This window comes from Tauraco erythrolophus, chromosome 6, assembly GCF_009769465.1.
Source record: "Tauraco erythrolophus isolate bTauEry1 chromosome 6, bTauEry1.pri, whole genome shotgun sequence".
Taxonomy (NCBI): domain Eukaryota; kingdom Metazoa; phylum Chordata; class Aves; order Musophagiformes; family Musophagidae; genus Tauraco; species Tauraco erythrolophus.
In genome coordinates, this window is record NC_141470.1 from 66,401,550 (window position 1) to 66,645,236 (window position 243,687).

The 243,687-nt window shown below is 45.2% G+C and overlaps 3 protein-coding genes across 5 annotated transcripts; all 3 read right to left on the bottom strand.

Annotated features, from left to right (window-relative positions):
• Positions 1 to 22,051: 22,051 nt before the first annotated feature.
• SYT16 (synaptotagmin 16) lies at positions 22,052 to 126,844 on the bottom strand. The gene is given in 8 exon segments (XM_086613318.1): positions 22,052 to 22,365; positions 34,407 to 34,481; positions 34,484 to 34,595; positions 35,662 to 36,105; positions 40,409 to 40,665; positions 47,939 to 48,151; positions 74,293 to 74,472; positions 126,693 to 126,844. Coding segments are annotated over 8 exon segments (1,599 nt in total). The 5' UTR covers positions 126,697 to 126,844.
• Positions 126,845 to 128,658: 1,814 nt separating this feature from the next.
• On the bottom strand, positions 128,659 to 157,293 carry SNAPC1 (small nuclear RNA activating complex polypeptide 1). 3 transcript variants are annotated; one of them, XM_086613235.1, is made up of 10 exons: positions 157,154 to 157,281; positions 156,315 to 156,474; positions 154,493 to 154,633; positions 153,928 to 154,032; positions 152,753 to 152,911; positions 152,229 to 152,303; positions 151,508 to 151,570; positions 150,386 to 150,524; positions 147,860 to 147,943; positions 128,659 to 128,783 (listed from the first exon to the last, which is right to left on the bottom strand). In XM_086613235.1, the coding sequence occupies exons 1-10, from the start codon at positions 157,279 to 157,281 to the stop codon at positions 128,719 to 128,721; spliced, it is 1,119 nt and encodes a 372-aa protein (XP_086469361.1). In that variant the 3' UTR covers positions 128,659 to 128,718. The 3 variants fall into 3 exon arrangements, with proteins under 3 accessions (XP_086469361.1, XP_086469363.1, XP_086469362.1); XM_086613237.1 differs by lacking the exon at positions 128,659 to 128,783 and adding an exon at positions 145,500 to 145,971 and having other exon boundaries at positions 157,154 to 157,293; XM_086613236.1 differs by lacking the exon at positions 128,659 to 128,783 and adding an exon at positions 145,500 to 145,968.
• A 6,734-nt stretch (positions 157,294 to 164,027) lies between these two features.
• Positions 164,028 to 195,828, bottom strand: HIF1A (hypoxia inducible factor 1 subunit alpha). Its single transcript, XM_086613637.1, has 15 exons — positions 195,794 to 195,828; positions 180,072 to 180,262; positions 178,946 to 179,091; positions 178,759 to 178,843; positions 175,884 to 175,996; positions 174,587 to 174,789; positions 173,047 to 173,153; positions 172,720 to 172,867; positions 171,580 to 171,800; positions 171,114 to 171,394; positions 170,471 to 170,593; positions 169,844 to 170,235; positions 168,887 to 168,995; positions 165,972 to 166,098; positions 164,028 to 165,798 (listed from the first exon to the last, which is right to left on the bottom strand). The coding sequence occupies exons 1-15, from the start codon at positions 195,826 to 195,828 to the stop codon at positions 165,647 to 165,649; spliced, it is 2,433 nt and encodes an 810-aa protein (XP_086469763.1). The 3' UTR covers positions 164,028 to 165,646.
• Between the last annotated feature and the right edge of the window lie 47,859 nt (positions 195,829 to 243,687).

Below are 243,687 nucleotides of genomic sequence, written 5' to 3' on the forward strand. Positions count from 1 at the left end.
CAAGAAGGGAAGATATCCATGCACTGCAGGAGGGACCGGGATGGGGTCACCCGTCTGCAGAACAGGGGTCCCTGCGCCATGCTGGGGTGTAAGAGCGACAAGGGATGGGTTTTAATTTCCACACGCCATGCGCAGATCTCTGTGGCTTCCCTGGAAAACCTATACAGAGAGTATTCACTAGATGGTAGTGTCGTCCCAAAGAATCAGGAGAGCCCCCGCTCCGCGGGAGGGTGATGGAGCTGGTTTTGTCTCAGTTGTTTCCGTTTTTCAGGACACAGAGGATGGAGGCTCAGCCTTTGGGCTAAGAGAAGTGACAGGAGCCCAGTGGAGGTCTGCTCCCCCCGAGCAGAGCCTGCAGAGGACCAGGGCTCTCTGCACTCCCGCAGCCAGGCCCGGCTGGCTGCTCCGAGCTTGGTCATCTCTATGTAAGGTGACATGGTGCCAATTCAGCACCTTAACGAGCTTCATAACTTTGGTGGTACTCAGTCTGGTGAACACTGGGTCCCTGTGGGAACCAGGACTGGGTTTTTGCTTCTCTATTCACCAGCCAATACAAGGAGGTCTGTGCATTTGCGGGGTGGCGTCATCACCTCCCAAACAGCCTCTTTTGTAAGAAGTTGTTCAAATTCTGTTGTTTGCTTTTAAATGCACTATTTTTTTTTTTTTAAACTTACTGTGCTGACATTTAAAGGAAGTCCAGGGAAAGAAAATATCTAGAGCCGCTTTTTAGAATAACTCAAAGTCAGGTCCTATGGGATGTGTTTTCATCCCCAAGTTGAGATCTCCTCATGGGGGCATTTGAAACTTAGGTTTTCTGAGGAAATAAAGGACTGGATTCTGGACTGCTTCTCTGCCACAGTAGAAAAGCCAAAAGGTATTGCAGAGCCAAAACACAGACCTCATGTAACTGGAAGGATCCTGCCATGGGGTGCTCCTTGAGTCTTAGCTTCAGGTGGGAGTGAGAAGATACCCACATAACTATTATAGGGACTGGTGGCATCCCTCCTTCCACTGGCAGGAAGGAGTAATGTGCTCTCCCTTCCTTCCTCTAGGTGAGAAACCCACAAGAAGGGTATGAAGAAGAAATCCCTTCATAAGAGAGCCTTCTTGTGGTTTCTCCCTGAATTTCAAGGAGGTTTTCCACAAAGGATGTTACAAATCTGGGCATAAAGCTCTCAATCGGTGGATTTACACCTCATTTGGAGCCAAGAACCTCAGCCCTGTTCTGGGACCCGACCTGACATGGATTGCAAGAAACAGCAGTGTTTCCCCAGGAAAGGGACTATCGCTATTGTGGTGGGACAATGCTGTGTCTTAATCAACCCGGACCACTAAACACACCAGAGACGCTCCCTGTACCAACCTCAGCTCTCAAGAACAAGGGTACAGCTGCGGTCTTCACAGCTCTGTTAGTGTTGAGTAGCTTCAAACATTGGTTTAAATTCATATGCAGCAACCTTCATTGCTGCAGGTTTTATTCTAGTATTTGAATTATACCAGAGCCTGGGCATTTAATTCCTTTGGTATTAGGTTCTCCTAGGTGAAAACCCCACTGCTGTGTTATCTGAGCACAATCACAAATGCATTTCTCTTCCCAGCACCGTGGGATGGGAGAATGTTACAGTTTTCCTCGCGCTACTCTGAGGAAGACAAAGGTACAGGAAGATGAAGTGACGCTTCTGCGGCCGCCTGGGCTGACAGGGCTGGGAAAGGAGCCAAACCCACGTACAGGTGGTGAGCCAACCCATGGGCCCATCCTTCCCCTTCAAACCAAGCCTCTAAATGCTAAAACTCACTCCCCAGTAGTTTTCAGTGAAAAGGCTGGAAGCACAGACCTAGCAGAAAATCAGCCCGAGTGCAGGGGCGAGACAGGACAACCATGGCACGTGGAGCATCACAGCTCAGGCCTTCAGCTCCACTGGCTCCGTGTAAACCTCTCTGTTGCTGCTCCTGGCCACAGGAATTCCTTTCCCTGACCCAGAGGTGGAAGGTGACAGTGAGATATTCAGCATCCCCTGAGCACAGGTGGCCCTGGAGACACCAGCAAAGAGCAGGGAGATGGAACAAGGCAAGGAGCCGCTGGAGCCCTGGGAGGGAGGGAAGGAGGGCGGGCTGCGTTTTAGCACCTGTTGTGGGCTGGGGGCTAATGCTGGCCGGCAGAAACAGACGGAAAGAATTGTATTTTGCAGATGTACAAGTATGACCATCCTGGCAGTGGGTTCATCAAGCATTCAACCAGCACTCCCGTTCCGGGGTACGTTCAGCACCAGCGTGGAACATACCCCTTGGGTACAAAGCCGTCGGCTGTATTTAAATTTCTAAAGACCTACATCAGAGAGAGCAACAAAGTTATAACAACCTCTCTATGACATCCTTTAGTAGCAAAGAAGGGAACACACCAGAAGATGAACACCAAGAGCACCTGTAAGGTTGGTTTTAATTTGTTCCCACTTGCAAGTGAAAGGCAAAGTAGCCACAAGCTGCTCAACACACTAGCTGTTAGCAAATTCCAACAATTCAAATCTGCAGAGCTTGGGGCACCTGCTTCCCCAGCCCAGCAGCTCCCGCAGGTTGTCACGGTGGCTCAACTTCTGCCTCCTCTCTCCGGGAGGGAAGAGGTGCTGCTGGCACTCCTGCAGCAACGGGATGAGAAAGGTGAACCGAAGGCAAGCCATTCCCATCACCGGGCTGCTCCGCAGAAGCTCAAGGACTGCTCTTGCACTCAGCAGCCAGCCACCCACCTCACTGTCACCATCATCTTTTGTGGCTGCTGGTGATGGCCACACATCTGCCTGCAGGTGCAGGGGAGCGAGAGCATGAACCGTGTCCTCGCACTGTGCCCTGGACACCAGCACTGATGCTGAAGCCTGCGAGGGGCACCTCTCCTTGCAGGAGGCTCGCAAGAACCGAGCCTTTCTCTAGCACTTGGCTTGGAAGTCAGCAGGGACCAGCTCCGTGCGTGCTAAGGGCTGCTTGGCCGGGGGTTACGGGCACACACGGCTGTAGTAATGCCGCAGTGAATCAGCCCCTCAGTGTTTTGTTTAAATATAAACACATTGAATCAGTGCTTTTTGTGTAGAAGGCTATTCTCGCCAGCCAAGTGTTTTGACAGTTGCACAAGGTGGTATGAGTCACCGCCTCTGCCTCAGTCAAGCTCAGAGACAGATACATCTTAATCACATTACGGTTTTTTCAGCGCTACACCACAAGTCAAGGCACAGGGCCAAATTTCCCCCACGGGGACTAACCAGCGTAGCGCTGAGTCCTGATGTGTGAGGTTTGTCCTTCCAGCCTGGATGAACCTTGGAAAAGCACATTCAGCATCCTGCCAGCGTTCAGCTGCGAGCCCTCTGCTAGTCACACAGGACTCCGGTAAAATTTGCGGCAGCGGGCAGCACTGCCAGGGCTCGGGAGCCGCAGGGCAGGGGCTGCCGGCTCATGCTGGGCGGCGTTTACACCCCGCCGGCGTGTGCTGCTCTGAATGCGCGGCACATTGGAGCACGGCGGCTGGAGCTGCCATTAAGGCTAATGGAAGTTTGAAGCATAAATCCCACATGCGGCAGTGAGGGAATAGACGCCTCTGTCTCAAGCCTGGATCTCTCGCACACAGCTTCGCAAGGGCTTTAATTGTACTTTCCAAAGGGCAAAATGTGCCGTTCCTATTATTTCTCCAGGAATAATTGCAGTGCTCTATGGCATGGTACCCACAGAGTTATTAGGCATGTTTTGGACAGAGGGTTACCTTATCTAAATTGGATTGGAAATAGATTTATAACACGGCAACTTCACAGCTGAACTGCAAACGGCAAGAAATTCTCCTTCACCTGGCCCAGGCGCTCCCGCATCACCCCAGCAACAGGAGCCCTCGTCGGCAGGAATTACTGCCGGGTGATTTCCGCAGGGCTGCAGGCTAGCCAGCCCGGAGGCAGCAGGGTTTAATAAACGATTGAACAGCAGGAGAAAAAAAAAACAAAGCTTGTGCTCAAGCAACAGAGAGCGATCTCAGGCAACGGAGAGGGATCTGGAAGCCCTGGGTCTGCGCAGCAGCTCTGCCCCACAGCTCGTACCTGAGACTCGAGAGCGTTCCAATACCTGCCTGTGCCTTCTGCCTCCGCCTCTCCTACCTTTCCTTGGGAGGAAAATAACATCCCTGCCCACTCAGTGCTGCAGTGGAAGGGGCTGTACGAGCCGGGGCTGTTGGCTTGTTGATGCGGACGTCTGCGGGAGGTAAGCGCGGAGGCTCTGGCCATGCCAGACCTGTCGATGCCGCGCGGAAGGGGGTTAGTCAAATGTGCCGGTGCCCTGCGGAGTTTCCTCTCGCGGTGCAAGGGAGGATAATCAATACGTGAGCTAAAGCTGGCTGAGACGGAAAACATTTCTGAGCAGCTCTTGCATGCACAAATAGAAAACCTGAGGCTTCTGAGCACACAGGCATTGGCGTTTATTGTCAGCAGGGGACGTGACTTTGACAGGGCAGGAAATATCATCGTGCCCTTGCAACTGCTGTCAAACCGCAGTGAGAAATTCCCCCGTCTCTAACCTTGGCTGTGCTCGCAATTAGGGAGTGCTCAGCCGAACCCTCCTCTGCTTTCCCGTGCTATGCTGCTGCATTTCCCCTCTTCCAGGGGCAGGAAAAGCAGCTGCTCCCCACTGTCAGATTCCCTGTTGCTAACACAGAGCTACCAGCCCACAGGCAGATGAACATGTGGATCGAAAACACATGCCAGCCCCAGGATTTCACACAGACTGGCAACAGACTGCCATCCTTCCAAAGCACAGGGTCCTGTTCCTCACCCAGAGTCCCCTTTCACTGGCCCGCATAAAAGTGGGGACCTACAGCCGGTGCTGTTGTCTGCTGGCTGGAGCTGCTGGCTTTGCGCTTTAAAACTGCCTTTCTTTTAGTTTGCTAATTGCTTTGCAGAGCTCCTTAACCACAGATTCTCCCTGGGCACAGGTGCGTGCAAGGCACGAGCACCTGAATAGCTCTCATGAGTGCGTGAAGACACGAGACTTAATGACCGAGTGACTATTCCCGTCTCACTCCTCGTAGTCCCACTGCTTTTACCAGTAGAATAAAATCATATTTCCAGCTTCACCCCCTTTCAACACTAACCGAGTGATCTCCCTCACTCCGAAGGCAAGCCCCCTGAAGTCTGCAAACTTGTTAGTTACCTGAGGATGCGGAGTCAATCTGCAAAGGGTCTTTCTGGGATAATCTCAGCAGTTCTGGTAAGATTTCCTCCTGCACGGGCTCAGCAAGCATTTCTGGCAGACAACACTGCTGAACGGTCACCTGCCGTGGTGGATCAAGGAGAAACACACATGGTTCAGGTGGCAAAGTCAGGACGCACACGGCAAGTAGCTGGACTGCAAGAGAAGAAAGTGCTATCTCAGCAGCCCCGCAGGGCTTAATAACAGGAAAATATGAGTTCTGATGTCGCATCCAATTCTCTAACTTTGACCTTGCTTCCTGGACTCCCTTTCAAGCATCAGGAAAGTAAAATAAAACGTTAAGAAAAATCATTTCACTCTCTCAGTGGCACAGCTGTAATCCTCTCGGAGCAAATGCTGCAAAAATACCGCTTGCTCCTCTAAATATCCGGAAGTTTCCTGAGCTAGAACATGATCACTGCCCTGAACACCACCTCTTACAACGGCACATTATTTTCTCCATTAATTCTTGTCAGCCTCAGAGGAAAGCTAAAAGGCTGCTATTAAAACCACGCCATTATTTTGAGTAGTAGCATTAATTTCCTGTGATACACACCCCCCCCCTCACCCCTCCACTGCCTGCAGAGTAACAGGTCCGGGGAAAGCCAGATTACCATTTTTAAATTAACAGAATTATTGCAGCGTGCGTGTTGCAGTGTTTGCCTTACATACGGTCCAGTTTCTAGGCTGCAAGTAGATGCAGCAGCATCCAGCCGATGCTTTGCCTTCTGGGGGAAGTATGGGTGCACTGTAGTAAGAATATTTCCCACTCCGGGGGAAAAGCATTGACATGCATGTGCAGACCCAAACTCTGCACTTTCACATGTGTGTGCAGAGACACTCAAGACTTTTTATGTACATGAGTGTAAATGAACAGGTCTAAATCCTGCAAGAGAGGAAGAAAAAGAGCGTGTGTGTGGTGTGTATTCACAGCTCGCAGCTGTAAGAGATCTATATTTAGACAGTTGTCTCATCGCAGAGGACGACACTTTGCTAACGGGCAGTGGAAGAGTAGCTATGGTTACTTTCTGGAGTTCTGGAGCTTCAACCGTAAAAAGATGATTGTGGTTAAAATGAAGATGACTGTGATTAAAATGACCTTTCACAGAGCACGCTAGAGCCTGGCAGAGCAGCAGGCACCTCTGCCCACAGCCCGTAGCGCTGCAGGATGAGGAGCGAGCCTCTGGCTCAGCTCTTCACCCTCTTCTACCACGCAGCAAAGCCGAGCGCTCCCAACCAAATACAAAACTTCCTCCATGCCAACAGCCCCCTGCTAAAGCCCTTTGGCCGGATCCTACCACCAAAGCCCCATGCCAGCTCCGGACAACCCCACGGCCACCACTTACCCAGTGAGCCCCAGCTCCAGTGGGACGGCTTCTGCTCCCCGGCCTTCCTTCGCTGCCCGGAGCCACCCACTGCTCCTGGAGGTGGCAGTGGTGGTGGAGGAGGTGGTGGTGGCGGCGGTGGTGGCGGTGGTGGTGGCAGCTCCTGCGGGTCCCTGCAGCCACTGAGGAGCGCATCACCTCCCGGCCGCAGCCCGCGGAGGTGGGTGCCCAGATGTTCCCGGCGCGGATTGGTCCAGCGGGAGCAGATGTTGCCCGGTTGCTAGGAGGGTTGCTAGGAGCGTTTCTAGGAGACGGTGACGCTCTCTCCATCACTGGCGCGACTCGAGGCCGTGGGGAGGGAGGGGGAGGTCCCACCACCGGGATGCTCCGCGGCGGGGCGGGCCGGGCGGGCCGGGGCGGGCGGGCCGCGGGGCTGCCCCGTGAGCCGGGAATGGAGCAGATGCCGCTGCTCAGAGCTGGAAAGGCGGTGAGGAGCTGCCTGGGGCGTCGCGGCAGAGGATGGGGATGTGAAACGCCAGCGCTGGCGGGAGGGGGGAGTGGGGGAGGGGAGGGGGGGGCGGGGGCGGCAGCCCTGCTCCGAGCCTCGCCGCGGAGGTGGGGGGCATAAAATCTGCGGTCAGAGCTGGCTGAAGGATGACCTACAAGAAAGCTGGAGAGGGACTTTTGACAGGGGCGTGTAGTAATAGGACAAGGGGCAATGGCTTTAAACTGAAAGAGGGGAGATGTCGATTAAGACCTAAGGAAGACATTTTTTACAATGAGGGTGGTGAGGCACTGGAACAGGTTGCCCAGAGAAGTTGTAGATGCCCGATCCCTGGAAGTGTTCAAGGCCAGGTTGGATGAGGCTTTGAGCAACCTGATCTAGTGGAAGGTCCCCGTGGCAGGGGAGCTGGAACTGGATGATCTTTAAGGTCCCTTCCAACCCAAACCATTCTATGGTTCTATGTGCAGAGGGGATGGCAGGCACAGGGGTGCTGGGTGCCCATCGCAGCACAGGAAGAGAGCAAGAGCTCTGCCCGCTTCAGAGCAAGATTGAGAGAAACACCACCCAGTGCCTGGAAAGGCTGGAGGGAGCAGGGAGTGCAACTGAGGACTGCTGGCAGTAAGAGCTGAGAGCTGAGCTCTTCTGCTCTCTCTCTGGGTCACGCTCCTCTTCCCTCCCGACTTATGTTGCTCCCTCCTTCCTCCATGCCCACCACCACAACTTAGCACACTTTTTTTCCTGAGCCTTTGGGATGCTCCATTATGATGCCCTGGGCCTCACCCTGGCACGTACAGCCAGGACCCCAAAGAGGCACCGCAGCATTCAAAAATCCCATGGGCAGAAATTGGGATTGCTGCAGGACTAGAAATCACACAACAAACCAACCCAGATCTCCTCTTCTCCCAAACAGGTCACTGTGGTCTGGAGCAACTCCAACATCTCAGCCCAGACCCAGACAGGGCGATTTCACTGCTGAGCACCCTCCGTCTGGCAACAGGTGGGATATCAGACTCAGCCTACCCTCACCATCAAGGGTCCGGCCACCAAGGCTCAGAAATAAGTTTAAAAAGGAGCAAGTAAAATCTTACCTGTGTAAGGCAGCGTGCACAAAGAGGGGAAATCCCTTTCCCAAAGATCCTAACTCTACAGGTGGATACTGGCAGATAGGAAAATATTTTTAAAAAAGCTTCTTTTACAGACCAGTTTCTCCAGCCAGCTACGTGTAGGGGTCTTCTCTGGATGAAGTGTGTTGCTCTGAGGCTTGGGAAAAGGGGCTGACCAAGATGGGCTTTTCTGGAAAGCCAGATAAGTGCCAATGGCTGCACTGACGTTATCAGTACAATACCGGCTCAGATCTGTCTCAGCACCCAGCCTGGGCTTTGCTCAGCACCCTTCTCCAAGAGAAAAACTCCTTGGACAATAAATTTTCTTCTGTGCCTCCCAGCTGTGTCTATGTCCACACAACACAACTATCATGGATGCCACCACTGCTCCTGAAAGCCTCATACTCATGCCATAGCCACCCGTGTCTGAGTGGTCATTCACTCCAGCCCGTGCCACATCCTACTACTGAAGGTGACTCACAGTCTCAGCCAGTGCCAAAACCAAGGCAAGGTGTTATGGGAACACATTCATTTTGGAAGCATCTGAAGCTCGTGGGCAATCCCGTTCTCTTGTGATCTGGAAGATGATGCCCCACACATGTCATACCTGGCCATGTCACTGCTGGTAGGACACACAGAGCTCTCCTCCCCCTGGTTGCTCCAGGGTCTCCATGAAGGTTCTGCACAGCAGCATGCACCAGGCTTAGTCCTCCTCCCTCTTACACAGTGGGAACAGAGGCACGCTTCATTTGGCATTCACCTGATCAGTATCTCATCCAAACTGTAACAAACTGAGCCTTGGCAGGCCCCAGTCCCAGCTAACGTACGCCAACACAGCAGCCTCCAACCAGTCACTCCACTGTCTTTGGGTATTATCAGGTTGCATTTGGTACTCGGTGTGCACTGACATGCACGTGCACGCACACAGCTCCTCTGGCCTTTGCAGTGTGAGGAAAGATCAGTCACAGCCATATACTTACTTCAAATTATCTCTGAAGCTCGGCTTCTTCTACTGAGAAGTCAAACGAACTCAAACTCATCTCAAATTTGAATTTTCTAGGACAATAGGAAGGCACTGGAATTTAATTGATTTTGATTACCTGCCTTATTATGCTGCCAGCAGCGATAGTTCAGGTTGGTGTAATTTTAAATTTACTGTGAGATGAATCTGACATTTCTCTGCTGCTGAATAGAGGACTTGAGCAATTCTTCAGCTCTTCACGAAGATGTTATAATTAATTCAGTAACATCACTTCTGTAAGCAGAGATAGAAAAGGAAGACACAGAAGCACCTACTCTGCGTCTAAGAGCTGAATGAACGACAGGCTTAGTTACTCCAGTCTTCCTGAAATCGATTGTATTTTTTTGAACATTCAACACAGTTTCTGCTGCGAAGACACATCTTCCCCTCTCCTGTCAGCACACAAGCAGGACTTACTAGCTGGCAATAATTTATCGCCAAAAGGTCAGCTAATCTTTCCCCAGCTGGCTACAAGAAGCATTTCCATCCCCTGATGAGCCCAGAGCAAATTCTTCCGCAATCCAAGTCTAGCTGCTTTTCTTTGACCCTTGTCTCAGGGGACAGAGAGCACAGGGAAAGAGGTGCCCTGCCAGTATAAACCAGCATCGCTCTGCTACCTGAAAGGGGCCTCCACCAAGATGAATAGAAGATGCCCCATCCCATCCTCCCATCCCATCCCATCCCATCCCATCCCATCCTATCCCATCTTTCTTGCCATGGGAACACAAGAGATCACCTCCCCTTCCCATTTGAAGAGGAGCTTTTCCCTCTGCCAGGGACGTCTGGTTGGGAATTGCTGCCCAGCTGAAGCGCACAATGTTTTAATGCAATGGAAATTAAACAGAACTGTGATCTGGGACCAAAGTCTCTATTGACAGTGATATTAGGTGAAAAGATAAGACTTTAAATGTGTACTGCACAAGATAAAACCTGGACAGGCAGACAATAGAAGAATAGCTTTTTTCCTTTTTTTTTTTTTTAGTCTTTTGAAAGCAAGATTGCCTAGCATAGTCAGTGCTACAATAAATATATGTTTTTAAATGGTTTAGAGAAATTGGGAATATAAAAACCCAGAACATTAGCATTTACTTTACTTTAACTGCCTCACAGAATTAGAAAAAATCAGTTCCTTCATTTCAAAGCAGTTACATCTCCTCAAGCCAACTGTGAAAGCAAAATGAACTAAATTAATGTGCCCTTTTGAATTTTAAGCACCAAACATTCAAAAGATGTGTGTGCAAAAGCACCAGCCCTCCAGGCAGCATATACCTACACACGTGCTGCATTTCTAAACACAGCATGGAGAAGGTATTTGCAAAAGATAAAACGCACCTGAAATGTTTAGCTGAGCAGTTTCAGATGAGAGGAGTTACATCCCGGACCAGTTTTCATCCCTGGCCTGGCCCACTCAGCTGCCTCTGACAGATAAAAGCTCTCAAAGGCATTCCAAGTCATTGGCTGGTCACAGCAAATGGAGAAAAGTAGCTCCAGTTTCTGGACTCCGTTCACGCCTCCCAACAGTGGCCAACCTCGAAGGGACAAGATGACCTGGGAGGCTAATCCTGCCTGACTCTAAAATGAAGCCTTTGCTTTTCATCCTAAAGACCAGTTCTTTCTCCCTCTGCTTTTCCTGTACTAGCACTCTGTTTTTCTGCTCTATCTTCCAATTCATTGTATAAGAAAATTTGTTGGTATTTTAGAAGTTGTTGATTTTTTTGACATTTTACATTTAAAAAACCTTCAAAAAAACTTCAGAAACAAGTTGGGGAAGAGCAGAACTAATGCTCATTTTCCTACACATTTGTGCTCTTTATCGCCTCCATCCTCCCCACCAACAACAACCAAATCCCACCACGTCCCCCGAGACACCTCCAATTCAACCAGAGACAGCCCAAGAGGCAGCACGTGCTGTTGCTGGTCCAGAGCTGCACACCATTGTGACGACCAGCTGACCAACCCTTGGCCATCAAACCTGCTTCTTTCCTCTTCTTTGTAAATGATCTTCTGCCAGGTGACAAAATTTGTAGAAGCGTAATTGTCTTTGAGACGGTTACCCTTCTTTCAAATGTGATTGAAATTGGCCAACCTGTTCAAAAATGATGCTGGTGGGTGAGAGACTGGCGAGGAGACAGATGGCAGACAACTCAGCTTCTTTAGCCTCAACTGAGCTGACTGAGAAGTGGGAATGCTTTCACCCGCTCATGAAAAATGATATCACTCTTTTGCTGAAATTCAAAACTTAGTTTTCTGACATTAAAATGTGACTTTTCCAACCGGTCAAAATGAGGATGACATCAGGGATGTCTTGGCAAGACAATACTTGGTTCTTCGCCAAGGCATGAAGCTGCTCTGAGCAAGGAATTAAAACGCAGCTGGAGGCGGAACAGGATAATCAGAACAGTAAACCAAAAAACAGCCGAGAGCCCCTGGGGAGCCCCGCAAGACCCACACGTGCTGGTGCTGAACAGTGGGGGTCTCAGCAAGAGCAGCAATAAGTTGAATTTTCATGGTGGTGTTGTACACCAAGTATATAGAAAGCCCAAGTATTTTACCAGCGATTTTACAGGCGTCTTCATTCAGGCCAAGCTGCCCAAATCTTGGCACCAAGACATATGGCCCATTCCCCGCTCTCCCTGAGTTCAATGCCAGCAGCTTCACCGCAGCGTGTGCCGAGCCTGCACGGGGACACAGGCAAGTCTGCCCAGAGGAATAAAACCAAACCCACCCTGGTCAGCCCCGTGCTGGCGATCACTGAGAAAACCCACCATGAAAAAAACACCAGCTCCTCTGTTACCCCGCAGCGGCTGAGGACATCCCCACACGGACATCGTGAGGCTGTGGGAACAGCCAAGCAGGTGTGGTGTTCCCAGCAGTGCTCAAGTCCTTTAGAGTAATTGCTGGTACGCCTCGGTGCTGGGCTTACGTGGGAGGAATAGGGTGGAGGTGGTGGGGAATTGGGATATGGGCAGGCTGAATTTTAAGTGGTTTTCAGAAAAATGCACAGGGTGAAATGAGATGATGATGATGATGATGATGATGATTATTATTATTATATTATTATTATTATTATTATTATTATTATTATTATTATTATTATTATTAATTATCAGGCCAGGAAAGCACTGCCCTGGTACCGACTCGGGCTCTGCCACCGCCTCGGCAGCAGCACCCATCCAAGCTCCCAAACCCCAGAACAACTTGCAGATGGCATCTGGTTCTGCAGATCCCCCTCTGTGCCTGGAGAAGCTGCCAGGGGCTGCTGGAGCCCAGAGCAAACCCCCCAGCCTCCCCCCGCTGCAGCCAGCCCTGCTGCCAAGCCCGCCAAAACCGTAAAATTCCACCATCGTTTTCCCACTCCCACTCCCAGCTGAGCCTGGTCATCCCACCGACATTAGTCCTTAGCAAAACACGTATTTCATCACCAATTTGCACCAAGGAGGGTGAGTTTTTCCAAACTCCCTCATGTGTCTCTGAGACTCCCAGCGTACCCCCTTTCCCCACCGTCTTTCAGAGGAAGGGCTCTGGGCTGGGTTTTCCCTGTCCCCAGACGCGGCTCCTATCAGCTGCCGTTGCTGAGGCTTCCAGGGACTGAAGCTACCAACCGTCACCAGAAAAAGAAACTCTATTTCTGGGCTGGTCCTGGAAAGCCAGCCCTGCGGATGCCAGCAGGGATTCAGAAATCGTGGTTTCTCATGTCTCGCTCTGCTATTCTGAGAGGAACAAACTACCCCCAGTTCAAAAGCACCGTCTTGGAAACCTTTTTTAGCTTTGGTCTTTCTCTGTCTCAATGTAGGCATAGATTCCAACTGGGACTTGGCAGAAGGACACCCCCCACACAGACACGTCATGACCAAAGGGACATGCAAGCATTAAGTGGCCACCAGATAACATACCCCTCACTGCTGCGGTGATCTGTCTGGCCTCCTACCAGCCCAATTTCAGCTCTCCAGCCCAAGAGAGCTCTTACCTCTATTTCCAAAACAAGACACGTTCACCCCGTGGCCACCCCAACTTTATGGGGACACCTCTCAGTGTCTCAACACAGCCAGGATGTCAACAAAGCTGGTACCTCTTTGGCAGAGTGACACTGGTGACATCGACCCCCACGTGCCCTGGTGTAGGTACCAACGCATCCACAGGTGTATATGAGAAACGATGGCTGAGGGACCACCACAGAGCTGGATGCGAGGGGCTGCTCCCCCACATCCTGCCAGGGGCTGGATGAGAGATGGGGGAACACCATCAAATGCAGAGCCAGCACTTTTCCTTCCCCGCACAGAGCTGGCTCAAAGGCGGTATACCGAGGGAGGAGGCAGAGACACGGTGGGACACAGGAACCTCTTCAGTCTCCCAAAGCCCCCCAGCAGCCTCCGCCTGCCGCCGCAGGGCCCCTCTGCCCGTGCGGATGGACAGAGGGACCAAGGGGGGGATATTTCCCATTCCTCCCAGTGATGCATTACGCACCGGACACCTGCATCTTCGTTCTGAACAAAACACGTCCACCTCTCCCAGATGCATATTCACTCGGTACTGCCACAATACGAACAAAAAGGAAGACACGCCGGGTTTGCATGTCTACATGAGCCATCTGCTTCTATTTTATTGATAAAAACCTGTAACAACAGCGTTCACCGTAACAAAAATGAGACTGTTTCCAAGGTGTGGATGGTTGTATGAGTGTGGATAATTTCAGCCCAGAGTTCTGCAGAAGCTGAGTTTAATGCTTTTTTTTTTTCCAGTCAGATATCATCTAGACATTAGTATTCCTAACACAGTATATAATTAGCGAGAGGCAATATATTGTATGATCATGCACGTTAGCACTTAAGTAGAATAAAAATGTTTCATTGTCAAGTACATGAAAAGCTAAGAATAAACCCGTACCACTCTTCCTGTTGAATATCCAAACATCTTTTCATCGTATTTTTCATCTTTTTTATCACAGTTTTGCACTTCAGATATCTCTTTCAATCATGCACACAGCAAGTGAAACGATTCTCATACCATTCCGGTGGCCTCACCAGTCAATATCAGCCATTTACTAAGTAGATTGAAGGTACAATTTTCAGTGCCAATCTTTGAACTTTACAAAAGGGGGAAGGGTACATGAATTTGTTTCTTATAACCTTCACAGTACGAACAATTCTCCTTTTACAGATGTATTTATCACAAAAATAATCCAGCAATAAATTCAATCTCTAGAAGACTCGCTTTTGCACCGACCAAAGTTGGGACCTGGCATTTTTATTAATTTGTCTGTATTGTTATTATTTAAAGTGATCAATTTATAGATAAACTTTGTGCTTGTACATCTCAGGCTGGGAAAGGAGAGCTGAGATCTCTGCTCCTCTTGATGCACTCTCAGCCACAGGGCTGGATCACTCAGAACACCAACTGCCTGGCTACCTGCCCGTGGTCTGTGCTGGGGATACGACAGTAATGACAGAAAAAAACCTTAAGGGCAGATTGTTCTACTACATCCCAGGAGAGGGATGAAGTCAGCGGGCTTACAATGCAGCCCAGAAGCGATGGATGTCCACCCACAATGGTGGTGGAGTGGAAGGACTATCACATCACAGGGCACGTGGAGGAAAGAGGAGATGCACACACGCACCTCGGCCACTGCATCTCCAGCGTCCAGCTGTGAGCGCAGCGGTGAGACAACAAAAACCTGTACCTGCCAGAAATGGCATATCGTTCCAATACAGAAAGAAGCCAATAAACACTGAAAATAACTTATTATATACAGTATATTTAAATCAACAGTCAAATATATATCGAGATGTGCTTCACGCAGATGCCTGGCAGCACTCTACCAGAAAAAAACACTTTTATATATACATGTGTAAATGTCACGCAGTATTTAAATGTTAAGTCTACCAAATGATTACTTCATTTACTCTTCTTGACAAACAAAACTCTCTGCTGGGAAAAGGCAATGAAGTTACAGCTGAGAACACAGCCCAGCAAGACAAAAACCACGGCAGTGCCAGCAAAGGACTACGGGAGTGATGTGGTACTGCTTTAATTGGAACACTTGTGCTTGAGGTGCCACATAGTGACAGCAAGAGATTGGAGGACAAGTTTTATCCTGAGCACCATGAACATAAAATATTGCTACCAGGCACGGATCTGACTTGGAGCAGATCTCTACAGATATTAACAGGAGGATGGGATATGTGACGACAGAGACAGCGTGAAGGAAAAGCACCTGGAAAGTGTTAACAAGAGACAACCGGGATGAGAAAAGCTGGCAAAATTATATGATTTTTCCCAGCTGCTAATGAGGAAAGGAATTTGCAATGATCTCCTAAGTCTGAGAAATTAAGGGAGAAGGAAGTATTTGGCACAATAAAATGCCTTCCCTGGAGGTCAAGGCTAATTAATGGGCGTGGGACTCAGGAAAGAATTCAGCTTTTGTCTGAATCCTGAATCTGTCTTGTTCTTTGCCCATGGCCAAGATCAGCTTTTTGTCTCTCGTTACTCGATGAGATCAGCCCACGCTGGGTATGACGTTACAGGCGATGAACACCTCCAGAGTATTTGCTGTCTATTTGATGGTCACCCATTACAGCCAGGAGGAAACTCAAGAGCCAGGAGGTGATGTCTTCACTTCCTCGCACCTGCAATTTCTGTTAAACCACTTTTGTTAAGCAAAACCCAATAGCGTGCTTTCCAATTTTCTAAAGAGAAGAGCAACTAACAGGTTTGAATGGAGCTTCATAGCTCCCATCTGGCTTTTGGGTTCCTTCTTCAACTGTTTCCAGCCTCAGCTGCCTAAAGCTCACTGGATGAAACATGGTGTCTGTACAGTATTTTGTTGTGCGAGATCATATGGACAATCACAGCCCACCTGCATTGCCGTCAAGCCGCACAGACTTCCTTCATCAGTGGTATCTCAAAGGATTCAGGTTTTATGTCCCTGTGATGGGCAACATCCAAATCAGGATCAAAACCATCTCAACACTGGGCTTATATCTGCTTTATCCAAGCACTGGGTTTTCTCTGGTCTGTGTATAAAGATCTGCCTAATGACAGAGCTTTGCTCAGCCTGTTGGGCTCTGCAGCGAGATCTCAAAATTTATCCTCCCGTGAGAAACTCAGGAGCAGAGTAGGGGGAAAAAAATCTCACCTTCAGCCTTCTATTTTGGGGGAGGAGCACAGGGAGAGCGCAGCCTGCAGCTCTCCTCTTACACCCTCCTTTGTACAGATGGCTTGTGTGGAGAAGAGAGAGATTGTAACGCTAGAAGAGATGAATGGTATCTACCGAGTTCTTTATCCAGGCTACAGTATTGACCTATATCTGCTTCATAAAGGTGAAAAAACACAGATAGCTGTGTGGGTTGAGCAGGAACATCTTCCCGCTGCCAGCTGGCAAACAGCTTGGGGATTACAGCATGAGGATTAATAGCCTTTGTCATTTGTAAGTGCAGATGCTAACCTTACTCACATGACAGACTGATCTTCTTTGGATTCTGTGCCTGTTTGCTCTTCCAGAAAGATGACCTTGGGCTGCTGTGAGAGACAAAATATTTACACATTCATCTCTTCAGGCCTACAGCGTAGGCTGCAGGAAGACAGGAGCTCATTCTGCATGGGAAAAAAAAAAGGGGGGAGGGAGGAAAGCTGTATGCCTTCAGAAGATCTGGAGCTAAAGAATCATGCTGAGAAACTGGGTTTCAGCTCCGGCTTGATGCCACCACAGCCCGGCCGTGCTGCTTTCCGGAGTACAGAGCAACAAACTCCCAGCTCTATGGCAGCACAAGCTTGGGGTTCTCATTTCTTGCACGACAGCTTGTTAAATCTGCACCAGATTCCAAATAAACACCCAAACCAGCTACAATGAATTATCCTGTATGTCTTTCCAAGCTTTAGGATCTGTCAGCTTCTGGCTGCTTTTATCACGGAAGCAGATCAGCCGGGAGCCAGCATCACTGCCTGGGGTAGGAGAATGTATTTGCTGGGGGAGCACATGCTGATGGGAAAAACTTGCCTCATTCAAAGTGTGAGCTCTTCTACAAACCCTGGCTGCTGCTTTTTCTTCTCCTCAAACCGTAGTTGCAAACATCACACTTAGTACATTTTAAATGGAAAGCGGATGCTCCTGCATACTAATTCCTCCAGGCTCTGTTGTCCTTTTACAGAACAGGATGCTTACAGAAAAAAAAGAAGCAAGCAAATACAGAACAGGTTGTTTTCTCTGTCATTAACTCGGTCCACACTGAGGTGAATGGGTGTCACTGCTTTGCAATTATTGAAGTATCACAGCCCAGCCAACAAGGTTCAAATCCCACAAGTGGACCAGAGAGCAGGGAGGCAAGGTCTTGATAATGATCACGACTTTAAGATGACCCCTCCAGGAGTCGGCTCCCCTTGAGCCAGGGGATAATGCACTAGGAAAGGCCATATTCTTTGCTCAGCCTTTCTGTCCACCTTTAGTGCTGAAGGGCAGAAGGCAGCTGAGAGGCAGAGAGATGAAGCGCAGTGATCACACAGATTAAAGATGATGATAAATATGGGAGTGGAAAGAAAGCTCCGCAGACATCAAGGTCATCACCAGCTTCAACTGAAGGAGAAAATGAACCGCCACCAGAGGAAACGCCTGCTCCTCTGCCAAGCCACCACCTCAGGCTTTATGCTGAAGAAATGATCAATAGCAGCTGGCAGCTTTTGGCCCTGTGCATCCAAGAACATCTAAAGACACTCATGACTGAAGATCAGTCAACTATGTAAAGGCACCAAATAACTTCTCGGGATCTGCAGCCGCTAAAAATTAACCAAGTATTGTCCGTGTGCCCCAGGAGCTGCACAACCCACATTACCCTGCAAGGGAAACAGACAAGTCAGAGCGACAGGAGCGAGCAGGCCACAGCAGGGACCGGGTAATTAAAGATCCTGGTGAAAAGGAACCCCAAACAAATCAAAGGACACAGCAGATTGTCCAGACAAAGCCTTTACGAACGAGCAGTTCCCGTAAGGTACAGCTGTAGCTCAATGGGCTAAAAGAGGTACTGATTTCTGTGGGCATCAGTTGAGAGTCACCATTATTACAGGGAATATAAACGTGGTGAGATCATTCTGTTCTGTTGTCGATATATATTAAAGCCACAAAAAAACCCAAACCAGCACAGAGCCTGGAAGGACAGGGGCGTGCTGGCTGGAGAGAGACCAAGGGAGGAACAGACTGCAAGTAGCTGAACGACGCTGTTCGAGATGGAGAGATGCATCCAGAGCACTTGCCCACAATATTCTGGGCTTATGCCAGTGCAGTTAGTTCCTTCCCACACAATGGTTTTGTGGGTTTTCAGGCTTCTTTGTTCTCAAGAGAAGAAAATTCAAATAAGCTACAAGGGGATTGCAGACAGTGGTGTCCAAAGGGGATGAATTATCTTAAAAACCATACGTGCATTAAGAAACCTCCATAATCTGAATTTGCAATCACCCAAGTATTCCCAGAACCAGGTCAGCCATTGCTTTCCCACTCACTGAACGCCCCATGGCTCTTCTCCCCTCTTGGACACCCACAGAAGCAGAGACTGGGCATCAGCATCAGCATCCACATGGATGAAGGCCGGCAGAACACAGGGCCCCGAGTCTACTGACCACCACCAAGAGCCAAGTGTGAGTCAAGATTCCCAAGGAATGGTTATCTTTCTGGTTTAGTCTTGTCAGCCACTTTCAAAGGAAACAAGGGGTTAAAGCAGTGACTGAAAAGGCAGTGGTATTTACATAAGAAAGACCATGAGCACAAGCCCAGCCTGTATCAATATTAGCAATGACTAATTCAGTCTGTCAATGGGAAGAGTTATGGGAGCTCTGGAATACGGGGGAGCTGCTGCAAAGCCTTCATTTACAGACGGTCAATGCTGAAAAGAAAATAAACCACAAAAGCAACAAAAATCCCAAAATACAGTGAGGAAGCACGAGCACCTCCACGCTCTGATCATCTCAAGATTCCTAAACTCCTCCCTTGCTTTGGTAAGAACTTAACGAACCTCACAAACGCATTGCTCGAGGCGTGGATTTGCCAGCAGGTTTAGCAGCAGCTCCAAAAAAACCCATGCTCCCCTTGCCTCATATCCCTTTTCCCTTCCCCCAAATTTTTCTGGTAAAACATCAGGCCAAAACGTTCTTGCAAGGGTGCAGCAACCGCTTCCGTCTGAGAGCAAAGTTTTAACGTGTGCTTAGATATTAACTTACTCTAAGCAAGCTATTTTCACTTGCTTTCCCTCTGACTCCCGATACTCTACAATGAAATTATATTAAAATTCAATTCCCTTTATGCTGTATCTTCAGAAAAGATCTTGATGTGAAAACGGCAGGGAAATCCAAAACCAGTTTACTTCATTGCTTTTTAAAATGACCTTTTCCCAGAATTTTTTTTAATCACACTATTATAAATCTGGGTTATCTCCAGTTCACTTCTGAAACGTATTATCAATTTATACTTTTCCCTTAGCTAATCATTAAATTAAGCATAAGCAACACTTTGCAGGTTCAAGAAGTTACGAAGAGAATCTCCATAAGTTTATATACCATACACATCCCAGATAATAAAATGACTTATAAACACTTGTATATACATTTTGCAGTTCAGGAAAAAACATGCAGAGATATGAAAACAACTGAAACCAGCAAATGCACCTTTTGAATTGGGCTGTTTCCTCTACTTTTTTTCCAGAAGAAAAGTACAGGATAAAAAAAACATTTCTATTCTGCTGGTTACCACTCGAATGCTCATTTTCTCTCACATTGGTAATACAGCAGCATTAACAGTGCAGTCAAAAATGTGTTTGTTTGCTGAACTGTATTTAGGTTAGATCCTGCTTTGTGATACAAAGCCCCAGTAGTGCAAAGCAGATATTATGCCAGCTTATCTAGGCAGTGGAAGACAACCCTCCTGCATAGGATACCCACCAGCCTCACAGAAAAAGATGCTCAGAAAGGTAAGTGATAAGAATATATAAAACCATGGCCTGTAGGACGATTTGTCTCACCTGTATCAGATGTCCTTCTACATGCAGATTATTCTGTCTGCCTCACCAGGACAGACAAAGCCTCTGTGTATCACGTCAAGTGATAACCTGTGTGTATCACACCACGGCCCCGCAGGGCGTGGCTAGCCTCGACGTGATGCAAACCAGCACCGAGGCTCAATTTTGGTCAAGCAGCCAGTGCCAAAATTTGCACCAGTTAGATTTGCACAGCACCATTGAAGGGAAGGAGACGGCCGTGGTGCAGTAGGAGGCAGAATTTGGTGCCAGGTCTCAGTAAATGACAAAAACAAAAATGAAGTGATTCAGTACAGACATATTTTTTCAGCAAAGTGTTTCCCATGTCTTGTTACCATCAGCAGCAATGGGAAAATGCCAGTCTTCTCTTGGAGAGCATGGGGAACAGGGCAGCTGATAGTATCTGAAGATCTCAGCACTCTACTGCCTATGTATCATCACTACACTGGACGATTAACATCCTCTGCTGTGCCACACACAGCATTGCAACAGCCAACAACTGCTAAACTTTCAATAGTCAAATGGCAGACCAAGACACATCCCCCAATTGTTGGCTCCACAACTTCAACTCAGAGAGACAAGAAAAAAGATTAAAATGGAAAATGACAATATAGTCTAAAAAGTAACTACATAAAAGTGTCATCACCATCATCCAGCCTGCTCCTTACATTGTTTTCAGTAGAGGCAAGAAGCATAATACTTTTCTCCACTGCTTGTTCAGCAGAGCCAGCAGCCTCTCTAGGGGAGTCCCCCAAATCCTATTCCTTGCGTGCAGGAGAGCTCACTCCGAAGATGAGGTGACATGGTCTGGCATCCTCTACTGCTCAGCGTGCCAAAAACGGTCCCCTTTGAGATCCCAAGAAGATATTACAGGATAGCACGTTTGTAGAATAGCCCTCAGCAAACTGATTTGTGCTTAACTGAATCGCAGAGAAATCACGGATCCAAAGCGGATTCCTGTGTACTGCTCACAGAAATGCTTTTCTGAATTAAACTCTTTTGAACAACAAAGTAACATATTGGCAAAACAATGATGCAGGAAAGAGTGATTCAGGCACAAAGGTGGATGTGCAACTTGTTCTGGTCTTTTTTGGTATTCATGAAGACAGAAGCCATGAATTTCAAGTAAGCATCTGAACATGCATTGTAGAATCACAATATAAAACTGATGCTAGTTATCTCTCATGCAAACCTATGGCAATGCAGGCTTACAAATGCACAGGATGCCTAATTAAAAATACCAGTAGTGTTTAGTCCTAAGGTCAATTGTTAGTACAGGAGAACAGTTGTAATGCCTAGGCACTTAAAAGTTGACAGAGAATTCAAGAGTGCTTTCCCATGCTGCCTGAAAAAATGTATCATCCAGGCTACAGTGGTATCAAATGCTTATTTCTAGGACTTAGAAACATGATAATAAAAGGGAGAGAATGTGATCTGCATGCAGGTTAGCCTATCTGTGAGCTAGCTGCGTGTCAAGAATATTTGCAAACTTCATTAATGTAAATAAGAGGAGGGGGGAAGAGAGAGTTTACTCCAGAAGAAAACAGCATCAAAATCAGTCTGTGATGATTAAGCCTATGACAAAATGAGCGAGACAATGACCAAGGAGAGGATTTTGTAGGTCTTCCCATTGCTTTTCCCTAGGGTTAATTGTGGATGTAGAAAATGCAAGACAACCTGGAAAGACAAGAACTCAACTTGCTTCCCAGGCCTTGCCACCTTTAACATCCATGACCGCTGACACTGAAAAGTCAGGTTAAAGTGTACATGATCTGTCAGAGCACGGTGCTTGCCATGGGACAGCTGTTTCTGCTGATAGAACAAGGGAAGACAGCCTATAGTCCCAGGAGACCCGTGGGCTGCCCTGGTAACCACTAGGACTCCAGTAGCGTGTGCCACCTGCAGATCTGCGTCCCCTTCGACTCCTTCATTTCTTGCCAATGACTTTGCTCTTCCTCTCCGCTGCTATTCTGACCCATAGAAATCCAGCCGATCATCTCTTTGCGCTTCATGCTGCGTCTGTTGTATATGGAGATCATCAGCGTGACATCAGAGAGCTGGAAGAGGGCGACCTGGAAGATGAAAGTTTCCTTGTAGACAGGGTTGGGCTGTCCTCGACGGATGGAGGTCTTGCAGCGAGACATCTCCTGGCCCACCGAGTTGAGCAGGTAGAGCTTTCCATAGGTGTCTAGCACGAAAAAGAGAAAAGAATATGTTTGGCACAGGTGACAGACTAAATTAAAGCCCCAAGTGATCAAAAAACACCACAAAAACCTCCAGGTAGAGCAGCTTTGTCTGCAGTGAATAACAGATGAGGTCTGGACTGCTCTCCTTAGTAAAATCCATAGGATGAGAAGCAGCAGGTAAAAGCACCTCTTGGATTTCCTCATATTCAGCTGGGGAGAAGAAAGGAAGGAAACTGATACGAGTTTCAGCCCTAGTCTCTTGGAAAGAGCAGGAAATCTGGTTCGCAAGCCTAGTGAGCCTGTCTGAGACTAACAGAAACTATGAGCATCTCTGTGGATTCTCTACGTCCTATGGTGTGTCCGCACTTTCCCTTCCTCTCCCTCACAACCAAGCTTCGTTTGGAGATGTCTTACTAGATCTTCCCTTGGCTACACTTGCCTCTCCACCACTTTCTTTTGGAAGAATGCCTCTACAACCTATTATTTGAAATAGCAAATTAAAAGGGTCCTGAAAAAGAGAGAAAGGAAACCTGCACACACAGTGAAATGATTTAATCTCACGTGATAGTTTTAAGGCATTTTCCAGATTCCCATCTTACTTTTTAGTGGCCTCAAGGCCTATTTTATTCACTATTTAAGTCAATACAAGGAGTAAAATGCCTAGTAGATACAGGAAAGGGATGGTCCAAAGGTAAATGCACCCTTAAACTCTTGCTGACTCCTGTACTAATTAGTTCACTGCTGTCAAGTGGTCACTAATACTGCGGTCTCAGGCAAGAGCTCTGTGGTCCCAATGCTCCACAGACCCAGCTCAGTGTAAGTTTCCACCTTGCTCTGCACGTGACGGTAACAGATCACTTGGCTAGAAAAGTCCCCTCCTAACCCCTTTATAATCTGTGCCTGGGTTTCTGCAAGTGAGTATTATTTCAGAGTGTGCTGAAGATAGGAAATAAATAACAAGCCTCCGTCTCTTGTCTCCAGCATGTCTATCCTCTTCTGTTCCCGTTTGATGTGCTATTTTACGCACTTATCTACTGAGCAACACAAGGTGTGAAATTACACTTCAGGTGTGAAAACACTTCTGTGTCTCCAAAGCAAGGCTCTCTGCTCCTCTCAAACTGTTCCACTGAAAAAGCTGTCAGGAGTCTGACAATCGAGGAGCAAATTGTGAGCCTGCACAGCTGTACAGCTATCGGGTTACTGCGGGGAAAGTTCAGTCCAACCATTAGCTGGGGGAGCCAGTTTGGCTCCCAGCGTAACACTGGAGATGAAGGAGATGTTGCCTACAAAGACTGACTCGTTAGACAGAAAAGCAGAGCTCTGACACGAAATAGTTTCCTGATTGGATTTGGGAAGGAAAGAACCTTTTCGTCACGAGGTGGACTAATTACCACAGTAATATTGAATGTTGGTGGTGCTGAGCGACTGAATTCTGTAACAATGTGAGACCCACCAGAAACACAAAGCCCAAGAGAGGACTCTCTCTTCTAGCTTGACTCAAATGTGAAACCACATAATGTAACTACGAGACCCAATCTCTTGCGGTACTTGCAGAGATGTCACTTTGCTTTGCACTGACAAACCATAGCGTGCACTGAAGCATTCCTCATGTGGAAGTCCTTGGCTGCTGGGCTGAGGCTACGGGGAACTCCCTGGAAAGAAATGTAAGTAGGGAGTACAGATTTTATGAATTTTTTAATGTGTTCACCCTTTATTTTGTGAGGAGGCAATTTCAAAATAGAGAAAAATCTCCGCCAGCCTGATTTTTAAATACAAACAAGCAGCTAATTTGCACAATTCCCTGCTCAAATTTTAAAATTTTTCTTGCTTTCAAAATGAAATCTTACAGTTTTCTACATAATTTCAGTGCATTTTCCAAACTGTTTCTCTGTCATTTACAGGCAGAAAGCTGAAGGGGCTCAATTCTGCTGACACCAAGAGAGGTGAGTGCTGAGACCCAGGAATTACTGGAGTTGAGGCCCTCTCTATTTGCTCCTGGCCCAATACCTCCATTTTTCTCTAGATAGGTCCCTGGTGTCATATCACTTTCCCCACTACCCTCTGAGAACTGTTTTGCTCAAGGTAGGGCATTTGATTGGGATCATAGTAGGGCTGGGAATTGTCAGCAAGGGCAGAGCTGTGGACCTCTTGGCTCCTTGAGGGTTTCCCCTCGGCTCTGCTGGGATAGGGGATGGGTTGCGCAGAGCAGCAGTACCACAGCCAACAGCTATGAACACCTTCACTGCTATCCCATCCGACCCATGAAGTACTTTTTTAGCTTATCTTCCCAGGGCTGCCTTCAGGGAAAGGTCACCCACACATGCCTGTACCTGGTTTTCTGAGAAGACGAGGAGAGGACTGAGGTCCTAGATTTTCCTCTCAGGAACCTCGCTATCATCCTCCTGCTGACTGCTGCCAAGATTGACAGTCAGGTGTGATTCATCACACCTAACCACAGGTACATATGTTTACGCAGTCCCCCACAGAGACAACCAATTTATAGTCAATACCATCAAAGCAGCATACGACATAATTCAGCAAAGATCTAGTAGACAATGCTACCATTACAGATGATTAGGTTTTAAACGACTAAGCAGTGCCAGAGTGAAAACACCTCATAGGATGCTGTTTCTGGATGTCCCAGTTAATTTTCCAGATACATATCAGATCTGCCGCATACTTTCCACACCAAGGCCCTGTCTATACAGTACAGTCAGTGCGGATTCTGCAGGTATCATTTGGATCAGGTAAGAACATTTGCCCCATCCCTGGAGGTGTTCAAGGCCAGGTTGGATGAGGTGTTGAGCAACCTGGTGTAGTGGAGGGTGTCCCATGCCCATGGCAGGGGGTTGAACTAGATGATCTTTGAGGTCCCTTCCAACCCGAACCATTCTATGATTCTATGCAGGCTGGAAGGAGACTATGCTCAGGGCAGAAGCTAATACCAGGAGCCCTGTTCATCCCATGTAAACACAGGCACAAAACCCTGGCAAGTGACAACTAAAAAGGCTGCTAATTTTTCTTAAATTTATTCCACTGGGTGTATTTTACCAGCCAAAAGAATCAAGCTTGCCTGAACAGAAATAAAAGAGTAGGTGTGGATAATATATTTAGCATCTGAAATTTGCTTTGCAGAGTTGGTATGTATGAGGCTGAACTGTTATTCTGCTTCACTACTACATTTTAAGATTGTGGTTTGCTTTTAATGCATTGCACTCCTTGCAGCAACTTTTTAAAGTGTCTCATTAGGAAATGCTTCTAGTTCCTAGTCCAGTCTGGATCTCTGAGATGGAAAGCTCTCTGCCTCGGTTGGCTTTGCCATAGAAAATCCATCCCTGGATATGTGGCGAAATTAGTTGAACTACAACAAGGATGAACTTGAAAATTTACTGAGGAATGTATGTGTGAGAGCATCTATTCATTATGAAGGCAAACATTTTCCATTCTAATTACATGCTCAGATTCCGTAATGGCCTCATTACTGTGGTATCTCAGCACTTTATGCTCTTCAGGTATTTACTTTCATGCCACCTCTGTCAAGCATGAAAGGGGAAGAGAAATTAAGGCTTACATTCTTTAAAATGCCTAAGTGCTCACCTTCTATTTAGGCACCTCTCTCACTGACATGATGAAGAGTGAGACCTCTTAATATCTGGGCGTGTCTGAGAGTGCAGTTTGCCCACGATAACACAAAAGTCTGAAGAACCAGGAACAAAGTCTAATTTTGTTGAGACCAATTTTAGCACCGCATCTACCAGGCTCTCCTCTTCATACAGACTTCGGAACCGAAGTTCTTGCTACAGATCATTTTTACCATAAACTCATCTTTCATCTCCCGTGTAAGTGGACTGAACAATCTTCACGTATACATAAAATACCAACACTTCTGCTTTTAATACCAGAGTGAAAAGCACTAAATCAAGGAATGCTGCAAGAAGCCAGAAACATTTTGGGCTGGTGTTGCATAACCTTACTCCAGAGGTTGTGGCCCAAACTCCTCCTTGTGCAGACTCTGTCTCCATCAACACTGCCCCAACCATAAAACACCTCTTGAGAGCTCATCTGCAAAGGCAATCAGTTTATCCGCGTTTCTTCTAATGACCCATTTCTGTCATCATCCTTCTAAGGGAACTAACCAATAATGACGACTCAGGGGAATAATCAACTATAATGTATACATTTCCCGTTTTTGGAGCAGGGGACCATAGTGTGCATTCTGCTTTCATTTACCCTAAGCTCCACCATTATTAATAAAGCTGACCAGTGAACAAAACCACTGCAACACAAAAGCAGCTAACTCCCTACTTGAATTTGTATTTAGAAAGGAAATAAACAACCAAGGACTCCTGACTCCTGGGGTCTGTGGACTGCAGGGTACCACACACTGCTGTACGGACTTTCCCACCCGCGCTCCCGGCGAGCTAGCTCATTCCAAAAGCAGTAGAACCATGTCAGCATGCTGCCAATCCAGACTAATAACACCCGCAGTAAAATAAAGCCTTGTGCCTAGAGCTTAATTTCCTGCAGCTGGCGTGTCCACACTCCGAGCCTACATAACAAACGGCAGCATCGCGTGGCAAAGCAGCCCTAGAGCTGAGCTCTGTGCTGCTCTGTACAGCACAGCGCAACACGAGGTCTGTTTGAGACCCAGAACATGCTGCTCCATCAGTCATGGCTTTACGTTCCCATTAAACCGGCAGTGGGCAGGAATGCTTGGAACCTGGCTCACTGCAACTGGATTGGGAAAAGAGCAGGGAGGAGAATTAGACCCAAGCTTTTGTTCGCAAACTCACACTGTGAAAGTCTAGATTAGACCAGAGACAGCTTGTGGCCAACTCTATAATCATACAAGAGCTGAGAGCTGCCTACTACAGCTTTCCTTCCCCTATTCCATCGGGCCTCTGTTGCTCAGGTCTCCTCTCCCACGGCTGGAAACAATCACACAAGGGAGAGGTTTGGATCCGTTGGGCAGCTTTCACCACGTGAGTCATCAGAGAACAGACCAGCAGCACCTGTAATTTAAATGCAGCAGAAAGGAGCACACTGCGTGGCCTGAGGGAGGGAGTTTCCACATTAATAATTTGGTTTTGTGCAAGGAGATGGGCTGCGAGGGGCCTGGAGAAGGAGGCTCCCTGGAAGCAATACCTTGGTCTCTCCTTGGAAAGAAGTTTGCTTCCTGAGAGCCTTCGATCTCAGTTCCTTGGTGATCCTGCTCTGCTGCCACTACACCCACGTCCACTCCATTCACAGTGCTGGTCTTTCACCTGGGACACACATCGGGCTGTGGAACCAGCTTATCACCTCCTGCACTCTCCAGCCCTGAGGAGGTGCAGCTTTAGTCTGGGCTTACATAGGTAAAGCATCAGACAGACACCTCTTCAGATGCACAAGGTGACTATCCTCTAATAAGGGCATTTCAATACTTCCCACAACATACATTGAGCTTTATGCACTGCTGCTGCCCTCAGAGAGGGGGTGGGAACCTTAAACCAAGAGCATATCAGAAGCATGAACGCTTCTCAACCTTCTCAGCAACAGCAAGGGTAGTGGCACGATGTAAGGATGCTTAAGCCTGGCTTTTCTCACCTCCAGCAGTGGTGCCCACAGGCATGGCTTTATATACCACCTGTCATCAGATCTCCTGCAAACACTGCTCTGTATCACTGCAGATTTGCACTAAACATTCATCTCCAATTGAAATTTGGGATTAGGAGAGTTCTACGCTGGAAGCAATTGGCTTTGTCTTCTGCTTGTTTTGGGAAGGGAAAAAATAATTATTTTTTTTTCTTGTTCATAAATATGGGAGTGGGACAGCCATCACACACATTCCACTTCAAATGCACTCCTTTGATTCAAAAATATCTTAATATTTATACTTAGCAAGTGTAACACCGATTATACTTTTCACAGATCTTTTAGAAATAAAAAACCATTGAAACATTACTGGATTACTGCACGCTATCACTGGATGTCTAATTTTCAGGGAACATCCTCCACAAAAATCTCACAATCACTCCTTGAAAGTCCATTATTCTGTGACTCGCTTTTCTGATCCTTATCAGTCTTAGGTCTCACATGTGGTGGGAAGAGCTGTACCAAGCTAGTCATCCACCCTGACAATACCCAATACCACACACCTACAAAAATATGGCAAATATGGCATATGCTGATTCTCTCCGAAATAGAATCATAGAATGGTTTTGGTTGGAGGGACCTCAAAGATCATCTAGTTCCAAACCCCCTGCCATGGGCAGGGAAATCCTCCACTATACCAGGTTGCCCAAAGCCTCATCCAACCTGGCCTTGAACACTTCCAGGGATGGGGCATCCACAACTTCCTTGGCAAACTGTTTCCAGTACCTCACCACCCTCAATGTAAAGAATTTTTCTTATATCTAACCTAAATCTGCCCTCTTTCAGTTTAAAGCATTGCCCCTTGTCCTATCACTACATGCCCTTGTAAAAAGTCCCCTCTCCAGCTCTCCTGTAGGCCCCTTTAGGTACTGGAAAGCTGCTATAAGCTCACCCCGGAGCCTTCTCTTCTCCAGGCTGAACAGCCCAACTCTCTCAGCCTGTCTTCATAGCAGAGGTGCTCCAGTCCTCGGATCATCTTCGTGGCCCTCCTCTGGACTCGTTCCAGTAGCTCCATGTCCTTCTTGTGTTGGGGACTCCAGAGCTGAACACAGAATTCCAGGTGGGGTCTCATGAGAGCAGAGTAGAGGGGCAGAATCACTTCCCTCGACCTGCTGGCCACACTTCTTTTGATGCAGCCCAGGACACAGTTGGCTTTCTGGGCTGCCAGTGCACATTGTCGGCTCATGTTGAGCTTCTCATCCACCAGCACTCTCAAGTCCTTTTCCTCAGGGCTGTTGTCAATCCATTCTCCGCCCAGCCTGGAAATACTTTCCCAGTCTCCAGAAATTTGTGATTCAAGAACTTTGTCAGTCAGAGGCAGTGTCTTCATATTTAATCATCCTCAGTAGCTCTTCCTTCAGGAACTTGTCCTGTGCTGTACCGAACTCAAGTAGACTTCTAGCATCCATGACATTCTGTAATGAGGAACTCCACAGCATAAGTGAAGAGCTGTCTCCTCTTCAGGGACCCACTACCTCTTTGCTTCATTTTATGATATTTTAGTTTTGTATCAGCAGAGACAATGAATAACTGTTGCTAATTCACTTTCTCAATGACACTTATGATTTCACATGTTCATCTTTACTATCTTGAACAAAACTTTCTCAGCTGATTTTACTGAAAGTTTACTCAAGTTATATTTAAGGATGGGCAACAAAAAGATGCAGAAGGAGAAGTGGTCTTGTACAACTTACTGTGAGCGACTGGCAAGTACTTGGCAGCAAGCAGCTGCCCAGCACCTCTACTCTGCTAACCAAGCTCTCTGGAGGACTGAATCTGCCCCAGCTTGCCCTGGTGCAGATCTCCCTCCTATTACTGAGGAGATGGAAGCATGAATTACAAAGCTTTAGGAGCTCAAGCAAGTTCCCTCTTCAGAGCAAGACAGGCAGGTTAAAAGTTAATTTTTGAATTCAGCTTCCTGGTCTGCTTGGGAGTAATTAAAGAAATTAACCTGTGCCTTAGTTCTCCAGGAATGAAAGAGGAATAATAACTCTCCTTCCACTAATGGCTTTCAAGCACTCTGATACCAGAGCAACAAATACCATGTAAGCATCCTCATTTTACTATGGGAGCATGTTCTGTACTTCTTAGCGTTGTTATCTGTGGCTCAGGTAGATGTTTGTTTTCAGACAAGTCTTTACTTCAAGAATTTCTCCTGTTCCCAATAGAAATCCTGATAGCTTGTTCTCGCCCTCCTGTCTTTTCCAGCATTAATGCTATTGTATTTGTTTAACGAGGTTAATATGCTGCTGGTATAATAATGATCATGTATGGATGTAATTATTATGTGTGATTAATCCTGCAGCTCCTAAAAAGACTGGAGGACTTTTTTTAGGTGAGGGAATCTCTTTGCAATAGTCCTTCTCAAATTGTGTTACACACAGACGTAACCCCCAAAGACATGCAGAAGGGGAAAGAACAAAGGCTGGATTAGAGGAGAGGGAGCTGTATCCAGCAGAGCAGCTGACAAAGGCAGAGACCACCCCTCTCTTGTGTGTCCATACACTGATTGGTTCAAATGATTCCTGGTCCTACAATCCCAAGGTACTACTACCATGCACATAGTATGTAACTGGTTATAAATTTTTAAAGACACGTCTGCCAGTGGTGTAGGCTTTTCTTGTTACTCTTTTTATAATAAACATTCTTTAAATGAACACACTGGGTTTTGTTCTAAGAAGATACAATACCACAGACCAAAACATGAAGCTAGCTACAAAATGCTAGCATAGGTTAATGATTTTTACAAGGACCAAAGAGAATGAGGTACACAGCACACCACAAGCCATTAGCACTAAAATACCGAGGGTGTCCACATCTGACAAAACTGTAGATGCTTTCTGCATGAGGCTTTTGGCACACACTGATAATTTATGGTCCGATGCTGCAGCCATACTCTTGAGTGCTCTTAAGTGCTCTGAGTGATAATGGATCTACTCGCATGATCAGGGACTGTAGACTCAGGTCTATAACTCAGCATGTTCCCCAAAACAATAATGGGACACTTATCCTTGACCAAACTATCCTTAAAGCCCACATACATGACCTGATAAGTCTCTGTAAGCCGTCCAGCTGTTTTCTAACCCAGTTATTACCCATGACTGATATTTACCTGACTCAATTTAAAGGTCTAAGTGAAGGAGATGTGCCCAGGAAAAACTGAGACGTGCACAATCTTCCTTTTCTTCTCCAGAAAACCATCTGGTTAGCCTCTGCAGTCTTTAACACCTAAGATCACCAGTGGTCCAGTCTGGTTCCTTCTTCTGCACGCAGTGAAATCCCTGTGCAATCGCACATGCTGCAGGAGATGCTGAGCTCACCTGTGCAGGACCACGGCTGGCAGAGAAAAGAGTCAAGGTGGGCAAAAAGTATAGCTGGAGAATTTGCTGTCGTGCAAGACTCTCCTGTCATTCCCCATACTGGTACTGCAAAGGCTTCTGTGCATGCAGGGCTGGGAATGGAGATGGATTCTGCCCATTGACTTCTCAGTCTTACCACAAACAGATGCCCTGAATAGCAGTTTGGGGTTGGTTATTGAAGTGTCCCCAAAGCGCTATTGTATCTGAAATCCCCATGATACTTTAAAGAAATAAATCACTCCCTCTGAGCCTCAAACAACAGAACTGCAGATAGGATGTATTTGAGAAAACACGAGGCTATTTGCTCACCCTCCAGGAAGGGAGACAGTTGTATTGTCACCTAGTGAAGGACTTATCGAGCATCTCATTGAGCCACCAACGTAACGTGTTTCAGATGGTTAACGATCGGACCTCACAGCACTCCTCTGCAGTGCCTGCAGGAGTTATCAGTGAAATTCTACTCCGGCATCTGAGACAAGTGCTGGGTTTCTTCCTTCTTTTTAACTTCTCTCAGTTTCTGCTTCACTGGCTTTTTCTTTTCTCACCACACTACTGGGAACTTTATAGGTGCAGAAGAACAACGCAGGAGCAACAAGTTACTTGGAATAGAAGCAGATTGTGACAGGTTCAGAATTTGCCTGTAATTATGTATGAATTTCGGTGTTTCTCCTAAAATCTGATCTAACGCTGAGAGACACTGGTTTGTCATGCTAAAGTTGATCTGGATACAGAAAGGATGCAAAGAAACAGCTCAAGATAACCTCAACAGCAAAGATGAAAGAACTATTACGAAACAATGTCAGGATTATTAGTTTGGGTGGCTGACAGAAGACTTTATCCAGCTTATCAAACTGATTAAACTAGGTTTATCCAAAGCCCTACAAACACAGAAATGGAAAATTCAGGCAGAATTCAAAATGAAAGGTTCCTCAAAGAACATCTCCTTTTCCCATACCCTGCTCCTCTTCTCATCTCATCAACAAATGCAAAACGTTCTTCAGGTTTAAAGATGCTGCCAACCAAGCTACTGCACTCCTGTGTGCCCATCAGCTAAAAAAGCTGAATGGGACATCTAATCAAGGCAGCTAAACCTTCCCATGCTGAAAGCTAACCTGTGCACACACAGCTAATCTGCCAAACCCCATCCCACCAGAGACTCAGGACAGACACAGCTCCCCAGTGCTCACAGACGAGTTACAGAGTTGCTCAGCTTACTGCAACACACAGAGCTATACAACATGCACTCAGAAAGACATGTGTTAGAAGAATGACAGAAAATGTCAGCAATTTGGTCATGATGTTGCAGGTAGTAAGCTGGAAGGTAATTATTTGAGTTCTATGCAGTGCCCCAGTTTTGGGCAACATGGCGTAGTGGAGGATTTCCCTGCGCATGGCAGGGGGGTTGGAACTAGATGATCTTTGAGGTCCCTTCCAACCCTAACCATTCTATGATTCTAACACTTTTCATTTATGGGAAAAGAGCCGGCATTACAGATGCCTGACACAGTCAGATACACGAAAACTTATGCAGGGCCTCATTTAAGAACAGAAGTGCTGCATAATCCACATCTTCAGGCAGCAATACCACAGGTAGATACATGAAAACTTGTCAGAAAAAAATGCAGCAAATTAACTTGGACCTATACTGGGACTACTTTAATTTCATTTCTGAGAATAAAGCTTTAGGATGTATCTACACTGCAGCATATATAAACACAGGCAAGCTTGCTTGCTAGAGCATGTGGTAAGACTCTTGTCTTAGCCTACCTTTGCTTTAAATTACTAAAAAGGTCCCAGCTTGAAATCTTTTAATAAAACATGTACATGCAAACAAGAACATGTCTTTAAGTAACTCCCATGGAGACCTATGTTGCCACGGCTAACACAAGACTAGTTAGGGCTACAAGGACTGGGGTCATGTGTTTTACTGTAGCGTAGACTTGCCCTTAATTCTCGAGGGACTGACGGATGACACAGATTATTTCTGTAATATACTGAAGTATAGTTTAGTTTTCACATCCATATACTGAAGTATTGCACAAATATTTGCTAGCTCTGGGCCAAAGAGCACAGCATCTTGCAAAAGCAACCTTAGCATCTTGCAAGCTGGAGATACTGTGTCAAATCCAGTGAATGCAAGGAACTGTCAAAGGTTACTACCTTGACGGGCAGGCGACCACATGACAAAAAGCAAACACACCCACAAACAAAAAAATGTTATATTTCACATTGCCATTTGTTGCTGGTTTCATACAGGAAGCAAAAGAACAATAGGAGATGAATACAGCACTGCCATTCAACCCCTGAACGAGGCACCTCAGCAGCAAAGCAGGGAACACCATGTGTTATGACTGCATGACCCCATCCATTCCATGGACATCAGCACTGTCCATCCACTATCCTTCTCAAGGACCAACTACAGCTCAAGCACTAACTAAGCCTACTGTAAGGCAACTTCCATTTTTTCCTTTAGGTACTGGAGGAAGGGAACTCAACTGTTGTGACTCAGAAGAACATCCTTCAAATCTTCTTTCTGCAGAAGATTTTCTTGGGCGGCAGCAGAAAATTCACAGCAGCAGCATCCCCGAAGGGCCCAAAGCGCCAGGTCACCTGGCGCTCGGCAGCGCAGCAAGGGGACTAAACAAAGTACAGCCCTGGGAAACGCTTAATGGCACTAGGCAGGGCCTCTGCACGTCACATGGCAACGTATAATCACTTGAAAAGTGCTTCTTTCTTTTTATGGATCTGCTGAGAATTACTCTGCGCTTTGGGTATAATAGCGCTTTGTCATAATCAGATGTTGTAAAGGTATATGCAATAAAAGAGACATTCAGGTATTACTGTCCCATCAGCTGTGTCTTCATATGATTGCCTCCAATTACACTCTAAAATTTACCGGCACATATATTTGAAATAATGCTTTTAATTTTCAAGCAGGTACTCTGTAAGGACACCCAGCTCAGAAATGACATAATTGAATATCTTGAGCCAGAAAATAAAATGTAAATTTTGACTCAATGGTGTTATTTAATAGCAGTGAAAGTACTCACCAGGTGGCCTATTAATTGCGAGGTTTCGGAAATGACTGCCTTTGATCATCTCCACTGACAGCCGCCCCGTAGTGCATTGTACGACAATCCCACGAGCAGCTCTGGCACCCCTCCATGCGACAGGGACTGTGTTGAAGAAGCGCTATCACTGTGAGAGATTGCTGACAGACTCAGCTGAGAGTCTGCACTCTGCAGGGAAAGAGCACTGAAAGTCTCATCAGAACATTCACCACCACCCTCCCTTAATTTATATCTTGCAGCCTTGTTTAGTAAGATCTCTCCTAAGAAACAGCAATGACTAAGAATGAATTATGATGGCGCACCAGAAGAATCAGAGCATGACTTGTACAAAAACACATCTCTCAACTTCCCCTTTAAAGATGAGGAACTCTGTGTAATGTGTTATCACCAGTGTAAATCAAAGCCTCTGAGATAAGCATACATCCCACTACATCAAATGCACAGTAAATCTCCTTGACAATGATTTTTGGATGGAATGTGTTTTGCAGTTTGGGTTTTTTTGGTCATGTACTATGCATTCTCTTACTTTCTTTCCCTGCTACCATGATGCTCTCTCTACCCCCTCTTCACCCAGAGTATGATGTTTTATTCATTTTGTGTGCACGACGTCTCACTGAGCTTTTGTAGACAATGAATCATGACAGACCTCATCTACACAAATTGATTGGCATAGCCAGAGCTGGATACAGCTGTGATGTGCATGTAAGATTATGAAGCTACACAGCCAGTTCCTCCTCACATGACCCACCTGTCCACTTCCATCTGTCACGAAAAGGAACATTACTAAGCATTTCTGGTAACATGGAAACTGCACAAGGCAGAGATCCACAAGCTAGTAGTGCCAAACGAGATAGTTCTTGCACTGGCAACAGTACAGGTCCACCAACATAACGACGCACAAGAACCACTGTCCTTGTCGAAGTTAAGAAGTAATCAGCCTTCGTGGTTGCAGGACCAACCTACTATCTCTACATGGCACAGCATTTGATGACTTGTGTAGCTGTAGTACATCTACATGATTTTGTGTAAGCTTGCTAGTTGAGCCATTGCTAATAGGGCACAGCTTTGTGTAGGGAACACACGCCCTGTGCTTCCTCTAACCAATAACCATTTAAGTGACAGTAGGGCAGATCCACCAGTTGCATGCTAACAGCCCTGAATGAAAGATACCAGGTACAGCTGGTCCCCATTCACCACACGAACAAGGACTCCGTATTTCTTTCATCAAACTTACGCTCAAATTACTCCTTGGTTCCAAAACCAATGTCACCTTCACTTCCCTTTCCTGGTTGACGTTGCTCAGGTAGAACAACTGCTCTCCCATCATCTTCTCTCCAACCATCTTCTGCACCGCATAGAGGCGGAAACGAATGGCGTGGCTGCTTAACTCCTCTGGCTCCAGCTTACTGAAAGTAATTTTATCCTTGAACATGGGGATGGGTCCTCTCTGAACACTTGTCCTACCCCTCTGTTTCTTGCTAGGCATCAGGACTGTGTGCACTTGCCAGGTGCTCACACCACTGCGGTCTTTGTCTGGGATATCCCTGGCCTCCAAGATAGTAACTTCTAGCTTTTGACTTGAGGCTTTATAGTTGAAGACGACATCTAGATCACCACATTTACAGATGGGCTCATGAGCACCACGATGAGCTGGTACTCTGTTCACTTCCTCGTGTTCCTGCAAAGAGAAGGAAGAAGTAAAACCTCCATTGGAATTCAGCTGCCTCTGTGATCTCAACTCTATTTAAAAACATTATCCTCCTCACCCGTGCTTGCAAGTGTAGGCAGCTGCTCTGCAAAGTAAGGATCCCACTGTTTCTTGGAAAGTCAGTGCATGCTAATTGCCTCATTTTGTGCAATATTCCCCATACAACCTAGTAAGCAAACAGCACTGTTGAAACATTTCTAACAAGAAGTTTCCTCGATATTTAAGTGTTTGCAGGAAACTGTTAATTTGCAAAAACTCTACATAGGGAAAAACTAAACAAAGGTGGGTTTTTTAAAATTCCATTAATGTTAATTTTGAGGCATTAATAAAACTTTTTTGTTTACTTTGATGTAAAAAAACAACTTAACATATTACTTTGAACATACAGTGGGAATTTTTTCAAAATGGATTTTTTGACATTCTCAAAATCAAACAATTATTCAAACCTGCTGACTTTTTGGATATTTTGTTGTGTTGGAAATTAAAAAAACTAAGTACTGTATTCAGTTTGATGGGAGGGGAAATCATCATGTCAGAATTTCTTGCAGAATGGAAATTCCATTTCTAGATGATACCCTACAATTCAACACTTTTCATACAACTAAAGCAATGATAATTGAGAAAAACAGTCCTGATTAATTACATATTGACTCTTTATTCCCTTTTTAAATCTCCCAAGAGAAGCATCTGTTCCTTCTGTTCAGTTTGGATACTAATACGTTCAGAATAAAAATTCAAAATAAACAATCAAAACGCGTGCAGACCAATTCACACACAGCCATTTACCCTACTTTTAAACCAAAAATCATCTTGATAAACAAGGTAAAACCCATTGGATGCTCACCTTACCGTTTGAAGAGTGGGTGTGAGCGTTTCTGTTCAAAAGTGCTTTTTTATCTTAGAGCTAGAATGTGCTTCATGTGATAAAGGGGTTGCTATAGTGATCAATGATTTGTATTTAAACATGAGTATACACTGTACTAGGGAAAGATGTTCAGTTAATAGCCAGAAGGTGAATTAAGGCCTGTCACTAGCAGTCTGAATCACCATCCTCCTCAACATTTATCTTCTTTCGCATTTCAAGTGACACTTCTTTTCCACATAGGAATCTATTGTTTAGAGTACGGATGATGGGCCACAGGACCTCCAATGTAATTCCTTTCAGAAGTGTCTTAGGTGGCATGTATCTCAAACAAGACCTGGACAAACCTCAAAATTTATATCTACTTCCTGTCAATCTACTTTTCAAGTGCTCAGATTCACCTACCATGACATGCAAAGCTCCAGCTTTTAAATGGATTTGTGCACGTGAATACAGAAGTCCACATGTGAACATTAGTGGTGGAGACCTGCTGTCATATGTCTTGCAGAAGTAATGCCAAAGAGAGAAAATCACCGCTTGAACAGCACACAAAAGACTTGGTTGCCCATTAAATGCCTTTCTGTAGACCAGCAGGCCTGCAAAGACAAAAACGCAAGGCAGGCCAGGTTGCCTGGAGAGAACGTGATGTTATGCAAATGCAAGTGCTGCTGTGTATCTGTCAAGTTACTTCTGTCTGGTTGATGAAATAATATTTAAGAAGGAAACGTAATGGGATTGCACTCGATTCATGTTCCTCCCACATGGTCACCCTCCCCACTTTCATCTGTGTATTTGCTATTGTGGAGATGGAATCAAGGCATGTTTGAGAACTGCTGCTAAAGCGTGAGACAACTGTTCTTGTGGCATAACTGGGCGTTCATCTACATGCCTGAGCTGGAGAATGTGAACTCCTTGTGTCATCATAATCCCACACGTACGAAGATCCAAGAGGCACTTCCCTGCCCCAGCAGGGCTGAGTATCTCATCTTCTGGCAGTGGTGTAAGGCAGACTGAAGGTCAGCTATCTGGTTTTTGGCAGAAGAGCTAGAAAGCATCTGGATTTCAGGAAATCTCAAATTGTGCTATTATAGCTGTGGCCACATCCACTGCAGTGAAACTGCATGAACTGGAAGCAGAGAGGGAAAGAGAAATGCCAAACTCTACGGCAGTGACTTTTCTGTGGGCAACCAAGCTTTAGAGACTTCATGGGCTGGCTCTTTCAGAGAGCACTGTGCTATCTGGGACTCAGCCCTGTACAGGTGTGCAGCACACAAAGCTTATGGATGCTCATGGATGCTCGATCTTCTTTCTATGGAAGTCATTGACAGAATTCCCCTTGGTTTCGGAGCTCAGCTGGGGCTGTGAGCCTTTTGTGAATGCATTGGCTATACAGACACTTCAACTGGAATCCAAGGAAAGTGTGGGTTTTAGATACTTCATATGAATTTCCTTCTTTCCCTCTTCCTAGCACAGTTGTTGAGATGTCAACCAAGTATACTGATGGATATTGTATGTTCAACCTGGTCGTCTGGGACAGCCAATGTTCACTTTACTAGGTAAATTAGGTCCATTCCTGCCAGAGAAACCTGAAAGAGCACCTAATTATGGACAAGGTTTTGAAATGGTACTTGTGGTTCCACTGCAGGGGCATAAAATTATCATTTTTTTCTTTAAAGAAAGGTCCTTTGAGTGAGCATAATAGTGCTTGGACATTTCTGGCATGTCAGAACATTTAGTTCCTGCAATAAAAAGTCTTTCATTAATCCACACAATACCTTTGGATGAGAAGCTGCTTGTAGTAGATAAACTGGACTTGGGCATATCTGCCCCCTGATGCTATAACCATTCTTTGCATTTTGAAAACGTAGATAACAGGAGCAAAATGAGATGTATTCCAAAGAAACACAAGAGGACACTGGAGAAATTGTTGGCACATGTGAATCATGGCAAAGTACGTCACACACAGAAAAGGCAGAAAAGCCTCAGATGGGCAGAAAAACAGCGTGTGTCAGAGGCACACAGCAAAGAGAGGGCAGGGCTGTCGCTGTGCAGAACTCCCATGTGTTGTGTAGGTATTTTACGGGACTGGTTTGTGCAGCAAACCAAAATGCTGTTCAAAACACCCCTAAGGGCTGGAGCATATGCTCCGAGAGCTGCTTTTCATCTCTTTAACTGGCTGCAGGCAGCATGCTCTGAGGAAAGGAACCTTTCCCTCAAAGCCTTGTTGCTCAGAGTGTAACAGAGGTATTAATTTCCACAGCTGAAGACAGTCTCTTTTAACTCAGGCAGAAGATGTGACCTTTGTGCTGTGCTTTTAATTTGTCTGATGCAGGCTGATACCTTTCAGCAATTCAATCTTGTGGTAAAATAATAATGAAAACCAACACATCACGCATAAAGATTATAAGAGAAAAGGGGAATGCTAAGTCATCAGGTGTTTACAATGCCTTAAAATCTGTAATGTCTTCTTGAGGCTTCAAAATAAAGTACAGAACTAAGGGAAAGCAGAGGAGCTCTCAGGCTCTCTCCTTCCTGGAAGGATGTCTAGTATCAATGAGGACCACAGTGATGGTCACTTGGTCAAGTCACAGGCCACCCTCACCAGTTGACTCCAGTTTTCCAGATGCTTTCCATTGTCTAAGCCATAGAAACCACCTGGAAAAAGAGGCACAAATCTGACCCAGTGACCACACACCATGTCCCTAGACACACACCCTGCACATACAGCTAGTCCAAAGCCCTGGGCCATTGCTAAATGATAGTAAATGCTGTCAGGCAGTTAATGGCTCCAATTTCAGTTCAAAGATGGCAGTTAGAAGTCAAGCAATAAAACAGCTTCTCTGAATGAGTGTTAGTAGCAAGAGATAAAACACAAGAAAAAGAGGAAAGATATGAGAGGGGTGTATGTTCATGCACACAGGAGCACCATTAGCTTGGAGAAGAGGAGACTGAGGGGGGACCTCATTAATGTTTATAAACATGTAAAGGGTGACTGCCATGAGGATGGAGCCAGGCTCTTCTCAGTGGCATCCAATGATAGGACAAGGGGAAATGGATATAAGCTGGAACATAGGAGGTTCCGCTTAAACATGAGGAACAACTTCTTCCCAGTAAGGGGAACAGAACACTGGAACAGGCTGCCCAGAGAGGTTGTGGAGTCTGTTTCTCTGGAGATGTTCAAAATTCCGTCTGGACGCGTTCTTGTGTGACCTGATCTAGATGGTCCTGCTCAGGCAGGGGGATTGGGCTAGATGATCCTTTGAGGTCCTTTCCAATCCCTAACATTCTGTGATTCTGTGATTATCGTGTGCTGTGCTGATCAATTTTTCACTTCATTTCTCCCCTAACAATTTTTGGCCCCCAGTATCCTTCAAAAGCTGATATCGTGTAATAAATGACGATTCACCATACCTCAGGGGTCCAAGCCGATGAGCTGTCAGTAGCATCATTTTACTTCACATCCCTGGTTGGTAAATGCTGCTCCACTTCCAGACGTCCTTCTGCGGCTTGCCGGCTACTGCTGCCAGCGATGCTGGATGCCATCCTAGGTCCTTCATGCTGCCCAGTGCCCCTGCTCTCAGTTCTTGTTCTTGAATCAACAGATACAGGGTCATCTTCATGATAGGATAGGTTGTCTTGGTAACTCAGTTGGCTTAGTCCATCCAGATCTAACAAATTTCAGCAAGATAATAATTTCAGAGGGATTAGAATAAATTCCTCCCCCTCTACCTCCCCAAATGTACCTTTCTCTCCTTTCTTTTCTTTTTTATTTTTTTGCCCTGTCTCCAGTGTATGCAAGAGAGTTTCCACTTCTACGTACTGCAGCACTGAACTTACAAAATAACAAATGCTGTATAAATCAGCATTTGATGGAGCAGACATGGCTGTTTCTCACCCCATCCTGAACAGAGAAACCAGGTGCCTTACCTGAAGAAGTTAACCACCAAATGCAATTATCAATTGAGTGTTTCGGGTATTCAAGTGCCTTGGGACTGCTTTGCGGCCCCAAAGCAATCGCTTCCATGAAAAACACAGGTCAGATAAATTACAGGAAAGCACAGCATAGGCCTGATAAACAGGTATCAGCAATTTCCTCCAATGGAGGAGAAGAGGAGGAAAGGATAGGAGTTAGCATTGCCCTCAAGGGGATGGTGCTGGTGAGGAAAGGAGCTTCATGGAGATAACAGAGTGCCACCACAACGCTATCACCCATCCTTGAGAGCCTGGGTGCGCTAGATCAGCCCCACAAGCCAACTAGGAACTCCAAATCCCATGTTGGACTAAACTGTCCCACTGACAACTGAGGAGAGATGTGTTCCCTAATTCCTGCCTGCTTCTACTAGTTTTAATTAATTTGATTCTATACACTTACTCCATGGCCTAAAGTAAGGTTCACTAACGAGAATAAAATAATCTTCTCCGGTTCAGACCACAGATACCTTCTCCGCACCATCAAAGTTTCTATTTTGAACACGGGGCACTTTTCTCTATTTGAAGGCATCAGTGAGAGCTGTCTGGGTGGAGCGAAACAGATAACTACATGTGCAGGGACATAGATGAAAATAACATCATGATTTGGCCTTGAATGTGTTCTGCAAGCACTTTCAGAAGGAAACCAAGGACCCTCCTCCTCCTAATGCATCTGATGCCAGCCTTGCTTTAGGAACACAAAAGAGATTCTGCCTCCATCTATTTCAAATAAGCAAGGAGCAGCTACAGTGAAAGAAAACAAGTTGTGCTTCCAGGACAGCTGACGACAGTAATGAAAACAGAATGACTTCCTTTTTAAAAACACAGCTATTTGGGGTTTAAAGGTTTCACAGAATGGTTGAGGTTGGAAGGGACCTCTGGAGGTCATCTTGTTCACACGCACCTGCTTGTTTGTTCTCAAACCTATAGAACAATCATGTTTTTCAAACTTGGTCTCCAACTCAAATACTTAAAATATAGTATTAATTACTGTGTCTAAAAGAAAAAAGATTAGTTTGCTTTGGTTTAAATGAATCAGTATTTTCATTCCCTGCCTGATAAATGAGACAGGGAATCTGGTGACAACTGACACGGAGGAGGCTGAGGTACCCAACAACTTTTTTTACCTCAGTTTTCACTGGCAATTGCTTGTCCCGCATCTCTTGAGTCCCTGAATCTCAAGGCAGGGACTGGAAGAGTTAATGACATAGACGTGGGACTGAGTGCACCCCCAGCAAGTTTGCAGATGACATCGAGCTGCATGGCGCAGCTGACACACTTGAGGGAAGGGATGCCATTCAGAGGGACTTTGACAGGCTTGAGAAGTGGGCCAATGTGAACTTCATTAAGTTCACAAGGCCAAGTGCAAGGTCATGCACATGATGGATGGAACATTGGATATGAGCCAGTAATGTGTGTTTACAGACCAGAAAGCCAACCATATCCTAGGCTGCATCAAAAGATGTGTAGGCCAGCAGGTCAAGGGAGGGGATTCTGCCCCTCTACTCTTCTTTTGTGGACTCCATCTGGAGTACTGCGTTAAGGTCTGAGGCCCCCAACATAAGAAGGACATGGAGCTGTTGGAGTGGGTCCACAGGAGGACCGCAAAGATAATCTGAGGGCTGGAGCGCCTCTCCTATGAAGACAGGCTGAGAGAGTTGGGGTTGATCATCCTGAAGAAGAGAAGGCTCCAGGGAGACCTTCTAGCAGCCTTCCAGTACCTAAACAGGCTACAAGAAAGCTGGAGATGGACTTTTGACAAGGACGTGTAGTGATAGGACAAGGGGCAATGGCTTTAAATGGAAAGAGGGGAGATTTTGATTAGATATAAGGAAGAAATTTTTTACAATGAGGGTGGTGAGGCACTGGAACAGGTTGTCCAGAGAAGCTGTGGATGCCCAATCCCTGGAAGTGTTCAAGGCCAGGTTGGATGAGGCTTTGAGCAACCTGATCTAGTGGAAGGTGTCCCTGCCTGCGGCAGTGGGGTTGGAACTGGGTGACCTTTAAGGTTCCTTCCAACCCAAACCATTCTATGATTCTAAGAAAGATGGAGAGCATTTTACCAGGACTTGTAGTAACGGGACAAGGGCTAATGATTTTAAACTAAAAGAGGGTAGATTTAGATGGGATATAAGGAAAAAACTCTCACTATGAGGTGGTGAGACACTGGAACAGGTTACCCAGAGAAGTTGTGGATGCCCCATCATTGCAAGTGTTTAAAGTTAGGCTGGAAGGGGCTTTGAGCAACCTGATCATGGCAGGGGAGTTGGACTACGTGATCTTTAAAGGTCCCTTCCAACCCAAACCATTCTAGGATTCTCTGTACATCCTCTGTGTAGAACCAAAAGCCCAAATCTTTCAGAGTAGAAGAAATTCTGGGTTTGGCCTTAACAGAAATATGCTGTTTCTGATTCATACCTGCTCCACACACACAAAAAAAAGAAAATCCAACAAGGGGAATGGGGATTATACTCAGGAAACATTTCCTGAGGTGTGCAGAAGACCCTGTCCCTCTCCTTGGCTATTCTTTCAATTTAACAGCTCAGAGATTAGGAGAATAACTTTATCCACTTTCTTCAGTATGAATGGTCTCATATTCTCCCTCCCAGTAAAATGCTTCAAGCACAGGCACTTCAACAGAGAAGTCTGAGAGCATCCCACAGCTTTGTAATTATGGTCCTCTTCTGAGATGTGGGAGATGGTCCTTCAGGAGGAAAGAGGGATCCAAATTCAGATCTCTCAAATTCCAGGTGAGTGCTCTTCTCACTCCCTTCTGAAATGCAAAACCCACCTCTTCTCCTCCTCATCCTCCCATCTGGCAGACCTAGTTCTGAAACCGAGAGCTCTCATTGTCTCACCTCTGCCCTGAGCTGAAACTCTTGAGTAAGGGTAGAAAGTAATTTGATTTTTGCCATTACTCCCATTCTTCTCTACAAAGTCAGAAAACAGAAAGAAGTAAACATAAGAACGTAAACAAGAAATAAAATGATAGAAATTCTGAAAATTTACTGAGACTGAATGGGTACAGGCGCTCCTTAAGGCATTTAATTAGCAAGCCAATGTCTAATACACATTTTAAACAGTGGGTCATCCATCAAAGCACACACCACACAGCAGGCTTTCAGAATAAAATGCTACTGTAGTAAGAAATTATCCTCACACAATTGTCTTGTGGTTTTGACTCCTGCTGGGATAATATCTAGATCAATAATAGAGGAATTTTCAAAAACTACATTAAAGCCATAAAGGGCTATTCATAACAGGAGAACTCCAGAAATACATTAATAGAGCAAGCCATCTCCCTAAGACTTAGGCACAAAATGAATGTGTTAGGAAAGCAAATGTAGTATTCATGGAAAGGAAGGGAAAAGGTGATTCACCAAAACCATTCAGTGAAACAGTCTGGCTTTTTCTTTAAATTTAAAGTAGTTTAGTAAGAGATAATCACTTATAAATACCATTATTAGAGGATCATTACAGGTAATAGCCCAACCATACCGACTAGAACAACTACACCTCTCCAATTACATCCGTTCTAACATTGTATTCTCAAAAAAAAAATGGTGAAAACAGAAGTTCTTCATGTAAAGGAAAAGGTCAGAGCCGTAAAATGCCTGTAATTTACCTGAGAGATCTTAAGGAGAAATGTCAACTGTCTTATGAATACCTGACATGAATAAACAGCACAGCATCAGGGATATATGTTGAGACAGCATTATCTAACTATCTGAACTTTAATTAGCCAAGAGTCCCTGCAGAGCAATACCAGCCAATTCTAAAATTAAGGGCATAGTACTGTACACTAAAAGAGTGTGATTTTTTTTTTCCAGTCCTGCTCCCCAACCTTTCCCTGTTGTGCCACATGCGTCCACAAGCCAGGAGGAGGCAGGGAAATACTGGGAAATCACAATAAATCAGGAAAGTCTGTATTCAAGGTCGGCTATGAAGAATCTGTGACTTTGTCAGATGAAAGGATGAGCATCATCTCCGAACAGAACTCTAACCGGTACTGGGATTGGAAGCATCTCTCCAGATATACAGGGAAAGCTCAGCACATCAAAACACTGAGAATCTGGCAGGAAAATACTGTGAAGTCCCCTTCTCACAATGGTAGGTAATGGGCTGGTTAACCTACCGTATCTTTTTTTTTTTCTTTTCAATGATACATAATCTCGCAGTTCTATGAAGCATTATAATGTGTTAAATAAATGTCCTGAGAGGCCTCATCACTTCCTAAAACACACTGACAGAGTTAAAAGATGCAGCCTAGTAGATCTTGCTAAATTAACACCACATAGTTCATTGACCAGCAAGAAACACTGAGATGAAGAGTTTAATGTGTGCCTGTTACCTGCACTGACCGAGGCGATGTTTGCTCTGTGGACTGCAGTGAATCACTGTGCTTTTACAAGAATAAGCAAGTCTTTTCTTTGTGATTTTCCAAAACGAAAGAAATTTGATCCCTTCTTCTAGACTGTATGTCAACACATGCTGAAAGTTAAGAACCTGTTTAAATATGGTCCAGAGGAGCAAAGGATTTCAGAATGGATCTAGGTACTTCTGGACTTGAAATCCTCCTAGCTGGGAGGAGTGATTTCCAAACCCCTCCTCCTGAAAGACAGTAACAGCAGCAGAGATCGGAGTTAGTGAGACTGAGGCATATTTGTCCTTATATAGCAGTAACCCTCTCGCCTGGCCCTTGCTACAGCCCCAGTTCAAAATCACTCTGCAGCACCCCGGCACCACGTGCTCCTTCACACTGAACCAAACCAGATGCAAGGAGACTGAACAGTGCCTCTGCCCCTGGTTATTTTGAGATTAGCCATCAAAAAGTGCTAAAAAACTTCCTAGAAGAGCCTCAAAGGAGCAGAATCATTATCTAATTACAATAAACCTAAACAAAAATGGCTTGTAAATTTTAGGGGTTAAAGAGAAAAAGAATCTTAAATTTCAAGTGACATTATGCAATCAGGCCAAGATTGTTTAATTTACCACATGCTGGGTAATAGCCTGAGAAGACTCCATGTTTCCAGAACTAAAATAGGCTCTTTATTAACAGGGTGATTTGCAGAGAGGCTGTGGGCAGAGCTGGCATTCAAGCCATTCAGCTCCCCAGAGCATCCTCCAAACACTTCCTTCCCGCAGTGTGCATTCCTCTTTCCAACTCTATTCAGGTTGCTACAAAGATTTTTAACAGGTGAGAAGCTAAACGAGTCCGAAGTGCTGACTGTCCTGACATTGATAACAGAAACAGAGGGTCAAGGAAAATCTCATGTGAGAACATGACGTGAGAAGACTTTGCCGTATGTCAAGGCTGAGTGGGAGAGAAGCTATTCAGGGCTCTCCGAGATGCTCGGCTTTGCTGTGTGCCTAACTTTGTTACAGATTTCTGACTCTGTAAGAAAAGAAAACTAACAGTTGTATAGAATCACAGAATCATAAAATGGTTTGGGTTGGAAGGGACCTCAAAGATCATCTAGTTCCAACCCCGCTGCCATGGGCAGAGACACCTTCCCCTAGACCAGGTTGCTCAAAGCCTCATCCAACCTGGCCTTGAACACTTCCAGGCATGGGGCATCCACAACTCCTCTGGGCAACCTGTTCCAGTGCCTCACCACCCTCACAGTGAAGATCCTCTGGATCTTTCTGGGTGGGAGGGATGAAGGATATTGCAAAAGTGCTGTGTCCAGGTTGGGATCATATGCCAGTGTTAGAGACACTGTCAGGGTACAATGATGGCTTTACATGCACAAATCTTTGTGTTCTGTGATGATGGCACCATCCAGGGGCCAAAATGGACTCTCACACACTTGGAGCTCTCGGGCCAGCAACTAAGGGGTAGCAGGGTGTAGAGTTACCTACGATTACCCCAACCACTTAGCTTTTCTTCCCAATAAACATCTCATATTGGGAGCGGTAGGTGTGTGTAACTACCACTGTACATCCAAGTAACAGCAGCTCTACATGCTTCAGAAACCTCTCTGGGTTTGAAGGAGACATGACGTACCCAAGGATTAGTTTATAGGCATTTGTTTGTAACGAAGGGTCTAATCTTGAGCTTAGTGAGGAATGAAGCAGAGAACCAAATGTCTTAGTGAAAGCAGGCTTAAACATCTGGTTTCATCTAGTTTCTGAGCAGCTATTTAAACAATATTAATAGTACCTCTAAAAACAAAAGTAAGAGCAATTCTGCACCATGTTGTGCCAGAAGAAGAGTCCAATGGAGAGCCGTATCTTGAAATGATCGCTCTAATCAGAGGGTGCATCAAAATCAAGCAATTGTATTTCAAAATCAAAACATTCCATGGAACGAAAAACAAAGGGCACTTTCATGGCTCTTCCCTCTAATGAACTTCTCCAGATTTTAGGATGTGTTCAGGCCAATTTTCTAAGTAGTTACATTTTTAAATGCATTTCATCTCTGTTTGTACAAAAGAGCCATTACATTAGTCCATAGAAGATCATAAAATTCTTCCCTTCTATGCCATAAATTTTTAGTTTCTGTCATTGCCTGACACTTGGCGTATGTGCTGGCAAACGATACAGCATAATTCACTGTTCACCTTGTGTTTCCAAAGCTGTGACAAAAGGAGATACTCAACTGTTGCTAAAAGGCTTGCTAAAGTAATGACTTGAGCGACACAGACCAAAATACTCAGAACAAAGTCCTGAAGTCTTTACTCTGTAAAAATTGGCAATAAAAGCCATGAAAATCCCTGTGGATTAGGAGCCAGAATTCAAAAGTCGTATACAGTTAATGGCAAGATCTTCATGGACTTCAGCAGGGCTTGGATCCAGATTCTTCCCTCTTAAGTATTTTAGAAATGAGCTGCAGGTAACCAATAAGGAAACCAAGTTTAGTAAGAAAGCAAGCAAGATTCAGGACTTGTTCTCCACAACAAAAGAACCTCTCCATGTTGAGGCTACAGATATTGAAGACTCCAACTTCTTTGTATTTCATGCAAACAGTACCTTCGCATTCAGATACCTCTGTACAGTACTCCTCATGGCTGGTGAGCGAACGGCTGAACTTGTGTCTACGCTCCACGCCTGCCGGTGTTGCTTTTTCAGATACTTCTGATCGAAAACTCTGTGAGCATGACACGGAGATCTCAAACTGCTTAATCACCTCATCATTGCTGCCTGAAGATGCTGTCTGTTCTTCATCCTCCCCATAACTGTTTACTGGGAGAAAAACACAACTCAGGCTTTACACAGTCTGCTGCTCTTGGCCAAGAAGCCAGATGACATGGCACACTTCTAGCTGTCAGATGGACCTTCTAGGGAGAAAAAGGGGACCAAGGGTTTTGCAAGGACTGGGGAATGAACTTGAGAATCACCTGCTTCATCAACCTCTGAAAAACCTGCAGATGTCATATTGTATCAGCAACATTTATATATTATTAGACCTTGCTCAACTCTGCACTTACCCTATTTTTTAAAAAAAACCAAAGATATTTAACTGAGCAGAACACAAAATAAGACACAACAGACATAGAGAACCACTCGTAAAATCATCAGCCTGTGCAAAGACGAAGTAGTAAGCAAAGGACTTGAAAACTCAGTCATGCTTCCATTCCCCTTCAGCTCCTGATCAGGTGGAGAGCGAACTTGTTTTGTACAGAAAAGGGAACTCAGACACAACCTGACCTAAACACATAACTATGGCACATGGCTAACAGGCATCGCTGACTCCATCTGCCAGCGGCAGAGGAACTCAGGAGACCAATGTAAATCGTAACCTTTAACAGTGAAGATACGCATTTGAGCACGTCCCTGTGAATGCCCTTCCCCTCCTGCTACCAACACATGCTTTGAGTACGAGATGACTGCACCCTCATTAGGGCGAGAACATCCGCCAGATGGAGAAAGGAGGGTTCAATACATACTGTATACACTTGGCCTGGCTTTCTCGGGATGAAAACGCAGCAGCATTTTGCCCATCTCCCTGCCAGGAGGCACAAAATCGGGATGTTTTGACCCACTGGTGCACACAGAGAAGGGAGCAGTCGGTGTGTACGTGCGTGTTTGCGTACACGCGTGTGAACGAGCCAGCTGCCAAGCGTGGCCGGCCCGCTGCTTGCTCTGGAGCATGAAGTACATGATATGGTTGCCAAGACTCACTCTGATAATCGCCATGGCAAACCCAAGCAGCTGAACAAACGAGCGCTGCAGACAAACAGGTGGAGGGCAGCTTTCTCGGTGACACTGCCTGGTTTGGGAAGGAAAACACCTTTTTTCACCTCAAATCGCACATCAACCACATAGCTACAGGTGGGGAAGCTGCATCCTGCTTTACACACTGTGTTGGGTCTATTAAAAATGTGCGGTATAAACTTCATGACAACTGCGAGCACTGCTCCATGCATTTATCTGCTGCTGTGTAGAAGATGGCACCCAACTCCTTGGGCAGAGGACAGAGCAAGGAAGCTGGCAGTACCAAAGCAAACTACTCCCACCACCAGTCCAGCAGAAGCTGGCTTCTTCCACGCTGCCACGCTGGTAGTTTTGAGCCTCTGGTCTGATTTGCCACAGTTTGACAATAAGCCTGCTGTTCCTTCTAGAAAATTGCTCTCAATTGGAGGAAAAAGCTAAGTGTTCCTATTCTGATAAAAACGGAAAAGGTTTTAGACATTAGTTTGTAAATGGTCAGTGACCAGCTATGATAAAAATCGATTGGTTTTACGTAAGCTGTTAAAAATAAGTTTCTTAGAGATTTTTTTAAACAGTAATTATTTCAAGCTGTAACAACTCTATGGCCTAAATGTGCTACTATCTATCCAAATAATCGAAACACATAAAACTAAACATTCCTTTTCAGTCAATTGTGTTGTCAATTCACCACCTGCAGCTCATGCAAACTCTACAAAATTAATTTAAATGCTTGGCAAATACTGGTAAGTTCTATTTATATGTGTATATCTTTGGGTATTTAAGATAAAAAATAAAAATCATTCCAGTACAAACAAAAGTCCACTTTTCACTCAAACAGCTTGCCAAAAATCCTGAGTAAAATATCATCTTCAGTAATTAACCCACATCTTTCATCGTTTTCTAAAACAAATGTAACATTAAAATCCTGGGTCCGTGGGCACGAGGCTGTATACTTAAACAAATCCACATTAATGTAGTTACAATTCTGGTTATTACAGGAAATTTCGCAAAGGCCACGTGGATGCAGCACTCCTGGACCACTTCTGTAAGGGCATTCCCTGGGGTGACCTGCATGCAACTCCCTGCAAAACAGAGCAGAGCCCTTTTTCTAGGACAGAAGGAAAAGGGCGAAGGGATGGAGGGGAGGAGTTTGGCCTCGTTTGACATATTATTGGCCACTTGAACTTTACCAATCCCCAAAGCATGACTGCTTCACTTGTTATGACACTGGATGCTATTCCTTACTAGCATTTGGAAGCATACAGGCTAATTAAACGGTGGCACTGGGGAATCTGTAGCAAATGCTTGATACGTCTGCTGCTGAAGCTCTGCCTGAGCAGCAGACAGCTCCGTGTCAACTTAATATCTCTGTATTAATAAACTAACTTTACCCAGGGGAGAGAAAAACGTTCACCATTCAAATATACAAGTGTCCTGATTAGGAAAGGACAAGGGGGAAACATTTTCTATATCACCATGGCAACTTAAATAAAGGACCCATAATTACAATCTAAATTCTGGAAACATAATGAATACTTCTTGAGATCTGCAGATGTTGTGTAGCATATACATATTTCTAGCAACTTCAACTCAATTACTTCTATGCAGCATCTGTTTTACAAATCAACTTCCTACCACTCATAAGGAGGCATGTGGGATTTATTTTTTTTTTCCCCCCAGAGGAGACAGTGGGGGAAGAAGGAGGGTGACCTCTTTTTCTGGCAAGGTATTTCAAACTACCACTATTTATTCAGAAATTTCAAACACTCAATCAGATACAAAGTTAGCTTAGAGGCATCCAAATACACTAAGCTCAAATGCATGAAATAAATAATTCAAGAATTCTCTGCAGTGTTACCAAGTATAAAGAATAACTTATCGCTTGCTCAAAGCTTATCCAAGAAAAAAAATTACCAAATAAAATACATAGTGTAGGTGTAAAATATAGATGTACTGCATGCATCCTGTCTGCCTGCATGTTAAAAAAAAAAATCAAACAAACAACAGTCATTTTGGCTGAACAATGAAAAGTTTGCAAATGCCAAATTTCTGCTTTCCTATACATTTAATGCTGCCCTTGTGTGCCCACTTTCTTCTTTAAGATTTTGGTTCTGCTTTAAGGAACTCAGTGAGAGTTTCAATGGGAGCATCACCAAGCCCTAAAGAAACAGAAGTACTATAGCAAAAAAAAATGTGTTTGATCATATAACCAAAGACAATATCAGTACATCTAATGCATAATGCATACACTCAGAGATCCCAGGAGCTCTCTGTGCCGTTTCTTTGCTATTACAGAAGCAGTCACATAGGCCTGACCTTCAAATTTTCATGCTCAGGATGACACAGAGAAACAGTGATCTGCAATGGCCCCTAACTCAGCAAAACCCGGAACTTTCTGCACACAGAAAGAAAAGGTTTGTCTTCTGGAAAACTGCCAGGGCCTGCTGCAAACAACAGATATGTTAAAGCTTCTCAGAAAAATGGAGGAACATTTTGTAAAGGGAACATCTAGCAACACATGTGGAGCTGCTACTGCTGCTTCCCATGCAACTACAGCTCCAACTTGCAGTGCCTTCAATCCGGAGTCACCTTCTCACTCTTGCCAGCAACCATTTGAACTGGGAGTTCCAACAAAAGTACAAAGTAACGCAAGAACCTGATTTATACGTTTAATTCAGGAGGAGAATACCCCATGCCTTCATTTACGCTCAGAACTATTTGGAGATACAATCCCATCATCAAAAATCTTTCTTTTTATACAACAGAAACAAAATCCAAAACATACACCTAGACCTCAAACACACTTAAAATTGACAGAGAATGCGCTGTGACACAGTAAATCCATGTTTCTACACATGTCATTGTGGACATAGAGGACTGTGCACAGTGACCGTGCACCATTGACTAACACCTGGTTGTCTACTAATGAACAGAAGGCAGCCTTCATCTGGGCTTTCTCCTTCCACCCAGCCCCATGTGGTTTTGTCCCTTTCTGGTAGGTATACCAACCAAGGAGCCATTTAGTGCCCAGTGGTAAACATAAGGTCCGCCCTTCTTTGCTGAGTGAGGAGTGACAGCATCCTGCTTATGCAGCACATCAATCTCTACCTCATCACCTGTCCTCACCCTGTGAACAAACCAACTGGGAGCTCTCCAAGGCAAACACACTGGGGTGTTTGTATGTGATGCAGGCAGAGAGAATCACAGCTTGGCAGCTTTCAGACCAGGAGATGTTTCCAACAAAAAGGAAAAAAAAAAGCAAAGCAAAAAAGTCAGAGGGTAATCAGAAACGAGTCATTATGTGGCTCTGACCATCAAGCACCTCCATAGCCGAACAATGCAGCAGTCAGAGCAATAAACTCCAATTCTGCACACTGCTGTGCAAAGAAATAGAGAACTGCCCACAGCAAACAGCATGAAAATCACCATCTCTTCCTGGTGCTTTTCTCCTACTCCAAAATTTGGATTTTAAAAATAGGAACATGGGATTTAGCTTCAAACTGACTCTCACTTTTCTGCCTAAGGTTCTGCCATAGCTGAAGGAAATGGCAGCCAAGAAGCAGAGGCACAATCATCTCTGATTTTCCCAATCACCTACTTTACATTTTACATGTGGAGTAAACATGAGTCAGGCTTCATTTACGCTATTGGGTTTTATTAGCACAGGCCCAGGATTTGTGGAGAAGTGGAAGAAAAAAAAAGAGATTACACACTGTAGGAGACACTGCGAAGCCAGGGAAAGCCCTGGTATGGATGCAGTTAGATCCATGAGTCAGCCTACACCCCTCTGCCAGCCCAGGTTAGGTTGCTTGAAGAAAACATGCAGCTGTAGAGGCAGAAAAGCACCTTCTGCCAGCAGCTACTGTGTCCGTGCTGGGGACACTGCAGGGCACAGGCGTAGCTGTGTTTGCTCTGGGGCGTGGGGCTGTAAACGCTCATGGACTTGGAAACTAAACACACTGCTGGATCCCTACGGCCAGTGAGTTAGAAAACACTGTCCTTTCCTTCCAACAAAGCACAAATTTCATAGAATCATAGAATGGTTAGGGTTGGAAGGGACCTCAAAGATCATCTAGTTCCAACCCCCCTGCCATGGGCAGGGAAATCCTCCACTACACCAGGTTGCTCAAAGCCTCATCCAACCTGGCCTTGAACACCTCCAGGGATGGGGCATCCACAACTTCTCTGGGCAACCTGTTCCAGTACCTCACCACCCTCAATGTAAAGAATTTCTTTCTTATATCTAACCTAAATCTGCCCTCTTTCAGTTTAAATCCATTGCCCCTTGTCCTATCACTACACTCTATAAGGATTATTTTTATGACAGTTTTGCTGGTAGCTTTCACACTGCTGTGGCTTGAATTTCTTGAGGCTGCCCATCAATCGTCTCTTCTACTTGCTTGCTTAGCTTGGATACTCACTTCTCCTTCTAACGCAAGGGAGTCACTTTGTAAGTTCTCTCCACTACATTTAAGGAATTTTCTCTGAATTGGCATTAGCTGCTTCCAGAAAACGGCCTTTGACCTAGCAGAAACCAAACTGGCCCAGGAAACCCAGGATACCCCTCTTGCTCCTCTTTCAAGCACGGTTCGCTATGCCACACTCACAACCTGCTAGACCCAGCATACACACGTACCGTTCACAGCACCCAACGCTGCAACCATCAACTTCACACCCACAGGTCTTTGTTTGCTGATTAACAGGGTGGAAATCAACTCCCACGCACTCAACTGTTTGGGGTTGCTACAGATAACAACTGCATTGCAACCAGGCAGATATTTATTTTCACACTGATTTTTCTAATTGAAACTTTCTGTTTGCTACCAGAGGGTTGATTCACCACAGCCCTCCCTTACCACCACTGCAACACCACCGTTTCCATGGCACTCCTGGGAAAATCACAGGCTTCAGCAGCAGCAGTGGGTGAGGATGTGGTGCAACAAGACTCGCACAGGTTCAGGACCAAAGCTGTCACCCAAAAGGGCCAATTCTGTCCTCCTTCCCTTCCCCTCGTTTCAGTTTTAGCAATCATGTGGCCAACTCACCTAATTAAAAAGTAATAGGGAAGGGGCTGGTAACTCTCAGCTGAAGCAATGAACTGGTCCAGTTCACCACACTTGTAAGGCCACACGTGGAAAGTAGCACAACTGTGTGATCGGGGAAGGGCAATATATCTCAGCTGTAGTTTTACATCAGCTACTGACAACTGAAAAAGTGCACCCTCAGGCCCAATGGTTTTATAGCTACATTATTTATGGCGATAAGTCTAGACCCCAAAATTGACCCAGCGACACAGAGCTTCAGCAAACCTCAGTGCTCTCATTAATCCAAACTCAGGGCTTTCTCTCCAGCACCACCACTTTCATACTATTTGCTGGAATATACTTCCACACAAATTATGCTGCTATGTATAGACCATACGGGCTTGAGTCTCTCTCAGCCTGAGGAGAGAAATGTCTCCAAGCGCCCAGCTTGCGTGGGCTAGCACTCACGCCCAGTGCAATGAGTCCCTCCAGGGATACTTCATCTCACATGGATACTGAGCTCTCTAGACAGGGGATCACCCGCCTGAACATCAAAGAACTTTTAGGTAGGGTGGTAAAACCATGAGAGCATCAGCTATTTTCATGGTCATTAGAAGGGATTTTCTACAGATTTTGCTATGGACTGGTTTAAGATTCAACCTAAGTCATTCATGCTGGTCTACAAACAGGTGCTGATGAAGCCTTCCTTCAAAAGGAGGAGACTGCACAAGAACCAAGCAAACAGCACCTGCAGAGGTACAGCCCAACCACACCTTCCTCATTACTTGGAAGACCCACGTACAGCCCAACAATGCCATTCGCTGTCCATAAAATTGCACATTTTCTCCTCCATGACTGTAATCTCCCTCTTTCCTTTCACTGCAGTCTTCCCCCTTGGTTATTAAAACTGTTTCAGGAGTCTATGAGGCCACTCAAAACTATGGCTGCTGCCACTAGGTCATTACAACAGCCAAAAATGAACCGGGCACAAGGAAGTCATATCCACACCTCTATCTGGCAAGAGGTGAGGACCAACACCAGCTCCCCTTTTGGCAGAGTGATCCCATCTCGTATAAGCTCACATTATTGCTTTTTGTGCTGTTAAGCTATGCGAAGAGGCTAGCAGGAAACAGAGATGGATTGGCCATGCTTCCAAAAGTCCTAATGGTCAATCCTTTCTGCAAGCATTTGCCTGCCATCATGGGCTTGCATAAGTAGCCTTCTGCAAAGCGGGCCAAGCTAGCAACAACAACAAAAAATTAGACAAAGGTACTACTGTTTGTATCAGCAACAGAAATACTACGTTCCAGCTCTGCAGAGTGCTGCTAGTATGCCTGCACGTAACCTCCACCACAACACAATGAGATCATTCACACCTGCCTCGCCTGTAGTAGGAGATGGAAGGTGAGGAGGCAGGGTTTCTAGGAGAGAGGCAGCACTTCCCAGATGCTGCCAAGATGCTGTTTATTGGTAAATGAAGCCTCTTGAGTCCTAAACAACCTTCCCAAAGGAAGATAGAGTCGCAACTGCCATATGGGGAGTGGGAAGAGGATGCCACTTAGCAAAAGTGGATCAGAAAATACATGCACAAACACACACGCTCACACACACAATTTGTTCTGTAACTGCACTGAATTACAAAATCCATTTCTTCCTCTCAAATACATCCTTCTCCACACAGCTTATGCAACCTTCTAGATGGCAAAAGCAGATGACAAGTACTCCCGAACAGAGCATCCTTTCTCATGCCCACCAGGGCGCTAGGCACGAGGAAGCTCTGCCCACCAGACAAGAAACTTGGTGAAAACCCAAACTACTGTGGGCTTACAAAGATACTGCCTCTAAAATCACCAGCTGAGGATGAACAGCAATGCTGACAGGCCCAAGACAGAGCCCATAACGGCAGCACCTTTGCCGATTTGTTTTGAACCAGTCTTTGGCTTCATTCCCCCAGCTGTAAAGCTGACATACCACAATCCACACTCCTTTCAGGGCTATTGTGTACTCTCATCACCACTTACTTTTGGATTCATGGATGAAGATCCCTTATCATTTGAAACTTTGAAACAACGGAACTGCAAAGGAGTACTATAAATATAAAAAGGAACGTGGAGCCACCTTCACAAGGACAAAAGCCTGTGCACAAACACTTTCTGAGTGGTTCTGAATTTCCCAGAGAGAAAGCATTCAATGCAAACTCACGTCTGCACTTCATTTCAGAAAGCTGCGGATTCGTACCGCGTTCTTCAGAGACCAGATGCATAACCCCAGTCACGTTACGCTTTCTCCCACTCGAGCGGCCTGGAGTATTTTCTGTGAAGTGCTTTTGTCCAGTCTGCCTTTGCTTTCCTCCACTCAGTCCTAGTGGTGCTACTGAACCAGTGCAGCCTCTTTAAACGCCCTGCTTTGAGTACAGGCACTGATTTTTATAGGGCCACATCCTGGCTAGAGCATCAGCTGGCCCCTTAGCCAGATAGGTGACAAAATTCATTGACACTTAAGATCTTTACACGGAAACGAGCCACCTCTCTATTTTAGTCTGAGGTTCAAGCAGAAGTTTTATTTATCACACAAGCAACGTTTTTTTGTTATAGGTATATTTCGCTATATGGGTTTATAGGACCTAATGAAAACTTACTTCATGCCTAGGAATTCCTAGCCATATGAAGGGTCACTTACTGAGGGCAGGATCGCTCATATATGGCAGAAAGAATAATTTCCTCTACTACAGCAATTACTGGCAAAAATCAATGACCCCTGTTAAGCTGGAGGCCAAGGTAAGTAAATATAATAGTGCTTTCTAGTTTTAAAAACTCCCCGAGCCTCAGAGGCATGCCTCCCTTCACACATGGATCGCAGACAACTATCTAGCCATCTAGACAAGATTCCTACTAGGACACCAAACTTCCTTGTATTTCAAGGTCAAAAAATTTATTTTAGTGCAACTGAAATGCAACCTTTAGCTAGCACTGAGATTGTCTAATTGATGGAGAAGAATCTCCAAAGACTTCCTGCAGTTTAAGTGTAAGTGCTCACATATAAATTACACTAGTGTTACGAACACAGTGTCAGACAGCTCGGGAGACTCTTCAATCACAGAACTCGGCGGTGCAAAAATAGTTCAGCTCTGATTCAGAAGACTCAGCTCAGCTGGTGTGCCTGTCCCCATGCCTTTTCAGAGCAGTGCCTCCTGAAACTGCTAACTTAACGGTCACTTTGACTTTTTGTTTGCCAAGGACACAGGCCCTGAGGAAGAAGCGGGCTAAAGCCATTGCATTCATGGCACAATTATTGCTGCTCTTCACCTTTTTCATTATTACCTTTTTTTCCCCTCTGTAGACTCAGGCTGGGAAGCAGACAGACTGGCCAGCTCTACCCTTCTGCTTGCAGTGCACTACTTTTTGAAGTGGCTTATTGCTCCACTGCTTTTTTTTTCAATTCTTAAGCCAAATGTGCAATGATGGATTTGGCAGCCACGCTCTCGCCAGCCACCCCCAGTCAGCTCAGCAGCAGTATCTCAGCTGCGGGGGGGATGCAAAAGCTGCTCCCTCCCTGTTCTGCAATGGGAGACAGTTTCTCTATCAGAAACATTGAGGTTAGTCAACAAAGGAGGGTCTCAAGGAAGCTGCAAGAGCGAGTTTATCTGTATTTGCAAAATTTACAACTATGTGACGTGCAAATGGTGGCAGGGATCTGCGTGCATGGAAGGGTCTGCCTTCCCATCGCTAACCTCGTAAACCAACTGGTGGTGCAGCATTTCCTGCTGAACCACCTCCTCATCTTTAAACTGCAGATCAAAAGCATCCAAAGTGCAAAACTTTTCCTTGCATTTGTTTGAAACCTTGGCACATTACCAGCATCGTTCAAGCACAGATCAGGACTCAGTGGCAGCCAAACCTGCACCCTGCTGATTAGCATGCCTCACAGTATCTAACAGACATTTGACTTAAGAACCCAAGAATTTCATTGCTCAAATGCTTTATTAGATCCCTAAGCCTAAAATTGGTTTTCAATAATATGTGTGTTGCTTTGGGGCCTCAAAAAAGCTACTCTGGGAGCTAGGAAACATTTCCTAGGAGGCAAAAATGTGATCAAAAACATATTTGATAAAAAGAAGAAGGGGTAATGATGGTTTTTAACTGCAATTTTACTTTATTTCGTCTCAGAAGCGTGCTCTAAGTTTATGAGAGGGGAACAACTATTGGATTTTGTTTTGCATCGTATTTAAAACAGAATTATTCTCATCTCGGGTTGGTGAGTTTTCTTCCCCCTAAACCCAATAAACTATATATTGGAATGACCTTGTAACAGGTTTCTGTGGCTCTTTAATCACCAGTGGCTGCTAAATGAAGCATATCTATTTTCTCTGTTACATTACTATTGGCAACCAGGTCTTCAGTAAGTGCCCAGAAATATTTCCATGGCAACAAAAAGCACTCAGCATTGCTACTGTTTTGTGCCAATTTAGCTTTAAAATATTCTATTGTGGAGAGAAATACAGTACATTAAGTGAAATAAAGTCAAGATGCAATGTTCTGAAAAGAATATAAGGATAAACAGGAAACAGGTATTTTGCAGAAATGGGGAAAAAAAATGCCAAATGGAAGGAAAAATGTTCAAAGCTAATATTGATGTTACTGAACGCCTTTGCTGAATGTCAGCAAGTCCATATGCTCGCTTGCATTGTCACTTAGGGTTAGATAACAAAGCTAACAGAAATAAGGATACCTCAAACATTTTCTCTTGATCATTTTAATCCATGACTGAAATTTTAAGTTGCCAGGGTATTACAGCCTCTCTGCTTGTCTAGGTTACCATCAGAAGAGTTCATACTCTGGATGTTAGAGAACGAATCTAAAGGAAAAAGATGAAATAAAGAGTTGAAAAATGAAATGCAAAGAGCACGTGTGTGTTTTGGAAGTGAAGGGTCACTTAGAAGAGCAAAACCAGTTCTTCCACATCAAAGATCTCGTGGAAGACACTTTCAAATCACAGTTCAGCACTTTCTCTCCTATTATACAACTTATTTTCTGAGAAAAAAAGGCATCAGCTCCCAGCCCTCCAACTCTCAAACAGCCAACTGCATGACTATAAAGTCTTGAGATCACTGAATGGCCCTTTGTGCAATGCATTGCAGAGATAAAAAGATAAACGACTACTTGAGAGCATTTGGGGTGACATTCCCTCTGGTCTAAAAAGCTATGCAATGCCCTCCAAAGCGCTTCCTGTGAAAGTAGAAAGCTCTAGGCAGCAGCAATGTAGGTGCTGGGGAGCTCTGTAAGGCCAGCCTTCCAGCCCACAACGGCTCCAGACAGCTTACTGAGAAGGAAAGCCAATAAACATTAAGACAGAGTCCAACAGCAACTTGATAAGTACCTGCTCTCAGCTAGGAGAGGGGTTCAGAGTGACACTGTCCTTCAGCTGCAGCGATAAGTCACTCTGGCATCTATCTGGCTTTCACTCTATGTGTCTCTCACCAGGAAAATTAATCTGGTCCATCACATACTCCTATGGACCTTCTTTCTCAGATGTCTCTGCAGACAAGACTGCGGGTGAGAAACTGCTCTGATAGTGACAGAAGCCCATTCCTGGCCCCCATTTCCCCGAGACCTCACCACTTTTTCTTCCCTCCACTGTGATCAAGGGTGTAGTTCAGAGACAGGACAAAGATCTGGAGGCCACCATCGGAATAATGCGTTCGGCAGGTGGCTGCTCCCCAGCCTACTCAGAGGTGCCCCAGGATTCGCCACAAATTGCTCTAACAGCCTCTCTTGGGGGTACAGGCTCTGCAGGAGACAAGGCTGCGCCCTGGTTAGCACTTGTCTGGGAGGATCCATGGCCCCAGCACCTCCTGAAAAGACACTATATGCCCTGCTCCATGGTGTCTGTGCACACACTAGACACATAATCCAAGCACAAGCAGTAAATCCAGCCCCGCAGCACTGACTTGGTGCCTATGAACAAATCCTGTGGGCAGGATATTGCACAGGTGATGTACAGGGGTACCAGAAGGTAGGGGATCTGTACAGGTTAGAGGTTGGGTGGGCTCCAAGAGATACAGCTCTGGGGTGCTTAACCTGAGAACTGGCAATCGTTCACTTGGAATATGAAACAAGCAGTTCCAGTTTGGCAGACAGAACAGCTAGACCAAAAGCTCCTTTCAATTATTTACTCCCCGGGCATAACAGTGTGAGGAATAGTAATAAAGAAAAGAGCTAATTTTAACATGCATTAAAGAACACCGTCAAGGTTTATACCCTCTCAGTCTGATTTTCCTATTAAATACAAAAACAAACAGGCTGGTCTTCCGCAGTTTGCACAGAAAAGACTAAATATGTAAGACTTCCCTAGAAGCCAAGAGTGATGAAAAGCTCTTGGTCATTATAAAACAAACATTTTCAAGAACATCTACTGCCTGCTTCAAAAAAAAAAGAATTTAGATATTGAAGCCAAATCCTGAAGACCCTCAGTGAGTCTCAAGTTCTTCATCAGCTCCATATTGTAGCCCCACTCTCCTGCCTTATCCCCCTTCCTAGGACGTTCATAAACAGCAGCTTTAACTCAGCAAGACCCAAGGACGGCGTCAGCAGGACTGCAGCTTTCCTGCCTGTGGTTGGGACACATGTCCCCATCAGTTCTCTGTGACCCAGGTAACTTGCAGCCACATTTAGAGCGATACTGAGTGAGTACAAGTCACATGGCTGAAATTCAGTCCTGAACACAAATCGTCTGAAAAGCTGCTCATGTCACTCAACGATCAGAAGTCATAGTTAGCCCTATTTAAAACTGAAAATATCAAATTCAGTTCTCCTTCTCATAATCTCCTGCCTGCTGTCCTCTTCGGTCTCGTTTGAAAAGCCTGTGGGGGTGGTGGGAGGAGAGGAAAGCGATTTGGGAGCCTCTCATCCATAAAATCATGAGATATGGCTGGCTTTTTAGTACAGCATTTCACAGCACATGGCATAGTAACATCTTGAGATTCCTGGCACAAAGAAACAAGGTTTGAGATTATATATATATCTTTAATAGCAATGACGCAAAGGCAGATGGTTCTCAAAGCAAAGGCTTAAGGCGAAACACTCCCTTTGCAGGGTCCTGCTACCAGAAACAAAAGATGGGGGAGCAAAATACTCCTTGCTACAGCAAAAGGGCCCAATTGCTTTCTAATATACAGCATTTCACCCTGGAGATTTCCACTTATTTCAATGAGATTAGTCTCACAAAGGAGAGCAGAATTGGAAACAGAAGAGGAAAGGTTAGATTTTGGTTTGAGGAGTTTTATTTTAGCTGTGGGAAACAACAGCAACACAGAACATAATGAGCAGATTGGCAACTAAATCGAATCAATACCAGAAAAGACAGGTCTAGATAATACTGTCAGGGTGCGTGCTAGCTGCTTACCTGCAAAACTTGCCTTGCCATTATTACTTTTTAAGGAGCCACCCAAGCTGAGGTTGTGCTTATGACCTCCCATCCTCCTAGAGGGCTCACCTTCTTCCTCAGCGATGGGAGGAAGACGATCAAGCGGCTGGAGATCTTCATTCGTCCAGTAGGATCCATTGGCTATCAAAGACCCGGTGCTTTCAACATACTGCTCTGGTAAGCTGCTGGTATTTTTAACCTGTTTTTGCTGCTGCAGACCCATGCCAGAGCCACGAGGGAGGTCTTGTGAAGCAAGATCAGGACCCCTAATGTGATCATCTTCTCTAGGATATAAGTATTCCTCATCCCAGAGGTCCAGGTGTCGTTCATCATCTGATTCCTCAGAATAATCCTCATAAACTCCTCCATTATTCTCCAAGTCCCGGTTCCTCTCGTCTTCTGACTTACGACCCACTCCACTCAAATTCAGCAGTGAAGCAGATATAGAGTCTCCTGCTTGTTGGATAGCTTCGTATATTTGAGACATCCAAGAAGACAGTGGCTGAAGGAAATTCTGAGCAGCCTCAGAAGCCATGTTTAACACTATGCCAGTATCTGGTGATCAGTTGCTCAGCTTTGGCAGCATGTCACGTATAATTCAGGGAGCTACAGAATAAGCACCATAAGAGATTACTGTAAATTGCTTGTCCATCAACACCTGTCGACACACTATCTACGTGAGACGTCTAGAACTGAGAGAAGAAATGGAAAAAGCACTTCAACCCATTGAGAATACCACTAGAAATCCAGAAATGATGGACAAATTACACATACTCCTGCAGAGATCTGAAAAGCTTTCATTCACTTGCTAAACCTTATATAAAAATATAAACATAGAACATCAGAACAGAAGTACCTTTTCTGAAGCGCACGCATTCTGGTTACAGCAGTCAACAGACCTGGTAAAAGAAGTACAAAATAATCTGCAGTCAAAAATCTCAAACAATCTCTTGGCCCTGACTTCCACCACATCCTTAGCATTAGCATGTCCAGATGGGAAAACTGAAGGGTGAAGAATCTGGGAAGAATTATGTTTTGATTAATTAAAGCGACAGGCCTGAAGCATGTAGAACTAGCCCATGGTAGTCAACTATCTCAAACGCTTTGGTCCAGAAAGGCTCTGAAGAAGTCCTCTCTGCCCACAAGAGTAGCATAACCCAGAGTTGTTTTGCTCTTCACAGAAATGAAAAAAAAAACCATAAATCACAGAAGGTGGAATATTATAGGTATGAAATTATTGGGAACAGAAGAAAGTCAACAAAAGCATTGGTATCATGTCAATATGATATGTCTTCTCAAAACTCATCTAAACCCTAAATAAAAACATAACTTGCAGAAAGTTAAGGTGTCCTTTTGCCTGAGATATATCTTCCCACATTATCACAAGACAGATATTCTTTTAGGAACTCTGAGAAAGGAGAAACCTACAAATAGGATGATGGGTTTAGGAAGAAAGAATTAAATAGTTGTAGATTTTATGCTAAAAGACAAGTAAAAGAAGCAAAAAGAAGCTTCAGAATTAATACCAGTGTCTTGCTGAATTTAGAGGTCTAGGAGCAATCAACCTACAAAAAGGGTAAATATAGTATAAGCAGCAAGAAAATAAGTTCAGCAGCAACGTGTATTACCCTGTGAAATTGTCTCCAGAGAAACGTAGTGGGAATCACAGGGTTTTGGATTTTTAAACGGAGCATGGACTAAGGAGATCCCACCTTGCTTGGTGAGCAGCTTTTTTACAGATGAGATGAGTGACTTCAGAGGTCTTTACCTTTTGAAATACCTGTGCCGAATAATTTTGTTCAGTGATGTTGACTTACACTGCAGACACTTCCAACAAGTTTATTGTCAGCTTCAGTGTGTACTAAGAATTACAACCCTAACAAGGGCAGTAGATGAATTGTAGGTTACTAAAGCCACTTTAAAAGCCGATGGCTTTTACAAACTCACCAGGCTCAGGGCACACACTGTTCCAGTCAACCTGCCAACCACGGGCCTCTGGCTCAGACACTGGGACCCAGGTAACGCTCCCTGCCACGCATTAAATCTTTGGCAAAGAACAGAGAATGTCATGGCATAACCTACCAGGGAGCTCTTCCCTTCATTGACTCTCCTCTTTCCAACCCTGCCCTTGTTGAAGCCTTTTTGCTTTGTGCAACTTATTTTCTCATAGACCTAAACTGATGACGTGCTCCAAACCACACATTTTCAGCATAATGGAGATTTGCTACTGGTAAGTCACTGCACCACAAAAGGCACTGGGAGGAAACGGTACTTGTAACAGTGAGATTCTTCCAGGTGTGGAAGGAGGTAAATTTGAGTGGGTAAATACTGGATACAGGATGCATTTTTAACCTGTCATTTATTTACAGGCAATAGCCAATGAATCTCTGATTTTTTATGAAAGGCAGACTTCATAACGCTCTGCCTCCATCTCAGCAGCAAGATATATGAAGGCAGCAGCCCTTGGAGGGATGCAGGCATCCAGGAGTGACAGCTAACCAATGAAGATAAAACATATGGATGCTAAAACGAAGCGCTGATCTGTTCTAAAAATCAACAGAACATAGACTTGTGATATTTGCACAGGGAATAATTAGCTCTTCCTGTTATTAGATTTCAGAGCTAACACTCAATTGGTCCAACAGAGCCATCCCACTTCTTCTGGATGCTGTGGCTGACTTCACCCCAGCTCAGGCAAACATCATGGTCCTGCACAAGAGACTCCGCGTGAGGGAGGTTGGTATCACAACCATAAAGACTGAGAGAGTTTTTCAAGATGAGATTTTACTTCAGTCACAGAATTAAATCAGTGACCTACAGTCACCTGCAGGGCTTGGATGTGATCACCCAGTCATCCAAAGAGGCAGAGAAGACTTGAACATGCATCTCTCACATACCAAGAAGTTGCCCCGATCATCTTGCTATAAGTAGGCTGAAAGGAAACATGATGCATGCCCACACATACATACACATCCACAATTCTACCCAAGACCTGGAAATTTGTCCGGATTAAGGCTGGAGAACCCCAACAAATGGTTTGATTTCAGTTTATAAACAACAGATAGACACTGAAGTATATTTCACCCAAAAAATCTGAACCGCTCTGCAGTAACACCTGCAACACACCTGTACAACTTGCAGCCCAGTGCCTACACAATCCCTGCAGGCAAAAGCAACACAGTTTCCATGGGGCTTGACTCTGCTTAGCCTTTACTTGGCTTTTCCTCCTATCCTCTCCCTCTTACCGAAGACTCTGCAGTCAGTGATATGCTGAACAACTGGAGTTCAACTGAATAATAAATCACTTATTTTTGGTCTTGCAGCAGATGGATAAAAAGTGTAACAAGCTGCAGACAAATTTAGGCGGGCAGCGTTTTTACAAACTCAACAGAGGATCAAAGGAGGCTGAGCTCTGTTATAGGCTTGCTGTTTCCCAGGAGCTCTCTCTCTTAATTAGCAGGCACTGCTCTAACAGGGTGTTTATGATGTATTTCACAACATGGCCTTTTCAACATAACGGATTTTTACTTTTGAATTCTCTAACAATTTTGACTTGCATTAGGAAAAAAAAAAAACAGAACTGAGAAGAGCATTTAAAATGTGTGGGAAAGAAAAATCCATTTCTTTTTAAAAGCATTCATCAAAAAAGAAAGAGAAAAAAAAACAGTTTAGCAAATTCATTTCAAGTTCCATCTTCTAAAACTCACCACAAGCATTTTCACACTGAATCACCTGCTTAACTCAAAGTTGTTTTTTTCCTCTTGGAAAGTCAGATAGCTAAAAGGATCAATGTTAAGCCTCTCACAGAAACCATCATAACCTTTACTACAATCTATATTCCTTTGTCTTGATAGGATCATTATTCCTGAGTAGCATTCCTATTGAGAGGTGCAATTACTGTATGGCTAAAAAAAGATGACTATTAGCAGAATTTCAAACACTACCACAATGCAGAAGTTTGTTAATATTAGCAAAGCGTCTTGCAATCTTCTTGATACGCAAGCTCCTAAAAAATTGTCATCAGATGTGAATTTCTTACAACAATTTCCCTTATTCAAGCTGTTGTAGAGCGTAGGTACAAACTTCCTTTTCTTCAGTCACTTTTTGTGTGGCCCTTGCAAAAAAGTTTTCTACCAAACTCCTCCTTTGTAGGGAGGCTCGTAGACCACAGGCTGAAAACAGTGTCCCAGCATATAATAACTGAACAATTTTCAAGTGAGTGCTTATTTCTGAAACACTAGATGAGGAAGGAACCCACAGCCTCACCTCTCTGCCTGGAAATGTACTGTCCCGTGCAGAGACACAAGAAGAGGAAATCAGATCGCAGCTGCCAAAGATCAGAAGACATCTTTGGCACATCACTGTTTTGGAAAGATTCACTTCTTTTCCACACCACCTGTACCCAGAGGAATGATTCCTGCTTTCCCCACTTCTCAGAAACTTTAATTAAGACACTGATAACGATTTACCTTTATTTCCTGATCTCATACAGACAACATCAGCCCCTCAGGCTCACCTGGCACGCCACGGATCATATCCATGGACAGGAGCTTTATTTGTGTGGACATCTAGGAAAAGTAGCGTTACAGACCCATCCTGAAGCCCTGCTCCAAGCTTAGGAGGAAAGACCTAAAACAAGGCATGAACTTAATCTGATGCCCAGACCATCAAGGGTCTGCACAAAAGGCAAAGCCATTTTGCTGTTCATGAAAGGAGGGATTAAAGAAGGCTTGGAAAGGTAAGATGATTTACTAACTTTTTTTAAGCTATTGAAAACTATAATGAGCCTGATCCTCCTTTCGGACTGGAGCCCAGTGTGCACGCATGTAGAAGAGCAGAAGGGAGATTAGAAATGTGCTCTGCTGAAGGCAGGCGACAGCAGCAGCACTGGGCCAAGAAATCCTCTATCGTAGTTCTGGGAACAATTTGGACTCTTCGCTCCTCCTGTAGTTGCCAGAATCATGTTTAACAAGATGCTAGCAAAGCCCTTCCACCCTCACAGTGAAGGATATCCAAACATTGCTACAACGAAACCGTATTTCCAGTTAAAACTGTGACAGTGCCAAGATCAGCCTGTGCACTTGAAGCTGTTCAGTTGATTGGAGCCTCTTGCAGAAGCATTATGAGGAAAGTTCTCAGACAGTGCCCAAGGTTCACATCAACTGTGAGCGTCACTGCTGACCAAGTTTCCCTAAGGTAAAACAAAACAGAAATACAGAACATCTTGGTACCTTTTTGGCCTACTTGCTATAAAAATGCTATTTATGTAGTTGAATTTAATGAAAAAAAGGAGAAGACAGAAGCACTTTCCAAGTGATTATGTGCTCTGTAATAATAGTTTTCAGCTGGTGATTCAGAAACTCCAGGGCATTCAAGGAAGATCTAATGGTTTATGCCAATAAATCACACACATCTCATTGGAAACATTCATGGGTCACAAATCAACAAGGCAATAAACCCACTGCTGCAACGCATTGGTCCTGCAAGCCCCAAAAGGGTGAAAAGAAAACAAAGCTGAGATCAGATAGACAGCAATACACTCTCGCCTGCATGGGGTTTAGCCTACGCAGAAAAAGCCTGCAGATTTATTCCTCACTCCCAAATCATCTCATGTCTTTGCAGGCAGCTTGCTACTACTGATGCTGTGCCAAATTAGTTGTAAAAACTGATACCCAAATGACAGAAGTGGTTTTCATCAGGACATTTAGCCCCATGGTGTCTCCTTCTTTCTTCCTGTTCCTTTGTTGCACACTCTCCTTTTGTCAAAAATACTGGCAACAATTACTGATCCTCACAGTTTCAGTGGGATGGGGAGAAAAGGAAAGGGATAGAAGAAAAAAGGAATTATGCAAATGTGACATTAATCGTTCATAACCATGGAGTCTTTTTCAAAAAAAAAACAGGTCTCTCCACCATATAGAGTATATGGTGACAAATTCAAGAAAAAAAAAAAAAAACCACAAACCACGCTCCTGAAAGACCAGCATCCAAATGTTAAGCTCAGAAGCTCCACAAGTCATCAGCAAGTTTGCAGATGACACCAAGTTGTGTGGTGTTGTGGACACACAGGAGGGAAAGGATGCCATCCAGAGGGACCTTGACAGGCTGGAGAGGTGGGCCTCTGAGAACCTCATGAAGTTCAACAAGGCCAAGTGCAAGGTCCTGCACGTGGGTCGGGGCAATCCCAAGCACAAGTCCAGGCTGGGCGGAGAATGGATTGAGAACAGCCCTGAGGAAAAGGACTTGGGAGTGCTGGTGGATGAGAAGCTCAACATGAGCCAGCAATGTGCACTGGCAGCCCAGAAAGCAAATCGTATCCTGGGCTGCATCAAAAGAAGCGTGGCCAGCAGGTCGAGGGAAGTGATTCTGCCCCTCTACTCAGCTCTCGGGAGACCCCACCTGGAATACTGTGTTCAGCTCTGGAGTCCCCAGCACAAGAAGGACATGGAGCTACTGGAACGAGTCCAGAGCAGGGCCACGAAGATGATCAGAGGGCTGGAGCACCTCTGCTACGAAGACAGGCTGAGAGAGTTGGGGCTGTTCAGCCTGGAGAAGGCTCTGGGGTGATCTTATGGCAGCCTTCTAGTACCTAAAGGGGGCCTACAGGAAAGCTGGAGAGGGACTTTTTACATGGGCCTGTAGTGATAGGATAAGGGGCAATGGCTTTAAACTGAAAGAGGGGAGATTTCAATTAGATATAAGGAAGAAATTTTTTACATTGAGGGTAGTGAGGCACTGGAACAGGTTGCCCAGAGAAGCTGTGGATGCCTCATCCCTGGAAGTGTTCAAGGCCAGGTTGGATGAGGCTTTGAGCAACCTGGTGTAGTGGAGGATTTCTCTGCTCATGGCAGGGGGGTTGGAACTAGATGACCTTTAAGGTCCGGTCCCTTCCAACCCTAACCATTCTATGAGTCTATGGTTCCACCAGTAACGAGGCCGAGGAGCTGATGGCAACTTCCTATGCTGACCACTTCACACCTTTGCTTTTGCTTGATTGTAAATCTCCTGAACTCAGAAGTGCATTCGATTCCCATAAGTCCAGTGTGCTCACAAAACAGTGGATCTGTTTTATGCACACATAGAGAGATACTATTGCCACCAAAATATTAATACCAAATTTGAGGGAATTTTCAGGAGGGAGAAAATGGAAGCATCTTCCTCTACCATAATATTTGGCCTGGATATACCGGAGAGCCAAATTCTACCTCGGCACTGGTGCTGAGTCCAGAGTCACTCCACTGAAGCCAGTCACACCCTCCAAACCAAAATAAAGTCCTTTGCGTTTAAAGACCCACTTATCAACACAGGCAGAAAAAACTAACTGTTCTGTGCCCAGTGGTAGTACAAAAGCAACAATTAATAACTTTAATTATTTATACTTCTCAAACTGAGGGTTACAAAAAGGGCATAAAGAAAGTCACAGATTACTGGAGCATTAGAAAAGCGATGTTAGTAGTGGCAACTGTGCTTTTTCAAGGTAAGGGAGTGAGAAACATCTGCAATTACTGGATTAGGAGAATGAAAGAAGAAACCTGCAGTCAGAAACTACAGTACATTCTATAATTGAGCTGCTGTCGTTCATCAGTTTGCATGAAGACAGAAGAGCCAAAAGGAAATCACAAGTTCAAAAAGCTGGAGAAACACTAATTTACACTACCACTCGAACCCACCCACCTGTGCTGTCAAGCTGTTGTGTAGAGGAGACCCAATAGACCGAGTCTCCACCCCGCCTGCAATCACGCTACCCAGCCTGCAGCAACTGAACAAGCCAGGGTCAATCAGAGCAATTACTTGCATGGAAATTAGCAGTGGGAGAGCATGTCTAGCTGTTTAACACAATGAAGGTATTTTAGAAACATTTTGAGGAGTCACCCAGTTACTGTTACTCCTTCTTCCCCACACACACACTCCATCATTACAGAGCCTATGGAAATTGCTCTGTATGGTCCACCATCGAGCACTGCAGACAGTGCTGCTTGGGAACCACAGTCCTGAGTGGCAAATGCATTGGAAGATTATCTGTTCCTGGTTATCCATCTTTGTGTGCGCGCATCGCAAAGTCCATAGCTCCCACCTCCTTTCACTTCTGCTAAGTCAACCACCACTCCAGATGGACACGCTGGGAGGTTGAGGGGTCACTGGGAAAAACAGACCTAGTTTCAAATGATTTAAAGAATTCAGAGCCGGAGTTATGAGCAAGCGATTCTCCCTACCAACTCAGGAACTGCTCCCTCAGCTACTCTTATCCTTCATTTAGTTCAGCCTTGCTACAAACCAGGCTCTCTAATGTCTACGAAGGCATCAGGGGCAACAGTCATACTGTCCCATGTCCAGTCGCTCTTCCTACAAGCCTCTATAGAAGCAACTGAGAGAAAAAGCAATTTAGAAGAGCGGCTTCATTTGTGCACTAAGAAACTTCCCTTTCTAGAGCTCCTCTCCCTCCTGCCCCTGGCTGGTCAAGGAACCTAGCACCCTGGCTGGGCTACATACCTCAACTAGGTGACATGAATAACCCCAGATTCACTTTCAATCTGCACCTTGCCGAGGACAACAGAGCTACTGAGTACTCAGCATCAGGGTTACAAAGACCAACCATAATAGTATTTCTTTGGAGAAGGACATTCACTGGGCTTTCCACAACTTACCATGCCGTTGGAGGAAGCCAGTCTACTGCACACGCCAGACTGGTATTGTCATGCTCACCCACATTACCTGCTCCAAACCACAAAGCTAAGCCTCTGCTGGCATGTGACGGCCCCACATGCTGCACACGCCGGGTCCCCAGTGCCCGGCTGGACCCCGGCCGGTACTGACAAAGCAAGGGGGACATCCGGGCAGCGCTGCTAACATTCCCGCCTTTGTTGAGTGTTATAGGTGTTGATGCTTTCCTTAAAGCCTCAGCTACAGGAGATGAGTGGTTTATATAAGAACTGCATCTCTGTTTATTTATTTTAAGTGTGCTGCTAGCCCCAGAGCCTAGAGCAGTGGCTGCGCAGAAGAGCTTGAGAACATGAACTGAAAGCACTCTCGAGGCTGAGAAGACAGAAGGGAAAAACAGAAAAAAAAGTTTCTTCAAACCTCGTGATGTTTAAGCTGATTTCACATATCAGCAGTACATGGTTAACATCACGACAAGTGTTCAAGGCAAGGCACAACTGGAATATTTTTATATAAAGCACAGTCAGGAGACTACAATCTCTTTCCCAGTCTCAGGTCACATCCTTATAAAAAGATTACGGTATAGAACAAAGAGGGCCCTTTTTCAAGTCCCAGCACTGAAGCACACAGTTAGATACACAAGGCTCTTCACACAAGGGTTTGCCCAGCACTGTCACATGTTTCTGTGAGGTTTCATTTCACCCATGAACTTTTGAAGCAAAGGGCTCAGCAACACTATAAACATCATACATAGGAACACCACCACCACCTCTTGGTCCTGAAATTCACGCTACAGGAAGGGACGCTAAGCCACCACAGCACCAAAAGGTCTCACATGAGACCCCACTGACATCTGTCAGGCCTCTGTTCAAGGAAGGGTCCTCCTTCCTTGCATGGGAGGATGCTCCAAGGAGAAATTTCACCCCCACACACGCTCTCCCACCTGAGAGATCAGCAATGCTGTAACCACTCCAGCTGACTCCATTAAGGCTAAAGGTGTGGTGTTTAATCTTTCCCTCACTAAGGAATTCTGCGTGACCTATATCAAGGCTCTACATCACTCCAGTCAGCTCAGGACTGCTTCATGCCGCCACCACTTCCTTCTGCACATGCTTGGGCATAGCCAAGCAAGCTTGATACATGTGAAGTTAACTCTGTGCTACCCTCCCATCGGTTACATGTTTACCTGCCTCTCTATCAACCCTTGCCACCTTCTCTGAGCTCTCCCTTGCAGTGCCAAGTCCATCCTAAATACAGGCTGGCTGTGTCCAGATGAGCTCCAGCCCCCTCGGTGAACGGACTCCTGCAGTGGAGTGAGAGGCAATCAGGGCAGCATATCCTTGCTCAAGAGATGGGCTTATCACTAAGGTCAATGAAGCAGTCAAGAATAGCATCCACAAAAGCCTCAAGTATCAAAAACATTATCCATTGTGTCCCAGTAATTAAGAGGCTTTGTCCTGGAGTCTCCTGAAAGGTTTTCAATTAAATCTTCATTTTCACGACGATCTTTCCCTTATCTTGTTCCTTTCATAAGGATATAAACTGTGCAATTAAAATTAAATTAGGAACAAACCAGCCAGATGTATCCTAGAGCCATGACGATGGAAACAGCTATTTCATTCTGTCACTTGCCTCATTCTGAGGTCAGGCTCTATAAAGAAAAGTAAAAACAACCAAAAAAAAAAAAAAAAAAAAAGACTTTGACACTTTACATTTTCTGAATGTCAGCCTGTGCATCTGCAAAGTGCGAAGTAGACAGGTTTGCTTATGTTTCTGTACCAACTCTCTTTTTTTATCGGTAGATAACCCAAAACTCAACTAGATCCAAGGACAAGAGGAACATCTCATGCACTGAATCCATGCCGTTGAAAACTGGATTTTATCCTATTGCAGATGTTATAGTCATGCCAGAGGGATCAAAATGTGAAATGCCTTCTTTCCTATTTAGACAGTTACCAAGATGATAGTCATAGCAGACAGATATGTTCTAACCACTCTTAATTCCAGACGTGGACAAGCAAAAAGATTTCCACAATTTGAGAGCTTAGAACTGGAAAGAACAATCATTAGTGGGTTACATGTTAAAGAACAGCAGAGCCTTTAGAATGAAGATGCCCTTGCAACAAACAGCTCACCAGAAGAAGGTGGGAAGAGGGAAGTGGATGCTAACCAATAAGTTAGACACTACAAACACTCCCATCCTGCTCCTTTCTACCCAGCAAAGTCAGATTTTGAATTTGAAACAGACTCTTGCTCTACAGCATTGCTCTTAGATGTTAGCAACTGCCATGCTAGAAACAGCCTTTCCTGGCTTCCCAGCTCAAGCTCAGACTCCAGGTTTACACGTTTGCCATATGACACGCTATGTTAGTCCAGGGTTTAATGTATTCTCTCATGCTGCTGTCCTTTAAAAGCATCAGCATTTCCTACACGTATATTCCATATTGGCCTTACAAGTATCAAAATGCTATGGTGAAATTTAAACTAAATATAGAGGGGATATTTTTAAATAGCTCTTAGCTCCAACTCGTCGAGCTGATTTTGTTTGAACGGAAAAAGCCGGCTCCAACTTTAAGCTTCCATTGTAATTAATGATTACAACACATTCCTCTGCCGTATCAGATTTAGCACCTCATTAATGTGTGTGGTATTTTGCTTGTACGGCACAGCTGTAGTTAAAGTTGAATTAGTGTTTCCATTATAAACCCATGTTTTCAAAGGTTTATTACTCAGACACATAAGATTTAGTCTGAAATGAAAATTGCCATCGAGTGTGTCAGATTGGAAGCAATTTTTCGTCCTTCAAAATTTGGAAGAAACAAAACACAAAAAAGCAAGCCACCCTGTTTATTAATAATTCACATTTTAAAAAGCATTGCAAATACATGTTTACATGATAGCCTGTGACAGCTCCATAGAATGTCAACGCCCACACACTCCTGGGAGATGTGTCATCTTAAAAACCGAAATAAAAGCCACATTTTTACACCACTTGATGGGAGGCGAAGAGAAGGGAAGAAAGACTTAAAAATAATATCAACAAAGGAAACTTATTAAAAAACCACCATAGTCTTTGTTTAGAAACATTAAAGTTAGGACTTTCAATGGAGCTGGGGGTGAGTGGGAATAATTTCAAGTACCGTTTGTACTTTTAACTTTTTGGTACCTGTCTCTGGCTCACTATTGTGTTTAGTAAGAAGCAGTCAATCCCACCGACTTCCTATCACATGTTGCATCCAAGCCTTCAACTGTCCACAAATCCTGGATTCTCAAGGTATGACCAGATCATGCCCTTCGCAACAGCCATGCTGAACTCAGTGTACATGGCAAAACGTACAACAAAAAACCTCCAGGGACTCCACGTTTTGCAATTGTGCCCTTTTACAATTAGCTTTAAGACTGAACCACTGAGAAGACCACCTTTTAACTGGGAGCCTCTTCTTGGCCAATTATTTCAACAAAATGTATTTGCACTTATGACATGCAAATTTACAAACAAATGTATGATGAAATTACCAAATTCTCGCTGTTATCAGAATGGGTGCATTTTTGGTGGCTGAGAAACATCAAAATGTTATTTTTGTAACACAGTAAAATTCCCAACTATTTTGACTCCAGGACTCACGAGTTTACCCAACACATACGTTTCCAGAACAAGAACAAATGCACGAAAGAGCGTGTCATAGCTACTACAAGAAAACCAGGACAGGCGTATCCTTCATGAGCAGAAAGGCAGTGTTGTTACTCAGAACTGCTCCCATTTCGCTCTTCGCTGGATTAACAAAACACTCTCACAACCAACAGAGTGGGGAGCATGCTTTTTCCACAGTGTTGTCCTCCATTTTTCAAGAGATTATTCCAGACAACGACGATAATGGGACCATGGTAGCAAGTGTACATACAGGCATTTCATCAAGCTTTGGAGTTTACTATAGTCTGTTAAAAACCCTGCTGTTTTTCACACAAATAACCTGAGACATAGCAAATGGGTCTACCTCTGTCCTCCCAGCAATTAAAGCCTCAAGAAGATTCTGTACATCAAAGGCAGCATAATACTGTGATACTTACCAAGGCCCTCATGAACTCTGGACTCTTCTTTGTAGTGCTTTCTTCTCCCTTGTTGTTCCAGGCCTGGGAGCCCATCTCTCTCTTGAAAGCAGAGCTTCTTGTTGATGAAGTGGAAGAGGACTGCAGGGAGGATAATGAAAACTCCAACTGCAGACAAAAACTCAACAGCCTCAGGAGTAACTAGCAACAGAAAGTCAGAAAGAAAACATCAGCGCAAGTGGGAAAAACTGCCCAGAGAAAGATGTGGTTTAATCACATCTGTATCCATGGCTCTGCTTCCCCATCCTCTCCCCAGAAGAAATAGCAATGAAATTCAGCAGAACCTGGACTCGCATGAAATGGATACATCATCTGCGCTGGGCCGGTCTACTGAGGATATCAACAACAGGACACATTACACACCAGATTTGATTCAGATTAAGGTCTTCATTTCTGCCACATGATGAACCCCAACACAGGAGAGACTCTAACTGATTTTAATAAATTTCTGTATCAACACAGATGTGGTGGGTTATCCCTGGCTGGATGCCAGGTGCCCACCAAAGCCACCCTATCACTTTCCTCTGCAGCTGGACAGGGGAGAGAAAATAATAACAAAAGGCTCATGGGTCGAGATAAGGACAGGGAGAGATCACTCGCCAATTGCCATCACAGGCAAAACAGACTTGACTGGGGGAGACTAGTTTAATTTATTATCAATGAAATCAGAGCAGGATAACGAGAAATAAAACCAAATCTTAAAAAACACCTTCCCCCCTACCCCTCCCTTCTTCCTGGGCTTAGCTTTACTCCCAAATTCTCTACCTTCTCCCCTGCAGTGGCACAGGGGGACGGTGAATGGGGGTTGTGGTCAGTTCATCACACATTGTTTCTGCTGCATCTGCCTCCTCAAGGGAAGGACTCCTCAAACTCTCTCCCTGCTTCAGCGTGGGGTCCCTCCCATGGGAGACAGTCTTCCACAAACTTCGTCAACATGCGTCCTTCCCACGGGCTGCGGTTCTTCACGACCTGATCCAGCGTGGGTCCCTTCCATGAAGTCACGAGTCCTGCCAGCAAACCTGCTCCAGTGTGGGTTCCTCTCCCCATGGGTCCACAGGTCCTGCCAGGATCCTGCTCCAGTGTGTGCTTCCCACGGGGTCACAGCCTCCTTCAGGCATCCACCTGCTCCAGTGTGGGGTCCTCCATGGGCTACAGAGGGACAGCCTGCCTCACCATGGTCTTCACTACGAGCTGCATGGGAATCTCTGCCCCAGCACCAGGAACACCTCCTCCCCCTCCTTCTTCACTGACCTTGTGTCTGCAGAGTTGTTTCTCTCATTTATTCTCACTCCTCTCTCCGGCTGCAGTTTTCACTTGTGCAGGTTTTTTTTTTCCCCCTTTTCTTAAATATGTTATCACAGAGGTGCTACCACCGTCACTGATGGGCTCAGCCTTGGCCAGCGGCGGGTCCATCTTGGATCCAGCCGGCACTAGCTCTATCAGACATAGGAGAAGCTTCTAGCAGCTTCTCACAGAAGCCACCTCTGTAGCACTCCCGCTACCAAAGCCTTGCCATGCAAACTCAGTATGGCAGAATCACACCAGCTTCAAGAGAGAGACTCAATCTATGCTGCAACAAGGATCCAGCCAAGAAAGGGCAGTTGGTCATAAACCATTTCTGCACAGTTTGCAGTAAATTGTCAGGGGAGACCGCGGGGAGGATTAGCTCAAGGCGCGAAAGGCCCCAACACTTCCTTTGCAATTTGTGTATTTTCTCTAAAACCATCAGATTACACCGTAACGGTACTCACTAACTTCATTACATTTACTAAGAACCAGGATAATGTACAGCCTATGATCCTCGTTCAACTGTCCCTTTACCCTTAAGTAAGAAGTATATTACTGTACTACATAATTACCTTTCTTGGCTGCAAAAGACCAGCCTCCAGCTCAGGTAATTCAGTTTAACTCCCTTGGTGTCAGGTTTGGCCACATGTAATGAGCACAGTGGTTTTGCACCACCTGACAACCTAGTCCTATACGTCAACATCCCTATGTCCAACTACAGAGAAATAGTCTTATTTCAATTTATCACGTTCTGCCCGTACCACTGGATCTGCCACAAGCCACAGGCGCCAGCAAAAAGCTTTTAAAGCCATTTCACCTCTCTCACACATATCAAAATGCCAAAAATAAGGGACAAACACTACATATATCATCCGATGTGGATGGCAAGGGCATACACGTCAAAAACTGTGTCATCTGGAAAAAAAAAAAATTGGCTTGTTATTCTGGTAATTACTTCACCATGAAGGGGTGAAGTTCAGTTGTTCAATTCAAGTCAAAGACTCCATAAAAATGAAACATCAGCGGCATCAGTGGCACACCAGGGATGCCTGTGATTGCAAAGCTACAGCTCACAGATGAGACGAGCAGGAGGAAAGGATGTAAACAGAGCCAGTCCTGCCTGTGAAACATCCCACTGGGAGTTTACAAGACTTGACTCAGCGAAAGACTTAGGCTAGAAGAGGTACACTGTCTCCAGTTACAGCCTTTGTAGTGCACAGTAGGACTATGATCTAGGGGATTAAAAAAACCTAAATTAATACGAGCCAAAGTGCCTCAATTGGAAACAAAAATCACTAATGCATAGCAGGAGCCCACATGCAAAACAGACAAGTGTCTGGGGCTGAACTCAGGAACAGGGGTTACGCAAGCTCCGGAGGTGGCTACGACCTTGCTCACTCCAGCCTAAGGAAGGAACAGAAACATGCACTGAATTACAGCAGCTTGAATGACAACAAGATCAGGTCTACATTTCCATTGCTCTTTTCTGTAGGCATAGTCACTTCTCCGGTGATTACTTCTGCGTCCCCGTTGCGCCACACTGGCACTTAGCAGGGTCCATGAAGACAGTAGGTCTCTCTGCCAGCACTGAAATTTGGTGCCACAGCCTCCCTAGATAATTTGGCAGGCACACACTGGCCCTATCTTCCCCTCACACCTCAACCCAGGGAGCAGGGCTCGGGATGTGAGAGTGGCTGAGTGATACATCTACTCTGGCTATTTTCAGCTGCTGAAGTCACCATTAAGTGGCTGCTGGAGCCAAGCATAATTCAAGGGAGCTGAGTATAAATCAAAGTAGCCATAACCCCAGAATACACACGACAGCCTGGCTGGATCCCACTGCTGACAACTCCTTTTCTTGAGCATAGCATAGGCAGGGCAAAGGATTATGCTCTACCTTACATACAAAACACTTGGGATCACTACATCTCAGCACAGAAGTGTGTGTGTCCGTGTGCGTACATGCATGTGTGTGCATGTGTGTGAAGTTGGAGCAGGCATGCAGCAAACTGACAATCATGTTTTGAAGGCTCTATATGCATGATCTCATTGCAGAGGGTGTGATGTAAAGAGGTGGCAAGGATGTCGCTGTTACTATTTACTAAGCTCTTTTATAAAAATCTCAGCTCTGAGCCCAAGGAGATGCTAGGGTTTTCCCTTCTCAGACAGGGCACAAGCAAGCCACCAATATTTTTAAACACAAATTGTCCAACACATGTTCCAATATGCTACACAACCCCCAGCTGCAGAAATCCTCAAAGTGCCTCTTTCTCCAACAGACTTGCACAGTACCTTGCAAAAACACAGAGGAAAAAGCAGACCTTTGACTAGACCAGGCATCCTTAAAGAAAGTTTGGAGACAAATTATCCACTTGCTCTAAAGGATCTCTGACTGGCACAACAGCATTATTGCCCATCTATTCTTGTTTCCGGGTCAGCTACAGAGGAACAAAAAACTAGTGGCACAGTGGCGTAGGACTTGGGACAAACCTTCAGGCTTCCCCTGCTCCTTGGGGCAGAAATGTAAAAGGTACTGTCTGTCAGAGTTCACAAAAGGTCCAGTAGCAACTTCTAGGAGGAAGCTTTCAAAGTCAAACACTAACAACTCTGTCCAGAGTTGTCCTCAGGCAGAGGTTTTGGGAGCACAGGCACACCCCCATACATCCTGAAGAGTAACGACTATCAGCCAGCTACCAACAAGGGCTGAGACTCCTGCACCACCCCACCCTTCACCGCAGGCACCAAGCAAAGAAGAAAGGTGGCCCACAAGGATCACCACAGGTCTGGCAGGAACTGTCCCCTCCTGCACAGATGGCTCCTGCAGCAAACCACAGAGTCCCTCTCCTAAAGAGGGTCTGCCTGACTGCAAGGAGGTGGCTGGGACTTCTGCAGCACAAGGCAAAGCAGCTCATGCATCCTGTCCCACGACTTTAAGCAGAAGTTTCCTCTTCTCCCCTCCATGTTATACTATCCAGATAGTAAAGGTTTGTGCCACAGTGTCTCTGAGGGAGGGCTATGATTTTGCACCTGAGCACTGTCTCACATACGTGGGTAGAAACATTACAGTCTGTGCACCTGGCTCCAGCTGGAAGCTCACATCCCTCTGTGATGGGAGGCATGCTGTCTCTCTGCTCCTCAACCATCAAAAAGAAAACATGCTGCACCTGCATACAGTCCTGACCACGTGTCAGCTCTCCTCTCAACTCTCAGCTGAAGGGCTTTCTCTGCAGTCTTGAAACTCTAGGCTAAGACTACATCTGGGAAATTACCGTAAAACTGATCTGGAGTAGTAGCCTCTGTTCTGGCTTGTGGTGGGATGACTGGGCCTGGGAGGGTGTTGAGGAGGGAGAGCAGCAGAAATGCACACACATCACTTGTGTTACAGCATTACTGAAGTGTGACAGAGTTTCTTGCACAAGTAAAATGTTCAGCCTTACAGCAACAGATGACAGACCGCACCTGAGGGCAAGAAGAGGAGACATAGTGAGGCATTCAACTGTTGGTTCAAACCCTGGACATTCAAGTCCAGGGAAGAAGCTGACCACCACGTGCTTTGGGACATGAACAGTCCATTCAGCCAGGACTCTCTTCCACTCACTTACCTGTTTTAAGCTAAGAAATTAATGCCATAGACACCTTTGTGCAATGTCACAGTGGGTCTGCATGTGCTGCTGCCCCAGGCGAGAGAGCAAGCCAAGAAATGGTGTTTGTGCTCCAGGCGAGTTGAGGGCACGTGTAACTGCTCACACTCCTTTGTGTACACTGCTTAAGGGCAAACAAGATGTGCAGTGTGAAGGACCTCAAGCTAGGAAAGAGGAGATCAGAGATGGAAGCAAGATCAACAGACGACGTCTGACAGAGGACACAGGGAGCACAAGACATTACAATGCCTGCTCCAACCTCTCCCTCAAAGCTACTTCCACACTACAAGATGATTTCAGGGGAGAGTCTGTCTGGAAGAGCATGAGGGAAGTATTGGCCACACTGTTACACGCATTGAATCCAGCTGGGTATTTGGCTTGCCGCAGGTTTCACAGCAATTCTGCTAGCAGACTTGGCCCCTCCAGACAGACCAGGACCAGGAGAATGAATGGAAGAAGTGACACAATAGATTCACTTGGAGACTCTGCAATTAACAAAACCTTAATCCATTCAGCTTTGCAAGGGTTAAATTTTGCATAAAATCCTATTCCAGACAATGGCTCTTTAATTCCATTTGATACCAAGCTTCCTGCAAAAAGGAATGTTTACTGGTACTTTTTAATTACAAAAAAACCCATAAATTGTCTGTTTTACTGTCTGTGCTAATTACATTTCATTATATATTTGGAGTAAGCTATGATTTTCCTGCTGGTTCCCATGACATTTTTCATTATCAACCACTAATTGTCTAGCATGCACACTGCATTGTGAACCAAGTAGGCTGATGCGTGGGCAGAAGTTCTAGCGAAAGCTGCAAGGCAGTAGCAGAGCACGTTATTATTATTACTATTATGATGTATTAGAAAGTTTCCACCTACTTTCATACCTACATATCCTCATCCCTATCAGCAGTGTCACAGCGCGGCAAAGCACAGGAGTCTGTCTGTACCAAGCCTCGTGCTTAGCAAGGCTCAGCAACTACTGAAGGAAAGTTGTGTGGAGCGAAACGATGACCGCAGCCCCCCCTGCAAGGGCGAGTTCCCTGCTGGGTGCAATGGAAACACCAAAAAGGTTTCTCAGTCGCTTCTTCTACTTGGTGTCCAAAGCACGTGGATATCAGGATCTTGACATTTTGCCCACTCACAAGCTGAGTCTAAGGTTGTGAAGGAAAATGTGCCATATGTGGATTCCTAAAGGAACAGAATAACTAATGGGATCTTTCTGAGAAAGCAAGACAGAAAAAAGGTAAAGGGTCTTTACAAGCCACAGCTAATATCGTTTCCATTACATCAAAACCTCTGATGGAATCCATATCTATGCAAGCTCAGAAAGTGCCACAAAGGGTAAAGCAACTCATTGCATGCAGTATTTCACACGTTCAGACCAAGGGAAGCCGTAAGAGCTGATTCTTCATACAGCAAACTGCTAGAACAAGGAGCGCATGACCACTGCTCCCCAGATCATCGTTATCAGCCTCGGACAGGTGGCAATTCTATTCGTGTGCACCACACACAATACACAAACACTCCAGAAATAAATGTGTGTTTTCACAGGATTGCAGCTCTCTCCTGATATCTGCTCCAAAGGAGACAAAGCCCGACCCTTCCTAACATCACTGTGAGGGAACTGTTGTATAACTCCTCCTCTTCTCCTCAAGGTGATCCACAAATACATTATCAGAAACGCAATCAGACCACGTTGAGTGCTGTAGCAGAAGAGTGAAATTCCCACCCAAGGCAGGAGGACTTGCCCCGTATCAAGGCTCAGTTTCACACACTTTATTTTTATGTGTTGATTTACAGATAGCAAGAATGAGGAAGTTCTTCAGTCCTTTTACATAAGGAATATGAAGGACTAAAAGGCACTTTTGACCTAACTATACTTCTATTGACTTTGACAGCAAAATTTGACTGACCAGAGAATGGAAGAACAGGCCCATTCATAGCTGCTGCTGATGTATTTGCTGGTCACCTTTAAAGATTTAAGCTGCCCTTATGGCCTAAGACATAGGCATGCGATCTCAAAGGTCTCAGAGACCATACAGCAACTTCATCTCCCTTTCTTCTACAACCCACACAACCACAGTACTCAAACACCTTGCAGGCTTCAATGCATTTATCCCCCCAGTAACTCTGCTAAGGACAGAAACGCTAACACAACTGCTCCACAGAAGGGGAGCCACAGCACAGACACAACCCAAAATGGTAGAAGTTAGACCCGAAAGAACAATCAAGAAAAGTCCCGTCCGTCTACACAGGCACTTCAGTGTCTAGAAATACTTCACTTTTCACCTCAAGGCTGAGGCTCCCAAACAGAACACCTACTGCACCTTCCTAGAGATGGCACCACTGCGACAGTCACGGGCTTTCAGGCATCTTCTCAGTCACCTCAGGTCACCTGAAAGCCACAGGACTGGCACTGCTTCCCCTAAAGCCTGATTAGGACAGGGACACAGTGCTGTAGAGGTGTCTGACACCTCCTGGCAACACTGAACTCAAGGGAAGGCACACCAGGAGCAAAAGGGGACACAGAGGTTGTGGCATTAATCAAGGGCACTCACCTAAGAAAAGGAAGGCACCCTTCCTCCACCAGGCTGAGCTTGGCTCACTGCAGCCCATTTTGGGGCCGGCAGTAGGGTCAGCGCTGGTAGACTTGATTTTTTCAACCTGCTCACTGAGGTTCAAAAAAGGGCAGTCCCAGCCTCGAGTTTTTCAGGACACAGTCTGGACTTCACTAAGAACCTGCTATAGATAAATGACCAAGACATAAACACTGGGAGGGCAAACCTCAGAGGATCCATCAGCTTACCTGTGAGAGCCATAAGCCTGCAATGAGGAGGCCCAAGTTCAAGAAGGCTTTCCCCAAGGCCAGATTTTCTACCTTACAAAGGCTGCTATATATCTTGCCATATACGACCCTGTGGCAGCACTGTTTTCCTAGTAGCAGAAATCCCACCCTGGCCTTGAGCAATGCTCCTGACGACACTTGCAACCAAGCAGATGCAGTTCTGTGAAACATTCTGCCTTCAACAAAAGGCATTTTGCAATTAGAAAAGATGAAGTATTAGTTTTGCTGGATGTGTTTCAAACGACTGTGGAGCACTAGTTCAAACCAACAGCAAGTACATGGTGTTTGCAAACGTTGATGCCTGATGTTCTGCATCCAGAAGAGTCCTGGCTCTCACCCCGTTCCTCCATCTGTAAACACACACGCACACCACAAATACGGATGAAACAAGGGAACAGAAGTGTGTCCTAACAGACAGGGGAGCACTCGTGCTGCCAAACGGAGGTGACTCAAGTAACAGCCTAGGCCTCTAAAGGGTGATTCAGAGAAAATTGTCAATCTTAGTAATAATCTTAGAAAAGGCTCCAATTCAGCATGGTATTTAAAATTCATCGAAGTTAACAGGGCCACGGAGACTGAAAATTTGAGCAGCAGAGCACTTGAATTGCTATTCATGAACTGCAAGCTGGTCCTCTCTGTACCAGGGCTGAAGAGGTTTAACAGGGACAACACAAGGAATCTCATGGTACCTATCCAGGCTTTGGTCCTCCTGTACCACCACTGGTCCTTGCCAGGATTGTTCTCAGAGTTGAGCCAAAGCTGAGATAATCAAAGTGAAAACCACAGCCTTCGCAACTGTTTGCCTCAGTCCTCCTCCAGACGAGTGAAGAAAAATTAGAACTGGGCAGAAAATTACTTTCCTAGTCCACAATCTATGAAAAACCCTTACACTCAAGTCTTTGCTCTGTCATGTCTTCTCTATCCCAGTATTCACCTTAATCTCCAAGTTATGCTCAGATTCTCAGTTTTGCATGCCTGAACTATTTTTCATTGTAAAAACAGTCACCACACAAAGCAGTGAGGGGACTAACTTGGTGGCCAAAGCTTTCACCCAAGATGTAGGAAAGCAAGAAAAAGGCTGTAGAGATAACTATCGATACAATCTGGATTAGATCAAACAAGAGAAAGAAGCTGGTCCCTAAAAGCCAGTCTCCTGCTGTTCAAGGCTCTTGTGTGAGAGATCTCGTGCTACTCAAATGCAAGTCTGAATCAAGGACAGAGACTTGAACTTGCCCCTTCCATGTGTCCTTTGACAGTCTGACCTCCAGAAAATCTGCTGCAGTGGCAAGGGACTGGTTTCTCTCATCATCACCATGCTCTGCTCAGAGAATAACTCCATCCTGAATAAGGACACAACTTGGGTCTAGGAAAGTTTTTTCAAGATGATGTATTTCTTAGAAAAAGTTGCAATTTAAATAGAATTTGATTGTCCAACATGAGCACGTTTTCTCAGAAGATTCTCAGCGCGCTCTTACTGTAGTAGGTTTGTCTTTGATCATGTCCCAGGCTTGTTTTCAGTCACAGTACAACACAGAGTTCATAATCAGATACATTTTGTCATAGCTGACACCACCACTGCCTTACTGGTAGAAAAGGAAGACTGCGGCTGTCAGTCTGCCACCTTTCTTGAACACTGAAGTCACGCTTTTTTTTTTTTTCTCCTTTTCCTTAAAGACAACTTCTTCGTTGCCATGGTATCACTAATGCAGTACTTTGAGACAGGGAAAGAAGATAACCGTGCATCATCACAGTGACACATCTATCAACTGCCACCCTCTCAAAAAGGGTAAATAAGTAAGGATGCCAAAGTAGACTTCTAAAACCTCCTCCACCCTTTTTAATTTTTCCCTCTCACATACCAATTGCTATCTACAAAGGTCATGCCTTGGTTTTATGACAGAGAAGGTCAGAATTTGTCTCTCAGCAAGCAGTGTCTAGGTTTAATTTCTAATTTCTTCTCTTCTCTCCATGCTGCACGACACCAGCTGAGGTACACACTCACAAGAGAACAGAAGCATCTGCATGTCCAGAAAATGCCAGCCTGGCTCCCCATATTAAACCATACAGCGACTGCTTCGTAATTCTTGCTTGTACAATGATTTCTTCCTAAACTAACAAGGTATCTACTGCTGAGTACAACCCACATTTATCTCAACAGTAAGAGAAACGGAAAAGGGCACTCTGATGGTGTCTCCTGTATAACACCTTCAACTCATCAGGTGTGGTCTTGTTAGCCTTGCAGCATGTCTTTCCCATCACTGTCAGCATTACTTTAAAGGAACCTTTACTAACTTAGCAAATCAAGGCCTTGCACTCAGCACGATGGCATTTCCCTCCTTGATCGTGCATACGAGAACACTGCATTGGGTCCCTTCCAAAATTTCAGAGAAAGCTCTGCACACTGCTGGCACATTCCTGTTATCTCAGCAAAACCAGGGAACAGTCCCAGTGAGAGATGTCCATGTCCCAGTACACTCCCTGACTTTGAGTCCAGATCACTGAACAGGCGACAGTCACGATGACTTTCAGCACATACCCGTGGTGGCGTTCACAGTGGTGACATAATGAGCTTTTCATCTCCCAGGTGGTGGAAGAGAAGGAACGATGAAATGAAATGAAATCTTATATAAGTTGAATTGATCAAGGCTTCTGCAACAGAGGAGAGAGCAGAGAGTAACAAGCGAAGCAGTGACAGAAGGTCAAACTGGAAAGACCCTGGTATGGGTCAAGAATTCAACAATGAGTACGGCATCCTCTAGCAAATAAAAATAAGCGTTTTATGTTTGGGAGAGAGAGGAAAGGGGAGGAGAGGGAGGAGAAAGGGAGATCTCAGTTGCTGCTTCTCTCTTATTTCGAGGGACAACAAAGAATAAGTTGTCTCCACTCGGAACTGAAGTGCTCTCACCTCTTCAAAGAGGAATCTAATTGGGATCTTTATGCTCTCATGTACTTATTTTTCTCACCCACAAAACCTTGTTCTTAGTTCCACCAATCTGACCCAAGGCAGAATGACTCACCACAGCAAAAGGCCGGACAGCAGCTTTTTTTTTTTCCAAACACCTAAATAAACCCTACTCCATCAATTGACCAAGGACGATGCAGCAGTAAACCTCTCGCTGAAGGCTGTGCGTTGCCTTGGCAACCTGTCTGATCTCCATTGCTCCAGGGACTGGAAATGTGCTGCCAACAGGAGATTTCAGCTAATCAAACCAAATCTCTTAATACTTAGATGATTTCCCATCTGCGGAGAGCAGGCCATGTGCCCGCAGAAAGCAGGGCACCCTCCGAATACAGCCCTAGCTCCTCCTTGACCCGTTATTTGTTGGCTCCTTGTAGACCACAGACATCTCCTGACAGCTACCAAAGGAGATGAGGGGGCAGCAAGAGGCCACAATGTGCTCGCTGTCTGCACGGCAGCTCCACGCTGGCACTCAGCACATGCAAGGAGACCGGCTGCCCTCTGAGAGCTGCCTGCGGGCACCAGGACCCTCGCAGGGTCCATGCCTCGACCCCTGACCTTTGAAAGAAAAATCAACTTTCCAATATTGGTAAAATACACTCTCTACAGGCCTGGTGCTACATGTTTTGAGCCTTCTTGATCCACTCTGTCCCTTTTTCAGCTCCCATTAAACGCATCCAGGTAACAGCAGTGGCAAACTGCTGACCAAAAAGAAAAAGTGGGACAATCATGTACCTCTTGACCTACCTAGACCCAGGACTGCTGTCAAGCTGCAACACAGAATATCTGCTTTATTTTAAAACTTCTAATTGGCAAAAGGGCAGCTGTGGTGGCTCATTTTGCCTTGAAAGCACAACCAGTAATTGATTTTTTTTTTTTTTTAAGTAGAAATAAGACCAACCTCTCTACAGCTCCACTAAAGGTTTCCAGCCCCTACATTTAAGCCCAGCCACAAAGATAGACGATCAGTCTGGCATTTAGCACAACCAAGGGGCCACAAAAAGAGGCATGAACAGCAGACGGGAGAGGGATTTTCTACAGTCGCACTGCAGTCAAGACAAGAAATTCTGTTTGGTGGTGACGAGATTCATGCCCATGAAAAGCCACCAAATACCATCTAACAACTCTCAGCGCTACATCACCTAAGACGGCCCTGACTATGACATTTCCACACAATTGCCAAAGGGAATTGGGGCTTCTGAACAGCAGACTCAACCCTGGTTGAGGCTCTCCTTCTCCTCCTGGGTTATTCTTTGCTGCATTTTAGAGGATATTAACCCATCCGTTTCTGAACCTAAAGCCGCAGGCCCCACCTTGAGTTTCATTCCACAGATGCTTTTTGCTGCCAGAATTAACTCATGGTATTGCCACAATCAACTGGTGCAGGGGACCCTTAGATGTTTTTTTGTCCTGGTATGGAGGACACAGGAGATGCTGCCTCACCACACAGCTCCCTGGGACCTGGGCTAACTACCAAGCTGAGGTTCCAGCTCTAACAGGATGGAAGAATTGTTGGTATGAAGCGGAAGGCAGCTGCTCATAAAGCAGGGTGTGGTTTCAAAGAAAGAGTGTATCATGGAAGACTTCTAGGCCTCTGGTATCGACCAAGTGACCTACGCCCTGGGAAAATATGTTCTAACAATAACAAAAGCCATTAAAACAAATGCCTGGGGAAGAAAATACCAGTGGTTTCTAGAGTCATGTATTTAATAGAGAGAAGAGCTTAGCAAGCACTGCCACCTTCTACCACGTCACCGTGAGCATTTCTGTATCCATGTTAGTATGACAAACCAGTTCACTTGTTACTAGGGCTGCATGGAGAAGGGCATGAACTGAAGTTATCACTCAGCTAACCAAGGGCTCTGTGATAAGGGAAAGGCAATGAAGTCCTGCAGCCATAAGGAAGAGGGAACCAGAGCTGGTTTTAATGGCTAGAACAGCTGGCTCCCTACTTGTGCTTTCCCACCTTATTCTTTCCTATATCACATCTTCTTTCTATTCCAGGCACTCCTCGGCCTTGCTTAATCTCAGTTCAGCCAAATTAAATCTAAGATGGACCCTGGAACTTATGCCCAAAATATCTGTCTCTACCAGGCATGGAAAATCAAAAGCATGGAAATCAAAAGCAGAGTTTTCACCAATCTAACGGGGTGCAGAAATGATCTGAGAGAAGGCAAATGTTGATGATGCAAGGCAGCCTCCATAATTCCTGTGTAAAAGCAACGTGCAGGGCACAATCCCAGCACTACAAAACCTGTGAGAAGGGCCCCCTCCAGATCAAAGCGACCACAACACTGCGTTGGAGGATTCATTTGCGTTAACAAGTTTCAAAGCATCCATCCAGAGTTTCTTTCAAGCAAAAGCTGTGTCGTCGGGCTGTTCTCAGGGATAAACGGAGAGCCACGCCACTTCAGAGCCAGAAGAGTCAGAAGTGGGGAGGCAGATAGAGGCGACTTAGCCAAAACAGATGCAACAGAGACAGACTAAACTAGATTCCACATATTTCAAGGGCTTCTGCAGTTCTGATGCTCCAGTCCAGCCCACGTGAGCAAACATCTCCACACACATTCTGCAAAACACTTGACATAAAGGACCACAAGAATAAAGTGCAGCATGTTCTTTGCATGTTTTCAGACACACTGAGCCAAGCTATGGAGTCTACTTACTACTTTATTTGGATGGAATCATGTTAGATCTCTTAAGCTGTTTTCTCTCACAGCCATCATGCTACATTTAGGTCCTTTTTTTAACATACCTCAGTCACAAATACCTGCAAGTATCCACGGCTTTCCTTGCACAGTGATCAGATGTGCCCTCTGCTTAACAGGAATGCAAATACTCTGCACTTGTGTTACTCACTACGGATCTAGAATTATGGTCTTACTACTGCTTTACAGTAAAATCTGAAATGACAGCAGGAAACAGCACAATGCCAAAGTAGAAAACAGAAGGAAACACTAACTCCTATTTCATTACTTGCAATTTCCCAGACCTTTGTATTTCAAGAAAATGAAAGAAGCATGCAAATCCAAAGTAATAAGTGTGGGTGACACAGGATTTGCTTTTCAAACTGTAATTGTCACCAAAGTAACAAACTAGGAAAGCTATCTTCTCACCAAGAAATAGCCACAAATCATTCAAAACATGAGACTTACCTAATCACACTTACATAAAGCAGCAAAACAAGTCAAACCAGCAATGAAATTTCCCAAGGACACTTTTCTCACAAATAACACATGTCAAGCTTTCTTCCTGGGCAGGTTGCTAAATCCTCGGGATCTGCAGTGTTCACACAAGCTGGGCAAAGCTGAAGAGAAGCACAGTCCTGAGTTTCAAAACCAGGAGTAGAGCTCATGCTCTTGTTCTTTTCTCTGTCAGTACTTGTTGATTTAATGTCCCAAGGAAGAAGGAAGGCTGCTGGTTGGTAAACATGTGACAGCCACCAAAGGAATGCTAACCAGAGAAACAAGAGATAAAGCAGCCCATGCTGCTTCCGACCCAGTTTGTTTAAAAACTACTGCCTCACCTGTAGCTTTCCTACTGCTCGCACCTTCTGAGCGCTAAGTCTTTATTCGAACAATTATCTTGCTGACAAATGTGCCTAAAAACAATTTGCCATTCATTTATCACAAAATTTTAAGTGATTTTTCCCTCCTATACAGAGATATAATTTATTACACGGCTTAAACTCTAGTCATAAATATTTCGGATCCACTTTAGGAAGGTACCTTTTCCATCCTGGATTCTCACAGGTTTGCAGTGAAAAAGTAAAGTAAGAATCACAGCGGGCAGTCAGTCTAAACCAAAGTGTTTCCTCTCCAAGGAGTAGCCCACCCCTTGCATTTGCCAGCCCTCAGCCAGTCATTACTTCCCCAAACGGTTCTTCCCACCTTCTGGCCAGGCCCAGCTCCATGGCTGTGGGCTCCCAGGCTGATACAGAAAGCTGTGCCAGCAGCTCCATGCTTGGTGGTGGGGTTTGTATACACAGAGGTAAAAACTGTTCTTAGAGCAAAAGGTGTATCCACAGTGCCAATCCTAATGCATACCAGGTCATATACCTACTACACACCCATGAATAGCTGGAGATTTCATCTTGGAGATTGTCTATTATAAAAATCACACTTCATTGAAAAAAAAAAAAAAACAACAACAACAAACATTCTTAAAAAAAAAGGTAGAGAATGGACTTCAACTCCTGGTTTTTCTTTTTTTTTAATCTTAATGTATACTTTAAGGAAGGCTCTGTGATACTTCCCGTGAGATCACACCCTGTTTTCACTGTCCACACAACTGCTGCTTTGAACGTGCATTTCAGATGTAAATTTGATTCCCAGTAGAAGGAGGGTTATTTTCCCCCAGCATTTAGGGCAAACCCATCCCCACTGTCTCTGCCTGCAAAAGGTCTCTCTGCAGTGAAACTGGAGCTCTTTCCCAGCAAGTTATTAATTAGTGCAAAATTTTGTTTCCAGCTTACAGAATATATGGTGCTTCTCAAAAACAGCATGGAAAGGCCGTAAAAGAAAATCAGATGTATGAACCCAGCTACTCACAATGTTTAAAACATGAGAGAGTGTGGGGAAGGTGGACAGAAAATGGAGGGAAGGAGAGGAGTATACTCCCCCCTTAGCAGGGGCTGGCAGACCTTGCTGCTCAGAATCAGGTCTTCTGGCCCCCTTGCCTGCAGCCATTTGTAAGTTGGCTCTAATCAACTATCAGCAGTATCTTGCCTCTCTAAGGTAAACTGCCCCCTGAGGCAATTTTCTGCAGGTGTTCCTAATGCAACTCTCTTTTTCCCCCCTAAAAAGGCATTCTGATAATCTTGTTCGGAAAAAGCTGCTGCCTGGCAAATCCCTGAAGGATAGTCCAGACTGGCATCTTCAAAATAAAAGCTACTTAGAGCTTAAGAGGGGGGAAAAAAGTCATTATTGAGCAGACATCAAGCCCCTTGACTTACGCGAATCTTGCCGCACCAGACTCCTTATGGATCCAGCAACTGAAGAGGGTGTCTGGTTCCCTGGGCTGTGTGATGGCTGCAGGCAAAAGGCGCAGTGCAGGATGGGCAGAGCCCTGCTGAAAGGCCACTGTTGGCAACACATGCCTTTCGGCAGGACTCTTTCCAGACTAAGGGCCTCTCCATGATGCCAACATCCAGGTATGGCCGAGGGATCATGCTGATCAGCCATATGAGGTCCCGGAGAAGGAGGCGACAGGGACACATGAAGTCTAGTTGTGTCAGACTAGTCACTGAAGCCAACTGATTGAGCATATTTCATCCACTGCCCAGGAGACTTGCCTCGTCTGCTAAGCCAGTGGGAAATCTCCCTGCTAATTTAGACAAGAGCACCAATCCCTTGAAGATTTGCAGAAACAGGCTACCAGGAAGGGGCCGAGGCAGTTCAGCGTGCAAGTTTGTGGGTGCCTCGTTCTCCGTACGAACACTTAGCCACAATGCTGTGTGATCAAAAATAAATGGTCAAGTAGCAGTTCCAGAAGGGAGGCAGTGAAACAAGTTGCCAAAGACAGAGGGAAGTCTCAGGTTCAACACAGCTTACCTAGCACCCAGGAAAACCATCCTCCATCCATGCCACTGCCACGGAGTTAGCGTTGCCCCAGAGAAGTCACTCACTTCAAACTTCTTCCCATTGATTATTCTGCTATTCCCTTAAACTCTTCCCTTCATAACATTTACTGTAGCCCCTAACATCTTTTCTGTGGTAATATGATGTTTATTCACTTTTATTCAAATTTCTCCAGAATTCATCAGGACTGTCATATTTATGAAGGAAAATGGGAGACCATTTAAGTCTTCCACTCTGACTCCCATGCACTCGGTTGCTTTCCTTGCTCTCCCACATTAAATGTGTACTCTAAACTTCACTCTTCAATTCATCATTTATAAAGTTGCAATGGAAAAAGTGATCCAGAAATAATGCCACAATAATGTTAAGAGAATAAACTTTGGTCCTTGCCCACTCAACACTGACCTTTTTGATTTTCTTTTCAGAGCCGTTGTGCTAGAAGAGCTAGAGCACAACTGGCAGAAATTCAAATGCACTTTCAGATGTAGCCAGTTTTTATTACTATTTGTCAACCACCAGCTAAACTGTAGAAATACTCCCTTTATGTCCTGCTAAATGTCAAGCCGATATTTTTAAAACCTAGACAATGTATTTCGCATAGACCTTTACATCATTATTTTAAAGATCAAACACCCTTTCACCTGGGAGCCACACACGGCTGGTTCCCCCGGCAACACGACGTGCCTCCAGCTCCGCCGAGCAGCGAGATCCCTTTCAGGCGCCCGCTGCCGAACGGGCACCCGGCCGGCCACGCTCTCCTTCAAAGCTCCACCAAAAGCCCTTTGCCAAGGCGCCTCTGAGAGAAGCCCTCAAATTGATTTCTAATTCTTCTTTTTCAAAGTGCACCAGGCTTACATCTCTCAGAGAGCTGGGGAGAGCGTATTTCATCCCAGCTTTCTCATTGATCTGAATTTACCTTTTTATTTTAAAGCCACACAAAGTCCTCGCTATCTTCGCACGCGATGCTCTTCCTCCCCAGGCAGGCAGTGGCTCACCATGCTGAGCCGAACTGAAACGAGTGTTCTTCAGACCCCCTCTGCCCTGATGTTACCCCCATAACAAACTTGGAGTCAAAACTAGGCCAGCACGTGCCTGGTAGTCACCTCCGAGCCAGGGAACGTCATCTCTCTCTTCAATTAATTAATTCGATTTACTATGGGCAAAGCCACCTCACAGGGCAATGCCTGCACTGACCCAGACCCGTTATCAAGTGGTTGATTTCATTCCTTCACACAACACCAGCCATGGGACACCTGCCACGACACTCCACCAGTATTTGACATCTAGTTGATGACAAATACTGTCACGTATGTACGTAGACACGTATGTCCGTAGACACGTATGTCGTATCAACTAGATGACACTGTCATTCTAGTTCCTCTGCAAAACAATTATAACTGCACACAGCATTTGCTAGAGGTAAACTTGGCTGAACAAAGCCATTAATGTGCAGGAAACGCAGGACAGCAATAAAACTGCACACAAGCAGCAACGACTCATGCTTTCACTTTGTTCACTGCATTAAGCCTTCCTCAACGTTCTCTAGACTTGCCAAAACCAAATACATCTCCCCCACTTCTTGGGCTCAACATAAAATTGCTCTTCCTTGTCTGCCCCAAGCCTTATTCAAAAGAAATATCAGACAGAAGAGAGAACTGTGTATAACAAAGTCATCTGTCTGAGTCAAGAGCCCCAAAACTGGAAAACTTTATGAAAGAGACTTCAGGTCACTGCATTTCTCACTCCTCATACCAAGGTATGAATATACAAGTGAAACATCTCTGGCACGTCTGGCTGAACTCGCCCAGCATCTGCCCAGGTACTCCACTCCTCTGGGCTAACAGAGTACAGCAGAAAACTATACTGGAAGGAAGACACCTGTGCTAGATAAGTGTGAAGTCAGAAATATTTAAACACCACATTTCTGGCTAACTCATATTCACCTGCTGTTTGCTAACAGGTATAGATGTCTCAGTCCCAAAGTCAGGAGGAGGAGGCTGTCATAGCAGGAGCAGTGTTTCAATTATACACGTGTCTGGACTCCATGGTATTTCCTCACAAAAATTTCTATGGAGGGGCACAGATCAAATCTGCAGTCTTATTCACCTGAAACCTCACTTGAAAACTAACTGAAATGAGACTGTAAGCCATTACCTGCAAACAAAAAGGTTAGCTTCACCTACAGTCCAAAATATCAACAAAATCCGTGTGCCCAGTAAGCCTGTAGTACAGAAATCAGACCTGGTCTGCTGAAGTATGCAAAGAGAAAAATTGTGTCTGTTTAGATTATTAAGTCAGCAGTAATTTGATCAAACAGTTTCCCTGTGGCTATTCCAGTATGTGCTGCTTGATGGCCGGGCTCACTACAATCCTGTGTACCTGCATGCTTCACAGAGGAGTTTTCGGATCCGATCCTGACTTCTACCCCAAGCTTGGACTCCAGGGCTCATTTAATCCAGTGAAAAAGTTTCCCACTGATTTAACAGTATCTGAAGGGGATCTGAGCAGTCCAGTTCACAGGAATTTGAAGAAGCTTTAAACTAGAAGGAATTTGAAGGGCTTTAAACTAGATTTGAAGGGGGAAGGGGGGAATATCAAGAATTATAAAGATATGCTGGAAGTACCTGTAGAACAGAAGGAGGGAATTCCAGCTGCTCCAGCCAGGAAGTCAGGTTCATCTGGGGCCCAACTTAAATGCCTTTATGCCAATGCACGCAGCATGGGGAATAAGCAGGAGGAGTTAGAAGTGTATGCGCACCTGCTGGGATATGATCTTATTGGCATCACGGAGACGTGGTGGGATGACTCCTATGACTGGAGTGTCAGAATAGAAGGGTACAGGCTCTTTAGGAAGGATAGGCAAGGAAGAAGAGGAGGAGGAGTTGCCCTCTATGTCAAGGATCAGCTAGAGTGCATGGAGCTGCACCTGGGGACGAAGGAGGTCCCGACTGAGAGCTTATGGGTTAGGATTAAAGGCAGAGCAGGGGCAGGGGACGTAGTAGTTGGGGTCTGCTACAGACCACCTGACCAGGAGGACTGGGTGGATGAGGCCCTCTACAGACAGATAGGAGCTGCCTCACGTTCACAAGTCCTGGTCCTCATAGGAGACTTCAGCCACCCTGATATCTGTTGGAGGGACAACACAGCAAGGCACAGGCAATCCAGGAGGTTCCTGGAATGCATGGATGATAACTTCCTTCTCCAAGTGGTAGAGGAACCAACAAGGAGAGGTGCTACGCTGGACCTTGTTCTCACTAACAGTGAAGGGCTGGTGGGGAACGTGACGCTCAAGGACAGCCTTGGCTGCAGCGATCATGAAATGGTAGAATTCAAGATACTTAGGGAAGCAAGGAGGGTGCATAGCAAGCTCACTACCCTGGATTTCAGAGGCAGACTTTGGCCTCTTCAAGGATCTCCTCGCTAGAGTACAATGGGATGAGGCCCTGGAGGGAAGAGGGGCCCAAGAAAGCTGGTTAATATTCAAGGATCGCCTCCTCCAAGCTCAGGAGCGGTGCATCCCAACAAGGAGAAAGTCAGGTAGGAACACCAGGAGGCCTGCATGGATGAACAAGGAGCTCCTGGCCCAACTTGGGCACAAAAAGAAAGCCTATAGGGGGTGGAAGCAAGGACAGGTAGCCTGGGAAGAATACAGAGAAATTGTCCGAGTAACCAGAGATCAGGTTAGGAAAGCTAAAGCCCTGATAGAGTTAAATCTGGCCAGGGACATCAAGGGCAACAAGAAAGGCTTCTATAGATATGTCAGTGATAAAAAGAGATCTAGGGAAAATGTAGGCCCTCTCCGGAAGGAAACAGGAGATCTGGCCACCCAGGATATGGAGAAGGCTGAGGTTCTCAATGACTTCTTTGCCTCAGTCTTCACTGGCAAGAGCTCTAGCAGCATGGCCCAAGTCACGGAAGGCAAAGGCAGGGACTGGGAGAATGAAGAACCGCCCACTGTGGGAGAAGATCAGGTTTGAGACCACCTAAAGAACCTGAAGGTGGACAAGTCCATGGGACCTGATGAGGTGCATCCGCGGGTCCTGAGGGAACTGGCAGATGAAGTTGCTAAGCCGCTATCCATCATATTTCAGAAGTCGGGGCAATCTGGTGAAGTTCCCAATGATCGGAAAAAGGGAAACATAGCCCCCATCTTTAAAAAGGGGAAAAAAAGAAGACCCAGGGAACTACAGGCCAGTCAGTCTCACCTCTGTGCCTGGCAAGATCATGGAGCAGATCCTCCTGGCGACTATGCTAAGGCACATAGAAAACAAGGAGGTGATTGGTGACAGCCAACATGGCTTCACTAAGGGCAAATCCTGCCTGACTAATTTGGCGGCCATCTATGATGAGGTTATGGCATTGATGGATAGGGGAAGAGCAACTGACATCATCTACCTGGACTTATCCAAAGCATTTGATACTGTCCCACACGACATCCTCATCTCTAAACTGGAAAGACACGGTTTTGATGGACGGACCACTCAGTGGATAAGGGATTGGCTGGATGGTCGCACTCAAAGAGTTGTGGTCAATGGTCCAATGTCCATGTGGAGGCCTGTGACGAGTGGTGTTCCTCAGGGGTCGGTACTGGGACCAGTGCTATTTAACATCTTTGTTGGAGACATGGACAGTGGGATTGAGTGCACCCTCAGCAAGTTTGCAGATGACACCAAGTTGTGTGGTGTTGTGGACACACAGGAGGGAAGGGATGCCATCCAGAGGGACCTTGACAGGCTGGAGAGGTGGGCCTGTGAGAACTTCATGAAGTTCAACAAGGCCAAGTGCAAGGTCCTGCACGTGGGTCGGGGCAATCCCAAGCACAAGTACAGGCTGGGCGGAGAATGGATTGAGAGCAGCCCCGAGGAAAAGGACTTGGGAGTGCTGGTGGATGAGAAGCTCAACATGAGCCGGCAATGTGCACTGGCAGCTCAGAAAGCCAACCGTATCCTGGGCTGTATCAAAAGGAGCGTGGCCAGCAGGTCAAGGGAAGTGATTCTGCCCCTCTACTCTGCTCTTGTGAGACCCCACCTAGAATACTGTGTTCAGCTCTGGAGTCCCCAGCACAAGAAGGACATGGAGCTACTGGAACGAGTCCAGAGCAGGGCCACAAAGATGATCCGAGGGCTGGAACACCTCTGCTATGAAGACAGGCTGAGAGAGTTGGGGCTGTTCAGCCTGGAGAAGAGAAGGCTCTGGGGTGATCTTCTAGCAGCTTTCCAGTACTTAAAGGGGGCCTACAGGAAAGCTGGGGAGGGACTTTTTACAAGGGTGTGGAGTGATAGGACAAGGGGCAATGGATTTAAACTGAAAGAGGGCAGATTTAGGTTAGATATAAGAAAGAAATTTTTCGCTCTGAGAGTGGTGAGGCAGTGGAACAGGTTGCCCAGAGAAGTTGTGGATGCCCCATCCCTGGCAGTGTTCAAGGCCAGGTTGAACAAGGCTTTGGGCAACCTGGTGTAGTGGAGAGTTTCCCTGCCCATGGCAGGGGGGTTGGAACTAGATGATCTTTAAGGTCCCTTCCAACCCGAACCATTCTATGATTCTAAGTTTAGGGGAACTCCAGGATCTCTGGTCTCTGTTGCAACCCACATTTCCTCTACTGTGACAGTGAAGGTGGGAGGAACGAAAGCCAGGAGCAGCACTCAGTCTAGCGGGATGCCCAGCAAAGGCAATCTGACAGGCAAATCAGTCCCTAGAAACAAATCAAGCACACAGGCCAAGTCAAACTCCAGAAGAGGTGGATTTCCAAAGAACAGGTCTATATACACGTGGGTGGTTCAAGTCTACAGACCTGAAAATCAACGGCAAGGATTTTCTTTTTCTAATTAAAGGTGGGTGAGTTTTTCTTAAAAATAATATTCCAGCACTGAAAGAGAGTGTTGCCAGAAATACAACCAAAATCATTACAATTGCAGATGAGATGAAAGGAGGCTGGAATTCCCCAGAAAAACAGCAGGTTTTGATCAGAAATCAAGAAACGGATTCACCTTGCAGCGAAGTCCACATACTACTTTGGAAACATCAAACTAAATAGAGATCTTGTGGGTGACACGAGTCCATCTTGAAAGCAAGAGCATGGAGACGAGCAGATCTAAATCTCCAAAACTGCAAGCAGAAAGCCACAGGCAACGGCTCTGTCCAGGGAAGGAACCAAATGTAGTTGGACAGATAAGACAAACAGACCTGGAACACAGACAACAGCAGCCACTCTACCATGGAAAGTGATATGAGAGGCAGAGAGGAAAATAAACCCCCCTAACAGCTATCTTGACAGAGATGAGGGAGACAGAACCAACTACCCCAGGAAGGGAAAAAAAAAAAAAACCAAGCTGCAAACAGCAACACGTGCACTGATTGACAACACTCCCAAATAAGAGGAAGATGCCTCAAGAGCAGCTTTAGCTAATTCAAACGCTTGCCATGTGCAAACACTACAATCTAATCCCAGCGACACTGATAAGCAGCAGTTTCAGACCAAAGGTAAGGGACCAGCTGCTCGTGATACACAGTAAAACCATTTGGAGATGCAAGGGCAAACGCAGGCAGCCAATAAGGAGCCCAAAACATCAGGAATGTTATCACAAAACCTTCACAGTGCTTGACATGCACAAGCACTGTCATCTGTCCATGCTCAGCGCACGTGAACGACAGCCAGGGATCTGCCTGGAGCGCACCGCCGCAAGCAGGGGAAAGGAGGACGCCAGGGCCGTGCTGCCAACCCAGCCCAGCTCCAGCGTGTGCCAAAACAAAGATGTGTGTGAGTGTAGACAGGAAGTGGGGGGGGGGGGGCGCGAATCATAGAATGGTTTGAGTTGGAAGGGACCTTAAAGATCATCTAGTTCCAAACCCTCTGCCACAGGCAGGGACACCCTCCACTACAACAGGTTGCTCAAAGCCTCATCCAACCTGGCCTTGAACAATCCTTGAACTCTGTGCCTGGCAAGGTCATGGAGCAGATTCTCCTGGGAACCATGCTAAGGCACATGGAGAGCAAGGAGGTGGTGGGTGACAGCCAACATGGCTTCACCAAAGGCAGATCGTGCCTGACCAACTTGGTGGCCTTTTATGATGGGGTGACAACATCGGTGGACAAGGGTCGACCAACGGATGTCATCTACCTGGACTTGTGCAAAGCTTTTGACACTGTCCCGCATGACATTCTTCTCTCTAAACTAGAGAGGCATGGGTTTGATGGATGGACCACTCGGTGGATAAGGAATTGGCTCAATGGCCGTACTCAGAGAGTAGTGGTCAACGGCTCGATGTCCATGTGGAGACCGGTCACGAGTGGCGTCCCTCAGGGGTCCGTGTTGGGCCCGGCCCTCTTCAACATCTTTGTCGGTGACGTGGACAGTGGCATGGAGTGCACCCTCAGCAAGTTCGCCGATGACACCAAGCTGTGTGGTGCCGTCGACACGCTGGAAGGGAGGGATGCCATCCAGAGGGACCTTGACAGGCTGGAGAGGTGGGCCCGTACCAACCTCATGAAGTTTAACCAGGCCAAGTGCAAGGTCCTACATCTGGGTCATGGCAATCCCAGGCACAAATACAGACTGGGCGGAGAATGGATCGTGAGCAGCCCTGAGGAGAAGGACTTGGGAGTACTGGTGGACGAGAAGCTCAATATGAGCCGGCAATGTGCTCTTGCGGCCCAGAAGGCCAACCGCGTCCTGGGCTGCATCAAGAGGAGCGTGGCCAGCAGGTCAAGGGAGGTGATTCTCCCCCTCTACTCTGCCCTCGTGAGACCTCACTTGGAGTATTGCGTCCAGTTCTGGAGTCCCCAACATAAGAAGGACATGGACCAGTTGGAGAGGGTCCAGAGGAGGGCCACGAAGATGATAAGAGGGCTGGAGCACCTTTCCTATGAGGACAGGCTGAAAGAGTTGGGGCTGTTCAGCCTGGAGAAGAGGAGGCTCCGGGGTGACCTTATAGCGGTCTTCCAGTACCTCAAGGGGGCCTACAAGAAAGATGGGGACAGGCTGTTCAGGAGGGCCAGTTGTGATAGGACAAGGGGTAATGGTTTTAAAATAGAGGGAGGTAGATTCAGGTTGGATATTAGGAAAAAATTTTTTACCATGAGAGTTGTAGAACACTGGAACAGGTTGCCCAGAGAGGTGGTGGATGCTCCATCCCTGGAGACGTTCAAGGCCCGGTTGGATGAGGCCCTGAGCAACCTGATCTAGTTGGAGATATCCCTGTTCCTTGCAGGGGGGTTGGACTAGATGACCTTTGAAGGTCCCTTACAGCCCTAACGATTCTATGATTCTATGAATTCCAGGGATGGGGCATCCACAAGTTCTCTGGGCAACCTGTTCCAGTGCTTTGCCACTCTCAGAGATAAGAATTTCTTCCTTAAATCTAATGGAAATCTCCCCTCTTCCAGTTTAAACATTACTCCTTGTCCTATTACTACATACCCTTGGAAAAAGCCCCTCTCCAGCTTTCCTGTAGGCCCCCTTTAAGTACTGGAAGGCTGCAAAAAGATCACCCCGGAGCCTTCTCTTCTCCAGGCTGAACAGCCCCAACTCCTTCAGCCTGTCTTCATAGCAGAGGTGTTCCAGCCCTCAGATCATCTTCGTGGCCCTCCTCTGGACCCGCTCCAATAGATGAATACAAAATGAATACTTTAACAACAGATATCAAAACAATGGTCCTCAAAAACTTCCAGTAACTCTGCAGAGAAACTGAAATGCATTGGGGAATGCCCATGCCCCAGAACACACAGGGAATCCACACTTTAAACAGATCAACTGTGCTTCCAGAGTCTGTGCAGCTCCACCTGACTGTAATATAGTTATCTACCAGCAATGAAAAGAAAAATCAAACAGTGGAAAGATAGCCACCAGACTAACACTGTGGGCAAAATGTACAGGGAGGATTTGCCATGATTAAAGACATAGCTGCAAGGGTGCTCCAGCCTGGGATTTAACTGGAGGGCAGAAAAAGATTGAACTTTCAGTAACAGCAACATGCTTTAGGTCATAGAAGTGACAAAAAGGACAGAAAAGTCATTAAGAGAAAGTCAAGCGAAGGAGGCAGCTTTTACAATACAGGCACCACGGATCATAAACAACATCGCGTGTCTGGGCTCCACCTGTCAATCCGTTGTGGGAAGCAATAGAAAAAGCCAGTGGAGGACCTGCAGGGTTCAGGGTGGTGAGAAGATGAGCCAAAAGAAAGTTGTGGTACATTAAGAGACAGCCTACATAATTGCCCATGGCAATTTAGCTTATTTAATTAAGTGTATTAATGCTGGTAAATCAGAGATTTGAACATTTGTTACCAGAAAGGGAATAGATGTGATTTTCTGGAACATCATAGCAAAACTCAGCATCAACAAAACAAGCAAAGTACAACCTGCTTACCCTCTTCCTACAGAAAAATTAAGTTGGAAGGGGGCTCAGAGGACCATCAGGGAGCTCGTACATAGGCCTGACTGGGAAAAAAACAACAACAAAAAAGAAAACACTAACAAAAAAAATCACCCCTCATGTCATTCTTGGTAAGGATGTCAGCAGTGGCTTGCTCCCCTCAGGACAGTGCCACAGGCTCCAAGCAGATCCCTTCACTGCCCTTGGCTTCAGCCCTGGCTTGGACTGCACTAACAAATTAATTTGGCCGTGCGGGAAGACTAAGTGTTTGTACACATTTATTCTGCTTTGTTTAATTTTATCTTATTTCGCAATGCATCTTCAATTTAAAACTCCTAATAGATGGCAGTTAACATCACTGAATGATTATTAACTGCTGCAGCTTGGTACGTGAGAACCTTAGCTCAAAAGCCAACTTCTAGATCTCCGCGTGTCAAACGTTAACTTAGGAAGTGATTTCGATGAAAATTAAGACCTTTGAATAAAACTACTTTTAAACCCTAAAGAATAAGTTTAGACTCTATTGCTCAGCCAGCCAGTTTTCAAGGTATTTAATTTCAGGGAGAGATGACAGATTACAGCTAAATTTTAACAGTGTGGTAAAACTACTGAGTATAATTAGTTAAAGTATCTACAGAACTTAATTTTTAAATTCCTACTTAAGGTAGGTAAGTAAAGTAACTTTTATTACGTTTAGTAATTAAAGTTTACAGTAAATCCAGAGAATTCAATAGAATTAACTGCTTATAAATCTCAGAGCATAAAACTGGTTTGCAGAGGTAGCACGTAAGTGATTCCCGGCCTTTCTGGAAGGTGCCAGCCATTGAGAGAGGTGATTAGTCAGTCTTTGATTAATTGCTTGCTGTATAAGAGCCAGGGTCAATCTACTCAATTAGGTGAAGGTCTGGTGGAGATCAGAGATGTAAATCAAAACCTAGAGCAAAAGCTTCAGCACAAGACGAGAAGAATGTACCAGTGGACTTTCTTCCCTGCAAGGACCCCTCTCCCCCAGGGAAGCCTGTTCTCCAACCACAGCCATAAGTGGATGCCAAGGAAAGAGGAAGAGCAGGACACCCACATGTGCCTTCTCCTGAGTAGCCTTCCTATCTCCAACCACATTCATTTCTAAGAGTTTTTTGAGCCTGACATGACTTTGAGCCTCACAGTGAACCCAAGTAAACCTTTTTCACCTGACATACCCTTCTGCAGAGATGTCTGCAGATCTAGAACCCACTGCATGAAGGTGCAGCACTTTCTGTTCCTCCTGAAACCAGCTCCCTTTGATACCCCTCAGACCTTGTGAGGCAGTGAACAAGCACTCCCTGCCCACCTCTCCATTACTACTCACATAAGTCTATTTATCTGATGAGTGCCCAAAGTTAATCTCTTTTCCCAGTCTAGGAATCTTTGTCAATCAGCCATGCCCAGTACCAGCAATGTCCACACTGTTGACCTAGCTGCCTGTGCGGGACCTCTTCCAGTTCTGCTATATCCTCTTGGAAATGAGGGGGCCAAAACTGCACACAGTCCTCGAGGTAAACTTGGTTTACACAACAGTGCAGGCGTTTCCTACAATAAAGTACAAAATCAGGCAATTCCCCATCTTCAGAGACAAACAGCACCCTGCCAAGGAGTGCAGAGATAGGGGCTGTGTCCACCACGGTCCCCAGGCTGTCACACCTCCCAGCAGGCAAGCCCTGTGCTGCTGCAGGAGACGAGGGACTCGCATAAGGGGACACAGTAAGACAAGGCTCAAGCGAAGACAAAACCCAGTGGGAAGCTGTAACTCCCCAAATACAAGAAGCAGGAGAACGTCAGAACAAGCGAGGCCAGTGGGGAAACGGTGTGACGTGTTAAAAACGCAAGGATTAAGACTAGTTTAAAACCAACCAGATTGTGACACTGTCCGCAGGGCTACAGGAGACTAGGTATGCAGACAGAGCACAGGAATTATTGGAAACTACAGTTACCCCACACAGACTGGGAAACTATCTCGACAGGGTGATGAAAACACTGTATTTTTAGGCATTATAAATAACTAGTTAAAAACCTGTAAAAGAAAGCGGCTAGTCCCCAGCGACAGATGAGAAGGGCTGATCTTCAACACCCTACACAAGAAAAAAAGCCCACAGAAATCTAAGCAATAAACTTGGATTTGAAAAAGGAGAACTACACAAAAATCAGCGTAGCAGCAAAAAGAAATAGCCAGAAAAATGGAAATACTTCCAGGAGACCATGTACAGGTACTATAGGAAAGCATCAGGATACTTACATCATCAATTCAAAATACTTTAAAAGGACCACGAAAATCAATTTGATGTTTGGGGTTGAACAGCAGATTAGGGCAATTACTGGCAGTAAAGACAGAAAAGGAAAAAAGAATATCCTTCAGAATGTGAATATCATGTTCAGATGAGGAAAAGAGAAAAGATCATGAACTTCTGGCAATTTAAATGCGGAATCATAGAAGGACAGACCAAAAAACAACTGTGGTAAGCAACTTCCTAATGGCATAAAAATTTAATTACAGCTCTTTTTCAAGTATTGCAGAAATAGGACACCTTTCTGAGAGCTGGTGAGGTCAGAGATGATGAAGGTGTACAAGGAACACTCATGATGAACGGCCTAGAGTAAGAAAGCCAAATTTTGAACCAGTGTGACCCACAGAGAAGCTGAGGGACATAATTCGGCTATTTTCACTCAGAAAAGGGATCTCGGTGACTGTCCAAATAGTTCTTCGAAAATAGCTGTGTTCAGCAACAAGGCAAATAAAGAAATATTATGAAAACTAGTGAATAAGACCACAAAACCAGTATTGCCACTACAAATCCATACTGCACCCTCTTTCTCCACTACAGAGCAGAAGGCTTGAAAAAGTTACAATAGAACCACACTGAGACAGGCAACTTGGATGATGAGGGGTCTGAGAGAGCTTCTACTCAAGGAAAAACTTGACTTTTCCAACAGAGAAAGAGGTAATTATGGGATAAGGGCAGGGACGGAGGGGTAATAAAACAGTAAGTGGTATGGAGGTGGCGAATAAGGAATGAATTGTAACTACTCCTTTCTAGAAAACAACTAGAGGGCACAAAACAAAATGAGTAGGTTTCAGGTACAAAACACAATGCACAGAAATAATATTTAATGCAACACAAGACTATGGAACTCACTGCTGCAGGATATTGCAAGGGCTGGAAGCATAAACAGGTTCAAAAAGCAAACAGATAAATGGAGTACAGGTTCATCCTGGACTATCAAATATAAAAGCCATACTGAAGTCTCTTGGTTATAAAGTCCCCAAACTGCTGATTGTCAGAAGCTGGGAACACAGAGCCAAACTGTTCTCAAACATTCTCCTCGGGTACTTCCTATCAGCCATCACCAGAGATCTTTGCTTTGGCACAGCACAACCATTCTTCTGGCAGTGCACCACAGATTGTTTTTTTTGTTTAACTTTTAAGATTATTTTTAAATTTAAAAATAATCTGAACCCGTAATTTTGCAAGCTGTTAACAAAAGATGAAAAATTAACCATTCTTTTGCAGCTTTCACTCAGTAGATCAAACAAACAACCTGCTCCAGTAACTTTATCTGTCAAATAAACCTTTCTGATCATTTGCTTTAAGATCAGGAGCAGCAGTCCCAGCAGAAACGGTATCCCAAAGTTCGTCACACTGCTAGCCCCCCCGGCAACTAACAGCGCACGGCGCCAGCCCAACTGCTGTGCTACGTACACACCAGTCAATACCAGCCCCCTGGTCCTGCGACTCAATGGTACAAAAGTATTGCAGATATTGCATAATCCAAGCTCTCCCCTGAACTAGGGCAAGGCATTAATCTGGAGCCTTATCTTTATTCATGCTCATTTTACTGAGGTGCTCTCAATTCACGCCAAGCAGCACAGGGAAAGGTCACAGCCCTGGTAATGAATCCTCTACCAGGCCCTGATCTCCTCCAGCCTGGAGTCTCCTGTCACAAGGATAAACACAAGTGGTAGTTCTCCTGGCCAGGTAACATCACCCCAGCAATGGCAAAACAGAATCTTTCTTTCAGCCTCAGCCACGTGCACAGCACCAGTGGGATACTCAAGAGACACAGATAGTTTCACAGAGAAACTGAAGGAGAGGTCTGGGAACCACTGCACAGAGCACCAGCCCAGCTCTGCTGTGATGGGTGAGGAAACCAGAGAAGCCTTCGTCCATCTGAGGCATAAACCAGTCCAAGAATAACGATTGCTTTTTGGGAAAAGGGAGATTGAAAAACATCCAATTATTTTTTGAATGAAAAACGCTCACCTTGCAGAGGAAATTTTCACATCAGCTTAGATTCCCTTGACCTTTCTGGCAGTTTTTACACAGCCAAGTAGGGAAAAAAGAGATGGGGAGGGGGAATGGAGATGGAAGGAAGAAGGCAGAGAAGGTAAAGTAGAAAAGGAAAAAGCAATAGGAAATGTTCCCCTCCAATCAGGGGACAACAGTTCAGCTTCCAACTTTGGAAATGATAATTTCTCTCAGAAAAATGACAGTATCTTTTTATTTACCTTTTTCTTGGACACTGCCAAGCTTGGCTGCCAGGAAAATGAGTTTTGAATAAATGTTTTGACCAGCTTTGCCTGAAACATTCAATTAGTGGTGAAGACCAGAGCAGGAATGGGGGAAGGAGAGGAAGAGAAGCAGCCAGCAGCAGGGCAGCAAACAAAGCCAGCCTGATGGAGAGAAGCTGACAGCACCGAGGCTACCAAGCACCTGACGAATCTATGTTCAAGCTAACACATTCGGCCCTTTACCTCAAACAAGGCTCATCCTTTGAAGGATGCCCTGCACCATCTTCTCCAGAGAACCCCACCAAGCTGCTTAGGGCCCTTGGACTCTGCCAGCTCCCACAACAAGGTCTGCAGGCCTCCCAGGTGCCTGGATCTAGCAAGAGGAATGGCTGGTGCTGAAAATCAGGAGGCTCGTTAGGAACCAGCCACCACCATGACAGGTACCAGGCTGGGTTAATATGACTCCAACCACACTTCATGCACTCAAGTAGCTGCTCAAGTACAGCTGGTAGGCCAGTCTCCTTTCAGTGCTCAGATTCACGCTCTTCCCTTCCTTTCCTGTTCTTTTTTTTATTAATCTAGTACATCCCTCTGGTGTCTCTAACTTAACACTCCACTTGCTGGCTGGCTGACAGGTCTCAAAAAAGCACGTCTTTCCACTGCCAGCACAATTCTGTTTAATCTCGTATGGAGAAGGTGTATAACTTAAGTAACTTTTTCTCCCCCTCCTTTTCTGCAGGAAAAAAGGAAAGAAGTTTGAAAAAAAAAAAAGAATGACAGCAATGTTTCAACCTAAACAGGAGCAATTTGCGTGGAAATCAGATTTTTCAGGTGCCACAGAAGATGTGGGGGCCCTGCCAATCTGGAGAGAAGAAATAAAAAGAAGGGTGAATTTGACACAAACGCTATCTGATGAACCCACAACTTTTAGTTTCTTCCCTAGAGCAAAGTGTCCTGGAGAGAGAGAGTCTCTTCCATACTACCTACATGTTTATTTTCCTTCTCATTGGCACTACCATTGTAAGACAAAGAACCTGTTTCTTCTTTTATTTATACGCCCTCTCAAAGCCCCTTGCATGCAAGTTCTACAAATGTAGACAATATGTGAGTAGGTGCAACTGGATGTAAACTCAAGTGGGAAGTGGTTTCCTTACCAAACTTGATGAAAAAATGAGTTATACAATCAATAAAGTAGCACCAGACTGTAGAGGAAGAGAGAATCGTATGATGTACTAAACAACACCCAGACATTATCACCAATAAATCATGGTACTATGGGAGTTAGCAGAGGCACAACAGGGGTGCTAAAGCTGCTGAGAACAGAGGAGCTGCAGGGAAGGCAGCAGTCTGCCACCAGCACTTTAGCTCAACCAGCTTCTCCCGACAGTATTTCTCCGAACAGTTAGCATTTGTTACACACAGGAAAAAAATCTTTACACTCCAGAGCTGGCGCTCCTTGTCATAAATAGGGTTATTTGCACCTCTCAGAGAAAGACCGTTCAGACAATGATTCCCATGGACATCTATGTTTTTCTGGCAGCACTGAAGCAATCCTTTTGGGTAACTAAACGTACCAAGCCCTGTGGCAGGGGATGCCACATCACTCCACACTCAGGACCCGCGCACCACACCACAGAGTAGGGACATAGCCATTCAAACCGGATCTATAGCACTGCCACACACAGGCAGGCAACATTTTGACAAGAGCCTCAATATCCAATTGACCAGTTTTATCTTATACTTGAAAACGTAGAGAGAGCAACCAGAGGAAAACACCCTGCCTTTGCCTTCCCGTGGATCCTGCACAACAGACCTGTCGTACCAGAAGATGGTCTCCAGCAAACAGGTCAGCAAACAAGCTACAGCTGCCACTTACTAACACAAACGCACACCTGATCTTGGAAAACCTGTGCCGAGCACAAGTTTTGCAAGTATCTGCTTTTCTACTTTCTACTTTGACATTCCCGGTATGCTGGTATAATTTACCACCACTGTTCTTACAAAAGCGTTACACCCCTTCTAAAATAAAACAGGGCTATGTGACAGATCTAAAACAGCGAAATGCATCAGAGCAATTAGCGGTTCTGCTGCTTTTATGGCTCTGATTGGAATTCTGATGTCAAGCGAAGAGCCAGTTCTCCAGTGAGAAGATACGGTGGCTCTGGATACGGGCTCCATCTGCCGGCACATCGCTCTGCTGGCTCCACTCAGTGTATAGTAAACTGAAACAAAACCTACACAGCCATCAATTACATTTTTCTTCTCTCAGCCTATGAATTTCAATAAATACACCATCTGTTCATCTTCTGTGTGGGAGTTCAGTCATCTTCTTGGCAGCAATATTATTCTAGAGCAATTACCTGTGTCTTTATCACCTATCATTGTGCTTCATCATCTTTTCATCATGTGTAAAAACCAACCACTTTATTACTACAATTTCTGTAGGCAGCCCGGTCCTGTTAGTTACCATGGAGATGATCTGTCAAAAGAAGTCTACATTTAGAGAAGTAAAAGCTGAGAAAAGGAGGAGGAGAGAAACACAAAAGAGCCTGAAATGAACTTGTTTCTCCAAGTCAGAGTTTAAACACAAAAGGCACATCTCGGGCAGCAACACTGAGATGCCACTAACAACCTAGTTAGGAATCCATCAACCTGCCAATACAGAGGATGAGTCAATGACTCACAAGCTTTACAATGTGCGCAGAGGTCAGAGACTCGGCTTTAATCCCTCGGCTGAGATCCATGACCCGCTCTTAGGAAGGCCAATTTCTTATTACCGTAAATCAAAAGATAAAACAGGGGGAGGGAGAACAGGCTGGAATGGCAGGCAGCCGGCAACAGCAATCTTCCCCTCCCAGGAGGTCGCTAGCAAAACAGTGAATTTTACACCAGCTGCACTACAGTTTATATCCATTCCCGAAAATCTCTTTGAATTAATCTCTTTCTTCCCCAACTTCACTGTCTGTGCTCCACTTTCTCTCCCCACTTCCATGGATTCCTGCCTAGCTCTTTTGCTCCTTCCCTCACAAGCACATTGCTCTCCTCCTTCTTCCGTAAAACATACACACACGTGCAGCTGTTCTACCTCTCTCTTTCCAAATGCCTATATATTTCAAAAGCAGCTCTCAGTGCCAACTATTTACAGATGCTTGCTCCCTCATCCACCCACATACACCCCCTGCTTTCACTTCATGAAATCCTGTTTTCCTCTTTGAATTTTTTCATCTCCTCCAGCCTTCCAGCTCCCATCCTTCCAAGCTGTAATTGCTCTCATGTTACTGCAGGAAAAATATTAGCAAAGTACAAAGGACTTGCTGATGCTCTGTGTTTCTAGGATGCGTCATTAGCAGCCTTGAGCTGAAACACGCAGGGCTGCAAACTGCTTTGGTTCAATTCATCCTTGTATCTCTGGAAGAAATAAGCAATCTCAGAGCTATCCTATTTGTTTAATATCAAGTACACCTGCACTGAGTTTTAATGATGTGGACTGTCATTCTGAATTGCAAGAGTACAAAAGCTGACCACCTACGAACAGGCAAACTACTTCATTATGTTCACAGCTACCTTCCACAGCAGAATTACCCCCATCTTGCAAATCATAATATAGTTAGGGAGGGAGGAAACATTTTCCAAAAGTCTCCAGACTTACAAGCACTTTAATTTCTGACTGTCCACCTTGAGACACAAGCTACTCAATCTTCCTAAGTGCCCACACTTTCCATGGGTTTCTGCCTGCAAAGCACTTGAGCCTAAAGACCACCAAAATTAGGTCTAGAAATCTGGGACTAAGCAACTATCAGGGTATCAAAAAATCAAATAGGAGGGGAGATCATGAAAAAATAGGCAGGAAAAAAGAGTGATGAAAATTAAAAAAAAAAAACAACCCAAGGATATATCAGGAATACATGGTCATCAGAGTTCAAAGCAGAAACCTTGGGGACATAAACAAAAGTATCAAACCCAAAAAATTTAGAATTTGCTGAGAGAATGTCCTGGTTTTAGCTGGGACAGAGTTAGCTCTTCTTTTTAGCAGCTAGAAGAGCTCCGTGTTTTGGTTTTACTCAGAGGCTCGCTCTGAGAAGAATGCTGACAGCGCACTGATGTTTGTAGTTGGCACTGAGGTCTCAAGGACTTTTCAGCTGCCGTGTTCTTGCCAGTGTGCAGGAGCACAACAGGATAAGGGAGGAGCATAGCCAGGACAAGGGGGACACAATTCTCCTTGTGATTTGTGGTGGAACTTAAGATTGAGGCCAAACTGGCCAATTAGTATTCCATATCATGCAGCGTCATGCCCAGTATAAAAGTGAGGGTCAGCTGGAAAGAAGGGCTTTTGCCCTTCCGGGACTCTCACTTTCAGACTCTCAGAGTGCTTTCTGTCTCGCTCGCTGTCTCGGGGCCTCCCGTTCATCCGGGATTGTGGTATCGGGATTTATCTGTTTTGGGATTGCAGCTTTGGGAAGAGACGGGCCTCAGTCAAGGGGTGGTGAGCAATTACACTGTACATCACTCGTTTGTATATATTTATCCTTGCACATATCCGTACATATAGATATTGGTAGTGGAAGTAGTAATTGTTCTTATCTCAACCCTCAGGTCTCTTTTTCTTCTTTGATTCTCTCCCTCACCCCTGGGGGTGGGGGAGTGAGCGACTGTGTAGGGTTTGGTTGCCGGAGCGGCCTAACCCACGACAGAGAATATGAACTGAACAAGAAAAATCACATTCGAATCTGAAATCTGATCTCCCCTGAAAGTTTATTATGGAGCAGAAGTTCTTCTCAACTGTCCTCTTAGCAGAAGTGCTATTGAAGAGAGATTTAAACCAAAGATAGATCAGACACTACAACAGCTTCAGTTGTTGAAGAAATGGCACCCACACGCCCTCTTTATCTTTAAAGGTGTGGGCCTCCTATTTCCTCTCTCTCTTTAGATACCTTACACAGTCAGGTTGAGCCATCAACTTCCATATGGTGCTTTAGCTTCTACAAGACATCCCTGCTCTTTAGCATGGCTGGTTGCTGCACAGATTGGATATAGATGGAGAGATGCCCAGGCTAAAAAGTGGTTTCCAGCATCCTGGGCCAACTTGAGTCGCCACTTGGTAGGCATGCTGTAGAAACTTCTGCTTACCTCAACCAGCCAAGCCTTCCAGACAGGCTCAGTGGATGCTGACACCCTGCACAGGATCTCTGTGCCCTTCCAAGGCAGATGACCTCAACCAGCAGCATCTGTGCTGCCTCTGCCCTCGGCAGGTGCTGGCAGGCAACCGGGGCAGATGCTGGTCCTACTTGCTTCCTCCCATTCCTCACTGATGGATCTGCAAGGAGAGCTGCTACAAAAAGGATCACTGCCTGCCCTGCCTGCTGCTGCTGCAGCTGCTCTGCCCAGGGCAGTGACACCCGGCAGCAAGACACCCCAATGTATCCACCACATGCATCCCACCACTGGGACTCGGACAGCAAGGTCCTCATCTGTCACTCCCACTCTCCCAAAACCTCAGCAGCTTTGCAAAAATTACTACGTCTGCTTATTCTGTGGCATGAACAGATGTTCCCAGTCACTGCTGTGTGCTCGCACAGCGATCTGCCCTCTCTAGGGTTCCTACAAGGGCATGCAGGAGAGGGAAAAGGGAAAGAACTACAGGGCTTGTGGTTTGTCCCAGCCTGGCCACCCACAGCTTGCAAAAGACAGGAGTGAGCAGCAGGTGATGATGGTGAGGCAAGAATAAAAATGGAGTACAGGATAAAGAAGGATTTCTTCCTCTCTTTGGAGGAAATCAAATGCACGCAAGCCAGCCCAATACACACAACGCACTACTCCAAAAACAGCCAAAGCATCCACCAGGAACGGGCCTTCCAGCTCCCTTGAGGGGCAGAGGCAGGGGAACCAGTACGTCCTCTCTTGGTCCCCTCCAGAGAGCCAAAAGCACACCCCACTGGCACCCAGGAGCTGCTGCTGCAGTGGCACCCCAGATTACTGGTCAGACCAGCCAGGAATTGCTCACTGGGCCAGGGCAGCGCAACACAGGCAGGCTTGCCAAGGGGACATGGTGTCACACACAGCAACTCTGCTAATGCCAGCAGCCCTGCACCTTCCCAGAGCAGCCTGCTACAGCCTGGAGCACTGCAGAGCCCACACCGCTCCTCCTGCTGAGGATCTGTGCCTGGAGAGTAGGCAGAAGGTCTTCTCATCCCTCAGCAGCATCACACATCTACAGCTTTCCTAACAACCAATATGACCTTCCAGTTGTGTGCACAGCCATCACCTTACCAGTCTTGAACTGGCTGGGATGGGAGAACGGGAATGACAGATGAGAACCTTGCTGTTCAAGTCCTAGTGGTGGGCTGTATGTGGTGGGCTGTGTGTGGTGGCACACACTGGGGTGTCCTGCTGCTGGGTAGCGTGGGGTTTAGCTGCTTTCAGATAATACCTGCAACCCTATCTCCTCCATAGTCTTGTATGATCATCCCTTGGCATGATAATTAACGTGTAGACTAAGCACAGATATTCATGAGCTGGGCTGGCATTTGGCAATCCAAGTGGAAAACAAGCAATGGCTAGACAGAGCAGTCTGGTATAACACATGCAGGCATACCAAATGCTCATCCAGAACAAGGTCACTATTGCCTGATTTTATTTCACCAGTGGCAACCACATGGTTGGACCACCTAAACTGTGCTTTGAACTGTCACAGATTTATTCCACGCAGTGATCCAGCATCACTCTTCATCAAACCACAAGGTAGGGAGAGCAATGGGAAAGGCACAGGAAGAGGAGCAGCACTAAGGAAGGAGAAAAATAGATTTAATCACTTAACAAAAGGCATCATCAAGCAGAATTGTTTTTGCCAAAGAACCAAATAGAAGGCAACCTTGCATCTTTCATGGTTTTGCAGGTGTAAACAAGTCAACACAGCTAATCCAGTCATCCTGTCTGTAGCAGTAATCCAGAAACCAGAGCTCCCATGACAGTTCAGGCAGCCCTCAGTGAGAAACAGGTAGCCAAAAAAACAGGGTCCCTGGCAGGCACAGAGCAGGCAGCCTGCCTTCTCACAGACACACTCGCTTCATTTATCTGAGGTTCTGTGACAAATGAAAGTAAATACTTTAATAAACCCAATTTTGACAAAATGATAACTTGCATTGCATTAGCACTTTCAAGATGTCACCCCAGATTGGGACACCGCAGCTCAGGGAGCTATATGGAGTGCCCGTAAAGCACCTTCCTCTGCCTGTGCGCAGGAGAGCTCGCAGCCACAACAGGGAAAAGGTAAAACACAGACACACATCAACGGTGGCAGAGGCAGAATCATAGAATGGCTAGGGTTGGAAGGGACCTCAAAGATCATCCAGTTCCAACCCCCCCTGCCATGGGCAGGGACAATCTCCACTACACCAGGTTGCCCAAAGCCTCATTCAACCTGGCCTTGAACACTTCCAGGGATGGGGCAGCCACAACTTCTCTGGGCAACCTGTTCCAGTGCCTCACCACCCTCAGAGTGAAGAATTTCTTCATTATATCTAATTTAAATCTCCCCTCTTTCAGTTTTAAGCCATTGGCCCTTGTCCTGTCACTACACGCCCTCGTAAAAAGTCCCTCTCCAGCTTTCTTGTAGGCCCCCTTTAAGTACTGGAAGGCTGTGATAAGAAACCAAGACGTAATACCCAAAATGCCAGTGGGGAGGATTAGGATAATGAAGAGGTATCATTAACACCTTTCACTCTTTCCTGTAAACTCCATAATACTTATATAGCCATACACAAAGCAATCCATATTTCTGTGACCAAAGCAGTGTTAATTATCTCGGTTGACAGCATGCTTCTATCCTCAGTTCAACAGCAGCCTTGACTTGTTCCTTAAAAATTTAACAGTAAAAGTATTCCTGGCCTCGCCCTGGGGCAGGAGTTTACTGGCAGTTCGAGATAAAGCCTACAGTCAGCACCACCCACACCAGCCTGCCTGGCAGCGGAGCTGGGCTGGACCAGATTCAAAGGCAGCTCATAGCTGGGGAGATGGTGAGACACAAATCATCAATTCTGACAAGAGCCAGCTGAAAAAACGGGAGCTCCCTCAGAGCTTTTGGGGAAAAAAGGTCAGAAGGTCTCAGAAGATCCCATCTCCTGTATGTCACTTCGGGAACACACTTTTTTATTTTTCTTTTCCATATGTATTACTGATTTACTGGTCGTTCCACAGGCTTTTTACAGCTTTTTCATTAAACAGCAATTAAAGCAGGCAGCCAAAGTCAAACCAGACCTGTGCGGTTAAGAGGCAGAAAGTCCTGAGCAAACAGTTTCTCCTTCCCCGCTACAGGTTTGCAGAAGACAGAAAGAGACACTAGATCTAGGTGGTTTTACCTTGTGTCTGCAGGTAGCCACATGGAAAGACAGCGCAAATTCTTGAAAATATCATTGGCAATTCCCTTCAGATGATTTCCTGCCCTGTTACTTACAGATATTTCAAGAACAGAGTAGAGCTTTGTGCTGTCTTTTGCTAACATTGACAAACAATGCCAGCAGAGTACTTCAGGGATCTCCTGCTCTGTAAGCCCACAACATCTGACTTTCAGCTAAGCAGACCAGCAACACACTTGCATACTTCATCACACGGCTTCCTACACCAGTCAAATCCACAATCCTTCATCCCTAAGTTGTCATTTTTTCCTCTACTTCGAAACCCCAACTCAAGTTGAGATTTGCAGACAAGGGGTTGCAAGTCCTCAGGAAGCTCAGTGCATTTATCCTCTCCAGGGAAGAGCTAATCACACAAGTTGCTGCCAGCAATGAAAGGCAGTTAGGATTTTCCTGATCAATATAGAAATAGTATATAAATACTTGCAGCAACACCTATTACAATTGTGTCTCATTCTGCAGTCCTAGAGGAATCCAACTCTCACATGAAAAGAAGGTGAAAGTGAAGGGATCATAAAAAAAAATCCAGATGAGCCCCAACTTTGCAAAAAGTTTGAGAAACTCTTGTGCCAAGTGAACACATTAGTCTTGGGGTAGTACTAGGAATCAAATGCTCTTCTCAGCAAGCACCTTCAGGTGTGGCACAGCTCTAGCAAGGCACCTCTGGCCTGACATGGAATGATCTCTGCAAAAGAGGATCAAGAGATCGGCTTGCTGTCTGTCTGCTTCATACATGGCATCGCATTAGATGATGCAGCAGAGATTTCAGCTGGCTTCAAGCTAGTTTGCACAAGTAATGGAGACAGTCTAGACCTGGCAGAAATGCACAGCTAATTAATCTTGCCATGGACTAGTTTGCAAGATAGACACAGAAAGCCTGTAAGCATCTCTGGGATCTAGCCCTTTCATCTGTAAAGAGTCCCCTACACCTCCAGCGCACTTACACCAAGAGACACCAGTGGGCTGCACGTTCTTACTCTTCCACTGAGGTGAAATTTCGCATGAGGGCATCCTATATGGTTGGTTGGCTTTGCCTTTGGCAGTATGGAGCTGTGACCATCCCTGCATGAGGCACAAGAAGCAGTCCTTTCTCTTTTCTCAGTACTACTGCCACATACTGTGGACTGGGGACAAAGAAAGGGACAATTTAAATGCCTATTTAAAAAACACAAAAAAAGAAAGTTTCTAGGAAACTCGATACACAAGGAGATACACAAAAAAAAGAGTAAAAAATAACCACAACTAAACAACGAAAAAGTAATTCTACAAAAGCAAAGTCAGTATTAAAATCCATTAGGCTGAGAAACACAGACTCTATTAAATTTATTGCTTGGTTTCAGGACTTGGGAAGAGTCTCTTCATTTCCTGTACCTCTTTAGTATTTACTATGTCCCCTATGAGCTAAGTCTTCCAGAGTAATTTTAATGTCATGTTCTAAGCACTTCTGCATTGTAAATCATCGATTTTTATCTCCTTCTCCCAATCAATGCAAAGATATTTATGCTGAACACATAAAAGCTCTTGACACTATAGAAAAACCAATTACACCCTGCAAGACGTTCGCTTTTGGTTGTTGACATCACGGAACTATCCATTACACTTTGCACATGCCTGCCATTTACAGGAAAGCGGTGCGACCTTGCCTGCCTGAAGTTTACATCTCTGCAACCTGGCGAAGCGAGGCGGCGGGAGCTCGCAGCAGAGAGCGCCATCCCTAGCTCCGGGAGTATCTGAACTGCAAATTATCAAAGCTGGGAGAAATCAGGAAAGCAGAAGCAGCTCTCGAGTCAGCCCAGCTCCTGTGCTCCAACTAGACACTTGCTGTCAGAGACGGGATGCTGGCTAGACAGATCTTTCTTCTAACCACTGCAGCTGAGCTTCCCTCCACAGCCCCTGGGGCAGGACTGGAAAACTTCATTGTCTCTCTGTGTTTGCCAGGGCTTCAAGGATGGGCCCTTCATCCACCCTCTGCCAGTGTGCCAGATCTGTCCTTCTGTCTCTTCCCACTCCAACACACTGGGCAGCAATGACTATATTTAAACTCCAGGGCAGACACACACTGAAGCACCTATAAGCTCCTGTTACAGTAATTGTCTAGAGCACACCATGAACCCTTTTCGCTTGGCCACTCTAGTTTCCTTCTCTTGAATAACGCTGCGTCCTTCCTGCGTGCAATCAGGACACTGGGCACAAAAAGACAGAGCATGCTTGGATGGCTCTCCCATTCCATGCTACTAGCAAGCCAGGTTCACGGGATGAGCCAGGAACCAGCCCTTTTATCTTGGCAAAACTGCAACAGACTTGTCAAGTCCCCAAGTGATTTACGTTCATGACTCGCCCACCAGCCCCTGTCTTGCACTTTCTTCTTCTAGCAGCAGCAATTCACACCTTCCTAGCAAAGCACCGAGGAGTTTGTGCTCCCTGGAAAGGACCCAATGTCAAAGGACCCCTCAGGGGATGCAGTCTCCCCAAACTCAGCATCACACTCTCTCTCTCCCATGTCACCAGCTCAGCAATGAAAAGGAGGTTTCCTGCCACGCTACGACTGACACATGGATGTGCTCCACCGTCACATAACTTGATGCTCGCTTTCTCACACATTAGACAGGAAAGCGTTTTACCCAGCACTAAAACAGTCAGCAGTATTCGTAGAACAAGTGTGCTGAACACCACCATGCAGGTGAGTGCTGTAGCTTCCCTAGCACTGCTGTCCATGTAAGGTGTTTGTCCAGATTTTATCTGAAGTTGAGGTATGGCCATAGCCCCAGTAGGAGAGGAAGAGCCTTCATGACTAGCTCAAAAGAACTGCATTTCATTTCAAAACCTTGATAAGATCTTCCAGTGTAGAAGGCTAACTCCAGTGAAGTCAGGGAGCTGTGATGATCACACATCAGATCCAGTCTGTAAGTCATGTGCACACCTTTAATAAGAGTACATAAAGAGAGAGAATATTCAATACCAAACGGTCACCATTCTCTCTGATGGTTGCAAGAGCAAGAATTACAGAAGCAGTGAGACCAGCATAAGCTTTAGGGCCTGCAGCCATCCTGCTTAATTCTCTGAGATCCCAACTGACCCAGCTGAGTGAGGCAGAAGTATCTCTCATTAGTAGGACAATTAACTTTTTGTGTCCAGTAGATACAAGTTCCAAGTGCTGCATGGGAGATTTATTCACTCTTAGCCAAACTGCTTATACTATGTTAAGTTTTTGCACTTTTCACTAGAGGGAGTTGGGGGTTTTATCTCTTGTTGTCAAAACAGGCAGAACTCAGCCAAGTTCACCGCAGGTCAGCCCCCTTTAATGGGAGATCAAATCATTTGGGAAAAAACAGCCATAAAAAGCCCCCCTGTGTTTAAAAAATGACAACTGCACTTTGACACTCAAATTTTAGGAAAAAAAAAATTGGTGTTTTTTTTCCCCCTCTGCTATTCATCAGCTTCTGAACACCTGGAACACCAGGCAGTCAAAGGAACGGTGTAAGAATGCCAAGCAGATATGGAGGGTAGGAGTAGAGAAGAGGTCCCTTATTTTAAAGGGGCTGACAGAGACGTGCACACAAAAGAAATGCTAAAGACAAAAACTTGCAGCGTATCAGTTCAATGGCATTAAGCCCTTTTACTATCTCTCTCCTTCAAAAATCAAAGCAGTCTTAAATAACAACAGTATAAAATTAAGCTGATTTCATACTCTTTAATCTAAATCCAGTAAGACAGTAGACGTGGCTCAGTTTTAAATCGTAGAGGAAATAACCTTCATTCACAAAGAGAACATGTACACAAGGATTTGGCATCATCTTGTTAACCCACTTTACAGTCACAGAATCAATCACAGAATCACAGAATACCAGGTTGGAAGCAACCTCAAGGATCATCTGGTCCAACCTTCCTTGGCAAAAGCACAATCTAGACAAGATGGCACTCCGTCCAGCTGAATCTTAAAACTGTCCAATGTTGCAGAATTCACCACTTCCCTGGGGACGTTATTCCAATGGCATGGAAATTTTCCTTAGTTAATCAGAAAACACATATGGAAATTAATTGGTACAAACATAAATTAACAGAGATCTGTATGTAATACCTATGCAACATTCATCATGCAGTCGTCAGTCAGATTCAGAAAAGACTCTTACCAATAGGTCTCCTACTTGCCAGCGCTACATTTCAATGTCTGAAAAACAGGGTTGTCCGACAGACAGTTGGTTCAGTTCACCCGGCCAGCTGAACAAACCAACAGAACCACCAGCCCTGAAAAACGCTCTGCGCATCCAAGGGGGAAATCAGAGTGATGCACACCTGCTCTGTTGCGATACCTGCTCCAGATGTCGGACCCAGGCAGACCTGGAATTCGAGGGATGGAAACCTAACATGGAAAGTCTTCTGGGCTCAGAGAAGACCAAGGACAACATCTTAGGGGAAGAAAATGAAAGAAGGTAGTGCATTTGCAGTGGTCCGGAAAAGACTATATCAAACTAAAACACAATCATGTTACCGGTACACTGACAAAGCACCCTTCATCGTGCTCTCTGCAGCACAACACGTCCTTGGTATCGCTGCGCTGTTCAACCATCAGTCTGCAGTATCCTTCTCAACTACAGCTTCTTCCCTACAAGAGGTAGGGCAGGACACTCCTGCATTTTGGACCTGAGACGCATCATACAGCGACTGCAGACATGTCTTCGGCTCTGGCCCGCTTGCTGTTGATACTGCACGGCCCTGTGAAGAGCAGAGGAGCAGCAGAGTCCCCTTAAACAGTCTGTGACCCCTCCACTGTAACAGCTCCCTTTTGCAACAAGATGTTGCCTCCAGCCTTAGGCTACCATTAGCTTCCAAAAACTGGAGAGAGGGCAAACAAGTATTGCTGCAATGAGAAGTAAGACATGGCAGAAGTGTGGTATTTATAGGTCTCATACTTTTTCTTTAAAGGCAGAACTGAGGAAAATAAAGCAAGCAGATAGAAGTCAGAAGGAAAATATTTTTAAAATCATTATTCTGGAAGTATGTATAAGGAATTTTCCTTTACTCGGGTTGAAATGAGAGCGTGTTACATCTTATTTTTCAGCTCAGTCATCTAAAGTCCTGTCTCCATTATCCACAGCTCTCCTTTTCCTATCAACATCTCTAATTTGCACAGATCAACAAGGTGCACTCTACTTAAAAAAACAAATAAATATGTATTTCAAAAGTACCACAGAGTTAAAAACACTTTGCACAGGGTAGTGCGCTACATAATTTCCATAATATATATATATAAGGTAGCAGCTGTATTTCACTACATTATTGGAAGAAAGAGTCCCTAAACAGAAACAATGTACAGCAAAGGAGAGTCACTAGTTTAATGCTGAGTCCACACACAGGTTTTTGCATGCACCCGGAGCACTATTTGGGATAATCTTCTCTTTCCTGCTGTGAAAAGCAGTCAATTTTAATTCGGAAGAAGCATTGCTGCCATGAAAGTTAATAGAAATCTATCATCCGCTAACTCACAGAGCAGTGCTGGTAGCATGATCCTTGCTCAGGCACCTGTCTGTTGGATTTCAGTACCGACTCCTCAGTGTCCATCACTGGAGGTACCTGCAGCATGAACGGTGCCCTGACTCTGTGCACATCCCCAGTACATGCACCTGTGTGGGCAGAGTGCAGGTGCTGCACACGCCTGCAGTGAAAGGCAGCCTACAGCACCTCTGGAAGGACAGCAAAGACAAGCAACAACCCTTGCTGATAGCTATGAAAGAGCAGATGTTACTGTATGTGCCTACCAGTTGCTTCAGAGGTATCAGGGGAAGAGGGGCACGTAAGCCACGCACGCCCTCCAAAACATCCTTCAAAGTAGGTGTGTGCACATGTATGAACCAAGGACAAGTGGAGGCATCTGAGTGTGATACCCCAGTTTAACTCACAGCAACCAAGTGCTCGGAAGGCAACAGGCTCCGCAGGTCTCGTGTGCTGCAAGATCTGGATTTTAGTTCACTTTGCAGAGACATATAAGGTCACAGGCGAGAGATGTGAACTCTCTCATAAAGCAAAAATCCATGCCAAATGCTCATTAGATAATCAGCCAGCTGCACACAAGCTGTTTGTTGGGTAGCAAGGAGCTACCAACTCCTTCTGACAGCACAAGCAGCCTCTAGGTTGTGGCTCAACATCCTTAAGAGCAGCTTGACATAAAGAATCAACACACTGTCATTTTGAATGCAGCCTTGTAATATTATCTGTAGTCATGGGCGTACGGCACATCTGAGCTCCCACCTAAAATTAATTCAAAACTTTCCAGCACAGGGAAATTTGGCTTCAAGCTGTGCTCTGCTGACACAATGATTTATTGATTTATTTCTCTACAAGGCAAACAGAGAGCACCTCCAGTCAAAGGATACATTACATTATGAGACTGTCCTGGAGGAGGAGGAAAGCAATGTGAAAACAAACAGTTCTTTTGTGGACTCTGCTAGATGCACAGAAAGGATGAGTTTTGGTTGATTTGTTTCCTTAAATAATACACAAATATCCTACAAGTTTTTTCAAGAGACTAAAACTGTTTGAACACAGTTACAGCCAGTCTAACGCTCAAAGTTCCTCCAAAGAGAGAGTCAAGTCTTCTTGGTTCAAAAAATTTTCATTAATCAAAACTTTCTGTGAAACATTAACAAAAACTTTTACTTAATTCTATATTATTTTTAATTATTTCAAGCAATCATTCTGCAGCATAAGATTGTTACGAAAATCCCTGGAGATACTCTGGCATCACAGGGATCTGCACTGCCCTCTACAGTCTCTGTCACTTTCTCATTCCAGAATCTAGATGCAGAGATTCTTACAAAACGGGCTCTAAAGACATCACAGAGGGGAGTGTTGCCTACCCGATATGAAGCAGGGCTAATAATTAAGACCAGGGTTCAGATTCAGGCTCTTCAAGTGGTTCTCAGCGTTATATTGGACAATATCTCCCACCCACCCCCTCCACCACCTCTATTGAGAAAAGCCTATCTATAAAATAAGTCACAGCATTTTAGGAAGGACCTTCAGTATCTCTGTATCCTACAGAAATAAAGATGCTAACGAAGGTAAAAACAAATACTGTATTTTTTTCTTACTTGCTCCCTTCCCAAAAGCCACAACTATCCCTGTAACTCAGACCACAGGATAAAGAATCTATCTAGCTCCTTCCAAGATGGAAAATTGCTGCACGCAGACCTGCTGGATTTAAACTCTGTGCAGTGCTACAGAAAGATGCATGTTGCTCCTATTAGTGCTTTGGTTTTAGATTAGTTTCAGTTCCTTTCTCTCAAATTCATAATGAAAGATTCCCCAACAAAGCTCACTACTATACATATCCACCTGCACGCAGCTAACCACCACCATTTTCTTCCACTCGTAAGCTGGCAAGGAGAGGAGAGAACGTACCTTAACCCTAGCATATCAAAACTGTTTAGAATCATAGAATCATGGAATGGTTTGCCTTGGAAGGGACCTCAAAGATCATTTAGTTCCAATTCCCCTGCCATGGGCAGGGACACCCTCCACTACACCCGGTTGCTCAACGCCTCATCCAACCTGGCCCTGAACACTTTCAGTACATCAAGTATCTTCCACTGATACCACATCCTAACGAACACAGACACAAATCTGCATCACCCTTGTAGCAGGAGGTGGTCTGGATACTTTTCATCCTTCTGCACTGGGATTGGTATAGCATTTTCTACACATTGTTGCAGACCTCTTGCTTCACCTCTACTAGTTCTGCATCTGAGCAGCCTATATACTGTCCCAACAGGTGACATCTGCCTTTCTATTTTGAAATACACGAATATATTCGTCGCAACTGAACAGTGCTCAAAGACTTGTAGCTGATTCCAAGATTCCCCAATAAGTTCCCAGTAAGAGATGGCTTACACCCTAAAAATCACTTAGAGCCCAAAAAAGGAACAAAAAGGGGAAGAAATAAGGTCAGAACCCATTTTGTTTGATTTGTCACTATCCATATTAAATTGCACAAATGCTGTGGGAGCTAATTCATTTCAAGTATGTACATGCCTGAAGGTACACACACAAAGTTCCCTTGAAAGAACACAGTGACATGGCTGAGCCAGTCTCCTGCAGTCCAATTCCAGCTGACCTGCTGACTTTCTCAGCATCACAGCAGTAACAGTGAGTTCAGCTCTGGAGAAGAAGGTCTCAGCCTCATGAAGCAGATGGAAGAAAAGGAGCAGGAGTAAGGAGTTCGAGGGAAAAAGGAAAAAAAAAAAGAAAGACTGCCCAGTTGCTAAAAGACATGTGCGAATTACAAAACCAGGACCATCGAGATCCCTCTCAGAGAGCTTGGAGTTAATATTCGAGTCTTATGTGGCCATGGGAAACTAAGCATTGCTAGAAGACGGTCCTGGACACTGCCAAGACCAACTGCTGGATGGCAGTGGGAACATCAGGAACTGCATTTTGTGCATGCCGTTTCTAGGCACGGAGGACAGGGGCACAGAACATAGCTCTCAGAAAGAGTTTCTCTAGCTAAGTCTGGAAGAGGACTGAGGTCTCCAGGAGACACCATGATCCCTTAGTCTCCAGCAAACATTGTAAGAGTCAAGAGGTTGGGGTTTTACAGTTGTTTCCTGAAGTCTGCCTCTTCTCCCAAGCCCCACATCATCTCTACTGTACTCTGTCCCACAAGGCTTAAGCTTGCATGGAAATTACAGTACATTAAACTCATTCCATGGGCTAACTAAAGCACCTTGCAGGACAACTGTGGCTGTCAGGGGATCTTCAGACTTCAATAGAAAAGGTGATAGGAAAGATGACTTGTCTGCTACAAGGCACACTATCCTGGATATCACAAACACAAGCTAGCTTAGCAAGGCTCAGTTTAACCAAATTCCTGCTCCATCTCACAGGGACTTCCCAAAGGCAAATTTACACTCTAATTTACTCTACCTGCTCTCTCCTCCAAGCTAGGTCCCCATGACTGCCTCTAGCTGTCTCTTGGTTTGGGTTTGAACTTGGCTCATCCTTCTGAAGCCTCTCAGATGCAAATGGGAAGGAGTTTGCTGTTTAGTAATGATGGCAAAGTCATTACTTCCTCACTATCAGGAACAAGATGTAAATGGACAAATACGTCCTGGTGTTTTAAACGCTTCCCAATCCTTCCAAAAGCGTTACGTTCTTTTGGCTTATCCATCTTCACATGTATCCTCTTTCCCATCCCTCTGTCCTCGGGGATATCTGGACATGATGAAGTTTCTTACCAGCAGCAGGTCCTGGAGCTACAGGCACACAGTTGCCATGTGGATGTGACAGCAAGGGTGCTCAGCAAGGTTCCAGCTCCCATCACAGTCAATAGATCACCATTCAGTACAGCCCAGTGAGCTCAGGGAGCCACTCAGCTGAGCACTCACTACGAGTCTGCTTCAAAGGGAGCTGAATCATTCTCCAACTTCATGGACTGTCCTGACTAAATCTCTACTATCTGTTGCTCACCAGAAGAAGGCTTCAGGCTGTACTCTAAAACAGGTTGTTGCATCTCCCACAGCCGAGAGGAAATGGACTGCCTTTTGTAGGAAGGACCTTCACCTTAATAGATGATTAACTTCATTGATAGAGCTGGATCCACAATTCACCCTTTTCATTTAAATTTTAACTTCATTGATAATTGTAGCAGCTAGATCCACAATTCCCCCTTTTTGTTTACTAGTTTTTAGAACTTCATGGTGAGCAGAGACCCAATTAAATAGAATTCTCGCTTCCCTCTTTCAGGGTTAACTAGAATTCTCGCTTCCCTCTTTCGGTGTAGCTTTACCTTCTTTGACAAAGGAATTCTTTCTCGGGCTCTTCTGACACTGGCTCCAGCAGGATGTCTTTCGGGGTCTCTTAATTATCACATCGGGGTCACCAGATGTCACTCACCAGAAGGCAGCTTCAGGCTGCAGCTCCAAAGCAGGTTGTTGCATCTCCCACAGCCAGGAGGAAATGGCCCACCTTTTGTAGGAAGGGCCTAAACCTTAATCGATAATTAACTTCATTGATAGAAGCTGGATCCACAATTCACCCTTTTCGTTTAAATTTTAATTTCAGTGATAATTGTAGCAGCTGGATCCACAACTATCTGTAACGGGAGCTTAGATGCCTACACATCTCTTCACATTGCTTTAACCTCACGCTGAATCTCACCTCTGTTCTCAGGCCCACTGCAATGACATGCAGGTGTGTGCTCTTTGGGAAGCCACACACCTTGCTTAACATGTTGTGTATGCAACATGAGCATAATTAAACTAGTGCAAGTTTTATGCCTGGATGTGACTTAAGAATACACTCCTGGTTTGCATCATTCTAAAAAAATGGGGGGGGGGGGGGGGGGTTTGTAGTTTTGGTTTGGTTTTGTTGTTGGTTTGTGGTTTGGGTTTTTTTTTAACAAAAGATTATATTCCCTCCGCTAATTCAGTAGTGTCCCCTCAATGTTTTGTTACTCCTTAGGCAATGTTTTTAGAAACTACTGAGCAAACTGTAAACCCTGAGATATCGTTATCTCTATCCAAGACAAAGTTGGAAAGCTTTTAAGTTGGCCAAATGTACATCACATTGAATCATACTCAATTAACCTAATCAAGTATTTCTCTAATGAAAACATACGTTTCTGGGCTGGCAGTTTCTGACTCAACCACAATTCATCCAATGTTAAGGAAAAACCATTAGAAAAACCATCTGTTCTCTTTAAATAGAGAAGCTATTTTTACCTTCATGATGAGCCCAAGTAATTATAAAACAAGTGGAGTGGGTTTGAAAAAGAAAAATAAAAAGTGAGGGCAAGACAGCTGCTACCTGATGATTATCAGAGTACAAACATTTTGCTAGCCATGTGCTGTTTAGGCCTTCCACTCCTCACCCTGCTATGCCTCATGTAACCTATTGTCACACCATCAGCTGAAGCTACGCAGTATGTGCTACAGGGAGGCACCGGGGTTAGAGCGCAAAAGAGTGAGATCTGGTGAATGAACATTTACATACTAGAACTGAATGCCAACAGAATCCCAAAGTTAAAGTTCTCAGAAAAGGGTTGATTCTCAAAGGAAACTAGTGACAAAGTCCCACGCAATTGCTATTTTTAGGTGCCAAACTCAAAACTGCAGTCCTCAAAATCATCAGTCAGTTGACACCTAATCCTAGGGGATCTGACATTTTTTGCATTACAATTCCCCGGGCACCCACTTGCTCACAGAATCATGACAGCATTAACCAAATCAGCAGAACTCCCTCATACCTAATCCTTCCTGTAACTCAACACAGAAACTTCTGCCTACATTTCTCGATGGGCTTATCTACTTCCAAAGAGATGAAGCACCATGTAGGATCTCGTGGCAGCACCCTCCATCCAGCAGTTGCACGGCTACAGCTACAAGACAGGACAGCCCTGAGTGGAAGTCCTGGGTTTGCCTAGAAGGATCTGAACTCCAGCATCCATGCTGCCCAAGCCTGTGGAATGTTCCTGGAGCACAGTAACTCTTAGTACACCCTGCTGAAGCTGCTCAATTCAAATGTGCAATAGACCAAAGAGAAATACCAAAGGAGCACAACTCCACTGGGCACTAATAAGAGAGTTACCTGACACAAGGCAATCTTGACTTCTTGCTCATGCTCCAGCAATTGCTGATGCTAACTGCTGAGAACATGGGCAACAGTTCAGGAGTCTGAAGGCTCCTCTTTCCAGTCTCAGAAAGGGGCACATCTCCACACTATGCTGCTCCACATTTCATATTGACTGACAAAGGGATTCACGCTCAGGCTGCTGGCTGCAGGGTTTCCCATGGAGACACTTGACTGACCACTGGATCCGTGTGACTATTCCGTTTATGGTTTGACAAGAGCTCATCATGGAACTTGCTTCAGTGTCTAGGAAGGAAACATTCTTCCAGTGTCTCCAAATCATGAGCGAGTACACCAAGCACAACTCCTAATTTTCCATTGCCCCAACTCTGGAATCATCTAGTCATGGATTTAATGCTCCAAATGAACTCAAGAAGTCCCAGACTGCCTATTACTCATCTACTGGTTTCAGCAAGAGACACGCACAAATGGTGCTCAGTGACTCCCAGCAGGCAAGGGCTGCTGAGCAACACCATACGAGTAAGTGCTCCTTCTCCTTCCCAAGGGGCCAACTCTACACGGCTGTCCTTCCCCTGGTCTCAAGGGAGAACAAAACACAAACCAAGGCAACAGCAGAAGCACTGACAGCGTCCCTCTGCCAGGCAGGAGACAGGGAAAGTTCAGGAAAGAACTGAACTGGCAAGAAGCAAGAAAGCAACGGGGAAAAAAAAGGGGAGAAGAAGAGGAGCTCTTGGAGGTTTGACCCTTTATGAGGGCAAATACGTGACTGTGTCCTGCACAGTTCTTGCTGAGGAAGCACTGAAAACAAATGTGCTTGGAAGAATCACTTCTCGCCACCCCTCCAGAGATTGCTTACTGGGAAACCTTTAATCCACTCCTTTTCCCCTAAAAGGGGGACCTGTAGCTCTGGTGCCAGAGTTGCTATCAGATTCAAGTTATTTGGTGTTTTCCTTAACTCTGTAACACTTGGAACCATGTCATCAGAAAAGCAAAATTCAGTTTTAATTTATATTTTTGTTTCTAGCTCACATGTTTGCAGAAGAAATATCTGAAAACCAGAGGTAGGCAGACTAAAGGTCAATGAGTCAGTCAGGATATGTGCTCTTTTTGAGACTTGAAACTATTCATTTTTCAACATTAGCTAACAGGCTTGGAAGGCCTGGGTCATAGTTTTGGATCAGGTTGTAACACTGTCACCTTGACCTCCTCACAGGGCCTGAAAGATACCATTCAGACACACTTAAACCAGTTTTTAGAGTGGCCAAGGAATAGCACATCTCCTGCCTCCTCTGCCCCTCCTGACCATCGCAATCTCCTGCCTCCTCTGTCTCTCCTGACCATCCAAGCACACACTACAGCATGTCCCAGTGATAAAGAGGAAATCCATGAGCAGCACCAAACTGAGACATGTTGAGTTGTATCAGCATATCCAGTACCACCATCAGTTTGAGGACTCCTTCAGGGCAGCACTTTCCATTTGTCTTTACTAAATTACAACTCTTTGGTCATTTTGGAGCATTTTGTCATTTTGGACAGACCAGATCACGTGGCCAGACATGGAGTTCTCAAGTAATCAAAAAGGCGAGAAGTTGCCAGGATTTGGGCTAAAACAAGAAGATCATCAGATTCAGTCAGTCAAGACTCTGTAACCGAGCGCTGGGATCACTCTGTCTTCCCACCCATGAAGTGTCCCTTACTATGGCTCTCCAGGACATTAGGTGCACATCATATGGTCCTCAGCTGCATGAAAACGTTGGCATGTGGCTCTTGGAGCCAGGCAGGTTAACCACCTTTGACACACAGCATCATGAACAGCACAGACAGAAAAGCCTGCAGACTGTCAGATCCCTCATCGTGGACCGCCTTAAAAAAACATGGCAGAACTTGCCAACATAAATTACGACAATAGGAACACACCTTAATTTATTTACAGGCTGTCTTCTGACTTCAGCATCATGAAATGCACTCTGCTTCCCCTGCAAAGCCTATGATACACCGTACATAACCATATAAAATCCAGGTTAAGGGGGAGAACACTTATTAATTTTATACTGAAACACAGGTAACAAATCAAGTAATTCAAACTGCAGAACAAAACCCAAAGCACTGCTGCAAAACACTGTAAGCATTTGTACATCTCACCCATTACAGCTTCAGTGAAACCTTAACAAGCATTTACTCTGAAGTACAGCAACAGAACCACGCGGACTCATTTCTCAGCAGGGCTCTCCGCACAGCTGTGTCACCCACAAGAGCACTGACGAATATCATCACAGGGTCAAAGGTACAGAACTTCTCAAGTCATTTTTGCAACTGGAAAATAAAATAACTTCTAACTATATGCGGGGGTTTTTTAAAGGACTGTTTAAATGTAACTATCACAATTAAAATCTAAGCCTTCATTGAACAATAATAGGTATTTTACCTAAATGTGTGGATCCTGAAGTAAATGATGAGGTGAGAAGCTCAGCTGCTATAACAAACAACTTTCTAGTCCTTGTGGCAATGAAAAAAAAGCCTTCTTCCCTTTCATCTGCTCCTCTTGAAAGAAACTCAGAGGATTTCAAGTGCTGCAAAACAAGAAAGAGGACAAAAACCTCCCACACATTGAACATTTTGTGCGTGATTTTTATGGCGATTGCGTTGTTCTTCAGGGTTGAGTCAAAGTTTTTAAGCACAAAGCGTAACCATAGCACGTTATGCAAAACGGGCTTCAAACAGCAAAGCTTCTTAAGCATTTTCAACAAAAGTTATTGATAGAAAACGTTGGTTCCAAAGAGTCACTAGGAAACAAGAGAGAAGGAACACCCACTCTAGAACAGAGAGTGTTTCATCTCCCTCTGTCATTGCCTGATAAAAAGTTTTAGGCTCATTTTCTCCAGTACAAAAGAGTACCAAAAAACCCCACCCAAAACCAACCAACCAAAAAACCCCAGCCTCAATGCAGGAAAACCACTACATCTTCTCAGAATTTCATTGGAAACTCCTGAGTTCCAGACACTCTAACCCACAGTTCTGATACATGCAAAAATACTGCAGCTAGCGCTTGTCATAGAAAGACAAGCCTCCTTCAAACAGAAGTCCTGCACTAACATCTCCCAAATTGATTTGAGCAGTGGCTTTTCTACTGTTTGGGTATTTCTGAACTTTCCTGGGATGTTTCGTGTTCCCAGAGAATCCTACTCCCCAGTTTTAAGGCTTGCCCTGTCCTCAGGGATGGAAAGTCTCATGACCACGAGTCCTCTGAAATAATTCTCCAGAAATGGGGCCAAGTGAATTTTTTCATATATTTACTACAACTCAAACATTAAACAACACAGTTGTTACTTGGTTTGGAGGTGCATGTAAAGATATTAAAGAAAACCACATTTATAACCATGTATATCATATGCCAGCCTATAGGCAGGACCCTCAATCTAATTTCACTCAAGATCTTTGCTGGCAGAAGCAAATATCTGTTTTCCCCAAAGGCCTTTCTTCAGCTCAGTGTCTGTCCTCTTCCTCTCCCACACACCTTCCCATGCTTTTTTATAAATTGAGTTATAACCTCAGAACTTGAGAGACCACATTATAATACTTTCCCAGAAGGTAACCCTCTACCTACACTTAGTTTTATTAAAACCTGTGTTTCTTGATCATGATTAGGCAGAGTCTTCTACCAGTGACTGTCCTGGCTCTTCCTTACTGATAGTCTGTTAGCCAACTGTTAGCCAACCCTCTCCTCTCCACCCATCAGGCCAGGAATGTCAGTGCCTAACTTCCCTCTGCACCACAAAGCACATCTCATCTAAACATCCCATGCATAAGCAGCAATTTATACCGACGGCTACGACAGGCTGCGTGTAACTCGTTTAACTCCCAAGAAAGGGTAAACACAACACTGACCAAGAAACTTCAGCAACAACTCGCTGCAAAACTGCTACAGCACCTGGTCTAAAACCACTAAAGCATCACCAAAGGCTCTGAGACACAGGTTTAAACTATATCTGCAGTCAACGCTCAAGACACTGCAGACGACAAGGTATCTTAGTGCTGCTATTGATTCTTAACAGTCCATTAAAAAGGAAAGGTCACCATATCTTAGCAGAACACAGACCCTGCAAAGCTCCAGAGATCTTTGCATCAGGAACTGGAATTCCACCTGAAATAAGCTCCAGAGATCTTTGCATCAGGAACTGGAATCCCACCTGAAATAAGCTCCAGAGATCTTTGCATCAGGAACTGGAATCCCACCTGAAATCACAAAACAAGAGGTGAAGAGCAAACACTGCAAAATCCCTTTGGGATTTGGCGTGACAGAGCAGAGCACAGCAGGACATTGTCCCTCTTCTCTGCTTCCCAGGCGAGCCATGCACATCTGGCCAGGACACAAATACCTGAAGCACACATGCATCTGTCCAGGAACCAGGGCCGTGCGTTAATTAGTTAGTTAATAATTCACTTCAGCAGTTCAAACAGCACAAACTATTGGAACAGCCTGCAACGAGCAAACCAGGCAAACGCTGCAGAAAGGAAGCGCTCGCAAGGCAGCCACAGACCTTTGCGCACCAGGCCAAGGAACTGTCACCTCCTCCCAGGTCCATGTTCGCTGGTAGAGCTTGGGGCCTCAACTAGCTCCTGAGATTTACTCTCTCCTTGTCTTTCTCAGAGGAAAATTAAATAATGAGAAAGAGAAAAAAATATTACAATTTTTTTTTTGCTGCAGATGACAACTGCAAGATCCCAATAATTACCTTTGAACAGTGGCTCAAAGGCTTATCTTCTGACCAAATTCATCATGCCAGCAGGAATCAGCAGTGTGCAGATGCCCCCTATCTGCAGAATCCCACACACACTTGAAGAACTAATGCTTAGGAAAACAGAAAGTACCACACCTTACATCAGAAAGCTCTTTTCTTTCACTCACAGTGAGATACCACAAAGGGCTACGCAGATCTGTGTAAAAATTACTGGGTTTTGGTTCAGTCACCAATCATTTTTGTTACAACTGCACAAGCACTTAGTTCTCAGGACAACATGATGGGAGACGTTTGAGGGATATTTTTTAAATTTATACAGAATATCTGAATATGCTGTCTAGACACTTCTGAGTGTTCTGATTTTCTACATCTTTGTAAGAACTGCTTAAGTGTTTCAAAACTCTTTTTCTGACCAAAATAAGTCATTTTGATATCTGCAAAACTGTATTTTTTTAAAAATAACAGCCATGTGAAAACAAGTTTGTCAGCTGTAGGAATAAGCACTACCTGCAAGTTCCCACATGCTTTCAAACCCTGTCAAAGCCAATGAAGGCTAACCCCCCTGCTCCTTGGAGGCACCCAGTATCTCGTACATTTGAGTCACAAAAGCTTAATAATAATAATAATAATAATACCACCTAGCTTATACGTAACACATTTCATAACAAAGCACTACAGAAACAGCAAAGGGAAACAGGTGCAGGGAGGGGAAGTAAAATGCCAGAGTCTCTGAAGAAGTCAGCAGCAGAGCAAGGATGATGCCCCACACAAGTCCCAGCTATGCCTCCTGCACAGGGCCACGAGAGACATGAAAGGCCCTGTGAAATGGAGGAGTCAGAATGGTGAGAGGTACCCTAAGAAAGAAAATAAATAAGCTCCACTGCATCTTCACCCTTCCCCAGAGCCGCTCAGACTCCCTGCACTCCTCTCACTAGGAGCTTTCACCAGGAGAATCATATAATTTATTCCCAGCCAGAAATCAGGACTGTGTTAACGAAAAGATGCCATCCAGCTGTTTCACACTTGCATGCAATGCAGCTGTGATCCCACAAGCAGAGGAAGGAATAATACATCCATGTTTGTACATGGATGGTGGGCTCCATGATATCCTTCCAATATCCTTTCTTCGGCCAACACTCTGTCTACATCCTCCTCAACCTGTCACTTGCTTCTGATGAATCATACACTTTGTTCTTGAAATCCTATCCTCTCTTGGCTCACACAACCCTCTTTTCACACCTCCAAGTGTTCCTCTGTGTGATCCTCCCATCCTCCTCTGCACTCTCCCCATCTCCCTGAATTTTCCAGGAGACTTATTCTTTCTTTTTCTCCCTTCCATCTAACTTACAGTCTCAGCCTCTGTTTTTTGTTCACGACCCACAGCTCTGCCTCCACTCCAGGCTTATATTTCCATCCACACTAGATCTCAGCATGCCTTTCCAGTGCTCTTGCTGTACATCTCGTGAATCAGCTGAAACTTCAACATGGCTAAAAGCACAGCTCCTAATTTTGTTTGGCTCAACATCAGGACATCTTGTCTCAGAACTTCTCTGGGGTTTCACACTGAGGAAGCATCCTAGGTTTTGTACGACGTCTGTATGGTTATGCACTTTGCAATCTACCCATACTCTTTCAACTCCCATCCTAGTCTTTTCCATTTTGATTCCTGCGAGCTGCTCTTCTCGGGACTTCACAAATGGCATCTTGTCTTCCTCATACCCACTGAGAAGGCTACCACAAAGGTCACTTTTCCTTACTTTAACCAAATCCTGCAGCTGGCCACACTGCTAATGGATAACATTGCTGTTGGCAATTTTAACCAAGTGTTTACTCCCTCCTTTAACCCTTCAATTACAAAACCGGTCTACCTTACACATAAATACGAAGATACCCAAGCAGTAGTTCCAGATAGCACAGCTAACATAGTATCCATGACTCATTAAAACAAGTCTAATTGGATTTGTTTACAGCTACTGTAATAGGTTCGGTACATACAAATCCGATAAACAGTTGATAACTATATTCTTTGCTGATTGGGAGATCATCTCCCAAAACTACAGGAAGAACACTCAATGCAAAGTCTGAGTGCCTAAATATCAATTAACCTCGCCAGCTTCTAGAGCTAGTGTCTGCCCAGCCCCAAGGCAGATTAGACTCAAGCCCTGCTGAATAATTGATCAAACTTTCTCAGTGTACAATCAGAGCAATCAGCAACAGATCGTACAAATGGAAAGTAAATACAAGGTCTCCTTAATGACTACTTAACCCCACCGATCATGATATCAACCTAAGGCACATAAAAGGCTGCTTTTCAAAATAAAACCACCTTACATTTTTAGATAACCTCCCCTGATAATTATGACTACTCCTATTTACGTAAGAGTCTTCTCTACAGCGGAGCAGCACCACGGAAGGATTTAACCAGGCCAGATGGTACACACTTGTTTCCCACGTGCACGGGAACCAAAAGAACGCTTCAAGAAAATAACGCGCAATAAACGTTATGGACTAGTGCAGATGGGTCCCTCAGGAATGCCGGCATCATTACTTAGAGCAAAGGCAAGCCACGGAGCTTTATTTTCCAAATGACGCAGCTCACAGCGCTCTCGCTGCTGCAGTGCTTCCAGCACCGGGCCTCACCATCACACTCACAAGACTTCCTCCGTAATTACCCAACTGCACAGAACAGGACCCATTCCACGGTGACCTAAGCATACCAAATCAGTGCTACAGCCATTACCAGCAAGGTGCTGGGGCCAGATTTCATTTATGGTGTCCTACATGCTCGAAAATGTTTGGTTTGGTACCTCACTGGTGTCTTCAAACCTCTAAAAATATTCTCTTAAAAGCCCGGCTCAAGGGTCCACAAGCCCGGTGGCCCTTTAGCTTTTAGTCTGTCAAAGAAGGAACACTGCCTACACACCTGCAACTGCATCCCAGTTCTTCAGCTGGAGCACTCCCCATCCTCTCCTCCTAGGCATATCAAGTTGCCTGTCTTTGCGAATAATAATGCCTGAAACGCTCTCTCCTCAGAGGCAGCGTCTCTGGAGAATAACCTCCACTTGAATCAAAACAGGAAGGAAACAGATTTCAAATGTTCTCCAGTTTATTTTGCAAGCTATTTTGAAGTCTGACTATGTATTTGAATGTTTTCTCATGGGGACAGGTGAATAAGCACAAATACGAGCTCTTTATAAAAGTAACTGTGTTCCACGTACTGAGAAAAGAACATACAACTGCAATCAACATTTTCCACAAAGCAGGCATTTTTCAAGATTTGCTTTCAACACAGCCAGATGTGATGCAGGTCTATTATTAGCAAGAATTTAAGCCACGCTACATCAAAACGAAACAAGAGAGGTAACGCACAAAAAAACCAATAAAACAAAAACCTAACAGCTCTGGTTATTTTCCAATAGCAGGCTTTTCACGCGCAGCAGTGTGGCAGTACTCAAGAAAGCCTTCCACGGTTATATGCAATTTTACAGTCAGGCGGCAAGTATAAAGGTGCAGGAGGTAATTTCCTAGGGCAGCTGGCTCACAAGGGCAGCTGAGTCACGGACTGAGGCAAGAGACCCCGACCACCATGGCTTATTGCCAGAACATCTCCTGCGGGCTCCTTCCTCCCTGGGCAACTCAGGACCACACGTTACAGGAGACAGAGCTCACTCTGCTATGATGCCCTGAAGATGCCTATGATTACTCTCAGTAAGTTTGCCGATGACACCAAGCTGTGTGGTGCTGTGGACTCACTTGAGGGAAGAGATGCCATCCAGAGGGACCTTGATAGGCTTGAGAATTGGGCCAGTGCTAACTGCATGAGCTTCAACAAGTCAAAATGCAAGGTCCTTCACCTGGGTCGGACCAATCCTAGGCACAAATACAAACTGGGCACAGAGTGGGTTGAGAGTAGCCCTGAAGAGAAGGATTTGGGGTGTTTATAGATGAGAAGCTCAACATGAGCCGGCAGTGTGTTCATGCGGCCCAGAAGGCCAACCGCACCCTGGGATGTATCAAGAGAAGTATGGTCACCAGATCAAGAGAGGTGATTCTCCCCCTTTACTCTGCTCTTGTGAGACCCCACCTCGAATACTGCATCCAGTTCTGGTGTCCCCACCATAAGAGAGACATAGATTTGTTGGAGTGTGTTCAGAGGAGGGCCACAAAGATGATCCAGGGGCTGGAGCACCTCTGCTATGAGGACAGGTTGCGGGAGCTGGGATTGTTCAGCCTTGAAAAGAGAAGACTTCAGGGAGACCTAATAGCTGCCTTCCAATATCTGAAGGGAACCTACAAGAAGGCTGCGGAGGGACTTTTTACAAGACTGTCCACTGACAGGACAAGGGGAAATGGGTTTAAGTTGAAGAAGAACAGATTTAGATTAGATCTTAGGAAGAAATTCTTCAGTACGAGGGTGGTAAGACTTTGGAATAAATTGCCCAGAGAAGTTGTGGATGCCCCCTCCCTGGAGGTGTTCAAGGCCTAGTTGGACAGAGCCTTGAGTAGCCTGATCTAGTTGAGCGGCGTTTCTGCCCATGACCGGGAGGTTGGATTAGATGATCTCTAAGGTCCCTTCCAGCCTATGCCATTCTATGAAATACAGTACCGAGGGATCATCCGTGCCACAAAACGGAGTTTTACCTGCACCTGACAGACGCTGAGCTGCAACAGAATCATACAATCATCTGGTTGGAAGAGACCTTCAAGATCATCGAGTCCAACTATTCACCCTGCACTGTCAGGGTCCCTAAACCATGTTGCTCAACACCAAATCCACATGGTCTTTAAACACCTCCAGGGATGGGGACTCCACCACCTCCCTAGGCAGCCTGTTCCAATAGCTCACAACCTTCTCTGTAAAGAAATTCTTCCTGATATCTAACCTAAATTTCCCCTGGCGCAACTTGAGGCCATTCCCTCTCATCCTGTCATTCATAACATGGGAGAAGAGACCGACACCCATCTCCCTACAACTTCCTTTCAGGTAATTGTAGAGAGCGATAAGGTCCCCCCTGAGCCTCCTCTTCTCCAGACTAAACAGTCCCAGCTCCCTCAGCCACTAGGTACATATATTCCTAGGCTGCGCATCAGCCATGCTAACTCCTAACATCACCATAAAAATTCAAGACCTGCATCTTCATGCCATCCAGAAAGACACGGGAAGCTAACCAACAAGACTCTGGATTGTTGTTGGCAGGTTTATTCACTTATTTCTTTAAAGAAGCACCTGTCGGTCTTGCCTGTATTCTCCAATTAACAAGGATCTTAAGAGTCAAGAGAACAAGAGTATCCTCCTCTGGATTGCTACACCAGACCCGCATCCCTTTCCTAGCCTATTCTTTAAGAGAAATAATTTGCTCAAGTTTCAGTTATTGCACCTGGGATCTTACTACTGCACTAAAGGTGCCACCTTACGTCACCATGATACCCATGTGCATGAAGTGATACAAACACATAGGTATAGATTGTTTAATTAAGAGCTTGTTCAAATGACCAACAGACCTTTAGCAGAGTGAAGTTGCCTTTGGGTGCAACGCTCATCCACGCAACGAACAGGGCTGCTGGTGTGAAATGGGGTTAAGCCCCAATGCCACAGACCTGTGGTAGAGAACTTGGGCATCCCCATAACACTGCTGGTTTCCTTATGCATCCTAAGCCAGGAAAAACAAAACCCAGATACAATGACATGAACTTTCAAATGAAAGCCAATATATTTGAGGTATTTAAAAACTACTCTGAACAGTCAAATGTATATGCTGTCTTTTAAATATATTCGCTTGGGAGGTTTTTACTTTAAAAATGTACAGAATGTACTTAATACCATGAGAATACCATAGAATCATAGAATCATTTAGGTTGGAAAAGACCCTTAAGATCATCGAGTCCAACTGCTAACCTAACACTGCCAAGTCCATCATTAAACCACGTCCCTAAGCACCACATCTACATGTCTTTTAAATACTTCCAGGGACGGTGACTCAACCATTTCCCTGGGCAGCCTGTTCCAATACCTGACAATCCTTTCAGTGAAGAAATTCTTCCTAATATCCATTCTAAACCTCCCCTGGCACAGCTTGAGGCTGTTTCCTGTTGTCCTACCACTTGTTACTTGGGAGAAGAGACCGACACCCACCTCGCTACAACCTGCTTTCAGGTAGTTGTAGAAAGCGATAAGGTCTCCCCTGAGCCTCCTTTTCTCCAGGCTAAACCACCCCAGTTCCCTCAGCTGCTCCTCATAAGACTTGTGCTCCAGACACTTCACCAGCTTCGTTGCCCTTCTTTGGACAAGCTCCAGCACCTCAGTGTCTTTCTTGTAGTGAGGGGCCCAAAACTGAACACAGCATTTGAGGTGCGGCCTCACCAGTGCCAAGTGCACAGGGATGATCACTGCCCTAGTCCTGCTGGCCAGACTATTTCTGACACAAGCCAGGATGCAATTGGCTGCCTTGGCCACCTGGGCACACTGCTGGCTCATATTGAGCTGGCTATCGATCAATATCCCCAGGTGTTTTTCTGCCAAGCAGCTTTCCAGCCACTCTTCTGTGGCTCCTCTTCCAGCCTGTAGCATTGCATGGGGTTGTTGTGACCCAAGTGCAGGACTCAGCACTTCACCTTGTTGAACCTCATACAATTGGCCTCGACCCATCGATCCAGCCTGTCCAGATCCCTCTGTAGAGCCTGTCCAGCCCTGACGAACAACACTTGTGACCAGCTGCCAACTGGATTTAACTCCATTCACCACAACTCTTTGGGCCCAGCCATCCAGCCAGTTTTTCATCCAGCGAAGAGCACACCCATCCAAGCCACGAGCAGGCAGTTTCTCCAGGAGAATGCTGTGGGAAACAGTGTCAAAGGCTAAAGCCTGGATCATCTATCTAAAGTCTAGACAGATAACATCCACAGCCTTTCCTTCATCCACTAAGTGGGTCACCTTGCCATAGAAAATAGGTCAATCAAGCAGGACCTGCCTTTCATAAACCCATGCCGACTGGGCCTGATCGCCTGGTTGTCCTGAACGTGCCACGTGATGGCACTCAAGATGATCTACTCCATAACCTTCTCTGGCACCAAGGTCAGACTGACAGGCCTGTAGTTCCCTGGATCCTCCTTCCAGACCTCCCTGTAGAGGGGCATCACATTTGCTAACTTCCAGTCAACATGGGCCTCCCTGGTTAGCCAGGACTGCTGATAAATGATGGCAAGTGGCTTGGTGAGCACTTCCACCAGCTCCCTCAGTACCTTTGGGTGGATCCCATCCAGCCCCATAGACTTGTGTGTGTTTAAGTGGTGTAGAAGGTCACTGACCATTTCCCCTTGGATTATGGGGGCTTCATTCTGCTCCCTGTCCCTGTCTTCCAGCTCAGGGAGCTGAGTACCCGGAGGACAACTGGTCATACTAGTAAAGACTGAGGCAAAGAAGGCATTTTTCTCATGCTTTGTCACTACGTTTCCGCTGGCATCCAATAACGGATGGAGATTCTCCTTAACCCTCCTTTTTTTTTTAATGTATTTACAGAAATATTTTTTACTGTCTTTTACGGCAGTAGCCAGATTAAGTTCTAATTGGGCTTTGGCCCTTCCAATTTTCTCCCTGGATAACCTCGCACCATCCTTGTAGCCCTCCTGAGTTGCCTGCCCCTTCTTCCAAAGGTAATAAACTTGCCTTTTTTTCCTGAGTTCCAGCCAAAGCTCTCTGTTCAGCCAGGCTGGTCTTCCTCCCCACTGGCTCGTCTTTCGGCACATGGGGATGGCCTACTCCTGCACCTTTAATACCATTAGAAGTGTATTCAAATGATCCACAGTTCTCTTCAGCACTGACCTGAACTGTGACCAAGCTGTATTCATTTCAAACTGGGTTGAAGTCAAAGTTACGGGAGAACAAACTTCCCTCCCTTCTGATCCTGCAGCCAGGAGGAACAATGAATTATTTAACAATACAAATCAGAGCATACTGCTGTAACACATATCTCTGATCATCTCAAGTCATCACCACCACCTCTTCTGGCAGCCCAGAATCACAGAGGAAGAGAGACCCTCTGGCTGTCATTCCCTTCTCTGAGACACAGCTCTGATACAAGGACACAAGTCAACACTGCCTGAGCTATCAGGATGCTCCTGCTCCTCCCAAAGCTCCCTAATTGAGAAGAACCCCCAGTTCTGCCAATGGTGCCACTGCTCCATGTGAGTACAGGCAGGGCTGGCACCTGCTGAGGCATCTGTTGCATACAAAGCTAAACAGAACAATACAGATTTGCTCACTTCAATGGAAATCATAGTTTATATCTGAGTGGAATTTAAAACAAGTAGATCAAGTCCAAGGAACGCCAGCTTATTCATTTTAATATTTGGCTTCCCTCTGGTCTTTTTTACTTCAGGTTATTATTTCTCAATCAAAACATTTAGTAATTTTCAAACAGATGAGGAATTAACTGTTAGATGTGCCTACCAAGATTAGATACTGCAAGCCACCAAGTAATTTAATGAACATGAAGCATGCAGGTAGCCTTGAAAGCAGGACACCCCAGAGGAAGCACCTCAGCTGTACAAGACAAGATGACTAAGGCTCAGATACAGAGCAGGGCGGAAAAAGAAGTAGTTTGCCAGTCTGGACTGGTACATAAAACAACAGGCAGCATAAGATACTCCAATGGCTCTAGATCAAGAGCAGGCCTTATTAGCATGGGTCTCACTGTGGCACCAATGAGAGATGCAGTGGCAGCCCCAGAACACCAACACATGGAAGGAACGACAAGGAACAGCAACCAACAAAGCACAAATGCTTCCAACCTTCTCAAGCAAAGCTCAGCTAAATATCTGTTGGCAAACAACGATACACACCAAAGCTTCAGCAGCTGAACTGTAAGACAATGCATACATCTCCAGACTGCCTTCTTACACTTAAAATCACCATATCAACACTTCACCATCACAGCAATCAATGCACGGATCGTACTTCATGGTGAATAACATCCCTCATATTTGTTAGGCTTATTATGAGTTAACTTACAGCATCATAAGTAACTGCTTAATGTTGTGTTTGCTGGTCTCTTAGCTCAATCTCCTCACACTTACAATAAAAGAAAAAAAAAAGCATAACAACTCAGTTAAAATGCTGGAAAAAACTTCCTCAAATTCCCCTGCACTAGAAAGAACACCAAACTTCTGGGTGCCCAGGTCTTATCTCAGAGCTACAATCTATGAAATGAAATCTCACTCACTGCTCTTCTCACACCTTCTACAATCCCAGGCTGGGAGAGCCCATCCATGTGCCGGATCCAAGCACCCTATACATCCGAAACCAACAGCACAGGGCCGAGCTGGTAGCAGCTCGTCTGTCCCCACACCTTAACCAGTCACCCACCAACTACCCCAATCCAAAGACTGAGCCTAGTACCAGAAGAGGTACACTGAACAAACGATACCTCTTGTAAGTATTTGGAGGAGACGAGTTGTTCTTGTTCAAGGAACAAAGCAACAGCTCTGCTGACTTTTGAGTCAGAAGGATGTCTAATTTATTACATTTTGTACAATTATCCATTTCGTATTTGTGCAGCAGGAAAACAGGCTGAGAAAAAAAAGGAGGTTGAGAAGCCAATGCACAATATTTTTATTAATTTGTAAAATGCTATAAAATACAAACTAATGATAATTCAATTATGTACTGAGCAGTATTACTGCCTTTGGATCTCTGCTTTAAGAATCTAACTAATAAAAAGATTCTGCTAGGTAAAAGTGTACTACTATTCTGAACAAACCAGGTCCATCCTGAGTTCTCCTAAGGCCACCTCGAAGCACTGAACGACTCAACATCACACCACCCTGGACCTTGCCTGATATGACCCCTCCTTAGGGACACAGCCTCGAAAGAAAACAAAGAACAGCAAACGCAAGTCAACATCACCAAAGGAAACAAGGAAGAGAGAAGTTAGTCTCCCCATTAAGTCCAATCTTTTTGAAAAGCTCAAGCCTAGGGTTTTGTTCCTGAGAGCTTATAAACTGCTATGTGCCATTCTGACATCTCTTAAAGGCTCACGGGGTTATTTGCCCCCAGTCCAGCCAAAGACATAACGAAATCAACCTACTCATCTTCAGCAAGCGTTGATGTTGGTGTTTCTACAGTAACTCAGAGGAGACTGCCAGGACCGCAGCTAACAGCAGTAATTCAGGCTTTAACTGGTCTGAAATACTAACTGGTCTGTAATACTAATACACCTGCCCTCCATGCAGCGGCACAGCTTCTGCTGCTGCCCAGCCCGAAGCCAGGGCGGTACCTGTCATCAGGCAACAGCCTAATCAACCAAAAAACGGACGGCCATCATCTCTAAAACCATTTGTTTTACGGCGTGATCAGAAAACCCAACAACTCCGAGTCTCACAGACACAGACCAGTCTCCCATAATCGCAAGAACACCCGTTCTTCACTAGCAGGCTTTCCTATTCCTTTATTCTCCCTAAAATCCACGTCCGTGTGCGCCCACCTGCCCGCCTCTTCCCGTGTGGGGGGCTCAGGCGACACACACCGCCGTCACGGCGCCCCCTGAGACCCGGGCGGCGGGAGCAGGGCCCGCGGCCGGCGCCGCCAGCCCTCCGGACGAAGATGGACGAGCGCAGACACCCCCCGCGCCCCCTGTTCCCGCCCAGCCAGGCCCCGCGCCCCCGGCCCAGGCTGCGGAGGGTCCCCGCCGGTCCCAGGGGCGGCGCCGCCAGAGAGCGGCCCGGTTTCACCCCGCCGTTCCCGTCCCCCGCAGCCCCGCCTCGCCCTCAGCGCCCAGCAGCCCTCCGCCCGGGGAAACCCCTCGCCCTCAGCGCCCCCTCCTCGGGGAGGCCGCCCCCGCCCCGGGCGCCGCCCGCACTCACCGTCCGTCGCCATGGCCGCGGCGGCGGCCCGGCCTCCCGCGCTCGCTGCCCGATGGCGGCCGCGGCGGAGCGGGGAGGCGGCCCGGGCCGCCGCCGCCAGCGGGGAGGGGGCGCGCTGACCCGCGCGGCGCCTCCCCGCCTCGGCGCGGGGGGAGTCGGGCGCGGCGACGGGGCCCCCCGGGGCTGCGGGAAGGAGCCGCGCTGGCGTCTGCCCGCGGCGGTGCCGCCGCCGGGACAGCACCGGGAGCGCTGCCCGGGCTAAGCGCCACCGGCGGCATCACCCCGGCTGCGGCCGCCGCGGCCCCGGGTCCGTCAGCCGCGTTTGTGGACAGCACAGGCAGGACTCGGAAATTTCACAGAAAAGGCCGGCTTGGGAGGGTAAGGAGCCTCACCCCGACTTCCAAAATTTTGGTACATCTCTTTTCACAAGTCCTCAGGACTCACTTGACCTGTTAGTGGTACGCATAAGACACGAGAGACAACTCCACCCTCGCTGAGATGGACTTTGTCAACACGCAGCCCTGTGTCAAAAACCAGTCTGGAGACACAGCAGGTCACACCGAGCCTGTCTCTACGATTTAAGCGCTACCTCGCTTTGTATCACACCTAGAGAACTCTCTTCTAAAGAAACAAGTCACTCCCCATCTCCGATAACCTTAAATAGCTGATGGCTGGCCTTATGCCCTCAATTATTTCCATATCCAGATTTATACTTCTACAACTAAGGAAGCAGTTTGGTGTCTAATACAGAAAGCTCCAACTGTCGCAAGACGAATTTTGCTTTGCATGTTTCTGTTGGAGCCAAACTACAGCACAGCATAGAGAAGACTGACCCAAGCCCTCAGGTGCTAGGACCAAGACAGCATTTTAGCACATTTCGTGTCGCTCATGAAGTTCTTGCAGTCCCATTTCCAAGTGTTGGGCTGCATACAGATGGAGGAGAGAAGTATTCCATTACCAGGCTTAATCAGGTGCCCAGATCTGAGGAAGATGAAAACAGGGTGAGGAAGCCAGGCCCACGCAGCAAGCTTTGTAAAATGAGAGCAGGCAACTCCAAAAGTAGAATGAACTTGAAAATGAAACATTCCAGAAAAGAAGGGATAAAATATCTGTGTCATTTGAAGAACTTGCTATGCATGTGTGATGAGAGAATATAAACTCTCTGCACAGGGTACTGTTATGTAAAACATTTAAGTACAGGACTACAAGGAACCACAAGGTATCCTCTAGTCCATCTCCTGTCTCCAAAGCCAGATTAGGTCTACCTCAGACAAACATAACTCATGGTTTTCCAACATTGTTTTGAACCCCTCCAGCAAAAGTGACTCTGCTGTTTGTTATAAGGCCAAACTGTTTATCTAACTGCAAAAATCTCTTATTAAGTAAATTCATGTTGCTGTAAATTGTATAGCTCTGCCTCAATGAACACAGAGAGCACAATTAATCACCATTCGCATAAACACATATTACAAAGCTGTAAAGACCATTGTCATGGTTTAACCCCATGTGGGGCAACTAAGCCCCACGCAGTCGCTCGCTCACTCCCCCCACAGTGGGATGGGAGAGAGAATCAGAAGGGTAAAAGTGAGAAAACTCATGGACTGAGATAAAGACAGGTTAATAGGCAAAGCAAAAGCCATGTGCGCAAGCAAAGCAAAGCAAGGAATTCATTCACTCCTTCCCATCAGCAGGCAGGTGTTCCACCATCCCCAGGAAAGCAGGGCTCCGTCACGCGTAACAGTGACCCAGGAAGACAAACGCCATCACTCCAAATGTCCCCCCCTTTCCTCCTCCTTTCCCCAGATTTATATGCCTGGCACGACATCATATGGTATGGAATATCCCTTTGGTCAGTTGGAGTCAGCTGTCCCAGCTGGGTCCCCTCCCAGCTCCTTGAGCACCTCCAGCCTCCTCACTGGTGGGGTGGGGTGAGAAGCAGAAAGGGCCTTGACTCTGTGTGAGCACTGCTCAGCAGTAACTAAAACATCCCTGTGCTGTTACCACTGGTTCCAGCACAAATCCAACACAAAGCCCCATACCAGCTACTACGAAGAAAATTACTCCAGCCAAAAAGAGCACAACCGTTCACTGTCAACCCCCTTCTGTTCCAGATTAAACTCTCCTGCAATGTCTTCTTTTTCTTGCCCTTTTTTTTTTTTAAGGATTCTTTAATTATTCTAGAGGTGATGTCTACATCCTCCCCAAACTATACACAAACATCGCTGCCATCCATGGCTTTTGGAACTTTTCTCATCACCCCCGTATTGCTGATCCATCTCTGGTTCCAGGGCTGCAATATTGGTTCTCCATATTGAGAACAGCTGCTTACACAAGCACTCCCGAGCTGGTATTTGCATTCAATCTGTCCCTCTAAGTGCAGCCTTTTGCACCTACCTTTACTTAATTAGACCTTGTTGATTTCTCCCATTATAAGAATAAAAATTACATTGGAAAATGTCTTCCACTTAAACAGTTCCCAAACTGATGTCACCTCTAAGTGTTTCCAGTTTATTCTGCTTTTCATCACCCACATCATACTTGTAAACATTGCATAGCAGTAGTTCAAACCTCCACTCAGAGGATCCTTTAGCTTTGTCAAACAGGGATTACTATTGTATGAATACAGTTTTTCAGTCAGTTTTATAACCATCTTAGAATTTCAGCCACACTATATTTCTCCAATTTATTTACAAAAACATTCAGATACATACTGTCACGTTGCCTCACTCCTATCCACCAGGTCAGCAGGAATTTAGACCAGCATCACAGCGAAGTCTCCTTGCAGCCTTTGACTACTGTATTAGCTGTGGCTACCAGCAGGAGAGAAGTCAGAAAATATAAAACCGTATTATTAGAAGTCTAGATGTACTGTTTTTATGGGCGAAGTTTTGTAACAACAGCTGCTTGCTTCAACGAAGCATTTTAGGAAGTCCCTCTCCTGTTTTTAAAAGCCTGTAATTGCCCATCAGACTGCAGCAAGGGATTTTATATTTTTTTTTAAAAAGATTGCACCAGCATTATGAAAGTTTGCTTACAGCTGCCTCTAAATTCTCAGGATTACTGTTTTGAAATATTACCACTGCACATACCCAGCAGTTCTAAATCTATCCTTAAGCATAACTTCCATTTTACATTATGTAATTTTATGAACAAAGAACACACGTTTTCATAACTACAATATTAAAATAACTGCTAGTTGAATGCACTCTCCTTCACGCCTAGCCAAGCCTTTGCACACTTCCAATGTCGACTGGCAAAGCATTTTTAGCATTGTCTACAGGGAAGACTCATGTCACTGAACATGGAAAATTCTGAAAAATTCTCCTACTCAGCTCTTGAGATTGTTCAATGGTACAAGGAGAGGCAAACAAGACGGTCACTTTATGAAAAAGTGCCACTGCAGGAAAGTTATTAAACATATTCCTTAAATATGGTAAAATAAACTTATGTCGTATATATGTAATAGTAATAATTAACTGAAAATAGCCTGTCAAAAAAAAAAAAAAGCTTTTGTAGCTGTGTTTAATCATTAACTTCCTTGAGAAAGATACCTGCAAGTTGGAGGGAAATAGAAAAAGAGAAGTCACTTTCAAGTTTCCTTTCAAGGGAAGAACACAGTCCATGTAGCTGGAAGACCTAGCTTAGCAACTCACTGCTTAGAAACAGCCGAAGAGGATTGTTCCATAAAGACCATCTTTAAGCAACTTCCTAAGTGAAGAAACTCATATGATATAATGAATTTGAAGCTGTAGTCCCAATATCTGCTAGAAAGAACACTCTCCCTTCATGTATATCTTTCTTAGCCATCCAGGGGTTTCCCAAGAAGAGACTAAAGTACTCCACTGCACCTCATCTCCGAAGTCAGAACGCTTCTCCGTCGGCCTGCATACCCACACCCACAGCAGCAGCTGCAACTGACAAAGCTGACAAATGCGGTATTGCCAACAAGATCCTAACTGCATTAAGAGGAGCAGAAAACATTGACCAAAAAGAGTCTGGTTAATCTTTCTTTAAGAGGTCTCTTGTATCTGCTCACCAAAAATTAGGAGCCAAAATGCAGAGGCAGAACGAGTAACAGAAAAGCACAAGCACCATTATTGTCAGAAAACCCACTTAAACCAAACTGTTCAAAATCTACAGAAACGGTATCTCTAAAACCTTTCTAAGCACAGATGAGATTTGTTAAACAGACCGTATCCGGGGCATGTTCTATCCACAGACTAAGCCCAACAATCTTAGGAAGAGAAGCGCAGTGGCAGAATGAACATTGAACCAGGAAAAAGGGGTAGAAACTAAGTGCGCGTACGACAAATTTAATTGTATTATTACCACCACAGATTCTGTATAGAAGCATTCTTTTTCATTAACAATGAGATCCAGACTAATAATGACTTTTACATCAGACTGTAAAGATTTTGGCTATTCAACAGTTGTTCAGTTTATAATAAGGCCAAAACCTTACTGTGTAGTAGTGTTTCCTCTTTTCCCACTAACAAGGGAACACTGGTGCTTAATTATTAGTTTTTCCAGTGTCCAACCTGTTTGTCATTTAGGCCCATTCCTCCTTACCATTTGATACCGGCCCCGTTTATAGTCAAATCATTTATTTTTCCACTTAGTGTTTTTTTTTTCCAGGCAAGGGCACTTCAATTCCTTCAGCCTTTGACAGTCACACTACCAAACTAATTCACTCAGTTTAGGGTCCTTTTATATTCAAAATCTTTCAAATTTCTATTTTATATTTGTTCTTTTATATATTTTTTTACTTTATATTTCTTCTTTTATTTTTATATTGAGGAGAGGACACCTCAGCTCCTTTGGACTTTCTTGATAGTACAGCTATGATCAACCGGAGAAAACACCAAGGAGAGTAAATATCCACATTCTTCTTGAATTGTTACGGTCAGACGGGGGTATTTAAAGCTACAGCCTTTCAGGGCTGAACAATACGAATTCTAGTGCTTGTTATTGTTTACAGAACATACTCCAGCTTATGATTCTGTTTGCTTTTTCTGCAGTACTGTTGCCTAGCAATCATTTCCCCATCCTGTACCTGTTCTCAGTACTGAGCTTCATATTTATTTCCACTCCTCTCCAATTTATAAAGATCATTTTGAATTCCAGTCCTGCCTTTCTACAGCTTAGGGTCACCTGCAGAATTAATAAACATACTTCACATTTCTTCATTCGAATATCCAATGATTCCAGATCTGCTGGAGACAGAGCACAATAAAAGGCTTATCACCAAGTTCATTTCCCACACCTGTGGGATCAAACCATGATAAACACTGTTGAAGTTACACACTATAAAATGAAGCAGGTAAACTGTGAAAAATTATTTATTGTACTAATTTTCAACAGACAGTAACCTTATGTTTAGAGATAAAAGATTACAAACATGTCTCATATGGGCAAATATTTGGTGAGCTGTTCTTTTAACAGTCTCTGCTAAAACCGTCATTGCAGATCAACACGAGTTCCAAGTGATAACTCGCATCGTACAAGCTACATAAAACAAGCAACCATCTTCTCTTTCCATCTCAGACAGGGCACAGCAACCTGGTCTCCCACAAGAAGCATTCACCAGGTGACTAAAGGCACCAGGTGCTGTACCATGAGACTACTAAGGTACACCAGTCACTACCAGTGTTCCAGCATCACCTGTAGTTCTGGTCCCAGACACTTCTTCTTGTATGTTCAAAGCCATCCAAAACAAGCACTTTGTGTTAACCCTCTGACATTCACATTTTCTTACTAAAATTAACATCAGCGCTTCTCCAACTGGATCCTCTAACGTTTTCTTTTCCTCTTGGGGAGAGATACTTCTGAAAGGAAATAAAGAGATTTTTCTGACAAGCTTTCCAATCTATCTTCCCTCATAGGAATGATTAAAGTAGAATTAATTCTGCCCAGCAAAGGAAATTAATTAGATGAGCTCTTGAGATCCCCTCCCAGTTCCTCTCTCCATGGTTTTAAATATGAAAAAAATCTTTCTAGATTCTACAGCACACTATCATTTAAAATATCAATTAAAATTCCACTGATGAACAAAATGCTGTACTTCAAAACTTAACTCAATTTTGAGAGCTTTCTGCTCCTCATGAAAACCTTTAAGATTTCATTGTGAATTTGACAAATGGAGTACTCACAAAATTAAGCACAAAATACCTGAAGAGATTGCTTATGGGTACTTTTAATGCTTCAGAATTTGCTGGCAAATTCTGAGAAATGGAGAACCCAATTTAGAAAGAAACTCTTTGTCCACAGCAACTTGAAGAAAAAGTAAGTAAATAAAGTACAACATTAAATGGACCACTGTGCCTCCAATCTGACCATTTAAAACTGAATGAATTCACATTGTCTACAACTAAGGTGATCAGAGAATGTAAACTCATTTCAGTACTACAAAATGCTCTTTTGCTTTTAAAAAGAGCAAATATGAATGTGCTACCTCAATACAAATGTATTTTAATAGTTATTATGCTCCCTTGTATGAAATCCTCTCCCATTACATACAATTTTGGATAGCAAATTAACTCCAAAAGATATACTCCTCACATTCATCTGTGTCATTAAGGCTTTCCAGAAGTTGTACTTAACCCCTTGCTCCCCATTTAAGCAACCTAATTAAATCCTACTCTTTCAGGTTAAGAACCAGTACCTCTGGTCTATCAAGTCTGCCTTCCACTACGTAAGCAAGACCCATCAGTCTTAGACTAGCGAGGAACTGCCAGTGGCAATCTCACCTCTAGCTGGCCAGCTCCTCTCCCAGGAACACTACCCATGTTTGAGACATGGCAGCAAAGCCAAGAAGTACCCTGGGCTCTTCCCAAAGCACAGCTAAATAAGGTACCTCAGGATAAAGAGGATGCAATTTTATTTGTCCAGTGTCTGTTCCATAGTGCTTCTGTTCTCCTCAAGCAATACTGAGAACAGACCCTGAAGCTTCTGAGTTGCAGAGCAGTTCAAGACCATCTAACATCTCAATTCGTACTACACACATTTGATGCTTCTGTAGAGCAACTCCACCATCAGCTTGGAGAAACCTGCTTTACCACGCTTCCAAATAAAAATCACATTATTTCTAATAACGTCAATGACAGCAAAGTCATCCACTCTTCTGCTGCGGTTCCCAGAATCCTACCTCAGTTATGTCAGGCAACTTCTAATATAGTAGAGGATGCAATTACTGTACATGTGTACTGGAACTTAATCCTTGCAGCATTGCCCAGCTGAAACTAAGGCTAGAGAGAAACTTCTATGTCCCCTCGCTTCCACAAAGGTGAAGGCAGCGAGGGCTATTCTGGCCTCGAGTACAGGTTACCTAAGTTCCCAGAGCCACTAGAACAGGTATCTTCTGTACGTGGGAGAATGACCAAAAAAAATAAAAGCACTTTTCCCTACACATTGGAACTCTTCAAGTCAGATGGGTATTATAGAAGAGGGAGGCTTCTTTTAACTGTACCAGTTTTAACTCTGAACACATTATAATGACATCTGAGTAGAAAAACATGACTCACAGGATTTTGTCACCAGGTATGAGCTCGTAACAAAGTCTCAAATCAAAGTTTCAATTCTCATGCAACAATTTACAGTCTGAAAACTAATCTAGCTTTTGCAAGGCAGCAACAAATGGTCCAAAATATCAGCTTTGGTTTCAGAAAAATACAGCATAATAGAGTCACCAGTTTGTTAGAATTTCAATCATTGTACCTTCTTCATCTGAGGTCTCCTCTTCTGTGATTACAGGCATCCCAATATGGTGAGTAACAGTTCCCTTTGCCACTTGCATGCTACCTGCACATAGATTTTTAGGAAAAACTGTCAGCTTATTTTTTTCCTCTACATCTCAGGTCCAGCAGTTAAAAGATTGTTCACTTGCTGCTCTCTTGCCTTTCTAGTCAAAGGCTGTAGAGAAACACCCACGTTTTTCACAGCACCTTCATATGGTTCACTAAGGAAACCTTCAACAACAAGTAGTTAACACTACGAGTTTAAAGCATATTACCTACCAACTCAGTTCAGAGATAATTCAAAATGCCCTTATTCCTCTTTGACACTTCATCTACTGTTTTAAAGTGAAGCAAAAGCAACATTGCCTAATGGTCACCTCTGAAGAGGGATGAATTTTCTCAGTAACTTCTTTTCTAGCAGAAGCCAAGCAAGCCAGAAAAGAGAGTTTGGAACTCTGAAATGAAATCCCTGTCTTAAAAGCAAAGTTTGTTCATAACTATTTTGCTGTTCAATTTCATTTAACCTTTAATAAATAACAAGTAAATGAAAAACCTAAATGGCAGAGCAACTTCTATCAGTATAAAAGTTGGATATAGGAAAGATTATTTCCTTAAGAAAAGTAATTTCCCACGTTTTCAGAACTGGGAGACAGAGAGATCTAAAGAAGGTCTTGGAAAACAAAAAAAAGATGCATAAGCAGGGATGTGCAAATACCTAGAAAGTAAAACTGCACCAATCCAGATGACATAAATGCTATGACACTAAAATAAATAACTAAATCAATCACTGGTCAGTTCAGATATGTCAATGATCAGCAACACCAGACTGGATCTCTCCAACAGAGACCTGAAATAGAGAGCTGAACTCTCTCTCCTTCCTCACCTCCTCTTTCGATCTAGCAAAGTACCCTCACACCGGGTCTCATCTCACGTCACTATGAGTCAGTCCTCAAGTTCTGAGACTTGATCTCTTTCACAATATATTAACATAAATGATGACACCATACAATAAGAATCCATACAAACAGCTAATCCTTTACGTTGGTGGTCTCAGCATCGTACTTTCAACAAACTTCACAAATAAGAAAAATGACAAAGATATTAACTTAGCAGCTTTGGATCAGGTAAGTCAATTTTTTTTGAAAAAACTTCTAGTCTGAAGCAGAAAGGTGTTCCCAGTCCAATTTTCTTACTTTTAAAAACATTCACCATTTCCTTGCTTGCTCCGTCACATTCCGTTTGTACTTATTCTCTCTATAGGCATTTATATTCTCTCTGTAGGCAGCCATTCTTGTCACTCACAAAATTCTATCATCTCCACAGCATTCACAGGAAGTTTACAGGCATTTGCATTTAATATTCCATAATATTTCTTGCTAAAATTTTGAAGTCTTTTTCTGACTACATTAAGCAAGGGCCTTCACTGAGCGCATATAAGAACATCTCAACGCTTCTTATTTCAGTACGGATAAACCAGGATGATATCAAGTACAAGCAGTTACAAGTATTGTCTTCCAGGGTGCATTTCAAACTAAGAAAAAAGGTCCCAAAGACTAGGCATTAAGTACTCTGTACCTGTTTTAAAAAAAAGTTTGCTCCTGAAAATGATTTTTATTCCTAGCTAAAATTGTAACGCTCAGGAGGAATAAAACAGAATTACAGAACAGAACCACAAAAAACAAGTCACAAGTGTGTAAAAACCCCTCCTATCAAGAAGGGAAAAGTTAAGTCTAGCTATAAACTAAACAAATGTAGAACTGTTAAAATGCAATAATTGCAGTACTGAGATTAAGGAAATAACTTGAAAAGAGTTTTGAAACTACATCAGTTGTTGACAAAAGATTTGTATTCACATGGAAGTACTAAAAATTTCAGTAACAAAAGAACGAAATAACAAATATCAGATGGAAGAAGAATGACTGATGCGATAGTGCAGGTACTGGTCTTACAAAGCAATCATTGCCATTAAGGCATCATCATAATTTCAATTCAGAAATACTAGAGGATATTCCTTCAAGAGCTCAGGAACAGAACAGAAACAAAACAGGCAAGGCTGACTTTGGATTTCATGAAGATACTATGAACTATCAGATAGGCTGATTTTCAGCAGAAAGCTAGCTTCAAAAGTAGAAACTATCTGTCAGAAGAAGAAACAGACACATATCTTAATTTCCCATATGGCTGTTATATGGCAATAGGAAAAACTAAAACATGTCACGCAGGATGTGCTTTTCCAAGGTCATGCCCTTCCGGAGAAAAATTAGCAGGGCTACGTATGAGACTTCAGATTAATAATAAACTGCATGCACTCATTTTGTCTTTCTACCTGATCAGACTGTGGAAAACAGACAAAAAGGTTCAATTACGATATTGGTGTCACTAAACATTTTTTTAATCTTCTACCTCCACTGATCAATAGAAAAATTTAACGCAGCTGCTTCAGCTAGAAAAGGAATGGATAAGCTTTTGCAGTCTCACCAGGTTCACGAATGCAATGGAGAAATACCTTTGATATCCAAAGACTCTCTTGTCCTTGGCTGTGGTCTCCTACTGTTTTTTTTACTTCGGCTTGGAGATTTCCCAAACTTTGATCCTGATTCAGAAGATTCTAATCTTACTTGACGATGTCTTCTGGATTTTGAAGCCTAGAACGCAAACATACACACAAATCACAGAAAAAAAGCTAAACTTCTACAGCCAGGTATTACTGTGTGTCACCCAGTACTTTATAAATCAGCAAGGACCAAAGCATCAAACTTCCATCTCAGGGTGGAGAAGGGATGGAAGGGGAGGAAGGGAGGGAGGATTCCCACTAGTTACTGTTCTTCAGTTTTAACAGCACAACGCCCTTCTATGATTTAATGGGTGTTATGAAGTTTCAAGTAATGAAACATCCATTTACTTTCAAACCAGTCTCTGCTGGTAGCAACCTATGCCATGTTGCACACAGCTGTATGCAAGCAAAAGGAACACTTCCGACAACTGCTGCACCACGAAGCCTCCTTACTGTCATATTTTGCTTTGGTGCCTAGAAAACATTACCACTGTATGCTCACAAGTCTGGACTGGACTACTGTACATTCCAGAATTCTATTTCATTTCATAATGCATTTTCCAATAAGAGATTTTAATAAACAAGGAAAGCTGTGATGTTTCTCACAGACCCGCTATGAAAAAGACAAATCAACAGTCTTTTTAAAGCAGCAGTTATTGAAACAACGTTTCCAAGAACTTCCAACTTACTTTAAACCCCCAAGTTCCATTTTTGCAAGCAGCTTCAGAGATTCTACTATCCAAGCTTCAAAGAATTTAAGCTATTAAACTCACAAGCGTTTTTATTCCATCTACTTAAAACTCCATCTACTTAAATAGAGCACGGACATTAAAAGATACCTTGTAAATGAAAATCCCCCAAGCCTAGACCATATCTGCACTGTTTCCATAAACCTAACAAGAATATTAAGAGCTTTGGGTTTCCCCAGTGCGTTAGGAAAACTAGAACATTTAAAGGTTGAATTACAGAGTGCAATTTTAACTCCTTCCTTTCTGACTCAGCATTTATATTAAACTGGTACTCAAAACCGTTCTTCAAAATAAATACATCCCTACCATCAAACTTTATACCTACCTCAACAACTGCAGAGTAAGACCTGTATTTGATTCTAGCCAATGCACTTGCTCTTTCAGAACCCTGCAAAGAAACAAGAGATCAGCCAGAATACGTTTTCATGTACTGTGAAAGCAGTATTGAAATGAAGTATCACATCAATCACTTGAGCAACATCTCACTACAGCTGTAATTCTGTAATTAGTTATATATTCATAGAATGCTGCCGAACTGTGACTTAAAGAAAAACCAAAAAGTTCAAATTTCATTAAATAGGCAGAGCATAATTTTGGTTGCCTTCACTGTTACAAAGCCCAGGAGGAAAAAAATCAAATTGGAAACTTCCCACCTTACTCCAATTCAGAGTTGAAATAAGCAGATAAATACAACATGAGATAGTTTTGTAGCATAAAACACGGATATTGCATTTAGTTGAAACTCCAAGAGGAATCATAAGAGTTTGGCCAAGAAAATACAGCTCTTTCCCCTCCTTACCCAAAAGAGACATTTTATTACAAACATGTAAGAGCTATCGCAGCAGTGAATGCCCACAGCTTAACAATGTGATTTACAAACAAAAAACAACCAAACAATCAAGAAAAACCTACCAGCCCCACTAGCTATTCCTGGAACTTACTGTGACACTATCGAGCCTTGGCATACACTGCTTAGCCTGTGACCTGAAGTAAAAAACTAACAGATTCGGTCTGCATGACAGAGCAAACTAGCTCATTTTTCTTACCTCTGATTCTAGCAAAGTCTCTTCTTCCTTGTTGTTTGATATTTCATCAGTTTCTTTAGCATTTAGGAATAATTTCTGGGAAAAAAAAAGATTTTTTTTAATGTCTGTCATGTACAAGACAGCTAAAATCCAAGAACTGTGAAAAACAAAACAAATATTTACGCACACACCCATTTTACACTTACTTACACTCTGGCCTTTCCTTGATCCAAGAATAAGTAAGTATCACAGAGGTGTTTCATATGGTCATTCTAATACTGTCCGTAAGTCACAACTTCCAGGGTTTACCTCTCAGCAATCATTCATGTTATCACAGAGGCAGTGCCACATACAAATCCATGTCCTTCCCCCCACATCATCACTCTGCCTAGGGTTTTATTCATTCCGTGTCTTCAGTGTTACAGTTTCTTCTACTTGAGTCTGAGATTTTTCAAAGTGTGCTCAGAGGTAATTACACTAAGACAGTTCTTACACGTTCACACAATCCATTAAGTTGCCTCAGCATAATGGCTGATATTACCTACCATTCTGTTCTGCTGCCATTCCTGATGTTCCAAAGTTATGTCTTTAAGAGTAACTACAAATTCATCTTTTATCAAGCTCAGCGCCTTGTCTGGCTGGGATTTGTCAGCTGAAATGACACACTTCATTTTCTGATAGTGGTCATGAATATTCATCAGTTCCTAAAATAAAAAAAAAAATACTCTTTTCAGGAAAAAAAAAAAAAGAGATTCCAGCAGTAAAGCAATATTAATCCTCAATGAACAAAACCAGAGTTACACAAACCATTCTAAGGAGAACACGGAACTAGGAGGAGTGTCAGAAACAGATTCTGTTTAGATCAGTTCAATTTTAGGGAGCCTAGCAATACTGCTACCTAGCACTGTCCCACCAGTCCACCAAACAAGCCATAGAAAAAAAAGAGTATCTTGCATTATTTAAACTATGGAAGCAGTCTCAGTGATAGTCAGGATCAGTGTTCATAGAGGTCTCATTCTGATACGGTGGTCTGTTTTCAACTCTTTGGAGAAAGCATTTTACTTCCTCCTTTTGAGGAAGCAGGTCTTCTCACCCTGCCACATCACAGATTACTGATTTTTGTACCACTGTAGTCAACTCTACTGATGACGCATATTTGCCAGCCTGGAAAAAACTGTAAACAAAGATCTATCACTGAGTCATAATAAGCAATATAAGAACCTATACCCAGTTCGAACCACTCCATCTTTAATAAAACGTATTATACATTAAACAAAACCAAGTTATAAAGGGGGAAATAAAGGCTAGAGAAGGCTATAAACTTGCAGATAAGTAAATTCATATTATCACAAGTATCAAGCCTCCAGCTGCAACCTGCAGACATATCAAAACAAGCATTCTTCCCCTCACTTGCCATTTTTCTCCCTGCCCACGTGACAATTAACCATTTATAGCCTTCCCCTTTTACATCTTACCGAGGCAAAACCACAAAACACTAGAGCATATTTCAGTACTGAAAAAGGTACCACAGTTCTTCCAAAACAAATATCGTGTTTCTGAGTGTTTGGTAAAATTGCTGGCACAGACTATTACCCTAGTCTGCACTCCAGAAGAAGACTTACAAAGGACAAGATTGTGCTAATTAGGTAAGTTACAGATCTTGGACAACAGAAGAAGAAAAACAAAACAGTGATAAATCCATAGTTAAAAAGTTACTTACCTCCAACACATCGTTAGTGATGAGGCTGTTTACTCTGTTACTTGGATCCTTAAATTCTTCTTTAAATTCATTTTCCTGAATCTTCTTCTTAGTTCGATAGTTTAACTAAAGCGAGAGACAATGCTTTGTAACCCAAAAGCAAACTTAAAACGGCACCTCTTCTTGAGAATTCTGACTGCACGCCCAACCATCAAGAGACGCCAAAAGGCATAAAACCATCTCATCAACAACATCACGCAGCTTTACTGTCAGGTGCTCAGAGTCAGCACTTTTCAAAAGTTATTCCCTAGTCAAGAATTTAATCCAGCACCCAGATTCAGGAGTTTGACATTTCCACAAATTATAAGATATCTCAAACCTAATAAGAACATTACATACTGAAAAAACATTTTCAGGTGAGTAGAACGCTGCATTCAAACATCCTCTAAGCTTTATGTCACACACCTAGCTAGAGAAAGCAAGACAGTCTCAAAGCTGAACTAAACACAAGTGCTATTGAACAGTCAGCCATTGAAAGCCAAAGATGTTTTATTTAAAATGGTAGATCATTAATGTAGTAACTCACTAGCTTTGGCATTGCTGTGAAATGGAACGCTCTGGCAAATCGCAGACTCCTAAAGATGTATGCGGCATCATAATGCTGGGAGTCTACCAGATCCTGTTGAAATCTCTGGATTTCAGGCCAATCCTTGAGCGCAATTCTGATCTGCAACAACACAGCTGTACATTGTCATACCAACCTGCACATTCCAACAAATAAAAATGAACTCGGTTGACTACTGTGATCATGTTATACCACGCACAGTACTTGGATGTCTAGGGTGTGACAGGTCACACAGCCACAGAACTACAGAAAGGATCCCACTATACATTTGTTACTACTGTGAAAATTTTATGCAGATAAACTAGTGAAGGGTTTAGAGAACTTGTCCTATGAGAAGCAGCTGAGGGAGCTGCTACTGTTTAGTCTGGAGAAGAGGAGGCTCAGGGGGGACCTTATCGCTCTCTACAATTACCTGAAGGGAAGTTGTAGGGAGATGGGGGTCTGTCTCTTCTCCCACGTTATGAATGACAGGACAAGAGGGAACAGCCTCAAGTTGCGCCAAGGGAAATTTAGGTTAGATATCAGGAAGAATTTCTTTACAGAGAGGGTTGTGAAGTATTGGAACAGGCTGCCCAGGGAGGTGGTGAAGTCCCCATCCCTGGAGGTGTTTAAAGACCATGTAGATTTGGTGTTGAGCAACATGGTTTAGGGACCCTGACAGTGCAGGGTGAATAGTTGGACTCGATAATCTTGAAGGTCTCTTCCAACCAGATGATTCTATGATTCTTTGTTTCATTCGCTATATGTAATAGCGAGACTATTACACTGTTGTGTTAAATAGTCTTGCTTTCTTTCACAGTGACATGGAATCCACGCCCTCTTTGAGTTTGAAAAAGTTATCACTTCACATTCCGAGATGCCTGAAACAATACACATCTAGGAAACTCCCATTCACTAGATGATTAGGAAACAAGACTTCATGTACCATGATCTGCTGCCAGTGAAATGCTGATAAAAGTATCCCTATCTTCTTGTTTTCCTTTCTCTCCCACATACTCTGCCCACTTCATTTTCTCTCTACCTTAAGTTAGCTTCTTTGATAATTCCTAGCTCTCTAACACTTGCTAGATAGCAGTGGTTTTAGAATTCCCTAAACTAATCTCCATAAAAGGTATTAATTACTTTGAAGTTCACATACGAGATGCAATGGCATCATTGTAGAATACTTAAACTCCAGTTTCTTATTTAAAGAATTTGGACTAGTTGTGCGTACACACACAACATGCATCACAGTTTCCAAGTAAACTACTTCTCCTGAGCTTCCAACTCCTTTGTATATTGGTCTCCTGTCCTAAAAGCAGGAAAGAGACATGTCATTCAGGCATTCGCCCTTTCCACCTACTTATAAAGTCCACTCCCACTTCTGATTAATAGGAACTGAAAATAATTCAGCCAGTCTTCATTTTGTTGAAATTCTAAGGAATAACTGAGGCTGTCATGGAGTTCTCCCTACAGGTGATGAGCACATTCTCTGTTCCCTTTTAAAGCTAGTCATCTCCATTATTGAGCAGAGAAGAGCTTCCTATCTGGCAAACAAGATTTCTGAGACCACAGCTACAAATTAGGAGACATAAACAATATTTTAGTTACCAGCATGTAATTTCCCAAATCCCAAGGTGCTTAAAAGGCTACCTTTTCCAAAGGGATCATCTGGTTCTAAGCATTTTTATTTTAAGAAAGTGAGAGGAAATGCCCTACCCATTTAGGATGACAAAGTAGGCACAGGTATACCATATATCTTACATTTAGTATGTCCTGAGAATAAAACCTCAAGAATAATTACCTTTTGTTTTGGCTGGCAAAGCTGTGTACTGTAGAGCCCATACAGAAGGTACAGAGCACCAACTCGAATCTGGAAAGCGTATGGAGGCAAGAAGTAGTGCTGTGCCAGTTCTAAAGTTTTCTTTGTGAGCTTATTCCTCTCCAAAGCTCTTATTCTACCACTAAAGGAAACAAAAAGGAAGCATGTTAAAGCAAGTAATTAGGAAAGCACAAGCTTTACAAAAAACCACAATGCAGAAACAAACTTTAGGTATTTAAAAAGATATTACCATAGAGCTCAAGTTCTGGGAAGTCTTCAAAGATAGCCAGACCTTAAGCCTTAACACAACACTGCATGCAATTCTTTGTATTAAATTAGATGTAAAGCGAAAAAATTAAATATTCTACCGTTATATTTTTTAATCTCTTATCATGAGCATTACACCAAAGCCCCTGAAGCATCAGTGCTCAAATCGCACGCATTACTGATGAACAAAATAAATCGAACTAATAACTGTTGTTCAGTATTACACAAGGACCGACGCTTCACTGCCATTTACCTGCACACCATCCAGGCAAACCTTCCCCCAAAACTATTCCTGAAGGGAAACACGGCTCGCCAACACCCCCCCTTTAAAGTCCCCCGCACTACCGAGGGGCAAGTTCAGCAGGGGGCAACTGTGGGCTTTGGGAGGGGAAGACGGGCTCCCTGAGGCGAGGCATGAGCAAAAGGGCGCGAAAGGACGGCCGGCCCCGGTGCCTTTCGAGCCGGAGCCGCTGCCGCTGAGGGCAGCTGGCAGCGGGCAGGCCGCCGCGGAGGCGGCCCGGAGACAGGTGGGCCCGCTGGGGCTGCTCACTCACTAGAAGACGGTGTGGAAGCGGCGCTCCCGCCACAGCTCGGCGAAGCGCTCGAAGCGGACGGTGTCGGCCTCCCGGAAGGCGCCGAGCAGCTCCTCGCAGTCCGCCTGCAGCCCGGGCACCGCGTTCATCCCCCCGCCGCTCCGCTCCGCGCCCGGCCCCGGCTCCGCTCCCTGCCGCCGCGCGCATGCGCAGCCGCCCCACAGCGCTCCCGGGGCGCCTGCGCCGCGTCCCTGCGCATGCGCACTGCGCGTTACCGGGAGGCGCAACTGGGATTTCTCCGTGAGGGAGAGAGTCTGCCCCGATCTCTCCGCCAGGGAACGGCCCCATCGCCCCGGCGGTGGCAGGAGCGCAGTCAGTCAGTCAGTCTGTCAGCCTGCCTGGGGACGGCTGTCCGTCTTGCCCTACGCCGCGGAGGGCGAGCCTGGTCCGCAGGCGCAGAGACCAGCGCACCGCTCGGCCGGACCTGGGGCTCGGTCAGGGAGCAGCCCGGGGGAGGAGGGGCTGTGGGCGGGAAGGAGCGGCCGGCGGGCTCGGTCAGGCAGCCGCACGACAGCCCCCCCGGGCTGCTGGTGCGGTGCGGGGCCTCGTCGCTCCCCGCCCCTGTCCCCGCAGAAGTGCCCCCAGCGAGCTGGCCGGCCTGCAGCCCGGCACACCCGGGAGCGCGGGGTCTCCTGAGGGAAAGCGGGGCCCGGCAGCGCCGCCGCTGCGCCCGCGCTTCGCGGCCGTGCGGACGTGACGCGCCGCCACGCTCCCGGCGCGATGTGCCCCGCCAAGGGCTTCTCCCGGCCTTCCCGCGCTGCCCGCAGCTCCGGCGCGGGGCCCCGCGCTGCCGCGGGCCGGCTCGGCAGCTGCCCCCTCTCCCAGCGCGACTCGCCGGCGGCGGGGAGCAGGGCCGGCCCGCGGAGCTCGGCGGCTGCGGGAAGCCCCGTTTCCGCCTGAGCGAGCGCGGCGGGCAGGGGACTCCCCCGGCGGCCGCCCCCTTGGAGCTCGGGAGCGGCGTGGCGCCCGCTCCCCGCATGCACGGCCACACGTAGGCGGCCGGGGCGAGCCGGGCGGGCGGGGAGGGGGCCGCGGCTGCCGAGCCGCACGTAGGGTGGATGGGCGCGGCTTCGCCGGCGGCGCGGAGCTGGGCGGCGGGGGCTCTCCTGCACCGCGCACGTCGGGGCGAGCAGCTACCGAGGCGGCTGGGGAGAGGAGCGCTGGCGTTGGAGAGCCCCCGCGGCCCCGGTGAGCACGGACCTGAGGTACGGGGGGAGGCGGGCGAGCAGCGAGCGCCGGCTCGGGGCGGTCGCAAGGTGTTCTCTGAAGGAGTCGGTCTTGGTGCTGTCTTCTCTGGAGAGCCCTCCGGCAGCTCCCAGGGGAGTTTAGGGACGCGGCTGGTTTTAGGGCGTCGTTGCCGTGATCGGCGCCCGCGGGCGGAATCGCCTCCGCGGCCAGGGCTTGGCCGGAGACGGGCTGCGGGCAGCCTGCGGTCTTGTGGGAGCGGGGCTGGGCGGCGGCAGCAGCACCTGCGCTGGCGAGCGGGTCCCCGGACTTGGCAGGAGAGCGCCTGAGTTCTTCTGCCGCCGTGGAGGGAGAGGGGGGCTGTGAACTCGGCTTGTGGGAGATCGCCCCTGCGCTCGGGTAACCTTAGCGGATGGAAAAAGGCACGTAGAAAAAGTAGCGGATACGCATGGGATGGTGCGTTGTGTGATGCCTTCGGGAGGATATTTAGACCTGCAGGAGTTTCGTGCCCTGATCGGGTTAAAGATTCACATTTCGCTTTCTTAAATAATCATGGACTGCAGAATTAATTTTAAATTCTGCTGGCTCTGGTACTGTGATGGTCTCCAATTCACTGTTAGCATCAACTACTTGATCTAAAGGTCACTTCTTAAAACGGGGCACTTCAAGCTATCGGCTGCTACAATGACAGTAGCTTCCACAGTGCTTCAGGCATGAAAGCGTCTTTCCATATTTATTATATTTCCCAAAAGGTTGCTGGAATCCAACCTTTGGTTGCCTGTATAGATGAGAAGGAAACGAATGGCCATCAGTTGAACAGCTGTTGCCTTTAAGCACCACTGATTGCCACTTTCGTTGATTATAGGAACAGAAGCATTTACCTGAGCCGTTACATATGAACTGGACAGGTTTTAGCAGCTGCAGGGACAGAGCTGCACCTGCTGGGTTTTGGTTTGGCTTTTTTTTTTCCCCCTGAAAAAACCAAGACATTTGCGTCTATTGTTTGGATTCATGTTTAGAGACATACGGCAGTGTCCCCGTTCATCCAGTATGTGCACCTGTCCTCAAAAAATTGTACTGATTTTGAAACAGGATCTCCACACTATTGGGAAAACAGTTATACTATCCCCAACGGACGTAAGGAGTCAAAGCACAAGCAAGTTAATAATTGACAAATCTCGGAGTGAGTTTGTCATTGCTTACAGGTCAAGCCAAGCCCTACTCAGTTACAGGAGTTATCCTTTCATTTAAAAGGAGTGGAGGAGCTTGGCTATGGAGTGGTGCAGAATTTGTAAAACTCGAGTGTCTTCTGACTTTTGTATTTTAAGTGTGCAGTGAGGGTTGTGATTTCTCAGAGATGGTGTTTCAAGAAACGCTAGATGGAAAATTCTTTTTTTTTTTCTAAGCCCGATGAGGCTGCATGTCATGACACTGTCATTGTGTAAGATGATGTAACATGTAGTGAGGATGAAGCTATTTTGTGCCCATGCAGAGGAATAAAAAAATGCAAGTGTCTCTTTATAGAATTCCCCTTCTATGGTGTATACAATGAAATAGTGTCCATTTTTAGGCTAATTAATACTCTAATCTTCTTGATAAAATGTGTTTCCATCTAGTGCTTCTTCAGATTTTTCGTTAGTACATTTTAATTCTTAATAGACTGCCTTCCAAACAAAAAATATTTAAAAAAATAATTAGATGTAAGGAAGTGTGCTGTTTACTGTATTCTTCTTCATATGCTTATTTAACTCCTAAACAAAAGGATGAAGTCCTATTTGCCCTATTAATTCCCAGCTTATAAATTGCAAGTTAAAAAGCACTTATCCTGCATAGATACAAATAACAGGGTTTTTTCCCCGTTGGATGTGGCTCCAGGCAGCTTTTTTTTTTTAATAGTTTAATGGTATTAGAACACATTTTCAAATTGAAAACATGAAAATAAATCATGTTTTCATGGATTTTTATGAAAATAAATTGTGGATATATTTTATTAAACAGTGTATTCAAACTTCTGTATGTATAAATGTATCACTCATATCAAATAACAAGATCATACTCTACCGTGACAGCACATGCCTTCTGCTTTCAGACTTCCCAACAAAACAAAAACATTGCAAAAGGTTTTTAATCTGTGCAGTAGGAAGTGGTATTGCTGTAACAAAACAGCAAGAGTCACAAGTTCTTGTCAAGTTACATGCACGTACTGGGAGCACCTGAAATCACCTGGAAGTGTCATCTTGGATTCAAACTAGTTTCTGTTTTGTTACATTCTTGATGTGATTACTCAAAGAGGTCTCATAAGTGTTCTCTGTCCCTCTGCTGTTGCAGCGGGGAACTCTTGCTCCCTCCTCTCTTTTCCCACAGCAATGCCTACACAGTCCTTAATGTCTGACTTACTAAATTGCATGCTTAACCTCTTTTGTTCATGCATGTAGTCTGCTTAATTCAGGTGGGATAACTGTTGTGTCTAAGGTGGGCAGGATTCAGCTGTAAGGGCAAGACAGAATTTATAAATGCTTTTGGAAAATAGACCACATGCATGCCTAGTGTCAAAGTTCCCGGCTTCAGCAGTAGGTAAGTCAGACCTCAAACACGCAAGGAGTTTTACTTACACCGCACAGTGGTTATTTAGTTCACTTTAAAAAGCGGTTTTGCCATCTCCATCTTTCAGAACAGGGATAACGGATAAACAGAAAGATCACAGATGTCACAAATTAGAAACAAACCCTCTCTTTTATTGAATTTTATACTGTTACACAATCAAAAAGAAATACAGTCACAAGTATGTCAAAATGTTTCAAGAGAAGTATCAATTGCAATACGTTGTACTTGGTTCCAAAAAAGAATTCCATTAAAATATACCACTTCTTCATGAGAGAATACTGCTATTATTCACAAAATCTACCATACTGTATAAATCCAGTAGCAAACTCTTTAACTTTTTGGTAGCTTGACAAGCTTTGCTCAAGGTAAACGGTGAAGCAGAAGGAAAATGACAACTCGTTTTTAGCATTTGGATCAAAAATCTGTTCTCCAGAATGGAGCTTTCCAGGGAGTCAAGTGCCTAATTGCTAATGATGTTTTTAATGAAAGCTGGATACCCAACTCAACGTGAATTCCCATGAAAGTGATCTTCCTACAAAGTACTTCTGGCCTGCAAAATGTTTCTGTTCACGCTAGACAATCTCAGTCTGTATAATGTGTGTAAGTGCAGTGACATTTGAGTGAGATGTATGTTCTGTTCAGTAGCAGCTAATGAGCAGGGACGGGAACAGATGGTTGACCTCAGGCATGTCCAGCAATAGCCTGGTTGACAGTGGTTCAGTACTCACGACTTCCACAGCACTGTTCATCAGAGAACAGTTCATTCAGCAGTGTAACAGTGGAGAAAGCGTGCCAACAGATACTGGGGAAACAGCCCACCTTTCTGCCTGTAGCTACCATTGTTCAGCAGCTTAAATATGCAGTAGTTTAACCTGTAATCAGCAGAATTTTTTTTTTATTCCTACACTTGTATTTCACTGGAAGCTGAGTTGACCAATTCATCCAAAATAAGCTTTGAAGTCTTGAAAGTGCCACCAGTGTTTCCATTTCAGCTCACGGTTTTCAAAGATCGATACACAGTCTCAGCCTATCTCACTCCAGGGGAAGAAGATATGTTAGAAGGGTGTACTTTGGACTCCATGCTACCTTGATTTACTCAGCATATTACACAAGATTAAGTTACTGGACAGCAGACTTAAGTGACTTCTTGGGAGCTACAGCTGTAGTTAACTGCTCTCAGGTAAAGGAATGAACGACGTCATCATAAATACTAGTTGAAAAATTCCTTCACCTTTTAGCAAAATCATCACTGTTGTAGTTAAAAAACATCAGTCAGAATTCACATGTAAAACAATAGTGCTATGCCATGAAGAAGGCATGGTTTGACTACTCCTGTAGTCGCAATAGCCTTCTGGGAGCTAACTTTGTTACTCTCAATTTATCATTTCCACATAACCTTGTATGTTTCACAGGCAGAAGGAAACACTATCTACCTACGGTTTCTTTACTACTGGCGAAGAATAAATGCTCTAATCTAGTGCCTCAACATTTGGAAAGGTAGCAAGTCAAAGAAATTATTCAAAATCACTAAGAAAAGCTTGTCCTCCAAAGTAGGTTTAGAACCAGCCTGTGTATTCCTAGAGTCTAAGGAGAGGGGGGGAAAAAAAAAAAGGCAGCTAAAAGGCATACTTCTAGATTTTGCAAACTTCCATCTGTGTTTTGCAAAGCTCCTACAAGGCCACAGCAGTTCCTGTTACTTTTCCGTGCTTTCCTCAGTGTCTCTAGCTTTGGCTTTTTTTTTTTTTTTCCCCTAGAGTAAACCAATATAGCTACTGCAGTTCATTCCATTAATTGCTTGATGCAGTCACTTTTACCAGGCCAGTAAACAAAATGCTGTGCCTTGTTATGATGTATGATAAAAAATGTGAGATTTGGGAAGATCCTTAGATGAAATGTGGCTCACTGAAATCCACAGCTGCTGGCAATAAGACCAGAGGTGATCCCAGCAGGCTCATAATCATAAGTCATGTGGGTCACTTCAGTTTTCCTCTGCCTTTTAACACAGATTTTTCTCTATGAAATTTTACTGCCCTCTTAAATTAAAGTACACTGAAGAGGAACTGGCAGAGCCAAAGAGGTCAGGCTCCTCCAAAAGAAGGTCAAGAGAGTGGCAGAACAGCATCACGCAAGACAATATGATGTTTCTCTTGGGAGACGAGGAGGGATAACCCACCAGGCCAGCTCAAAGCTTGCCGGGGCACTAAGAAAAGCAGAACCCACTTGTACCTTTCACACATCTGCAAGACTCTCCTCGCTCTCTCACAGAAGCATCATGTCAATCCATGCAGAGCGAAACCCAAGCCTTTAGCAGCTTCACTACTCTACCTATTAGTTGCTGACAGATGCCACGGAAAGAACACCATCCAAGAAACCTCACACAGCAGGTATGCAGTAGCTCTGCTGCTTCTATCTGGAGAACTTTATAAGCTTTGTACACTTGGAGGCTACATTAAAAATCTTTAATATTCAGTAGGAGGGGTACATATCCAAAACGTTCTCTGCACGAAGCTTCAACTCTAGCTTAGTGCACCTACATGCTTTCTCCTCTTTGTGCAACTTCTACTCAAACTTTAAGTATGCAACCATCTTCTGCTACCAGTGTCTTATCTCTTTTTAGTTGGTAGCTGTCTCCATTTAGTTTAGCACAGTTGTGTCAGTTTGAAAAGTGCTTGTTCAGTGAAACAGTAACAGCAACTTTAGAAAACAGATTAAATTTATGTACCATTATATTGATTTCAAGCGACTCCAATGAACAAGTCCAATGAAACCAAAAGTTTCCAAAATAAAACCAAAGTGATTCTTGTGACACTCCACATTAAATTTCTTACAGTAAGGTTTTTTTTAAATAGTTTGAAGATTGCAGAGTATCTTGACCATATTTACATGTTACAAAGGTTGTATCAGTAGCTTCGTTTTATGACAGCAAAATGAGAAGTCACCTACTCAAAGTTACTGAGTCAACAGCACGAGAATGTAGAACAAGCTTTATCATCAAGTACCAGCTTAATTTTTTAATCATGCAGTTTTGTGATAAAAAAAAAAAAATCACTCTGATTGCTCCTGTGAATTTTACGTTTTCCTGCTTTCCAGTGTTACCTTGATAAAGCTTCCAGAGACAAGCCTTACAGTTGTTCATAAGGAAGAATCTTTCCACTCTAAAGTAACACAAGTACGCTGTCTCCTCACTTTCAAGTTTGCTAACTGGTGTGATAACAGATTAAAAAATTTAACATCTTTGGCGAGCGGTAGTACAACACTGTCTAGGAGACTTCAGTACTGAATAGGCTCAAATAATTAACGCGGAGATGTTACAATCAAAATAAGGAAGCAGTGATTTCCAATCAACTCTAAGTTAAAAAGGGAACACGGATGAACAATAACCACTAACAAAAATATAAATTATCTCATTTCTCTCAGATAACACACTCCCCAAGGGGGCCTGGTCCACATATAGTTTATTGATGTAAGAAAACAATACAGTTAGTGTTAGATCCAACCACAAAGAGCAAAAGAATGAGTGAGTGAAGGTTTTGTACAGTACATATAGGAAAATAAGATGTTTGTGACAACTATATATTTCTAAATAAAAAGGCTTCTAAATATATTCAAGTTATTGAAATCTACATGAAAACATATGGATGTTAATTAGCAACAAGGTGCGTAAAACCAAAACATCAAAATATTGAGCAACTCAATGAAGTACTAGATAAAATGCAAGATGTTTTACAATCTGCTTGAAATATCACCTATACCACACAGGGTAAGCTGAACATTTAGATTTAAGATCATACACAATATTAGCATTAACTTCAACAACTACGGGCAGGGAAATTTTTTTTTGTTAAGCTGGCAAAGTGACTACTTTAAGAACATCAAACTCTCTCTAAATTGAGAACGTATCCAAATAAAATGCTGCTAGCCCTTTCCAGATAAAGCCTTTCCTTTGACTAACCACACTCATTAAAGTCAAAAGCATAAGACAGCATTTAAGAACAATTTATATTACAAGGTGACTAAAATAATGACGTAGTTCCAGGTTTAAACATTATTTCATAGGCAAACAAAAGAAGATTCTTCTTAAAAACTAGTTTTTATAAATGCAGGATATATTGCATGAGGAACTGCTGGTATTTTTTAAGAAAATATATTGTGCGATTGTGGCTACAATGCACTGCTGCAAAGCATTGTTGTTTCTTATAAAAACTATTAAAATAAAAAACTTACTTGAACATAAAGAGTAACAGAGCACAAGTCTTCCACTACCTATGAAGAGCAGGATGGAAGTATCGCCAGTTTTTCCTGTGTTGATGTTTTACTAATGATAAGTTTTGGTGACCAATTCCCCAGCCAAAAAATAATTTTTTTTTTTTTTTTTAAATCAGGTGCATATTTCAAAGCTGCTATTGCAAGTGTGTTTTAAATGTAATGGACTTAAAAGTGTATGTACCAAAGAATTACAAAAATGCACTATAGTTTGAGTTATTGTTACATAAAGAACATATTAAAAAGACTGTCAAAATAAGTAGAAAGGGGATCAAAACTGAACTAACTGAATTAGTGCAGTACTGTAGCCAGGCTTCTAAAAATCAGATATAGAAAATATAAATAGACTGCTTTAGGTGATGATTCACCAGTGTCCAAAAAAGGAACAAGGATTGTGAAAGCTCAGTTAACTTGATCCAGAGCTTTGAGCAGTTCTTCACCCTGTAGCAGGTTTCTGTTGCCTTGTATGGGAGCGTTTACTTCACAATCGTAACTGGTGAGTTGGGGTAGTCCACTTTCATCCATCGACTGCCCTAGAAGTTTACTTGCTATGTCTAAAGAGGGAGGGGAAGGAGAGAAAGCGCACTTTATTCACCAGGCTTAGCCTTTCCTCCAAAACTGTTCATGACAGAAGTAAGCTTGGATGTTTTTGTCACTCAGTTCTCGGTTCTCTTTCACGCAGCCCCCATCCACCCTCCTCTACGTATGAAAAAAAGCCAGTACTAACCAGTTGATAATAGAATGATTGTCTTTTGCTCCACTCCATTATGACCATTTGTTTTGCATCCTTTTACACGTTTCCAAGCAAGTGATGCATTTCCTCCACGGTCACCTGTCTGCTGGAATAAAGACCCCTAGAAAGAAATAAAATAAATCTTCTTTATTGAACACTGTATCTTTCCAGGCCTCCACGTCCCTCTTCCAAACTAACAGCTCCTGTAACTAATTACTAACGTAGGCATTGTTACAATTTAAACTGGACTTCATTTGGAACTTGGGGAAAATGTATGTCCCAGTACACTGGCCTTGAAAATTATTTAAAAGAAAACCGAATCAGTTTTCAAGACCTTAGTTCCCTTACAGAAAACAATTACTAAATCCTGGTTATCACCAGTAGCCATGCTCAAGATTAGCACGAACACGTACACATACACACCCATTTAACCACCACTGCTCTCGCCTGAGTAAGCATCAGATTTTCACTGAAGTCTCTAATGGTTTTCTGCACTGGAATTCATAGCGTAGACAGGAGGTTCAGGAACCTCGGTAGGTTGATTCTATCTGAACTTAAGATGTAAATTCTGCTTGCACTCCAGCTATTGCCACCAAGCTATCTGACCCAAGTCTTGTGGGAAACGCAGTCCTAAGTCATTCTATTGCGGATATGACTCCTTAGCATACTGCTTTGACTGCAGCATAGAAGATAGGGAGATGAGAAAGCTTTTAAGGGCTCCATATAATTAGGATAAGTAAGAAGAAGCTGCTACTGAAACATGGGATGGAAGGAAAAACCACCATCTCAGTATCAAGTTTGCTAGGAAAAGTAGTTGAATCTGCAAAGTTTTGTCTCATTAGTAGTACTGCAAAAGAGGAAAAGGTCTTTCAGAACGCTGCCATTATCCTCAACACTCAAAATAGTGAGGAACATACGTTTTCAGCTCATAAAAACATCCATGCAAGTCAAAAGGACAGTTGTATCATAGAAGTTAAACAACTCTGACTTAGAAGCTGCATTTTGTAGTAAGGTCAGTCACCTACATGGTTGCTGGGTTTTGGGGGGTTTGGTGGTTTTTTTTTTTTTTAAATGGGAATGCAATACAGCCCTTTCTATTAAGATAGATATGAGTTATATCTTTTTCAATGTAAGGATTCGGATCGTCATTTCAAAACCCTACAATAACACATCTTGCCCTTGCCTCGTTCTCCTGTTTTCTACAAAACTAAAGTAGTATTTTATTTTTGTCTTCCTTTATTTTCACTCTTTGTGAAGTAAGTCCTGCTTCCTTACAGCTAAGAAGTTGTGGCATGTTTTTACACAATCCCAGAACACCATGTATTATAACCCTGGATTTAACATCCTTTTTCTTCTGTGTGTGCGCAAGGCCTCGTTCATCCACTCAGAAACACATTGTGGAGAGAGAAGCAAACAACAAAAGCACTTGCTTGAAATAATGCCAGTAAGACTCAGCTATATGGAAAATTCAGCTTCTGACTGTGCAGAAACCCTAAGAATATTTATAACGCTTTGTCAGATACAGAAAAAAGAAAAAGATTTAGCAGCTAAAGGATGATGTTTTAACCTGTAAGCATTAAAAAGGCACTACACATAGAAGCCTGAACACTACTCCAGCAGTCGCTACAGAACTGCTGGTGTTCTCTGTATTTAATGACATCCCACGCCATTTCGAATATTTTATCAGCAACACTACACGACTGTTGTGGCACCACTGCATGAGAAAGAGGCACTGAAAGGCAATAAAATTTCTTGCAGAGCTGCGAATTTTTACAGGGCTACTGAAGCAACAGAACAACATGCATGAAAGCGCAAAGCGTTTAGTGAATGAAATCAATGGCATAAGTATGATTATTTGTTTTTAAATAAAGCTTGCTTGCCTCAAAAAAATAAAAAAGGGACACGTAAAAGCTTTCCCAGCAATGATAAAGACGGTATACAGTGATTTGTCTCATGCCCAAACCAGAATGCTAATACAAGAATAATTCATAGTTCAGAAGAAAAATAATCCTGAACTGTAAGACATGATGGATGACTACACCTAGGAGATGTGGACAACTAGAGAAACAAAGAATCTCAAAGACTACACTGCAGTAGAGGAACGAAGAATTAACTGTGCAAAAACTTATGAGAAGTGAGAATGTGCAATGAAGGCAAGAAGAAAGGAAACAGTATGTAATAGCAAAGCTCGAGATTTCAATATACTAAGAACCGACAGTCAGAGACAAAGATCAGGGACACAAAATACCCTTGCAGAAAATAACAAGCTGGATATCCCCAGTTAAGTGACACAAATGTAAGAATAGCTTTTCAAAAGAAACTTTTCAAGTTAAGACAGATGACGATGAGCTACTCACAATCGCATAATTAATAGAAGAGAGAGGGTGCACGAAATGGAAGTGGTAGCAATACATATTGCTAGGCTATCTGAATTCTGTTCCCTTACAGTTCAGATTGTCTTGTTATCTGATCAAACAAAGCAAACCTCAGACTCAATACAAAAATGAAAGCACAGAAAGCAGCATAAGAACACTGTCTCCAGTATTGACAAACATGAAAATGGAGTTTGAATTCAAAAGTGAAATAAATACGGCAATTACAAATTTAAACGTGATGTATCACATTTGTGCATATTCCACTGAAGAACATATACGTTCACAAAAGAGTCGCTTCTACCTAATCAAGAAAAATGCTTGGTTATAGACAGCACTTTTGAAACAGCTGACAGTAAGAGAGAACTAAAACCAAAGTATCTGCATATATGTGGGAATTTCACTGTTGAACAATCATCTCTGATCCCAAGATTCCACTGCATACCAACAGCTAAACTCAGGTGCCTCCACTGATGCCTCATTTCAGAAATCGCAAGGTTAAAAGTGAATATTTTAAAATGGTAAAACAAAACTCACAATTCCAACTGCCTGAAAAAGTGAACCATCATGTTCCATTTTTCGTTTTCTCTGAGCATTATGCAAAGCTAGCATCTTTGGATTTAGTTCTTCATCCATTGCAGTAGATCTAAGAAAAATTGATTCAGGCTGTTAAGACGTTTCTACTATCTTCGAGCCATTCTTCTTTTGTGGACACTTACATACAATATCACAGAACTGAATTTATGATCTATACTACTTTTCTCTCACAATTGACTCATTTCAACAATCATTGTCTCTGGGCATAGCAATCGTTAGCTTTTAATCTTGCTGTGAAGCTCAGAATGAGTTATAACAAAAACTTTAAAGTCTTTGCAGGAAAAAAAAAACAAAGCATAAAAGTTCAGCAATTCAGTTTCAACAGAAAGAAGGGAGGGAAGGGTGAGGTAAAGTCTATTCTGAATATTTCTATGTACAGATAAAGCTTCTATGTATCAAAGGTCTGATGTCTGACTTTTTAGAATTTTCTAATGTGACAAATATTTGCTACCAACGCCACAGTCCATCGTTAGGAAATACAGCTCGCTTCAGAAGCAGTACATGTGGCGCACAGACTGCAGTCACCTCTTACCTCATCACCCAGTGGACAAGAAAAGGACCAGAAACATTGTGTGGGTGTAACTGCTTGTAGACTGCCTAGTGCATTTCTTTTAAAAAGGCTGCATGTCAGATTCAAGAGCAGAACAGAGTTACAAGCACAGTTTGCAGATAGTAGCTGCATTACGTAAGATGCTTATGTAAAAGTTACCATGAAATTAACTGTAGGGAAGCTTACTATAGCAAAAAAAAACTTGTTTGAAATGTCCAAATTTAAACATATCAATTTCTGCTTTGAAGTAGAACACTGAAGACAATATACAACAGTTGCAGTACTTAAAAAAAGTGTTGTATCTAATTTCTTGAAAAGATACTAGGGTTAAGCTTCACTTAAAATACCTTTTATTCAGAGTAACTGTTAGCAAACTGGGCGCTCCTGGACAAGATTTTTCCGTCTGATCCAACGTTCCTTTTCCTGCTCTGATCGGAGATGCAGTTCGACTCCTGTTGCCACTGTAAGGTGATGCTGGGGCACTACTCGTTTCACTGATTATGTGGACAGGAGACGAAGGAACAATTAGCGTCTTCACGTCATCCACGCATTCTGTCACTGGTTTGATTTCATCAGCAGTACTTGATGGTGTCTGACTCTGCTGAAACATGGTAATGGTGGCTGCGTTTTGAGAGCCAGAACTGCTTTCCAGTGGAGATAGCTGATCAAAGGAGCGCAACTGGAAGTCATCATCCATTGGGATGTAAGGAGCCAACATCTCCAAGTCTAAATCAGTTTCCTGGAAAACATAAGAGGTAAAAAATTATAAATACGTTCGAACATCTCAGCTACGACTTCACGGCTTTCTTAAGGCTCTTCCTTTTACCAAATCCTTACAATATTTTTTTGCAATTTATTTTAATAAAAACCTTATATAAGGAGGAAGGAGAATCCTGAAGACATTCTAAGAGAAAGAGTAGCACATTGAGAATAAGTATGAAGATGATATAGAATTTTAAGTCAATGTACATTACCTGAGTAGAGAATGGATTTTTTGCTTCTGTATCTATCGCAAAGAGTTTCTCCACTAATTCCAGTTTGAATTCATTAGCCATATCATTATCCACATCAAAGCAGTAGTCATTGGGACTACTGGGCTGTGAAGACATTTTGAGCACAGTTTTAAGTTTCTGCCATTACATCATTTTGCATTGTATCTACACATTCCCTGAAAAATGTTCTAATGTAAAAACTAATTCCAAGCTACAGTTGCACGAAATTAAAATGGGAAAGGAAAACACATACATTTATCATTATACATTCAAATTTACCCCTCTTGGGAAGCACATGATTAGCTGGAACCTGGAAGTAGACTCTACAGTAATTTATCACAACTAATTTGCTGTGTACAGAAGTTGTGTCTCAACCACTCTTTTATAGAAAGATCAATCTCAAGCTTTTATCTCTACCAGGTGGTATTGCGTGCAGTTTGCAAGACTCTAATGAAAAGATAATTCTCAGTATGAAAATTTATCTTTTTCCTCAGATCATGGCGTGAGCTTAACTAAGTCACAACTTTCAGTTTTTCAGTTTCTGTCTTGGCTGCATCCTTAACCAGATTTGCTACACACGCACACTTACATTTTAATGACAGCACATCCAAGTTACAGAACTAACCTCAGGTGAACTTTGGCTGGTACTTGCATCAGAAGGGCTGGTTGGCTGCTCCTGCACCTGAGGCATGGTAAAAGAAAGTTCGAGTGGCTCTGTGTTTGGCTCCAGCTTCGATACAACTTCTCTATTGAGTGCGGGATCAGCATTGCTACGGAGTGGCTTTGTAGTTTCAGAGGCAGGTAGTGGGGACATTGCCATATTTATATTCTGCAATTTCTCACTGGATGAGGGGAGCATTACATCGTTATACAAAGGAACTTCATCACATTGTTGTTCATCAGACTCTATAAAAATTAAAAGAAACCATCAACCTAAGTAACAATACTGTGCGTGTCTACGGACCTCATTAAATTTAAACAGCAGCTGAAATACCAGTAGGCAAGTGATACTGGGAGGTTATTTTCCAAAGTTTACTGTAAAATACTAACTTTACTAATTAGCATGCTCTTCAATTTAAACGCACACCCACCATTACTGCTGAAATCTAGAGAAATAATTGTGTCTCCAGCAGCTGGGGCCAGCACAGTTAAAGCATCTGGTTCTTGTTTAAGTTTTTCAAATAGGCTGTTGGTATCATCCAGATCATCTTTGCTGAATATTTTGGTCATTTTCATATCAGGAGACTCCACTGGCTTCAGCATACACTCGGTTTGTCCAAGGGAAAAAATCAAGTCCTTCTGAACAATTCCACTGTCAGACAGAGGAAGATCACTGTTAAAGAACAGCTTAAAGGAATAAATTCAGGCTTAAGAGTTTTGCAAGTGGGAAAAAACAACCAAAAAGCCCCAAACCAAACACACAAAAAAACCCTCACCACTCCACACACACCACTCCACAAAATCACCATGATAGGAGCTCTAAGAATTCTTTTTTTCTTACTCATTCTTTCCTCAAATGTAACAAACAAAGCAAGCACTAATTGTAGTGCCATCAAAAAAAGCAGCAAGAATAAACACGCTTTTCTGAAAGCGTTGAGAAAGTAAGGAAAAACTTAAAAAAAAAGAAAAAAGTTAGATATTTCCTAAAACACTTTGTTTTAAATGAATGTGCAATACATTGATAGATTGATACTGGTACATTCACTAAAATTTGGAAAAACTAATTTAAGACTATTACACAATTGCAGAAAAACAGTCAAGAAGTCTGCCTTCAGTTGAAGGTTTCAATTAAAAGAGGAATTCTAAGGAAGACAAAGATAAATGGAATTAAGACACACGCCATTACTGCTGCTCTGACTCTATGACTGAAAGTTATTAGTGAAATTAACTGCTCCAGACTGTGGACAAAGATTAGAGAGTTGTCTAGAACACACACAAATTCTCCAATGCTTCCATTGCGACAGTACACAAGAGATGGGCCCTACACTCATTTGCCTGCAGAGATCTTCCTGCTGACATCGCTAGATCAAAAAAGTGTTGTGTTTTCAAATACAATTCCTAGTCCTAGGACTGGCAGTATTCTAAGCAAAACTTCATTGGTAGGAAAAAGTAACACATCCAACGGGGGATCACACTCTCACCAAGCTGAAAAAAAGACGTAGTGCCATCAGAATCTGATTCTGTTTTCAATAAAAACGATGTCAAAGAATAGCGACGTCCACCCAGCTTACCTCAAGACGTAGTTTACGCACACTATGCACTGTGGCTGAGAATTCTTAGTGTTGTATATAACAGTTGCTTGAGTTTCAACCCAGACATAGCCTCCTTGTTTAGCAAGCATTCTGTACTGTCCTGTTGTCACCTGCCCTTTTGTGAACACTAAAAGCAGAAAGGACACCAGCTTTAATTACAGGCAGGAAAAAACAAAACCATTTAAGTATTCACTGTAGATTCATATCTGCAATTAAAAGAAAGCCCTTGTTCTGCTGCTGCTTTCCCCAGTGCTGTATCTCATATGTCTTGTAGTTGGAGGGCTTTAAATGCATCTTTTCACTTACTGTCGTGGTGTGTTTTGGTCAGATGATCCGAATCCAGCGCATGATAGTACTCATAGATTGAGCGACCCAGGAGTTCCTCTGGCTCATATCCCATCAACTCTGTAATTCTTTAAAACAAGGGGAAAAAAAAACTGCTTAGTAAAAGCAGACATAGGCTAGCACAAATATTAGAGCATTTAGATGCTTGGACAACTAGAAAGATCCTAAAAGTCACTTCCATACCTATTAGCAGCAATTTTGGTTTACTGGGAGTTTTCATTTTGAAATAAATTGCTATTTTTTATGCTTCTTTGAAGGATAAACTTCAGCAGGCATAGGATTTTACTTCCCATTGAATATTTACAAATCATGTCCTGTGGTGGACAGGATTAAGTAAATCCCTGCTTTCTAGACTTTTTTTTTTTTTGCTTAGGTAGACCAGCTACTTATGAACTAGAATATCCAGCTTACACAAATATGAGAATTTAATAAAATAACAAAGATATGCTTCAACGGTTTTAAACCTGCAACTAAAAGAAATTAGGAATTGGATTTACTCTTCCCACTGTCAACCCCTTTCAAGTTTTAAAGAAAACAGTATTTTCATCAGCCCCAAGAGGGCAGTGCTAACTTGGGGAACGCTTTTATTTTGCCCTATTCTACATGCAGAACGTGACCAAATAAGTACCTTTTATGTGACACCATCAGTCCTAGAAAGGTAAAGTTACTGCAGAGGACAGAAAATAACCTGCACTAACATCTCTTTGCATCTAACTGCAGCAACTAATTAGAAGTTCGGTTTTGTTATACAGAGAAGGAAATGGGCAGTAACAAATAATACTAAAAAACACCCAAAAACCCCAACCAACTAAACAGGAAAACCCCAAACAACAAAAAAACTCCACAAACTCAGGCCAATGATTTCCTTCACTTCTGTTTTTCAAATTTTTCCAGCTAAGTTTCCAGAGGATAGTAAGAGCAGTCTTATGCATTTGACTACACCCATGATTTGTACCAGAACACAAAAATCTCCTTTTGAACAGCAAATGTATTGTATTAAAAGTATAAAATTGTAGGGGTTTTCTGGACTGGAGAAAGCAGACACTGATCTCCTGAGGGAGGGAGAGGGGGGAAGCGGTAGCAATAAAACGCATCTGACAAGTATTACACACACGGTCTTTTCAGTCACCAGAACGCACCACCATCTTTGACTAACGTAACATCCCGGGTTTTCAGTGTCCAGAAGTATTTTCTCATTTCAGTTTAATTGCTGTCAGTACACTAAAGACCAGTGTGGACAGGCAGTTAACTGCAGGCAAAGGATTTATTCCAAAGTAATAACCCTACCCCCTCCTTAGCTTTAAAAATCTGGCTTTTAAATAAGACATGCTCATTAGTTAGTAAAAGCCAAGCCATCCCAGTGACGATTCCATTGCGCAGATGAATCACGTTAACGAGTAAGACTACATAAATGTATAAGGCAACAGCCAACACGTACCAACCCTGCTAATCCTTCAAATGAATTCTTTAAGTACTATACATATACACGTAGATATATTACCTTTCATCACAATAGGAAAACTTCATATCAAGACTGTGACGACTGAGAAACGTTTTACTGTCCAAGGGGACCTCAATGTTTGACGGATGAGGAATAGGTTCACAGATCAACACCAGACACGTCATGGGAGGCTTTTTGTAGCCACAGTGAGTTTGATTACCGCACGTGTCGTATACACGAATGTGTCCAGTGCAGTGGAGCACCTATGGGAAAGTTGTGCGTTAAAAAGACACTACGTTCTTGTCTGTCAGATGACACAACTGTACTTCCATTAGCACACCCGGAGCAAAGTCCGTCCCCTCCCCACCCCTCGATGTGATAGCAACAACAGAAAGGCAGCAGTGCTTTCGGATGGACGGCCGAAGGAGAGCAGCAGTTCTCCTCCTCACGCCACGCAGACCACGAGGAGCACACAGGCTGCCAACTCTTTCCTCTCGGGCGCTGGCTGAAACAATGCGAGACAGTGCTGCATTTCTGTGAACTGTTCTCTGAAAGTTACATTAATGACGGCACTGAAAAGCAGTTGCCTCAGCAGAAAGCATCTTACTATTTCAATTTGAAAGTTATGGTAATAGTAGCAACCTCCATTTTAGATCTTCTGCAGAAGTGATGTTAGAGATCAAATATATTCTTCAAAAGACACGAAGTTTTGCATTTTGTGGGGTTTTTTTTAAACATTCTGAAGTAGAAATTGTTCACAGACAGCAGCAAAGAAGTTGTTTGATCCAGAACAACTAAATTTAAGTTATAAAAGAGAATTGTGAGCTATAATACCACTCAATACACTAAAAGGTTACTTTTTGTCCAGAGGAGAAAATGCATTCACTGCAGAAAGTTAGTAGGCTGGGCTCTTTTTGTTCCAACTGTTACAAAAGGGATAGCCAGCAGCTTTAGAAAGAATGGTATTGAAGGCCTTCAGAGAGACCTCACCTGTCACATTTACAGGGACACATCAAAAGGAATCGAGTATCAGCATAAGTGGTGTCAAGTTGTGTTTTTTTCCTCAGAGGAGAAATTATAGCAGTAATCATAATGTCTATTAAGTAAATAACCTCTAATTTAAAATGGAGAATTCATTAAAAAGAGTTTCAAAAAACTAATTTTGAAACATTGTTTCAGTTACCTCTATGATGTATTCAGCATTAAAATTCAGCACATTGAAGTACACTCATTAAATTAGTTAAATACTTAGTGAAACTCAAGCTCGTTACATGAAGTAAAAATTTGAAATACAGTGAGTTATGACATCTGAAGAGCAAGCTGCCAACCTACATAAATATTCCTTTGCATTAGTTACCTTCCACGTAGCAGACTTTATATTCACCGTTCTTCCCCTGCTAGTCAGTGTACACTTCATTCGGAGAAAAAAGCTGCGCTCCGTGTTTTGCTCTTTGCCCTTTTTCACAGGACCTAGCAAAACCAAGTAGCAAATCAGTTCTTAAGCTCTTGGATCATCTTCCAAAGGCATAAAAAAATCCTGCATTATAGAACTGTAAGACTAGGGGAAGACTCAAAAAACAAATCGGTAAGACTGAAAAACATAACAGCGCTTTCGATAATGATGCTTTTGAGAATGAGTTTTTCTGTGAGGTAGGCAAAAACCCTGAAGATTCAATGTTTTAAGATCAGTATCGTATTTGTAGCCAACTCCACACTTTCAGATTTCAGGAAAAAGGGGTGGGGAGAAAGAGAGACTGAGTGCAAATTTATTGTATTTTAAAATTGACGGGGGGACAAGAAAAGCATATGCAGAAAGAGAAGTACTGTTGAGTCGGTTTCCATTGAAACACACCAGTAACTCACTGCGGGGAGGTTCAAATCGAACACGTTTTGGGCACATAGCTCTTCAGGGCTGCAGTATTTTAAGTTTTTTAATTAAGAGTTAACAACTCTGCTGTTTACATGCATCCAAATATGTCTACAGTGATTTACATTCTTAGAGTAAATAGAGACCAAGTTTTTAAACACATTATTAGCATTCTTGGTGAAAAAAAAGTCAAGAAAACCTACTACAAATTAATATTAGCGGCACTAATTTTTTAGCCTCAGTTGCTACCAGCAGGCTTTAACTTGAGTTTTTGCCTTTACGGAGGAGAACCTTTCAGAGTCAAATACTAGCCAGGCTATTCTGGGCAGAGAAAATGCAAACTGATCCTATCAGGAGAGCTGCAAGCAGCTCGCAGCACACAGGAGGAGGAAATAAAGCACCCAGGATAAGGAGCAGTGGAAGAGCGAGTTTGCCGAGGTGTGCTAAGGAGTGAGGACCAAATCATGGCAGAGTGTGGAAGTTCAGAACACATGAGCTTACTTCTGATATGAGTTTATACAATAATTAGCTCTCATCCTCCACACACAATAGCAGCTATCAAATTCTTCATGGTGGCTTGCACTGCAGCTACTAGTTGACAAAATGAACTAGAAAAACATTAAAGCCCATATGCTACATTGCCTACTGCTTCTAGCAGCGGCAAAGACTATCGGGGACAAGCCCGCTCTATGCCACGTCAAAATATTCTCAATAAAGGAGAGAGGGAGGAAAGGAAAATAAAGCAGAGCTCAGACAAGCAGCCAAAACTTACTTAATTCAGTATGTTTCTAAAAAGAGTTAAACCAATCTAGAAATTAACAGCTGAAGATCACATTATTGTTACCAAGTCCTGATGCTTAAGGCTCTGCTTTAAGAAGCAACAGGAAAAGATGAAGCAACTTTCTCAATTCTGACTCAGCACCGGACGTTATTTTTAATATCACCAGCTTTGAAAGTTAAAAAGCAACTTTGTAAAATCAGAATGCAGTTCAGTTTCTGTCAATCAGCCTTATATTCATTTGCACCTGCACAATCCCAAAAGGGAGTATTTAATCCTCAATTCAAAACCAAAGTAATTCCACTGATGTAAGCAGAATGCAACCTGGGAATACTAATAAATATTAAAAAGTACTATTATTACTGTACTTTAGACTTTTGTCTGCCAACTTCATTTGGCAAAGAGATTTTGTAATAATGTTTTCCAGACATCTTACTCCAGTCTGGTCAATTTAGACACACTAAAGCTGGTTTGCATGAAACTCAGTAATTCGATATTTTTAAGAATAAGCTTTTGCAACAAGAGGAGTTTTTGAACCTGTACTCCAAAAGGGGTGGGGGAGACAAAGTCTAATGTAGCCTTACAAATGTAATTCAATACTAAGGGCAGACAAGTTTAGAAAATGCTTAAAAAAAATAAATCGAAGTTGGAGTCATTAATGCTAGGATATCTATCAGGTGTCTTCCACGGAATTAAATAGAATGACAACATAAAAGACTTCCGATTTACAGTCCTACACAAAAGCAGAGGTCAGACTTGATAATTTATCGCTGTCTAGACTCAGAGTCCATGTAACTCGTTTGATGAAACAGGAATTAAGAGAGGTCGGATTTTAGACTTCTAACAACTGAGTAAAGCTGATTTGTTTGGAGGCATGCAGGCTGCCAAGTCTTTATCGTCATTAACAAACATTTAGAAGACTTAAAAGCAGTAATTTATGGGCATTTGTAAAATTCAAAAGTGTACAGAATATGTGAACACAGTGTTCTACTCCTTTGGAGAAGAAGAGAAGAGTCAGGAATCTGTGAAAAGATACCAATTTCATGCACCGATTAAAGGGTGCAGAGAAGCATCAATCCCAAAGCCTCTTTTGGGTCTGTTCAAGTATTCACCAATTAGGTTTTTTGGTGTCCTAAACATGGTATCTATTTTGTGTCTTAAGTATCCCACCACAAATTTCTGGAAGAAAGCATTTGCTTTTAAGTTGTCCTGTAAAGACAAGCCCAGACCAAGACAAACGCACCAACTTCTCCATATCCTTCTATAGCAATCTCTTCAGATTATTCTCATTCAACCTACTTCTCTAATATTTTTCCTGTAAGCACGCTAATTCTTTATAATCCTCAATAACTCTGTTTTAGACTGAAGAGTACGAACGAAGTCTCATCCCTCTTACAATTAGGATATTGCCAAAACATTCTGATTATGTATGTTGTTAGTATCTCTGAACAAGGTTTATTTTGAGATTTAAGCAGCAAAACATACAAGTTTGTTCTGTCAACACCTTTCTCTGGCAGATATCCAACTGTACTAATGCCAACAGGAGCTACCCGTAAGTAAATTAAATCGATTTTCCTTTCTTCTCACCATTTCTGTGCGTAAGCATTTCTCTCAGCTCTTCATGGTCACATGGATGAGTGAAATCAAATACACTGTGCCCCGTCAACTCAAACTGCAAAAAAATAAGAGGCAGACGGGTGTCTAACTTTACATATACAAAAACGTAACAACTTCTACAGATTTGAAACAGTCTTAGGAAACGTCAGCATTTCACCTGAGTGAGTCCCATACACTTGTTCACGTTTTCAGACATGTAAATCATGTCCCCATCTTCGGACAGAACCATGACAAATCCATCAAGAGCTTTCAAGTAGAAACAGTTCAGTTCCTTTTCCATTTTGGCTTCTGTCTCCAGCTCACCTACAAGCAGCCACACATTTTTAAGTAAACATCAGCCATTCTTCACTTACCACCAGGAATGACGTCTGGCACCAGTCTGCAAGGAGTCAATCTTGCAGGACTGTTCAACACCAGTATAATTCACTTAGATAAGCAATCGGTTAAATTCTAAATTCTAAACCACAGAAAATCAGAGTGAGGTTAAAACTCTGTGCTTTCGTGCATAAACCAATAAGCTTCCCACCTTAAGAAAAAAGTCTATGTGGTAAAAATATTACCATATACCTCAAAAAGGCATTACAAACTTTTCTCAGGATCTTCCCAGGAGGTGTTTCAGAGTATGACTACCAGAGTTACTCCTCCACACGGTATAGGTAGGCACATACGAGCACAAATAACTAGCGCAGCATCCATGGCATGCTATACAGATAGCGGTTCATAACCTAAGTCAGATACTCCTGCAGTTCCATGCATAGGCTGAACTGCCTACACAGGCAGAGATACAGACATACCCCTCAGTTAACTTTACCTTCGGTGAAGCACGAATTACAAAAAAAAAATATATCCTTGCAGTTTATATTAAGGAGAAACACCTACAGTTAGCTAAGTCAGCCCTGTACCAACCACCTACAGCTTAGTAAAGCACAGTTGGAGTAACTAACTCTAGCGGAATAAAAAAGAGGGTTAAATGAAAGAAATTAACTTGGGGAGAAGGGTCAAATAGCTGAGACTAAAAATGGCACTACAGCTCACCTTTCTGTGATGAGCCAACTGGGATCATCGGAACAGAACGGGAAAAACAAAGACCGTTGAACAGTGGCCATATTTTTCCTGTGTCATCACCAATAGCTTATTTCTACTGTAAGGTCTTCCACCTTTCCATAGAAAGGATGCAACTATTAATGCATTTATTTATTTAACTGCTGATAGGTTTGAGAAATAACTTCTTCCTCGATATACTTCCAGCTCCTTTTCCAGATTCTGCTGCGTTATTCGCTTACCAGCATCCAGCAGCTTCCTCATGCGCAAGTAGCTGATGGTCAGTCTCATAATGGATGCCTTGTCCAGGTGCGCGCTCACGGTGTGGGGCAGCGGCAGCTGATGAGCAAGCTCGTAGAATACTTCCGACTCCTTGCTTCTCCGGCACCGAGCTGCATCTCTTGACTTCTCTTTTCTGAGTTCCGAGCTAATCCTATATAAACAAAGTCTGAGGTTAATACAGGAAACAGAGCTCTCTGTGCGAGTTAAATTTGAAACTAAGCTGCCCAGTAGCAAATTAACCAGTTATCAAAGTTGAACAATTTAAAACTTCAATTTAAAACTGTAAATGTAGTTCTGCGAATGCAGTTCTGCTGCAGCTGGGCTCTGCCAGAATGCAATTCAAACCCACAGAGCCTTCCAACAAGATCAGTTCTCCAAACAGACATCTACGTACTCAGAACCGTTCCTGAAGTGCTTATCTCCTACTTCAATAGCCTCTCTAGCCTCCAAATCCTGCTTCCTTCCTCTTTCCTAACCCCTTAAGTCCATTCAAAATACTACAGCGTAAGTTATTTCCAGCTTGATGCTCCAGTAGTATCGTGTACACTCTCCAAGTTCTTCCCTTGTTACCATCCTTACAAAACCCACCTAATGGGTCAGGTAAGCAAGGATAATGATGAGGCATCCCGCTTTTCAAGTGATCCAGAACGTCCCTTTCCCAGCTCTCTTTCTCCAGTATAGCCCGTTCCATAGTCTCCTCTATGCTGGAAAACTCCAGCTGTACAGAAGTTGCCTCGTTCTCCTTCCGTTGTCTGTTAGCCTCGCCTCCCCCAGCACGCGTGGACTAAAGGACAGCTCACAACGAGCAAGCAACGAAACATCGGAGGCTCCGTCAGTCCGTAACGCGGATGATTCTCCCTCTGCCCAGTACCCACCCGGTGCACGGTTGTCTCATGCATCTGTCACATGAGCTTTGGACAAAGCATTCTGAGACAGGAGCTCCAAATTTTGCTTACATTTGAACGAGAACTTAATGCTGCTGCGATCCCTGAGGAAATATGCCACTGTAGTTAAACGTGCTTTTATTTTTAAATGGATGCTATAAAAGCATAGAGTGTTGTTATCTATTTTTCTTTTTATACATTTAGGTCTTCTGAAGGCACCCTATCTTCACTTTGCATACACCTGAGACCCAAAAGGCAGGAGTGCTAATCTGTAGGATCCACTTTTTTCCCTTGACTTTCATGAAAGTTGCGAGATAAGCATACACCTGTGAACACTGCTTTTACGATTCAAAGTTGATCTCTTTTAATGTTATCATAAAGAGATTAAGTGTCACTAGTTGAAGACAGAAAATAAACCACTGCATTATATTTACTACCAACAGTTCAGGAATTACTTTTTGGGGTTTCACTAGTCATGGTAGTCACACACTACCACTGTCATGTTGCTAAGACTGTGAATCTGTGCAAAAGCACTTTTTAATTAGCACACATCTTGTGAGAGGTACCACAAATGACAGAGGAAAGCGACTCATAAGCTGATATTGCCTGGGAAATAATGAACCAGATCTAATGTAAGCAGTAAAATACATATCTAAAAGAATGTGTTTTCTGTCCTGTACCTGGTATGCTACCCACCACAGCCCAAAAACCGCTTAGTTTCTGCAGAAACATGCAAGCCATAACACTAAGACCAATACTGAAAGCATGAATGCCTTGAAACATGAAAGTTTAATAAGCTGTGATAAAGACAAAGCAAGGCATTAGAATCTCTTCTGATTACCTTAATTTTTTCCAACTTCATAAAACTGTACCACATCCCCATCCATCCCCAGCCCCACCATCCTCTCCTCCTACCCCTGCCACTGCCAGCAGAAGGAAGCACTAGGAGCTTGACTTTCAGAATCATACATTTTATAAGACCGAAGAATAGCATTATGTTTTCTCCTTTGGTGGCAAAAATCAGGCTACTAGATCACAGAAACAGTATTTCTACATCACAAGAAACATTAACTTATGAACATAACAAGGAGGTCTTTGGAAAACTAACTTAACGGGCTAGTAGTGAAAAAATTCCAGACATACAATAATTCTGGTTTCTGTGAATATAAGCTTGTGCTCCTTAGAAGAGTAGCCTAAAAATATCTTGTAATTTCTCATCTTGCAGATTTCTGACACTCGATTTCCCCGTGGTAACAGATGTTCCTGCTCTAGTCATGGATATCTTGGTCTGAGAAGCTTGAGGCCCCTGACATACAGGTAGATCCAGAAACAGCCATTATGAGAAGTCTGACCTTTAACAATACTGAAAAAATATTTTAGCCGTATTATCTGATTAAGATTAAACATTTCTTACTCAAGACAGGCCTCAAATATCTTTTCTCTTGGTAGAAAACTAAGGGTGGAGGTGAAAAAACATTTCAGATTCTCTTTGTCCTCTTTCTTAGACCACAGATTTCACTGACAAAGGTAAAACAAGTAATGATGCTGCTGTAGACAGTCATCTTTACACCTCTGATTTTTCTTCACTAGCTACTCATTCAAGATCCCTTCAGCTGCAGAAATTTCCTCCTACAATAAAAACCCAAGGGAGAATTACTGGAAGTAATTGGTTTCCATCTGCCTAGATGCCTGCAGTTTTGTCACGGCTTCCTTTTCAACCGCAGACACTTTTAGAGTTAAAAACCCCATGCTTTGGCAACAATGCTGTGCACTTCAAGTCTACAAATTTGTCAGGCTTGTGTAAATCACAAAGGGCATGTAGAGAAGGACAACGCAAGAGATGCAACTTGTGAAGTTAGCATCTATTTTCGATTCCAGCCCTTTCCCTTATATTTTCTTTCTGAAAGTCTAATGTTCTTGAAAAATATTTCGGCTAGTTTCTACGTTTCTGCCCAGTTTTAGCATGCTTAGCAGCAGACTTCAACAAAAACAGTCAAAGCTTCTCAGCCACTGAGTTATTAATTACCAGCTGAAACACTGCTCAAATCAAGCTCATAGCACTTACGTTAAAAATTAATCCTGGAGTAAGAGAGTCGAGTGCTGCCTGCTGGAGTGCTGCCTGCCTTTGTGATGGGCAAAACTCAAGGAGAAGTGCAATGTTGGTACCCACCGGTGCTGTCCGAGCAGCAGAGTCTCCTCTTACTCTTACTAGGTGTTTCCTTTCTAGAAAGGCTACTACTATAGATAGATATTTAAACTGTACAGCACAACAGTTTGCTATTTTTAGCTGCTGTTTAAAACTAAGCTGTAACCAATCTGAGTAAAACCCAGCTATTTAAACAGGAAGATTAACTACCAGCTTCAAAGAGCATTTCTTTAATGGATCAAATTAATAGGGAAAAGGTCTTTCACAAATGAGGTTTAATTACCAAGTGAAGTCAGAGTTGCCTCAACATGGGATGCCATCAAATAATAATAATAAAAAAAAACACACTTTACTGTCGCAACTACTCTAAGCTTTGTTAATTCCAGTTGCACAAAGCAAATGAAAAAGCTCACAATCACTGCATGTACCTGCCCACAAATTTCTGTGTAGTCAATCAGGGGATGTTAAATTCCTGTATAGAAAATGTATTTTAAGTGAGCTCTCTCTCAACTAGAAAAAAAAAAAAAGGGAGCTCAAGGAAGAGGACTTTGAACAGTGAAATGGCAACTAGCACAAAATCAGTTTAAACAAGTCATATAATTTAAGGGAGATTTTCAGAAGTGTCTGTGTGTAAAACTCACGGTCTTCACAACAGAAATACCATTCTGTAGAGACGAGAGGAACCCGAGCTCCATTTAAAATACACCCCAAACTTAAGAGCTGTATTACAACCTTCTATCAGTCTTGCATGGAAGAAAGACACCTAAAGACTCAGAAGAAAATCTCGGCTGAGGAATGGATTATACGTGCAATGAAAATATCAGAAATGCCGGTGCTAGACAGGAAATTGCACGCATTTTCAGGTCTGATGTTTCCTGCACAATTTCAGTGCCAGACATTCATTTCCATTTTGTGTTTCTGCCACCAGAATACAGAAGCAGAGAGCAATCCAAAGCAGGTTATGCACCGCAGCTCACAGAAACCAGTGTTTCACTGACAGTTTTAAACCCAGTACCCAGCATGTTTTGCATCTAAAAGATGTTCACATGCAATAGCTGAATAAATGTCTGAGTTCTAAAAGACATCTGAGCTAGAGACCCAGGGCAAAAAGACATTTCACCACCAGGATTCACTGCAGCTGAACCGAGAGCTCAGATGAAGGACATTGCCCAGGCACACACACTCACTGCCTCAAATCAAAAAGGCTTTAAAATATGGCAAGGCAGATATAAACAAAGTTTTACAGCAGGCTTTTGCAGCAAGCAAGATCGGCCCAGCAGCCTTCAGAACAAAGTACACCAGCAGTGGTCTCTTGTGCACCGGTTACAGATGTTAAAACGGCCTCTGTACTCGAAAATGCAATTCCTGTAACCATGGTCATATGAACCATTTGGGCCAGAGCGTCTCTCAAACAACATATTGTTCCTCAGACCGTCCCAAAGACCCCTCTGCCCACCACTGCGTAATTCTACAGTGATTCCCCAATCTTCTGAACAGAGCCCACAGTTTTCATCTCCTCGTGTAAAATTAAACAACAGCCACATTTAAACCCGGCTTGTTCCTGCTTATTTACCACCAGGTAACCAAGACCAAAGAGAACCCTGGGAAATGCCATGAGTAGCTGATAAACGTCAACTAAAAAATACTAACTAGACTAAAAATGGTCAATGGACAGATCTTAAAATACGTAGCATGTCAACTTTGTCTCCTCCTAGTTTCTTAAATCACCACCCAGTGTCAAGGAAAATTTTACACACTGCGCTGTATTATTTTAACACTAGTCATCAGGGAGGGTTTTTTCCTGTATGTTGCTTTACTGCCGTTACCTATTTTCTAACCTTTCTAGTGGTTCTCTAATCAGGTAGATTTTTTCTCTTAACTGTTTTCAGTTGCCATGTAAAACAGCTATTGTGCATGTATTAATTAATCCAGGCTCATCTTTCTTGATCCAGGTTTTGAGCACATTCTAAAAAGAACTATAAGCATCTTCTGATAGCGATTCACATTTTTCTCCTTAGAATTGTTTCCTACAATCCAGTGGCTTTGTATTTATCATGTATAAACCATGTGGAAGCAATATAATTCAAATGAACAATGTGCCTTGAATCCAGTAACATCTCATTATTGAATGTTAAATAGTTTTCAGTTCTGACATTAATTCCCATCATTTGCCAGTACAAGATTTCATACGCAGTACTTCCATGTTAGATACAACCTCTCCTGAGACTGGAAAACTAGTACTGAAAATACCTGGCCTAGAAACAGAGTCACAAAGACCATACCCACTATAACACAGCTTCAATTTTTCTTCATTACACACAAAAAAAAAGACAAGATGCAGCTATCACAATAAAATAATACATTGACAGTATATGTCATCCTGATGGTATTGAAACTGCAAAAGTAGACCTGTAAGTGGCCTCATCTTTAGCTTTTAAAGTTGAATTAATTCCTGCAGTTGGTACAAAACCTGGTCATCTTTTCCTGCCTGGCCTATAACAGCTGCTTCTGCCAGCACAGCTGTACAGGACCAAGATGCAATTCCTTCCTACGGTTTGCAGCCATAGTCCAGCAGACAGCCAACACGGGTATTGTTACACCAGTGCAACTGGATGTGCTCATGGGGACCCCCTGAAGAGCTCAACCCTGGGCATGCTCATGACTCTCACCTATAGCACAATAGTTCGCCTCAGCCAACAAAATACCAACTAGATGCAAGCTCATCTAAAAGATGAAGATGCCAAAGAGCGTATTACAACAGAGCTCTACTCTTCCGACTGTGCTGAATATGCAGACATTCAATTTTTTCTGCTGTTTGTTAGGTCTTTATTTTATCCAGAGCTGCTAGCTGCAGCACTTACTAAATTATTCTTCCATGGAAAGAAGTCCCAGGCAAGCGCTGCACTTCACACAGAGAAACTAACACAGAATAACTCAACTTCCCTAACGACGACTTCGTACGAAAAATGGGATTATAATTTAAGAGAACACCACCCAAATCCAGTTATTTAAATATATGGTGAGTTAATGATGCAAGCATTCTTTAGAAATAAAAACACACCCCAAACTCCCTCATCTTCCACCTGGCACAGAGAGAGAATGTGTCAGTTAGCCACCTTATCCTCTTAAAAACACTTTTTAATTTCGTCAACTTCAACCAGGGGCGACAGAGCTGTAGCGTTAACACTATCGAGTCCCGAGAAGGGCCTGCACAAAGCACCGCCCAGAGTCGCAGGCAGCCCCCAAAGCCCCATTCCCCTCTCGCCTCCCAGCCCAGCAGTAACGTTCTTGTCCAGCCTGACCAGTAGCACGGACTGGTCATCCCTCGGCAGGTGAATGATATAATAGGTGGGAAACTAAAGGTAGGGGCAACTGGGTCCACTACAGTCAGTCTTGCAAGGGAGCCCCAATCTTTGCTGTTTAACAGCGAGAAAAAACAGGCGATGGGGTGGGGAGGAGAGAGCCAGAGGATCAGCTCCATCTTCCGTGCCGGCTTACCAGGCTACTCTGGTACCCAAACGCTCCTCCCAATGGTGGGAAAAAAGGATTTCAGACTGCGCTTTCACACACTTATTGTAAAGTCTGAATTCTCAGTTGAATAGGCAGGTTTTCCAGGAACTAATATACTTGCAAATTCTCCATAAATTTTGCCTTTTCCAACTCAGTTAGGAGGAGTGCTCCTTCCTTCTATAGCTGCCTTACAGAATTAGTGCAATCTCTCAACTGTCAGTTCACAATCAACTCCCAGTTACAGCTTTGCCTCTTCTTGCTTGTATGAGATTATTTTTAAGTCTTATTGCTTTCGTCATTGTGGCCAATTTTCTTTACCAATTCTCCTTATTTTATAGTCTGTGTACAGAGTTCTTGTGAGGAAAATACCAAACAAAAAAAACCTCACACACAAATCTTACATGTAATCACAAGCATGTGACTTTCTAGAAGAATGTCTTGCTCATTATGAATTAATGAATATTACAGTCCAGTAATTCAACATAGGAAAAGAAATCAGAAATTCCTTACATACAGTAACAAAGACTTAAGAGAGATTTAACTGCAGAAACTAGCATAATAGCCAAGTACAGAGACAATACCTCTGTATGTAAACTATTAAAATTAATTCCTTTGTTCATTAGAATCATAGAATGGTTTGGGTTGGAAGGGACCTCAAAGATCATCTAGTGCCAACCCCCCTGCCATGGCCAGGGACAACCTCCACTACACCAGGTTGCCCAAAGCCTCATCCAACCTGGCCTTGAACACATCCAGGGATGGGGCAGCCACAACTTCTCTGGGCAACCTGTTCCAATGCCTCACCACCCCCAGAGTGAAGAATTTCTTCCTTAGATCTAATCTAAATCTGCCCTCTTTCAGTTTAAAGCCATCACTCCTTGTCCTATTACTACATGCCCTTGTCAAAAGTCCCTCTCCAGCTTTCCTGTAGGCCCCTTTAAGTACTGGAAAGCTGCGATAAGATCGTCCCAGAGCCTTCTCTTCTCCAGGCTGAACAGCCCCAACTCTCTCAGCCTGTCTTCACTACCTTCTGACAAGGCAATTTAAACTATTTTCTTTACATGACGGTAGTTAACCAGCATTGACCATAACGTGACCACCAGCAAAAATAAACCCTAGCTGAAAAACCCCTAACAAATTAAGAGAGCAAGCAGGCAGCTCAGAGCAAATTAGCTACGGCAGCAGAAACGTTCTGAGCGACACTGGAACCCACTGCCGCTTGCAAAACGATAGAGGGGAGAGGCAGTGAGAAAAGACTCCACCGAGCTACACCTTAACTTACAAACTCAAGTCTTACTATCAAGACTAAGAAGTCTATACGAAAAGCCGTTTTACAGACAGGTAAATTATGGCACATAAGAGCTGGCAGCAGAACCTGAATCTCCTGAAGCCAGCACAGGACCACACTGCCAAGATTATCTGTCACCTGGATACGGCCTCGAACTGACCTGAAACCCCAACTACCTCCCCGCTTAGAAAGTGTGAGTAAGAACATAAAAGCTTCCAAAATTAGTATTTCTAATTCAGAACGTGGTGAAATGATTCTACTGTGTCTTACTACACAACGTAGCCCACTGATATTTTACCTATGCATAGTAATTTACTGTTTGAAAATAACCACATGGTATATAGTGGTTGTTTGTGAGAAAATTCTGATTTTTTTCAACTAGGTTATTTGGCTTTTTCCTAGAACACAGTATTATTTTTTCTTTTAACTAGCTGTGTTTAAATTGTGTTTATTATTAGAGAAAAATCACAGCTATTCAAAAAGAGGTATCTGGACATGGCCTTGACAGGACTAGCCACTGAGTGCTCCCTTCCCTTCATCCCTCCTGCTTTTCCTTCTATCAGGCTCACAAAAAAAAATCAAAAATATATCCTTAAGATATCTGTCAAGCTCTCAGTAAACAATGTTTTAGCTATGAACTGTTCTATTTCAGACAGATGTAGACTCTTGATAAAGTAACTAATTTTAATCTCAACCGTGGCTTTAAGATAATTCATTTATTTTATGCCATTGCATTCAGGTTTTCCAGAGTGGAAACTGGACATTTTCCCTTACTGCTTCCATCCAAGTTCTTGTCCCTTCACCTCACATTGCTCAACTGCTTTCAGTTAAAACCTTTAATCATGAAATACCCAGTTAAGAACTTAAAAAAAAAACACAAAACAGAAGAGATATAAAATTTTATTTTTCTGTATTAATAAAGAACAAACAAGATCCACTAAACAGTCAAGAAAAACGCTTCCAACAATAACTAGGACAAAAAGCCTGCAGCAATGTCAGCTCAACATCCAGCAGATTCAATAGGGTGCAAGGAAAAAGTCCTTTCTGAAGGACGGAGCACTGAAGACTCCCATCACCAGCTAAATCACAGAGCTTCTTGTTTCTTTAGCTGAGCTAGTAGAGGCTGCAGCTTTTGTATTTGATGTGTATTACTGCAAGTCTTCTGTTCCTTGAAGCATATTCCCGTCTCTTCCAAGGGATGTGAGCAGGGGGCAAATGTAAGGAGGGAAGCCTCTAGTAACTCCTTCTTGCGTAACAGTCCATTTACTATTCTCATTTGTGAGCAGCATGACAACAACTTCACAAAAACAGCAATCCTGGCCTCAAATTCTTTTGCTTCTTGAAATGTAAGAATTTTCATAAAGTAGCACCAAACTGGTTTCGGTTTAGAACGGATAGTGAAATAACTCATTCTGGTAAAAAAAAGCCACGACAGTCCTCTTTTTCAGGTTACACTTCCAAGATTATTACAAATCGAGTTGAAAAGGTTATTAAATAAGTTACATGGTAAAACTTTCCACTGCTGTAAATATAATAGCACAGTTCAGTGATGATGATTCGGCTCCCTCAATTCTTCAGTTGAACTTCAGGCTCCATTTTAATGCAGTGAGTTACAAGATCTGTTGTAACGTTTTTTCCTTAAAACACTTAACAAGCATTCATTCACAGCACACCAAACTAAAAAGAAGCTGCACAGTGTCTCTCCTAACACACACAAAGCTCATTATGCATTGAGTATCTTCTTAAAGAACTGTTAATGGATCTCCTTGGAGAACCAGCTCATCAGTGCCAGCAGAGCCATTTCAAATGTCTTGGTACTAAAATATCTCAACGTTTTGAGAAGCTACATTTTTGTACAAGTCCTACTATTATCAGGCTTCAACAGAAAGAAATGACAGATTACACATGTGATGAAACTCCTCTTTATCAAGGTACTTACTCTGAGATCTCAGACCAAACCCCCAGGCTGGTATGAACAGGCATAGCTTCAATGAACCTGTGCTCATTTACATCAACTGAGGCTATGGCTCCACATCAAAGAACCCTGAAGTGTTCATCACCTACATAAACTGTATTTATATATATAAAAAAATATATATATGTTGGCATGTATTCACTTGATTCCATGTTCATGTTTCTAGTAATTTCAGAACTTAATTTTCATAGAGACTTTTATTCTAAGCTAAATAGCAGAGATCTTGGTAGAGGAAAACCTTAACAGCCTTCACATCCAATGGTTTCCAATTTGGAAACCTGTATCTTTCCTGAATTTTCAGTCATTAGTTAAAGTAAAAAGGCTCACCTTCTCTCCTGGGCCATTTTTGTAGTTCTCAATGTCAGCAAACCCCTAAGCATCTCTCATGTCAGAGCAGTACTCAGTGGAAAACTCAGATTCTCCTGCACGCTCTTCTGCCTGCTCTAATACAAATGAGGTTTCTCAAGAGAGGCTCAAAATGCTCACACCTTCTTGAATCCAAGAGACAAAGGGCTGTTAGAACATGAAAAGATGATTATGGTCCAAGTTCTTTCCATGCATTACCTAGGTGGTTTTTTTTGAGGCATGTAAACACCTGCCTATATAACTGTGTATGTGAAGATAAAAGGAGCATTTGAGCTGATGACTTGTAATCTGGAACATTCCTTCCTTTTGGACATCAGCTTGCTCGAAACCAGTTACTGTGCCTTCTTGTTAAGGTTTTTGCAAGATTTGTTTTTGTTTTGAAGCTGTTTGTTTTTTAAAGGACACATATTGTAATCAGATAGGTATTTGCATCTCCTTGAAAAAGCAGTATCATCAGGAAAATCTAGATGCTCTCGTATACCACCACTGAACCACGTGGTGCTTCCCTCGGGTTTACTTAACAAAGCATACTCTACAATCGTATGAGAATTATTTTGTTGGCATATCATAATAACAAGCTCTTCAAGAATAAATTGAGATAATACTGCCAAATTCTCTTCTGCAGTACAAAAAAAAAAAATAATACTCAAAAATCAGCAGTTTCTGTCATTCAAGGTCCCCCGTAATACCAAAAACCTCACGCAAGCCTAGTTGAAATCAAGCCTTCCAACATAAATTGGTGCAACGTTACTACTGAACAACATTAACACGCTCCAGAATTTAATCCATTGTCTTACATGAGCGTAGGCTTAGCAAGTCTCCAAGGCTTTCAGGTCAGAAGCACACCAAAGTGAACGTGGACACTCTTAAGAACCTCAGAAGGGTTTGGGCTTACACCGTAACACTGCTGACATTTGCTAGTGTTATTAATATTTATAGACTTTTTTTTTCCACTTCACCATCATCAACCAGAGCCTTGGAAACAGCCTTATAAACAGCGTAATATAGTTCGATGATAGGGAGGAACAAAGGTCTACGGTTGCTTTCACAACACACAGAGGAGGAAGCGACCATCTCTCAGTAAAAGCATGCTGCTATGCTGCTGACTGAGGTCTTAGACGTGATAGCACGATGGTCCTCTCTGGCCTCTCTTCTGGCACCAGTAGAAACACAGTATGTAACTGCTTCTCAGCTTCTCTAGGCTTACAAAGGACTTATTTTAGCGTGATCTTAGCCTAACTTAGGTAAGCCCTTGATGGACATTTCTGAGAAGAGAACAACTAACTAGAAAATGGGATGGCAATTAAAAGAGAGAATGAGATCGATTATCCACTTCACACCTCCATCTTTAAACCAATAGTTAACTTAATTGCCAGACTTAAGTTGCTGATAACAGCATGCAGCTACATTCATTCTCCTTCTCCCCAAAAAAAAGTCCAGGGTGTGCCTCCAGAGATGCCAGAAAGGAAGAGCATTTATACAGAAGGCTGAGTTACTAAAAAAGCTTTAAAGTATTTGAAATAAAATGTCTTACCATCCCATCCCTCCATTGCAGACCACCTGACAACTTGGACCATTAAATCACATCTACACTAGACCTCTCCACTAAGTGTGGGCTGGTTGTTGGTACTTCAAGCGTGCCAACCAGGAGACCCTGACTGTGGACTGAAGACACTATATCTTAACAGGGCAAAGCAAGCACGGCTGTAAACAAAACCCAGATAACCCTCCCACTGCTTCCATCAACATGCTGCCAAATGCTCAGACCTTCAATGATAAAAGGAAAACAAAGTAAAACCAGAGCAAAACTATGGAAAATATCTGCAGTAGGCAAATTCTTCACAGCTATTCTTCCCTGGTTTTCAATGCCTTGATAAGGAGGAGGAAGGGCAGTAGCTGTTGTGTTCATCTTCAGCAGCCCCTGGAAAGTAGTTACTGATCACTTCTGTTGAAGGAGTTCGAAACTGTTAACATGTTTGAAGAAACAGCAAAGAACAGACAACACAGGCACTACCACCTTGTAAGCCCTATGGTAAGACAAACAATCCAGAAAAATCCAGAAAGCCGTAAAAACACCGTTCTGTAAGCCCGAAAGCATTCTGCCCTCCCCGTACCTGCAGGGAGACACTACATGAGATCTACTGAAAGACTTCTCCTCTTCTTACAACACGTAGAGACGTACAGTTAGAGTATATACAAAAGGGTTTTGTATTCACTTTTGACTTTAGTAATGGTGGCTCAGTTTCATCAGCACTGAAAGAAATTAACAGACAAAAAGCAATGGCACACACAATCCTAAAGACCTCACACCGGTTTAAGAAAAACCAGTAGCAGCCACTGCCGCTCAGAGCCAGCAACACAGGACCCCGGCTTCTCGAACAGATTGTGGAGCTGGACCTCAGTGGCAAGGGTCCTGCAGGAAAACTCTGGTCTTTCAAATCATCCCCTTAGAGGACAGATGTTAAGTTCCAAGTTCCAAGTCCCAACTCTGAGAAACTGAAAAGATGAGGTTTTTCTGCAAGGCCCTCAAGTCAGGATGTTAAATTCTACTGTTTTATACCATCTCAAGACTCAGGCTGAGCACTCAAGAAATCACTTTTTTACATCCTTCCACTTCTCATTTTTATTTAGCACCCACACCATTAAAAAAAAAAAAAAATCAGTACTTTATGCTACAAGTAAGGACTTAAAACAATCCAAGATTAATTTTTCTAGTGTATCTACCAGCTGCAAGCCACTACCAAAGTAACCAGTAACCCTAAACAGGTCATTTACTTAAAATGGTTCTCTCTAATAAAGAAGCGTCACACCACAGTCTTGGGGAAGAACTTTTCATAGCACCAAACATCCGCGCTCTAGAGTTTGTTAAAAGAACATTGAGAAAAATCAGCATACTTCTCAATAAAAGCCTTAAATTTGAACTCAAGTCAATAAGCAAACAAAGCTCCCAAAATAATGCTGTTTTAACCACTCCATGCACTGAGATAAACTTGCTCCTTGTAGCACATGGGGGAAAACCCAGGAGCACATGAAAATCATACAACTACTGAAGAGCCGCTAAAACCCAAATAACTCAATAACTAATCATGATGTTGATACTTAGTTTCTTAGGGAATCTTGTCCCCTATATGTATATGAGAAGCTCAGGACTGCATCAAAGAATGGATTCAACAGACCAGTAAATGAAGCCACACTTCCAGTTACTACTGTAACTAAATTTCACTTATGTAAGACCGAGATACACGCTTGGTCAAATTTCATAATTTCTGCATCTCGCAGCACAGAATTAAGCAGACAACAAGCTTCACTTTAACTATCAAGAGCCAAACACTATCCCAATATAAGCACAGGGAAGGACAAGGAATAAAAGGATCTTAACTCATGCCAAAATTGAGGTGCACTATATATACAATTAGCCGAAGTTTTATCATCAAAGAACAGGACCGAAAGGTCTTCTCCCTTAAAAACAGTCTGAACATGGGCACCGTCAAACCTAAACTCTTCTACAAACAACCCAGGTTCTTGAGAAACGCTTGAGTTGTTCAATAAGTTCTCTGGTGAGCTCATATCCTTCCTTTTTCACTTAGCCATCTTTGCTCAACCGCACATTCACAGCCCCCAGGATGAGTGTACCACAGATACAGCTTTATGTTTTCGATTAAAACACACTCTACAACAGAAGTAATCTGAATATTCCTTACTGTTTTATAAGGAACATTCCCAACTTTGAACTCAGGCTACAGGAAACAGAAAACAACCAATTCTCTTTCTTAAGCCCTGCCTTTAGGAAGGAAGGATAAGCTTTGCATACCGATTCTTACATTCTGAAGAAAACTGATTACATCCAGGATAAGGAAATTGAAAAAAAAAAAAAAAAAAAAAAGTACCCAAGTGGGACAGAACGGTAAGTAAAAAATAACAAGTGCTCAAGGGAAAACAAAACAAAAACCAGCAACAGAGAACAACTTAAGTCTCAAACTCGCTTTCTAGACCTGCCACTAAATTAGGGCAGCAGAGCAAAGCTCAGAAGAATCATTTCTGTTGCAATGTTTTCTCCCAGGCTTCTCAATAGCCATTAGCTTTAAGCAGAGAAGAAAACAAAGGTTACCGAATCGGTGCCAGCCCCAGGTGCCCCTCTGTACGGATTTCGCTGGACTAAAAGCTGCCTCTCCCCCATCCCACCCCCTGCACCACCGTAACAACTCCGAATTATCACCGAGACGACACTGTCCCAGAGGCGAAGCGCTCCCAGTCCGCAAGCCCCGCGCTCCGCACAAAGCTCACCATCCATCTTAAAAGCCAGCCAGTCTCCTTCCCAACACAGCTCACACTCTTAACACTCAATACATTTAACCTACTCAGACGACCCTTTGATAGAAGAGCAGAGAAAAACCGTCTTAAAAAAAATAAAATAATAATAAAAAAGGTATCGAGATCAATATAAACAAACGGCGTCTTCTACAGATGGCGATTACGGCAATTAATTCCTCCACAAAGCGCGCCCGTGGAGCACCAACACGGAAATCTGGTCACCCAAACACTCAAACTCCCCAACTTCGCCGGGTAACAAAGGCTTTTAAGGCTTTTATTTCCCCCTCCTAATTTAAGCTAACAATCCCTGGTGAATTATTCATACTCCTCAACTCACATTGTCCAGCCGCCGCCACCACCACCACCCTCCCCCCCCCCACGCCTCGCGTGGGCTCCGGGTTTTGTTGGGCTTTTTCTAAAGCTTAATATTCCACATTCTGCACAAAACCCGAACGCCACAGGCTCTGGGGCCGCCTGGAATAAAGCGCAATCCGTTCCTGCCCGCTCGTTCTCAGGAGCAAAGGCAGCCCCCCGGGCGCTCCCCCGCGAGCGGCCGCGCAGGGCGCACCCCGGCCCGGCTGCAGCTCGGCCGAAGCCAGGCGCTTCCCCCCCCGGCTCCCCTCACGACCTCCGCGGACACCCTTTGGCCCCGCCGCCGGCCCCTCGCCCGGCCCGGTTGTCTCGCTCTCGGCGCGCAGGCCGCCCGGGCGCGATGGCTGAGGGCGCGGGGAGCGGAGCGCGGCCCACGCAGGCTCCGCGGCCGCGCGGGGGGACAAAACCCGCCAGGCGCCCCCATCCGCGGGCCCCAGCGCCACGCCAGGCCGGGCCGGTGGGACAGCTCCCGCCGCGGGAGACGCGCCGCACCACACCGAGCGCCTGCGGCCAGCGGAGCCCCGGCCCGCTCCCCCCGCCGACAAAATGGCGACGTGAACGGCGGGGAGAAGGAGGAGGAATGAAAGAGCGAAGCGCTTCGCGGGCTGGGGCAGCACGGGGAGGGAAGGGGGGGGACGACGACGATGAAGGACGGGGAAGGGGCGGCGGTAACAAAGCGGGGGGCAGCGGGGTGCCTGGGGGACAGCGCCGGCAGCCCCAGGGGAGGGAAGCGGCGGCGAGCAGGGGGCGGGCAGCGCGCTACCGGCGCGGGCCGAGCCCCGGCGCCGCGGGCGGTCAGCTCGGGAGGCCGCGGCGTCGGGCGGCGGTACCTCTTCTTGTCGGTGATGCCGCCGGGGCTCTCCATGGCGGCGGGCTGGCTTCTCCTCCCACCGGCTCCCTGGATGCGAGGCAGGCGGCTCCAATGGCCGCCACGGGGCGCGGGGAGATGGCGGCACGGCCGGGAAGGGGCCGGGTCTGGGGCCGCGCGGGCTCAGAGCATCGGGGCAGGCTGCGGGGAGGTGCGGGCAGCGAAGGGCGCAGCGGCGGCGGCGGTGGGCGGCGCGGGGCTGGGCGCGGAGGAGGAGGCGGGGGCGGGCGCGGCCGGCCGGGGCCCCGCGCTGCGCCAGTGAGGAGCGGCGGCGCGGCCCGGCCCCTCGGCCGGCGCGGTCAGCTGAGCGCTCAGCTGGGAGGGGGCCGGCGCCTCACGTGTGGCGCTGTGTGCGGGGCGGGACCGCCGCCACCCTGCCCCGGCGGGCTGCGGTCCGGTCCGGCCCGGCCCGAGCACCCGCCGCGCCCCGGGGAGCGCGCAGCAGCGGGGGGCTCGCCCGAGCCGCGGTCCCGTAGTTTCACGCCAAGCACCCCCGGGGTTGGGGATCGTTAAAATATCGCCAAAAATGAGACCACCGCCCCCGAGAGCCCGCCGGCACGGCTGCGCGTTTATGGGCATATCGCGTACTTTTATTATTTTCATTTTTTAGGCAAGGAACTTTGTTTTTTCAGTGCTTGACTCCTTTCTCTTTCCCAAAGGTTTCGTAGTCCTAAACCCAGTACATTTCCAGTTAAGGAGTTCAAACCCTCTTATTAATTAAAGGGAATAGACGACTGCTTCGGCGGGCGGGCCAGAAGGGTAACGCACCAATAATTAAGCACATTTCGAGCAAGTTTTACAACTTCAAAATCCCCAACGCCTGAAGGCAGAGCCGGGAGGTTGGACGAGGGCTGCGCGGAGGCACCGCGCCTCCGCTGCCGTCCCTCACACCCAGGCGGGCCCGCAACCCGCCGGCCAAGCACCGGTTCAGGCTCGCGGGGCGGGAGCTCTTCGCTCGCGGCACCGCAGTCGCCGCCGGGGCGCGGAAGAAAGCGTCCCGGTCTCTTGCCGTGCGGCGGGCGGGCGGGCGGCGCTAGGACCAGCGCGGTCCCGCGGCGGCGTTGCCCCGAGCTGCCCCCGCGCTGCCCGCCGCCGCCGGGGGGCGCCAGAGAGCAGCCGCCCGGCGGGGCGGGGACGGGGGCGCCGCGGGCCGGTCCCGGCAGCCCCGGTCAGCCCGTTCCCGCGGGGCGGTGGGCGCTGCCCGCCCGCCGGCTCCGGGGTCTCCTGCAAACCTCGGGTCGCCCTGGAGGCTCCTAACGAGCGGCTGTACAGGGGACCCGGCCAGTGCTGGCCCAGGCCTGACTGGCAGGGGTGGTGTAGACACGGCCATGCAGATGCTGAGTGACCCCTGGGATCAGGAGCTGGGCCGCCGCCGTGGGGGTGCAGAGAGATGATAATTGGTGGCAGAGCCCATGAATTTAAATTAAATAGCACAGTGAACTTAGCTATGTAGAATCATAGAATGGTTTCGGTTGGAAGGGACCTCAAAGATCATCTAGTTCCAACCCCCCTGCCATGGGCAGGGACAACCTCCACTACACCAGGTTGCCCAAAGTCTCATCCAACCTGGCCTTGAACACTGCCAGGGATGGGGCATCCACAATTTCTCTGGGCAACCTGTTCCAGTGCCTCAGCACCCTCAGAGTGAAGAATTTCTTCCTTATATCTAATCTAAATCTGCCCTTTTTCAGTTTAAAGCCATTGCCCCATGTCCTATCACTACATGCCCTTGTCAAAAGTCCCTCTCCAGCTTTCCTGTAGGCCCCCTTTAAGTACTGGAAGGCTGCAATAAGATCACCCTGGAGCCTTCTCTTCTCCAGGCTGAACAGCCCCAACTCTCTCAGCCTGTCTTCGTAGGAACGTGTCTTCATGTACCCTTGGTCATACGTGTCTGAGTGCTGTGGGGAGGCAGGAAAGCTACAGCTGGAGGTGGAGGGACTCCACAGAGCTCAGAGGTTCCTTTACACCTTGTAGGCTTTCTCCAGCAAGGACTTTTAAGTGTTCATATGGAGCTGAACGTTATGAGACTACTTGGTCTGCAGCTCAGAGGTAATGATACCTTTAAAAAAAGCAGCTGTGACAGGCATACGTAACATCCTTGTGCTGCTGTGCGCGCTGTGATGTTGCAAGAAACACCTTCAGGGCAAAGTAATGTCATTTCAGTACTGTACCATCTTAACACTTCTGCAGCGGGTTCCGAACTTCCAGGTAATGAGCAGTCGTTTTTGCATACAACCGTGTGTGTTTTGTGTTGGTTTTTTTTTTTTTTCAAATTTCTGTTGAAGAAAAAGCAGTGACCGTGACATTTAATAGAAATCACAGAGAGTTTCTGTATGAAATGAACTGCTTCTGCCTGCAGCAGTCTGATATACACAAGAGGCGCAGGTGCTATAGACTCCTTGTATTCCTTTAAGGTTTCTCATCCAAACACTGACAAAGCCCAGCCTTACTTAGCTTATGGGATGTGACAACACAGTAGCCCAGGGCACTGTGGCTATGGACTACTGATATTTCTGTTGTTCTGTGCTCACTGGATCCTTGAGAAATAATCAAAGCAAGACTCAAACTCAGGTTTCTTGCTTAAGTACCAACAAGCCCCACACAAGAGCTCACGGACAACTTCATCTTTCAAAATGAGGTACAGGCGGTTTAAACATCGGGCCAAATTCACTCGTGCACGGCAGCTGTGCACTATTTTAATACAGTTGCAGAATCACCATAACAGCCTCTAAGGAGTTTCCCCGGTGAAACGGGGATCTCCTGGCACGTGCAGAAACTAACATACCCAGCTCAATGCCACCTTCCCCATCAGAGCCCCTACAACGGGGAATGCATTGGGGGAGTTTTGGTAGTGAAGTGGTGCTACCGGAGGTACTTCCTATGCCTTAAAGGAGGCTGGAGCAACTCTGAGCAGCCGTTGCAGCTTCTCTAATCTGAGTGCGAGGATGAAATGGTTCCTGGTGAGTCGGCCAGACTCAGAAGCGAAAGCCTCCTTTGCACTTTGACGGCAATCTTGGTGCTCATGCTCCCTTTAAAGACCGAGTAGCACTGATGCGGTCCAGACCAGGGACTGCCTAGCTGTAACACTACAGAACCCAGCTTATCCTACTCAGTAGGCTCTTATTTTCAATGCTACAGTTGTCACTCCTTTGAATGACAATTTTGGTGCCCATTAAGCATTGACATCTTAGGTTCCACTTGTGCACCTTTATTACCATTTTCCAAGTTCACGTATCATGCAATACATTGAAATAGTTCCTCATTGAGAGTTGTCTTGCTAGGTTCTGATAATTTAAATCATTCGGGCGCAAAAGCTTGAGATGTGCTAGTGATCCCTGAGTAAAAGACACTGCAGAAAAATCTCAGTGTACGAATTACTAACACTGCTCAAGTTAATTGTTCAAAGATGTCAGACTTCCCAGCATGAACTGGCTGAGGAGCTGGAAGTATTGTGGTCTTCTTACTAGACACATTTCTTTCATGCCAAACATGCTTACCCCAAGCTTGTAATAAAGAATACTGCATCAAAACCCGACTGTGTTTCAGGAGAATGTTAGTGGAAACTTGTGCTGCAATTAAACACTTCATACTATAGCAGACCTAGAGAGATGTTACGCAAACACTCTCCCCCTCACATCCTCGCCCTTGTTAAACTTCTGCATCACTCCGCTAGAATTCCACACATACATTTTCCTTCCCGCTTTGCCAGTGATTGATAACAGTAACTTACTACAGTGTATAATGCCTTAGTCACTTTTTTCGACCTTTATTGCTGTGCTAAGTTCATACTCCAACTTACGTTAAGAGAACTTCCTGAATAAAATAGTGTTTGCATATGACTAATTAGGGCAAACACACAAGCTGATGAGTCAGCAAACGGCTTGGTGAGGACAGTGGCAGGGCTTCAGCAGCAGAACAAATCAACATGAAGATGTGAGATACGCTTCTGCCTGTGGCTTCAGATCTGTCTGTCTGCCAATGGGTCAGATCTCACCGTGATGGGCTCTGTATGCATTAACTCTCAGGACCCCAATGCATCCCTATCATTATTGATTGTCGAAACTTCTGCTGACTTCAATGGGAAAAAGATCAGGGGCTTAATTTTCTCAGGCATCATCCCTCTGGAGAACACTTACTGTTTCTGAGCATGGACTTACCAGATGGACAATGTTAAAGAGAAGTAAGGACTCCCTCCACTTATCTTGCATGAGCTGGCAACTCACATCACATGGGATGTGACTGTAACAACCCCCCTGCAGCATGGGCTTCCCTGGGCTTTCGCTTCGTAGTACAGCCCCTTATGTTTAGGGAATTAGTATTAATTGATTCAGCAAAGAGGCATGGTGCTATAAGGAAGGGCACGTACTGGTGTATGGATATGTGTCTAGAAAACCTGCCTTACCCACAGCACCCCTGTCGGAGCATTTACTTGGAAGAGAAGTGCCATAAGGTCTCCGAGGCTGTGCAGACCCATGGCTCTGCTACACAGGCTGCCGAGGATCTGATGCTCATTACTGTGACTTTACTATGCTTAACAGTGCAAGAACCTGAGGTGGTCAACTCATTTCACAATAGAAAAGTGAATTGAAATTTGAATCATATTCAAACCAAACCATCGGTAGCCAAAGCTTCATGCTGCTGTTTCTCAAAAACGAAATATTGTCTGAAACAAGAGTACGTGATGAGAGACACAATCTCTTTTTGGCAACTGTTATTTCCACTGATCCTTTCTAACCTTAGTGCTTCTCCTCTCCTTCTTGTGCCAAGATCTTATTTATTTTTCTTTTCACATTTGCACAATCCACATTTTTTTAAACGATGACCACCTCTTAAAGCCTGCCTGACTCAGCATATGTTCAGGCATTTGGAAATACTCTCTTGCCTGTGATTTCTGTGCAGAGACGTACACCAATGTGGGTAAGAAATTCTGCAGTATAATAAAAGCACTATGTGCAATTCAGTGTAATTAGGTTTGGGGGAAGGATTTTCTACCCATGAAAGGAATTTACCAGGAAAGATGAAAGCATAAGACAAGCAGGCACTCAGCAGCTACACCGTATGGTTTCACCAGTCGGCTGCACCCTGCCGACCCCAGGCCGCTCCTGAGCAGATATTGCCAGTTGTATGGTGGTTTTACTGATATGGACAAAAAGCAGGATGGAATTTAAAAATTGTCCTTGCAGAAAAGATGGGTTTACGGTCAAAGCCCTGAACAAAGACTCAGGGAGCCGAGGTTTGGTTCCGGGCTTCCTGTTGGACTCTACACTTCGAGAAAGGCTTTTGGATTTCAGTGCTGGAACCCTTTGCCACAGCGCTGAGCAGAGGAGCTTACTGCGTGCTCGGCATGGAGTCTGGCTCCCCGTGCAGTGCATGGGGAGATCTGGGGACCTGAGCAGGAGCCCCTGAAATCAGCTGAGGAGGGAGCAACTGAGAAAACCACAATGGGAACATTGAGAAAAAGAGTGCTGCTTGGACCCACAGCCTTGCCAAGGCCAGGTCTGGTTATTGGCCTTCAAGATACTTCTCTGTGCTCAGGATCCTCAGCCGGTAACTGCCCTGCAGCTAGGAACAGCAATGGGACTTGGAAAGAGTAGCCAAAGTCTGGGGGATAGAGCACTTTCTTGGAGGTCAGAGATGCTTGTTCAATCTCTGTCCTGTCCAGCTCAGACCGATGTTTGGTACCCACATGGGCAAAGCCTCACTTCTCTCCTCTGGAGCTGTTTCACTTGAGCCCCTAAACTGCTGCTTACAGGGAGACAATTGGGGACATGGAGGAGCTGGGTTGAAATCCTCGCTCCAAATCACGCAAACAGAGATTTGGGCCCAAGTTTGCCCACTTGGCATTTGGAGAGGTGCTTAAACAACGGGCTTGGTACTCCTCAGCTTGGTCCTGAACACTCTTCAGCATACCAAGCACTGTTTTCATGGCCATCGGTCTTACTGGGTAAGGCGGAGACACAAACAATTCCTTTTCTTCCCCTTTCCTCTGCTCACATACTCCAAGCACGACTTTCTCATGAGGCCGCGGTGACCAGCGCAGCACGGTTTGTCGTCACAGCAGTAAGCAGAGCACCAGCTGGTTTTGCTTGTGACCAACAAAGTGTTTTTAACCTACATCTCTGCAGCCAGCAAGACACTCCCAATATGCCCATCAGCCCATAACACCTCATACCTACCAGGCTAGTTTTACTTTCTTCTTTGCCCAGCTTCCCTTTTGAAGATACTATAAACACAAGTGAAATGCTTTGAGGACACGTAAGGGAAACCAGACGAGCAGTCAGCAGATGCAGCGTGAACTGTGCGACAGTCTTTGCATAAGTTATAACCTAGAGCAGAGGGAAAATGCATTTCTCAGAAGGAGACATGGTTTCAATTTCATGCAGATTTCTGACTCCTTCAGCTAGTTGTGATTTTCAGGAATATTCTGAAAGAGGTTTCTTTTTCCTTTTTTTGATCCTTTTCATCCCTCCTACTAAGCCCTTTGTTACTTTAGAGCCTGGACAGCAAGTTTCTCATGCAGAGCAAGAAAGAGTCCAAAATAAATCAAAAGATGAAATTAAATGAGCTTCACTTGTAATTAAAACGTAAAGGGGACCAAACTATTTTACCTGATCCGAAATTGAGAACTGTTTCAAATTCTGGGGATTTTTTCCTGTTTTGACATCAAAATACACTTTCTTTCCAATGATGCAGTTTTTAAAGTGTTTCTACTTAACGTTTCTCCGACTTGGATCTAGCTAAAACACAAAAGGCTTGAGGTTTCATTTGTTATTTGTTTGTTTGTTTGTTTTACCGCAACACATTAGAAAATGCAGCGCAAGCTTTAATGACTATGTCTGTTTTAACATGCCTTTTGGAGGACTGTAGGCATTTATGGGGGAATGAGGTAATTAGTATATTACTTAGGCATGCAAAGACAAGTTGGAAGCAGCTGTCTTTCTTCTCTTGATATGGCAGCACAATCATTAGAACAATGGCTTCTTTTTTTTTTTTTCCCCTCTCTGTGTTCACAGACCACTCAAGTTGCTTGTTTAAGTCAAAGCTTTAAGAGCTCACCATATTTTCAGGACCAGTAATTTCTCTCTCAAACACACTGTTCTCTTTTACTTATTTGAAGTAGCAAAATGAAAATCAATATTGCAATCCCTTTAAGGAAATGTTGGTATTCAAGTAAACTCAAGAGCTCCCCTGTTCTAATTCAGCCTCTAAAAAATTACTTTTATGATAGATCCATTTCTCTTCCAGACTCAGTTCTTCCACCTTTTAAGCTAGATCCGCAGCCTTCACAGGTGTGATGAGAAGATGTGAGTTTAGCTGATCCAGCCAGCTGTGAGAGGTGTCAGGTACCCCAGACTCTGGGATCCACAAGTGGATGAAGGAAGGATCAGGTCGTTGCTTCCTGCCTTGCAGAAAGCCAGGTGGGTAGGTGAGGGGGGATGCCTAAACCAGTGTTTCTAAATTGCAGGGTCAAGGAACTGATCGTTGCTCTAGGCAGAATTTAGCACTTTGCCAGCTTGATAACAGCAGAGCTGAGACACAGATTACAGTTCCTTTAATTTTCTTCCAGTTAATTAAATGATCAATTGCAGTATTGGCTTTCAGCCACGGCGATACCAGCTGAAATGAGCTCTCTAGTTTATGAGAGGCTAATCAATAGGCATCATTTGCAGCAGCAGTATGACTTTTTATTTTAAAGCCAAATATCAATATGCAGAGGCAAAATATTGCTGTTATTCACCGCAAATTGAGATCTTCTCCTGCCCCCAAAAAATCCCGATGAAGGGAAGAATGGCACAAGTAGTTACAGCTTTAGCTTGGGCTGTGTTTTCACTTCTCTGCTTACTATAGACTTCCTGCATCACCACAGACAACACTTATGTCCAGATATGCAAAGATACTCCAGCAACTGAGATAAAAATCAGTTGGACTTAGACACATAAATAGTTTGTGGATCTGGTCCTTTGGAAGGGAGACTGAGTTCTCCACTTATGAATGGGATAATAGGTACTTTCCAGCAGAACTGCAACAACTCCCAACATGGAAGACATAGGCCAAGTAAGACCTGAGGAAATGCAGTGACTGAACATCTCCAGGGTATTTGACCAAAAAGCAGCATCCGAGCACTTTGCCCGATGTCTTCTCCTTAACACTACCCACCTCAGCCAGCAGTAACAAAGACTGATGTCCCCTTTGATTGCTTCCCAGCTGTTTCTTGGTTCAAACTCTTAATTTCCAAGGACTTTAGCTGGAGACACTGTGGAGTGCAGGAAGGGTGAAGTGCAGGGTGGTGAAACAAGGACCACCAGTGCTGGGTTGTCAGGGCACTTTGGCAGGTGGGAAAATTAAAAAAAAGCCCAACTAGTTGAGGCATAGAATGGGCTGGGAGCATTTCTATATTGTTAACGAAGAATTTGGCAATCCTGGCAAGTTCTGGGAGGAGCTAATAAGCACAGCGTTTCGGAGACCGAGAAGACCCTGAGTTCATATGTCAAAAGAAGTCAACGCAAGATGGAAGGAGTTTGCCAAGGAGCTGAGTAAGCAAAATGCAGAACCATAATGACAAAGTTGGTGCATCAAACCTCTCTTTGCTATCTGAGATGACATGTTAAGTAATGAAACTGTTTATCGATAAGAGGTAACTCATGAGCGTGGGAAACAAAGATCTCATAGGAACTGGATCTAGATAAGAATGACCACAGACCTCACCATTTTCAGAACCAAATGAAAATTTGTTTATGCTGCCAGCTTTTGCTTAGTGCAAGCCTTTAGTACATGTAGGTATTCATGCACCCAAAAGAGAGATAGACACAAGGTAATCAAGTTTTCTTTTCCTATTGTCTTGGAAAGGAGAAAAAAAAATTAGTTCATGGATGTAGTTTTTGTTTTTAGGCAGTTCATCATGAACAAAATACCTCACCAAAAAACTAGACAGCAAGGTCAGAAACCAGTTAAATTGCATCATTATTTCATCAGTGCTGCCTTTATTAAAAAAAAAAATAATGCAAGAGGAGTATAGCAATAGCATCTCTACTACTCATTTATATTACTAGAGTGGTTACACACAACAGAGAAGACAGTACTGCCTGCAATCTCCCCCAGGTCACAGCAAGCGTAGGCCTGAGTACAGCAGCTCGTGGATTATTGATAGGACTAGCAGCTGAACATTAAACAATCTTCTCCCAAAGCAGCAGCAAAAGAAATCTAGTTGGTAGAGTAGAACATGATTCCTGGAGAAGGAAGAATCCATTCTGGTGTAACAGGAACACTTTAGTAGGGTTTTAAATTGATTTAAGCTTGAAAACAAACAAAAATCAACCATTAGGGCACCAAGATCCACGGGAGACAACACTGAAGTGAAGTGGGCCAGGAATTCACAAGCCAAAGAGTCTCAGTAGCTGTTAGAGGTGTATGTATCACTTTAACTGATTTGCAGGAACGCATGCCCGGCTCACCTGGTACTCTCAGTCTGACATGTCCAGAGCAACGCACCCTCACCCATCTGCCAAGCATCCCTAAGGCTGAGGCAGACAGAAAACCCCCCTGCTGTGGGCAGGGACATATTTCACTAAATCAGGTTGCTCAACACCTCATCCAGCCTGGCCTTGAACAGTTCCAGGGATGGGATATCCACATCTTCTCTGGGCAACACCTTCTAGTGCCTCACCACCCTCAGAGTGAAGTTCTTCCTTAGATCTCATCTAACTCTACCCTCTTTCAATTTAAAGCCATTACCCCTTGTCCTATGACTACGTGCCCTTGTAAAAAGTCCCTCTCCAGCTTTTTTGTAGGCCACTTTAAGTACTGGAAAGCTGCTGGAAGGTCTCCCCGGAGCCTTCTCTTCTTCCCCAACTCTCTCAGCCTGTCTTCATAGGAGAGGTGCTCCAGCCCTCGGATCATCTTTGTGGCCCTCCTCTGGACTCACACACCTCAGTGACATCTCAGGCTCCTCTATAAGCAGCCTCACTGACTGAGAAATGCCTCTTACGTTGTATCTTGGCATGATCTTGCTTTCCCGCAGGTACGCGCAGAGGATGGAGCAGAGGAGAGCCCGTGCGAGGTGCCCCCCAGTGCATCAGGCTGCAGGGGCAGGCAGGCTGCTCCAACCATGTGGCTTCTCAGTGGAAAAGTGGAAACATAGAAACATAGCCACAATAATAAAACTCAACAGAAAACACCCCATTCTCCCTCAAAATACAGACACACAGCCTTGGCTCAATTCAAAGGTCAGCTCGTTGCCAGTCCATTGACTTCTTCAAGATCACGTAGGCAACCAGTCAGCTTCTCAGGGATACATCCCAAGTTTCCAAACTCACAGATCTGCGTGGTAACCACTAATCTTCCTTGCAGGGATTTTTCACAGACAAAAAGTCCCTTGCATGTTTTTACCCTGTCAAGAAAAGACAAGTAGCTTGCATCATACAATTTTTATTATTTTTCCCTGCAAAGCAAACTCGTCTTTAAAAATGGGCTGAAAATGACTTAAACAAGCTGCAAACTACCCAGGAGCAATGTTTATTTTGCAAAACATAGTTATCTCATGTCCAGGAGCCCTCATTAAGTTGAAAAGTTTCCGCATGATCTCGGAGTTTCTGTAGCACGTGTGAGCATCCTGCAGCCTCTGCTGCATACGGTGGTAAAGAAATCGCTACTGCAGCCCCATGGAGCCAATAATAAAGTTCTGTCTGTCATGTCTGAGACAGTACAAGCATTATTATTTTTTAAAATGAATTCTGACATTGAACATCTCAGTGTAAGTACTTAATTGGTGCATATGTGTGCTCACCTAAAAAATGCTGCTAAGCAGAGGCAGTTGCTGGTCACGGGGTTATGGCCTGTGTCAGACTCAGGTATGCTTCCTGAGATTGGATGTGGCCAGCTTTGAAGTGCTGGGTGTCAGTGAAATCAGGCCAAGCTCTTGCAGGCTCATAGGAGGGGTATGAGGAAAATATGATTTCCTGGAGTTAGCTAACACATCTGACCAGAGAAAGTCAATCTCATCGATTAGTATCTCTTCTTCTGCTGGCCCTCTCTAATCTCTCCTGTCTGGGCGACTCCTCCCAAGCGCCTCATTGCTAAATAGCAATTAAAGCGTAAATACATTAGCAACTCCGTACTATCAACTCGCTGGCAAGCTGCACGGTGCTGCCAAGCCTGGCCGTGACAGTGGGACTCCGCCTCATCACTAGCCGCTTTCCCATGCCAGGAATATCGATCAGTCACTCCGAAACGACGTCAGAGTTCACGTCCCGTTATAACACGACTTTGACCTTTACGCAGCGACAGCAGACTCTGCGGGCATGCGGTGTTACATGGGGCCGGGTTCAGGTGACCGTCCCTGTCCCCTCCTGCCCCAGCGACCGCTTGCTTCTCCGCTTGGCCAGGCCAGAAGTTGTCCTTTCTCCTTTCAGATGATGGGAAGCATTCGTAGTCCATCATACGTGTGATGGCATATTGCAGCTCTCTGGTTAGCACTCGCTATAGCACCCGTGCAGGCACTGGATGTGCAGCCTGCAGAGCCTGGCAGGGAAACCCAGGGCTTTCCCCTTCGATCTTCAGCTTATCTCCAGGAATACAGAGCCCAGCCTTGGAAACCTGTGTCTCTGTTTACCTCAGTGGGCACACAGCAGTTTGGAGCGGGGTTTTTTGTGAAGCTGAGGTGCAGGGGGTTTTATGGGAAACCACCATCGTCTGTGGTGTCCGAGGAACGTACACCAGGTGTGGTAACCTTGGGAGAGCAGGGACTGTCTCGCTGCTGAGTCCAAGGGATGTGCATGGATAAGGGGAGGATGGGCAGCAAGAAGGTGCTGACTCCGCAATCCCTCCCTTACACAAATAATCCCTGCTCTCCCCAGTCATCTCTGTGATGTTTTGCTGTGGCAGGTCGTAAGCAGCAGTTCCCCAGGTATGGAACAGGACACTTCTCCAAAACATGTTGAGTCTGACTGGGTTCGCCAACGCCACTGAATGCACAAGCTTCCAGGCAAGCTGTTCCCCCTTTGCTGCTCCATTTCTTCTGCAAATCAGCATGGCCGAGTCCATTTACCCTGCGGTGAAACGAGGAGATAATTATTTTAAAGTCCCAGAGACTTGTATGGGAGCGGAGTGAGGGCCTCCTTGCTTGTTTGCACACCGTTTTGGTGGAAAAGCAAAGAGGCCAGCCTGGGAAGAGGGAGGCTTTCCCAGGGCATCCTGCTGAGCTGTCCTTGGGGGTCCCTGAGCTCCTAAACCACACAGGGGGATGGGTAAAAGGATGGTGGTGGCCAAAGAGCACAGGGATGGTAAACACATGACTCAGGCATGAAGTGGTTTCAGCAGAGGGATCGTAATGCATAAGCAATAAAATGGGAGCTACCAGCACAACATTTCCTGTTAACCACATACCAGACTCGCTTGGCTTTCCAAGGAGAAGACACCAGGAAGGAAGGAGCCATGGCACGGTCTGTACCAAGGTGTTACTCTAGATGTAAAAGATGAGAAACTCCCATCACAACCCAGCAGGGTCTGGGTGCATGAGCACTGCAGCAGGCAGTAAACAATAAATCAGGAGACAGAAATGTGAGCAGAGCTGGAGCGAAAAGCCCACAGCCTGGCAAAGGGCTGGGCAGCGCTGGGGAAGAGCAGCCGCCTGCTCGGGGTCTGTGCGGGACTGGTGGATCAGCTCCCCAGGATGCACAAGATGGGGCTTTCCTGGGTGGGCTCCGCTTTGTTTTCCTCTCTAGAAAAGAGAATTTGTGTTGAGGCGAGTATCCGGAGCTGCTGTGTGGTGCTGGTTCTGGAGCAGCACTGCCATCGCTGCCGACGGAAAAGCCGGCAGTGCGGGTTGCTTTAATAAACGCTTTCTGCAAGCGGCCTTTTCATGGGATCTTTGGCCTCTGGAGGATGTGACGTGTGGTAACAGTCAGTCTGTCTGCAGAAACACTTGCCCATCTGTCTGCAGAAATAGGCCAAATACGGAGTTTTCTCCTCGTTCACACCAAGAAAAAAAAAAAGGTGCTTTTTTTAGCTTAAAAACTCGTGTGCTTTCGCTGAGTGTGGACACGGCGCTGTTGGCTGCTGAGGGAGAGATTTTCTCTCCGTCGCGCACAGCGGGATTTGCTGCCCAGCTGCTGCAGAGTAGCTGCTCTGAGTGCCTCTGTTTATACTCCTGGAATATATTTTATGCTTCCCAATGCATGGATTTACTGAAGTCCGGCACTTATGGAAAGCCACCGGATATTAAAAAAAGGCACTGGGATTAAAACTGTAAAAATGTACAGTATTAATAGCAGCACTGATTTTTAAAAGAGTTAACATACGTAGAAAATATAGCCGACTGCATTTCATAACTGTTTAAAAGACAAATCATATTTCGTGGCAAAATACTGCTCTCTGTGACAGGTGGGGAGGGAGCATCTGGGGCAGAGGGACTCAGTGACATAAATTTGTCTTCCTGTGTATTTTGGAACACCATTTATTTGTGCTCATTGAAATGACAGCTTTTCTGGTAATTTCTTCCTTTCCCAGCAAAGAAGCCTTAATCTCCTTACTGGAAATTGTACTATTTATGCAGAAAATCCTGCCTCTGAGATTGCTTGAGATCACGAGTTATGTAACCCAAACAGATGGGGTTGGAACTTTTTTTTTTAATGTCAATTCATATTATAATTCCAACAGGCTGCAATCATTTATCAGCTCATTTGTAGCATGGAAAAAAATAGACTGAGGATTTTAAATATTCATTTAATAATACACTTACATAGGAACACTTATGCCAGTGACAAGACTGTCACTAAATACCAGTAATAGGAATAACGCTTATTAAGGACTTTCCTCATTCTTATGACCAGAAGGACTCTATGTGATACACATAATAATATGTACACGATATTATGACCATCACCCTGCAAAGACACGTATGTGGTTGGATTTACACATTGGATAGATGTGGTTATCTGCAGCGCTGCTATGAAGTTAAATCTGAGAGTACCTGGGAGATCAAACCGGTGAATAAGTGGAAAGGAGGAGCTGGAGGAGAGCTGGAGAGAAGCAGGCCAGGGCAGGGCAATCCGTGTGAAGAACCTGATTAATGCTGCCCAGTTCAACTCTTCAGCAAAATTAAGTCTTAGAACGATGAATCATCCATCCTGCTCCCAGCTCGTCACGTGCATACCCTGTAGAAGCCGATATATAATATACAATACCTAGTTTTAAAATTCGCATTAGCTTAATAGTCCGTCTGCTAACATGATCAGGCAGATAAAATCCTAAAAGGCTTGATTACACTTGCAGAGATTTTATCCTTTTTTGTTACTAATGTGGCTGTTCTTACTTCATGTGAGTTTAAGCTAAAGTGAATCAAGACCACAGGAAAAAGAGGATGAAAAGGGATGGCAGGGAAACACAGCAAGCAAAGGTTATTCCAAAATAAAATTCATATGAGTGGAGTAGGTGTTTTTAAAACTGAAGTGGGCTTGATGAGATGAATTTTGGAGGAAGAAGAGAAAGAAAGAATAATTTGAACCTAAATCTAATTTTCTATCAAGCTGAAGTTCAACCGGGGCTAAAAAAAGCCACCAAGTCTAAATAAGGTCTTAGTCCAACCACATTATATACTTTTATTCCATTCTGTGGGAATTCCCCATGTGACATGCTTGCATATTTGGGCCCAAAGTATAATCTAAGGCTCAAACCATGGCAAGGAGCTTTGCTAGAGGACAACTTTCAAGAAAACCTCGGGAAGCCAAAGCAGAGCTCCTGGTATGATGCAGTACTTTGTGCAAAAGCAAAACCAAAACAGAGGTATGGGTGGTACGGTGTGGCCGCCAAGGCTGGGGTCAGGGGTCTGTGCATGGAGCTTGACCCCTGTGGACCCAGCTGTGTGTTGTGTTAAGCCGTTGTTGCACAACCACCGCTGCGTTCCAGCATGCTGCCTTATCCTGCTGGGGTTTGACAGCAACGGGTGTAAGGTGGCTGGACAGGCTTTGGTCCGGGGAACATAACAGAAACCCCAAGATCTGGTCTGCCTCCAGCACCCTCTGCTACCCTTCTACACGTTTGTGGTGGCAGTGTTTCCTCTTTTTGGGACCGTTGTGGTGCTTGCTCGCTGGGTTGTAATTCCTGAGGGCACACCTGAGTGGGATGCTGTGAGCAAGAACTCGTCTGTGCTGTGATCGTGGATGACGGCAACAGCCCAGGCCCCATCCCAAGACAAAACCTTACATTTTGATCCCATCTATCATTTTGCTAAAACCTGAACACTTCCTCTGGTGAATGCTTTTAGGGGACTCACCTAGAAAATCGAACCTAAGAGCTGCTCGCAGCCAGGCGCTGCACCATCAGCCGTTTTCAGGTCTCACCATCAACAACAGATCTTCCACTAGGAATAGTTCTAAGCAGGACAATAAAAACCAAGTCAGCAGGAGTTAAGTATTTAAATCCACATGTGGTTATGGCCTCTAAATTTCCTCATCTCCTCAAAGTTCATTTTTTTTCTTCTCATATTTAAGACTGCAGAGAGAACAACAGATTTTAATGAAGCATCAAGTGATGGAGGTTGTTAAAAGATGGTCTGACAGTAGAAGGAATTACAACATTTCAAAGAGCTCCAGTTTTAGCCAGGGTCTTGCTATTTTTTATATGCAATGCTATGCAACACCTTAACCTCCTTCCTTCTGGACTAGAGGATTTACCTAGTTGGTACTACTAACATGAGAAAAATTACACTGGGTTTTTAATTCATTCTGGATCTTGGTCAGTGATTAATTTAGTCAGATGCTCTTCTATTAGCCAAAACTTCAAAGATATCTTTTTTTCCCTTCTTCTTCTTTTTTTTTTTTTCACAAGGAAAGAAATGAGCTTCTGCTCCTGCTTGTAAATATATGTAAATGTTTAACTGAGCAGGATTTTGCTCAGGCTTATAAAGTGTGCTTTCTTTAGAATAGCTTTTCCCTGGATGATGTAATTTACTTGACTGGGTATTTTCTACTGCTGCACAACTGTGTTAGTCGATCTAAGCAGATTAATCTAAGCACCAACCTGGCACTCGCTTTGCCAAACAGTTATTCAGTGCCCTGCAAAAAAAAAAAAGATGGTTATTTTGGGGAGGCAAAAGGATCACTTCCCTGTGCCCGAGATGACTTTCAGATGGATGTTAGTCTGTTTGTGTGTAAATAGGTCTAAAAGCCCCAAGGACCGACCGGCTGGATGAGCCAGATACTGTATTAGCGGTTACGTAACAGGAGCAGCACTAAGAGGAGAAAAAAAAAATGCTGCTTTTTCCCCATTGTTACAATGACTGTCCAAAGTCAGATGATTTAAAGGACATAGGGATGATATTAAAGCCAGCATTCACGGCACTGGCTGTGCTTACCAGTCCCTTCCTAAATCTTCAGCCCTTCAAAGCTCTTGATATTAGAGTCTGGGTTTGTAGGGGACAGGGGAAAAAAGAGGGAGAGGAGAAATAGGGAGGTTTATTTTTAGTAGAAATGACCTTCAGACAGAGGAAAGGTGATAGACTGATAGCTTTCGGGAAACATTTTGTTTAAATCAGAAGAACAGACTGTGGGAAGCAGATTCAAGTCATCTCTGTAACAGGCTCCAAAATGCTTCAACATGACTCGGTCAGTCTGCCCTTAAGGGTGAAATAATTATGGCTGTGCTGTCTGAATGAGGGATTTTTTGGTTCACTGATCAAAAATTTCTTTTCAATCAACTTGAGAATTTCACTCCTTGTTTTGTTAGGGTTTTGGGGAAATTGACATTCTTCCCTCTTTTCCCTCAAAATTACTAATGCAATTCAGGCAATATGCAAGAAAACACAGTTTTTCGTTAAGACTAAGGAAATTTTAGGGGAAAAAAAAAATCACCATTAATATTTTTGCCATTGTAAAAGTAATTCCTAAATTCAGCTCAGGTACTCAGTCACCCCAAAACTGCAGGCTCCTGCGGGGAAATTTCTTCCTGGGCTTCTAGTGATCTCTGAATTAATATTCAATTCCTCAATATTTCTGCCTATTAAAGACATAGATTTGGTCCTTCCAATCACATCTCCCTCTTGTGGCTACTTCCCAGGACTAAAACAACTTGCTATTTACTCGGCGTTATACGGGATTATATCTGTTGCTTCTTTCGCTAGCGCTTCATTTTCCACCCCGAAGCCCTGCTGATGACAGTACATGTGTGTTCGAGAGGCTACACCACCATTTCTTGCCTAGTGCTTCACAACAAGATGCCACCAACCGACCGCACCTCTGCGTTTGGAGACACCAATATTAAACTGGAGGGTCCCGCCAGCCCCACACCGACCAGCTCATCCTTTAGACGTCAAAACAGGATCAAGACAGATATCAAGAGAGATGTTAGCAAAGAAAACGTTTCTGTATCTTCAGGATGGGCAGCTGAACGAACCCACTAACTAGACAATCCTGATGAAACATGGGCTTCATGACAAATTTTGCCCTTCAGTGCTGTTGCAGAGATTTCCCCCCAAATTACAGGATTTTGCTGCTCCCTACTTGGGTTTTACAAATAGCTGCTTTTATAACTACATTTATCCTCCTGCTAACGGTTTCACAGCAAATGATATTTCATTTTGATGAGAAAGCTTTTGAGCAGAAGCCAAATCGCTCCAGGCAAAGCAGATTTTGTTTTCCTACAGTTTAATCAGTAGGAAATTAAGAGGCCAATATCGTGCTGCCGCAGACAGGGAGGCGAGGAGCTGCCTGTGCTCGGGTGAGTTTTTCCTCTCCCTCACTCCCTTGGACAGAACCAGGAGTCAAAAGTCACGCTGTCTAACATAAATCCGATGGTCCAAATCCTCAGCCCATGTAAATCAGCATCTCTTGCTCGGGTGAACTGCAGATTTACAGCGTTCGTCAGTCGGCAGGTACACAGAATAGTCCGCAATCAGCTGACCTCTCTAATTTGTTAAAAAGTCAATTTTACCTTTTAAGAGGAAATCGAGGACATAATTCAAATTCCTGTTTGTGTCCTTGCCTCAAGAGGAAGGCAGCTCCTAGATGGCTTCTGGCAGCTGGTCAGACAGTAAGAAAAGCCACTGAAATTATAGATATATATATTTTCATGTTGTCTGAGAGGTTCAAGGCTGGCTGCTCCGAGGCAAGGTGTTTCTAGGCAAACATTAACGTGACACTCTGTTTGAAGGGGTGACTCAGCCACAGAAATATGTGCCTGTTATCACACATTTCAAAATTTAGTTTAGGGGACTTCAGTCTGCTTATCCTGTGGTGGAATTCAGCTCAAATTCTCCATCCAAAAGGTGTTTATCTTACTGGTTTTAGCAAATGTCAAACTGTGTAGACCAAAGGCTTTCCAAGGAGTATGTACTTTACATATGAAATACAAGACCTGTGTTTCTTTAAAAAGGACCCAGCATTGTTATCTAGGTGATGGTTTTCCAGCACATCATGAACATTGATGAGGGACCTGCAAATCCTGCACAGATTTGTCCCCATAAAGCCTCATTTTACAGCAAAAAACTTATTTTACGTCTAGTTTTACCCAAACTCTTCGCTGGGACCCCAGACTCTTTCCAGAGGAGTTTTATGCAGGTGGGTACAGAGGAACCAGCAGCAGCTGCCTGTCCCTGTGGCCACAGGGCTTTAGCACTCAGACTTTTACATGGGGTCATCTGAGGTTAAGAGCAAGGGGGGGCCGCATTGGCTGGGGCTCCTCCTGCCCTCTCCTAACCGGGATCGAACCAAAACTCATTTCAGTGCTGGGCCTGGCCCCTCTACTTCAGGCTGGGAGGTGGGGGTGGATTTCTCACCTGCTTTGCTGAGTTTTCAAGGAGAGACATCTGCAAAATCCAGCCCTTGCACCGGCGTGTTCGAGCAGGCTCAGCTGGCTGAAACCCCGGGCAGGCTGGAGCCAGGAGGGACGGCAGCAGCCCAGAGATGCCCGTGCTGGCTGGGCACAGGTTGGATACAAACAAACCCTGCTGAGATGAAGGGGCTGGGCTGCAGCACTGAACAAACCCAGCTGAGCTGCCTCCGACCCCAAACGGGTCAGCCCTGTGCTGCCAAACGTCCCTTCTGCAGCATCCAGAGCCCGTGGCAGGGATGATGGGTGCACTGGGTGGGGAAGGAGCATCTTCCAGCACTGCCTCAGCATTAAGCAGCTTTCCTGGGAAAGCAGCTGCCAATAGCTGGTTGTAGGAGAGGAAAGGGGAGGGTGGTGGCATGGCAAACCCTGTCACTTTTCTCCAGGTTTAGTTGTCTCGAGAGTCAGCACTTTATCGTATCGCTGGCGGAAACTATTCAAAAGCTCCTTAATTAGCCTGTGGTCTCAAGCAGTTCCTGTGCCGATTGCTTGATGGGTCTGGGCAATAGCACAGGGTTCATTTTGTCAGATGACAAAAGTTTTCATGTAAACCACGCTAAAACACTGTGTGTTTGCCTGACTACCAGGCAGGCTGGGGGCTGGGAGGGATGGCCAGTAGTGGTGAGAGGGGGGCAGGGGTGTCGGATAGGATTTGTTTGTGCCATGTCCTGATAGGAAGGGATGGGCTCTAGATGAGCTGGATTTCAGCAGGTCTCACCTCGGAAGTGCTTCTCCACTCCTGACTCCAGGTGCTTTGTGCCACGGCTGCTGGGAGAAGGGTGGGAATCGCTTCTCAGAGGAAAGTCGCTCAGCATCTCAAACAATTGTTCTGTGTTTTGCCCACCACATCCTGCCACGTAGCTCATGACCAGTGCGGCTGGGGTTTTCCTCTGTTTTCTCCACCTGAAGTCTCACAAAAGCCTTTTTTTTTTTTGTAGGATTTCCACACACCCCCCATGAGCTGTGCCTTGGGTACCTCCTCTGCGGCGGCTCCACCTTTCCCCCTACCTGCATCGGGGCTCCCAGCCATGGCACTGGGGGACCAAGGGTCAGAAAAGGACCTTTCATCCATTTCATGTGAATAGCAGAGGCTGAGTTAAAGCTTTTAATCACCTGCTAAAATCATTGTTAAATTAAGTGGTTAACTCAGCTGTTTACTCAGCTGAGGAGCCTGCTTTTCAGCTGGGAAACCCAGCTCCTTGCCCCCACGTTTGGGCCAGAACCCAGGCAAATCCAAGCTACAGTTCCTGAACTAGAAGGAGATCCAAAATCAGAGGCTCAAGGACTTCTCCTTGCTGCTCCCCTCCTCAGGGAGGTACCCCCCATTCCTTATTCGACACCCCCTCCCATCTGTTGCTCACACCTCCTTAGGGGTGGCTCCCAGAGTTGGTTGATCCTGCCTGGAGCCGAGCTCCCACCTCCTCCAAAATCCTTCATCTGGCGTGAGTATGTAGCACGCAGCTTGGGGCTGTTCCTTATGCACAGGGGTGCCCCTGAATGCACATCTACATCGGCTGTTATCCATAAAAAAGAAGTCTGGGCACACGTGTGACTGTGGTCTATACACTACAGGGAAGTGTTTCTCCCACCGATATCCAGAAAAGAGCAATTTGGCACTGCCTGTTGCTGATTTTTCTCATCTTTACTCCCACATGTTCAGCAGAGACTTCCACAGGCAATAATGACTGGAAATAGATTCTGAAGAAGTTTAAATTAAGAGTATTTTCCTGTGCTTAAGCAGGCATTTGACAGTGTAATTCTTAAATGTCCTTTATTGCTGTTAAATTTAATACCCATGAAGGATTACATATCTGCTCCATTGCAAGTCTGGCAAGATTAGGAGAGTAGTGTCTGCTTAGCGTTTTTAAAACATCAAACACTAACAAAGCCCCCAGCAAGAAACCTTTTCTAAGGGCTGCAAAATGCCAAGAGTCCGGGGAATTGCACCATGTCAGGAAATCCGATGGCATGCCCTTCGAGGAGCTCCATGTTTCAGAGACACAGCCACTACAGAAATCCCCTCTGCACCCAAATACTCCAAATTCTGCTCCCTGGCAGACTAAAACTGCTGGCTTCACCCCACACAGCTGGCTAGGGGAGTGGGAGCTCGCACCGCTTCTCCGCAGGATGAAAAATTCTAGGATTTAGGATTTAAATAGTATTTACAATATTCACATTGCAAATAATTGTTCATGATGATCTCCCTCTCTTTCAGGTATGTGTGTGGAATGAAAGTCAGATCCCCTTCTCTGCAACTATGGATTTGTAGCATGGATGTTAAATCCTTGTTGGAGCAGGAGGTGCAGCCTGGGGTGGGATGAGCCAGGCTGGCTTGGACCCTCCTGGCATGGCAAGGAGATGGGCACAGGGCCCTCTGAAGGATCTATCTCTTTAAAAAGGCTCCTCATTCTCTCAAAAGAGGCTAAAAATCAATGTTGTTTGCTCTAATTAATGGCTTCTCCAACTCAGGCACCAGCCTTAGGCAAATCCACCCCAAAAAATCCCCTGGAATAAACACCTCTACTTTGATGATAGCGTATGAGGTGACTTGCCTTGCGTTACAGTAAATTGGCATGTGGGAAGAGCAAACCAGCCTCGCCACTTCCCCACTCCCTCCGGAAAGGTCCCAGAAAGCTCCCGCGCAGGCGCGGGATCCTCTGCTCTCCGTCTTCAAGGAAACAGACTGTGCCCTGCGAGTTGGAGCTGGTCATTGCCAGGCTCTGATGGGCCCATAAGCACCACGTATGGGTACAAAGCAGGGGCAGGGAAGTGTATTTTTGTTTCAGCTGCTATTAGGGTGACTCCAGCATTTATAAAGATGAATTAGCTCCGGCTATTTCCAGGTGTAAGGGTTTGGCACTGGAACTGGTAGGAAAAAAACACGTGAGCTACAGCAACGGGTTTTTTAAAATCACAGAATCATAAAATGCTTTGGGTTGGAAGGAACCTCAAAGATCATCCAGTTCCAACCCCCCTGCCATGGGCAGGAACACCCTCCACTACACCAGGTTGCTCAAAGCCTCATCCAACCTGGCCTTGAACACTTCCAAGGATGGGGCATCCACAAGTCCTCTGGGCAACCTGTTCCAGTGCCTCACCACCCTCAATGTAAAAACTTTCTTCCTTAGATCTAATTGAAATCTCCTCTCTCAGTTTAAAGCCATTGCCCCTTGTCTTATCACTATATACCCTTGGAAAAAGTCCCTCTCCAGCTTTCTTGTAGACTCCCTTCAGGTACTGGAAGACTGCTATAAGATCATTATTATTATTATTATTATTGTGTTTTCCTTATTACAGCTAATGAGTATTTGTCCCCGGGGAAGGGAGCACACATGGTAGGAAGGCTGCAGGTGCCAGAGGCAGAGCTGATCTGCAGAGGGTGAACGGGAGCAAAGCATCTTCTCCAGATAGGTATCATCTGGACACAGAGAGGGTTCACCCATCTCCAGCAACATGCAATGGGCAGGAATCCTCAGAAAGCTCATTTTCTGCTAGGGAGGGGAAAGAAGAGATTAGAAAACAAAAGTTACTCTGAGAGTTGCTTTCAAAACTCCGGCAGCAGATCTAAATGTGATCTCCAATTACTGCTTCACCTCCGCAGCTCAGCTCAAATTCCCCGTAACTGTTTCCTCTACATCAAAGACACAGAAACTTGAAATAAAAAATAATCAAAGCAGCAAACAAATCATGAAGGAAAAAGGGCTGCTTAAAGCAGCGAGCGAGCCAGATCACTTTTTATTTGCCTAAGGAGAGCCCAAAGACAGAGAGCCTTGCAGTTGCTTACTAAAAGATGGGGTCACATGGGAAGGCTCTTGGCTAAATCCCTCCCTCCACCCCAAAACACGCAGCTGGGCTCAGGCAAGCCTGGTTTTAAGCTGTGCTTCCAAACCCAGCTGCTCGTGCTGAAAAAGAGCTGAAAAAGAGCTGGGGGGCACAAGAGAAACGCCAGCCAGCCCGGGGGCAGTGGGCAGAGCATTTGCCGGGGGCTGGGAAAGGGGTCAGAGACCTCGTCAGGGGGTCCTGGTGACCGAACCTCACCTGTAATTACACAGCCCTAATTAGCCTGCTGGGAAACATGATTTTTCATGAATGGAGTCCAGGGTGGCGGGGGGGGGGGTGTCACCATATCACAGCTTCAGCGACACCAGTTTGAATCATCGGCTCGAAACCAGAGAGCAGCATCAGCCAAGAAGGGATATTTCCATCCAAGGCTCAGATTTGTTGTCATTGGAGGCTGATGCGAGCGCGGGAGGACCCACGGGCACCCAATACGGGGCACAGCAGCTTTTTTGCAGATGGCCTGGTGGGAAGCAGAGCTCCGCGTTACACTCCCAGAATTTGTGGGTAATTCATTCCCCAGCCCGCAGTAGTAAATGCCGCACAGTGTATACGCGCCCGACACAAGACCGATTGCTCTGGCAGCGACCAGTGCTCTCCTGGGAAGTTTCCTTTGCATTAAGTGCTTTTGACACTAATGTTGGTGCCTAACCAAACACATTAGGATGACTAAAACACCCGGGCTGCTAGGAATCAGGGAGCACACACTCTGGAAACACAGCGGCAGACGCAGAGCAAGAGAAAAGCGACGTGCTTTTGTTTTTCAGGCTGGCCCTTGGTCTCTCCTGCCTTTGCACGGTTGTAAGTTGGGTTTGGTAAGATGCCTGTGGGTGAGACGATACTTCCTCGTGACATTTCAGTGCTATTTGTGAAGCAGACCTAAATATTCTGCCTTAAAAAGTCACGTGCGTGGATTATGCTCATGTGAAGAGTAATTGGATTTCTTTGTGCTCTTTACAGATACGGGAGGCAAACCCACAGCTTGCACTCGGTAGAATTACAATGTTGTAAGGACAGTTGAAATGAGAAGAAATTCAGGTTCGTTGCCCGCAGTACTTGGCGCTGCCGCGCAGCACTAAAGGTTTTGTTGCACAGATCCGCAGCCCAGATACTCCCATTTGGAAGACCCTAAGATTAGGGGCATTATAAAGGATGCGTGGGTGTATTAGGCAGTTCTCCATGCTGAAGATGAAAAAGACTCTCACAGAAATATTTAATGGCCTTTGAAATAAGAATAAAGCATGCGGGATATTTTTAGAAGCCCGCCTGCACTTGCCAATACCTGCATCTGCTGATGGCAGAGGCTCCCAAGCGTCAACACCCAGCACTTTTCATTGCCACACCGCACCGGAGATCTATACGAGATTATCTGCTGCGGCCACAAGAAAAAGGGGAGCGTGAAATGCACATGCTTGGCTGAAGCAGGGAGTGTACCCTGACTAAAGCATCCCTGAAAAGTCACCTCTGATAATCTTCAAGGACCTCAGTTCCTCTTCTCGAAACCAAAAACACGTTTGTGTTTCAAAGATGCAACCTTGGATCACCGAGGTTTGCATGGTGGGAATATCTCGTAGTGCCTGAGAAGGACCGAGGTGGGACTTGCCCAGCAAGGCTTTGGCAGCTCCCTCCTTTGCCCATCTCTTCTTTGGCTAAGGACACGGTATCTCCAACTAGGTCACCTGTTTTGGACATCTTTCTGGAAAGCCAAATGGTGGCTGCTGTCCAAAGACACCAGCACCAGTCAGTTAGGGAAATGCTGAAGCGATGCGAGTTAAAATTTTTTTGGAACTCACACTTCAAAGCAGCGTAAAAATACAGAGCGGTTGAGTGTTTTGCATGTTTACCTACCACTCCAAAGAATGGTTAGAAGGCTGTTGATAAGTCGGGGGGGGGGGGGGTGTAATTATCCTCTGTGTTTTTCCTTTCACCCCATTTGCCATTAGTTTCCTGAAAAATAGACACACACACACACACACACTGAACTGAGGCATTTTCCCATGAACGGCTGCCTATACCAGACTGTATATGTTCTTAGGAAATTGCTTGTTATTACTTGTTTGGTTTTTGATATTAAAAATTTGTAGCGTCTGAATTTTCCAGCAAAAGTAACTTAATCTTATTGTATTATCCCAGGCCAGTAATAACATTTCTGAAGGAACAGTCATGGAAAACATGTTTCTCAGAACTATTCTCAGGACAAGAAATTTCCTACGAAAATCTAAAACTTGAAAAAAAAAAAGGAAAATTGAAACCGAGGGGTTGGGATAGAGCTGGAACTGCTGTGCAAGGGCGGTACGTGAGAATTTAACTAGCTGCTGCTGCTAATAAGAGAGTTTTTCTCCTTCACCAGGATGGCTAACTTGTGTTTTAGATTACAAAGGACCATCTCACAGGGGAATAACAACAGTAAAACTATCAGTTTATAGGGGCTGTGCCATAGAAATCCACACCCCACTACCCATCGCCCCTCGAGTTCAGTGTGAAAGTCCAAGATGGTCTTCTCTTTGAGTGGTCTCCTCTCTAGTCTTGAGCAGAGCTTTGGAGGAGAAGCCACCCTTCCATCCCAGTGCCTTCTGCTCCAGCCAGGGGGGCAGAGGTGGCCCTGCCAGCAGGCCCACAGCACTGGCGTCTCTCTGAAAAGTTTACAGGACACACCATCAGCTTAGGCCTTCGGGGTGCTCTGTTTTAGGGGTACAGTCAGGCATCTCCCTCGACATCCAGCCCCCATGCAGGCTGGCTGGCTACTTCCTGCTGTCCCCAGGAACCCCCTTTGCTAAGCTGCAGCGACGGGCTCTTTTCCTCGCCAGAGCCATACATGGAAAATGTATTTTGCTGACTGTGTCATATCTGTCAATTCTCCTATTAAAAGACGAGACATGAGTTTTGTCTCTGCTAAGGCTTGTATGTGCAGTAAAAGCCCTTCTATCAACAGAGGCACCAAGGAAACCAGCTGGCTAGAAACCAGCTAAACTGTACAAGATCCTATCTACCGTTGGATTCATGCCTGCTTGCACCGAGGGCGTTCAGCTGGCGCAGGGTACGGAACTGGGGGCCAGGGGAGGAAGGAGCCACGCCGCCCTCAAGCTCTCTTCTGGGATCACCTTTGCATCTGCCGTCTTGCCGTGCTTGGTACTCACTGGACTCCCTTCCATGGAGGGAGGACATCCCTCCTTTCCGTCAGTGTATCCTCACTCTGCACCCTGGAGATCCAGAGAAAGTTTGGAAAAAAACTAGATGGGGAGGAGAAAAAGTAAAAGAAAAAAAAAAAAAAAAAAAAGAAGGTTATTTCAGTATTTCAGCCCTACCAAGGACTGTAAGGAGCAGCATCGACTTGATAAATGCCGTTCGCTGGTAGCAGTAATGATGTGTTTGGGAAACAGATTAATTTGGAGCCAGTCTGACATAGATCTTTCTTTTCCCTTGTATTTATTGTTACCACTCGGCGTCTTTCGCTGTGATCTAAGGGCACGCTGCAGAGCTGAGCGCTGCAAAGAGCATGGTAGTCTTGGATTATTTGCTCACTGAGCCAACGGGGAGGATCTTTGTAACAGGAGGCCAAGGGCAATTCCAATCTCTTTCTGAAAAGCCGCATTTCATTCAGGCGTCCTTTGAGGATCAGAGTTTCTTCATCATCTGAAGCTATTGCCTTAATCTAAATTGTTGGTTCAATTGCTTTCCATGAATTTAGCACTTAAAGGGATTAGGGCAAAAAAGCTCTAATTTTCCTTCTGACCTTTTAACATCATCACATGAAAGTTGGGGCATCGGCAAAGGAATTTTAAGTCAATAATTGTTTTGTAGGGACTGTGTGTTTGTGAGCCAAACGCTGCTCCTGCCCTGATCTTCACTCCCTGTACAGAGCGGAATCATCTGCTGTCGTCTCCTGAGTCTGGCTGTACCTCGGCCTCGCCAACACGATAGAACTTGCAAAAGAGAGCAGCGATCCAAAGGAAAATCAGAGAGACGAGGCTGCTCTGCTTGAGCCCCAGCAACTTCTCAAAATGGGTTGTTGCTGAAATCCTGACCTTGTTTGCTCTCGGGCTGCCTGAGCTGCTGCCTACCCCGTAGCCAAGATTAATTAATTCTCGTATTGATGTGTCGAGCAACTGCCACGAAATCATAAAACAAGCAGAAAGCTGTCGGCATCCTGTAAAACTTGAGGAGGAGACAGGGAACCAACAGGCAGGGATTTACAGCGCGGTGTACAGAGCTGGCACAGCTGCAATCTTGGGTTGTGTTGCCTAAAAAGAGGCAGAACAGGTACCTCATTCTGCTCTGTATTACCCTGGGCAGAATTTTATGGGCATAAAGCATGTGCAAGTGAAGGGAAAAGCATGTGCAAGTAAGGGAGAGTAACCAAGGAGGCCAGATTCTTATTCTTGTGGTGTTTCATCTCTTACATCAGGTAACACCAAGTTGTGTGGTGTTGTGGACACACTGGAGGAAAGGGATGCCATCCAGAGGGACCTTGACAGGCTGGAGAGGTGGGCCTGCGAGAACCTCATGAAGTTCAACAAGGCCAAGTGCAAGGTCCTGCACGTGGGTCGGAGCAATCCCAAGCACAAGTACAGGCTGGGCGGAGAATGGATTGAGAGCAGCCCTGAGGAAAAGGACTTGGGAGTGCTGGTGGATGAGAAGTTCAACATGAGCCGGCAATGTGCGCTGGCAGCCCAGAAAGCCAACTGTATTCTGGGCTGCATCAAAAGAAGCGTGGCCAGCAGGTCGAGGGAGGTGATTCTGCCCCTCTACTCTGCTCTCATGAGACCCCACCTGGAATACTGTGTTCAGCTCTGGAGTCCCCAACACAAGAAGGACATGGAGCTGCTGGAGCGAGTCCAGAGGAGGGCCACAAAGATGATCCGAGGGCTGGAACACCTCTGCTATGAAGACAGGCTGAGAGAGTTGGGGCTGTTCAGCCTGGAGAAGAGAAGGCTCTGGGGTGATCTTATTGCAGCCTTCCAGTACTTAAAGGGGGCCTACAGGAAGGCTGGAGAGGGACTTTTTCCGAGGTAGTGTAGTGATAGGACAAGGAGTAATGGCTTTAAACTGAAAGAGGGCAGATTTAGATTAGATCTAAGGAAGAAATTTTTCACTCAGAGGGTGGTGAGGCACTGGAACAGGTTGCCCAGAGAAGTTGTAGATGCCCCATCCCTGGAGGTGTTCAAAGCCAGGTTGGATGAGGCTTTGGGCAACCTGGTGTAGAGGAGGGTTTCCCTGCCCATGGCAGGGAGGTTGGAACTAGATGATCTTTGAGGTCCCTTCCAACTCTAACCATTCTATGATTTTATGATAAGAAGCGGGACTGTGAAGTCTTTTTGCAGACAGGATTAGTTACAGAGATGATCTGTAGGTTTAGATTTTCTGTCAGCCCTCAGAGCTCATCTCTGTCTCCTCCCTGGTCCCGTGTTGCCTCCCCTCGCTGTCACTTCAAACAGTCGTGGTGACACTGCTAGAGTTAGAGAAACTATTTTAAAGGTGTGGTTCATGCCCATGGAGGGGATGGAGGGGAAAGCTAAGCAAGATAAACAGTTGTGCAAGGCCTTTAGTGGTTGCAAGAAACAGCAAGGCTGGAAGGAGGTGAAACCCGTGGCAGGAGCCTCTCATCACCAGCCCTTGCAAGGAGAAGATCCACGGGTCACTTAGGTGGCACGTGGTGGGGCTAGGGCGTGTGGGATTGGGGTAGATGGCTTGTGCCACAGTGGGTCTATGGGGCTGGGATGGGCACCCCGATCCACGGCAGCATTGCTTCGCAGCAGGCTGCACACGAGGCCAACTCCACTCTCTTCTTTCTGCTTTTGCAAGTCTTTTCTCATAGACGCTGCCTCTTTTGGGAGGGAACCATCTCTTGCAACACTTTTTGAGCACAATGAGCCCTGTCAGGAGCCTTCACTTACTCCAGTACCAAAGTACAGGGGAACCACAAACCAGAACTGTGGTGTTGCAACACCATTGAGCTGTCACAAGCCATCTCAGCTAAAAATAAACTGCCGGGGTAGACTGGCAGCCTAAACAAGTGCCAGACTTTTTTTCTGGAAGGAAAGATGTCCATCAAGGGCATTAATTCAGACAGGGCACAAATAGCTTCAAATACTGAGACAAGCTTCATTTCTTGCCTCTCTTCTGAGTGCAAGTCCCCCCTAGCCATCTCCTGCTCCTCTGTCCCAAGCAAGTAGCCTGGAGCCTCTGGGATTTCTCCAGAAACTCTTCAATTTGCAGATTTTTTTTCCCCCTCCCATCACTTTAAGGTATTTTATGTAGCCCCTGGGAGGGTAAATCCCCTGGCAGGGACAGGAACAACCCTCACCTTTGCTTTACATTGAGTTCAAGCGACCTGTGAGCTCTGGTTCTTAGCTCTTCCCTTCTCGTTTCACCGCGATACGAAAGTTTTGCACAGCTTTACAGGGAGCGGCGAACCACCCTTGTGGAAAACTGCTGGCAGGCAGACAAAGGCTGGCAACAAAGCCCAGTGAGCTGCTTTGTCTGAGCCAGGACTGCTCCATCTCCGGATTTTGCTGGGACTGGCACAGCGGAGAGCCAGGCTAGTTTTCTCAGCTGATCTTGCTTTAGTCTTACCAGGTTACCCGAAGTTCAGCTCTCCCTCCATGCCCTGTGCAAGCCGTGCCAGGCTGCCCATGGCATATGGTCCTGTTGCTTGTGAAGAGCCGTGCCAGGCAGATTCCTATCAGCTCCTCACCTTTTAAGACAAGCTGGAGAGAGTAAAGATGTCCCATGATGCTCCTGAGGACACTTTTCCAGAGCTGCCCGCTGTGCATCAGCAGCAGCTTCCCACGAGACTGAGACAACAGCTCCGAGTTTCGGAGGCTGAGCTGCATGTCTCACTTATACAAGATTTTCCTTCCTTCTCCCCACACTTTCTTTTCAGTATTTTCCAGCTCTGCGAGAAAGCTGGAGAGGCTGGAAACAGAAAGCTGGAAGGTTTTCCCTCCCTCTCCCCAAAACGCAGAGGTGGGGTGCAGCCTTATGAGACCCACTGGCTTCTCCATGGAGTTGCTGCCGGACTCAGCAGGAAGCCTGTAATCCACTTTTGGTACCTCCTCGGTCCTGCCATCCTACAAAGCTGGACACCAGGATGTGATCCAGACATTTTTTTTTATTTCACCAATCCAAAGTTTGTGAGGGGGGACCAGCACAGCCCCCGTGATAGTCCCAGCTCCAGCGCATCCCCATGAACTCCACCGATGGCAGCAGAGACATCCCCAGTCGCCCTTGCTGGGCCCAGGCATACTTGTCCATGTCACCAAAAGGAGACATTCCTTTATTGCTCGCTGTATCTGCTTTGTGCCCAAAATAGCCACACTCAGGCACTCAACGCACAGCGTCGCCGAGCCATGCCCAGGAGGAAATCCCTCACCCATTAGCCTCCTGCTTTGCCTTTTGGTCTTTTAAAAAGACTTGGACCAAGTGAGGGAACAGGATGCTGGCAAGCAGAGATAAGAGCAGGCTGCAGGTGACAAGGGACAAGACTTTTTCCTCTAGTACCAAGCAGGCACGGAGCCAGTGGGGCAGGTCAGGCTGCCTTCCTGCACCGCCTGGACACTGACGGTCCTGCCCCAGGGGAGAGGTGACATTTGGTCCCCAGCCAGCCCCCATGGCAGGCACTGTGGACACCTTGTCCTCAAGGCTGGCTGCAAAATTATGGGCTGATACGGCACGTGGGGAGCTGGAAGAGAAAATGCACACTGGCTCTTCTTCTGCCCTTGTGCAGCATGTCTCCCTTACCAGTGCAGAGCAACGGTGAGAGATGCAACAGTGGGAGATGCCCACGGTCCACCATGGGCACCCAGTTGTTAGGGAAATTCACACAATGTGCCTAGTTTCAAGTGGGTCCAAGTTCGGGAAAGGTTTTGATTCAGAGATGCCAAGCGACTTCCAAGTGAAAGCAAATGTATCTTTGATGCTCCCTCATCCAATGGTTAAATTTTTAGCTTGGCTCAGCATGACAATTCACTTGGATACCATCAAGTGAGGCCAAAGTGTTTTTTGGTGCACAGATCTCTTTAGTGCAGGGCTTTGGAGCTGCAGGTGGGATCATTTGCAGCTTTGCCAAAACAGTCCATCCCCAGAGTCTCTCTTGGGGCTGCTTGGCAGGAGGCAGCACCGGGCCAGGGAGCGTGAGGTGCAGAGGATGGGGCCAGACACCCTCCAAACACTGCTCCCACCCGAATCGTGGTTGGAGCAGGCACAGGCACGAGCTGAGTCAACGGTAACCAAAGGAAAGAGTTTTAATTGAGGCTTAGTGAACGGCGAGCAAGGGCTGAACTTCAGCTCCCGCCTGGTAACAAACCAGCTTCAACCCCATGGAGAGGTTTGCTCTCGCAGAAATTGCCAAAAAAACCCTAAGGCACAGAAATTCATGGACAGGTCCATCTGTGCCCAGTGTGCTCAGAGTCTCATTTCTTCAAGCAGATGTAATGAGAATATAAAAAATATCTCCATCTGTGGAGGGAGAGGGATCTGGGAGGGAAACTGTGCCCTGGCTGGAAGAGACCCTGAGAAGGGCAGTGGCAGCGAGGGTGGAGGGCGCGGAGCGGGCTCCTGTCTTGCTGCCACGCATGGCTGCTGAGCTGCGGCCAGCCCCAAAGGCAGAGCAGAAGACTACAAAGCCACACGCCGCTGATTATGCCTTTCACTCACCTTCATTTGCTGATTGCAAGGCCGGGCAGGAGGGATGCAGACAGTACAATTAGAGCAGCTGAAGGTTGTTGTCAGAGATGCAAAGCAGGTTGCAGTTTCCCAACCTCCTGGCTGGCCCAGTATAGCCCAGTCCTCCAAGACCTCTGGGAACAGTCTGCAAACCACAGCCTGATGGTGCCGGGCAGCATCAACTCCTTGGTCCCTACAAGATAATGGAGACCAGGATGCGCCCTTTGCAATGATCCTGGGAGAAAACAAAGAAGAGCTGGAGCTGGAGTTGCAGCCCCCTGCCACGGGCTGAGTTATGCCTGGCTAGAAAGGCTGATGCTCACAGCCTGTTAATTCACACTCACTAGCGGGAATTTGGCCCCGTGTATTTGGAGCCACTGTACTGAGTTCTGCACCGTTGGCTGCAGATGTAGCAGCCATGCAACAGCACCGAGGGGTGAAGCAGGGTCCTGACCTGGGGCAAAGCTCCTTCAGCATCTGAGAGTGTGATCGGCTCTGCTTTGAGTGGAGCTCAGCACCTGTCAGATTGCTGAGAGAGATACCCCGGTACTGCAAATGCTCCGTGGGTTTTTGTACGTTCTTCAATCAGCGAATGGCTCAGCCTGACTTCTCCCTGTTTCTGCATAAATCATAGAACCATAGAATGGTTTGGGTTGGAAGGAACCTTAAAAATCATCTAGTTCCAACCCCCCCTGCCACGGGCAGGGACACCTTCCACTAGATCAGGTTGCTCAAAGCCTCACCCAACCTGTTCCAGTGCCTCACCACCCTCAGAGTGAAGAAGATGATGCATCTTCAGAAGAGATGATGCTGGAGCACCTCTTCTATGAAGAAAGGCTGAGAGAGTTGGAGTTGTTTAGAAGAGAAGGCTCTGGGGAGACCTTCTAGCAGCCTTCCAGTACCTAAAGGGGCTACAAGAAACCTGGAGAGGCGCTTTTGACAAGGGCATGTAATGATAGGACAAGGGGCAATGGCTTTAAACTGAAAGAGGGTAAATTTAGATTAGATATAAGGAAGAAATTTTTTACAATGAGGGTGGTGAAACACTGGAACAGGTTGCCCAGAGAAGCTGTGGACACCCCATCCCTGGAAGTGTTTAAGGCCAGGTTGGATGAGGCTGTGAGCGCCCTGATCTAGTAGAAGGTGTCCCTGCCCATGGCAGGGGTTGGAACTAGATGATCTTTAAAGTCCCTTCCAACTCAAACCATTCTATGATTCTAATATCTAATCTAAATCTACCGTCTTTCAGTTTAAAGCCATTGCCCTTTGTCTGAAATGGCGTTCAAAATTTTTCCATTTTAAATAGAAGGGTAAAAAGAAAAAAAAAAAGAAAAGCTGCGTGTAGCCGAGACGACAGACAGTATTGGCTGGCTATAGGATTTATGCTGCATCATTGTTATATTTGGCTCTTCCCAATGTCAATAATTATTGCGCTTTTAAGGCTGCATTAAAAAGATAAAAAAGGAACCAGATGAGGACAGTTCAGGCCAAACTTTGGTACTGTTGAATTGGTCAAATATACAAAGCAGCTGCTTTAAAGTCCAGAATCAATATTTTCACATCAGAGCGCTGCACGAAACACAAACCAGAGAAATTGGGGAGGTTTGGACAGGATTTTCTTTGGAAAGTCCTGGCTGGACTCAGGCGGCTCTGGAGGCTGGGCTGACCAGGAGTCAAGGCTGCAGGAAGCCTTTACAGGATCTTTGTGCAGGGAAACATCCCAGTGTTTTACAGCTCCGCAGCTGTCCGGGCCAAAGTGGAATTTGCTGGGCTACAACTATTTTCCACTGGATCTACTGGGAGCTGTAGCTGCTACTCTGTGGGATAAATTTGGTCCTGTGGTGACGTGAACTTCCTCACATGAAGAAAAACATTTCCCTGCTAATTTATGAGTCCTAAAATATATTGAGAAGAGGAAAGTCATGCCAGACGGTGCAGAGCAGATAGTAGCCCCATCGCTTGCACCCCCCCAGTATCCTCCCGGCTGACTGCGCCGCCGAGTGAACGGTGCTGCGGGGATGATAAGTTGCTGCGCCGCTGCTTGAAGAGTAAATTACTGCTTTGTGAGCGAAAGCAGCAAGGTTAGTTCTTCAGATATAACTTGTTTCTGTTAGAAAGGAAAAGCTCAAGCCAAGGAGCTTCTCTCCACAAAGCAAAAATTTGTAAAGTAATTCATGCCAGCAAGTTATTACTTTTGTGATCAAAGAGCGTTTGAGATGAATAAAGAACCTCTCTGTATACAACATGTATATGCACATGAATGCCATGTCTCAACTGCTCTCTAGCTCCGGGAGATAGGAAGGTGGGGCAGCAGTAAGGAAAGCTGGATTCATCCAGATGGAAGCCAATATGGCCCACAGGCAGGTGATTTCTGAGGAGAAAAGAAAGAAACATCCAAATAAAACCAAGAGCAAAATGAAAAAAAGGCCTGAGGTGTGAGAGGGATGCTCAGTGCCCTGGTGCTGGATGGATTCACCTTTTCTTCTTTGAGATTAACTTTTATTAGTTCTCTATTGCAATTTGAGAAAAAGTTCGTGCAAATAAAATTGGAGCAAACTCTTAAACTCTAAGAGCAAAACCCACTTGTCCATGGATTTTCAGGGTCCACTTTTGCCTGGACGTCTACACGAGGAGGGCCAGGCTCTCTGGCAGCTTCAAGCATCCTTGCCAGGGAGGGAAAACACCACAAAGCCAGGGACACAAAAAAAATCCCTCAAGTCCAGTGCTGACCACCACGAACCGCTACTGCTAATTACCATCCCATGACGGTGACCCAGCAGCTCAGGCTGGCTACGAGGCGGTGTGGGAAAGGCAGAAACAAGCCCGGAATTCACCCCCACATCCTCTCCAACAAGGTCAAGCAGCTCGTCTCCCCAGCCTGCGACACCCCAGCACCTCCTATTTATACACCCTGCACCCCGTAATCCCCTTTAATCAGCTGCAGCGTAAATACGGGAGCGCAGCAAACTTCCACACCCGGCGCCGGCTCCCTGATGGCGAGGGGGAGAAAAGGGGCTGTGTAGGGCAGCCAGCACTATGGTGTGGGGCAGGGGGGGATGAGATGCGACCCCGCCGTCAGACCCCGGCCCTGACGACAGCTCTTGGATGCTGCAGGGGTGTGATCATGGCTCTTGAAACGTCTGCTCCGCACCCAGCGTACGGCGATGGCCGTACCCATCCCAAGGGTGGCTGGAAACTCCCTGCGCGGTTTTGCTTGGGTTAGGGCCACATCTGAAATTCCAACACGCTCCTGCTGGGCTGGCCTGTGAGCCAGCCGAGGGCCTCCGTCCCCAGCAGGGCAGCCATGAATCATGCTCCTGAGGTCCCTGTCCCTCTCGCCCTGCGGAGGGGAGAAAAATGAGACACCGGGCAACTCCACGCACGTGGGTTTCGGGCCCGTTTCAGGGTGGGTCGAGCCTCTGGGATGCTCTCACCTCACACCCCAGACACACTGTGCTGGCAGAGCTCGCTGCGGGGGCAGCCAGGATGCCGCGGAGGGCAAAAATGTCCCAGGAGAGATTTAAATTAGGAAAACATATACACTCTGCAGTCTCCCATCCGCAACCATCCTTGGCTTCTTGGGCAACTCCAGTTGCCTGATTTGCCCTATTCCTGTTCCAAAACAGCGGGGACTGATTTACCAGTCCAAGCTGACAGGGGTGTTGAAGAGCCCGGGCTGACTTGATGGGTGCAGAGGGCTCAGACTCGTGCCAGAGGGTAGATTTCACCTGAGCTCTCACTGCCTCGCTGCCTGCCGAAGGCGATGCTGTCGGGATCAATGGCATTTGGCAGTAATACCCCAGATCTGCAAACCAGGGGCGAGAAGGAGCAGAGCACCACGGGAGCGGCAATGCCAACATGCAGGGTGGGTGGGCAGGGGCCAGGAACATGCCAGGTGCTGTGGCCAAATCCCTCCAGGATGGTGAGGCAGAGCCCTCAGTCAGCTTCGACATGTACCTCGGGAAGTCGGTTGGGACACTGGGCCTGACCGGCAAACAGAGCCAGGTTGGAAATCCCGGTGGTTTGCAAACAGAGCTCAGAAACACCCGGCGGGTCAGGAGACAAACCACAGTGTGCCGGGAAGTGGGGAATGGGGGAGTGAAGTAGTAAAAAGCTCTGATAAGAAGGGCCTTGTTATCAGGACAAATATTGAGTGATTTGGCGGCAGCTGATCAAGGAAGGAGTAAAACACCCCTCTTGCAGTGTTTGACTTGCCGGCTGCGATGGCGCAACAGCCTCGGCCGACGCAAAGCGGCCGACACGGCGAGCAGGCGGCTTCCCCCATCGCCGCAGCACCCGCTCGTCTCCTGCAGCGGGGACCCCAAACAACGTGGCCTCCGGGCTTCCTTCGGCCGAAGAGATGCCTCCTCCTGCGGCGAGCGTGGGTCTCCATCCCGTGGGCACAGCAGCAGCGCTTGGCACCAGCTACCGGGCAGGAGGCCAGGACAAACAGCTGGGTTGTTCGCTGCACGTCCCGGTAGACAAACACTGCCGGCAACCCACGTTACCTCACCGGGGGATGTTGCAAGAAACGCGATCCCCTCCTAGGCAAGCCGGGTCACAGGGACTAGCAGCCAAGCGGCAACTAAATGTCCCGATGGCCCGCGCTGTTTGCTCACCCGGGGCAGGTCTGCCTTTAGCCCTCATTTCACAGTGCTGGGGTGTGGTCCCCATGATGCCCATACCACCCCGGTGCTGGGCTCAGTGGTGGGGTTGGTGGTGGGCATGGCTATTGCCTTTTATTTCCCCCCAAATCCCTGCAGCAGGTAGTCAGGGTAGTTAGGAGAGGGCTCTCTCGCTCTCCTCACTGGGAAGCACTGGGAAGCATCATGTAATGCTCCACATAGGGCTTTGCTGGACTCAGGCTTTGAAAAGCTGATGGTGCTTCAGGTCACGGTTGGGCTTTCCATGGTGATTGCCACGAATACAGGCTTGGAGCCCAGGCTAAGCATCCCCCTTCAGAAATTCAGACCTCTTCAATGAAACCTAGAGTTGCAACGGAAGAAAGCAAACAGGAAAAAAACACCAACCCAACCCTAGCACCTCCCAAAACCATGACCCAAAGTTCACTTCTGAAAATCCAGGCTCTCACCCCATATATCACACACACAGGCGCTTCCTGCTGGCCCCACCCTCTAGCTCATGGCACAGCCGTTGTTTCACAATGCCCGGCTGGCAAATCTTCACCTTTTCTAGCAGAGACAGATGCCAGCTGCGGGTCTCCAATGTGCAGGACCCTCACACCTTCAGCCCCTTTTCTCTCAGCTATCACAGATGGGCCACAGTTTGGAGGAAGGCTGGTGGGACACCTCTGGTGCCTATGGAAAACCAGAGAAATTCAGGGGGGAAAACAGACAAAATGACAACAAAAAATGGTGGTGGATCATATGGAACCCCACACCATGATACGGTGGAGATTGAGGAGGTTCCTCGATTGCACAGGTCCTTCCACGCTCCCTGTGCCCTTGTGCCAGGGTGGGTGGCTGGGAGAGCCCAGCAGAGAAGTGCTCCTTCCATGGGACAAGGTGAGCATCTCCAGCCCCATGATGGTGCTGAGCAAGGGGCAGTGTCTGCCCTCCCTGCTGGCAGCGAAGGGGGCTCCTGGCCATGCCATCACCAAAGCTGGCATTTGAAAACCATGGCAACACTGCTCACACGACGCAGACCCACAGCGGACACATCCCTACCCAGATGGGCAGAGTCGTGCTTATTTACACCAGCTTCCAGCACTGACTGAGGACAGGAGTAGCTTGGCAAGCTGGGTAAATGAACAACAAAAAACCTCCCCGAAACAAAACACAGGCACAAATAGTGATAAAATCAACTTTTCAGAGATCACATTTATACTTTCTCCTTGGTGCAATGCTGCTCCTCCCCAAACAGGGTGCTGAAGTGCCACTGGAGGATCATAGTTGGGCAAAAACATAAAAGGAGAGGGAGAAGGATAAACAAGACAATACGAAGAAGGTACCAAGCGAGGCATGTCTGCGGGCTGGCATGACTTCACATGGATTTGCAGAGACTTGTCCAGTGATTGACCAACCTGCAAGTACTGAGGTGCAGCTGAGCATGAGCCGCTAACCAGACCAGTGAGAGATGGAAAGTCCCTCCAACATCTGTGGTTACTGGCTAAGAATTAGGGGAAAAAAAATCAAGCAGAGGATTTCACCCCCCCTGGAGAGCACAATTCATGAGTCAAAAATGCATGACCCTACTGTTGCCCGACAGTTTGATCTTCCCATCAGCATAAGTCAAACATCATTGGAGTTATGGCAGCCACCATCAACTGCAGTTCCTGCAGCTGGCAATGCACCGTGCTGCTTTGCAGCTGGGGTTCATCACTGCAGCTCCAGTCCTGCACTTCTCACCCCACTGTACCTCCCTAGCTGCCTTCCTAGCTGCCTTCCTAGCTGCCTTCAGTGGCCTTGCCAGCGAAGAGGGAGAGCAATAAGTGGGACGTGGTGCGAGTCCAGGAACGTTACCAACACACTGGTCTGCACATGGGGAAAACACAAAATGTTTGTCACAGGCTTCTTGCCACGGGCACTTGCTGTTAAATTGACTCTACATGGAGATTTTGTGCTCCATCTACAGAGTCCCTTGCTCATAGGAAAACAGGTAACAAAACACCAGAGACCTGCCAAGAAAGCCAATAGCTTTGGCAGCTTCCCTGGAGCTCGGTGAAGAGCTGCTGCCATGCCGCACACTGCCCCAAGACCACCCAGCACCTGCTCCGGCCACCACGGCCACTTTCCCTGCCCATGTCCCGGCCTCAACCAGCCACCCAGACTCCTTGGTGGTGCAAGAGCTGTGGCCCATTGCATCATCTTTGCTCCACCTCTCCAGGCCAGGTCTCCATCAGCCCCAAACCTGTCAGCTTCCCCTGAGGGATCTTCACCAGGTGGCCCCAGCCGGCCAAGAGGAGCTGGGGCAATGCTTGCCCCATGTCCTGCAAAATACCTGATGTTTCGAATCCTTTCCTGGTCCCAGGCCATGCCAAAGCTGAGACATTTCCCAGTTCCTGGTGAGCAGCACCAGTTCCTTTTGTTCTGAGACAGAGAGGGAGCACCTTCCTCCAAGACCTCTGTGCCAGCTTCTGTCTGCTTGCAAAGACTTGCCCCAGAGGGACGGGGTTGATGGGTTTTCAAGTGCCTGGAAAAGGTTGTTATGGGCACATCTTCAGCTTTACCCATTGCAAGTGAGGCACTTTTACTCGGATTCCTGGGAGACCAGAACTGAAGGCAGAAGTGGAGCAATTAGCCTCCGAGGAAGTGATGGAGAGGTGAAGGTTTAAGGGCAGGGCGGCTGTTTCTCAGCAAAGTGGGGCCAGGCACTGCCAGGAATGCATCGGTAATGTTGTAAGAGAGAAGTTGGTCCAAAAAAGTAGCTCCTCTTGGGCTGGAGAGCACCCAGAGATGCTGCACCTCCTTCTCCACAGCCACCTGCTGCCTTTCTTGTGGGCTAGGAGGCATCGCAAAGCTCTCTGTTCTCCTGGCCACCTGCAGCAGGGTGGCCTGTGGCTCTGCCATCAGCCTGGCACAGCGGAGTCCTAAAAGCAGATGAAAGCCCCCTTCATATAAAAATAAAGTCATCAAGAGCTTTTGGCTTGAGGAAGTCCATGAACTTCTGTGGTGAAGGGGCCAGTACCAGAGCCGGACGAGGACCTCAGGGTGCCCAGCTGCGTCCATGGGGTGCGGAGGGAGGCGGCGAAGCCATTGCTGGGCATCACTGTATCACACTCACAATTTTTTAGGCCTTCCTTTGTGGGCTTTTCTATTTTTGACCTTCTGCCTAATCGCATAAGCCGCTTTCCAAAGTAACTACAGCATTTCCAGCTTTCATCGACTCCCTCCGAAAACGAGAGCGAGGATTCCCAGGAGGGAGATGCCAGAGCTGCACTCACTTCGACATGATTTATTCACCTGGATGGTCCACGGGCTTCAGATGACACCAGGCAGGCAGGCTGGCGAGCGAAGGGCTAGCAGTGCCTGGCTGGCATCTGCCACCGCTTATTTGGCTGGTGACTGAGAAGCAGAACATCCAATAAAGAACGAGCTGTTGCTTACAACTCTCTCCGCGCAGCAGAGGCTGAACTCAAAAGCCAAATCACCCTCTGCTCCACAATAAACAGCGGGTGTTGGGTTTTAAAGAGCATCTCACCGTGACCTCGATGGCCCATTTTATGCGTGGTGGTGTGGAAGGGAGCCCAAAGGTGAAAAGGCTTAATTAGTAATACTTCAAGCTGATTACTGTGGCCCATATATATACATAGGGTGACCTGCATCTACTATCACTTAGCGTGGTAATGACTAAGTACAGCATGTGGTTTAAATATCTCCCTAACGCTAAAGCTAAATGCATCTATAGCTCTAACCCTCTAATTGACTGATTCTAAATATGATGGATTAGCTTTCCATCTCATTATACGTATCTAATCAGGGGATGAGGGTGTGGATACCCTTGGACACGTGGTTTCTCATTTCTACTGCCCTACACCAGCAATTCAAAGAAAATCACTTGTCTACTTGGGTTTGTCGCAAGCTTATCTTGTACCCCGTCTCAGAAAGCTGTTGGATTCACTTTATGATGGTTAATAAGAATAAGCTGCAGAATTCTGCTCCTACGTGGACACCAGGTTTCAAAACGCAGGTGCTGCCTGTGTGACCTTTGCCTGATGACCCTAAATTGGTGCAGGTCATTGCCTGTGGTCATCGCCCCATAAACAACCTGTTCACAGGCAGCAGCGCCCATGGGAAAGGCTGGGAGCAAGGACCAGGGGAAGGTCTTGGCACAAACAACAGCTTAGGCTTCAACAGCCGATTCTCAGTGAGGATGCTCGTTTAGATATTGTCTGAAAGAAGCTCCCTGATTTCAGCAACTAGCTGTACGGGGTGCCTATCCCTGCGGTCATCAAGCCCAGCTGCAAGGTCCTGCACATCAGGCAGGCTCCACTTCCCTAGTAGCTGCTCACCATGGCCCCAGCCTGAGGACACAGGTGGGTGGAAGACTAGGCAAAGTCCCCGAGTGACCTCATGTGCATCTTCCAGCCCAGCCGAGCACTAATAAGCTTGCCGCATTTAGGCTTTCACTCCAGGTCTGGGTAGTTCCAGGCACCTCCTTGCTCATGCCTTGTCCCTGCTGAGGAACCTGTCCCCAAAGCAGGATGCCATGGGCCAGCTGCCCAGTGTTGATCTCCAGTTGCTGCTGGGGGCTCCTAAGCCACTTGTAGGGCGCAGAAGTCTCCAGGATACACTCGTGCACCACCAAAACCGAGAGACACCTACATGAGGTCACCCTCAAAATTTGGCCACCACTGACAGGCTCCCTGGAGACCTTCCTCTGGCCCAAGAGGTGTGTCCCTTCCTGCTGGGAGGCAAGAGCATCCCTCCGTCCCTCCCAGCCCCTCTGCCTGGGCCTGGCTAAACAGGAGAGAGAGGCAGCCGCTGGCTTTTTGCCCAAAATGCTTTCAGAGGAACTGAGGATCACCCAAGTCTAAAAAACCTCCGTTGTTAGCATGGCTGTGGGTGCTTTGCTTCCTCTATGTAGAACCCAATATAGAGGTTACGGAGCCAAAACAAAGGCCCAGAGCGCCTAATGGTTGTGCTGGCTGGTCCAGACCAACGCCGATAGGTCTTTATGTAGACAGAGGGTAATTCACCACGGGGAGATGAGCCATGTTATAATTTTGTCATTTTCCACTCAAGTGTCCCAGGCACTGATTGCAGTTTGGGGATTTTCCTTCTCAGACAAATTACCGGGCTCCACCAAAACAGCTGAGAAACAGCCCCAGTTTGGATTACATCTTCACCAGACTGGCACCGGCACAGCTCCCCTCCGTGTGCGCGAGGGAAATGCGTGCCGTAGGCAGGGGACTCGGGGCCACGGTAAATGGCTGCAGCGCAAGGAGAATTAAAGGGGTCGGGGTAACAGACTAGAGAAGGCATCCCGAGCTGGCAGGGGAAAATCTTGCTCATTAGAAGCGGAAAACAAAAGACAGCTTTCCATTGCCAGGGTGTAATTTAGACCCAGGCTCTATGTGGCAACTGTCATGGGTCTGCAGGAAGCCCCGGTGAAACTCAGTGATGAAGATTCCCACAAGTGGAAGGATTTTGCTAAAGTCCAGGCCTAGCTGAGCAGGTTTAAAGGTCACACTTGCCTTTTTTCCCCCCAGTGAAAATTGAGTTTTAAACTACCGAGATTAGCATTTGAAAGGGAACATTATCCTGTGACATAGGGCTCATTTGACCAGTTTCCTTAGGCAGTCAGAGGCAGGTTTTCTCCAGTGTCCAGGGAAGTGGCAGAAGCACTGAGCTTAACAAAAACACCACCCTGCCTTCCCCTTGGAGAAGGGATTAGTGATGAGCGAGGATGAAGGGCCTGAGAAGCTGCAAACAGAAAGGTTGCCCCAAGGAGAGCAACATGTTCAGATGTGTCTATCAGATAACAATAGTTAAGCTCAAGCCCCAGAGTGTGTTCACAGAACTTAAAAATAATGGTGACTCAGCTTGAGGTGAAATACTTACTTACCCGTAATACCATGCTCCTGCCTCAAGTCAGAAGGTTTGAGCTACCGATGGTCTGGCCTTCACTCCAAATTTGGGAGACACCAACATCCCAGAAGCTAGAGGAAACATCAGCCAGAGTCTTGTTGGCATTTGCAAACCCAAGTTCACCCAGTTCTTAGGGTGAACATGACACTGTGTCTCAGTTCAGAAGAAATCTGTGGTTAGCACCAAACTCTAATAAAGGTTCTTAACACTCCCTTCCTTCTAGACTCTGTGTTTGGGGAAAGAACAAAAGACTTTTGTGCAGAAGGTATCTCTGGGCAGCAGACAGGCCTATAATGACTAGGAGACTTGGAACTGTTTCCTAACTGGCTCTAGAAGCAGATAAGACAAAGATATATACAAACTTTCCTCTTACTCCTAGTCCAACCCCAGCACACCTTGGCTAGTCTCCAGAAACAGCTTTATTGACAGCTCTTGCAAGGCTCTTCTATCTTGACATATGTGGTGGCTACGGTGGTGGTGTTGCTGTTGCTGCAGTGGTTTGAAGATCTTGAGATCTTGTTCCTGGAACCAAGTGAGATGAAGGCGAAACAGGTTTCGTTGAAGAAGAAACAGTTTTAGTTCTCACTGTTGTAGAAAAACTGAGGCTCTGACCCCAGTCCACATTCAACTGGAAATGAGAAACTGAGTGATGAATAAACCCCTCTTTTGAAGGAGGGGGGAAGGAAGCACTAAGGAACTGAGTCACTGGTTTTGAGCAATCCTGAACTCACAGCTAAAACCTTTCAACTCTACTTTTATAAGACCTGTTGCCAACAACAGCCGTGGGAGGTCAGGGCTGGAGTGGGAGAGCTGACACCACAGGCAAGTTGAAACCGTTTCAGGGCTAAAACCTTCCCACTGACACATTACCTGTGGGATCCCATGCAGCGAAGCCTCCATCTCTGACCCAAGCTCGTCTCAAGCTTCCTCTTGGGATGAAAGAGTTTGGGGATGTTCCTTGGCAATTCTGCCCAGCAGCCTTTTGCCACAATGGCTCCTAACTCCCACCATCCCTGAGACCTGGGGTCTCCAAGTGTCCTGTATCAAATCATCCTCATCGAGGCAAAGGCTTCTGCCGTTCCCAGTGTGGATAGAGGCAGAGATGAATGGGTGACTTTCTCACATGTCTTCACTAGTGGCCTACAAGTGGCCTTAGGCACTTTTAAAATATACTCCACCCTCTTGGTCACAGCCCAGAGTTGTGACCCCATTTCTCAGAGGACACCCTCCTGCCCCCTCCCTTTCTCCTAGCTTCTAATACAAGGCATGAGAGGGGACATAGCCTGACCTTCTCCCACAACTTCCAGTCATATATGGACATCACAGGGACACTGGCTACACCAGAGTCCCTGCCACCTCTTTCAGGACCAGAAGACACCCAGGTAGCCAACCACCAACAAAACTTATCATTTTTTAATGCTTTTTTGACCTCCTGCTCTTCCTACAGGCTTGGCTCCATCAGCAGGACACTTCCAGCCGATGATGGCCTGAGGGGCGATGCCAAGTGCTGTGCCCAGGGGAAGGCAGGACGAGCAGCGGGGCGGATGGGGAATGGCAGCACGGGACGCAGAAGGCAAAAGATGACACACTTGTGCAAGGACTGATGCACAAGTTCAGAAATGCTGCTGAACAAGCCCTACGCACAGCGACTATACAGCGTGTGAACGCCTTCCCCAGCCTCCCTCTTCTCTTTTTTCACTCCCGTGCCTCCTGTATGCTGTGCGCCCTGTTACGTGGGTTTTGAGACAGGGAGGCAAGGGACCGCTCTGTGGTGAGTGTACATAAATAGGAAGAGGTGGAAAAATACATAAAAGCCATGCCCTCTGTTCTTACAGTTTTATCACCCATCTCTTGGAGTTTGGCATTTTCCTCCGAGCTCCAACACCTGGCTTCACATCAATTCGTGGACTCCAGCTTTCATCTAAAAAATCATAATTACATGACATTCCAGCTACTATTGATGTGGAGAAGAAATGCATGTCAGAATCTGAAATATTCAGAATCCAGATGTGAGGGGGAAAAAAAACAACCAAAAAGAAAAAGACTTTGACATTTATTATTTTGGAAAGCTCTTGATTTCTGAGTGAGCCATGATGTTGAGACAACCTGACTCATCATTTCTGAATGCTTCGGTTTGGCAGCCCTGTATATATTTAGTAATACAAACCCTGACTCGCAGCTTCCAATGAGCCTCCTAATGGCATGATAAGACAGATTTTCATCTCATTCGTGTCATTTCCAAATATCAGGAAATTTAATTAGCAGCAAGAATTGTAAAAGCTGTGAAATGGTCTCCCTGGGGAGGAGCAGAAACCTCCTGACTACACACTTGAACAGCTGAGCAAACCAACAGAGAGCAGGCAGCAGCAAACAGCTATTTAATTTCTGGCCAAGGAATAGAGCAGATAATCCCAGACACGTTTTCCTCTACGTTCCTCCTGGCTCTGGGTATTGCCAATCAAGCCCTCATACCACAGCCACCGGTGCCTCTCTCTCATATCCAACTGGAGAAACAGCAACTTCTGCAGCTTCAAGGGAAAAGACTGCTGCAAAGCATTTAGGACTTCACAAGGAGTAAGGAACCTGTGCCAGTCTTGGAGAACGCATTCAAAGCATCTTCACCCAGCAGTTAGAATTGCATTTTTTACATTAAAATCCCTTAGGGCACTTGGAGTCTGTGAGATTTTTCTTTCCACTGCCTATCAAGGAGTGGTATTAAAAATGATGTCTTTGGCAGCACAGCCAGCCAGAGTAGACGCGAGATGATTTTCATCTATTCATCCTAGACCATCTGCTTCTTACCCTCAACTTTCAAAGGCCATGAATGAGATGTAGGCCACAGAATTTTATAGCTAAATTTCATGAACCTCTTTGAAAATGAAAGGATTGCACAGAACACAAATTTAGAGACATCAAAGGGACCTTCCCTTTTCATGCAAGCACTAAAAGCAGTGCAAAGGGAACTAATTATAATTTGCTCTACTGCCAGTTTTCACACTGGAGCAAATACAAGCATTTTATGCTTTAAACCTTACAAACCCGTGGCCGCCAGCTTAATATACTCCTCAAGCCAGGACCAAATTAATAGACTAAAACCATCTTGCATCCACTCAGGCAAGCAACGAAGCCAAAAGAGCTGGCAGGCTAGCTCATGGAAAAAACTCTGTCTTTTTTTGGTGTCCATGCTTTGTTTTTACAAAAATCAGTATTTCTTTACATATTCAATGGCAGCATAAACACTAATTCAGCTTTTTCAAAAGCAAAGCCATTGCACAGATACTTTTTATTGAGTTTCATCCATGCTGCCGACAAGAGTCTGGAGGGAACACGATCGAAATGGCAGCTCCTCGTAAAAAGTATGGGAGAGTTCAGGGATCTCGGCCAAAGGCGGCTGACTCAGGATCTGCTGACTCGAGTGGCTGAAATCACTATGTAGACATGTGAGTTCCAGACAGGCAATGGAAGGCAAGAGCTGCCCCAAGTTATGAAGCAAGACTCAGGTAAAATTGTGAAAACCAAGGAAATTATATCAGAACATTAGGCTTCTAGTCCAAACACAGATCTGCACATGTGCTTTGCAGTGAGCGGGATGGTAGGGTAGAGTGACCCTGATGCCACTTGAAATCGATGAAAAGTGAAGCTGGGTAAGAATCTATCTTTGATATTTGATCCCTGTCCCATCAAGCCAACAAGCCCTGGGTCAAAGCAGGTACTGGCTGGCCAGGACAGGAGCTTTTCCTGCGCCCCAGCGTGCCCTTAGACACCATTTTACATCTTCCAGAGATCTACAAGCTTTCTGATTTACACTTCACAAAAATCCTAATGGAGGACCTATAGAAGTGTCTGAATTTCCATTCCCCAAGCTTTCAGGACACAGATTGGTGGGTTTTGCTACACCAATAAAAGTCTCCCAAGGTGAATATTCCCAGCGGTGTAAGCAAAGCTGCTCGGATCCTGGGGCCGAGGAGGCGGGATCATGTTTTGATGTTGAAGACAACTGGAATCAGTCCAGAAGGTCTCCAGAGCCCCAAGGAATAACACAACCAATGAAACACGGGGATGGTATCAACATGCTGGCAAAAAAGTGTATGATTTACTGTTCTCCTGCACTGATCTCCAGGGAAGGAGAGGTCGTTCATAATCCTCAACAGTGGGAGACTCAAAAAGCTGTCAACACAAAATCCATGGAAAGTTTTGGTGCTCCCACCTTAGCTGCACTTACCCCTTGCCCATCGAGCGCTGCTGCAGTCATAATGCTGGGAAACCGAGTGGGAAACTGAGTGAGGAGTTGCCTAGGGTCATGTCTGCACAGGTGAACACTACGCTTAATTCACACGTGAATAAGATGCTTCTCGTGTACCGCTTCTTCCTATATGGGAAAGCAATTCAAGCCAGCCTGCATGACTGGTTCTTGGATAGCCACTCTTCCTTCTCCCACTTATACTATACAACCTGTCTTTCCTCCTCTCTTGCTCCACTTTGAAGGAGCTAGGTATCTACAGACCAACAAAGAGGTGAGAGGTTGGCTGGCTGCAATGTGGCCAGAAGATGTCAATGGAAGGGAGGGAAGAGCAGGGGATGAAGCTGTGCTTACACGAAACAGAAGATGCAGGGGAAAAAAAGAGGGAGAACTGGTATAACACACAAGCATGAAGGCAAGAAGAGTCCAGGGGTAACTAAACCTCTGCCCCACCTGTCAAACAGTTCAGTGAATGGCTTAGGAGTAGCAGTAAAAGAGACTCTGTCAAGTAGAGAGGACTTGGGTGGGAAGGGGTAACACTTGTATGCAGAGCTCAGCCTTGATTTCTTATTTATAACTTGGTCTCACAGCAGGTGAGCATGTATGTGCTGGTGGGTCTTTGCTGTAATGGGGGTTGTACCTGTGTAATTTCCTTGACAAAGGCTTCTGCTTCCCTACATCACCTCCACAGTTGCAGCGGTGCAAGGTCAGTGCAGAAGTGTCCCTCTCTGCTCCACCTCACCCTTCTCTCAAGTTAAAGCACGTGACCAGGCCCTATACAAACATGATCAGTTTTGCAAGAGATTACAAATCCTTATCCTTCTCCAGTAACTCACATCTGCCCAAAGAAGAGGCCATGATCCTGACATACAGCTTCAAGCCCAGCAAGGAGTGCAACGGTGTACCAGGGAGCTACAGAAAAATCATCCAGCTTCCAGAAGAGCAGGGAAAGTGCAGAACCATCTCCTGGAGTCCGGTCTACAAACTGCACTGAAAAACTGTCTCGGTCTGCCAGTGGCAGAGGTTTGAGGCTGCAACTGATAAGAAGCGCCCTGTGAGTAATAAGCCCTTAAATCCCAACCAAACCAAGTCACCCTGTTTCTTAGATAAGGTTTATCCCTTTCATGGGAGAAAGTTGTCCTTTTGTGTTACCTGTTGGTCAACAACTCTGCTTTCAAGCAGTTTGCCAGCTCTGCGGCTCCCATCGCAATAATGCGACAAATAATTTAAGCGCTACCACTTTGGATCAAAATTTTAATGAGGCAGTAAACCCACAAAAGGGGCTCTGTATAGCATAATTAAATAGAATGGGCCTAAATAAACAGCAAGGTTTTACAAGTTACCTTATAGTTGAAAACAGCTGGGAGGCAAAGAAAGGAGCATTGAAGATGCATGATGTAAGAAGGCATTTCACAGAATGCAAACACTAAAACTTTTCATATCGCACAAACAGTAAAATACTACTAGCACATGACTTCCCTTTGATTTGGAAGAATCTGTGTGGGGCACAGGGCATTTTTTTTCCTTCTGCTAGTCAGCACAATGAAATATTTCACATGGAAACCCAAACAGTGGCAAAGAGAGCCATTCGTCCTTCAGAAAGAAATAAATACTGCAGAAACAGGTAAAGTCTGTAGGAACATCTGGTTCAGTCAGATGTTGGATCACGGCTCCAAAACGCCAGACAGCACTGGGACGCCTCAAAATAGTCTTGCAAACAATCAGAATTGTAACAAGTCTGTTTGG

What these genes read in the sequence shown, in the direction of transcription:
- HIF1A (XM_086613637.1), bottom strand. Translation starts at nt 195,828, where the DNA reads ATGGAGAGCCCCGGCGGCATCACCGACAAGAAGAG. An exon ending in GGCATCACCGACAAGAAGAG is followed by an intron (nt 180,263 to 195,793) that starts GTACCGCCGCCC and finishes TTGTTTATATAG; the next exon opens with GATTAGCTCGGAACTCAGAA. An exon ending in AAAATCCATTCTCTACTCAG is followed by an intron (nt 170,236 to 170,470) that starts GTAATGTACATT and finishes TATGTTTTCCAG; the next exon opens with GAAACTGATTTAGACTTGGA.
- SNAPC1 (XM_086613235.1), bottom strand. Translation starts at nt 157,281, where the DNA reads ATGAACGCGGTGCCCGGGCTGCAGGCGGACTGCGAGGAGCTGCTCGGC. An exon ending in TTTGCCAGCCAAAACAAAAG is followed by an intron (nt 154,634 to 156,314) that starts GTAATTATTCTT and finishes GTGTTGTTGCAG; the next exon opens with ATCAGAATTGCGCTCAAGGA. An exon ending in AATGGCAGCAGAACAGAATG is followed by an intron (nt 152,304 to 152,752) that starts GTAGGTAATATC and finishes TTTTTTTCCCAG; the next exon opens with AAATTATTCCTAAATGCTAA.